This window comes from Camelus bactrianus, chromosome 9 (assembly GCF_048773025.1).
Source record: "Camelus bactrianus isolate YW-2024 breed Bactrian camel chromosome 9, ASM4877302v1, whole genome shotgun sequence".
Taxonomy (NCBI): Eukaryota; Metazoa; Chordata; class Mammalia; order Artiodactyla; family Camelidae; genus Camelus; species Camelus bactrianus.
The window spans coordinates 27,256,695-27,545,052 of NC_133547.1; the positions used below are offsets into that span (position 1 = coordinate 27,256,695).

Consider the following 288,358-nt stretch of genomic DNA (forward strand, 5'->3'; position numbering starts at 1 on the left):
TTAGGTGTAATAATATTCACTAAAGAGTAACATTTTTTAACACTTGTCATTTTTCTTCCTAATAATTAGCTTTTAAAATAAATCATTTTATTTAAAGTAGCCAGAAAAATCCTTTTGCCTTTCTCCCTTCATTGATCAATGATTGTAGAATAACTGTATACTCATATTATCTTTAACATTCCCTGTTACTTCTTTTTTACCAGGAATTTACAGACTTTTCCTGCTAAGACCTCAATTTGTTTTTAAGAAAGGCAGAAAGAAATTACTGGAAAAGACTGGAATAACTTAAATCATCCAAAACTAAGGCATATATAATGAAACAACCTTTAGTACTTACATAGGAAAAGGTTTGTATTTGTTTACAAATGGATTCAGTTATCATTTGGCGCTTTTTTTTTTTTTTGCTGCCTAAATTGTGATCTGCTTTAAAATATGAAGTCTACCACTCTTGAAGAAAACTTTTCACTTCCTACAAAAACCATTTTAAAGGTACTTTAAAAGTAACTCAGTTTTTATGTCTTTTGTTTTCTTTTGTTTGTTTTTTATAGATAACATTAGCATACAAGGATTTGAAGCAATTGAGAATGTCTCTGCCAAGTCGACAAGCTTTTGTTAACCCTCCCCCACCAGAGTATATAAACACGAGGAAGAGTGGGCGATCTACAAATCAGCTGCAGTATCTGCAGAAAGTCCTGCTGAAGGCTTTGTGGAGGCACGGTTTCTCCTGGCCTTTTCAGCAGCCTGTAGATGCCGTCAAACTAAAGTTGCCTGTAAGTGTGTCTTATAATTGTGTTAGTTTAAAAAAAGTAAAACCCTATAAATTTCCTCTGAAAGAGATAGTCTTTAATATTATGAAATATATTTAATTTAATAAATAGCTAATTTATTCAGCACCACTAAAGAATATCCCAATGAGTATTTTTTTCCTAAACAAAAAATCCCTCGTTTTTCTGAGCATTGAAATTGAACGCAAAATCTGGTGTATACATAGTTTGGAATATTACTAAACCTTAAAATGAAGGAAATTCTGATACTGAAAATTCAGAAATGTTGAATTGAAATTCTTATTTTAGCAGTTTGTGATAAATTATAGTCTTAGACTTTCTTGTTTATAGCATATGTCCCTTGACATTTTGATGCAAGGCTGTCATGAGTGTCTTCTTTTTGAAAAAGTCACTCGACACTTCCCAGCGGACTTAAGTGCTTCACACACAGAATTCAACTTTAGGTCTTACCTTAGGAATTTTTACCCATCTGATAAGTAGTTTGTAGTATAACTAGTAAACTTGGAGCTAGGTTTGTACCCTGGATCTGACTCCATAAATTCTAGTTCCTTTTTCTTCATGCCCTTCACTTGTTACTTTCCAGAATGCTTCTACTCTTACATCTGTGTTATTCTTTATTTATTGGCTTTTCTTTCCCCTTCTCTGAAAAAAAAAAACAATACCATGGCAGTCAGCTTTGTCTTTCGTTGCTAAAAGGTTTTGGGTTCTACATTACGGCTTTTTAAAGGTAATCTATTGCTCTTTCTAGTTACAGGTGTATAGCTTCTTAAAATTCTTTGTTTACCAGTTGTTGTAGTGAATTCATTCTCACTACTAACATTTAGAATTTCTTCTTATAGGATTATTATACCATTGTAAAAAACCCAATGGATTTAAATACAATTAAGAAGCGCTTGGAACATAAATATTACATGAAAGCTTCAGAATGTATAGAAGACTTCAATACAATGTTCTCAAATTGTTACCTATACAACAAGGTCTGTGAGCCTTATGCTATACTTACTTGCTAATTCTTTGCTCTTACATATAGAATGTGTATAAGCAAGTGTGCTGATTACAAATTTCAAGTCTTGATTTTGGGTGCATTACAAATTTTAAGGATAATTTTTTTTACTCGATTTCATAATTTTAACATATCAATATTGGTTCATTTTGCTATATTTTTTGCTTTTTTTGCTATATTTTTGTCTGAATAGCTATAATGGCTTATTATGTTTTAAAAAATAAAATACCAATGATAACTGGTTTCTGAGAGTAAAGTGTTATTTCAGAACATTCTTTAGTACACCTCTGCCATTTTAGTTATAAGATGAATGATAAATCTTATTCTACATTAATCTTGGTTAAATTTTTATGGTATCGATCCTTGGCTGTATCTTAAGAGGCCAAATTACATACATCTAAACTTCATACAAGTTAACGTAAAGTTTATCAGACACATTCTGTTACATCCTAGTAGTAATATTCACATTTGTGTTAATGTGGCAGCCTATATAATCATGTATGTGGGCCTTCTGAGTTTAGCCTGCACTTTGTTTTAATCTGTAACACTGGGTTTGGGTATTCAACGTTTCCTCCACACAGGATTCTCTAAGTACTGTTTCCCTAAGTACTGCATCCTTTTCGGGCTGTTCTGTGAGATCTAAAAATTTTTAAACTTAAATCTCATTTATGCAGAATGACTGGTGACACTGAAGTGTAGTAGAAATGTTGTTTTGGTTCATCAGGGCCACCTTATGTATAATAGATTTAAGACCATTAGCCAGTATGAATCTTTTAAGAATCAGAATCAGTGGTATTCTGAAAGTACCATTGGCAAATTCATTTTAATTTAACAATTCCAAAGGGTCCTCTTACATTTAACTTTTTAAAACAAAAGTTCAGTAATTTTCCTGAACTGCGTAACTTAGAAGTGTGTCTCTGCTTTGGGCTTTTGCTTTGTAATTAGTTTTTTTCTCAGCAGTGAAGTAAAGCAAGATAAAGACTTCTAAGCAGATAGTTAAGATTTTAAAACTTAGCTTTGCAGTGTCACTTTATTGCTTAGTTAATTGAAAATTGAATCACATCAAGTGAAATCATAAGCTATTTTGCACAGCCATTAACAAGTGTTGCTTCAACCTACTTATAAGGTAGAAATTCTGATTTCTAGCCTTTTTGTATTAGTGGGATTGGTTGGGTTGTAGCCCTCTAGTGCTCAGAAAGGCATCCTAAGAGCTTTTTAGAAGTTAAAGGGGTAGAATGTTTGAATTTTAAATACGAGTTGCTGCACTGTTTTCTAGGTTTTCTTTAGAAGCAGTAAGTGCTGTTTGGGAAATGCTGCCTAAGGTGCCGTAGCGCGGCCTCCTCCGCAGCGGCCGGGATTGCAGCAACTTGAGAGTGGCCTTGCTGTGTAAACTTACGTTACATTTCATTTTCTAGCCTGGAGATGACATTGTTCTTATGGCACAAACTCTTGAAAAGTTGTTCAGGCAGAAATTATCTCAGATGCCACAAGAAGAGCAAGTTGTGAGTGGTAAGGAAAGAGTGAAGAAAGGTAAGCAAGAAAGGGTTTATACCCCTTTCTTTTTCTTTCCTGTGTATTTGAATGTGTGTGTATATAAATATAATGACTAGAACCAAATAATAAATCCCGCAGAGAGGCAGACACCTGGACGTCCTTCTGCATCCTATTCTATTGGTATAAAATGTCCATTTTAACAGTCTGCTACACCTTGAGCACAAGCATGGCTATCATGCAAGATTAGGGAGGACTGCGTGGATTCTGGGCTTGGAGCCAGGTTTCCTATAGAACAGTGCCATTCACATAGTAGGCACCCAGCAAATCATAGCTGCTGTTACTGGTTTAGGGGATCACGTCTCTGTGCTCTACTAATAAGAGCCAAAATTGCCAGCATTCTCCATACCCAAAGATCCCATAGCTCAGAATGAAACGTTATCGTTGGGTCTGAAGATTCTCTTTTTCTAGCTCTTTCTTAGCTCAGAACTTTAGGGGGAAACATTTTACAGCTAATAATCATAATAATTAAATATGGAGTTACAAAGTTCATCTTAAGTGTTCAGATGGGTTTATCATAGAGGTTAACCAAGATTGTCATAGGTCAAATGTTGGTTTATCTTTGGGTCATTGAAGCTGTAAACCTTGGTTAAGTTCCTTCACCATTCCATGTTAGTTTCCTCATGTGTAATATCAGGAAAAGTTTTGGCTTTTGTGGTTGTTAGTGTTTGTGACACACGTGTTAAGCGGGTGGGATGCAGGAGACCTGTGCCACTTCAAGTGATGACTGAAGTTGTTTTTATTGATAGATGTGATTTTTTTCCTGATCTTTAAGATGGATCATGATTTATAGATTGCTTTAACCAATCCTGTGGGCTGTTCACTGTTTACTAAAGTTTTTACTTTATTCTTATTTTTGGAAAAGATTGATCTGAAGTCTGAAATTACAAGCCTAGGCTTCCACAAGAGTTTTAAAATAAGTCCTTGCAAGTTAGGTAGCACATAAACCAGGATGGTATTTAAACTGTGAGAGCAAGGTGGTGGTTATTGCTGACTTAAAATATTATCTCTAGCAAGGTAGGAATTATTTACCTTTAGAATGCTCTCCTTTAAAAAACAACCACCCACCCTGTCACACGGTCTTGACGGTCACGCTGTGGCCGCCTCTTCAGATGCTCAGGTCAGTGCTGAGAGTGTGTTTCCCTCAGACAAGTTCTTCAGCTTTGTTTTTCTGTCAGTTTCTGTTTGGATGTTTGTCCCCTTTAAGGCACATATTTTGGGGCTACAAAAATGTAACTACCCTAACTCTTCAGTTAACTTTACATTTTAGTTAGAAATACAACTTTTTAAAATAATAAGACTGCATTATAATAAATGCCAGGTGAAATCACATGTTGTGTCCTGTGGCTCAAGACTGAGGAATTGACTTGCGCTGGAAAAGCTGGGCAAGGCTCTGGAGCTGATGGAATCTGAGTCTGGCCTTGATGGACAGGTGGGGCTTGGCTTTGGTGTGAAGGTCCAGGTTTCCAGATAACTTACAGGAGAAGCTTTCTGCTACCCAAGTCATGTCATTTGTACGCACAGTGGGAGGGAAGCTGCCATATGACAGTAGCTAGTCTAGATAATGTAGTTACATGTTGACACTTTATGGCAAAGAAAAGAATTTTAATTAGTACATTAAATTGAATTGGTGTTGATTTATTGATTGAACACTATTTGGGCACCTCTTATGTACCAGAACGCTAGTCTTTATTCTTGAGATATATCAATGAATAAAATGAAAGCTCTTGCCCTCTTGGAATTTACATTCTGGTAGCAAGAGAGAGACAAACATGACCAGTTGAAAGTAGGCCTTGTTGAGAAGTGAAGATTTGACAAAGAACAGCATTCCAGGCGGAGGGGTCAGGCAGGGCGGAGGCCTGTGACGGGGTTCTTTCCGCTCCTGTTGCCTGGGCCATTGCCTTCATGTGTGACCTGGGTCTTGCTTCCCTCCTTGCCTTCTTAAGGACTCTCTTCCTTTGGTTTTGCGTCGTTCATCTTTCCTTCTCCGTCAGGTTAGTCCTCGCACTCTGTAAACATGCTGTGGTGTCTCATCCTTAAAATTCACCTTTTCCCTGTATCTTCAGCCACTGTCCTGTTGTTTCCTTTGCTCCTGCACACTCCTGAGCTCACTTCAGTACACGTTCCAGCCTTGCTGCATCACTGAAGTGCTCCTGGCGGTAGTCTTCATGTTGCTGGGTTTTAGTAGTAGTTTTCTATTCTCATTTCATTTGACATCTCTCAGTATTTGCTTTAGAAGGCTACTTTCTCCTTGATTCTTCGTGCACACTAGTTGTGTGGACTTACTGCCCATTCCACAGTTCTCTTGGCCTTACCATCCTCTTCTAGTCAGTCTCTAAATATTGGAGATTTTTCTGGGCTGGATATTAGATACTCTTTTCCTAAATTCCATCTGTGTGTTATTAATTCCCAAATTTATGTCTCTAATGTAGTCTTCTCTGAGCAACCAGTTCTTACCTTCAAGCCTTCAAACGGGACATCTCCACTTGGATGTCTTATATACATCTCACGCTTAACATGCTCACAGGTAATCACTGATCTTCCCAGATTATTCCTCGTAAAAGAAAACGGCACTGATGCACAGCTGTTGAAGCCAGAACACTGAAGCTTGCACCTGACTTGCTTGCTTTCTCACGCATTGTGTTCATCAGTGAGTCGTCTGGATTCAGCCTCCACGTTGTCCTTGCAGCCAGCCCAGTCTAGGTCGCCACTTTTTAACTCCAGGTGTCTGTGATTATTCTGCTTGGTCTCTTCTCTGCATGATCGCAGAAGTGATCTTTTAAAAATAAACTAGAACATATCATTCACCTGCAAAAAGCCTCTCTGACCTCCCATGGAGTAACGGAGTCTAAATTTCTACCACGGCCCTTTGTGGTCTGATCTCTGCTTAATCCTTCATTCTCATCCTGACGACTTCCTTCTCACTTGAGTAAAGTTTTCCCTGCTAATTGTCTTGGAATACATTTTTAAAAAAATGGGGGAGGAGGTAGTTAGGTTTGTTTGTTTATGTTTAACGGAGGTACTGGGAATTGAACTCGTGACCTCTACCGCTGACCTGCGCCCGCCCCGCTTGGGAATACGTTTTCACTGCTGCCCCGGCCTCTGCCTAAGGACACTTCTTATCTTTATGGTTACATCTTGCTTACTTTGTGCTTCTTCAGAGAGGCTTTCCTTGGCTGTCTTCTTGGCAGCAGGTCTCTGCCGTAATTTAGTCAGCATCCTGTTTATTTCCTTTCTGGCATCTAGCTTCACTTGTAATCACTCTGACTGCTTATTTTTTGTCCCTTACACTAGGCAGTATGCTCCACAAGGGTAGAGACTGTGTCCGTATTGTTCACTCATTTTTGTGCCCAGCCCCTGGGATGGTGGCCTGGCACGCAGTAGGCACACAGCAGATACTTACTGAGGCCTCTGTGTGCCAAGCACTTGCATTAGGCACGAGAGGTACAGAAGAGAACAAAGCCCCCTTCCCCTCACAGAGCTTTTTGTTCTCGTTGGGGAAGGAGGCAAAATTAAGTAGCTGTAGGTACTTCTCATTACACGTATCTGTTTAGCTCCTGAGTTCTAAGAGCAACAGTTGGGTTAGCAAAGGATATGAGGTTATCTGAAACTATTTGATTCCTAAGTTTTAATTAGGGAGTAGTGAGAATTTGGAGATTGAGGAATAACCAGCCCTATCTTACAATACATTCAAATCTATTTGTTTCTTGAGTTTGTTTAGCAAGAATATGGAGAGTCAGGGATATCTGTATGTTGTATGTCAAGTATGACGATGGCATGGAAAAAAACAAGAGAACTAGAGAGTGTGGAACAGAGAGGGTGGTTTTACACAGGGTGGCTTGAGAAGGTGACACTTAAGTAAAGGCCCCTGGAGTCAGCCATGAGCATTTCTCCTTCAAGGCAGAGTAGGTGGTCTGCTCACGCTTACCAGCCTGAGGACAGCAGGCCAGGAGTCTGGAGTACAAAAGTGAGGGGGAAGAGTGGGAGAAAGTGAGGTTGGAAGGAAGTGGAGGTGGGGGGAAAGAGAGGTCATGTGGGTCCTTACAAGCCATTGTGAAGACTTCGGTCTTTATTTGGGAAGAAGATTAGAAGCCTTTGGGCACTGAGTAGACGTATCATGATCTCATTTGAATTTTAAAAGATCGCTTTGATTGCTGTTTTGAGAATAGACTGTAGGATGTAAAAAGCAGAAGGAAGGCCTCTTCGGGTACTGCTGCAGAAATCCAAGGTCGTTACTGCTGGTAACAGTAGTTGGACTCTGATCAGGAGACAGAGAGGAAGAGTTTGCTGAGGGACTGGATACTGGATTTGAGAGAGGCTGGAGTCGAAGATGACTTCAAGAGTTTTGGCTCGAGAAGGTGGAAGAGTGGGCTTATCTTGATGGAAGGGTGGGCTTTTGAAGTAGTCATCCCTCAGAATTCACGAAGGACTGGTTCCAGGACCCCTCCATGGGTACCGAAACCTTCGAATGTCAGTCCTTTATATGAAATGACACAGTACAGTCATCCTCTGTAACCATGAGTTGCACCTGAGGTTGGTTGAATCCACAGATGAGACCTGTGGATACCGTGTGCTAACTGTAATAGATTTCGGGGTGATGTGATCCAGATGTCTCCAGTCCTAGCACGCTCTGGGAACATACAGGGCAAAAGAACATGTGCACATCTTTGTTTGGCAAGATCATATGAAAGACATATTGATAAGAGAATCATGTTCACTTTTGTTGTTCTGTGTCAACCAGTAGTGGACCCTGTGAAACAGTCTTCCTGGGATGTGTTTATGTAGAGCGTTCTGAAGGCCTCATGTAGTACCACATAGCTGTTTCCAGGATGTCCGAAATTTTTGCTAATGTTGACAGCTACCTGAAGCTAAAATCACCAAACTCTGTGGTCTGAGTTTAAGCAAGGCATCTTTTTTGAATAAAATTAATAAGCCTACCTTAATAACAGGTTTTGAAGTCTCCAGTATTATATCTAAATCAGTCTACTGTTGTCAGCAAGTATGTGTGGGAGGGTCTCCAAGGGGAATGGGAGCGTACTGCGTTTCTGCCGTAAAAAGCTGAACTAAATATTAATATAGGATACTAACAGAAAAAGAGTTTTATATTTTACTCAGATACTGACTCTGGTTCATGCTTTACTAGGCACTCAACAGAATGTAGCAGTTTTTGTTAAAGAAAAGCAGTCCCCCAACGCACTGGAAAAAATATTTAAGCAGCAAGTGGTTCCCTCAGTATTTCCTGAGATTCCAGTTTCTCCTTCAAACACGGCACTAGGTGCTCCACTCAATCCTACCTCACAGACAGTGGCCCAGGTGAGTGTACTGCAGCTTTAAAATATTTCAGTGTAAGTTGGTCATGATGTCTGCATCTTTTTTTTAAGTTGATACGGAAATTGGCCTTGCAGCATATAGCAGTCAGTCTTCTGACTGTTGTCTGTGTACATTTTTTTGGTGATGTAACTTTTATTGGCTCACAACTTGGTGGGTTGATAATTTTCTTCTAAATTTGTATACCCTAGCTGATTCCATGTGTTCAGAAACTTTTTTTTTTGATGTAACTGTGTTTGTTTTTCCCCCTCATCTTTCATTGGTCTCGAAGGTTTGCACAAGACAGTTCTTTGGGCTGCGGTAAGAAAATACCTGAACTGTTTATTTCACCTGTAAAAGGAAGATTAACCTTTCCTGATATGTAATACATGAAAGCCTTGGTGCTAGTTATCACTTCCTTTTTTTTTAACTGTTAAAGTTAATGATCACAGTTTGGGAACTGTTGCTCTGAATGTCACCTTAATGATAGTTGTTTGTTGTCAAATCGTCTTGTTTAGGTTACAAAGGGTGTGAAGAGGAAAGCAGATACAACAACTCCTACGACTGCTGTAGTGAAGGCGAGTGGTGACTCTCCCCCAACGCTCGCAGGAAAGAAATCAGGAAAAATGTCACCTGTGAAAGGAAATGTGCTAGAGAGTGTTTTGCCGGATTCTCAGCAACAACACAAAGTTGTAAAGAATGTGAAAGTAACCGAACAATTAAGGCACTGTAATGAGATTCTAAACGAAATGCTTGCCAAGAAGCACGTGTCGTATGCCTGGCCCTTTTACACGCCTGTCGACATCGATGTTCTGGGGCTCCGTGACTACCGTGATGTCGTCAGAAACCCGATGGACCTCGGGACTATTAAGGTAAACGTTGTCTCACTAGGAGGAACATCTTTTCTTGATTAATAATCTTGTCATCGTAAAGAATTTTAAAATTCAGAAAAAGATAAAAGAATTTAAAATAGATTACCTGCAGTAGATCATGGAAACATTTAAAAATGTATCTTTTTACTTTCTTCTATTCAAAGACATTTCATGGTTCTTTACCACAGTGTTTGAGGTATACTATGTAACGTAACTCTCTACCCTGCATTTTCACTTACTGTATTGTGGACATTTTCTTGTTATATATTCAAAAATATTTTAATTTGCATAATTATAACATGAAAAAGATTTCTTGGAAAGGCATTTATGTGGTTTCCAATCCTCTGCATTTTTCGGTCTTCTGCTGGACTGGTAAGTTTTCTTTATTGCCGATTTGGAAGCTTTATATTATTGGAAAATTTTAATTATGTGTATTAAATTTAAGGGAAGCAACTAAAAGAATGGAACTGTGTCATTTACAAAATGGTCCATCATCTCAGCCCTTCCCTGGGATGACTGCTCGGTGTACTTTGCGTTCTTCACTGTTGTCTAGAAGTCTGATTCTTCTTTTAAACACCATTTTGTTTCATTACTGCATCATCAAGTTTATTAACATGTTACTGATTTTTGTGCTCACTCATTTCTTGCTTCCTACTCTTCGCCTCTTGGTTTGTTTTTCATTTTGCTGAAGTGCAAACTTTAGCGGTTCTCCCATGAGTGTTTATAGCTAGTAAACTCTCAATAGTTGAATCTCTGGAAGTGTATTTTGTTTTTATTGTTGAGTGGCTCTTTGACTGTGGAATTCTAGAATGGCAGTTACTTTTCTCAGCTCTAGGATAGCTTTTGGCGTCTGCTGTGGCTGCTAGGAAGCCTGCTGTCAGTCTGCTTGTCGTCTCTTTGTAGTCATCTGTCTTTCCTCTCTCTACTTGTGCATTTAATTTTATTCATCTTGATTAGAAATCAGCGCTTTCGATCTGTTTTAAGTTCTGAAAAAATGTTTAACCATTATCTCTTCAAAATAACGCTTTTTTACTTCCCCCTGTATACTGATTCGCACTGGGAGGTCATGAAAAGTTGCCTGGAATAGGTAACCCTGAGCTGAGTCTTAAAGGACTTAGTAGCTTATGGGACATTTCAGGCAGAGGGAGCAGCTTGGAAGACCTTGGGGTAAGAAGAACGTATCCAGAAGACAACATTTAGGCCAGTGTGGAACACATGGAGGATAGGAAGCAGTGACTAGGGGAAGCTGAGACTGGCAGGAAACTGGGGCTTGAACATGAAAGACTCTCACAGTGGAGGCCGCGAGCTGGCATGTTAAACGTGAGAATTATGTTCTCATGTTTGGGTCTCGTAACGATTTCTCTAGCAGCAGCCTGGAGACTGGGTTAGGAGGCTGTCGTAGGATTCCAAGGGTAAGAAGATAGTGACTGTATTTAATTTAGTCCTCTGCAGTCATTCTCAGTTGCCAGTGATCCAAGTGGTAGCAAATTATTTCTTGTGTTAGTTTTGTATGTCTTTGATTACAGATGAGGCCTGGCCTGTTGTGTTTGTGTTTGCTCGTGGACTGTCCATCGGTACGGCGCACTGGGTTTGCACCAGCCTCGGATTTGCTTGTCTGCTGGTCCTTCCTCTCACAGTGGCTGCCTGACTGGCTGCTCCGCAGCCTCGCTCTGCCAGCCACTTGATAAGCAGCTTCCCAGAAATGCGACCCGTGCTGATGTTTCTCATCTGTTCAGTTTTTAATGTCTTTTCATTTCCAGGATAAATTTAATGTAAACCTTTTGTTTTGATGTTCAAGGTTGATCTAAGGAGGTATTTATTTTTACTGCTTTCCTATAATGAAACGGGTCTATCGAAGGTTACCTGGAAACATTCTGTTTTCCTGCTTTTGTGATTTCGTTTCTGTTCTTTTCTTTACTTGGAATGCCCTCCTTCTTCTTGTCTACTTGTCAGAATTCATTGGATTTTTTCAAAGTCTAAAAATTTAAAACAAATGTAGCAGAATTTATCATTTGTCAATTCTGGATGGTGGGTCTCTGTTTTTGGTATTATCTGTATTCTTCTGTATGTTTGAATTATTTCATAATATAAAAAACACTTAACATACATGCTTAAATAAGTACTGAACTGTATTGTTTATGAATCCTGTAATTTTTCCTTAATTTAGGGGAAAATGGACAACCAAGAATATAAAGATGCATATGAGTTTGCTGCAGATGTTAGATTAATGTTCATGAATTGCTACAAATACAATCCTCCAGATCATGAGGTAGTGACAATGGCTAGAATGCTTCAGGTGAGTTGTTACTCGTGCTCGGGAAGTGAGTTTCCTCTGAACATAGTTTACAAATTTTAGAACTGTAACTCAAGAGATAAAGAATAACGCCCTCCCCCTGCAAGTAGTAAAGCATAATTTATATTCTTAAAATTGTGGGGCTTTTTGTTTTGTGAGGTATAACATCCTTTAGTAGCAAATATTTTAATGAAGCAACCCCATGTATAGAAGATACTGGGGAAATGCTAGTTCAGAGAGGACAGCTCCTGTCAGAGATGGTGGTGGCCGGAGTCGATGTCCCACTGCAGGGAAGGCTCGAGGACTCCTGAGGCTGAGCCTTTGGGAGGTAGTAGAAAGATGCACCGGCCACAGGGCAGGAGATCCTCAAAGGAAGCCCCCAAGCATGTAACCTGAGAGGTCTGTCTGACCTGGAAAAGGGGAGGCGTCTTCTAAGTTGCTGAAGTTGCGCGGCAGGGAAGCAGGAGTCTTATTGTGTTTCTGGTAAATCTTTTTTTCCTCCAGTTTTTCAGAGATGCGATTGACACTGTGTAAGTTCAAAGTATATAACCTTTTGATTTGTTATATGTATACATATATATTGTGAAATGACTGCCACTAGGGAAAATAACATTCTCATCCAAATATGACGCTGAAATGTACCTTTTGTTAAAAATGCACACAACCTTAACAGTCTGATTTTCTACTATAGGATGTTTTCGAAACGCATTTTGCAAAGATCCCCGATGAACCTGTTGAGAGCATGCCTGTGTGTTACGTCAGAACGGACACCACGGAAGCCCTCGGAGAGAGCAGCAGTGAGGCTTCCTCCGGAGACGACTCTTCCGGTGACTCTGAAGATGAACGCGTTCAGCGTCTTGCGAAGCTTCAGGAGCAGGTCGTTGCCTGCCTTGAGATAGGTTTTACGTTCTCCCCGTGGGCTGCTGCTGCCGTTGCAGCATGAAATCCTGTCACAGCTGTTACGTTCACAGCACTTAGCAGCTGTGATTTTATTTACCTACTGCGACATTTTTAATGTTTAATAGTCTTTTCCTTCTCAAAAATCTATACATCTTAAAGTTCTTTTATTCGTAGTCTAACCACAGCGAGGTGATTCTCACTGAAATAATTTATATGGATGCCCTGAGGTATTTTACGGATGAGATCTTTACTTAACATTTGATAACATTAGGTAACATTAACTTATCCTTTCGTGATAAAACGTTAACTTGCGTTGAGCTCCAGCCTGAAAAATCCATGATTTAGGACTTAAGACTACCTGGAAATATTAATGATTCTTGGTCTGTCTTTAGATGAATATTTAAGTTTATGGGTTGAGCCCAGGACCGGCTTTGAAATTTAATATATACCCTTCAAAATAATGAATTTGTGAAATGAAATACCAACCTGAAAGAAATGAATTTCACAAAGAAATCTCCTGACTTTTGAGTGCCTTCATTTTTTCTCTACTGTCTTTAATTGAGAGCATGAATGTTCAAAGAACTTTTCCTCCATCAGCTTAAAGCAGTTCATCAGCAGCTCCAGGTCCTGTCCCGAGTGCCTCTCCGTAAGCTGAAGAGGAAGAATGACAAGCCTAAAAGGGAAAAGAAAAGAGAAAAGATTGATAACAGAGATGAGAATCCAAGGAAAAAGTTGAAGCAAATGAAACTGAAGAAGTCCAAGTGCAAGTAAGTGTCTTTCATGCTGCCTTACTGAAATAACATCAAAATACATTTGATTAAATTTAACCTTTGCTACAGTCAGCCAAAAAAGAGGCGACAACAGGTCTTGGCTATGAAATCTGAAGATGAAGATGCCGCCAAGCCTATGAGCTACGACGAGAAAAGGCAGTTAAGTTTGGATATAAACAGACTCCCTGGAGATAAGCTGGGGCGAGTCGTTCATATAATACAGTCCCGAGAGCCTTCACTGAGAAATTCCAGCCCCGACGAGATAGAGATAGACTTTGAGACGCTGAAAGCGTCGACTCTGAGGGAGCTGGAGAAGTATGTTGCTGCGTGTCTGAGAAAAAGGCCGCTGAAAGCTCACGGTACGGAGCTCTTTGCATTAGTAGAGATCAGTCTGGTATTTGTGTTAGTTTTTGGTTATACTCACTCTTTTTTTCCTCCTAAATCACACAGGTAAGAAAATAATGAAGTCCAAAGAACTTCATTCACAGAAAAAGCAAGAGTTGGAAAAGCGGTTGCTGGATGTCAGTAGTCAGTTAAATTCTGGAAAGCATCAGACAAGACGTAGGTAGCAGCCCTTAGTGCTTCTGTGACTGCTTCGCGGCTGCCATCTTAATGTCTTTTCCCGATTTTGTAGCTGAGGAAACTCAGTCAGCCAGGGCCCTGGGAGGCGGGTCCCGGCTGAGCGACACCAGCAGCAGCGGCAGCGGCAGCGGCAGCTCGTCGGAGTCCGGGAGCAGCGGCGGGGCCTCCGCGTCCGCAGACAGCAGTGAGTCCGAACCAGGTTAGCCGTCCCCCTTAGCGTGCCTCTGTGGGAATGTTGTTTTCTTGCAATATCGAGACGTGCGGTTTGAAGAAACGCTTGTTCCTTACCCAGAACCTGTGGTTTGGATGCCACACGTATTATTTAATTGCGTGTTGATAATCTTACTATTTTCCTGAAGAGATACTGTGTAAAATGAAATTTCATATTATACGTATGTGACTTACAGGCTTGTAATGTTGGAAATAGTTTACTGATGGTGGGAGAGCCTCTCTCTCACTAGCTCTCTCTCTATATATATACAAACACACACACGCATACATACACCAGATCTTACTACCAAAAAAAATACCAAATAGTAAAATGCTGGTCTTCACTTCTTTTTATAAAACAATGAATCATTTGAGGACATCTTTCACTTTGCTCTTTGATACATCCGATCACTCGAACGTTGCAAAGCGTGCTACGTTGTGACAGTATGCTCTGAATTGAATAATCGTTTTGAATTAAGAAACCAGTTATCCCAGAAACAGTGTAAAGCAGATTTTTTCACTTCTGTTTTCTTCACTGTAGAAAATTATCTTCCAGTTAAAGAAACATGTACTTTGAATTCAGATTCTCAGTATTGCTAAAGCACTGTGTTACTTTATATGGCTTATCATCAGTATATCAAGTTTAACTCATTCGTGTTTCCTTTGGGCTCCTTCATTGATGGGTGCGTGGCTGACAAGTGATCGCTGCCCCGGGTACTGACTTGTAGACGCATTCCATCATTGCTCACCAAAGGGCAAAATCAAATATAGGGCACGTCTGGGCCTAAAATTTTGTTGTATTTTAAATGGGACATTTCTTATTTGTCATGAAGCTCAGTTCACTTTAAAACATCCCACACAGAATATTGTCACATCAGGAATTCTCACCGTTTGTTAAGAAGCTCTCTCCTATTTCAGTCTGGAAATAAGGGTCTGCTGCCTTGCAGTGCACTCTTTCATTTTTGGTTCTCCTTAGTTTATGGTGCTGATTGCTGCATTTCGTTTCTGCATTTCTAAAGTATATAGTGGTAAACATTTTTGTTAGAATAAAGAGAATTCTTTCTTTTGCTGGGATTTGTCATACTAGAACATTTTTAAATTAATGTCGGGCTCAGATTATACATTATTTCCTAATAGTTGACTTTTAAGCATAAAAACTGGAAAAATTCTTAAGTTGCATTTAGTATTTTAAATTGTAATTAGCATTTGTAATTTCATTTAATAAAGCATTTGTGGCCTAGTAAGTTAGAGCACTTTGTCTTTTATTTGTAGGATAAAACTCTTGTTGAATTATCTAATTATCTATTCACTGCTGATCAATAAATAACTTCAGTATTAAAGTTAAAGTACTTCAGAGTGCTTCAGTAAAGTACCTTAATTTGAATTTGAATTATCAGTTTCTGGTAGAATCTTTCAGTATGTTGCTTAAAGGAAACAGTGTTTGTCATCATCATTTATTATGTTCTTAAAATAGTATAATATGCATATGTTTTCCTAACTTTCTAGCAGAATAACTCAGCCTCAAAATTCTAGTTTTAAAATGCTGCTGAATTTTTATTTTATGATTAACATTCTGGTTTAATGTCATCTTTTTCAAGTAACAGGGACTATTTTTAAAAACATTAAAATCAAGGTAGCAAATCTTTCTATTTCAGCCTGCATTCTGGACTGGATGTAGGTTGTGACTAAGGTTGGGTTGTCTTCTAACGTGACAGGCTAGTAGTCTAAGTCAGAATTTTATCTTTGAGATTTTCATTGTTTTATGAACCAACTATACACTTCACTGGAAGAACACTGTATATATATGTAATTTGCAAATGCAGTGCTTAACTTAATGGGGAAAGAACAATTATATCTTTGCTTAATAAATTAGTAAAGGAAGCAAGAGGCCTTTTCACGTAAATGCCAACTTCAGCTGTGCCCCCTGCAGTACTGCGGGGCTCCTTCCTTGTTCCTCGTGTACACGCTGAAGCGGTCTTTTTTGCTTTCCTGAGAACAATGAAAACTGTGATGTAAAAAAAGGACCAAAAATTTTGAAATATAATTAATTCAGGCTGTATCAGTAGCAGTCCCTACTGTAAAAACAAGCAGAGCGCCCACCATCCTCAGTTATGCACATGACGTTATCAAGGAGCAGATGATAAATCCCAAATCTAAGTTTCAGGGTGGAGGGAATGGGGCTGTGGAGAAAATATAATTTGTGGAAATTAGGTATATTAGCAAAAACTTTGTTACATAAGTAAACATTAACTGAAAATATAAATAAGATTTTACAACTTTAAAATGCATCATGATTTGTGTAGGGCTGAAACTTACAGTTGGAATATCTTGATTCTCAGAACTCTGATTAAATGAGGCTTTTGATTGTTCAGAAGGGAGATATGAATATAACTTCATTTCCCCAAATTTTAATAAAGGAATCATTTCTGAAAGCTTCTGTGAGAAATTCTTTTCTGATAGAAGGATATTGATATTTAGTAATTTTTTTCTTAATCAATTTTTTAATAGAATTTTTTAAAAACTTGTAATTTTAAAGATATTAAATCAGTTCCAAGAGAGAGTTGGATTTCAAAGCTTTGAAAAATATAAACTAGATATCTGTGGGCTAGAAGCAGTACTTAATTGCAAATTTCAATATGATTTGATTTTACCATTTAAATTATCTTCTTGATTGACATCAGCATATGCAAATTGTGTTGATAAGTCAAGAACAGTGATTAAACATTGATGTAAACATAAAACCTCTCTAAACTTTTTTCATAACCATCAAAATATCACTAAGTGCCAGACCAAAGATGCAAATGAGGCTTGACAATAAAATTAATTCCAGTCGCGTGTATCCTGTGTTAGCTAGGCTGTGCTCGGATGTACGCACAAGCAGCTGAGAGTTTTCTGATGCTCGAGGAGGTGGGCTGTCTTGAGTGATAAAATACGGAGGAATGTTAACAGATCTGACCCTGTGACTAATAATATTACTGAGAAGCAATCAAACGGAGCTGCTCACCAGTAATAGTGCTTTGGATTCTAACCTTGTAGGAAGTGACTTTGGAAACTGTCTAAATGTAGGCTCAGATACTTACTCATGTGGACTAGAATATTTTTCAGAAATGATTGTCATTTCAATTCTTTAAACAGTTACACTCAAAGAAATCAGTGGTTACAGCAGCATATTTTTTACCTGGTTAAGACAGGGAATCTGTCACTTCATACTTTTGACTTTTTGCTTTTAATGGGTTCAGGGTGATGTTTTGAAAATGAAACTTATGAAATTCAAGTAAGAGTTTTTTCTTTTTTTTTTTAACTTTCTTAATTATGGGTAACTTAAAAGAAGGAATAAAATAACAATATCTATTTTTAATACAATGCAGGTCTCCTGTAGAAGGGACAATGATGTGATTTTTTTTTCCCATGCAAGAGAAAAAAGGCAAACAATTCAAGATCAGATTGTATTTTACCTTTTTAGGAGGAGATGGTTTAGTAAATGTAGAAGTATAAAATAACAGTTTGGAGTAATTCTGCCGTTCAAGATAGAAAGTTGAAGAGAAATGATTAGGTAGTCATCATTTAAATGTTTTAAACTTTTATTAGTTTTTCATCAATTAAAGGTTTTTAAAACACCAGAAGGATAAATTCAAGGACCCAGGCTTGATTAAAAATGTGCATATATTGAGGTGCATACTTGACTGTGAGTCTTGGAAATAGAGATAAATTTTGTCCTGTATTTAAATTTTTTCTGTTCAAACTGAGTCTTCCTGAATTAACAGGCTGTCTAGGATGGTTTTTCAACCTTGGCTGTACGTTAGAATCGCCTGTAAAACTTTAAAAATAGTCTCCAAATCTGAACTGAGTGGAGAAGGGGGCCGCTAATGTTCAGTGTGACTGACGTCCCGCTGTGTCTGAGAACTGTTAGTCTAGGTTTTCCCATTTCCACCTTCTGACTCTAGTTAAAATGACTTTGGTAAAAGGAACAGGAAGTTTATAATCAATTTGTTCTTCCATATTAAAATAAGTACCAAATGCTTAAAGGAAAATTACCAAAGCATTCTTCAAAGGGAGCAAAATTGTTTTAGTTCAAAGTGCTTGATTTTTATCAGTAGAACACGACCTAGATTATAAACTTGGGCAAATCACTTAACATCTCTGGACATGCTTTCTTTCCTATCAAATAAGCTAGTGGCTCCCAGTCACTTTTCTGTACCCTATTTTATACAACAGAAGTGTGATTTGGTTTTCTAATTTAAAAATCTTGAGTAACTTTTTTCTGCTAAACATGACATCACATTCTGGTTTGCATTATGGCATTATGTTTTTGTTCAGTTTATCAAGGTTTCACGTGCACACTGGCTTGCCAGCAATGCCTAGTGTCTCTGGAGCATCGGCACCAGTGCTCTGATGCTGGTGGGTGCTAACAGACCTTTCAATGTCTGGCTCCAGGTCTTTCTCTCTTTTGAGTCTATGATTAAATTTTTTGCTTAGTTTGAAATGAAAACGTTCCAATCAGAGTTTTATATTGAGGTTTTTGGGGTGATTTGAAAATAGAACGCATTATATAACATGCTTAATATGCATTTGATTAGTAGTTTATATATATTATCCAGTTGGATCCCCGTAAGGCGGGTGTGCCTGTTACTGTGTTTCCCTGGAGAAATTAGTTGACAATATTTATGTTGTCACTGCAGTGCTCAGTTTTATTAATGTTTGTAAGACCTTCACTAGTTGAAAATGTGCTCTTAAGCTTGATAGTAAACATGTGTATGTTTGCCTTTTAATTCCAAAGGCCAGACACTCCTAACTAAATCAACAGAAATACACAGTTTTACTTTACCGTGTTCCTGGGGAGTCAGCTGTGTAAGAGTAGAATGAGAAGCAAAATGCTGAGTTTCGGGCTGTCATTATTCACCTGTCCACAGTCTGGAAGGCTTTGTGAGGCATACGACATTCGGTGTTTTTTTAATTTTTTAATTAAAATTCTTTGATGTTTTTGCTGGTGTTTTTAGATACTGAGGTGCTAATTTTTATAATAGTTCTGAGCTTTCGTTTTATCTGTCAGAAGACTAAGATAATGCCCTTGAATTTTTCAGAGTACTAATGTGGAATGTCATATTTTTATTACAGTTAAGAGTTTGTATTATAGAATAATACAGTTTAGGTGCATACTTGAATAATTAAGATAGATGTATAGATGTGCATATATTACATGATCATATTAATGAAGTCTTTATTTTTTTGTCCAAAGCTGAAACCATAATTTCTCCCTAAATATGAAAGCTACCTGGATCTGTACTCAATCTTTGCAGTCTGCTTCTTCCCCTTCCCCTCAACCCCCAACCCCCAACACTTAAATAATACTTAGAGGAGTGACATTAAGATGGTTCATGTCGTTTTAAATATTGAATTCTTTAAATTAAAGCACGGCATTGAGTGGCACTTAGCAATTTTAACAATGTCCAGCATCAAACATTTTAGGAGAGGAAAGAGCAGTAACACATCCAGTGGAAACTGATGGCATTTCAGGAGGCAGAAGGTAATTATTAAAATTAGAATGTTTTAAGTTTAAATAAGATTTGGCGTTTGACCAACCTTGGTGCCATGAAGCCAGAAGCAAATAATGCTCAGGTGGCTTATGGAAGCTGGCCCGGAGAGATGGAGCCAGGCATTAACTGCCAGTCTGGTGCTTCACCACACTGACGTAGGCTTGTGACTGGGGAGGATAGCACCAGAGTCACCTGAAGGACCAAGAAAGCGGAGCCTACGAGCGTCATGTCAAGAGAGCTCTGTTTTGTATCTCCTCTGCTGCCAGTGTCAGCCGTGAAGGTATTACTAAAGGTGAAGGAGGTTACCTTTCGTTGCTGTGTAGTTGAGGCTGCCAAATAGCTCGGAAGTAAATAGAGTATTAATTAGAGGGGATCTTAATTATAATGCTTAGCAAGCAGAGCAGACGTCATCATCATAATCAAGTAGCTTCACTTTTAATACAAGACTGACCTCTCGGATAATGACATACCCTTCTCTTATAGTAAGTTCTTAATTATTTTAACTCAGCCTCTTATGGCTACTTGGTGAAAGACGGTGTTAGTGTAATTGGTACTGCTTGTTTAAACCCTTATCTCTGTTGTAACTTTTTCTTTTTAAACTATCACTTATTCATGCTCTTTACTGTGAAGTAACACTTTGTTCTTTTTGCCTAAAAATCCAAATTAAAATTTGTGAGGGGATATTTATTCCATTATGTGGAAAAGAAAATATCCCTCTTAAAAGCAAGTATCGTTTTAGAAATTTTAACTGATTCCAAAAGGGCAAAAACCTGGTAAATATAAGAATTTTTTGATTTAAGAAGTTGATTAAAAACATTTTCTTAAAATCATGACTTTCTTCTCCTTTTTTAACATTTTTTGGGTTTTTTTGTTGTTGTCATTACTTTGTTTCCAATATGAGAAAATGTATAACTTAGAGGATGGTAAGTTTCAAAGTTGGCAAATAGTAAAATATTTATTTATATACATTTGCAGAAATGCTTCATCAATTTACTGGAGCAAAACACAATGATTCTCCTTCTAAAGAGAAAGTAAAGGTAAGTTAATTCCTCCTTTTTACCGTAAAAGTATGTGGGTTATAACTCACTGGTACAGTAGTCGCTTTCCTTGATTTGATTTACATGATAGAGTTGTCACTCATTTCAGTTTCTCAACTAAATGTTCAAAGATTTCTTCCTAGAAGATTGAATAGTGAAACTGTTTGGTTACATTTTTCTGATAAGTTACAACTTTTCTTTTTTGGAGGGGAGATAATTCATTTATTTATTATTATTTTTTTTAACGGAGGCGCTGGGGATTGAACCCAGGACCTTGTGCATACTAAGCATGTGCTCTACCACTGAGCTAAACCCTCCCCACTCAGTAAGATATAACTTTTTAATATTAAGTCAAATAGGTAAGTAGAACAAATTATAGGAGTTTGGCTTGGTCTTGAAAGTCTGCGTTCAGAGGGACAGTCTTGGTGTCCCCGTGTGCGCACGGCAGGGTGTGAACAGTAAGGTGGAAGTTCTCAGTAAAAAGGTGGCGGGGGAGTGGTAGGCGGGGTGTCTGCGGACGCAGCTCGTAGTAATTGCCAGCGTTCATTTCAGCACGTCTGTGTTTGATTAGTAGTTGACATGCTTTGAAAAGGATAAGAGTAGTTTTACCTTTTACTACTAATTCAGGTTGTCATCCTCGTAAAACTTTTAATCCTTTGTACCTGTCCCAAATGCAGAATTACACGTATAGACCTTTTTTTAAGTCACAAACTTATTTAGCATTCAACTCGAGGTTAGGGGGAACACAACATAAATAGCACTGTCTCAAAGGAGCTGTTAGTTGTGAGAAGACAATAATCACACAGTTAGGAGATTGTTTGATTAGTGCAATAGTCATCTATATTCATAATTTAATCAGAAAATGAAGGAGGAATACGTGTGTGTATATATGTATGTGTATATAGACACTGTATGTATATATATATACCTGTGTATGTGTATACGTATACTGTATGTGTGTATATGCGTATATATACACTACACACGCACACGCGTGTGCTCGCACACACACACACACACACACACACACACACACACACACACCTGCTGCCCAAAGAAGGGAATGCTTAAAGTGGGTTTGAAATTACAGGGAAAGGGAAGAGGTGGATAGTATATTGACATACTAATGGGGGACCTACTTTTTTAAACAGAGGTAGTAGCGTGAAGAGAGCCAAGAAAGCACAGGAGGGGTGTGCAGGGAAATAGGGCAGCAGAAGGTCCTTGTAAGGGGTCAGCTGGCTTTGGAGACGTGACGGAGGGCTTTGTACATCTAGGTGAAGTGTTGCTGTTGAAAGCGGTAGGTGGGAGTGAGCGCTCAAAGGCTGCCGAGTAGGAAGAAGATCCAGGTGATCGGTCTTGCCATAGGTATCAGTGGCGTCAGAAAATTCTGTCAGTATGAACAGACTCTGGAATCACTGTCAGTACACAGCACGTAGAATGCTACCTTTGTTGATCGCTTTGTGGCCAGGTTTTTTTTTTTAATGTCACTCACTGAGGAACAGAATGCTCATTTATGATAAAAGAGGAAACATATGCTCATGAATAAATACACATATTTGTGCGCTTCAGAAAATGATATTTTGCTGATTTAAACCTCAGCATTTGACTTTGGCTTTGGGCTTGGCCCTGTATGATGTTTGGGATAAACTCCCAGCAGCCTTAGTTTCATTCAGGCTGGCGTAGGCATTCATACACTTGCCTCATCTACTCACTCTGACCCCTTTATTAGATGGAGAAGAGGATTGTTTTATTTGTCTCTGTACTATCAACAACTCACACCTTAGAAAATAAGGTACCTGGGCTTTGAAATTGTAACTTAGCTTGCCTCTGAATAGTTGTGAGATTTTAAGTAAGTTATCTTTATTATATCTAAGTTCTTTTGTAAACTGTAAATGGGGATAATAATTATACTAAACTCATAAAATTACTGTTAGAATTAAAGAACTGTATAAAGGGCTTAGCCTGGTGCCTTGCACATCGTAAATGTTCACTAAATGTTAGCTGTTACACAGCTTTTACTTAAATAGTTAAGTGAACATTGAATCAGAATTTGTTGGTAATCTATGGGTCAACCATCATGTGATTGTTTTTAAGCCCTCCCTCCCTTTTATATCTGTAATTCGCTAAGGAAAGAGGGGTAAAGGAAGTGTATTAGTCTCTAGATCTGGTACAAAAGCGCAGTCTTTATTGTCAGTAGGTCTCAGGAAAGCATTTGAAAGTAAGCATCACTGGTTAATAACGTGCGTGTAAGTCTGCGTCCTGGTAGCTAGATCGCAGTCTTTGATGAGCTCCCCTCACGAGCTGTGTGAGGGGCCAGCTGTTTCTAACCCTTAGCTTCCTCATTTGTAAGACAGGGATGGTTTCACCTTGTAAGTGTGTGTGACTTGATGTTACGTTCAAAGGCGGTGTTAAATTATGTTCTGTCCTCCTGTGCTGGTTTTCTTAGTTACACTTCTTGTGTGGTTAAATCTCTGTTTACCTTTGTCTTAACAGATACAGTCTTCTGTGCAAGATGCAGCCTCTGGGAAAACTACCCGTGCTCATCAGACCACGTGTTCGGGTGGAGCAGCACCAAATCACCACCAGCCAGTGCTTGATCGTCAAGGATCAGAACATTTACAGGGTGTGGAAAGCACGTCAGCTTTGCAACTTGTGCCTCCTTCAGGTAGGAAATTAACAAGTGAGTGACCGGTTGAACAGCTGATTTCTAAATCTACACATGAAAATGCTAAGATCATCCTAAATGTTATGTATCTGGGATACTGAAAATCATAACTAGCAAATTCCATGTTAGAAATAATCACATGGAATTAGGAAGCATAGTGGAGCATAGGAAGCATAGTGCTTTGCTCCCAAAGGTACGCATTACATTTGAATGAAAGAAAAGTGTGTATACAGTTCACACGCAACTTACTTCCAGATGAATTGGTATGTGGGCCGTGTATATAGAGCTGTCACCACCGTGGCTCATGCTGTCAAGCTCTGACTTGGGAGATGTTGCCCTCGTTGCCATGAAGTCTGTGTAAGTTGGAAAGGTAGACAGGAATAGAGAAAGCACATCGAGAGATTCTACAGGTAGAGAAATGAGGTCATAAACATTAAAAATAGTTTACAGTTAAGGAAACTTGGGCTAGAAATACTTGCCTAGTGGTGGTTCCTGTTACCAAAAACATCTTCCAAAGCTGGAAATCGGTTTGCTGTTAGATTCATGTGACTTTATAAACGCCTTACCTGTTAGTCTTACCAGCAGTGCAGGTACGGCGTTCTCAGCCTGGCCCCCCTGGGCTGCAGGGCACAGGCGGACGCTTCTTTGACAGTGACGAGCCCAGCTCGTGTGCTCAGGCCTAGACCCGAAGCAGGTGTGCGTATTCCACATCCGTGTCTCCCTCCCTCCAGACTGCTCCCGGGTTTCCACTCGGCCTCCAAGGGCAGGGGTTTCTCCACAGCAGAAGAAATCTCTAAGCTGTTTTACTGCAGCACAGACAAGGGGAACAGACACATTTTGATCCTCCTCTGTTGCTGTCAGTAAGCACTCCCTACTGTTCTGCGCTGAGTATTCCATTTCGTGTTTAACTCGAGTTGTAGCTCTTGGCCGTGGAGGAGGGGTGGAGACCAACACCAAAGGCAACACTGGAGGGCACCCCGGAAGAGGCATAGACAGAGATTCAGAGTGTTAAATTTTTATATCCATCCTTTTCTGGAAAAAGATTCTTAAGATACTCGGGAGAAAAACTGAAGATATTGTTCTAGGTCATAAATCACCTTAAATACCAGTGCACTGAGGTCTACATTGAGCTCTTTTATTTTGTACACAACAGGTAGCTTTAAACACGAGCATAACAAAATCAGATTTTATGTTAGGAAGAGATTGCTGCTTACGTTGTAGGGGATGGACTAAGACGCAGATGCTCTGATGTGGTGGGGACCATGCAAGGAGTCGAGTGCTGTAGTCTAGGAAAGAAATTATGGGAACCAAAACCAAGGCAGTAAGTACAGAAAGCATGTGGCTAAATTAGACATTTTTGTGGCAGAATTACCAAGCTTCATTAGAGTAAGTGTCTCCGGAGAATTATCTGATCGTCGGGTTGAAAATAAGAGGCAGTGCTCATTTTGAACGTGTTTGAGATGCTAAAGAAAATCTAACTGGAATTATACAACTAGAAATGGGTTTCTGGAATTAATAGGGTGTAACAAGAACTGTAAGGATTACCAATATGTAGAAGCTACGTGAAGCCATGAGAATGAATGAAAACATCCAGGAAAATGTGCAGAGAGGGAGGAGAAGGGTCAATGACAAAATTCTAGGTAACCAAACTCCCTTAGTAAAAGTAGAAGAAGATAAAATAAGTTAACAGAAGAGGAAATTAAAGCTAAAAGGAAGAGGAAAATGGTATGATAGACGCTCAAGAGGTATGTGTTTAGGAGGAAAGCATCGCCAAGGGTATCACGTCCCACTACGAAGCGTTAAAGAAGGATGAGGAAGGCGGAGAGAAGGTTGAAACTGGCCGTGTGAGACTTTCTGCTTTTGCAGAGTCTTCCTTTATGGCCGTTTTGACTGGGGCAGAAGGCAGATTGTTGTAAACTGACAAGTAATGGAATCTGAACGTAAACCAGTCTTTCACATTTATTGGTGAAGAAGACGGGAAGGTAGCTGTAGCTTTAACATGAAGGTGGGCTTTTTTACTTTTGATTTTTGTAAGACTGGGCGAGGTGGTTTTGTTTTGAGTTTTGAAATTGAGAGATTTGAAAACATTTGAAGATTGATCAGAAAGAACCAGAATAGAGAAAAGTTGCTGTTTTCATTATAGTGGGTTCATAGAAGAATGGCAGGGATAGCTTTGAAGAAGAACAAAGACATTGAAAAGTAGTGGAAAGAATGCAGTCAAGATGGTCTTTTGTTCCTATTTTAAGAAAACATCCTACCCATGAAAATCAGGCTTTAAATGTCTGAGTCTTCGGTGGGGGTCGGTTTATCGTATTCCTTCAGCTTCTGATGCCGAGTGGCTGTTCTGCTGTGCTCAGCAAATTTTTCAGAACCGGAGTGGTTTGCATTTGCCAACTGTAGGTGGCACTGTGCCCAAGGGAAACTGCTAATGTATATAACCTATAAAATGTATATGGAATTTTACCTTTCTGGAGTTTGATCTTGGTGGAAATAAATTTTTGGTTAAACCATTACACAATGAAGGCAGAAATGTTTCTACTGAAGTTTTCTTGTGGTTTGACAAGAGTGTTAGAGTACAAAAATACTTAAGTTGAAGTCTTAAGTGTTGTCAGTTTTCTTCAAAATCTTTGCCATCATCTCCACATGAACTGGAAGATGTCTGGTTTTTTTCCCTTAAAATAAGTTGGAGTTTTTAGTCACAGACGATTACTCAGCTTATCTTTATAGTTTATCCTTTCCCCAGCTCATAAAAGTCTTCCCTCAATTGTATTAAGAATTTTTTTTAAATATGCTATCATGAAAGTGTGACTGAACATGGCAAGTGGAAGGTAAATCAAGGAGTTTTTCCATCTAGTAGGAAAAAACAGCAACTGGTCTGTAAAGTAAAAATAATGTGCCCTAAAAGAGGCAAAAATGAAATTTAAGGAGATGAGGAAGGCAGAATTGCACAGTCTCTTTGGAAGACGTGTATTTGTGTATACAGGCTTGAGAGGCATTTTTGTTAGAGGGAGCAACACATAGGAAGGTATTCAGGTGACCAGTAATTCGCCATGACCAACGCTTTGGTTGGATAAGCAGGAATACAAGGAAATAAATTTGGAAAGGTAGGTGAGGTTCAGACCATAAAGAACTGCAGTACCTGGAGACTCTGAGCTTGGCAGTCACGGCGTAGTCAGTGTGCAGCCGGCGAAAGGGTTCCGACAGAACGCGCGTCAGGGGGGTTAGCCTCCCGGTGCTGTGTCGGGGCAGCTGGAGCAACGGCGCGTAGGCACCAGACAAGGAAGAGGCCGGGTGGGCTGTGGGAGTAGTTGGAAAAAAATTAAGTAATGGAAAGAAGAAAAGGGGAAAGAGAGAGAAAACACAGGGGCGGCGTAACAGCTCTCCCAAGGGTGAGAACACGCTGGGTTTTAATAACAAAGGGGTGGGAGCCTGGGCGGCGCGGGGGACGGCGGCTGGTCACAGATGCAGGCTGGCGGGCCTGGAACCCAGATGAAGAGCAGAGGTCTGCGAAAGTGAGTTCCGTAGTGTGTGGAGGAGCAGAGGGTCATCCATACGAAAATGTTTTTCAGAGAGTTGGACCTTGGCTTTTGTGACACTGTTCTCTTGACTGTCCCATCTCTGAATGCTCCTTACGAGGTTCCTTCTTTACCTGCCTTCCTTTAAATGTTGACAGTACTCTGAGCCACGTGCTCAAGCATCTTAAGCATCTTACCATTTTGCTTTTCTCCAGGCCTTTCTAGCCGTGTTCCAAAGCACGACTTTCTAAGCCAGGACCCCCCCCTCAGCTCTCACAGCAGCAGGCTTGGAGCAGACCTCCCGTTTGCCCCAGTGTGCCACACGTGGGTCATTTTCTACTCACTATGGCATGTAACAGGCTGGAGGCTCCACTTACACATTCTCCCTGGGCGTTCTCCTTGGTGTCTGTGACTTCTAGTCTCATTTTCACAGCTCATGCATCCAGGCCTCAGACACGTTCATACAACTCTACCAAGCATCTTAAACAGCACATGGGCATCTCAGACACAGCATGCCAAAGTGGACTTCCCCCTTTTAATTCCCACATTTAAATCTTTCCTCTTTAATTCTTGATAATGGCACTGTCACCGCTTACCAACTTAGAGTCATCCAACTGAGTCATTTATAATTTACTGCTGTTGACATGTGTGCTCTTCCTGCTCTGACCCTAGGCAGAGAAAGGACGTAGTTCTCTCCTGAGAGCTTTTCTCCCTGTTTTTCCACTCCTGTTTAACTGAGAAGACGTAGGTCCACTGAGCCTGGTAGGGACACGCGAATTTAAACTTTGTTCTTTTATTCAGGCATCCGCTGACAGTGTTTTGTCTCACCCTCCTGTGCTCACTCATCTCCTTTAATGGACCTTCCTTCTTCAGACCTTAAGTTTAAGTAGTGTGATTCAGCCAGATAACCAAAGGAACTGATGGGCGGTAGAGGCTTAGGTGTCAGTTCCCATAATTCTAGGTGACCAGGATTTTATGAGCTTGAGCCAATTAGTTGGGACCTATAGACAAGAGCTGGAGAGAACTGAAACAGAAATGACTCAATTAAATTTCATACCCGAGGATGCTCTTGGTCACAAATGACAGAAAAGTCAGCTCCAAACTGGCTCACACAATGAGGAATTTTGACAGCATGCACACGAGCAGTCCGGGAGCAGGTCCGTCACTCAGGCCTGGCCTGCCCGAGGCGTGAGCTCTGTGTCCGCCCCTGGCGTCACTCGTAACGGGCGAAGTGCTCGTGTGAAGGCTTCCCATCTCTCGGGACTGCGTAGTCTGTCCCCTTCACCTCACGCGACGTTGCGTGTCTGACTCCTCTCCCCTCACAGGGTACTTCAGGTGTCCTGTGTCTGTCCTCTCCGTTCTTTGTCTTGCCTTTGTCCTCACTTCGGCCACCAGGAAGCGCCTGCCCCTGGAAGCCCTGCGTTGGCCCCGGCTCGCCCTCCTCCAAGTGGTGCACTGGTGTGGGGGCAGGGTCGCCGCCACCGGCCCGGCCCGGGGAAGGCCGCGCCTGGGACGGAGGTCCGTGCGCAGGCAGGGCCGCTGCGCCCCGGGCGGGGCTCCGTAGGTTTTGGTGGATGAGCCACAATGTCAGCTGTGCTGTATGCTGACAGAAAAAAACAAAAAAGACGAAGAAGAAGAAAAGGGAAGGAGGTAAGTTTCAAGTGAAAAATGTTTATTTTACAGTGTAACAATTCCCCGAGTAAGAATACTCCAAAGTTAAGAAGCACAAACAATCAGTTATTCGCCGTTTGTGGCCTAGGGGAGAGAAAGGTCCGATTGTGGAGGCTAAGGATGCAGTGTCTTGACTGTACTGTTCTACTGTTGCATGCAGGAGGTTCTGAGCAGCGCCTGGCTGCCCCGCCTGCGCGGCATCAGGCCGGCGGTGACGACACAGTGGCATCAGAATCAGAATGTCACCTTCCTGTGCAGAAGGTAAGAGTCATCTTATTGTTTTCTCATAAATCTTGAAGGGATTTAAAATCGAAGTATGGAAGTAGTACAAGAGGTATTTTAAACCCTAATTTGAATGAATTTTTGGATCTCTAAGACTAATTTTTGCCTATTTGTTAAAAAAAAAAGTTAACCTGTGAGCAACACGTGTCCCCACTTTCTACATTAGTCCCCATACTTGTGTTTAATTGTAAATTCTGTAATGTTTGCCAGTTACCCTGATGTTGTTTTTTATTTTTGTTTTTTGCTTTTTAGTGGAGGTGCTGGGGATTGAACCCAGGACCTCGTGCGTGCTAAGCATGTGCTCCACCGCCAAGCTATACCCTCCCCCCTACCAGCTATCCTGATTTTAAAACATGTTACAAAACTTATCTTTTGGAATTTGTTATGGTAATTTCTTAATGGAGTCTTTCGTGCACTTAATCTTCAGCCATACACTGAGCACTTCAGCAAGTGCTCGAGATGTTTGGGATGCATTAGATACATCAGACACTATTCTAGACATTTGAATCTAGTAATTCTCAGAAACTGTAAGTGAGATATTCACATAGCCCCCTTTTTCCCTCCCTCGCTCTCCCTCCTTTCCTTCCATTCGTTCCTTTCCTTTCTCACTGTAAATACTTCAGAGGACAAATCCTTTTGTGTGGGCGTGCTAGTGGGTCTGACAGTTCACTGCAAGGAGCACAGTGCTTTGGCGCTTATGTTTTCTTGTTCTTAGAATCTCTGACTTTCGTACATAATGCTCTGCTAATAATTATGATCATCAAAGAGTCCTGTGTTTAATTTGGGTGATTTTTATTGATAAGAACCATTTTAAAAGTGCTTTTTCTGATATCCAACATAATTTTATTTTACTGTTTTTTAAACTTAGTGTTACTGTTTTTTTATGGAGGCGGTGGGGATTGAACCCAGGACTTCATGCATGCTAAGCTCGCGCTCTAACCCTGAGCTACGCCCTCCCCGTTATTTTATTGTTTTTTTATTTGGACAACAGAAGTGTCATCCATCTCCTTTAGGATGGAAAGCATAATGCAGCAGTTTCTCAAATTAAATCTTGGTTTACTGTGTACTAAATTCTTTGTTTCTAATTTAACAAGACTGTAATCTAGGCTGACCCATAATCAGGTTTGAAAGCAGCAAGAAGATTCTCAAAGGGGCAAAGCGGTTACAGCACAGATAAGCAGCAGAACATCCAGTAAGTGCCAGGCTGCTGGGGCCTGTGCCGACGGTACACGCGACCACGTCCGCTGTCTGTCTGTCCCTAGTGCCTCACGCGCAGCAGGGACTCAGTGTTGAAGTGACAGCTTCTGCAGGAATGGGGCTGTGTGGCTTGTTCCCTTCGCAACAGACTGTTGCCATTCTTGGTATTGTTTCCCACCCTTGCTTACTCGTTGTCAGCAGGTGACCACTCACCTGAAAGGGAGGCTACAGAATTTGGGCGCTAGGAGAGATTTTTGAGAATTAGTCTTTGTGAATAAACTGTAGCCCAGACAGTTCGAGCACTTGCCCGAAGAAGAGCTGAGATTAAATAAAACATTTCAGCAAACTCCCAGCCTCTTGTCATTTTACTCAGAGCAGCACCTTTGCTGTTCTCTTACTTCTGCCTCAAGAAAAGCTACCCTTCTTGCCAAGACTCCTCTCTCTTATTAATTTTCTTTCATTTGACAGAGACGTTTTGTGGAGCTCTCCAGCCATCTCCGTGGTCTCTATCATTCCTTTTGTCTTATTTTCCCACCACCTGCTTACATTTGAAACCAGACTTCCTCAGTTATAGCACTATTGACGTTTTAGGCTGGGCAGGTTTCCGCTGGGAGTAGGGCTGTGTGTTGTAGGGTGCTTCCCAGGAACCCTAACCTCTGCCCACCGGGTGCTGTACACCCTCCCCACCACTGTGGGACAAGCAGAAGCTTGCTCTGACGTTGCCAGATGTCTTCCCGGGGCAGAGGAGGACCACCCCTAGTTGAGAAGCTATGCCTTAATTTTACCCAGAATATAACTGTTCCCTTGTTCCTGTAATTTGCCCTGTTGGAGGAACCAGTGGTGTCTAAGACTGCTGCCTCCCTCCCTGAGTCCTGGAGGGGGAGGGAGCCAGGGCCTTGCACTGCTTCTCTCTGACGGGACATCCACGGTGGTCAGGTACCAGGTACAGTCTCTCTGCGGAGGACTCAGGTACATACTTCTAGACCTGACTTCCTGTGACTTTTAGTCACTTTTGACTTCTCAGTCCCCTGCAGCTGAGGAATTGCTAAACTCTTTGGGTTTTACTTTCAAGATATTTCCTTTTCTACTTCTGCCCCACAAACCAGGGTTCACTGCCTTCACTCCGAGCTCTCTGTAACATTCACAGCTGGTCGGACTAACTGGAGCCCTCCTTGTTCTGGTCGCTTCTGCCTTTAACAGCCCTGCACTGCTCCTCCCCATGTGCTGCTCTGAGCGTATTACTGGTGTGTACAGACCTGCAGTGGTTCTAACTTGGGCTCCAGAATGAAGGTGAAACACCTTCACATCATGACGCCAGCCAGCTGTTCAGCGTTAACTGTCTGCCTTGTGACTCACTGGAACTGAACTTCTCGCTTCTCCCCAGATACACCTGTACTGTTCAACTGTCATGTTCTTTCTTCAGTGAGGAGTGCTTTCCATCCTCAGCTCTGCCTGCCAGAAGTTTTATTCTTCTCTGTGATACCTGAAAACTGTCCTGAACTCCAAACCCAAACGTGAACTTCCCTGTTTGATGGTCTGCCAGAATTTCATTGCGATTAAACAGAAATTTCAGGGACAGAGAGACCAGGGTTTCATCCTCTCTTCACTTCCTAGTAAATATGCTACCAGATGTTGCCTGCCCTGGTCCACACCTCTGTCCGAAGGCAAGATTCTTTGCTGACTCAGTAAAAAACGAAGTCTGAGCAGCCCATTCCGTGGACAGGAACAAAGACAGGTTTAGTCGGCAACACAGAGGAAGGACTTAATAAGCACAGCTGGGCGGCCAGCGGCGAAGGCCGTCGTGCGGTCGGGGCGAGGAGGGCTGTCTGACTCCTTTTACGACTTCAGGCCGGAAACTAAGAAGGCTTATGGGGGTGTCTTGTCACAAGTTCTCTTTCTGCCTTACTGAGACCACGGACAAATTTCGACCTAATAGTTCACGGAAACAAAAGAAAGGAGCGAGCAAGCGTACTTACTGCGGAGGCGGTGACCGAAACCAGAAAGTTGGACAGGGCGGCGGCGCCGCACGGCCCTCTCCCCACCGGACAAGTAGATGAGCTCTTTTTTTTAACTTAAGGTAGAACTGACACAAGACATTACTAGTTTCAGGAATGCACCTTAAAGATCTGATGTTTGTATATACTGAGAAATTGCCCCCACAGGAAGTCTAGTCTGTCACTCTCCCAACATAGTTCACATTTTTTTTCTTGTGATGAGAACTTTTAAGGTCTACTCTCAGCAAATTTCAAATATATAATAGCCTTATTAACTGTAGTCACCACGCTGCATGTTGCATCCCCAGGACTAATTTTACACTGGAAATTTGTGCCTTTTGACTCTCTTCATTCATTTTGCCCACTTCTCACCCCCTCCTCCGGCAACAACCAGTCTTTTCTGTCTATAAATTTGGGGCTTTTTTGGGGGGCTGTTGTTCCTTGCTTTTTTTTTTTTAAGATTCCACATATAAGTGAGAGCATATGGTATTTGTCTGACTTAATTTCACTTAGCATAATGCCCTCAAAGTCCATCCATGTTGTCGCAAGTGGCAAGATTTCCTTGGTTTTTTATGGCTGAATAATACTCCACGGTGTACGTATGCCACATTTTCTTCTCCCATTCATCCACTGACGGGCCCGTGTGTTCCTTCCAGTCTTGGCTGCTGTGAGTAATGCTGCAGTGACCAGGGGAGTGCAGATCTTTCTTCAGGATTCTGCTTTCATTTCCTGTAGCCGTGTACCCAGACGTGGGACTGCTGGGTCATTTAGCAGTTACACTTTTTGGGTTTTGAGGTGCCTCTATGCTGTCTTCTGCAACAGCCATATCAATTTAAATTCCCACCAACACTTTTCTCCACATGCTCACCAACAGTTATCTTTTGTCTTTTTGATAGTAGCCATGCTGACAGGTGTGAAGGTGGTATCTCATCGGGGCTTTGATTTGTACTTCCCTTCTGATTAATATCCCATTATGATTGGTGATGTTGAGCACCTTTTCATGGATTTATTGGCCATCTGTGTGTTCTCTTTGCAAAAATGTCAGTTTAGATTCTCTGCCCGTGTTTTATTCAGCTTGTTTGTTTTTCTGCTGTTGAGTTGTATGAGTTCTTTATCTTAGATATTAACCTTTTATCAGACACATGATTTGCGTGTATTTTCTGCCATCCAGCAGGTTGCCTTTCCATTTTGTGTTTGTTTCCTTTGGTATGCAGAAGCTTTGTAGTTTGACGTAGTTCCACTTGTTTATTTTTGCTTTTGTTGCCTTTGCTTTTGGTGTCAAATTCAAAAACTCATCACCAGGATGGATGTCAAGGAGCTTAGCATCTATGTTTTCTTCTAGGGGTTATAATTATGATTTCAGGTCTTATATTCAAGCCCTTAATCCATTTTGAGTTGATTTTTGTGTATGGTGTGAAATAGTAGTCTAGTTTCAGTCTTTTGCATGTGGCTGGCCAGTTTTCCCAACACCGCCTATTAGAGACTGTCCTGTCCCCATTTTATATCCTTCACTCCTTTGTTGTGAATGCGTAAGTGCATGCATTTATTTTTGGACTCTCTATTCTGTTTCATTGAGCTGTGTGTTTGTTTTTATGCCAATACCATACGTTTTGATTACTGTAACTTTGTAATACAGCTTGAAGTCAGAAAGCGTGATCTCTTCAGTTTTGTTCGTTCTCAAAATTGCTTTGACTTTTTGGGGGCTTTTGTGGTTTCGTACACACTCTAGGTATTCTATTATTTTCATTGTGGTCAGGAAAGAATCTTGACATGATATCAGTCTTAAAATTACTAAGGCATGTTTGTGGTGTAACATTAACTATCATGGAGAATGTGGCAGGTTAATTGCTTAGAAGGGCCATCTAGACATGTAATATCCAGTGTCCAAAATGATAGCCACTAGCCACATACGGTTATTGCGCCCTTGAAATGTCTAGTGCAACTGAGAAAACTAGGTTTTAAAACTCTGGCATTATCTTACTTTGCCTCTGATTAATCGTTTGTATATTTTTGCTTTATTTTCCCCATAGGATCATAAATATCTTGATAAATATCTTGATTACAGTGATCAGTTAATTTTTATATTTCTTATAGATTGTCATACCCTTAACATATATGTTTTACATTAAGTTGAAATAATTGTCAAGCATGCTATTTTAATTTGATCTTAGATGAATAATTGAATTTAGCTAATCTGTTATGCTATTTCTGACTTTAGAAACCTTTAACATGTTTACTAAACTTAAGTTTAGTAAAATTACCTGAAGCCTTTGGAATCTTTACTTTTGATCCATTACTGTATCAAGAAATATTGCTTTTCTTCCAAAATTTAGTTGTCATCTTTAGACATAAACTGAATCAGATATTTGTTTCAGGATATAAAGATCAAGAATGCAGACTCTTGGAAAAGTTTAGGCAAACCAGTTAAAACATCAGGTGCACTGAAATCATCAGATGAGCTCTTCAACCAGTTCAGAAAAGCAGCGATAGAAAAGGAAGTAAGAGCCCGCACACAGGAACTAATACGGAAACATCTGGAGCAGAATACAAAGGACACTCAGGCACCTCAAGAAAATCAGAGGTCTGTAACTTACCAGGTTAATGGAGGCTCTGGGAGACACAGACATGTATTTAAAATACATTAAATTTCTATTTTGAAGTGACTAATTCAGCATTTAGTAGACCACAGATCAAAGTATAATTGCAGAAAGTAAGTTTTCGTTGATTGTTTTTTGGTAAGTAGTAGTATCTGTTTTGGAGAGGACAGAAATAGTCAAGTGATTGATTAAGCTATTAAAGATTCTAATACTGCTAAGTTATAAAGACATCATAATTTTCCGGGAATGTCTTCATATAGTTTCCATTCTGTGCATAAGAAGATAATGGTAAATCTTGGTCATAGTTTTCCAAAACGTGCTCTTCGTTAACAGAGATTACCTGATGTAAAATGTGACATCAAAAATAAATCTTAAAAATAATGTCATAATATATGAAAAAGGGTATCTAGAACATTGCATTTTATTTGTTCATTTAACAACGTATGTTAGTAATAAAAACTTTCAAGGCGCTTGAAACCTACTTTGAACTTTACTGTTTCTTCAAGTGACCACGGCTGCACTCAAGAACCTTTTCCAGATAAAATGCAAAACAAGTGTCTTGGAGCCGAGCAGAAGGAACATCAGCAGTCGCTGGCGGCGCAGGATAAAGGCCGACTCTGGCTTCTCAGAGACCGGAATTTAGCTCGGGAGAAAGAGCAAGCGCGGAGGAGACGAGAGGCAGTGAGTGGACTGGCTGACAGGGGAGGGCCTGGCGGGGCGGCGTCTTCCCGTGCTCGAAGCTGTCTTCCGGGTGGCTCTGCAGTGCCAGTCACCTCCTTAGTGGAGTGGCCTCTGTAGTGATGGTCAGCTTCTAAAATCAGAGTAACATTAAAATTTCATAGTTGAAAGACACAAGCATACTGTAATAACAGAGCATCAGTCCTGGAGCTGCTAGCCTTTGGGTTCAAATCCTGGTTCTGCCACTTACTAGACTTTTGGACCTGGGCTATTTATATAACCTCCCTGTGCCTCAGTTTCCTTACCTGTAAAGTAGGAATAACAAAGGCGACAGGTGAAATGAATTTACACGTATTCAGCACATATAAAAATGCCTGGCACGTGGGTAAAATCACCTCCTGTTATTACTCCTGAATAATCTGTAAACCTCCTGTATGAATTGAAAAGAGGCCTGTGTTTAGGATTCCTAAATATATGGAAAGTGATGTTTTAAAAAGTAGAATTGATTCATTCCTTTATCCATGGATTGTTTAAAAATGTGTTAGTTAGTTTCCAAATATTTGGAAATGTTTTGGCTTAGTGAAAATAATAGAAAATTAATGATTTCTAATTGGATTCCATTGTGGTCAGAGACCATATAATGTCTTGAATTCTTTTAAACTCACTAACACTTGTTTTGTGTCCCAGATTATGTTCTACCTTGGTAAATAATTCTCTGTGCACTTGAGAAGAATGTGTCTTCTCCTGCTGGTGGGCAGAGTATTAAACAAGCCAAGGTGATTTATAGTGTTTTTTCGAATCTGCTGAGTTCTTGCTGATTCTCTGCCTGCTTGTTCTGTCAGATATTGAGAAGGGCATTGGCATCTACGATTGTATAATTGCAGACTGGTCTTTTTACCCTTGTAATTCTGTCAATCTATTTCATGTATTTTGAAGGTGTTATTAGATGCATAAACATTTAGGCTTAATATGTCCTCTTGATTAATTGACCTCCTTCTCATTACAAAATGACTTTTATTCCTGGTGATACCATTTCCTCTGAAATACAACTGTTTCACCTTTTTATGTCTAGTGTTAGCATGCTGCGAAAGTGTTCCGTTCTTTTAACTTCCCTCTGCTTTATGTTTAATGTGATTTTCTCGCAGGCAACATGTAGTGAAATCTTGCTTTTTTTGAAAAAATCCAGTCTCTGCCTTTTATAGGAATGTTTAACCAGTTATGTTCAATATGGTTCCTGATACGGTTAAGTTTGAGTCCATTGTCTTGCTTTTTTTTGTTTGTGTCATCTGTTCTTTTCTTTTTCTTATTTTTCCTGTGTTCTTTTAGATTAAGCAAGTATTTTTTGTGATTCCATTTTATTTCCTTCATTGGTTTATTACCAGTAACTCTTTGTTTTTACTTTAGTGGTTGTTTTGGGGTTTCTAACATATACTTCAGCTTGTCACAGTCTTCAAGTTATGTTATACCTTTTCACATTTAGCACAATAGCCTTGCAACAGTGTGCTTCCATGTCTCCCCTCCCAGGCTTTAGGCTGTTGTTTAAGCAGTCAGGTTATCTCTAAAAGTTTTAAATGATATGAAAAAAATCTTACGTAGTTAGCGTTTCAGTGTTTTTCATTTGTCTAGATCCAGATTTCGAATGGTGTAATCCTCCTTTCCCCAAGGGAGCTCTTTTTAACATTTCTTGCAGGGTGGGTCAGCTGGTGACGAATTCTTTCAGCTTTTGTGTGTCTGAAAATAGCTTTGTTTGGCCTTTGTTTTCCATTAATATACTTTATTTTTAGAGCGTTTTAGATTCACAGCAAAACTGAACGAAAGTATAAAGAGTTCCCACATGTTCCTCCCTTTTCCCCACAAATGCGCAAGCCCCCCCACCGTCACGTCCCACGTCAGTGCGGTGCGTTTGCTGCAGTCTGTGACCCAGCATTGGTACGTCGCTGGCAGTCTTAGTTCATCAAGCAAAGGCCATAGTTCACATCAGGTTCACGCTTTGTGTTACACTTTTCATCTCTTTTGACAAATGTACAGTGACATACATCAGCCATTATGGTACCATCAGAGTGCCCTCCCTCTCCTGAGAGGCCCCTGTGCTCCTGCTGTTCACCCCTCCCTCCTGAACCCCTGCCAACCACTGATCTTTTTACTATCGCCATAGCTTTGCCATTTTCAGAATGTCATCTGAATTCATACAATATACACAGCTTTTTCACATTGGCTTCTTTCACTTAGCCGTAAGCATTGAAGTTTCCCTGTGTCTTCATAGATTGATAGCTAGTATCTTTTGAGTGCTGAATAACCTTCCATTGTATAAAATGTACCACAGTTTACCCACTGATAGACATCTTGGTTGCTTCAAAGTTACAGCAATTAAAATACAGCTGCTGTGAACATTTGTGTATAGGTTTTTGTGTGAATGTGTTTCATTTGTTTTTTTTTTAATTGAAGTACAGTCAGTTACAATGTGTCAATTTCTGGTGCACAGCACAGTGTCCCAGTCATGCATATATATACACACATTTGTTTTCATTTTCTTTTTCATTAGCGGTTATTATAAGATACTAAATATAGTTCCCTGTGCCATACAGAAGAAATTTGGTTTTTTTTAATCTATTTTTATATATAGTGGTTATCATTTGCAAATCTCAAACTCCCAAATTTATTCCTTCCTACGCCTTTCCCCCTGGTAACCATAAGATTGTTTACTATGTCTGTGAGTCTGTGGTGTGGATGTGTTTTTAACTTGCCTTCATTTTTAAAAATGTTTTTGCTGGATATTGAATTCTAGATTGTTAGTACTTTTTCTTTTAGTGCTTTAAAGATGCCTTCAGTGTCTTCTTGCTTGCTTTGTTTCTAATGAGAAATTTGATATCTTTGTTCCTCTATAAAACATGCCTTTCCTCTGGCCACTTTTAACAGTTTTATTCATCACTGGATTTTCAGTAACTGTTTTTGTCATGTTCCTTGTGCTTTGTTGAGCTTATTGGAGATGTATGTTTGTAGTTTTTATCAAGCTTGGAAAATTTTTGGCCATTATTTCTTCATATTTTTTGTGTTTCCTCTTTTTCTCCTTTTTGTGACTCCAATTCCCTTTATGTTGGGCCACTGGTTGTCCCACCTCAGACACAGTGGTGGTCATCTCCAGAAGTTTGATTCAGGTCTTTTAATGTTTTTTGTATCTCTGTTAAACTTGGAACAAATAGGATGCAGTTATCATAGCTGTTTAATGGGCTTCTCTGCTAATGCTGACATCTGCGTCGCTTCTGGGTTGATTTCGATCGATTGATTAATCTCCTCTACAGATAATGTTTTTCTACTTCTTTACTTACCTGGTAACCAATGATGCCAGATGTTATGAATTTTACCTTGTTTTGGGTGCTGGATATTTTTGTAATCCTGGGAAGTCATGTGAATACATAGGACATAATAGGAACATTAGCTCCAGAAGAAAAAATCCATTGGCTTTGGCTACAGTATTGACTGTGATACAAATAAATTCCCTAGGAAACAATATCCCAGCTTTTTTTCAGCTTCTCATTTATAATATGAAGGCAGAAACAGACCGCAGTCAGCGGCGCTGTGTCACGGGTGGCGTCACTCTAGAGCAGGGTGCGCTTGCAGGGCGCTCTGCAGCGAGAGGAGCGCGCTCGGTGCGGTCAGACACAGCAGTAGCCACGTGTTACTGAGCACGTGAAGCGTGGCTAATGTAAGTAAGGAACCAAAGTTCCTGTATTACTTAATTTTAATTAACTTGAACAGCACATTTTTCATACTGCCTTGTTTGCTTGTGTGTTAGGAGCTCTTTACTGAAACTTGACTAGTGCTCTGCTGGAAGTATGTCTCTGCTCACCCAGGCTCTCTCCTTTGGGTGCTCGCACGGGCCTGACGCCAGGCACCCACAGGTGGTGTCTCCGCCACCCACTTGCCACCTAATAACAGCCTACCAGGTAGCCTGGTATAATTTCTAATATCCCCAGCATTTTTCTGGAACCCACTGAAATGTGACTAAAAATGCCGCCTGTCACAGCTTGACGGGCAACAGCTTGACGCCGGAGCTGCTACTGCCATCCCTGACGACCCAGACTCAGGCTGCTGCTCCCTGCCAGGTCCATCCTGTACACAGAGGCAGTCACTCGATGCGAGGAGAGCGCCCAAGAATTCACCTCATGCCCGTTCCCTCGGCCTAGTTTTTGATCTTAAACTTGAGTGGCTGGAGTGTACACAGGACCACTGAGAAAGGAATATCCAGGTTATGGTGTCAACTGCAGAGAGCCGTAGTTAGTACTTAATAGTGGTATCGAAGGGTAATCGGTAGAGACAGCAGCCAGTTCCATATCAATAATCGTTCCACAAGTATAGATTTAGTCAAGATGGAAGAGAATCTAAAGTAAAGTACTTTTAAATAAAACAAGTTTGTTACCCTTTTTTGGAATTTTGCAGTATGTGTGGATACTTAAAGGAGTATCAGTAATGTATAAAGTAGGACAATGTATCCAGCTCATTGGAAGGTTAAAATAGAACTTTTGAGGAACTGTTCGGGCTGGACATGTGGTATCCTAAGAGCTGGCATTAGGAAAGCAGCCTGGGTTAAGATCTTAAGAATTTATCTTTGTATCTCTAAGGCATATTTGAAGAAATTATCATAATTTAAAAGAGTCACACATAGCTTTAATGTCCTTTTGGTAAGTAAGTCATAATCTTAAACCTCCCACGTAACCAGAGAACACGGTTCCCGTCCAGGAAGTCCACCAGCTGATCACCAGCTGGTGCTCTAACCTCCTCCTCCGGGCTGCTGCTGCTTCCTGATGAAACATTTTTGAAACGTCCCTAGTTTGTGTCATTTCAGACGCAGCAAAGACTGACTTGCTTCACCAGGGCGTGTAGACAAGGCTTCCGAGTAGAGCTAGGGAGCATTTGTTTCTTTGTCTTAATTAGCTTTTCTTATACTTATTTTAAATAGCTTCCTTTTTTTTTTTCAACTTTTTTTTTATTGATTTATAATCATTTTACAATGTTGTGTCAAATTCCAGTGTAGAGCACAATTTTTCAGTTATACATGAACATGTATATATTCATTGTCACATTTTTTTCTCTGTGAGCTACCAAAAGATCTTGTGTATATTTCCCTGTGCTATACAGTATAATCTTGTTTATCTATTCTACACTTTTGAAATCCTAATCTATCCCTTCCCACCCCCCACGCCCTTGGCAACCACAAGTTTATATTCTATGTCTGTGAGTCTGTTTCTGTTTTGTATTTATGCTTTGTTTGTTTGTTTTTTAGATTCAACATATGAGCGATCTCATGTGGTATTTTTCTTTCTCTTTCTGGCTTACTTCACTTAGAATGACATTCTCCAGGAGCATCCATGTTACTGCAAATGGCGTTATGTTGTCGGTTTTTATGGCTGAGTAGTATTCCGTTGTATAAATATACCACTTCTTCTTTATCCAGTCATCTGTTGATGGACATTGAGGCTGTTTCCATGTCTTGGCTATTGTAAATAGTGCTGCTATGAACATTGGGGTGCAGGTGTCTTTTTGAAGTAGGGTTCCTTCTGGCTATATGCCCAGGAGTGGGATTCCTGGGTCATATGTTAAGTCTATTCGTAGTCTTTGGAGGACTCTCCATAGTGTTTTCCACAGTGGCTGCACCAAACTGCATTTCCACCAGCAGTGCAGGAGGGTCCCCTTTTCTCCACAGCCTCTCCAGCATTTGTCATTTGTGGATTTTTGAATGATGGCCATTCTGACTGGTGTGAGGTGATACCTCATTGTAGTTTTGATTTGCATTTCTCTCATAATTAGTGATATTGAGCATTTTTTCATGTGCCTATTGATCATTCGTATGTCTTCCTTGGAGAATTGCTTGTTTAGGTCTTTTGCCCATTTTTGGATTGGGTTGTTTAATTTTTTCTTATTGAGTCATATGAGCTGCTTATATATTCTGGAGATCAACCCTTTGTCGGTTTCATTTGCAAAAATTTTCTCCCATTCCGTAGGTTGTCGTTTTGTTTTACTTATGGTTTCCTTTGCTGTGCAGAAGCTTGTAAGTTTCATTAGGTCCCATTTGTTTATTCTTGCTTTTATTTCTTCTAGGGGAAAATATTTGAGATGTATGTCAGATAATGTTTTGCCTATATTTTCCTCTAGGAGGTTTATTGTATCTTGTCTTATGTTTAAGTCTTTGTTCCATCTTGAGTTGATCTTTGTGTCTGGTGTAAGGGAGTGTTCTAGCTTCATTGTTTTACATGCTGCTGTCCAGTTTTCCCAACACCATTTGCTGAAGAGACTGTCTTTATTCCATTGTATGTTCTTGCCTCCTTTGTCGAAGATGAGTTGACCAAAAGTTTGTGGGTTCATTTCTGGGCTCTCTATTCTGTTCCATTGGTCTCTATGTCTGTTTTTGTACCAATACCATGCTGTCCTGATGACCATAGCTCTGTAGTATTGTCTGAAGTCTGGGAGAGTTATTCCTCCAGCCTCTTTCTTTCTCTTCAGCAATGCTTTGGCAATTCTAGGTCTTTGATGGTTCCATATGAATTTTATTATGATTTGTTCTAGTTCTGTGAAGTATGTCCTGGGTAATTTGATAGGGATTGCATGCATTAAGTCTGTAGATTGCCTTGGGCAGTGTGACCATTTTAACAATATTGATTCTTCCAATGCAGGAGCATGGGATAGCTTTCCATTTTTTAAAGTCTTCTTTAATTTCCTTCATCAATGGTTTATAGTTTTCTGTGTGTAATTCTTTCACCTCCTTGGTTAGATTTATTCCTAGGTATTTTATTACTTTGGGTGCTATTTTAAAGGGGATTGTTTCTTTACTTTCTTTTTCTGTTGATTCATCGTTAGTGTAAAGAAATGCCACTGATTTTTGAACATTAATCTTGTAACCTGCTACCTTGCTGGATTCTTCCATCAGCTCTGGCAGTTTTTGTGTGGACCTTTTAGGGTTTTCTATATATAGTAACATGTCATCGGCATATAGTTTAAATAGCTTCTTAGAGTTTATTAAACAACATTGTGCTGAGTGTTATACATGCAATCTGGCTCATCTTCATAAATATCTGTGTATAAAATAAATATACGTAAAATGCCTGGGTTAGCTAATTTGCCTTAGGTCACAGTCAGTCATTGGCAGAATCAAGGAAAGCCCCAGGCTTCAGCACTACGTGTTACAGCTCTCTCACATAGGTAAGGTTTTAGCCCATTCAGAAAACAGGCTTTTGTGTCTAGCACTGTGTTGGCCAGAGAGAGCCGTGAAACCACGTAATCTCAGTTCATGTTTATATTAACACAGAATTTTCTCTCTTGGAGAGAGAGGTTAAACTTGTTCTTTGTGTTTTTGTTACGTTTTAATTCTTACTTACCACGTGAACAATATTTTAACAAAAATAAGGTAGTATTTGAACAGAAATTTAAAATTGTGTACAAATCCATTGTGTTCAATAAATTGCATTCATTTTGTATGTTCCAAATGTTGCATAATCATTTTTTATATAAATGTAATATAATGAAGTTATAAACCTTTTAAGTAACATTTACATTTTCCCTTCCTTTCTACAGATGGCTGGTACCATTGATATGACTCTTCAAAGCGACATTATGACAATGTTTGAAAACAACTTTGATTAAAACTCAGGTTTTTAATTAACCATCAACTTACAATGAATAACATAAAAGATTAAACTGCATATGGTAAAATGATTGCTTTCAGACACCAAGATACCAGTCTTATACTGTATTTTGACTGCTGTAAGATGATTAAACATTTTCACGTACATTTTTTAATAGCTATATGTTCATTTTTTTAATGACATAGTTTACAGGAATTTTATAGTTTGGGATCCCTAAAAATTGAATAAATTCCCAGAAGTTATTCATTTTACAGTCTACTATGTATATTATAGGCTTTGTCTAAGTAATGAAAATCCAAAAGAGATGGTCCCTTTTTGTTTAAAAAATTAAGAATATATAAGGATATCAAAAATACAGTGCCTGCTGAGTTTGTTTTTTAGAAGGAGTTGTCATTTAATGGAGTTTAAACCTGCTTCTTTTTATGGAGTGAAGATTCCTTTTGTAATGCAAATAATATCTCTGTGCTGTGATTCTGTCCTGGCTTTCTTTCAATGAAACACACCTCTGTGGGGCAGAATGTGGGGCTTACCTGTAGTATGTATGTATGTATGTATGTATGTATTTATTTATTTTTATTATTTTTATTATTTTTATTTTTATTTTTAATTAAAGGATAATTAACCTGCATGCTATGTTAGTTCCAGGTGTACAACATAGTGATTCAATATGTCTATATATTACAAAATGATCACCAGAGTTTTTAACTTTTAAAACAAATATTTGTCTGCCTTCAGAAATATTTAGACCCTCTTAACAACTAATACTTGGTTTCTTTAAGTGTCAGGTTACGTAAGATTCTCTGCGGTTCTGTACTCAAAGTTGATGTCAAAATTAGCTTAAAGAAAATATTACCTATGGTTTGATACATGTTGAATTTGAGGCAAAATAACGAACAGTAAACCTTCATTATGTATGTAAGTTTCTGTAAGAACTTACACATTTCTTACTATGCACATGTGATAGTAGTGGGTGTCTAAATTTTTACTTAGCTATAGTTGTCTTTATTTAAATTTGTAAAATACTTCTGTTTCATCATTCTCAAGTTGCAGGTGTGTTTAAATCATGTGTATTAGCGTCATGTACTTCAAAATTTTGAACTCTTGAAATGTAGCATTCAGGCACTGTTCCAATATCATCTAAAGTAAAACATTCAAAGTGTGTATTACAGAGAGAAAGAAAAAGTTTTCTTGGCTTCATTTATTTTTATAATCAATATTACAATTTTTTGAAATATCTTTAAACTATCAGCCATTTAAAAAACCTAACTAGTGACTAAAATGGTGGTGATACCTTCATGAAACATAGCCAGAATTAAAGTGATAGTCATATCTATACCTGTTAAACTGTATTTTTAACCAGGAAATTCGTATGTATATACTAAACAGTATGCATTGTTATTTTCCTAAAAAGATCATATAAATATGTATGTATATATGTTCTAATCTTAGATACATCAGAAATGCATGGTGGTCACTGCTAGGTGATGGGATTGCAAGGTGTTTTGTTTGTTTTTCTTTAGACTTTTCAGTATTTTCTGTAATGCTTTTAAGATCGGTGGGAAATGTTCTATTTTGAAGAGAATGAAAATAGTAAGAATTTACCTCTGTCAAATACATATTAAATCTTTCAACAGCTGCCTTTAAATAACTAGTAAAACTGCACAATGAATGATATTTGTCTACATCTAAAAAAAAAACATTCAACTTCATTAGCATATCCTTTTACATTCAGTGGTCAACTTGATGTTTTCCTATGAACACCTGGAGCCCTTAATAGAGCGCTGTGTTACAGTTGTCAGTGTTTAACCGATTTATAACTGATCCTTCTTAGATTATGCATTACTTTTTTAGTAAAAACAAATGTTTGGCTTCTCTTAACTTCTTGCATGGAGTTTACTTCCGTTAACAACATTCCCTGTAAAATCAACCTTTTTGCTTGTTTCTACCCCCATCTCTTTGTTCTTGAGTTGTTCTGGACATGTGGTCCCTGGGTCACGTCAGCATCACTTGGAACATGCAGATTCTCAGGCTTCAGACTTACTAAGCAGAGCCTCTGGGTGTGGGGTCCAGCCGTCAGTAGCCAACAAGCCCTCCGGGTGGTTGTAACACACACCGAAGTCTGAGAACCCCTGCTCCAGCTGAACCCGGGCTCTCTTCTACAGGCTCCTATGTTAGTGCCAGTTTTTTCACTAATGTTTTTCTTCCCTTTGAAGTGCTACTTGCAGACCATTCTCTATCCCACCCCCACCCCCTGCTCCCCACTAAGGACCCCAGCTTTACGTTTTTCATGATCATTGGACTGTAAGCCCATAGGCATTTACCATCCCTGGTTCACTCCTCCTTGCTCCCCAGAGATTTTAGTCGCTGTTTCACTGTCACTCCCTCATTGACCTTCTCAGTCCCTTGACCTCTCTGCTAATAATGATCTTAGTATCTGATCAACCTTAGCCACTCCTTTGTCTTTGCCAATAGCTACAGCTCTTCCCTCGTCTCAGTTTCAAGCATCCTCGTCTAACTACTGACTCCTGTCTTTCTCTGGCTTAGTCTGGGTAGGCCCTTGACTCCAGCAATCATCAGACCTCCCTCGGGCCGCCAGTCCCTTCATCCTTTCCAGGGTTCCTCTCCCCTCGCGCCCTCACTTCTCTCTTACCCAGAGTCTGAGGTGCTTTATTGTTTGTACTCACTCCTTTGCGTGCGCTCTTCACTCCATGGCTCCTTTCTTTGCTGTGTTCACTTGGCAAAACTCCAGTCTTCTTTAATCGGACTGCCTGCTCTGCACCCGTGAAACTGTGATTAGAGAAAAACATACACCTCCAGGAAGAATAACAGAGAGACACAAATCACTACCAACCCCACAACCGTTAAAAGGTAGAAGGGAATAATACAAATGACTTCACACTTAAAGCTGAAGAAACGGACGAGTTCCTCATATGCCATAAAACCACCAAAACTCAATGTGAAATAATTCGAATAGCCCCGTACCTTAAAAAGTTTCTAATTCATAATTTAATAGCTTCTGAAAAAAAATCTCCAAGCCCATATGATTTCACTGAAAAGTTATACCAAACATTTAAAGAGGGATTAACACCATTCTAAGACAATCTCTTCCAGAAAAAATATATTCCACAAAATGCCTCTTCCAGAAATTGGTCTATTCTGTAATTTTTGTCAATAGGACAAATTTTCTCAGCAGGAAGACAGAACACTTCCCAACTCACTTTATAAGGCCAATATTACCCTGATAACTGAAATCAAAGACAGTACCAAAAAAAAAAAAAAAACCCCAAAACTGCAGAACATTACCTCTAATGATCTTAGACACAAAAATCTTCAACAAAAATACCAGCAAACCAAACCCACAATGTATGAAAAGAATTATACACTATGACTAAGTGTGATTTATTTGAGGTGTGCAAGGCTGGTTCAGTGTTTGAAAATCAGTATAATCCATCATATAAACATTAAAAAAAAAAAAAAAACATGATCTTATCAATTGACACAAAAAGCATTTGACAAAGTCCAATTCACATTATTAAGAAACTTCAGCATGTTAGAAATACAGGGACATTTCTTCAAATTGATAAGGAACAAAACAATCTACAGCTAATGCTAATGAAAGTTACAATGCTCTCCCCCATCATTTGGGAACAAGGCAAGGATGTCTGCTGTCACCACTCTTATTCAACATAGTACTAGAAATTCTAGCCAATGTAATAAGGCAAAAAAAAAAAAAAAGATACACAAATTGGAAATGAATAAAACTCTGGTTTTGGTGGGGTTTTTAAATTTTATTTCTTTAGCTATAATTTCCCAAAATAGTGTTAAATAACGGAAGAACAGGAGTCCTTCTTATTTCTAATTTTAAAGCAAGTGGCTGCAGGATTTCACCATAGGCTATAGTATTTTGGGTAACTCTAATGTTTAAACACTTTAAAACATGTTTAAACAGTTTCTAAATTAATTTTGCTTTAAGGAATAGCTGCTGAGTTTTTGCACATGATTTTCCACATGGAAAATCCCAAAGAATCTAAAAAAACAACTAATAGTGACCTAATTAAGCAGGGTCACAGGGTACAAAATCAACACACAAAAACCAATCTCTATGCTAATGAGCATATGAAAACTTAAAAGCAAAAACATTTATAATCACTCCAAGGAATATGGAATATTTAGGTATACACTTAACAAAACAGATACAGGTTCTGTATGCTGAAAAGTACAGAATACTTACGGAATAAATTTTTAAAAGGCCTAAATAAATGGAGAGAGATACTGTGTTCATGAATTGGAAGACAACATAGTAATGTCAGTTCTCAAATGCACATCCTATAAAAAACCCAGCAGTTTTTCATAGACATAGACAGGTTTGTTCTAATATGGAATGGGAAAGGCACTAGAATAAACTATTGACAAAAAATAATGTGAGAGGAATTGTTCTGTATGATACTAAGGCTTACTAAAAAGCTATAGTAATCAAGAAAATGTATCAGTGAAGGGGTAGACCCATAGATCAATGGAACAGAACAGAACAGAGAACTCAGATACAAAACCATAAAAATATGCTCAGTTGATTGTGAACAAAGGTGCAATTCAGTGGAGGAAGGAGGGAAGGATAGCCTTTTCAACAAATGGGCTGGAGCAATTGGATATCCGTAGGCAAAAATAGAAATAAAAAAGCTGATCTCAACTGAAATCTCACATTTTAACCAAAAATTAACTCAAAATGCATTGTGGACTTAAATGAAAAATTTATAGCCATAAAACTTTTAGGAAAAAAAACTTTAGGCTCTGAGGTTAGGCAAAGAGATTTTAGACTTGGTACCAAAAACATGATCCATAAATTAGAAATTGATAAATTAGATCTCCTCAAATTAAAACTTTCGCTCTGTGAAAAGATAAGCTACAGATTAGAAAAAAAAATTTTTGCAAACCACATACCTGACAAAGAAATAGCATAAAGAATATAAAAAGAACTTTCAAAATGATCATTAAAAAATTTAGTTAGAAAATAGGCAAAAGACACGAAAAAAATTTCACCAAAAAATACATAATGGCAAATACACATATGAAAGGTTAAAATGAAAAGCACAGTGACAACACAAGATGCCGGCAAGGATGGAGAAAAACTGGATCACTTGTACATTGCAAGTAGGAATGTAAAATGGTACAGCCACTCTAGAAACCAATTTGCAGTTTCTTATAAACAAAACATGCAAAGCCGTATGACCCAGCAATTGCACTCTTGGGCACTTACCCAAGATAAACGATAACTTATGTTCACACAAAAACCTGTACACAAATGTTCATAGCAGCTTTTTTGGTAATAGTTAAAAACTGGAAATAACCCAGACATCATTTAATAGGTGAATGGGTAAACAGTAGTACACACTGTGGAGTACTACTCAGCAGTAAAAAAGAATGAACTCTTGATACATGCAATACCTTGAATTTCTAGGGAATTATGCTGAGTAAAAAGAAATCCCAAAAGATTATATACTGTATGATTTCATTTACCCAACATTTTTGAGATAACAAAATTTTGGAAATGGAGAACAGATGAGCGGTTACCAGAGGTTCTGGACAAGGTGTGGGCATAGTTATTACAAGGCAACAAGAGGGATCCTTGTGGTAATTGAGTTGTTTTGTATTCTTGACTTTGCTGGGGAGGTACACAAAGCTACATACATGGTAAAATTATGAAACATAAAGTATGCTAGATAAAGTGTACATAGCTTCTATTATTTCTCTTATGACTGCATATACATTTATGATTATGGCATTTAAATTTCAATTTACAAAAGGTAATACTCAAAACTAATAAAATACTAAAGTTATTGTGGTAACCATTTTACAATATATACATTTAGCAAATCATTATACTGTATATTTAAAACCATACAATGCTATATGTCAATTATATTTCAATTTTTTAAAATTAAGGAATTCAGGCTTCCACTTGGGATCAGAAAGCTGGAAAAGGCATTTCACCCACCATTACAGCAAATTTAAAAGCCCAGAAAATCTTTAAATTCACAACTTAAATTACTCTGAGGGCTGACACTGCAGGGTAACCAAGTAACCCGAAATCTAAGACAAGACAAGCACATTAAAGGAGAGACATGACATATGCACTGGCTGACCGAAGGCAGACGCCACCAAGTGCGACGTCACCTGGAACAGCAAATCAGCGACAGGCTGGGTGTGGGTGGGTTTGAGAACACACAACCCCTGAAGCACACGAGAAACCTGCAGCTGTCCTTTACAGATCTCATCAGTACTTACAAGAAAGATTTGTGGGGCAGGATGAGGGTTCTGAGAAAGCCATTGTCTTGATGCAGGCCTGGAAGAGCAGAGCAGCAGGTACAGGAAAAGCACAACCCCCTCCCCCATCCTTCTCTCTTTTCCCTAAAAAATACAAGCCTTAAGGTTCTGGAGGAAGAACAGCAAACCCTGTCAACTTTAGGGCATAAATGAAGACCCACTGCAGCTGGAAGATGGAAACAGAAAAAAAAAGCTTCTAATCCTGGGAGGGAGGGAGGAAATACATCGTGGGTCCAGACCATTAGGGTTACCCTCTCCCTGGGGGTGGGGGAGGATCACGGAGAAGATCTCACCCTGATTCCAGGGACCCGGTGCCTGCTGTGAGGCTGCATCAGGTCGACAGAGAATGCTGCTTTCTGCCCTGCGTATCTTACCACGGGGGCAAAATGCACTCAATAACAAGTTAAAAGCAGTCTACTGCTGTCAGAGGTACAAGAGCCTGGAGAGAGACCATCTCCCGTAACACTAAGCAGAAGGAAAGACTTAAAGATGAGTGTATGGCAGCTGTGGAGAAAAATTCACTGGCAAACCAGGATCCACCTTAAGCACATGGGAACACAAGAGAAATCTGAAACCTGTGGTGTGCTGAGGACAACCACGGTAACAGTAACATCCAAATCCAGCTCGGCTTCTGACTTTACGGTAACTCAACCTCCACACTAAAGGTCTGGCAAAAGAAAACGTGTGTCCATTTCCAGGAATAAAAATCCATAATTTCATCTCTATTGTCTTACACAAAACATCTTTCAACAAAAAACTATGAGGCATACAAAAAAGAAAGGAAAAAAAATTTCCGCTGTCTAGAGACAAAACAGTCAACAGAAGCATAGTTGGAACGATCAGAAAATTTCTTTTAATTTTTGTTTTTCTAACTGAAGTATAGTTGATTTCAAATGTTTCCGGGGTACAGCAAAGTGATTTTGTTTTTTATATATGTGCGTGTGTATGTGTGTGTGTGTATATATATATCTCCATTCTTTTTCAGATTCTTTTCCATTATAGGTTATTACAACATACTGAATATAGGTCCTTGTTGTTTTTCTATTTTATATATAGTAGTGTGTATCTGTTAATCCCAAATTCCCCATTTATCCCTCCCTCCCCCAGAGAATTTTAAATTACTATGAATAATATATTAAAAGCTATAGAAGAAAAATGGACAATGTGTGATCAGATGGGTAATTTCAACAGAGAGATGAAAACTCTAAGAAAAAATAAAATTGAAAAGCTAGAAAATGAAAAACATGGTAACAGAAATGACGACTGCTTCTGATGGGCTCATCAGTAGAATCAACAGAGTCAAGGGAAGACTCAGCGAAACTAAGTACACAGCAAGAGAAATCACCCAAAGAGAAACGCAAAGGTCACAAAAATGGGGTGTGGTGGGACCAACAGAGCAAAGCCCAGAAGCTGCAGGGCAACGCTAAAGTCTAACATATGTCTAACTGGAATCTCAGAAGGAGGAGAGAGAATGGGGCTGGAGAAGTATCTGAAGGGACACTAGCTGAGAATTCTCCAACATTAATTTGTACTGGAAAACAAACTCCAGTTTTCCCTTCTTCTGAGTTCTTCCTTCTCAGCTCTCCCTGTGTGTCTCCCCACACAGAACACTTCACTTCTGATAACCAAAGATGTGTGTGTTGCAGTGGGGGGTGGGGGTTCTCCCAACCAAGCGACCCTCGGTGACATCATCTAGGCGTCCTACAATTTAACTCGATCCTGAAGTGTCAGGTCCCATAGGCTGAGGGATCGGTCCCACGAGACTCATCCACATTTCAGATGCCAACTGGCCCCAAGTTACCCGCAACTCTGTCTGCCCTGGACAAGTCAGTTTCCCATGATCTCGCCCTTGGGCTCAGTACTTGCTAGAGCTTCTCACAGAACTCAAGAGAACACTCGTGTTTCTCAGTTTATTAAGGGATATGATAAAGGATCCAGATGAACAGCCTGACAGAGCTACACAGGGCGAGGCCTGGGAGGGTTCTAATCACAGGAGCTTCTGTCCCTGTTGAGTTGGGTTGTGTCACCCTCCAGTATGTGGATTTGTTCACCACCTGGAAGCTGCCCGAACCCCGTACTATTGGGATTTTTTAGAGGCCTCATCACAAAGTCATGATCAATTATGACTCCATTTCCAGCCCCTCTCCCCTCATTCTAAGCTTCTAATCATGTCTTGGTCTTTCTGGGGACCAGGCCCCATGTTTACCTAATTGGCATTAATGCCACACTCTAGCTAACAGCAACAGAATACACTTTTCAAATTTCAAGTTGGAACATTTACCAAATTGACCATATTTAGGGATATAAAGCAAACTTTGACAAATTTATAAGAATAGGTAGTTCACGAGATTCCATACCAGATTTAAACTAGAAATTATTAATAAAAATGTATCTGCAAAATATCTGAAAATTAAGCATTTTAAATAACCCATAGTAAAAGATGAAATCATAAGAAGAATTAGAAAGTATTTTTAATTGTATGAAAATGAAAACACAACACATTAAAATTTGTGGGATGCAGTGAAAGTTGTGTTTAGAGGAAATTTTTAGCACTCAATGTTTATATTTAAACAGAAGAATGATCTCAAATAAGCTTCTACCTTAAGAAAAAACAAAAGCAAATTAAATCTGAATCAAGCAGAAGAAAGGATATAATAAAGAGCAGAAATCATTTAAATTCAAGTGAAATTTAAAACAAAAAAAAAGAAAAAAGAAACAAAACCAAAAGTTGTTTCTTTTTTTTTAAAAAAAGACAATAAGATTGATAAGCTTCTAGACAGACCTACCAAGAAAAAAGAGACACAAATTGCAAATGTCACATGTTAAAGTGAGACTATTACAGACTCACAGACATTCAAGAGACATAAGGGCATATTATGAGGAGTAAAGAATCTATAGCCATGGATTCAACAACTTATATGAAATGGATAAACATTTTTTAGCTTTTTTTCTTTTTGGGGGGGTGGGGGGGTAATTAGGTTTGTTTTGTTTATTATTATTTTTAATAGAGGTACTGGGGATTGAACCCAGGGCCTCATGCATGCTAAGCACACACTGTATCACTGAGCTCTACTCTCCCCACTGATAAAATTCTGTAAAAATACAAACTGCCAAAGAAGAAACAGATCAGCTGAATAGTCCTATAACTACTAAGTAAATTGAGTTGTATTTTAAAACCATTAAAAAAGAATTAAAAAAAAAAAACTCTAGGCCTACATGGCTTTTTTGGAGAATTCTACCAAACATTTAAGGAACAAATAACACCAATTTCATATAAATTCTTCCAGAATATATAAGAACAAATCATATGCAAAATCAAACAAATATTAGCAAATTAATTTCAGCAATATATTAAATAAGTCAGCAATATATCAAAGAATCTACTCTCCTGAGACGGGGTTTATTCTGGGAATGAGTGGCTGGTTCAACATTCAAAAACTTTATATGTAATTCACCATACCAGTAGATTAAAAAGGGAAAATTATGATTATCTCAAGAGAAGCAGAAAGCCCTTTTACAAAATTCAACCTCCATTTTTGAAAAAAAAAAAACCTCTTAGAAACTAGCAATAGAAAGGAACTTCCTCAACGCGATAAATGGCATCTAAACAACACTTCAGCTACATTATGCTTAATAGTCGAAGACTGAACGATTTCCCCCCAAGACTGGGAGCAAGGCAAAGACGTGCACTCTCACTGCTTCTGCTCAGGGTTGTACTGCACTGTGCTGAGCTGTCTCTATTTGCAGCTCACATGCTTATTTACACAGACAACCCCAAAGAATCTTTCAAAAAGCTACTAGAACTAAAAAGTGAGTTTAGCAAGTTCTCAGGATCCAAGACAAAAAACAAGAAGCAATCATGTAAGCATCTGGAATCAGTAAGCGACTGGAAATTTTAAAAAGCAACATTTACTATAATATTTCAAAGAAATACTTAGGTATAAATCTTACAAAATGTGTGCAACATCTGTATGTTTAAAACTATAAAAATTGATAAAACCGATCAAAGAAGATCTAAATAAATGGAGAGACAGATCATGTTCATGGACTGAACAACCCAACATTGTTAAAATACTAGTTCTCTCAAAATTGATTTAATAGATTCAATGTGTTCCAATCAACAATTTTTGCCAAAATTCACAAACTAATACTAAAATTTGTATGGAAAACTAACTAGAATAGCCAAAACAATTTTGATAAAGAAAAACGAAGCTGAAGAATTCATACACCTGAGTTCTCGACTTACTATAACTACTTTCAGTAGTCATGACAAGTGTGTATTAGAGAAAATAGACATACAGATCAATAAAACAGACTAGAGGATCCAGAAATAGTCCCACATGCCAAGTGATTTTCAACAAAGGTGCAAAGGCAGTTCAGCAGAGGATGGATATTCTTTTCAACAAATGGTACCAAAACAATTGGATATCCACATGGGACACATAAATGTCAGCCCTTATGTTGCATCTTATGCAAAAGTTAACTCAAAAGGGATCATAGACCTAAATACAAAATACAAAATGATAAAACTTCTAGAAGAAAACATACGGTGAAAAAACCCTTGTTGACCTTGAATTAGGTAAAGATTTCTTACATGCAAGAACAAAAGTACCACATATAAAAGAAAAAAGTGATAAATTGGATGACATCAAAATTAAGAAATTCTGTTCTTCAGAAGTCCTAAGAAAAATACAGACTGGGAAAATATTTGCAAATCATGGTAAGTGGCAAAGGATTTGTATCCAAAATATATTTGGATCTCAAACTCAATAGCAAGAAAATAAGCAACCCAATTTAAAAAAATCAATATAAGATTTGGACAGACGCTTTGCCAAAGATGACCAGCATTATTAGTCATCAAGGAAATGTGAATTAAAATTTCAGTGAGATACATTACACAACTCTTAGAATGGCTAAAATTTGGATTTTTTAATTTTTTGACAATACTACGTGCTTGCAAGAATACGACCTAACCATAACTCACATTATCACTCACACTTTGGAAACCAGTTGGGCAGTTTCCTGTAAAGTTAAATGAACACTTCCAATCTGACCCAGCAATCCCACTTCTAAGTGTTTACCCAAATGAAATAAAAACTTATATTCACACTAAAAACTTTACACGAGTCGCTTTGTATTCATAACCACCAAAAACTGGAAAAAACTCAAATGTCCCCCAACTGGGGACTGTTCCATAAGCATTGTGGTACGTCCATTCAAATCTCGGCCGCATTACGCTGAGTGAAAGAAGCCGGAAACAAGAGGTTGCACACTGCGTGGTTCTATTTACACAACAGGAAAAACTCAGTCGGACAGAAAAAGCCAGGGGTCTCCAGAGGCTTGACTTCAGAGCCGGAGACACCTGGCTGGGCAGACAACGGCTCTGAACTTGGTTGGAGATTACCAACACCTTCAGGAGACTGTTGGGAATGCGTAAAGAACCAACACGTGTCTGGTAGCATGAAAATCCTTTACGGCTCCCCCTCCACGCGCCCCATAATCCCGTGATCCAGAAAACGGCCTAATCTGGGGGCAATGCGAGCATGTGAACACTGGTCAAATGAGTGGCTTTTCTCTGCACAGCACCCAGGACGGTTTGGGAGGGTCCCCCCTTCAAGCTCCGTGCAGCGCAGCCGTTTACAAGTGGGAGCCCGGTCCGCAGAGGAAGGCGTCCGCGTCCCGGGCGGACCCAGCAGCGCAGCGGGCCTGGGGTGCGACGCCCCCCGGGGGCTGGGCTCACCCGCGCCCCCAGGGAGGGGCTGGGCTCGGCGACCCCGAGCGCTCACCGTGAAGGCGGGAGCCCCGGGCGGTGCCTCCGGACGCGGGTCGGGCGCGGCCGCCCGGGGACCCGCGGGGGGGGGGGGGCGAGCGCGGAGCCGACGAGCCTGAGCGGCGGGCAGGCCCGCCGCGCCGCCGCGCTCGGGAGCCGGGGCGCGCGCCTCGGGAGCAGCGCCGGCCCCGCCGCCGCCGCCGCCGCCGCCGCAGCCGCCCGATGGCGAGGCTGCGGGGTCGCCTGCCCCGCCTGAGAGTCGCGATCCGGGCCCTGCTCTTCTGGTCCCTGGTCTACGGCTACTGCGGGCTGTGCGCCTCCATCCACCTGCTCAGACTTCTGTGGAGCATCGGCAAGGCCCCCACGCGGACCTTCCGGCGGGTGGCCCGGGAGCACCCCCCCGCGTGCCTGAGCGACCCCTCCCTGGGCACCCACTGCTACGTGCGCATCAAGGTGGGGGCGGGGGCGCGGGCTGCTCCTGCGCCGCGCCTGTTCCCGGGGCTCGGGGTGGGGCGGGGGCGCCGTGCGGACGACGGGGTGGGGGCGGGGGGCGGCGTGGGGAGGCGGGGGGGGCGGAGAGGGGTGTAGGGGGGCGGAGAGGGGGTGTAGGGGGCGAAGGGGGGCGGGGCGGGGGCGCCGCGCGGACGCCGGGGTGGGGGCGGCGGGGGGCGGGGCAGGGGCGGCACCGCGCGAGTTACGGTCCGCGTTTGGCGCGTGTGCGCGTGTGTGCGCGGGAGAGAGCTAGGGAGAGAGGGACGGTTACGGGAAGTTTCCCTGACAGTCGGGGTCCTGCTACATGACTGCCCCCTCCTCCTCTACCACAACCACCCAGAATAATTCTGCTCCCCCTCCTACCGTAGGGAAAGCTGTCGCCTGTCACCTTTTTGCCTTCCAGACCTCAGATAAGCTGTAGGGAATTGTTCCTGGTGGCGCCCTACTGTCTCCGGAGGTTGTCTTTGCCCGAATTTTGGAGACTGAAACAGTAAATAGAATAAGACGTTAGAAGTCAGGAGTTTGGTCACATCGGCAGAATGGAGCGTTCACAGATGGCCTTAGCAGCATGAAACAATAAGTAAATGGGGTACGTTTGTGGGGAAGGAAGCAGACGTGATGCCAGAGACCAAAGGAACAGCATAAAAAGTAAACGTCAGCCGTGCGTGCAGACTCTTTAATTCTCCCAAACCGTCTAACAGCTCACGGGTGCACTGCTTCCTGAGGCTCCAGGTGGTGAAGGGAGGTGGCTTTTTGCGATGCACCCTACAGCCTGATCCACAGACCTTTCAAAAATAGCCTCCATGAAGGGATATTTTTGTCACCAGGTCTGGGATTCCTGCTAGGAGCTAGATTGCCCAGCAGCTGGAGTTCAGAAGACCAAGGGGCATGTCTTTCCTACCCTTATTCAGCCTGGAGTTGATATGAGAATTTAGTGAGTTAACATTTGTAAAAACAAATAAAACAAAAATACTTAGAACAATGCCTGGCACATAGTAAGTGAAATAAAGGATTTGTTCACTAAATCCAATCAAGTGCCCATAGCATTTCATCTTCCAAGACTCACCAGCAGTAGAATTACTGAACTTCCAGGTAGGCACTCTGTGGTTGAGGGCAAAGTTAGAGTTGTTATGTTCATCCAACCTGAGGAGGAAGTGCAGTGTCAGAACCGTCTGGAATGCCTTATAGTGCCTTTCTTCTGACTTTAGCAACCTAAAGAGTTTCCCCAGAGACACAGAACTGGAAAAAACATTGTCCTGGGAGGTAGGACAAGATGGAGGCTCTAGTCACAGCCCTGCAGGCAGCCACCTTTATGGCTGTGTTAACATCTTTGGACCTCAGTTTCTAACTCTGCAAAAATGATAGGGTTGAATTAGAGGACCTGAAAGATTTTTTCACATCTGAAAACCCAGTTGCTTGGGTTATCTGGTATAAAACCCAGTCTCTGGGTTTTGGTTCTGGGTTTCTTTCCTCACTTCCTTCTGAGTTTTTGTTTTTCTTTCTTCCTTTTTTTCCTCCACTCTCCCCTCTCCAGTTTGCTTTGTATTTGCTGTATTCCTGTCTCATTCCCATGCTTTTTGTTCTCCTTGGGCAGTCTTGTCTCCCACAAGCAGAGTGAAGCCTTGAGCACTCAGAGCATTTGGCGGTTAGATGCACACTAATGTGACGTGAGCAGCAGGCAGCCAGGGGAACTGTACGTGCAACTCTCAACTTAAAATAATAACGTGGGAAGGAGAGAGCTAAAAATAAGGAAAGTAGGTGTGAATTATATAACTGATGGCACAGCTCTTGACGGGCAAGCTGAGAAAAGTACATGGCTAGGAGGCAAATAATGGCAAGAATATAAATGCAGTTCAGAATTGTTTACATGTCCTGCAGAATTTGAATGAGATGAAAGGTGACACATCAGTAAGAAAATTGTGACATTGTTTCAGAAGCTCATAATATATACATTGACCTTGTGAGTAGGAGAAGGGAAGGTACTACAAAGGAAATGTCGACAAAAGGGAATCTGTCGATTTACCCTGTTACTGATAAATCATGGTTATGTTTTCTTTTTCAAAATTAATTTTTATTTTATTTTTTGAGATTAAAAATAATGCAAATGAGACTTTTTTTTTTAGTGAAATGGTAGTATAATATATATGTACTACTTTGCTGTAAACACAAAATATCATTGAAATTTCATGCCCTCCATTTTCCACTGCAGGATTCGGGGTTAAGATTTCATTATGTTGCTGCTGGAGAAAGAGGCAAACCACTTATGCTGCTGCTTCATGGGTTTCCGGAATTCTGGTAAACGTATCAACTAACGTTCTCTTTTGCATTAAAGACTTGACTTATCATAGTGTCTTTCTCTTGTAGTGACTTTTAAGAGACCCCACTCTATGATCAAGTGATTGCCTAGAATAATTACTCCTAAATGTTCCTCAATCACAGGAATGGTTTTCCTTCCATTTTAAAGAAACATGCGTATTATCACCCTAAGTTTATTTTTTTTGAGAATTAAAAGAAATATCTTTTGCTGTTTCAAATTTCTGAACTAGTCAATTATAAAACAGTTTTTATAGTACCTACTGTGGAAAAAATACAACAGTGGGTGGAAAAAGGAGATTTGAAAAAAAACCCAGTAGCTCATCACTTTTCCAGAGCAAAAAGTCTACAGATGCCTCTTTCATAGATTTTCCTCCCCATGAAGATTCTTCTCTCTTCTGGATTTACCTGCATAAATCAAAACTAGTCATTTTCATGTTAAACTTTTTCTGTTCTTCCGTCTGGAGATAATTAGGTGGGCAACAGCCTGGCGCAATCAAACATGCATATGCGGACTCATTAGGGGAGTGCTTGACATGACTGGCTCCCACATAAAATGTTAGTCTGAAGCTTTAGTCAGACCTGCGGACGGTAAGCGGGGCAGTGAATTCTGGCTCGGCCCCCTGCCGCGGGACCCTGCGCAGCCAGCCATCCGCAGCAATCTTGCAGAGTGGCTGTGAGGGTATGAAGAGTCCAAACAGACGCAGGGCCTTTCCCGTGACCCAGCGAACACTCAGCAAGCGCTCGGGTCCTCCCTTCCTCCCCGTTCACTCAGGCGGGGCTCCGCGCGGCAGCCCTAGCGTCCTCGGGGCGTTTATTAATAAAATCCCTTCCACTCGTAACGTGTTCCTAGCGTGTATTAAGCCAGGACTTAGGATGACACACAGTCTTTAAAACTCCAGAGGAGGTGAGGGACGTGTAAAGGTGGAATTCTAGGTGCCAAGAGCGATACAAGGGAGAAATTTGGGATAGGGTGTTGTCCTTCCCTGTAAAAAGTAATTTCCTGATTCCGGCTGATGACGATGATGATTGTTAATGTTTACTGGCCATTTATTATCATGTGCCTGGCATGCTTCTGAGTGCTTTAAATGTATCGTCTCATTTAAGCCTCATAGCTGCCCTTCTGAAACTGGCAGCACCAGAAAGTACGGAGCACCTCGTTGTTGAACTCTGGAGCTGACCTCTGCTCTAGTAGATCCTGGCTACGTAGGGACGGTAATAATCCAGTAGCATACGTGGATTTTGATCCTTCAAATTTAACACCTTATAGAAAAGTTCAAGAGGGTGTTAAAAGTTAACCAACAATACAAGTATACCTTATTGTAACATTCATTCTAAATAAAGTTCATGATCTGAATTGGGGGGTGATATTTGAATTACTAGAAAGAAAAGATTTAAAGACTAGTCTCACTCTCTGCCTCACACCAACCCCAACGTGTGTCTGTGCGCTTTTTCCTCCTGGAACTTCACTTCTTTACGTGTGGAACAACCTACATGATGATAAAGATAAACCTGCAACCACTTCAACCACCTGGTCACTGTTTTGAGGAGTCCCAGGAAAGAGCAGTGATGCCCATTTAGTGTAGGACAGTAGATGGCTCTCTGCCACATTTTAAGAAATGATGCTTTTGCACATTTTCACAGCATTGTCCCCTTAATTACTCCTCATGGGGGTTCCTTTGCAAAATAGCAACGCCTGGCGACCCTTGTCTGTGTCCTAGAACCCTCAGTGGGCGGGACAGCCTGGGAGTGGCCCAGCACCAGTCGCTGGACATCAGACCCATTTGCTCTGGCAAAGTCATGTCTCGGCTATATCCAGAACGGATCTGGTCGTTGTGAGGAGTGGTTTAGTTTTGAAAAAAACTCCTACTAGAGATATTTTCACTCTCAAGAGCATAAATTAGAAAACATATGCAGATCATTGCAATGAGCCCGTTTCTCTTCAGCAAGTGTGCTGTTTTTCACTCCAGCAGGAGCCTTGCTGTAATGTAAAACAACAATAACAGCAAACCTTGACAGTTCAGCTACTCAAACAGACCGTATTGATTTCACTGAACTTCGCCAGCCATTAGTCTGAGAGCTAACCTGGTTGTTCAGGGAGGGTCCTAGAGCAACTGCACGGAGATTGCTGGTAACCAAATGCCGCACTCTGAGTATGTCGTGCCCTAAACCAAGACCTCTGTGTGGACGCTTACTCTGTCCAAATCACCCCTGTTACCCATTGTACAGTCTAGGCAGGTCCGTTCACGTGCTCCCTGCAGGAAAAGGTCAGCTCAGATCAGGACCTAGGTGACATTGTTTGGATTAAGCCGTTTCACGTCTCTGCCTCGGGCTTTCCCTCTTTTCCCAAAAGCTCCTTGTCCTGTACTTCTCCCTTCTTTAAAAGCCAAGAAAACTTCATGTCTGGCATTTTAAACCAATTTCAATTTATATTATAAACATAAATATTATTCCTCTGTTAATCAAGTTTTGCCTAAATGCATGTGGAATTGTAAGCTTGTTTGTAGGTCGTGTAGGTCAGATTACTTGATGCAGTGAAAACAAAATAAGCATAAATTGGCAATGTGTATGAAAGTGATTTTTAAATAGAAAAGCCACAAATGTGTTGTTTGCATTTAACATCATTGACTAGGGATAGCTGTTGAGAATTGGTGACATTTATTACATACTATTAAGATATGTGCAGAAATCATAAAATTCTGGGTCTTCTTTCTTAAAATCTAAAGGAACGTCGAACAAGATACACATCTAAGAGACTTTAAGCTAAATTAGTCCAAAATAAGGCTGTTTGTCAAAGATGATTTTTCTCCCCCTCTCTCGCCACGTCAACTTGCGTTGCTTTTAAAAATACTTCGAGCTGATGCAGGCAGTTTCTGCGATACACCAGCTGTACGGGACGCAGTCGTCACCGCTCAAGTGCAGAGGCACGTGCGGTCTTCGTACTTACAGCTGAGCACCAAGGCTGGTGACTGGCTTTTTCTCTGTTGTGAAGGGGATGAAAATATTCTACATCTGAAAGAGGCTAGCCTGGCAAACCAGGAGCCCTCCTTGTGTTAAGAGTAACAACTCAGAAAGAGGTTGCTTGCTTTGAAGTGTCCTCTGCTATTACCTAAAGCTACCAGAGGGGGGGAAATAATGTGGACGGAAAGAGCTAGTTTTATTATAATACTTTCAAGATTGACTGACTTTGTAATGTGTTACATTCCCTTTATCAAGAGGCTTGTTTCGGTTTTATTCATGTGAATGACGTGCCCACTAGCCTATCACTGGGGTGGCTTCTTTTTCAGTTTAAAATATAAATCAAATATGCTTTATTTATGAACTCTAGGAAGATTACATTTAAAAAGTATTCTTTTGTAATTTATTAAGATAGCAGTTACAACCCTTAAACATTCTTAGAAATGTTTAGGATAGAGTTTGGCTCCGCTCATTGATAACAGCAATAGTTGGATTTATTCGTCAGGCAATTTAAATTATTCATAAGATAATGAGATATGCAGGTATTGTGTTTGCAGAATCTCTAATCCATTAAATGCAAAATGTTATAGGATTGTACACATTATTTTGAGTCAACTTTCTACCTTGAAATCTCAAATTAATTCCCAAATGAAGACACAGGTACTTAAGATATTAAAACTATGCACATTTTGATAGAAATTGAATATAAATTTCCCAAAAGGAATCTGGGAATTTGTCATTATCTCAAGGTTTGAACTGGGACAGAGATTTATGAACAACTGTCACAATTCAATGCTTTCATTTGTTCATTATTTCACTTAGTCAGCAAATCTTTATTGAGCACCTACCTATGTGGTTTGACATCCTACCAGACATTCAGGGAGCTCATCAGGGTAATGCAGAGCACATGCCCAGTGCCCTGAAGAGCGCACGGACCGGTGGGCGAGTACAGGAAGGGCCCACGCAAGCCACTGTGCCGGAGGGAAGAGGAGCCGCCCAGCGCGAGGAGCTGGGTTGGGGGGGGGAGGATGGTGGGGAGAAGGGCAACGGTGGGCAGGGATGATGTTTCAGACAAAGGAAATCGTATAAACAAAGTCAGAAAAGCAAAAACCAAAACCCGTGTTTACTCACTGCAGGCAGCTTAGTGCCACAGTGGTTCTCAGGCCAGAGAGCCTGGGTTTGAATCCTGGCTCTGCTGTTTGCTAACTTTGTGACCTTCAGCACATCCATGAACCTGTCTGCCGCCTCTGCCTGTTCATTTCAGGGTTTCAATTAATTCTGCAATTTTATTATCAAGCACAGGAGGCACACCTGGCCCAGCAAATGCTTCCAGGACTTGCCTGTAAAGTGGGGATAATAACAACACCTTCTTCATAGGATTGTTTTAAATAAAGATCATCATCACTATATGTGAAGCACTTAGAATTGTGCCTGACGTGTCGTAGGACAGATGCATCACACGACAGCGTAAAGCAGTCAGGCTGGACGACTGGGCAGGTCGGATCCGGAGGTGCTGTCTGCCTGAGTAACGTGCCTGGGCTTCGTTTTGTGAGTACCAGGGAGCCAGGAAAAGATGTCACGCAGGGAAATGACATGAGAGAGTCTGTGTTTTTGCTACATCACTCTGGTTTTATAGAAGACAGAGCCAAGGGGAATGAAATGGACACAATTAGACCAATCGATAGGCATTAATGGAGACCTGAATGAAGGTAATGACATCAGAGATGGACGGGAAAAGTGAGTAAGTAAATATTTAAGAGGTTAAATCTACCGAACTTTATTGATTGGTTATGAGGGGTTATAAAGAGGGAAGAGCTGGGCTTTAGCTACAAAGGCATAAAAAAATCAATTCAAAATTTTAAGTAAGACTATGAGAGAATAATAAAATCATAGATGCTGACAGATGAGTATCCTTAAGGAAACAAACTGCTTTGTTCATTTATTACAACCCAGAGACAGGATTATCAAGATTGTTATGGCCTTGCTAAGAAAGACACTTTTTATTAACATTTTCAAATCCATCTTAATTGGCAATGCTTTTGCAGATTTTTACAGATCATGCATATCCTAGTAAAAGATCAAAGATTCTGCATCCATTCATAATTTCCAGATGCGCGTCTGACACCCGTCCTGATAACCTCTGTTGATGCGAGGCGTTTGGTTTGCTTCGTTGTTCTCACTGCTCTGTGTCACTTCACGTCGCAGCCCCCCTTGCACCACTGGTTTATCATCTCAGGTCACTCTGTTCACTTGCCTGTTGCACTCCAAAAATCTTTTCAAAGGCCTCTCATTTGGCTTGTGTCGGATAATTTTACGCTGGGTTTCCATGAACAGGTGTGTGTGCAAATGCTTTTTTTAATGCATGTTTTGAGTTCCTTAACATAGTGAGTCACTTTGAAAAATCCGTGTCTTTTTTTCCATTTGTTATCCAGAATGATTTTGCTTATTAAAAGCTCATGGATCTCTGTATTTCAATTAATTCTGCAGTTCTTGTTATCAAACACAGGCGCCACACCTGGGCCAGCAGAGGCTTCCAGGGCTTGCCTGTCGCTGTGGCCATTGTGACCGGCCAGCGCCTGTGCTGTTTTGGTCATAAGCGGTTTCACACTTGCTTGTACTCAGGGTTCGGGACCTCCTCCCCCGAGGAACTTTGTTCTGACAAGCAGAGGTTTGTCTTAAGCAGTTGTCTCATCAGATTCTTTCAGTGATAATCTTTTCTTAAATTGTCAGACCTTTTTTAATCCATGAGTAAACTGTTGTTATTACTAACAATTGAGCCCTACCTGCCAGTGGAGTAAGGTGAGCAAAATCTGCCTTTTAGGAAGATATATTTTCATCAGGTTTCTTCAGCGAATCACATAGTACGATGTACAGCAGCATTTATAGGTACCAATTCCTTGAGAGAGGTAAGCATGATTGCGGAAAAACTTAGAAAATTGACTTCTTAGGTACATTTCTTAAACTTTTAGTATTTGATACTTTGTTACACTCCCCCTGGAGCTGATTTAAAAAGTGATATAATTTTAATAAAGAATGTCAGTGCTTCCTTCCCGAACAGTTCTTTTCTCTCCTGCCCCCACACAGTAGTTTCTCAAAAATGAGGACTTTCTTACAGTTTTCCACCTGGAAAATCTGTAGCGTTATTCTTCGTATTAGTTACTGTGGCATTTTTAACGCTCCTTGTTTCCTGCAGGTATTCTTGGCGTCACCAACTAAGAGAATTTAAAAGTGAATATAGAATTGTAGCGCTGGATTTGAGAGGCTATGGAGAAACAGATGCTCCCAGTCATCGAGATAATTATAAATTGGACTGTCTCGTTACAGACATAAAGGATATTTTAGACTCTTTAGGTAGGTTTTAAAAAACAGTATTAATTCTTTTTAGGGGACTAACATTCAATAAACTGTGAATTGATAACCTGAGTTCTTGGAGGGGTGCACTTTCCATCTACCTGAACTGTTACCTGCATCCTGTCGCCTGTATACACATACAGCTCCAAATATTCATAGAGGGAGTTTAAAATAATACACCCAGAATAACTATTCAGTCCACCAGCCAAGAATGACTCTCAAAATTTGTTTTTAAAAATTGGCTTAATGTATACTATTTATTATTTTCAGAACTAATTAGAAATTTGATTCTTGTCCTCAGAAAATTTATTTCTTCAGAACCCACACCTAAATACTCATTTTAAAATGTAAGATGCAGAAATGCTTGCATTATCTTTCCTGTACTGCTCAGCTAGTCCCACAATAATGTTGTGTAACAAACCACACCAAGCTCAGTGGCATCCAGTGTAGGCATTCGTTCTTACGCCCCTGGATCTGCAGCTCAGCTGTAGCGGGACCCCTCTGTGTCTTTGCCTCAGGCTACGGGTCCAGCTGGGACTGGCTTCTCCCTGTGAGTTGGGCTGTAGCCCCGGGAAAGGGGAGCAGCTACCTGGGGGAAGCTCTTCTCCAGGCTGTGGCTGAAGTGGCAAGAGGACGGAGCCCAGCTGCACAAGCATATTTCACATTTCTGGTTGCAGCCCGTTGGTCAAAGCAAGTCTATGGCTGAGCCCCAGGTTGAATCATACACCCATCACGAGACCAAAGCAAATCACACTGCCAAGTCTGCCATGTAAGGGGCAGTGACGGATGCTCCCTTTATGGCGGTGGGGAAAGGGGAGGAGTAAATATTTTTTTTTAGCAATAATCTAATCTACATCTCTTTGACGAAAACCCAGCTGCTACCATCGGAATGTTAATAGACCCAATGTAGTGAGAAACCCATGAAATCAAATTAAAGACTCCTGTCTACAATAATGTAATGGAAGCATGGATCGGGCCAATACTCTTAGAGGAGAAAAACTCAACTTGGTCTGGGAGTGTCAGTGCAGTGCTGTCACTTAGTCTGATTACGGCAAAATAAGCAGAGACAGGTTTCCAACAGCCATATTTCATTCATACTTTGTGGTGATTCAGTCCTACTTGGCCTGATTTTGTCATCGTGCAACCTTCTATCAAATCAATAATGTAATCTTGCTCATGACCTAATTACGTGTAGTTTTTACCATGGTTTTCCACACTCGGGTTTATGTGACCAGAGCTGAGCTGGCTTTTTCAGATTTTTTTTAAAAATATAGACTCCTGGGGGGAGGGTATAGCTCAAGTGGTAGAGCACATGCTTAGCACGCACGGGGTCCTGGGTTCAATCTCCGGCACCACCTCTAAAAATAAATAAATAAATAAACCTAAGTACCTCCCCCTCAACAAAAAGTAAAAAAAATATATGTATATACGTGTGTAGATTCCTGAGAGAAATTCTGAACCTCTAACTCTGTAGAGGAGCCTGGGCACCTAAATTTTGTAAAAGGCGCGCCTAGGTGAACAGACACATTCAGATTTGGAAACACCAAACTCAGAGCTTACACACAGTGCGTAATTAGGGCAGGAGAGCAGAGAGAGCGGTTTCAGAGGCACGCCTGTTTCATGGTTTTTTTCAATGATGCCAGCATGCGTTTCTCGGTTGCAGGGTATAGCAAGTGTGTTCTCGTTGGCCATGACTGGGGCGGCATGATCGCCTGGCTGATTGCCATCTGTTACCCCGAGATGGTGATGAAGCTTGTCGTTATTAACTTCCCTCACCCAAATGTATTTACAGGTGAGTTTAAATTTCCATTAAAACGTCTCTGATGATGTGACAACTCAGTATTGTCACTGACACGTTGGATTAAAAACAGCAAAATTTGATTAACATAATATTTTTAAAATTAAATGACTAAAATATGGTGTTAGTACAGGATAATGTCATATAGCTTGGTTTTAGATATTCCTGAAGAGTCAAAGGAAGTGTAGGTTTACATTTGCTTGCGTAATTTTATTACTTTTTAGAAAACATTTTACCACTAACTTGGGGAGAGTTAAAGAGAAAAATGCAGTGACATTACTTTGACAGTAATGAGTCTTGACAGCCTGGAAATAAATTCTCTTGCCTGACTGCTTTGGCTCTCAGGAATGGCAGCATTCTTTAAAGAACCAGTTGTCAAATTTTTGGTCTCCTTTATCCTCTTAAAAATTATTAAAGACCCCACTGAGCTTTTGTTTATATGAGTTATACCTATAAACATTCACTGTATTGGTAATTAAAAGTGAGAAATTTTCAAATGTTTATGCATTAATTCATTTTTAAAAGAATAAGTCCGATACACGTTAACATAAATAACATTTTATTGAAAACTAACTACATCTTCCAAAACAAAATTTTGGTGAGAAGAGTGTTACAGTTTTGCGTTTTTGCAAACCTCTTTAATTGGTGGCTAATAGAAGACAGCTGTAGTCTCAGCTCCGCTTCTGCATTCAATCTGTTGCAAGTGTTTGAGTTGAAGTATGTGAAGGATCTGGCCTCATGCAGATTTGTAATTGGAAAGGGGAGGAGTGTTTGAATAGCCTTTTCAAATAACTGTGGGTATACGTCTTGAATACTACACCAAACTCAGAAACTGGTGGTTTCTTAAAGGTTAGTAGCAGTGTGGAACCTGATGCCATGTTAATGGACTTTTTGTGCTGTTACATTAAAACCCCTTGGTCTCTCTAGCACTTCGAATGGGTTTTTTACCCATGCATGATCTTGCAGTTGTCACGCATTGGAAGATACTAGTTCAGTGAGTTATGCAGATCTTCCATAAGTTGACACATTTCATTATGGGATATCAAAGAATCACGTTCATTAATATCAACCCACTTTCATCAAAAAAAAAAAAAAAAAAGCCTTTAAGTGTTGCAAAGCTGTCAAGCTCACAGGAGCAGACACAAGTTCCCCAAATTCTAGTTTTCATTTGAAAGCTTGAACTTCTTCTTTGGCAACAAACACTGTTGATTGTTTCCCCTCAAGTGACAGGTTTGCTTTGTTCATTTTCAAGAGACCATCACTAAATACCCACGTCTGACTGGTGATAGTTCGCTAGTCATTCTTTCAAGTAAAGATGGTGTTCCAGAAAAAATGCAGCGAATTCAGCTTATCAAACAATGGCAGAAGGGCTTTTCCTCGAGACAACCATTGTCTCTGGGCGTTCAGCAGCACTGCCTTATGTGCGCTTGCTATTTCATCACGATGTTAAAAGATGTCTACACAGGGGTAGAAATTTAATGAAATTAGTAATTCTGCTGTTTCATCAAAGACATTTGTCAGTGAAACTGGCACTTTATGTGTCTATCTGTTTACAGCGTGTGTGTGGCGGTGAGGATCACTGTGCCTGCTGTATTTAGTGCCACCACCTTGGCTCAGGCTCAGGCAGCAGTGGCTTTATCTCCTACTGCTTTGTGCCATCAGTACAAATGTCAGCAAAATGAGAAAAGCTACTCGTATTGTTTTGAAATAGTTTCACCATCTGGCTACTTTAAAAGTGTCTTAGGGATCCCCAGGGGTCCACATGGACTATGCTTTGAGAACCTCTGCTATAAAGGGGACTAAACAAAAACCTGTAAACAATGGCTAGGCACAGTTATATTGGGTTTTGACAAAAATTAGAATTTTGCTCTCTTTAAGTATCCTTGTCAAATTTTCTACGACCCGCAGCAACCCTCTAGGGAATGAAAAATTCAGAAAAACATATTTCTATTTCTTCCTCAAAATTAAAGTAAGTAAGGGAGAAAGGGAACGTGACTGTGTAAATATTGTACAAGAGCTGAACTTTAGATACATATCCAGTTGTCCTATCTTGGTCGAGATAATAGGATGGATGCTTAGGATTCAGATGTCAAACTGACGGTCATCACAGTTCTCTCAGTTGCATCAGGCAGTGGAAGTTGTGCGTCATGCTTGTCCAGTTGATCAGGAGCCTAGTAAGTGTTACTTTGGTGGCGCTGCTGTTACGGACAAACTGTAATTGGTCATTTCAGTAAGAAGATACTTGGATTCTGAAACTGTCAATAATAGGTTCAACCCTGCTCAGGTCAATACGAGGTATTCAAGTAATATGACTGTACTCTCCTCTTAATTGCACTGATAGCTCTTAAGGAGGGCCAAATAAATCCTACTCAGTGATGACTTTGCAAAAAGTATAGCATAACAGTGCTCCACTTACCTAAGAATTATAATTCTAAAAAGTCCAACCATTACAAAATTCAAAATAAGAAAAAATTTACCTCTAAAGCAAGGAAAATAAAAGCATAGTGCACAATACACAAGTGTGCACATTTAATATGTATGATTCCATTACTCCCTAGTTTAAAATTTCTAGATACATAAATGAATTTATAGGGAATACTTTAGTTTCTGTTAAGGCCAAATGAATAAGATATTCAAATCAGCGTGTAAGGAAAATCTTTTAAACAATGGAAAATTACTTCCCCACATACCCTGAGGAAAAGTGTGACGTCCTGATAATGACCTTGGAGGAAAGGCAGTGCTGTTTGGGTTTCCTGTTCCTTTCTGAATTAACACTTCATAAAGTGGAACTTTCTTTCTATTTGAAGTGTTATAAATATTTAAAATGCAGAAATATCCAAAATAAAATATGAGAACATAGTAATTGCTCTGAAGAGAAAAATACAGAAGCCTTGTTTGTGGATTCTTTTATGGGATTATCTCGAAGGTGAAACTGCCTTAAAAGGAAATAGTTTCAATAACAAGTAATGCATACCCCTTGGACAAGGTCTAATACAGTGTTTTAATTTCAGAATATATCTTACGACACCCTGTCCAGCTGTTCAAATCCAGTTATTATTACTTCTTCCAAATACCATGGTTCCCAGAATTTATGTTCTCCATAAATGATTTCAAGGTAAGTCAAACATGGGGATGCATGTTAACCAGACTTACTGTGATGATCATTTTGAATGTATACAAATACTGAAGCATTATGTTGTATCCTTGTAACTAATACAATGCTATATGTCAAATGTAACAACTGAAAAAGAAAGACTGATGCCCAAGAGGATGGCAAAACTAGGAAGCTAAAAATCACAAAGATAGACTGAAGCACTGAAAACAAACAAACCCCCACAAAGCTAGTCCTGCTCGTGTTGTTCTGATCTGGTTTAAATAAGCATTTACTGTGCATCAGTTACATGCCGTGCGTTAGGCATTTCCTCGTATGCAAAAAAAAGGGGGAAGCAAGTCAAACAATTAATATATTATTTTTTAATGAAAAACATGTAAAATTAAAATCCATCCTTAAGGGAAAAAAAACAGACAGATGCTGAAATTTCATAACTGCTTCTCAGGCTTCCTCTGCAGGCTCCCTTCCTTTTACACTGTTTGTGTGCTTGAGTGCTCAGCTGTTAATTCAATTTTTCCTAAGAGCCTCTGCCCCTGCAGGCATGCTTCTTTCTAGAGAACATCTCAAGGGGAGATAAGAGGACAGGATGCCTGGTAAGAGAGTTTGACAGCAGCGAAAGCGGAGGCCCTTGGGAGTAAACAAAACCCCGCAACGCAGCTCAGCCTGGCGATACTGGGGCGCCACGTGCACCGGCCCCGGGAGTCACGTGTGGTGTCTGTTTCTCCCAAGTTACTCGTGTGCTTCTTGTTTGTCCAACATGGTGTTAGGTATTTAGGGAGATTGAAAAAAGGGATCATATTATTTTACTTGGAAATACTTCTGCATGTACCTTGGACAGATGAGGACTTTAAAAAACAAACATAACTCCAGTGTTATTATCAAACCTAACAGAACAAATAATAACATCTTAGTATCATTTAATGCCCATTCAGATTTCCTTAACTGTCTCACCTGTCTTTGTACACTTCATGTGTTTGAATCAGGAGTCAGACAAGGTCTCCACGTTGTGTTTGGTTGTTATGACTCTTAAAGTCTGTAACAGTCCTTCTTTCTTTTTTTTTTTTTTAACACCTTTTTTTTTAGGAAGAAATTTGGTCATTTGTCCTGAGGAATGGTCTACATTTTGGGTTGACTGACTGCTTCATCGTGATGTTATTCAATTAGTTCTGCTAACCCTCGTCTCTCCTACTAATTCTTAGGTGCTACTGATCTAGCAGCTTAATTAGACTGAGTTTTATTTTGATTTTATTCTAGGTGGCGCTGTGCATTTCTTAATGCATCACGTCAGGGAAGCACAGAATGTCTAGCTGTTCCAGTTTTAGTAACGCTAACATTAACTAGCCAGCTCACAAGTTGTCAGCCTACCGAAATTTCCTAACAACCTTTCACCAAAGAATTTCAGCATACTTTGACCATCACTGCCTAGGTTCATTGTTTCATTAGAAAATATTCATTTTCTAGTCCTCCTATTCTTTCTGCTTTTATTAATTGGAATTCTTCTATAAGGAAGAATTTTCCACATCTACTATTTGGTTATTCTGAAATACAGTTCCCACAAGAATGGCAGGATAAATGCTTCATTTTTATTATATTGTTTTATTACCCTTTATAAACAACTTCCAGAGTAAGGAGTTCAGGCTTTAGAAACCTCCAGTGATGAGCAATGAGGAGGCTCATTCTTTTCATATCGTTACAAGCGCATGAGCTTTAAAGAGGTACTTGGTACGTCTCAACCTATTGCAGTCATTTCTCTCTTTGATGCCCAAGTCGTCCCATATGGGGTGCGTGTGCACTGCTTCAGGTTGGCCCCTGTGTCCTCGTGACACAGCCCTTTAGTCCGTGATGGCTTGCTTCCTTAGTGTCCTAGGTTCATCTTTTATTTCCTGCTCCTGATCTGGAGTCAGGCATTTATGGAAGGAACGCTGCCTCCCGTTGGTAGGAAATGGTGTTTAGCGACCACAGTCTGGGTGTCAGGGTGATCATTCTTACTTAGTTTTCGTTGCTTCTAAGTCTTTCCATTGGACAGAATTTGGACATACATATTTTTTAGACAGAAAAAAGTTATGAGTTCTTATTCACATCTCCAAAACAAATGTAAGGCTATTATAGGGTTTTTACTTAACTTCTATAATTTTATATAAAACATTTATATAGTTCCAAGTCAAAATTCTAAGAGAGGTCTATATTCAGAGAGGTCTCACTTGTGTGTTTCCTGTTTCTCTGTCTCCATCCTATTTCTTCCCTTTCCTCATAGAAGACCATTTTGGTCGGTTTTTGTTTCATCTTTTTATTGTTTCTTCTTAAAAATAAAAGCAAATATGTATACATTTGTCTTCTCCTTCTCACACAAAATGAAACACACTATAAACATGACTTTCCACCTTTTTTTTTCACTTAACAGTATTCCCTGGAGATGACTCCATTCTCGGAACAGATTGTCTCCATCTTTTCTTGGAGTACTAAGAGCACATAATGCACCATCACGTGGCTATACTACAATTTATTCAATCAACCCTCCAATTGTGGACATTTGTTTCCATTCTTTTTCTATTACAAATAATACTGCAGTGAGTCACATCCTGCACATGTCGTTTCACATTTCTGCAAGTGTGTTTTGGGGCTGAGGGATCTAAATTTAAACAAGGCTCCTAATAATTCTGATGCAGGTGGTGTAGGTACGTCCTTTGAGAAATGCTGTCATAAAGCAGTGTTTTTCAAGTCGTAGGTGGGGAACCATTAGTGAGTCATGAAATAAGTTTTGCAATTCAATAAAGAGGCTTGCAGTTTAAATTTTTTAAAATAAAGTAGAACAGAATTGAACTGAAAATATCAGTACATGCTGTAGTAAGTGTCAGGGCTATTTCTTTAACCTTTTGTTTCAGAATTATATTTGTAGAGATATGAACTAGATCATGATGTAAAATGTATTTGTTACTCTAGGCTGTGGTCAAAAGAAGTTCAAATAACTTTGCAGGGGGCCTTGATTGTTATCAGTAAACAGACAAATTGTTGTCAGCTGGAACATTAGGGAAGACCTTAAGGTAGGCGTAGAACTTGAGCTCAGCCTTCTAGAATGTGAATTGACACCAAGAAAACACGGTGGTTTTCATAAAGGTGAAGTGTGCATAGGGGACTAGAAGGAAGGACTGTCCAAAGCCAGGAAAGCAGAAATGTATAAAATGTGCTTGTAAACAGTGAATTCTCCAACCTGGCTAAAGCAGCAATTGGGAGCTGTCACTGCACATTGACCCTCATTCTCTTTCAAAAGCCAAAGATTGAGTTACTGTTAGGTAACTGAAAAGGTTTAATTATTCTCTTCTCACTTATTAGGCTTTGAAACATCTGTTCACTAGTCACAGTACTGGCATTGGAAAAAAAGGATGTCGATTAACAACAGAAGATCTTGAAGCGTATATTTATGTCTTTTCTCAGCCTGGAGCATTAAGCGGTCCAATTAACCATTACCGAAATATCTTCAGGTCGGTATAATTTCTTCTTTTTAGTTAAACAAAATATCCACTCCATACAGAGCCAGTACTTGATTTTTTTTCCTTTTTCAGTTTTATTAGGTGGAATTATTACAGTTCGACTGCACATACACATTATTTTGCATGTAAATACATATATACAATATACTGCACATTATTTGTTTATATATATGTACCGATCATTGTTTCTAAGAACAGATTAGAGCTTTAGCTTTTTTAACTTACATAGTTATCAGAGGAATAAAGCCAACCACAAAGTAAGTATCAACAGAATGCGGTACTCCAATCATAAAAGACAGTCAGATGTGCTCACACGTATTCAAGAAATCAATCATCTTAGTTATAAATAATAAGTAGTTCATTTGTGTCCTTATTATTGCTGTTATTATTTTTTTAGACTCCTCATATAAGTGATGTCATATGGCATTTTTCTTTCTCTTTTCGGCCCACTTCACTTAGAATGATGATCTTCAGATCCATCCATGTTGCTGCAAAGGGCATTATTTTATTATTTTTTATGGCTGAGTAGTATTCCATTGTATATGTACCACATCTTCTTTATCTAGTCATCTGTTGGTGGACATTTGGGTTGTTTCCATGTTTTGGCTGTTGTAAGTAGTGCCGGTATGGACACTGGGATGCATGTCTTTTTGACTTTTATTTTCTCTGGATATATGCCCAGGAGTGGGATTGCTGGATCACATGTTAAGTCTATTTTCATTTTTTCAAGGAGCCTCCGTACTGTCCTCCATAGTGGCTGCAGTAGTCTACACTCCCACCACAGTGTAGGAGGGTTCCCTTTTCTCTATACCTTCTCCAGCATCTGTCATTTGTAGACTTTTCAATGATGGCCATTCTGACTGGTGTGAGGTGATATCTCATTGTAGTTTTGATCTGCATTTCTCTGACAATTAGCAATGCTGAGCATTTTTTCATGTGCCTATTGATCATTCGTATGTCTTCCTTGGAGAATTGCTTGTTTAGGTCTTTTGCCCATTTTTGGATTGGGTTGTTTAATTTTTTCTTATTGAGTCATATGAGCTGCTTATATATTCTGGAGATCAACCCTTTGTCGGTTTCATTTGCAAAAGTTTTCTCCCATTCCGTAGGTTGTCGTTTTGTTTTACTTATGGTTTCCTTTGCTGTGCAGAAGCTTGTAAGTTTCATTAGGTCCCATTTGTTTATTCTTGCTTTTATTTCTTCTAGGGGAAAATATTTGAGAAGTATGTCAGATAATGTTTTGCCTATATTTTCCTCTAGGAGGTTTATTGTATCTTGTCTTATGTTTAAGTCTTTGATCCATCTTGAGTTGATTTTTGTGTATGGTGTAAGGGAGTGTTCTAGCTTCATTGTTTTACATGCTGCTGTCCAGTTTTCCCAACACCATTTGCTGAAGATACTGTCTTTATTCCATTGTATGTTCTTGCCTCCTTTGTCGAAGATGAATTGACCAAAAGTTTGTGGGTTCATTTCTGGGCTCTCTATTCTGTTCCGTTGGTCTCTATGTCTGTTTTTGTACCAATGCCATGCTGTCTTGATGACCGTAGCTCTATAGTATTGTCTGAAGTCTGGGAGAGTTATTCCTCCAGCCTCTTTCTTTCTCTTCAGCAATGCTTTGGCAATTCTAGGTCTTTGATGGTTCCATATGAATTTTATTATGATTTGTTCTAGTTCTGTGAAATATGTCCTGGGTAATTGGATAGGGATTGCATTAAGTCTGTAGATTGCCTTGGGCAGTGTGACCATTTTAACAATATTGATTCTTCCAATGCAGGAGCATGGGATAGCTTTCCATTTTTTAAAGTCTTCTTTAATTTCCTTCATCAATGGTTTATAGTTTTCTGTGTGTAATTCTTTCACCTCCTTGGTTAGATTTATTCCTAGGTATTTTATTACTTTGGGTGCTATTTTAAAGGGGATTGTTTCTTTACTTTCTTTTTCTGTTGATTCATCGTTAGTGTAAAGAAATGCAACTGAATTTTGAACGTTAATCTTGTAACCTGCTACCTTGCTGAATTATTCCATCAGCTCTGGTAGTTTTTGTGTGGACCTTTTAGGGTTTTCTATGTATGGTAACATGTCATCAGCATATAGCGACACTTTTACCTCTTCTTTTCCAATTTGGATCCCTTTTATTTCTCTCTCTTGCCTGATTGCTGTGGCTAGGACTTCCAAGACTATGTTGAATAGAGTGGTGATAGTGGGCAGCCTTGTCTTGTCCCAGATTTTAGTGGGAAGCTTTTGAGTTTTTCACCATTGAGTACAATGCTGGATATAGGTTTGTCATATATAGTTTTTATTATGTTGAGATATGTTCCCTCTATACCCCCTTTGGTGAGAGTTTTTATCATAAATGGGTGTTGAATTTTATCAAATGCTTTTTCTGAATCTACTGAGATGATCATGTGGTTTTTTCCTTTCTCTTGTTGATGTAATGTATTACATTGATTGATTTGTGTATCTTGAACCACCTTTGTGTCCCTGGGATGAACCCCACTTGGTCATGATGTATAATCTTTTTTACGTGTTGTTGGATTCTATTTGCTAACATTTTGGTCAGGATTTTGGCATCTATGTTCATCAGTGATATTGGCCTATAATTCTCTTTTTTTGGTAGTGTCTGCCTTGTTTTGGTATCAGGGTGATGGTGGCTTCATAGAATGAGCTTGGGAATACTCCCTCCTTTTCAGTCTTCTGGAGGAGTTTGAGAAGGTTTGGTATGAGTTCTTCTTTGTATGTTTGGTAGAATTCCCCAGTGAAGCCGTCTGGTCCTGGACTTTTATTTGTAGGGACTTTTTTTTATTGCTATTTCGATTTCACTTCTAGTGATCAGTTTATTCAAGTGGTCAGTTTCTTCTTGATTCAGTCTTGGTGGACTGTATGTTTCCAGAAACTTGTCCATCTCCTCTAGGTTATCCAGTTTGGTTCCATATAGTTTTTCATAATATTCTCGTATGATAATCTGTATCTCTATTTTATTTGTTGTAATTTCTCCATTTTCCTTTCTTATTTTGCTTATTTGTGCTCTTTTTCCTTCTTTGTGAGTGTGGCCAGAGGTTTGTCGATTTTATTTACTTTTTCAAAAAACCAGATTTTGGTTTGATTGATTTTTTTCTATGGTTTTTTAATCTCTATTTTATTTATTTCCTCCCTGATCTTTATAATTTCATTCCTTCTGCTGCCTTTTGGGGGTTTTTTGTTCTTCTTTTCTAGTTCTTTTAGTTGGTGGGTTAAATTGTTTATTTGAGATTGTTCTCTTTTGAGGAAGGCCTGTATCGCTATAAACTTCCCTCTAACCACTGCCTTTGCTGTGTCCCATAAATTTTGTGTAGTTGTGCTTTCATTTTCATTTGTTTCAAAGTATTTTTTAATTTCAGCTTTGATTTCCTTATCTACTCATTGGTTTTTTAATAGCATATTGTTTAATCTACATGCTTTCCTTTTTTTCTCCTTTGTTTCTCCATTGTTGATTTCTAGTTTCATGGCATTGTGGTCAGTAAAGATGCTTGAAATAATTTCTATCTTCTTAAAATCATTGAGGTTTTTTTTGTGCACAAGTACATGATCAATCCTAGAAAATGCTTCATGTGCACTTGAAAAGAATGTATATCCTATTTTTGGGGGGTGTAATGCTCTGAAAATATCCACCAAATCTAATTTTTCTATTGTATTATTTAGTTTCTCTGTTGCCTTACTTATTTTCTGTCTGGAAGATCTGTCTAGTGATGTTAATGTGGTGTTAAAATCTCCAACTATGATTGTATTCCCATCAATATCCCCCTTTATCTCTGTTAGTAATTGTTTTATGTATTTAAGTGCTCCTATACTGGGTGCATATATATTAACGAGTGTAATATCCTCATCTTGTATCACTCCTTTATTTTTTTTTTGTATCACTCTTTTAATCATTATAAAATGTCCTTCTTTATCTTTTTTTATGGCCTTTGTTTTAAAGTCTATTTTGTCTGAAATCAGTACTGCAACACCTGCTTTTTTGGCTTTTCCATTTGCATGGAATATCCTTTTCCATCCTTTCACTCTCAATCTATATGTGTCCTTCTCCCTAAAGTGGGTCTCTTGTATGCAGCATATTGAAGGTTCTTGCTTTATTATCCAGTCTGCCACTCTATGTCTTTTGACTGGAGCATTTAGTCCATTAACATTTACAGTAATTAATGATAGATGTGTGTTTATTGCCATTTTGAACAAATTTTTGCAATTGATTTGGTATTTCCTCTTTGTTCCTTTCTTCTTCCTTTTGTGGTTTGGCTATTTTCCTTTGTATTATCATGGATTTTATTTAATTTTTGTGACTCCCTTGTAAGTTTTTGGCTTGTGGTTACCCTTTTCTGTAAGTCTATTAGCCCATTACTATATCTTGAACCCATCCTACCAAAAACAAAAAATTTAAAAAAGAAAAAAAATTTTTTTTCTTGCTTCCCTCTCCCACTCTTAATGATTTAGATGTCTTCTTTTACAATTTCGTGTTTATTTGTAATTCATGAGTTATCACCTTTCCAGTTATGAGTTTCTCATTTCTGTAGCATCCTGCTGCTGTTCTATTTAGAGAAGACCTGTCAATATTTCTTTTAGCATGGGTTTAGTGTTGCTAAACTCTTTTAGTTTTTGCTTGATAAAGATAAAATTCTTTATCTCTCCTTCTATCCTAAAGGATAGTCTTGCTGGATAAAGTATCCTAGGCTGCATCTTTTTTTCATTCAGGGCTTTGAATATATCTTACCACTCCCTTCTGGCCTGTAGTGTTTGTGTAGAGAAATTAGCTGAGAGCCTTATGGGGGTTCCCTTGTAACTCACTCTTTGCTTTTCTCTTGCTGCCTTTAGGATCATTTCTTTATCCTTGACTCCGGCTATCTTGATTATGATATGTCTTGGTGTGGGTCTGTTTGGGTTCTTCCTGTTTCGGACCCTTTGAACTTCCTATACTTGGATATCTGATACCTTCTTTAAGTTTGGGAAGTTTTCAGTCATAATTTCTTTAAAAACCTTTTCAATCCCCTTTGATCTTTCTTCCCCTTCTGGGACCCCTATTATGCGAAGATTGGCACGCTTTATATTATCCCATAGGGCCCTTATGTTGCTTTCATTTGTTTTTATTTGTTTTTCTTGCAATTGTTCTGATTGGGTGCTTTCTGTTGTCCTGTCTTCTAGGTCACTAATTCGTTCCTCTGCATTATCTAGTCTGCTTTGCACAGCCTTTAGATCCGTTCTCATCTCAGCCAATGAGTTTACCAATTCTACTTGGCTCTTCTGTATAGCTTCGATTTCATTTTTGACATATTTTACATCTCTAAACACTATTTCTTTTAGTTCCTTCAGTACTTTGATCAGTCCTTTTTTGAAATCTTGATCTAGTAGGCCATCAGTGTCTATTTCCTTGATCGTGCTTTCAGGGGATTTGTCTTGATCTTTTAATTGGGAGTGGTTCCTCTGCTTCTTCATATTGCTCATATTTCTCTGGCACTGTGGCTTATGGAGTATCAGTTATCTATTGTGGTCCTTAAAGGAGTTTATTTATTTATCTGTCTAATGCCTGTGTAGGAATAAAACTTAAAAAATAGAAAGAGAGAGAGAGAAAGAGAATTTTAAAAGAAGGGAGAAAAAAAGGTTTGAAAACAGTGTATAATCAATTATAGAAGCGCAGTTTGAATCAGACTATCATTCAAGTTGAGATGTCTTTTTTAAAAAACTCTTAAAAGGAAAAAAAGATCAAAAAATGATATTTGAAACCTAGTTATAATCAATATCAGGAGATCAAACCCAAAAGAAATGAAAATGAAATCAGGTGGATTTTTTAAAAAAATAATAATATAACTACTTTAAAAGAAAAATTTTTAAGGAATTAAAACTAGAAGCATATACAATTGTTTAGAAAGTAGAAATTTAAAAGGTAATAAAAAATAGAACAGATTAAAAAAAGATAGAGAGAGAATTTTGAAAAGGGGGAGAAGAAAAGGTTTGAAAGCAGTGTATAATGAATAATTGAAGAGCAAGTTGAAGCAGAATAGCAATCGGGTTGAGATGTCTCTTAAAAACCTTTTAAAAAGGAGAAAAGAGGAAAAAAATATTTGAAACCTGTGTATAATCAATAACAGGAGATCAAAACCAAGAGAGATAAAAATGACATGACGTGGATTTTTTAAAATAATAATAATATTATTTTAAAAGAAAAATTTTTAAGGGATTAAAACTGGGAGGATATATAATTGTGCTGTCACGTGTTTTAACCATAACTCTATCCACCTCTTTTCTCCCTTTGGATTATTTTGAATAGATGTGTATTTTTAGTTATATTTTTAATGATCATTTTTCAGTTAAGAAATGTTTATCAAGCACCTTCTGTGTTCTGGGCTATGTCAGCACTCAGAATACAGTAATAAGCAAAACTAGGCAAGGTCTCTGATCTCATGAAACTTGTAGTTGAGAAGGGAAAACAGCAATAAGCAGACAACTGCAGGAATGAATACAGGTTATAAACTAACATAAGGACTTGGAGAGGAAGGGGTAAGAATGGAAGAAATGATGTTTGGACATAGAAGTTAAGGATGAGTTTGGTATTGACTAGATAAAGTTGGGGGGAGACTGGCATTCCAGAAAAAGAAAATAGCATCTTCCAAAGCTGTGTGGGAAGATGGAGGGTTGTGGTTTTAATAACACAATGAGGGCCAGTGTGGCAGAGCACAGAAAGTGCAAAGAGAGTGGAATGAGAATGGGTCTGAGAGGGAGGCAGCGGGCTGGTTATGCAGAGCCAGGTAGACCATATTAAAGACTTGAGAGCCACAAATGTGAAGCCAGTGAATGAGAATTTCAAGCAGAAAAGAGAAATGCTTCAGTTTGTATTTGGACGTATTTACTCAATATGGAGACTGTGTTGGAGGGGCGAATGTGGGGAAACGGCAGCAGGCCAGGCTGAAGACGCTGGCAGCCTGAACTAGTGTGAAGGCAGTGGAGGTGGGGAGAGTGGGTGGGCTTAAGAGCTGTCTAACAGGTTGGTTGACAGGGGTTGGTGATGGGCTGGATGGAAGGACAAGAAGAGGGATGTTGAGGATGGCTCCTGAATGCCTCGTGTGAACAGCTGTGTGGGTGGTCATCCCCTCACTGAGGGAGAAGGCACTATAGGAGAACTGGTGCTGAGGGGAAGGCCTTGAATTTTACTGATCTTAGACTAGCTGAGTTTGTGCCTCAGATATCTGAGGTCGTGCCTTAGATATTCAAATAGGCAGTTGGATACGGGAGTCTGGAACTCAGAGGAAAGATTCTGGGATGAAGATATGTCAAATCTTGGAGTCACTGACAGAGACAAATGAGACTTTTGTTTCAGAAGATATTGTCTAGGGAGAAAGTATAGTGTGAAAGATAAGACATGGAGATTTGTGTATTTGGGTTTGGATTCTACCCAGGAGAAAAAGATTTCCCCCGAGAATTAGCAGCCACAGCCTGCCTTAAAAAGATTCAGGGGCTTGAATTTATGCTGCCTGCATAATACTAAAATTCTTGGGGGAAAAATATTTTTTAGCATCATCTTAGGCTGGTAACACTGCCTAGGAAGCTTGGCAGAAGCAAAGACGGAATCTCTCTGGAGGACACATCTCAACTCAGACACACCATTCCCACAGATAAAGCCCCTGAGGATGCTGATCATCTGAACTGCAGAAAATAACCAGCCCACCGTAGTGAGTCACGATACAGTCGCAGCAGAACTCCTGCAAATTTCAAATAATAGAACTAGCAGAGACTACAAAGTAAGTTTAAGTCATTAAATATATTAAAGAGTAAAAGATACGAGAAAAGTGTAAGAAAATATCAAGACAGAATGAAAAGAGCTGGAAAAGAACCAGAAGAACTTCTACTGATGAAAAGCATGTTGCTGAAATCTGAGAGTCCCTGAGTAAGTTAAACAGCAGCTCAGGCAAGCTAAAGAGAATTATGAACTAGATGACAGATCGGGGAAAAGTTACCCAGAATATAGCTTAGAGAGATAAGTAAGTGAAAATACAAAAGACAGGTTATATTTTACATGAACAATAGAATTATAAATCATATAGACAGGTAAATACTAGGTAGGTAGACTGATAGGAGGCAGATAGAGAGAAATCACTCATATATAATATATGCAATAATATTTTTTCTAGTAAAATAAAATAAGAGAAATGGAATGTGTTATTTCCAAACCAGTAGAAGAGACAAGAAAACTCACTTCAAAAGAAGGCAGGAAAGGAGAAAAGGAAGCAAAGCAGGGTGAACAGAAAGCGGGGAGCAGGATGGCAGAAACAGTTCCAGCCTGTCAGGAAGCACAGTAAACGTTGGTTAAAAGCCAAAATACCAGATTGGATTGAGTCATAATTAAAGCATAAGGACACAGAAGGTTGAAAGTAAGAGGATGGAAACAAGTTGTAGTGGGCGTTACTTAAAATAAAACAAAAACCTCTCAGATTCTTTGAATATGGCATCTTTGAGACTAAGAATGAGGGGAGAAGAGGTAAATCCAAATCTTCTTTCTTTGACTAACAACAGAATTTATAAGTGTAAATATATACGTGTCTCTTTGGCAAACTAGACATGTTGATTTAAAAGGTATTTGTAGGTAATTTATCAAGCAAGGCAATGATTAAAAAGGCAGACACATTGCAGAGGCTACAGGTTACACTTTATAGGCTGTGGCAACCTTGTCTGAAGTCCATGTTTTTCGTTTGTTGTTTGTTTTTCACAAATGACATTTGTAAATAGAGTTATTATAAGAGAAAATAGAATACACATTTTCATGCAAGTCTAAATTTTGGACAGGAGACAAGAATGATAGTTTTAAAGCATTCTCAGTTTATTCCTTTATCAGAGCTAGCTTTGTGATACAAAATAGTATGTTTTAAGTAGCTACAAGAAAGATGGAAAATATTCTCACCTTTCTGAGATTCTTTTATTAACAATCGCTCATTAGGAGGACCTGCATTCCCAAGAGTCAGCTGTAGACTCCTGTTAATTAACATGGAGAGAGAGAAGAAAAAAAGGAGGCCTGTGAAGGTCAAAATTCCCAATTTTTTATAAGGGTAAAAGATGGTTTTAAACTAGACTGTTGCAGGTTAAGTCTAGCGCAAACCTTTTGGAAACTCAGCTGACACTCTCTGATTGTTCTTTACGTGGGTAATCAAGGTCAAGTACATCATTAAAAACAAGGTTATAAACTGTATAGGACAAAAAAGACAAGGTTATATAATATATAATGACTACAAATAAAGTACAGTACATTATACTCAGATACAAAATTTACCGACATCTCCCCAGGACTGTATTCTCATCCAAAGACTCTCCAAAATTTGAAGCCAAGAAACCAGAAAGACCAGGAATTGGACTAGCTATAGGAGAAGCCTGCAAAAAGATTTCTGAAGGTCTAGACTTATAACAAGACACCAAATAATAAAGCAAAAACTGACAGGCTTACAAGCAAAGAATGGCATAGCCGTAATTACTGTCAGAGATTTTAATCCACCTCTCTCAGAAGTTGATCAATCAAGCGGAAAAAATTTTAAAAGGATATAGAAGATTTGAACAACCCAATTAACATCTTTGGTCTGATGATCAATTCTAGAATCTTATACTCCCACATTAGAAAATACACAATATTTTTAAGCACATAGATGATTTACAAAGGTTGATTTTACACACTGGACTATAAAGCAGGTCTTAACCAAAGGCTCGATGTCATACAGATTGTGTTCTCTGAACACAGTGCAGTTAGAAATTAACAAGACTTTCAGAAAATTCAATATATTCGGAAAATTTTAAAACTTCTATATTACTCATGGATCAAAAAATCATATTGGAAATGAGTAAAAACTTAGAAAAAAGTTAGTATTAAAACATGTGGGATACAGTTAAAACAATACTTAGGAAGAAATATATTTATAGTTTTTCATGCTCATGTTAGAAAATAAGATTGAAAATTAGTGAGCTAAAACTTCAACACATTATGAGAAAGGGGGCAGGGTGTAGGTCAGTGGTAGAGCTCGTGCCTGACCATCACAGGGTCCTGGGTTCCATCCCCAGTGCCACCATTAAACAAACACATAAATAAACCTGATTACCTCCTCCCTCCCTCCCCCCCAAAAATAAATAAAAATAAATAAAATTTTAAAAATACAAAAATTTTTGAAAGACATTATGAAAAGGACATGTAAACAAAAATAAATTAGAGGGAAAATAATTTAAATTAGATAAAAAGCAGAAAGTGGTACAATGAAAACAAAGGCACAGCAGAGCGTGTCAGCAAAACCGAAGGCAGGCTCCCTGAGGACCGCTGACGCAGATACACTTCAGGCAAGACTGATTTAAAAAGGGCCTGAGGAAACAATATTAAGAAGGAGAGAATAGACTTAAGTGCAAACATAACACATTAAAATACAAATTTTATGTTAATAAATTTGAGAATTTTGACAAAATGGGAACACATTTTGTTGGAACAACTGACTATCCATATGGAATAAAATGAAATTAGATCCCTATCTTTTACCAAACAAAAAATAAACCTTAGTGGAATAAAAAAACCTAAATATGATAAGCAAAACATTCAGATGTCTAAAAGATGATATAAGAGAAAGTTTCCATGACCTCGGGTAGGAGAAAATTCTCAAATAATACACAAACATCTCAGAACATGGAGACTGATAAATACGATTATATTAAAATTAAAAACATTTGTATCTTAAAAGATACCATAAAATGATGAGGCAACCTCAGATGGGGAGAAGTTATTTGCAGTGCACAGCCAATCATGAATTAATCATCAATCAGTAATATCTAGGGTTCATAAAGAATGCCACCAAATAAATAAAGAAAAGATAGTCCAATCAAAAAAAAAATGGGCAAAGGACATGAAAAGGCAGTTTGCAGAAAAGGGGTCTAATGGTCAGTAACATGAGAGACGCTCCACATTAGCAGTCGGACACAGACGTGGGTTTTAGGTCTTGTAGGTGTATTTCTCTCACAAGTAGAAGTCTAGGCTGATGTGGTGGCTGTGCTTTGTGAAATCATCAACGATGTTATGTCACTCTTCAGTCAGAGACCAAGGCCTTTTTTGTCTTGTTATTCTGCCCTCCCTGGGGCATTGCCCTTATCTGTGTGGTCCAAGATGGTTTAACAACACATCTGCATCTCAGTCAGTGGGAAGTGGGAAAGGGAAGGGGAGGGCATGCTGGACACAGCTTAGAAGCTGCTCAGAGTATTTCTCATATCCTCGCCTTGCTGCAAGAACCCTGGGAAATGTAGTCAGGCTCCACTCTGGGTGCCCCTTTGTCCAGCTAAAAATTGGATTTTCTATCATGATGGTGAAAGGGAAGAAGTTCTGGGGAACGATTTCTACCGCATCAGGTAAACAAAGTATTTTCACACTCACTTCATTTAAACTTTTGAGAACAAGTGTTGGCAATGATGTGGAGAAAAGGGAATTCTTATTGCTGCTTGTGGAGCGTATAATCAGTTTGGAAAACAACTTGACAGTATCAAGTAGTATTGAAGATGTGCATATTCTCCGAGGAAGCAATTCCATCGGGGGATATGCTGTAAGAAAACTTCCACATGAGCACGAGTGGACGTCTGCAAGAAGGTGTTCCATATTATTTGAATTATCAAAATAACTGGAAAATTTTAAATGTTCAATAATAAGAGAATGAATCACTTGTGGTATAGTCATATGATGGAATTCTATGCAAGAGTGAAAATAAATGAAGTATGTACTCATCAATAAATAAATCTTAAAAATATAATCTTAGGCACAAGAGCAGGTTATGGAGGGGTATGTGCAATATGATGCTATTAAAGTTTTAAAATTACAAAATACATCTCTGCATATTGTTTACAAAAATATATGCACTGTATTTGGGGAGATCTGACAAATAGCATCTCTTTCTGCCCAATCTCTGAGCCAGTTGAGAAGTCAAACAAAATTTCTCAGCAGATGAAAACCAAAATATCACCTTCATTACTGATAAAGGATAGACTGAAGGCTATGGCTTAACATGAGAACTAAACGGTCTTGCTAACTCCCTGTTGCCGGCCTAGACTCTGGAGCTGATCGCGTGGGGGGAAGTTTGCAGAGCAAACTCAGTCTCCTCTGCCCCTGAGGTCACTGCCTCCGAGGAGTCTGGTAGAGAGGGGGAGAGAAGGAGATTCCGTCTCTCGCCCTCAAGACACACTGTCTGATAAACCCTCCCAGGCCAGGACCCTGGATCAGCAGCCACCACTCAGCGGTCAGGGAGGGAGCGAGGAGCCAGGAGGGTCTGAGGAAAGCCCCTCCTTAAGGAAACTAGAGGAATGGACGAAAGGTATCCAAACACATACAGAAAGTCCTCGAACATTCATGAGGATGGCAGGAACCAAATCCAACCCAGTCGTTACTCCTGAGGCCAAAGTCCTTCACTGTGGCTTGTATCAGAATCACCGAGAGGCTTGTTAAAGCGGACTGGCGGCCCCGCCCCATCATTTCTGAGTCAGTAAGTGTGGGATGCAGCCCAGGACTGGCATTTCTGACAAGGTCACAGGTGAGCACGCTGAGAACCACTGCCTTAGGGTAAGGTGAGGAAAGAAACAGGTCGAGCAGAGGCAACAGGAAGGTGTCCTGACATTTACACTGTTTTATTTCTCGAGCTGAGTGGTGGGTATGTGGGTCTTACTGTTTCCTACGTTATCTTTTTAATCAAAGTCGTTAAATATTTACATAAAGTAATGATGGGTTATGTAACACTCTGGGAACTGCTGCCTTAATACTTACAAATCCGCTGGTAACTCAGCTTGGAGGAGTAACATGTTAAATTCAGACTACTTTGAAGTCGGTGTGTTAAAGCACATTTTGATAAGGTAAGTGATTAGCAATTTAGAACAATAATTGTTACTACTTATTACAGGTTTTTGGGTTTTTCAAATTGTTTCTGTATTTACTAAGATGATTATAAAAATAAGTATATTTTTAGTCAGAAATATTTTATCAAATGTTTTCCATTAAGTTCTTTAGCTTAATATACTAAAACCTACTTTCTTAAAATGTTTAATGTTTTACTTTGTTTTATTCATTAATGTATTTATTTCTTTATGCTGTAATATAATTGACATACAGCATTATATTGGCTTCAGGTGTGTAACGTAATTATTTGATATTTGTATGTATTGCAAAGTAATCACCCCAGTAAGTCTAGTTAACTTCTGTCACCGCACGTGGTTAAACTTGTGATGAGAGCTTTTAAGATACTCTCTTGGCAACTCTCAGACATGCAATGTAGTATTAACTACAGTCACCACGCTGTGTATACTTTATTTTATATGACATATTTCATGGGAAATTTAGCAGTTTGAAACCTCAGGACCAGAGAAAATGCTTTTCTTTTAGTTTTCTGGAAACTCCTCCCTTTAACCCCTAATTTGATCTGGTGAAGAATTTGTATTTCTCTTTGCTTTTTTGATCAAGAGTCTTCGTATTTATTTTTTTGTTGAAGTCTTTTTAAACTCCCCTTACCTTGCTGTTTCAACTATTACATGCTCACATACTGTTAAATATGCAGATAGGCGGTAGAAAATGTTTTGGTTTTGAACATTTTATAAGCTCCAAAACTTAAATGGCTTTCAAGTTTGTATAGCAATCCATGTGTCAGTAATTAAGTATAGATATATTTTCATATCAGTTTGCCCATTCGGAAAGAACTTAATTTTTAGGAGCATGATAACAAAATGATGGCCACTTGTATGGGGTTCAAAAGCTAAGTCCTTGGGTGAATATATGTGACATCCTGCACTTTACGGCAGCACCCTGACCACCCCAGGCAGCCACAAGGTAACGAGGGAAGATGTAAGTCAGGGCTGGAGAGTGCCTAGTTAGATGTTCATTCTCATTCTTAGTCCACATGGTGTAATTAATACCATCCCACCTTTCTGAGAAACACCCTGGCAGAAGGTGTCAGAAGCTTTAAAAATATTTATAGTCTTCAGCAATACCAGTTCCAGGACTCTAGCCTGAAGAAGTTACCTGAAATGCCAACAAAGATTTGGGGACAAAATTCTCATTATAGCATCGCCTTAAACACCCCCTTGTTTTAAGCAGTGCTATAGTCTCAATATTCAGTTATTCAAGGACAGTCAAGTCATTTATGGGTTATTATACCATAAAATAGTATGTTTTATAAATATTTTTGAAAAACTTTTTGAAACAAAAAAGTAGTTATAATTTAATATGAAATTTGCGTGTGTATGTTTTACATAAACTGTGGATATTTATTGCATTGTACTTACAGTTTCAACTAATTCATAGAAAATGACCAAAAGGTTATCTCTTAATGATGGAATTATGCATGACTTTGTTCTTTATATTTTTTTTGTACTTAAGAAAATGCATAATAAGAACTTTGTATTTTAACAAGAAGCTTGTTGCAAAATAAATATAATATCATGTAACATTAAGGCTCATTCCATATATATTTTCTGACTTTTCAGCTGCAGTTTTTACATAAAATGCATTAGGCTATCCAACAAACAATTTAAAATATATTTAAACAGTAACACTGCTTAAAGCTCCCTTCATCACACTATTCAGAAATTCTTTTAAAGCAAATTATTCCTCATAGTGATGAATTTCATATTTAATTTATAGCCTTCATTATAAATTTGTTAGCCTCATCCAATTAAAACTTTCATCGGGCCCTTTCTTAAATAGCCCTTTAAATATTTTATTGTATAGCTTGATTGCCCAATGCAGTTTATGTCAACCATTTTTCATCATCATTTCCCTAAGGAGCCTTTTTAGACATTTTTTTCCTAATTGCCCCCACCTCATGAAATTTTAACATCTGTTTATGTACTATATGTATATTCATAGTTTTTATATAAAAAGAGTAAGTCATTTTTACTCTCCCAAGAACCAATTTTCACCCCTTTGGTGGTGATATTGCCCTCATTAAAAATGTATGGCCTAAAGCAACATTTTGGGGAAAATGTTATTTTAACTTTTACAATGAGTCTCAAGCCCACGTGTTTTGTTTTTATAGCTGCCTGCCTCTCAAACATCACATGGTGACCACTCCGACTCTACTACTGTGGGGAGAGAAAGACGCATTTATGGAGGTTGAGATGGCTGAAGTCACAAAGATTTATGTTAAAAACTATTTCAGGCTAACTATTTTGTCAGAAGCCAGTCATTGGCTCCAGCAAGAACAACCTGACATAGTGAACAAATTGATATGGACATTTCTAAAAGAAGAAACAAGGAAAAAAGATTGACTTTTCTTTATCTTCTTTGAGGGGTCTGTAATGAAATCTCTAAATAATTTTTTTAATTGTTCATCAACGTCTTCAAACTTCACTAATGAAAAAAAACTATTTTAATATGCTTTATCATAAGCAAGTATCCTGGCAAATGGTATTGAAAAAATCAGAGTATGTGTGAACTTGTAATCTAATGTTGATTTTCTTCTGCTGTATTTTGCACAGATAAGCATCTGCCTTAAAATGTATAAACTTGTACAAAAAGGAAATTGGAGAAAGTGGCTTAGTTTTGGTTTCTTGCATTATTTGCCCTGTTAACATATGGTGCCTTTTACAAATGTATATTAAAGATTAGCTGTACCATATTAAAAGGTAAACCTGCAGTGGTAGAAATTTTCGTTTTATTGTTTGAAAGTTCTTTTTACTATTTTTTAACCATTAAAAAATCTATGATCAAATCTCTTGGGTTTATAGTTTCATTATTAGTTTAAAGGCACATATGACAGATGAATGTGCATTCGTAACATGGGTGTAGACACTACTTACACGGGAAGAGTAACAAGATAACATGAGGACTCTTGTACACACACACGTATTTATTAAACAATGTAGGGAATGACAGCCACTAAGTTACTTGCCTTAATTCTCTAGCTAAATTGGTGAGACGTTTAGGAAAAGGATCAAAATATCCTTTTGCCTCCATTAAATTCAAGGAGAATTGAACACTGTACTTCCTACGTGCACTGGAACCTAGGCTCCACAGGGCAGAGATTTTTGTTTTATTAACTGACATGTAGCCAGTATTGACTCCTCATAGGAACTCAGATATTTGCTTAATGAATAAATAACATATGTGACACACCGCTAGGCACTGTGGGGGAAATAGGGGAAAAAGATGACATGCTAATGTGGATCCTTCCCTTAAGAAGCATACACAGAATGCAGTTAAATTAGGCAAGCGTGCAAAAGTTGTAATGAACATTACAAGTAAGAGTGGGAGGAGTTACAGAACAGAGAATGAAACAGCTCAGCGGATTACCATTCATTCTCTTGGGTCGCTCTGCTTTGGCACGGGGCACAACACGGCTCCTGAGGGACTGCAACTGTGTTCCCAAGCAAGACTAAGCTGATGAGAGGAGTGTTTCCCTCACTAAGCATAGTTCTGATAGCGACAGAGGGAAGTGGAATGTCCCTAAGAATTCTCATCATTGTATCCTAGCAACGTGAATTTACTAATAAAAGCCCAGTTTTCTACATAATTTATACTTGTGCCTCATAACAAACATCGCAAGGTAGGGAGCATCACCACTTCAGAGATGTGAGGTTGAGACAGGCCAGTGCCCACAGCATAAAGGCTGGAACCAGGATCTGGCCGGATCCGTCTGGTTGTAAAGCCTGTGAGCTTTCCACTTAGACTGCATGCTGTTTAACAGCCTTTGGTATCCACGTTGCTCTTCCCGTTTTATGGGTAACCTGGTGTGTTCAATGGGTAGAAACATCTCTCAGAAACCTATAATTTGACTTTTAATTCTAGGAAAAGGAATTTAAATTAGCAATTAGTGAACAGGAATATTTGATACAGGGTTGTCCCAGGTGCAAATGCTACAAGGTACAGCAGAGAGCCTGGTTCACATGGACTTTGATCATGCCCCCCTCTTGATCCCTTCCAAAGGGCAGCGATTAAAGAAGGAACGGGACTAACTGGCCTTGTGTGGGATCACAATAAAGTAATCCCGACTTATTTTAATGAAAACCTGATTCTGTGAAAGGTGCCTGTTTGTTGTTACTTACGTCAGTTTGGAAAGCTGACAGGTTCATGTGGACCAATATTAAGAAAAAGAGTCAAATGTCCATGGCTAGTTCTGGCCTATGATCATGATGTTGTCTGATTTCAATGGATGTAAAAGAGTGCTTGTAACAGACGTAAAGACTCAAGGGTGCCATCAGTTAAACTTCTAGGCATAAAGACACAGTACTGTCTGTGCAGAAGTCAATTTGCAGGGAGAGTAACTGAATTTGACTCACCACCTGCCAAGGCATCTCACAGTAAACCTGACAGGTGATGGCATTTAAATTTAAAAGTTGTGATTAATAAATATTCATCTATTTAATATATCCTTAGTAGGTATATAATATACGCTTAACATAAATGTCAGAAATTGTTACGTGAAACAAATTTATTAAGTGTATATGTTGAAAGGAGGCCATTTACAACAAGCAAAAATGACTATACTGTTGATATGACTCTAATTCTTCTGTTACATCATTTACCATTTTTGGTTTTTCTGATTTTAACGGTAATACAGCATCTCCTATTAATCCACAGTTGCCTCTGAGAGATCTAATTACGTGTGAACAGAAAGAGCATTTAAACACTGGGAAGGGGTGCGCTCTGGGGACCGCCTCCGGATCCCGGCTACACGCATCCTGAGGCTACGGGCCGGCCAGCCTCATGGCACAGTCGTCAGCAGACTCTGAGACTGAGGTGCCGAAATCCGCGCTCAGCGGAGAAGCGAGGAAGTCCCTGTACCCGCCGGCGGTGGCCAACCCCTTCAGGCAGCAGACGCACTTCGGCGCGCGGCGCTGGGCCTGCACCGTCCTGCTGGGGGCCGTGCTCGTGCCCGTGCGGGGGGCCTGCATCGCCCTGCTCTTCCTGCTCCTCTGGCCGGTCACTGTGCTTTTCACCATCGGCCGTCCTGCTCACCCAAGCAGGCCCGCCAAGAGTTGGAGAAGAAATCTGGTGCGACCAGCCCTCAAGTTCTTGTTTCAGGAGACAATATTTTTAGCAGGATTCCTGGTTAAAGTGAAAGGGAAAAAGGCAACGCAAGACGAGGCCTGCATCCTCGTCACGGCGCCGCACTCCACTTTCTTTGATGCAATCGCCTGCGTCGTGGCAGGGTTACCCTCGGTGGTCTCTGCGAGTCAAAATGTGCATATCCCCGTGGCTGGGAAGTTCTTACTGTTGACGCAGCCAGTGCTTGTGGCCCGAGATGACCCCAACTCCAGGAGGAACACCCGGGAAGAAATCCTGAAGCGGGTGACATCTGGGGGGAAGTGGCCCCAGATCCTGATCTTCCCGGAAGGGGTGTGCACCAACTGCACCTGCCTGGTCACTTTCAGACTAGGGGCCTTCTCTCCAGGTGTCCCTGTGCAGCCGGTGCTGCTGAGGTACCCAAACGCCCTGGACACAGTGACCTGGACCTGGCAGGGGTTTACAGGATTCCAGGCCTGTGTGTTGACTCTGAGTCAGCTCTTCACCAGGGTAGAAGTTGAGTTTATGCCTGTTTATATCCCAAATGACCAAGAAAAAAAAAACCCATCCTTTTTGCCAATACAGTGAGGATCATCATGGCAAATGCTCTTGGGGTGCCTGTGACAGACCACACTTACGAAGACTGCAAACTCATGATTTCTGCAGGTAACCTTCAACTACCCATGGAAGCCGGTTTGGTGGAATTTACAAAAATTAGCCAGAAATTAAAGTTAGATTGGGATAATATTCATCAGCATTTGGATGAATATGCTGCAATGGCAGCTGCCTCCAAAGGAAGGAAGGTAGGAATCACAGAGTTTGCAAATTATCTAAAGCTTCCAATTTCAGAGCCTTTGAGACAACTTTTTGCGCTCTTTGACAGGAACAATGATGGCAGCATAGACTTCAGAGAGTATGTGATAGGTCTGACTGTCCTGTGCAATCCTGCCAACACTGCAAAGATTCTGCAGACGTCATTTCGACTGTTTGATCTTGACGGTGGCGGTTCCATAGCCCAGCAGGAGTTGGCTGCTGTACTTCGGGCAGCTTTTGGAGCGCCAGACCTTGATGTTGCCCGGCTCTTCTGGGAGACAGCCGGGCAGAACTCAGCGCGCGGCTCCTACAGGGCCTTTAAGAACTTTGCGCTGAAGCACCCGGAATACGCCAAGCTGTTTAGCTCCTATTTAGACCTCCAGGCAGCCTACGTATACTCAACACCACAGCAAGCATAGGCTTGATGGCTGTATTCAGATGCTGAAGTCACCCCTGAAATCGGTGAAAGTATCTTCCAGGTCGAAACTATGGAATAAAAATTATCTGTTGAGGGAAAACACAATAGTTTTTAGCCTAAGTGGTCTGGGCACTTAATTATGATATTTAAAATGTGCTTAAGGACTATATATTCCAATTAGATTTTATAGTACCTAATTTTTTCTGAAGATAGTATGTTTGTTTCAATGTGACCTAAAGTAGAAGAGATCTACTCATAAACCTTGTTTAGCTATCATGATTCTGGTTAGTGCCTTTATTCTGCTTAAAGTAAGTAAAATAAGTAAATAAGTAAAATAAAGTGTCTTATTTTGTTAAAGTAAGGCCAGAGGAACATTATAGCCTCATTTTTTGCAGGGAAAATATCTCATTAAGACCTCCACTGGCAATAATAAATACTTATAAATCATTTTTATTCTCTCCAAAAAGGATCTGCTGCATAAATATTTCTTTGCTCTTTCTCAAAGTAGCCCAAATGTTCTTATTTTACAAGACAAAATAAAAATAAACATCAAGAAGATATACTATTGTGAATACCATTGAAATAGTTGTATGTGGCAAGGCTGCTCTTATTTATTTATTCAATCATTTATTTACTTATTTCACATGAAAGTGATTATTTAGAATGAGAAATCACAACAAGCTGCAATTTCTGGAAAACTGACTAGTATAATAAACAAAGGTTATAAATACAGGAATTCTGATAAATTCTCTTATGTATGATTCTCACCAGAAGGGGCAAATTTGTATTTATAAATGTATGCTCTTCTTTACTGAGAATATTCCTTTCACTCTGACTTGGCATCCGTGAGAACTGCAGCATCTGTTTTCTGTTGTATGTGCGTCCTTCACTATCCAGGTACTTTCAGGGGTCTCCACGTAGTGGTGGGAACTTGACCCCCACCCCTTCATGTCACCTTGTAGGAAGAATCAGTGAAGTATTCCCAGAAGCCATTCCTACACCAGGACAGGGAGCAGAAACTTATCTAGATGCCGAAGTGACTTTGAGCCAATAAATATGCCTTGCTAACCCAAACTACTGTATCCCGAACTCAGCTTCACTGTGGCTAAATCCCCAAATTGCCTAGAGCCATTCAATGCCACGAGATATGAGGGGACGTGTGACTAAGGAGAAAGAGAGACTTGGTCACCTGTGGTCAAAATTTCTCACTTCTTCAAACTTTACAAAAACAAACCCAAGTAGACACATTCCTAGGGACCCTACAAGAGCTTTGCAGGGAGCTTGTGCAAGTGGGGCCCCTAAAGCTTAAATGCCACTAGTTCGCTTCCTAGTATTTTGAAAAAGTAGGAAGGAAGAAATGTTGAGTGGGAGAAAGGTGAGCAGGAAAGGGGAAAGGAAAAAAAAGTCAAATTTTATTTTGAAATAATTTCCATGCAGTTCTGACCTGAGAAAAGGAGACGGATAAGTGATATTTCACAATCCCCACTTTTAGCCTGTTCGGGCTGCTATAATAAAGATGCCATAGACTGGGTGGCTTAGATCCTCAAAGTACGGGGTTTGGAGAGCTTCTGCGCTGATGAACACACGGAGGTGCTGGGAGAGGGGCGCAGCCAGAGAGGGCATGGAAGCGCCTTCTCTCCCTCGACCGGATGTTTACTTATATCTTTTATTACGTCCTTTTATAATAAACAGGTAAAGAGTAGGTGACCTGCTCCCCCGAGTTCTGTGAGCTGTTCTAGCAAATTAATTGTGTGACTGTGGGAACCTTCTATTTACAGCTGATTACTCAGAACCACAGGAATAACCTGGACTTGCCACTGGCACCTGAAAGGGGGGATGGTCTCGTGGGACTGAGCTTTTAGCCTGCTGGGTCTGATGCTCTCTCCGCATAGGCAGTGTCAGAATTGAGTTAAGTTGTCTGACGTCCAGCTGGTATCACAGAACTGCTTGGTGTGGGTAAAACCCCCACACATCTGGTGTCAGAAGGGCTGCGAGTGAGGTACTGGTGTGACAGTAAAGAGAGACACACCAGAGGAGGAGCATTTCCTAAACTAATATCAACTTGGCTACGCCACGGTACCCAGATATTTGATCAATCATTATTCCATGTGTGAAGGTATTTTTTTAGATGAGATTAGCATTCAATTGAGCAGGCTTTGAGTAGAGAGATTACCTTCCATAACATGGGTGCGCCTTTGAAAAAGGATAATTTAAATAAGAGATTTAAGCGTTTATCCTACCTTAGCAGTATGAAGCGTGTATCTGGACATCCAATATTTCTAACTAATGAGGGAAAATTTCAGCAAGTGGGATAACCAAACATTATGTGCCTTCTGTTATGATTCTAAATGAATTACCGCTTGTGGAAGGCAGAATAACGCCTGCTCCCCTGCCCTCAAAGAGGTCCGTGTCCTAATTCCAGAATCTGGGAATATGTCAGGTTACACGGCAAAGGGGAATTAAGGCTGCAGATGATCTTAAGGTTGTTAATTTGCTGACCTTAAAACGAGGAGCTTATTCTGCATTATCCACCTGAACCCCAGTAATCACAACAGTCCTTAAAAGCGGGAAGAAGGAGGGAGAAGCGTTCAGAATGATGCCACGTGAGAAGGACACACCTGCCAGCTTTGAAAATGGAGAAGCAGAGCCCAGAGCTGAGGAGCGTGGGCAGCCTCGAGAAGCTGGAAAAGGCAGGGAAACTCTCCCCTAGAGCCTTCAGAAGGCGGTGCAGCCTGGCCCACACCTTGACTTTAGCCTAGTGAGGCCCAGGTGGGACTGCTAACCTATAGAATTGAAAGTAAAAAATGTGCATTGTTTTTAAGCCACTGAGTTTGTGGTAATTTACTACGGCAGCAATAGAAAACTAATACACCACCTACAAAAAAGTTTTTTTCTAAAAAAACTGAACCTGAATCTAATGGAGCGTCTAAAAACAACTTCCATTTACAGGAAATACATGAGGTAGATGATCACAGTCAGTGCTGCGACAAGGAGGCAGTCAAATTTAAATATGGGCTACTCTACAGCTTAAATTGGCCAGGCTTCCCCCACAATGCCAGTGTCATGAGGGAAAGCACAGGAGAGGGAACTGCTCCAGGTTAGAAGAGACTCAGGAGACAGAAGAACCAAATGTAACCTCGTATTTTGTTCAGAAACTGATTCAAAACTGATTCAAACAAACCAACTGTGAAGTATACATTTTAGGACAGTTGGGAAAATTTTACAATGGCCTACATAATAAATGAATTATTAGCAATTTATAAGGAATAATATTAGTGGCTCTGTAATGTTGTTAAGTAAGAAAATGTACAGTTTTTTTAGAGATGCAAACTGAAGTACATAAGAGTAAAATGAAATGATGAAATAGTGTCTAGGGCTTTACTTTTAAAAATTTTAGAAGGAAGGGAAGAAAGTAAGAGGAAAAGATGAGGAAGGAAGGAAAGGAAAGAACTGATATGGCACATATGCCCAAATCTTGATCATTGCTGAATTTTGATAATGGATATATTGGGGTTCATTGTAACTTTCTATTTCTTTGTATGTTTGAAATGTTTCACACAAAAACATTTTTCAAGAAAGAAAAAAATACATCAAACACAATCACCTTTTCATAAAATTGTAGTCCTTGAAAGAGTTTTTTGCCTTCCAAGGCAATTTTACCTATTTTTCACATATAAGGATCGCAGTTAAGGCCAACCCAAAACAAAATTACGGGTTTAGCAGTGTTTACCTTCAGAGCTCTTGCAACTAGTTTCTCGGGACTTTCTAGTTTTCCTGGTCATAAAGTCTTTGAGGAATAGAAATTTGATACTTTCATTCATATTAAGATGTAAACCACTACTGAGATAAATTAATTAAAATAGAAATAATGCTTTAAGTAAGAAGTCTCTGATGGTGGACCGTGAAGCATCATTAACACTATTTTTGGTTTTGTTTTTTAAGAGGGTACTTTTCCTTCAATTACTTCACTAGCTGCCTTAGCTGCCTAAGCTGCCTAAGGTAGTTTAGGAGAATTAAACTTACATGAGCCGGAGACCAGCTACCATCCGTTCCCAACAGAGAGTAGCCTAACTGTTCCTTCACCAGCGGATACAAGGGCCTGGTACAAATCTGGCAGGACTTTGAACGGAAAGCAGCTGGTGCTGAACTGCCAGCGTTTTCAGACCTCGACCACCACTTCTGGGCTGTGCGGCCCTGACCACGTAACCTACCCTCTCATGCCTCAACTTCCTCATCTACAGTTGGGCTCATTACAGAACCTACATAAATGGTGGTTGTGAGGATTAACTGAGTTACTACATAGAAAGCAGACAGAGCAGTTTTCTCATTTAAAAGTCACTCAATAGGCCACTCTCCCTTCTCAGCAGGATGGCCCATACTCAGTCTACAGTGTGTAACTTTTACTTTGAACTGAGCACCCAAGCCCCACTCCTTGTGGCCTTTCTCTTACCTTCTGAAACAGCCTGCATTCTGTCTATGGATAGAGTATCTCTCTGAATAAATCTACCTTTACTCAAAAAAAAAAAAAAATTAAAAATTAAAAGCCCTCAATAAATGTTAACTATTATATTATCTTTGACATTTCTCTTTTCTATAGGAATAATTAAGAATAGATTACCCATTATATTTTTCAGAATTAAAGTGTCTGAATAATTAACGTCATTATTTAAAGAAATGGCTTCTTCTCGGCCAATCTTATGATACAAGACCCATATATTTTCCAAGCAACTAGTACATATTTGTTACTTTGTGCAGAGCTTCTGAATGAAGCAGACCAACTTAGCCTTCTTCCTTTGTAAGTAATCAAATAAAAAACACCAAGACTTTTTAAATGATTTCGCTCCAGCTCTTTTCTTCATGCCAAAATATTCAAAATTCTATAGTTCATCAATCCACCCACTTCCTTGCTCAGTTAAAGGTTCTTCCCCTACAGCCTTACTTCCTTTCCACCTTCTCATAAATTTTATAGTGTTATATGCAAAGAGCTGGGATGTAACTGACATTTCTCAGCTGAAGTCCAAGAGCAGTTACACGAGCCACTCCTGGATTACAAGCGGAAGGAATCTTCCAGACGCTGCATATACCCTTTGCAGGGGAGTCAGGAGAGTTGTGACTCCTGATTTTACTAAGTCCTTCCCCGACCTCTGACACCCCGAATTCTGCTTGCCCAAAGCAAATAAGGGAGGAAGTGTGACTGGCTGCAGAAAGGTCTAGTGAACTTGTCTTTCCTGGGAAAAAAACCCGCTGACATCCCAGGAAGACAAGATGTTGAAGGGCTATATTGGTTGATTTGGACTTGGCTCTCAAAACATCTGTTAAAGTGAACAGTTAGCACAACCGGAAAGCCCAGAAGACGGTACTCGGTTACTCGGAGGGCCCGCTCGCTCCCGGGCCCTGGCGGCGGAGGGAAGCCGAGCTGCCGCGCCTGCGCACGCGCTCCCGGTCACGTGATTGCTCCCTCCCCCTCCCCCCGCGGCCGGGCGGCGCCAGGGAGCGTCCGCAGGCAGGCGGAGGCGGAGGCCTTCTCCTCAGGGGGCGGATTCGGGCCGGAGCGCCGCTTTCTGGTCGGAAACGCCCCGTCCTTCCCGCGGCGCGCGGCCGAGCCGCGGCGCTGGCCCCGGAGGCCCATGGCCGGCCGTGGGCAGCGCGGCGCCGCCCCCGCGGCACGCCCGGGGTCGCCCGCAGGCCGCGGGAGGGGGGTGCAGAGGAGGGGCCCGTGCGAGCGGCGCCGGCTGAAGGCGACGGCGTCGGAGCAGCTGAGCCGGGACCTGCTCAGGTAGGAGGCGGCGGGAACGCGGCGCTGCGGCCCTGGGGCGCCCCTCCGCGCCGGCAGCTGCGACTCCTTCTGTCTCCGCCCCTCCGCCGCCTCGGGCTGCTCGGACTGACGGACGGACGGACGGTCGCCGGCGCCTGGCGGCTCGGCGGAGGCGGGCAGGAAGCCAGAACTGCCATCGCGTCCCGCGCGCACCAGCCTCCGCCCCGGTGCCCTCGCACGGGCGGGCCGGGTCTCGACCCTGGTCGAGAAACGCACACGACTTTTTTTTTTTTTTTTTTTTTTTTTTTTTTAAGAAACTTAAGACAATTCTAAGAAAAAAGATCAAGTTAGGTAGAAAAGTGAACATCTACATAGAATGAGTGAAAAATGGGACAAATTCCTGGAGAGTTGGAGGTCTCTTTCTTCTGAGCTCTCCTTAAACAATGTAGCAGAAATGCTTACATAGAAACATTTACTGATTGCAGCCTGGCTTCCTCGCTCCTAGAACATTCTATAGCCCCCAGCAACGCCTAGCTCCCTGCGACTCAAACAAGTGGAGGGTTGTTGTGAAGGTTAACTCAGGCTATGGTGAATCCAGGAGTGTCGTCTCACTTTATAAAGCAAATGAAGCTTAGAAATACTCCCTAGCTAGTTTCCCTTTCCGCCAAGACATTGATTCTTGAACTTTAGTGTTCATCAGAATCACCTGGAGGGCTTCCATTTCCTGGGGCCCAGACCATAGTTCTGGTGGCTGGTCTGGGAGGGGCCTGAGATTTTTGCATTTCTTGCAAGGTCCCAGGTGATGGTGATGCTGCAAGTCTCTGTCATACTTTGAGAACCACTGAACATAATTTCTACTCATAACGAACATTTGTGCAGCATTCTGCATTTAAAAAGTGCTTGCTGTCGCCCACATTTAAGGCTCCAGCAGCTATAAACTGAACTTCATAAAGTTAAAAAAAAAAATTCTCTTAAGTTAGGTCCATCTACCAGAGATGCTTTGTCTCCACCACTGGGGGAATTCATGGAAAAGATGGAAAAGATAACAGTGAAGTTGTTCTGTTGCTAGGGTGAATCTCTAAGGAGAAGGTGCTCCTCTTCAGTGGCTCTATTCTTCTAACTGTATTGTGAACATTGAAAGTGTCATGAATTTAAGGAAGATAATACATCTAATTTATATAAATAAAATGAGGTTAAAATTACAGCAGGTGAACAGTTTATCCTCATCCTAGCAGCAATTAAAGATAGGATCCTGAACTCCCAAGTTCTTGTTACAAGCAAAGTTTTTGTTTTGTTTTTTTAACAAGGCAACTTCATATGCTCACCCAGCCACCGTAAAAGCTATGCTAAGTTAATCTTCAAGGACAGCAATATCATTTATTGATTTATTCTACAAATATTAATGAAGAAGCTAGCTCCCACCATGTACTTAGCACTGTACTAGGTTCTGAAGAATCAAGGATTAATAAGATATGACATTGGTGTTTGTACTAACACTCTAGTGACAGAGATAATAGCCCAACAAAAGTTATGCAGACCAGGGTGATTTGGGGAAGGCTTTATAGGGTGATGCTCGAGTGATCTCCTGGGTACCGGTTAAAATTTTTAGGTAGAGATTAAGAAGGGAAAAGTCAGAGGGTGTCTAAACAAGGGGAATGGCTTTTACAAGGGCATAGAGATTTGGAAGGGCTTGATTTGTTTTGAGAAAGCAAGATGTTTTGGATTGTTCAAACAGCAGAAGAGACACCTCTAGGTTACCTGAGGCATTAGGGTATGTGGAGAAATGAGGACAAATAGGAAGCAGGTTCAGCAGTCAGAAAGCCAGATCTGATGTGCAGTTGGAAAGCTGGGGTACACAGCGATTGTGTGGTAAGACCTCATTGAGCAATGGACCACTATTCAAGACAGTTGTGATAAAAACACCTAATACTTATTGCCATCCTACTCTCAGCTAGACGCTGGGCTGACGTGTTTTATTTACTCCCCTGGGAGGTAAAACTTGTCGTTATTCCCACTGAACATATGAGGAAACTGAACATAAAGAAGAGGTGGTAGAGGCAGAATAAGGACCTTGTCATCTGGCTCCAGGGACATGAAAATGACTTGTCCAAGGTCACACGCCCAGACTATGAACCCAGTCAGTCTGCCTTCTCTAAAGTATAGTAGTGATGCAAACTCGTCTTCCAATAACTTTGTTCCTTTATTTCTGCTTCTCCTTACCTGTTCCTTTTTCTTACTCTACCTTGGATTTTCTTTGGAATTATGTTAAGAGTGCGATCAGTTGGCCCTGTGTTTATTATAGAACATTTCTGCTAGAGTTCACTTGTTTAACTACCACAGTGGCTAATGGCTAACATTGGCTGAGTCCATTGTCCATTCAGATGTGGCTAAGAGCATCAGGGTCATGTGGTGCAGTTTGGTAGCTTTATTTGGGGAAGATTGTGGGTATGGCAGGCAAAATGACAGCAGATGAGGGTGAATGGATGAGACCTGACCATAGCGGCCTCTTTCTTCAGTGGTGAGTTTGGAATGTATTCTGGAGGCATTGGAAAATCGTTGGTATTTTTTTAAATAGAGGATTGACATAATTAGATCTTCAATTGAGGAAAGAAATTGGAAAAAAGGAAACCAGCTAGGAGATTTTGTAATAGTCAAGGGATACATAACAGCAGTGAAAATGGAAAAGGTGAAAGGGATTCACAAGTGCAAATGATAGGCTTGGTGATCGATTACATGTGGAAACACAGGGAAACAGAAGCATAGAAGATGGTACTAAATCTTAGGACATCCGAAAGGGAGGAGTATGGTGAATGTTCAGGAAGCCATTTCCAGGAGACAGCTGAAAATATGTCTGGAGTTTAGGAGGGACGCTGGCACAGCAGACATAGATCAAAAGCTGGTGGCATCACCAGCACGCAGTTGTCGAAGCCAAATAGGAGAGAGATCCTAGGTTATTCCCTTCCCTTCACTGTCTACATCCGGTCACCAACTCCTGCCAATTTATTACCTAAATACATTTTAAGTGATTCCCTTGTTCTCTATCACCGCTGATCTCCCCTGGCTCAGGCTGCTACATCATTTGTTCTCTGTCACCATCCATCTCCCCTGGCTCAAGCCTGCTACATCATCCGTTTGTGTTGTGCAGTCATTTTCTCCCTTTCAATCTCATTCCCCCAATTCCTCTTCTATACAGCTAACAGGTGATGTTTTGAAAAATAAAATTGCTCACATATTGAACTATTTAGTCATTGCCCTTCAACCACAAGATAGAGTTAAGCTCTTTGCCTCTTTTTCATCTTTATCCCTGCAGCTTCGCCTGCCACTTCTCAATAGTCCGTTGACCAGTTTGCAGCTCCACCCTCAACCTGTACCTTAGTAAGGAGCATGGAGGCAGGAACTCTCTGCTACCTTGCCTTGCTTTCCTGACCAACTCTTACTCAATGTTTAAAATTCCATTTGGTTTTCATGTCCTCTGTAAGATCTTCTCTTACGTCTGCCTCTGAGAAAAATTTACTTATTTGTCCTATTGAATATATCACACGCTTTAATTTTCAGGCCTGGCCTCCATGCTCTTCTATAAACTCCTTGAGGGCAGATACTATGTTTTAATCACCTTCATGTTCCCAGTGCTTAGTAATAGTATACGCTCAATAAATTTTTAGTGAGAACTGGGTTTAGTCTGCCATCTAAAATTCTTTAGACAGTTGAATACAGTAGTTGGCAAAGAAATAAGATGGAAAGAAGCTGGTCCTTGACATCATGAAGCCTTTGCTCCAACCTGTCCTTCCTCTAGAGTATATTATTAGATGAGCCAATAACCTCCCTTTAGTGGTCTGAGTCAGATATTGTTACTTGTAGCAGGTGCAAGATACACTGATACAAGTGGTTTTATAAAATAAAAAGCACTATATTTTCATACTGACAATTTTTAAAACACATTAACTTTTTTTGTTGTTTAACAAATACTCATGAGTATCTATTACGCACAAGGTCGATTCCCTAGTAACAGCAGTGTGGCTACCAGCTGCAATGATGCTTTATTCACTTGGGGGAGGAGTAGGGGATGGGAGGTGGTGGGCACGAGGGAGGAACAAACTGAGTACCTGTACATTTTGAGTTTTTATTAGCGTTTGAGAGACCAGTACATTTTTGCATGACTTTAACAATCACTTATGAAAGTAATTTATTGATGAAAATATTGACTAAAATGCATCTGTTTGCTCATTGTTTCTGATGATCTGAAAGCTTTGTGCTCTGAAGCATCTGTTTTGTTTAGGGTAAAACACAACAAACTCCACAAAGTAGATACTGAGCTCTTGCTATGTGCTGAAGATAACAAGTTTTGCCTTTGGGGTGTTCTTGTCTGGTAGGGAGAAAGATACATAAAAATAATAATGATGCAATGGCAGAAATGCAGTAATGGAAGTATGTACCGAGGGATCAGAGGAAGGAGCCATTAACTTGGTCTTGGGGGACAGAGTGTAGTGGCAACATTCTGAGCTTTCGCTGTAATGGATATCTTTATCCATGCTCAGAACTCCTACAGAGTACTAGTGTGATTACCAGTTGTACCCTGCGATACAGAAGTCCTCTGAGAATACATACCTTGCTGATGATAATGTTTTACTGCTATGAAGTACTGTTTAGTATTTACAGAGTATAGATACATAGTTACCACACAGAAAAAAGGATTACGACAGTTTCTATTAGGATGCTGATTTCTGTTCTTCCATCACTTCACGTGTGGGCTTTACTGTACTATGTCTGCACATTAGTAAAGGGGTCTGCATGGGCTCCCCACATGAGCCATCACTTTAATAATAGAATAGAGCATGGTAAGCTCTGTTTGGGGGAGGGGGATGGAAAAGGGCTTAAATGTCACATTCTTGACAGCCAGGCTTGCATTTCAGACTTGGTATTTAACAGTAGTCGAAACAAAATGTACCAGTTTCTAGACTGGATTGTCTATTGTCATATCTGGTTTGCCGATGTTGACTATTTACTTTTCTTTCTTCAATTTTAGTAAGATTTTAAAAAATTGATTCAGTAGTCAGTGATCATAATACTTTGTGTTCTCTTTCCAAATAAATCTAAAGTACGTACATTTTAAAGGAAGGTCAACATAAGTAGCAGAAGATAAACTTTATTATTAGAAAGAGTTAAAATGAAAAGATATTTTTTGAAAAAGTAGTCTCTTAGTGTAATTACCTTTGTTTTCATTATAAATTTTAGAATATTGCATTCTAAGCCAATATTAAACAGTTGCTTTGGAATGAACTGAGAACAAACTCATTTTCATATTAATTTATTTTTATTTTATTACCTCTGTATTTATTAGTTCATGTTACTTTTAAAACTTATTTTATAAAAATGAGTGTATTATGTATTTCTAAGAATCACTAATTAAACTACGGTTCCTTTTTATTCCTTATAGGCTTCTAAGAGAAGAAGTCCATACAGATGTTACTTTCTCTGTAGGTTGTGCTTTGTTCAAAGCACACAAAGCAATCCTTTTAGCAAGGGTTCCCAATTTCTACTTTCATACAATTGGACGGATGAATAACATAACAAATCATGAACCTGTTGCTGTGGAGAACTTTGAAGCTTCAGAATTTAGAACATTTTTACAGTAAGTGATTTCTTTATTGTTTTTCTCTTATATTTAAATCTAGTATGTAATTGTTTATTTTTTAAACTTATATGTGTGTGTGTTTATTTCATGTATTTTCATGTCTCTTTTGTAACCTCAGAAACCCAATCTTTTAAATTCCATATTATCTTAGTAATTAGTGATAGTGGAGGCTGAGTGTTGGTATTAGGGTATCAGAGGCTCAGTATTACGAGAGGCTGATTTCTGACTTCAGCTGATCCTGAGAGAGGAAATGGTGTGCCCTCCAGTGATCTGAATGAACTGCTCTCTCCTGTGGTTTCTCCGCACTGGCACCACTGCCATGTTGAGTTGGGCAGTTTTCTGTTGGGGTGAGGGGCTGTGCTGTGCATTTCAGGAGGTTTGGCGGCAGCATCCCTGGCCTCCAGCCCCGAGGTGTCAGTGACACTTCTCCCTGGCCTTCCCGAGGGCCCCACCTCCGAGCTGTAACAACCACAGTGTCTCCAGACGTTGCCAAACGTCCTCTGGAGGGTAAAATAGCCCCCTGTTGAAAACCATTGCTATATATTATTATTCTGTATTATTGGTATGCAAAGCTTTAAATAAATTATGTATGTTTATAAAAATATGAGATTGTAACTTTTTATTCTTATGGCTTGTATGTGGTCCAAATTTTTGACTAGGACATCCACTGAACTTGTTAGTAATTTGAGGGACTCATGTTTGGTGACTTAGAGAATTGTCATTGGCTAAATAATGGGAGAGACTAGTTTAGATTGATCCCTATTCTAATTGAACAGAATTCCATTTAAATGCTTTATTGTTATCTGCACAAATGCATAATTATTTGACACTCATTTTTTGCTAAATGTATCCAGGAGGGAAGTACTTTCTAATGTAGTTCCTTAAAATTATATTTCTTTTTTAAAAAACCGATTTAAATGGCGTTAGAGAGGTCTTTACCACTTTAGAATTTAGGAACATGGACCCTAGGGCTAGAACACGTGGATTCAAGTTCCCTGCCCTTCCCTTGGGTAGCTGTGTGCCTCAGACTTCGTCCCTCTGTGTCTGGAGTTTCCTCATATGTAAAACGCCTGGCACAGAAAAAAACACCATGAAAATTGTTAGCTGAGATTTTTTTGTTTGTAAATCTTGAAGTGCTTATTTATTTGTATTTCATTTCTGTAATTTAAATCCTGCGCTCGCGTAGTTTCTTACCTTTCTCCAGTATTGTTCTAAAGACATTTTAGTGATCTTCTGTCACACCACTCATCACACACACTTATTCAGCAGGTCTTTATTCTGTCCTGCTATGGGCAGAGCCCCGTGTGAAGGGCTGGGTATGTGCTGGCCAGTGATCCTGATTTCAGTGTTTCATGATGCTAAGTAAATGTAGAACTAAGTTTTGAAGCCAGTACTGGCAGTGATCTCATTGTATAGTACTACAAATTTGCCAATTACCAGTTTTTAAAAAATCTTTATTAAGATATAATTCACATATCCCAGATACAATTTACCCACTTAAAGGATTCAATCCAGTGGTTTTAGTGTTTACACAGGGTTATACAACCACAATTTAATTTTAGAGCATTTACAACACCCCCAAAAGAAATCCCATACCCATTAGTTGTTGCTCTGCGTTCCCTCACCACCCCCCGCCCTAGGCAACATTAATCTACTCTCCGTGTCTGTTCTGGACCTCTCACATAAATGGAATCATGCAGTTTGCGGTCTTCTGTGACTGGCTTATTTCACTAAACGTAATGTTTTCAAGGCTCATCCATGTTGCCGCACGTTTCAGTACTTCATTTCTTCTTGTTGCCGAATCATATTCCATTGTATGGCAGTGTCACATTTTGTTTATCTGTTCATCAGCTGATGGATAATTACGTTGATTCCACTGTGGGGTATAACGACTAATGCTGCTGTGAACATTCCTATACACATTTTTATGTGAGTCTGTTTTCAGTTCTCTGGGATATACACCTAGGAGTGGAATTGCTGGATCATATATGGTGATTCTGTGTTTAACTTTTTGAGGAACTGCCAGACTCTCTCCAAAGATGCTGTACCATTTTACATTCCTACCAGCAATATAGGAGGGTTTCAGTTTCTCCTCATCTCATAACAATTGCTATTATCCTGTCTTTTATTAGAGCCATCCTAGTGAGAGCAAAGTGGTATCTCGTGCTTCATTGTGCTTCATTGTGCTTCGCTGATGGCTAATGGTTTAGGCATATTTTCATGTGCTGCTTTGTTATTTATGTATCTGCTTTGGAGAACTGCCTATTCATGTTCTTTGTCCATTTTTCCATTGGATTATTTATCTTATGCCATTGAGTTATAAAAGATCTTTATGTATTCTGGATTATTAGGCTCTTATCAGACAGATGGTTTGCAAATATTTCCTTCCATTCAGTAGGTTGTCTTCACTTTCTTGATGGTATCATTTATAATACAAAAGTTTCAGATTTTGATGTAGCCTAGTTAATCTAACTTTCTCTTGTCACTTGTGGTTTTGTATTATAGATAAGAAACCATTGCCTAATCTAGGGTCATGAAGATTTATTCTTATACTTTCTTCTATGGATTTTTTGGGTTTATGCTTATTTAGGTCTGTGATCCATTTTGAGTTAATTTTTTATGGAAATATAGTCAGTTTACAATGTATTAATTTCTGGTGTACAGCATGTTTTAGTCATACATGTACATACATGTTCTTTTCATATTCTTTTTCATTATAGGTTACTACAAGATATTGAATACAGTTCCCCATGCTGTACAGTAGAAACTTGTTGTTTAATCTATTTTATATATGGTAGTTAGTATCTGCAGATTTCAAACTCCCAATTTATCTTTGCCCACCCCCTTTCCCCACTGGTAACCATAAGTTTATTTTCCGTTTGTGAGTCTGTTTCTGTTTTGTAAATAAGTTCATTTGTCTTTTTTTTTTTTTTTAAGATTCCACATATAAGTGATATCATACGGTATTTTTCTTTCTCTTTCTGGCTTAACTTCACTTAGAATGATAATCTCCAGGTCCATCCATGTTGCTGCAGATGGCATTATTTTATTATTTTTTATGGCTGAGTAGTATTCCGTTGTGTAAATGTACCACAGCTTCTTCATCCAGTCATCTGTTGATGGACATTTAGGTTGTTTCCATGTCTTGGTTATTGTAAATTGTGCTGCTATGAACATTGGGGTGCATGTATCATTTTGAATTAGAGTTCCCTCCAGATATATGCCCAGGAGTGGGATTGCTGGATCATATGGTAAGTTTATTTTTAGTCTTTTCAGGAATCTTCATACTGTTTTCCGTAACGGCTGCACCAAACTGCATTCCCACCAACAGTGTAAGAGGGTTGCCTTTTCTCCACACCCTCTCTAGCATTTATTGCTTGTGGACTTTTAAATGATGGCCATTCTGACAGGTGTGAGGTGATACCTCATTGTAGTTTTGATTTGCATTTCTCTGATAATTAGTGATACTGAGCATTTTTTCATGTGCCTGTTGACCGTTAGTATATCTTCACTGGAGAATTGCTTGTTTAGGTCTTCTGCCCATTTTTGGATTGGGGTGTTTATTTTTTGTTATTAAATTGTATGAGCTGTTTGTGTATTCTTTAGATTAAGCCCTTGTCAGTTGCATCATTTGCAAATATTTTCCATTTTGAGTTAATTTTTGTGTATAGTAAGGAGTGGGACCAACTTTAGTCTTTTGTGTATGAATATCTAGTTGTCCCAGCACTGTTTTTGAAGAGACTATTCTTTCCCCGTTGGATTGTCTGTATATCCTTGTTGAAAGTCAGTTGCCTACTGCTATGGACTGAATTGTTTCCCCTCAAGATTAGTATGTTGAAGCTCTGCCCGCTAATGTGATGGAATTTGGAGATTGTGCCTTTGGGAGGTAAATTAGGTTTGGACGGGATCTCATGGTGCAAATAATGCCCTTATAAGAAGAGACACCAGTGGGGAGGGGATGTAGCTCGGTGGTAGAGTGCATGCTTAGCATACGTGAGGTCCCAGGTTCGGTCCCCAGTATCTGCATTAAAAAAAAGAAAAGGAAACAGTTCAACTAGAAGAGATACCGGAGAGCTTGTTCTCTCTCTCTCTGCCATGTGAGAATACAGTGAGAAGGTGAGGACTGCAGGCCATGAGGAGACTTCTTGCCAGACCCCGCCACGGTGGCAGCCTGGTTTTAGACCCTGGCTTCTCTGGCCTTGAGGACGGCAGGAAATGAACTTGTGCTGCTTCAGCGACCAGCCTGTGGCTTTTGTTACGGCAGCCCGAGCTGCCTAATACACACGTGAACACTAAGGTTTATTTCCGGTCTCTCAGTTCGATTCCATATCTGTATGTCTGTCCTTAATGCCAGTGCCGATGGCCTATTTGACTTTGATGAGAAATCACAGTTGGATTTTTGTGTTTCTGTGCCCTGAATTGTCGGTGTTTTTTAGGTGCCAGTCTTTAGTTATTTGCTGACTTACTTTTTGCCCATATTCAAAACCATGTTGACTTTGGTGCAGGAAATTCTTTTGGGGTAATTAAATTATTTGGCATATTTTTCTTCATTTTATGCTCTGACAGTTGCTTGATCGCTTTGTTTTTATTATTTCAGAGTTTCTTTTATGAAGCTCCAATAAGTATAAATAGAAATTTGACTAACCTTGGCTTCCTCTGTGTATAAGAACAGTATGACATACTGTGATTTAAATAGATACTGTGAGTGCAGTTTAGAAAATCGTTATCATTTCCCAGTATAGATCATAGGTTCGTCATTGAGTTCCAACAGTCAATTTTGAAACGCATACTTTTGTGTTTTGTGTAGGTGGTGTTGTGGCCTTGTCGTAAGAGTAGGCTCTGTAGTCAAGCCAGGCCTGCCACTTCTACCCGTGCGAACTCGGACTAATCCCTTACCATTCGTCTTCTTACCTGAAAAATGGACATAATAGCAACATCTACCTCATAGGACTGTTGCGAGGGTTAATGAAATGCTTTTAAAGCACTCAGCACAGTGACCTGGCATATGTAAGCACTGAGTACATTTTAATAAGTATTATTCGTAGTAGCAGCCCAGTGAAGTCATGCATTTCTTCAGCTATTGAATACATGTTCAGAAGAAGATGCTTTGGATAGGTCAAATTTTTATATATTAGAGAAAGGGAAAAATTATATTAATGCCATCACTAAAAGTGTTAGGAAAAACGATTGACTAGGAGACAGTGTCGGGAAGCGGAGGGAGCGCTGGACTTGGCGACAGCAAGGCAGAGAGAGGTCTGCCTGCTGGCTGAGCACTGTCTTGTCTTATGGTTTCTTGGAGCCTCAGCTGTCTCAGAGTGAGAACAAAGCAGTTGGAGTAGATGGCTTTGTGCTTCCGGGCACTTCTCAGTGCTGTTTTAAGCCCTCAGTCGCGCTCTGCTTTGTGTTAGGTTAGTTAGTACGTCTGTGGTTATGCAAGCTCCTTGTGATTAGATCATCTCACTGATGTGAGCGTTCCCAGTGGTGTGTCGTCTCATGTCCTGTGTATGGAAAGTGCTTGTGACATACCCCTCCCCTTTTTAGAGCAGATTGTATTGAAATTCGTCTATGTTAATATAAAGTATAAAAGGATTATAACATAAGATATTGGGATTAGTAAAAATTCTGATGGAGTTTTGATTTTACTGTATAAAATTCAGTCATTGTAAGTGTCTTCAACACACATCCTTTTTAAGTAACCAATAAAGATTTTGAAATATTCTGTTAGATTGCTACTTACTGTAGGGTGTTTTGCTATGTACTTGAGTTAGAGTAGGAAATACAGTCTTTGAAAAAATTTTTATATACAGGGACTTTAGATACGGCTCAGGAAGTGATGCGTAGGGCAAGGTTTGTGGGAAAGGGTGTGAAGCTTCCATCCATTCTCTGGGTTCACTACTGCTCCAGTACCTCCACATGTTCACCAACCTAGAGGCTTATTAAACCCTATCTTTTAGGGTTTTCATGGAGGCTTCATTACGTAGTTGTGAGTTATTAAATCATTATTTGTTGATGATTAATTCAACCTCTCCCCTCTGCAGAGGTGGGGGAGAGCTGAAAGTTCCAACCTTCTAACCACTTGGTTGATTCCCCTAGTAACCAGCCCCCATCCTTAGGTGCTTTCTAAAAGTCACCGACCTCACTAATGTAAACTGTGGTCTGGTTGAAAGGGGCTTGTTACAAACAGCAAAAGACACCCATTTCACCTTATCCTTCTGGAGCTATTTGAGGGCCTGGGAGCAAAACTAAGTACTGTATGAAAAGATGTCCTATAGCTTTTACATGGGAAATTATAAGGGTTTTAGGAGCTATGTGCTGAGAACAGTGGGCAAAGACCCAATATACAGTTCACTTTATGAATAACAATATCACAACACCCTTGTCAAAAATCAGTTGCCCTTACGCGTATATTCTAGACACTCAGTTCTCTTCCGCTGATCTGTATGTCTGTCCTTATGCCAGTACCACACAGTGTTGATGACTTCAGCTTCATAGGAGGCTTAGAATTTGGGAAGTGTGAATCCTCCAACTCTGTTTTTTCTAAAGATTGTTTTGGCTATTCCGGGTTCCTTGCGTTTCGATTTGAATTTGAGATTGGCTTACCAGTTTCTATGGAAAAGGAGCCAAGTTTTGGTAGGTGCTGCACTGAGTCTGTAGATTAATTCAGAGTATTGCTGTTTTAACAACAGTAAGTCATCTGTAATGTGTTTCCAGTTATTTAATTGCTTTTGTTTTGTAGCTTTCAGCATGCAGTCTTGTACTTTTTGTGAATACATTCCTAAGTATTTTATTTTCTTGACGCTGTTGTAAATTGAGTTATTTTCTAATTTCGTTTTGGATTGTTCCTTGCTAGTGTGTAGAAACAGAATTGAGTTTTGCACACTGATTTTGTATTTTGCAACCTTGCAGAACTTGTTTAGCAAATTGTTTTAGGGTGCATTTCCAGGGATTTTCTGTATACAAGTTTGTCATTTGTAAATGAAGATAGCTTAACTTATTCCTTTCCAATCTAGCTTATTTCTTTTTCTTGCTTAATTGCCCTGCCTAGAACCTCCAGTTAAATGTTGACTAGAAGTGGTAAGAGCAGACAGACGTCCTTGGTGATCTTAGGAGGAAAGCTTCCAGTCTTTCACTGTGAAGTGTAATGTTAGCTGTGGGTTTTTCACAGAGATCCTTTGTCAGACTGAGGATGCTTCCCTCTCTTCCTACTTGGTTGAGCGCTTTATTATGACAGGGTGCTGGATTTTGTCAGATGCTTTTTCTGCATTGATTAAGATGATCATGTGGGTTTTCTCTTATTGACATTGGTGTCTTAGTCCATTCGGGCTGCTATGACAAAACACTGCAGACTGAGTGGCTTATAAACCACAGAAATCTATTTCTCATGGGTCTGGAGCTGGAAGTCAAAGGTCAGAGTGCCAGCATGGCAGGGTTCTGGTGAAGGCCCTGTTCTAGGTCGCAGACTGCTGACCTCTCACTGTTCCCGCACACGGTGGGAGGAGGAGAGGGATCTCTTTGGAGCTTCTTTTCGTAAGGGCACTAATCCAACTCATGAGGGCTTCACCCGAGCACCTCTCAAAGGTCTCCACCTGCTAATACCATCACATTGGGCATTAGATTTCAACATATGAATTTTGAGGGGATACAAACATTCAGACTATAGCATATGGTACATCATAACATTGATTTTCATTTGTTTAAATACCCTTGAATTCATGAAATAAAGCCCAGTTGGTCATGGTGTATAATTTTTATATGTTACTGGATTCCTTTGCTATTATTTTGTTGAGGATTTTTCCTCTATATTAATAAGGAATATTGGTCTGTGTTTTCTTTTCTTGTGATGTCTTTGCTTTTGTATCAGGATAATACTCATCTCAGAGAATGAGCTGAAAAGCATCCATCTTCTATTATTTGGAAAAGTTTGTGAAGGGTTTGCATTAATTCTTTAAACATTTAGTAGAGTTCACCAATGAAACCACGTGGTCCTGAGTTTTTCTTTGTGGGAAGTTTTTGATTACTAATTCAATCTCTTCTCTTGAATTTATCTATTTAGATACTCTGTTTCTTCTGAGATCAAGTTTGGTAGTGTGTATCCTTCCTAAGAATTGTCCATTTCATTTAGGTTATCTAATTTGTTGCCATTATATATTCATTTTTCACATTAAAATTATTTATAGACTGCTTTTCAAACTTTCTGCCATTTTAGATTGCCCTTTCTCCAGTTAGTCCAGATTAAAAAGGGTTTAAAACTATATAGCTATTACATATGAAAGCAGCATGTTGGGAAAGTAGCTTTTAAGAATCACCTATGTTATTTTTATTAATATTTTACATTTTGACTTTTAGGATTGTGTACTCATCAAGCAGAAACATAAAAAACTATGAAGAGGAAATTCTTAGGGAAAAGATACTGGAGAGTGGAGTACCACAAAAGAAATGTGACTTCAGTATTGGAAAGTGTACTGACAATGATGGAAGGTCATCTGTAGAGTTCTTAGGTAAAAGATCATCGGATTGTACTCTGCTGAAGCATGAAATTCCAGAAGATATCAGCGACAAAGAAGACAATTTAACTTCCACTGGTGAGGTATTTTTTTGTGGATTTTTATGAAATTTTATAGCCCTGATACAATTAGAGAAAAACATACTTCAAAATTCAACTCTAATGATCATTTTTTATAAGTAAATGAAATAAAAGTAAGTGAAAGTTAAGTGTAAAAAAATAAATGAAAGTAAATAATTTATGGGTAAATGGAGATAATGACATGGTGAACTCCCAGCTCTCCTGAGCAAGCAGAGATGGGGTTGTTATTAATAAACACACTCATAATCCACAGTTCTCCTTTGAGCCTCCATGTGTTGTCATCCTTACTGTAATCTACACCAGTGAAAGCTTCGGCAGACTATAGAATCAATTCTGTTATAACACCGTTTGTGCATTCCTTAAGAAACACCATGCAACACAAAAATCACCATTACATTTTGTCATGATACAAATTACTGAAACTTTTGTCATGACACATTTTAAAATGACAGGAACCTAATAAAAATGTTAGGTAGCATAGTTTTACCCATGTTAAATGGTTCAGAAACGACTTAAATACTACAATAAATATGACCTCTAGCTTGTCTGTAGAAGTGGATGTCAGAGGGTTGCGGCCTGTGAGTTGCTGTGAACTGGGGGAAGAAGGATGTTGGGGATATAGATATAGTCGTTGTTCTAACAGGAGACTCCAGGCCCTGGGATCAGAGAATGGGCTGTTCATTACTCACAGAGCATCTCAGCACCGGTTCCCAACCCCCAGGCCCCACAAGGCTGTGTGGAGAGGGCCTGATGTTCACCGCTCTGCAGGTTGCACCATAGGAGAGGGACAGCAACCTTGTGGGACTTTGATAGGCCCAGATCTGCCCATTCTCCTCTGCAGAGAGAGAGAGAAACCTTTACTTAGGAAGGTAAATAAGTCTTCTCGGTAGCTTCACTGCCTGGAAGGTAAGGAAATGGTTTTAAGGGGAGGATAGTCTCTGAATCTTTCTGGAGCATCACATTATCTCTAACTTCCAAGGCATGTTTGTTGTTTAATTATCCTTTATTCAAATTTGCCAGTGTTCTGCTCAGAAAGGCCAGACTATACGGAAACACAAAAATATTCACAGAAAATGGTCTCCCAGCAGTTGCTGTGTGAAACCGGATGAAATTTGTAGCACCAGAAATGTGGAGGAGGGGTGACCTGAGGTGTCTGGTAGATGTTTTAGGTGTCTGTGTATGTTTTGTGTATTCGCACATGGCTCAGTTCAGCTGGGTGCAGGGTTTTGCACTGACCTAGAATTTTTCGTGGATTAAATTGCACCTGAGCAAAAAAAAAAAAAAAAAAAAACACCTACTATGCTCAGATTATTCCCTAATAGATCAGTTGTGTTGGTTCAAACTCATGTGTTCAAAACAGTTGTTGTAGTAGAGTGGAATGTATGTGAAGGTATCTGTTAACTGAAGAATTTTATTACTGATGGTTAGTTTAACAACAGTAAAAACAAATGCACTGATTTAAGCTCAGTTAGTTTCTTTTATGCATGTTCACCATATTGTGTTGTGGCAAGTGTGGGAATAAATAAATGCATGCCTGTTCTAGGCGTGAGGTAGATCTCTTTGTATTTTTATCTCATTAGTTTCAACCCTCAGAAGTGAGTGGTTACAGACTGACTTTCCAGATGAGGACTCTGAGACTCAGGGAGGCCACATGGAGAGAGCAGTGGGCACAGCTGGTGTTTGGTCCCCGTCTTCCCACCTCCGGGCGCCGCCACGGTCCACGGCAGCCCGCTAAGTGGTGCAGCGAGCGTGAGTGTGAGTGGAAAGAGCCCGTTTGCCCCTCAGCACCTCACTGTCACCCACCTCCCCGTTACTGCCTGGAGGCCCCCCTTGCTGACCAGTTTAACAGCACTTGTTTGTCCACATCTTATTCCTCCTTCGCAGTCTCGCACGTTGTCAGCGCCGCCCTCCTTCAAACTTCGTGTCTCTGACACTGTGCTCTCTGGATTTCCCCTCTTGGCCATCCTCAGTCTTCTTCACTGGCACATCGTCTTTCTGCCCCTGAAGTGATTGTTATTCTCCAGTTTTTTTGAGTTTCATATCCAAACACTGACACGTCTGTCTAAATATACCTTAAGTATCTCGATATTTAACCTGTCCCCTGGTGACTTAATCACCTCCCAACCTGCCCTTTTCTTGAATTCTCTATCAGTGTGAATTCATATTACCGTCTTTCTACTCACTTACTTTTTCACCCTTCATCTGATTCGCGATTGTGTCTGTTGACTTACCTCCTACATGTTCTGAAATACGTCTCTCTTTGTCCTCCTGCTGTTTTTTTATTTCAGGACTTTTCTGTTTTCCTTGAGAACTTGCACCCCAGCTGGTCACCAGGCCTGCTGTTGTGCCGCCGTCCATTGATGTCGCACAGGACAATGTTTGTTAAGTGCAAGTCTGATCACAGCACTTCCCTTATTAAAATTCCTCACTAGTCTCACACAGCCTTAACGTAAACCTCGAATTCTCCCTCACGGTGTCGGGATTTTGTGAGCTGGCTCCTGCCCAGAACTCTGCTGCCTCTTGTCTTCACAACCACTATACCCACCCTGAGCTCTACTCTTACTGAATTACTTGGCATTTTCCCCCAAAAGAACTGTATTTTGTCACCTCTGTGCTTTTGCATTTGCTGTTTGCTCCCGAAATGCCATTCTAATCATTCATCACATTACTTAAGTAACAACTTTGTGCCAGTTTTGAAGACTTGATGCTGAACAGCGCAGACAGTGCTCCTGTCCTGCAGGTAGTAGGAGGTATAGTCAGCTAGACTGGGTTATGTACCAGTGTGGGGAGGACACAGCAGGCACATGGAACCTAGACGTTGGCCTCCAGCGAATGCTACAGGGAGGGAGTGACGGAGGAAGTGATGTCTGAATTGAATCCGAAGAAAAAGCATGAACTAACCAGACATAAAGAATTTAGGGGAGAGGTGTTCCAGGCAAAAGAAACAACGTGCCCAGAGGCAAGGAGAACTAAGCACAGAGCAAATTTGGAAAACCAGAAATGGTTTGTTGTAGGGTGGAGATGGGGGCAGGGACGGTCACTGTAAGAGATGAGCCTGGAGATAGAAGCATAAGGCAGATCGTCAAGAGCCTTATATAAAGGATGGCCTTATATTTTGCTGTCCAAAGTGGGATTCCTTTGAGAGGGTGAAAGGTGGAAGATGATTATTGCTGCTAATAATTGTTCTGGGGCCGCAGGCAGTAATCGCACCGTCTGTCCCAGGCAGACCAGAAGTGGTCGCCTTACTCATCAGCTATTGTAAGGAGTTGAAGTGACACTGCTTTGCAGGCTTAAGGAGTATGAACAGAGCACATTTAAGGTAGAGTGAAAAGATGACTTCAGGTTGGGGAACATTAACTTCTGGGTTTCTGTGATTGTGTTTTTTTTCCTGGTACCACTTCTGTTACCAAATGTGTGTGACTTTTTCCATATATCAGCCAATTCTCCCAACACCAACTAGGCATCCAGCAATTCAGTTCTGACACTGACTGTCCAGAGTTAGCTCAGACCCCCGCAGGTTAAGGGCTTAGTCCCACCGGACTGGCCCCACTTCAGATGCGAACCACAGATGGGGTGCCTCGGCCACTGCAGGGGAGGAGAGGGTTCCTCCCACCCTCCTCGGTTCTGTAACTGGCTGAGGAATTAAACTGGAATAAGATAGATTAACAGGAGTTGGGGGGATGGCAGTGGGAGGGGGCAAGTTTTCAGTACTTACTTTTGTACTAGGAGTTTCACAAAGAAATGAGATCAAGAAGAGACCAGATGCTTGAGGCTTTCATGTCATCTTAGGCTAAATGAAAGAAAGGGCTTTGGGGCTGCCAGGTGGTGGAGGCAAGCTGTGGGAAGGCGAGGGGGAAGATGTGTGGTGAATGCGGGTTGTCTTGTTATGCGGAGTCAAGTGATGAGAGTAGGTTCCTCCTGGTAGGGAGAAGTCTTTACGAATGGAAATTTCCTTTACAAAAAGGAAAATTTGTACTTTTATTTTTAGGCAGTTGAGGGGATGTAAATAGCTTTTCCTGCATCTGCTTGTTCTCAGTTACCTTTAACTCAAAATAGTCCTTATGCCAAAGTGGCATGTTTTGGGGTGACATATTCTGGTCTCCTTTACTACCCACACTTGTGTCCAGTGACTACAAATTCAGGTGTCTCCATGACCCCTCCTCCAAGGTTCAGTTATTTGCTATAATGACTCACAGAACTCAGGAAAACATTTCACTTGCGTTTACCTATGTATTATACAAGATATAACTCAGAAACAGCCAAATGGAAAAGACGCGTAGGGTGAGGTGGGGGGAGGGGTGGTGTACAGAACATGACCTCTCAGGGTGCACCATCTTCCCAGCGTGTCAGTGTGTTCACCAACCCGGTAGCTCCCTGAATCTTACTGTTCAAGTGTTTTTATAACTCAATGTGTAGCCCCCTTTCCCACCCTAGAGGTGGGGCGTGGGTAGGGCTGGAAGTTCCCGCAGTCTAATCACATGTTTGTCCTTTCTGGTGACCAGCCTCCATCATGAAGCTGTTTAGGAACCCTGCTAAGTCACCTCATTAGCATCAAGTCAGGTATGGTGGGAAAAGACTTGTTATGAATACTGAAAGAATCCAACTGCATAATTCAGGAAATTTCAAGAGTTTGAGGAGCTCTGCGCCAGGAACAGGGAAGAAGGACCACACTGTGATGTATTCAGGTTCAGGAAGCCACGTGAGTGCGTAAATGGGAGCTGGCATAGGTGACTGTCTCTCAGATTAAGCTGGTTTCATTTTGAAAAGTTTCTCGATTTTCCCTTTGTGTCAAAGATTATACTCTTGATATTTGAATCACCAAAATGAAGACTGTTTCTCCTGAATATTTCCCATCAGTTTATGAGCTTTAAGGCTCCTATAGGACTATCTAGAAGTTGTAGGATCTCTCTCCTTCCCCTGCTTTATTCCGGTTGAAGTTTTATGTTTTTCTTTCAAAAATCTTTATTATGTGGTATTTGATACATTAATTTAATCAACGCATATTTACTGAGGACCTATGTGTCAGGACTATTCTAGGTCTAAGGGATACTTCAGTGACTAAAATGGACTTCCAGCCCTTTTGGAGCTTAGATTCTAGTTAGAGAAGATAAGGTGGGGGTGGAGGTAGACAATAAACACAGTAAAGAAGGTAGAAGGTGACATACTATGGAAAAAACAGGACAGAGAAGGGGGATTGGGAGCCTAGTGGTGGGAGCTGCAGTGTTAGATGAGAGATGGGGTCAGCCTCATTGAAAAGGTGATGTTTAAAGAAAGATTTGAATACAGAGGGCTGTTAGCCAAGTGGCTATCTGGGGGATGAGTGTTCAAGGCAGAAGAAAGCACAGCGCGTTCCTCACGTGGGGACTTAACTTGCCATCTGGAGGAGTGGGAGAGAGCTCAGCGTGGAAGGACGCAGTGAGGTTGGAGGGGTGGCGAGGAGCCAGACGTGGGCTTGGTAAGCCTTCGCAGGACTTCAGCTTTCGCTCTCAGAGACCCATATTGTTCTGAACGGGGATGGCCCGTGATCTGAATTACATTTGAAAACCTCTGAACGCCTTGTTTAAAACAGACTGGGGGCGGGGCAGAGTGGAGAGTGGGACACTTGCTAGGGAGCTGCTGCAGAGATCCTGGTGAGGGATGCTGGTGGCCTGGACTAGGGTGGCGGCGGCGGACTCGTTGGGGACTGGTTGGCTTCTGGATCTCTTGATTGTGGAGCCGATGTTGGCGTTCTCGTTTATAGGTACGTAAATTTGTACGTTGGTCGGTGAGAATCTAAAAGTGTCTGGACTGACAGAGCTATAATATACAGTGTAGTGTTCTTCTTTATATATATGTATATACACACATACACACATACATGTTTTATATTTCTCTTCCCACTGCCTAAATCATGACTCTTTTGAAGTAGAGGCAGGTCTTAAAGTATTTATTTTCTATTCCTCTCCATACCGTGTACAGTGCTAAACTCATAGTAAGTGCTCTATAAATCCCATTGACTTCAGTTGAATTTTTATTGGTTCACAGATCATGCTAGCCATCAATCCATGAACAGGAACAGGAAGAAATGAAATAGTGAAAAAGAATATCAAAATTGGAAAATTTTCTAACTTTCTAAGTCAGATGTTCATTAGTTGGCTTCAATTCTGGTGTATAATTTTGTGATAACACTACCTCTGTGTAAATGTGTATCTGTATTTACAGGTGTATCTATATTTAAATATAAGTAGAAATATATATTTAAGAACAGAAAATATAGATGATTTTAAAGTTTTATTTTATTTTGAATTTACCACTCAAGTATTCTAGTCACTTTTGTTCTCTTTCAGTAGCTAATCAAGATAACTATGTGGAAAAATGTTTTGCTAATATAATATTCAAGATTTTGGAATATTCATAATATTAAAGAAACAATTTTTTTAGTCTTGTTTTTCTCTTTTAAAGATATGTATGACTTGGAACCTGCATCTGAATTAGGAGAAGATTTATTGAAACTTTACGTGAAACATTGTTGCCCAGATACTGATGTTCATGTTGATGGAAAAAATTTTAAAGCCCACAGGTAAAGAGGCATGTGATTGATTTGGTGTTTTGATGGTGGCAGTAGAGTGTAAAAGGGTAACTTCGTTTTCTAGCACAGTGGTTTCCAAGCTCTGATTCACACAGGCCACAGGAGCTCCACGGTGACGCCTCAGGCGGGCTCTGACGGGGAAGGAGGCTGGGCAGCAGGCAGGTTCACACGTGTGCAGGTGACCCTGCCCAGGCACGTGCCCGTGCTTTAGCTAGAGCAGATCTGTGCTGCGCATTGGGCATGAATCTGAGATTTCAGCAGAAGAAAATACACTGTTGCCTAAAATAGGCTTGAAAGCCACTGTCACAGAAAATGTAGTTCAGTGCAGTTTTTAATTTCACAGGCATTATCGTATTGAAACTGATTATTTCTACATGAATGACATGCATTTTCTCTGAATGCATTTTGGCTCAGAGTCTTTGATTCAAAATAGATGATTCTCATGAATAGCACTGATTAGGAGGTTTAATATTTCAGTGTACTTTTTAAAAACCATTGTTCTGCTGTAGAATTGGGTTGCTTAGACATTCCAGGCTTTCAGAGTTCAAATTGAAGCCTGCTGCCTGTTTTGGTCAGGCTCTTTTTTGCAAGTAACTAAAATCTGCTTAAAATAAGGAAGTTTTAATAAGAAATACAGATTTTCCATTGTAACTCAGGGGAAGAGGTACAGCTGGGCCTCACAATAGACTAGAAATGAACTAGACTAGAAAACGGAGAAATCCAGAGAGTTCTCCTCCCTGACTCTCTCTGTGTTTCAAACAGAGTGTTGATAATTTACTCCAGTGCTGCTGAAGAGGAGGAACCAGACTGTCTGCAGTGACAGCAGACAGTCTTGGGGGTTCAAGGGTGTGCAGCCCCTAATGAAATCAGCAGTGGGTTCAGATTTCAGAAATCACACTGGTTTTGCCAGTTACCTGACTGTCTGACCTTGCCGAACTCTGGGATTGCCAGTTTCCATTGACTGCCATTCAGAATTTAAACTTTCTTCTCTGGGAACATATGTTTTGTAAATATATATACACATTTTCCTATTTTTTACGAACTCTGCATTATGTATAGTAAAATACAAAGTGTGATAGAGATTCATTAACACATCTTTCATATCATGGATATATATTTCCCGTATTTGGGAACATACGTATTCGCAAATGGTGTGTGTGTGTGTGTGTGTGTGTGTATGTATGTATGCATGCATGCCGTTCTTTCTTTTTGGGGAAGGTATGGGCTAACACAATTTTATTTTTAAAATGACCTTACTTTGATTTTATTTTATGCCAGATTTTTCTTGAAACCATATGGTCATCCTACCAAAGTCCTGCTCATAGAGCCCTAGGGCTGTTGTTGTCACACAGGGAAAGCAGGACTCTGTGACCGTTTGCAATATGTCCTCAAACAGTGTCTGTTTTTGTCTTCTCCCTGTGTGCTGCCCGCCAGTGGGCTGACTTACTAGGATCTAGAAATATTAGGTTTATATTTTAGGACCACTTTTGCTCACATTTCTGGCTTATTTTTTTTTATCTGGCAATAAAAAATAAATTTATATTAACTTGAAAGGCAATTTCCTGAGGATATGTTTCAAGAAGATCTGGCTTAAATTTTCTTACTTTGGTTAGTGCCCTTATGTGAGTTAAAATGGCAACTTGTAAATCCCAGCGTTACCTTCTTGTTTCAAACTTAAACATCTCTCTGTACGTATTAATTTTAGTATTCAGTTGAAAGAATATTATGTCAGTAGTTCAGAAAACACAGCCATACCTCATTTTATTGTGCTTTCCTTCTTTTTTGCACTTTGCAGATACTACTTTTTTTTTTTTTTTTAACAAATTGAAGGTTTGTGGCAGCCTTGCATTGACCGAGTCTATCAGCATTGTCATTCCAACATACTGGCTCACTTTGTGTCTCTGTGTTATGCTTTAGTAATTCTTACAAAATTTCAGACTTTTCCATTATTATTGTATTTGTTATGGTGATCTGTGATCAGTGATCTTTGATGTCACTACTGTAGCTTGCTGAAGGCTCATATGATGGTTAGCATTTTTTTAGCAATAAAGTATTTCTTAATTAAGGCATGTACATAATGCTGTTGCACACTTAATAGGCTACAGTCCCACATGGCTTTTATATGCACTGGGAAACCAGGAGGTTCGTGTGACTTGGTTTTTTGTGGTGGTCTGGAACTGAACCCACAGCATCTCTGAAGTATGCCTGCATCCCTGTAATGTCGTCTAAAGCCCACTTTCTGAACTGCTTCCTGTGCTGGATGGTCAGTGTCAGCATGTATTCTGTTCAGTTATTTATTCTAAAAATTCATTTGTAAAATGGCTACTTTAATTTTTTAACTATATGTCCTCATGTATTTAACAATTAATGCAAGTACTCACAAAGACCAGCATTTATGGTCAGAATTACATTCAGTTTAGGTCTCAAATTTTAGTACAGTTCAGTTTGCTAGTTTAATATGTCCAAACTGTTATCGTAGTGAGGTAGTTTCTCTTTTTATTGAGTCTCTCTCTGTCTTTCCCTCATGCTCAGGCTCCTTCCTCAGGAACATTCCTGATATACTAGCTCTGAAAGATTACATCTCCAGTCGCTAGTCTCTGTCCAGCCTTTACCTGGATCCCCAGCCCAATACCAGGGGCCGTTTATATGCTGTGAGATGGTCTGATGCCAGTCACTTGCTTGTGATGCACAATTAAGCCAAAGAAGTTATTTTTAGCTGAGTGGTTAAGCGTGTGTGGACTGTTTTGTGGAGCCTGTCTGCCTGGGTTTGAATTCCAGCTCCGCCATGGTTAGCCGTGTAAATCTGAGCAAGCTGCCCAACCATTCTGCGCTTCAGCGTCCTCATCAAAGGTGGAGACTATGCTGGTGCCCATCTTCTAGGGTTATTATGAGGGTTAAATTACTTACTGCATGTGAAGTGCTTGGAACAATGCCTGGCACATAGGACCACATGAACATTTGCTATCATGATCCAGGTGATGGGCCCTTGATATGAGTTTTTGTGTAGATGGTAGCAACAGCCTGTATGCCCTTTACTTACATGGGACAAACAGAGAACTGTGATTTGAATCACTTGCTTTTCCCCTCAATCTGAAGAAGGAAGTGGCCTCCAGGAAAAGTCATGTTTACTACACAGTTCTCCTCCACACAGGCCTTTCCATCTCCAAAGCATAATTTCTCCACCCTTTCCACATCTTTGTTCTTGCTTAACCTCCAATACTTCTGCTCAAAGGAGAAACAAAAAGAGCTCTTTTTATTTGGAGGGAGAGAGGTTATAATAAAAGCACCCACTAGAGCTCATGGAGCCCACTTCAGTTACATTTCTGCTTTTCTAAGCATTGCTTCCTGAGATGTTGCCTCTCGTGACTCCTGCTGTGCACCTGTCACATTAGTCTCCTGCCACTATCTGTATACTGGACATTTCTCTCCACTTGTGTTTCTTCCTGTCATCTTCAGCTGGCCTGTGAGAACTACCTGAAGGCTCCATTGCTGTTCTCCCATTTTATAGTGTTAACTGTTATTCTAACATTTTTTGAGAGGAATGGAATCTGTTATATTTTTATACTAATTCATTTGTGGCACTTCAGTGTTCCATAATTAAGATTCTCTTGTGCTACTTTACTGAAACAACAGGCAGTGCTTTTCCTAATTTTAGCTTTGTAACACTCAAGGTCCCATATCCTTTCCAAAATATCTCTTTTTTCAGTACTTGATATTATATCATTAGACATTTATTCATTGGGTTAAAATGCTGTCAAATCTCCCTTTAAAATGTAGGTTTATCTGAATATTTAGTAAATCAGCACTGAGTCAGGAAATCAATGTTCTAACATGTGTCATATAAATCATTCGCTGTATGTTCTTGGGTACATCAGCTGAAAGCTTTTTCAGAAATGTGTAGTTTATTTATTTAAATTTTTAAATTGAAGTATAGTCAGTTTACAATGTGTTGATTTCTCATATACAGCGTAATAGTTCAGTCATACATATGCATATGTATATTCCTTTTCATATTCTTTTTCATTATAGGTTACTATAAGATACTGAATATAGTTCCCTGTGCTACACAGTACAAACTTGTTGTTTATCTATTTTATATATTGTAGTCAGTATCTGCAAATCTCAAACCTCCCAACTTATCCCTTCCCACCCCCTTCCCCTCTGGTAACCATAAGTTTGTTTTCTATGTCTGTGAGTCTGTTTCTGTTTTGTAAATAAGTTCATATGTCTTTTTTTTAGATTTCACATATAAGTGATCTCATGTGGTATTTTTCTTTCTCCTTCTGGCTCATTTCACTTGAATGACTATCTCCAGGTCTATCCATCCATTGCTACAAATGGAATTATTCTATTATTTTTTATCGCTGAGTAGTATTCCATTGTATAAATATAGCACAACTTCTTTATCCAGTCATCTGTCAAGGGACATTTAGGTTGCTTCCATGTCTTGGCTGTTGTAAACAGTGCTGCTATGAACGTTGAGGTGCATGTATCTTTTTAAATTAAAGTTCTGGATATAGGCCGAGGAGTGGGATTGCTGGATCATATGGTAAGTCTATTTTTAGTCTTTTGAGGAATCTCCATACTGTCTTCCATAACGACTGCACCAAGCTCCATTCCCATCAGCAGTGTAGGAGGGTCCCTTTTTGTGTACAGCTTAGTAATTCAGAAGTTAGTCTCAGTTTAGATTCTGATTCCACCATTTATTAATTGTTAAGAAGTTACTTAATCTCTCCAAGTCTCAAATTCTTTATCTGTAAAAGAAATAACGATAGTAATTATGGCGTAGGATGGCTGTGAGGATTGAATCAGATAATGCACGTAACGCACTCAGCACAGTACCTGGCACACTGTGAGCACTCAGTAAATGCCGGTTGCTCTAAGTATGTATTGGGTACCTGGAAGGGAGGCACGTTGTTGCCTGTTCTCCTTATCTTACAGAGGACTTTGGCAAACTATGGCCCAAAGCTGGTCAGTGGCTTTTTCTTTTTTTTTTTTTTTTGGATGAAACAACAAAAACAAAGAAGAATATGCAAGAGCTTGAACAGCCTAATATATTTATACTGATGTTTACTAGCTGGCCCTTTGCAGAAAAAGTCTGCCGTTCCCTGTCTTACTAGGATTGCCAGGAAGCTTAATGAATTAATTATAATGAAATTCTAAATTACCATGCAATAAAGTGAGTTACTATCATCTTATACTAATTACTCTATAGTGATAAATGGTCAACCCCGTCAACTTGAGAGGTTTAAAGTAATAAATTAGATGTGGGAACAATAGAGGGAAAAGAGGTGGGGTTCTTTGGTACCATGGGCCTTTGAGGGAGGTGGCACTGGGGGCCTGAAAGGAAATAAATGACCTCGAGTGGAAGCTCCTAGACTGCACCTGACCAAACGCACCTCTCAGATGTTCCCTACAGAACATGCTGACACGTTAGGCAGAGCTCTCAAGGCCAGGATGCCATTCTCTAGTGTACCTGTAACGTTTTCATTCCTATCATTGACTCCGTGTTTCCCAGGAGTCACTGGGGTTTATTTCCAAACCTGTTTGATGCCATTTGGCTTTATTATTTTGATGGCATGACTTAATGAAGTATCCTATAGACCAATGATACATAGAGCATGAAAAGAATGACTGTTCCAGTGAAAACTAAAGTGAATGCTTTGGAAAGATAATAAGGGAGAGGCACTTTAAAAACTGCTATTGAATTCAGTATAGATGAGACAAAAAGCTTGGCCTTATGCACATGTAAATTGGTGAAGTTAGAGCACTCCCTCACACTATAAACAAAAATAAACTCAAAATGGCTTAAAGACTGAAACATAAGACAAGGCACTATAAACATCCTAGAAGAAAACATAGGCAAAACATTCTCTGACATAAATCTTAGCAGTGTTCTCCTAGGTCAGTCTCCCAAGGCAATAGAAATAAAAGCAAAACTAACAAATGGGACCTAATTAAACATACAAGCTTTTGCACAGCAAAGGAAACTATAAGGATAACAAAAAGACAACCTATAGAATGGGAAAAATATTTGCAAACGATGCAACTGACAAGGGCTTATTTTCTGCAACGTGCAAACAGCTCATACAACTCAATAACAAAAAAACAAACGACCTAAGGCAAAAATGGGCAGAAGACTTAAACAGACATTTCTCCAGTGAAGACATACAGATGACCCATAGGCACATGAGAAGATGCTCAATATCGCTAATTATCAGAGAAATACAAATCAAAACTACAATGAGTTACCACCTCACACCAGTCAGAATGCCCATCATTCAAAAGCCCACAAACAATAAATGCTGGAGAGGGTGTGGAGAAAAGGGAACCCTCCTACACTGTTGTGGAGAATGCAGTTTGGTGCAGCCACTGTGGAAAACAGTATGGAGATTCCTTAAAAAACTGAAAATAGACTTACCCTATGATCCAGCAAGCCCACTCCTGGGCATGCATCCAGAAGAAACTCTAGCTCTAAAAGATATATGCGCCCCAGTGTTCATAGCAGCACTATTTACAGCAGCCAAGACACGGAAGCAACTTAAATGTCCATCAACAGACGACTGGAGAAAGAAGTTGTGGTATATATATATATACACAATGGAATACTACTTAAGAAAAATAAAGAATAAAGTAATGTCATTTGCAGCAACATGGGTGGACCTAGAGATTGTCATACTAAGTGAAATAAGCCAGAAAGAGAAAGAAAAATACCACATGATATCACTTGTATGTGGAATCTAAAAAGAACTTATTTACAGAACAGAGACAGACTCACAGACATGGAAAACAAACTTGTGGTTACCAGTAAGCGGGGGAAGGAGGTGGGGAGGGGTAGATTGGGGGTTTGGGATTTGCAGATACAAACTACTATGTACATAATAGATAAACAACAAGATCCCACTATATAGTACAGAGAACTATGTTCAGTAGCTTCAGATCCCTTAAGAAAAAGAATATATGTATGCATAACTGAATCACTATGCTGTACACCAGAAGCTAACACAACATTGGGAATCAACTACAATTAAAAAAAAAAAGATTGCCCTTACAATCACAGATTTGTGAATGAGGGCATATTTATTTTTTAAGTTAGAATAAAATGATTAATATGTATAAATTATTTTTAAAATTCTCTCCTAATTTTTTGCTTAACCAAACAACTGTCAGTCCTCATTGTACTGGATAACAGAGCACCTACTTCAATGCACAAATCATTTTTTAACTTAGGAAAAGCTAATCCTATGAAAGCTCCAGTCAAAGTATGTCAAAATGGATGTCTCAAGAGAAGGCTGTCTTACCTTTTTTAAAGTTTATGTTTTTTAAAACATTTGCAAAGAAGTGGAATGGGTAATAGTGACAGCTCCTTTAAAAAGTTTGGATTCACTGCTCTGGGTTTAACCCTTATTCAGTGATGTGGAACTAAAAAGGAAAAAGAAAATTCTTGGAACAACAGTCCTTGAAAAACAAAAGTCCTAGTGAAAAATTCTTTATTTAGAGTTTCTCTGAGTAATCCAGGCCATTACTCTGCCTGGAGTAGTGAATCTAGCTCAGCTAACATCACAAAGTATTGAATAGCGATGTACTATATATAAAGCCAGAGCACGGGGGAAATTAGGGCATCACTGCAGGGCCGGAAGCAGCCTTGTCAGCCGAGATTAAATTTAGTCAAAAGGAGAAAGTAGTTTTTGGTATGTTGGAGAATGAAAAATCTGGCAAAGATTTTTAATACACCATGGCACCTGCAGCATAATTTTTTAAACTGAGGCTTATATCCAAATTAAATAGGAATGTTTTCTAAGTTTCTGTCTTCAGGTTAGGGTAGTTGTTTAAACCTCAGATGCTTTTAATCTTACTGAGATGGAAATGGCTATCATGCTGCATTAGTTCAAGTCTTTCATATTCTTAACTGATTTTTTTGTCTTCTTCTTCTGTTAATTACTGAGAAGAATGTTAATGTCTCCAAGTGTAATTGTGAGTTTGTCTGTTTCTCCCTTCAGTTCTATCAGATTTTGCTTCATGTATTTTGAAGGTTTGTTATTTGATACACACACATTTAGGACTGTTATTTCCTCTTCATGAATTGACCCTGTTTTCATTATGAAATATTAGTCTTTACCCCAAGTAGTATTCCTTGTTGTGAAACCTTTTGTCTGACATTAATAGAGCCACTCTAGCTTTCCTTTTTTAAAAAATTGAGGTGTAATTGTCATATAGCATCATAGTATTTTCAGGTGTCTAACATAACAAACTCATCATCACAATAAGGCGTCCCACTCCACCTTTCTTATGGTTAGCGTTTATATGGGGTATCTTCTCCCATCTTTTAACTTTAGCCTTTCTGTGTCTTTATATTTAAAGTGGGCTTAAAATTAATTTCTTGTAGACAGTATGTAGTTATGTCTTGCTCTTTGATTATCTGGTTTCATAATCCCTCCTTTTAGAGAATTTAGAGAATTTATGGTAATGTTATTAATGTGTTGGGATTGAAGTCTGTCACTTACTATTTGTTTTCATTTTTAACCTGTTTTCTTTTTCCTCTTTCCCTCTATTCTTTGTATTAATTGAGTTAAAATTTTTTAATTCCAGTTTATTTCCACTTTTGGTGAATTAGCTGTATATATTGTGTGTGTGTGTTGTTGTTGGTTTTTGGTGGTTGCTCTAGGATTTACAGTGCACTGTTGACGTGTCATCATTCACCTTCAATGAATATCATACACCTTTGTGTGTAATGTTAGGATCTTTTCCTTCTTCTGTCCTTTGTACTATCACTGACATACATTTCACTTCTATGTATATTCAAAATCCCATAATAAATTGTAATTATTTTTTAAACAATTATCTTTTAAGTAATTTTATTTTTGTTTGTTTTTAAGTAATTTTGAAAATGAGGGGGAAGTGTTGCATATTTACTCACTATCACCATCCTGGCAGTTGTGTAGGTCCAGGTTTCTATCTGCTATAATTTTCCTTCAGCTTGAATAACTTTCTGTTAATTTCTTGTAATACAGTTCAGCTGGCCATGGCCTTTCTCAGCTTTTGTCTTTAAAAGTCTTCATCTTGCCTTCATTTTTGAGAGAGATTTTTTCCAGATACAAAATTATACGTTGGAAATTTTTTATTTCTTTCAGTGCTTTAATGATGTAACTTCATTGTTTTTCTGGCTTGCGTTGTTTCTGACAGGAAGCCTGTGATCGTGTCTAGCTTTGCTTGTCAGTGTTCGGTGTGCCTTTTTTCTTTGGCTGCTTTTTCACCTTTTTCTCTATGGTTAGTTTTCAGCGCTTTGATGATGTTATTACACCTTGGTTTATCCTTCTTATGATTTTTTAAGTTTCCTGAATCTGTGAGTTTTTGATTTTTATGAAATTCAGAAAACTTAGAACCATTATTTTTTTCAAATTTTCTTAGCATCCTCTTCTTTTTCTCCTTTCCATGTGGGACTCCAGTTATGTTATATTAGTCCCATAGCTCACTTTAACTCCATGTTTTCAGGTTTATTTTTTATCCCCTTGTCTTATTTGGATAATTTATATTGCTATGTGCACAGGTACACTGATCTTTTATTCTTTAGTATCTAATCTTTTAAGTCCATGCATGAATTTTTTTTTCATTTCAGATATTATATATTTCATCTCTGGAAATTTTGTCTTGTTTTAAAATCTTCTTTCTTCATTATGTTGCTTATTAAAAAATCCTTGGGTATATCTATACCGCTTTTTAAAATGCTTTGCTAACTCCATCATTTCTTTCATTTTGGGGTCTGTTTCTATTGACTGATTTTCTCCTGGTTATAATTCATATTTTGCTACTTTTTCACACACCTGGTAATTTTTTATTAGATGCTGGACGTTATGAATATTGTGTTGTTGAGTGTTTGAATTTTGTTGTCTGCCTTTAAGAAGTGTTGAAGTCTGTTTTAGCTGTTAAGCTACTGTGACTCGTCTTCATCTTTCTGGTGTTTGTTTTTAAACTCCGGGTGACTCTGGAGCAGCCTTTGCTCTGAAGGATGGACAGCTCTTCTACTGAGGTGGGACTCTTCTGTGGGATCTGGGATCAGTACTTAGCCCTGGCTGGAAAGAACCTGAATGTGTGCGTGCCCTGTGTGAGCAGGCTCACAGCGCCCCGCACCTTAGTCTTTGCCCAGCGCCGTGGGGCTCCGCCCTGTGTGTGCCCAGGTGACATTCTGACAGAGGCCCGGCGGGACTCCTCTGACGCTCAGGCTCTCCCTTCGTAGCCACCTCTTCTGCAGTGCTGCGCCCCCGCCCTCTGTAGTGCTGCGGCCCCCCCTCTTCTGCAGCACTGTGGCCCCTCTCTTCTGCAGCGCCATGCCCCCCTCTTCTGCAGCACCGTGCCCCCCCTTCTGCAGCGCCGTGCCCCCTCTTCTGCAGCGCTGTGCCCCCCCCTTCTGCAGCACCGTGCCCCCCTTCTGCAGCACTGCAGTCCCCCTCTTCTGCAGCACCGTGCCCCTCTTCTGCAGCGCCGTGCCCCCCTCTTCTGCAGCGCCGTGCCCCCTCTTCTGCAGCACTGCAGCCCCCCTTCTGCAGCACTGCAGTCCCCCTCTTCTGCAGCACCGTGCCCCCCTCTTCTGCAGCGCCGTGCCCCCCTCTTCTGCAGCGCCGTGCCCCCTCTTCTGCAGCACTGCAGCCCCCCTTCTGCAGCACTGCAGTCCCCCTCTTCTGCAGCGCCATGCCCCCCTCTTCTGCAGCGCCGTGCCCCCTCTTCTGCAGCACTGCAGCCCCCCTCTTCTGCAGCACCGTGCCCCCCTCTTCTGCAGCGCCGTGCCCCCCTCTTCTGCAGCGCTGTGCCCCCCCTTCTGCAGCACCGTGCCCCCCTTCTGCAGCACTGCAGTCCCCCTCTTCTGCAGCGCCGTGCCCCCCTCTTCTGCAGCGCCGTGCCCCCTCTTCTGCAGCACTGCAGCCCCCCTTCTGCAGCACTGCAGTCCCCCTCTTCTGCAGCACCGTGCCCCCCTCTTCTGCAGCGCCGTGCCCCCCTCTTCTGCAGCGCCGTGCCCCCTCTTCTGCAGCACTGCAGCCCCCCTTCTGCAGCACTGCAGTCCCCCTCTTCTGCAACGCCGTGCCCCCCTCTTCTGCAGCGCCGTGCCCCCTCTTCTGCAGCACTGCAGCCCCCCTCTTCTGCAGCACCGTGCCCCCCTCTTCTGCAGCGCCGTGCCCCCCTCTTCTGCAGCGCTGTGCCCCCCCTTCTGCAGCACTGCAGTCCCCCTCTTCTGCAGCGCCGTGCCCCCCTCTTCTGCAGCGCCGTGCCCCCTCTTCTGCAGCACTGCAGCCCCCCTTCTGCAGCACTGCAGCCCCCCTTCTGCAGCACTGCAGTCCCCCTCTTCTGCAGCGCCGCGCCCCCGCCTTCTGCAGTGCTGCGCCCCACAAACTTCCAGCTGGCTTAGCCTCTTAAGCACCCATACTTGTCTTCTCAGCTGAGAAAGACAGCCAGGCTGTCCTCTCTCCTCTCGGCGCTGGAGTCTGATTACTCCTGGGAGGAGAAGTGTCATGACCGTAGGTCTCTTCTCTGAAGGGCTGGAGTCCTGTCCCGCCTTTTCTCGGTGTCGCACTTCATTCACTTCTTCGCTTATCAGTGGAGGTCAGGCAAGTCCCTATGTGCTATCTTATGTGAGTGGAAGCAAAATCCCTTCTTTTTTCTTAATATACCTGATTTTTCAGAACAGTTTTAAATTTACAGGCAAATTTAGAGAGTACAGAGAATTACCATATGCCCGCACACCTGGTTCCCCTATTGTCAACATTTCATACGTACACCTTAGTATTCGTACATTTGCTACAATTAAAGAACCAATATTGAGGCCTTTTTATTAACAAAAATCCATAGTTTATTCTCAATTCCTTGGTTTTGCCTAATCCCCTTTTTCTATTCGAGGATCCCGTCCCAGACCCCACGTGACACTTGCTCATGTCTCCCTGGGCTTCTCTTGGCCGTGATAGTTTCTCAGACTTTCCTGGTTTCTGATGACCTTGACAGTTTGAGGAGTGCTGGGCAAGTGTTTTGAAGAGTGTTCCTCAGTTGTAGTTCATTTGATGTTTTTCTCATGATTAAGTGGGTTATGGGTTTGGGGGAGGATGTTCACAAAGATAAACTGCCATTGTCATCACCTCATTTAAAGGGCACGTGTAGTCAGCATGACTTACCGTCCTTTCTGCTGACCTTGACTGCTCGGCTGTGGTAGTTCCTGTCTGGTTCCCGCTCCTCCTGCCCCCCCCCCCCACTGCCCATTTCTGCACTGTGCTCTCTGGAAGGGGGTCACCATGTAGAGCCCACATGTAAAGGATGGGGAGCTATGGCCCACCCTCCTGCAGGGACAGTATCTACCTAAGTTACTTGGAATTCTTCTGTGTAAGAAATTTGTCTTTTCTGCCCCTTTATTTATATGGTCAGTCATTTCTGTATGTCAGTATGGACTCATGGATGTGTATTTTGTACTTTGGCTTATTTTGCACTTTGGTTTGTAATTTGGTTTATTTTGTATTTTGGCCTATTTATTTTTTGCTGAAAATTTTCCAGCTTTAGCTATGGAGCTCATTCAGTTGATTCTTGATATAGTACCTCCCCCTCCCCATCACTGTGTGTGTGTGTGTGCGCACGCGCGCGCGCGTGTGTGTGTGTGTGCAGCATTTCTTTACTTTCTGACACCAAAAGATGCCTTTGGCTCATCTGTCCTAGAATCAAGCGTTTCTCTAGTGAACCCTAGTTCCTTTTATTCTAATGATATTAGAAACTACTATTTGGGCACTGGGTGTGCGTGTTGCTGTTTCTTTTAGGGCATCTCCGCGGACAAAGCAAGGAAAGATATGTGCATATACTAACCTAAATATATATACATCTGGACAGTTGTTTCCAGATGAGTCCATCTTTATCTGCATGAAGCTAAACATGAATTCTTACTGAGGTCTCCCACACTGATCACACGAATACATTGATCGTCCCAGTCTTCTTACCCCCTTGCCTGTCTGTAATCTTCCGCTGTAGCAGTGGGAAGCCTGGCTTTCCTCATCCAACGTCTAGTACTGATCGTTGAGTTCCTGTGTTCAGGTACAGTGGTTTTAGAGCTGTTACCCTGACCGCCGTGGAAGCAGCTGGGCCAGCTAGAGTGCAGGGCTTGTGCGGTGCAAGCCTTCGCCTTTGTTCTTCAGTCTGCACTCATCCCCAGTCGCTTAGGCCCGCACCTTTCTCTCCCACGCCCTTCAGTGAGGTGGTTTCACGCGCTTGCAATACAGTTAGGTGCTTTTGTCACAGTCTGCATTTTTTCCTGGGATTCCCCTGACCTCCTCCTAAGTGTTTTTTTTTAAAATTAGTATACATTAAGATTCACTTATGCTATAAAGTTCTGTGGGTTTTTATAAATGCGTATGGTCCTACATCTACCATTATAGTATCATACAGAGTAGTTTCAACTAAAAATCCGTTTTGATCAATCTATTCAACTTTTCCCTTTCCCCCAAACCTGGTTTTTTTTTCCCACTGTTTCCATAGTTTTCATAGTTTCATTATTTCCGTAGCCTTTTCCAAAATGTCATATAAATGGAGCCATACAGTATATAGCCCTTTCAGACTAATTTCTTTTACTTAACAATATGCATTATAAGATTCATTCATGTTTTTATGTAGCTTAATAGCTAATTCCTTTTTCATCACTGAGTAGTATTCCACTATAATGAATGTACCACTGTTTATTTGTTCACCTACTGAAGGGCATTATGATTGCTTTAGTTTTGGTGATCATGAATAAAACTACTATAAACATTTGTAAACGAGTTTTTGTGTGGACATAAGTTTTCAGATCAGTTGGGTAAATACCTAGGAGTGTGATTGCCAGATCACATGGTTTAATTTTGTAAGAAACTGCCAAACAGTATTTCAGAGTGGCTCTATCACGTACATTTCTACTGACAGTGAATGAGAATTCCTTCTGATCCTCATCCTCTTTGGCATTTGATACTGTTAGGTTTTGGATTTTAGTCATTCTGATCGGTGTGTACAGCGTCTCATTGTTGTTTCACTTTTTATTTCCTTCATGACAAATAATGTTGAGGATCTTGTGCTTATTTGCCATCTGTGTATCATTGGAAGTCTTTTGTGCAAATCTTTTGCTCATTTTCAAATTCGGTTGTTTGTTGTCTTATTGTTGAGTTGTAGGAATTCTTTGTATATTTCGGGTAGAAGTCCTTTATCTGACGTGTGATTTGCAGATACTTTCTCCCAATCTGTGCCTTGTCTTTTCATTCTTTCAACAGTGTCTTTCATAGAGCAAAAAATTTTTAGTTTTAATAGAGGCCAACTTACCAATTTTTTTCTTTTTTGGATCATACATTAGATGTTCTATCTAAACTCATCACCAAACCCAAGATTCTATGTTTTCTTCTAGAAGTTTATTGTTTTGTATTTTATATTTAGAACTATGATTCGTTTTGAGTTAATTCGTTAACTTTTGTGCGGGGTGTGAGGTCTGTATCTAGGCTTGTTTGTTTGCTTTTGCCTATGAATATCCAGTTGTTCCAGGACCGCTATTGAAAAGATCGCCATATTCCCTAGAATAGTCCCTGGCACAGAGTAGGAGTCATAGATGTTTGTTGAAGTAAAGAATGGATGAATTAAAATTTTATCTGAGAAGATAGAATAGACGTTCAAAAGAAAATACCTTCCCTGTTATTTCCTCAAACTTAAGATTTAGCTGTTCTTGAGCATAATTAGGGTGAGTTCTGAACTGGAACTCGGGACCCTTAGAGTTCTAGTCTCTTCTTGCTATTTCCTCAAGACGTTAAGTGACATCTTTTGGTTTTTACTTCTGTATTTGTACATGATTTATTACTCTCCTACTCATGGAAGTAATTTCAATTATTATTAAAATTTAAGAGCTTTCAAGAGAAAAAACTAAAAAGATGAAGAGGACATTGGAATTAATGTTTTAATCAAGCAATCAAAATACTTAGGTATAAATATAGGCTTATAATTTGTCTTATTGTAATCTACCAGTGAATACAAACAAGAGAAACAGACGGTTATGTTTTAAGAGGTGAAGATGAAGAGTTTCATGAAAAATTACATTTTGCATAAATGTTTGCCTGTGTTTTCCCCTCCTCCCTTTAGAGCCATTTTAAGTGCCAGATCTAGTTACTTTGCTGCGATGCTGAGTGGCTGTTGGGCTGAAAGCTCCCAGGAGCACATTACTCTTCAAGGGTAAGTATAATTTTTACAAGGCAGCTTGACTGCAAATGATTGCAAATAATGCTTCATACAAAGTATTTTTCATGAGTCTGATTTCCTTGTATGTTCAATGAAATGTTTCTCACGTGGAGGACTTCAACAAAGTACATTTCCTGAGAATGAGATGTAGTTGGGAACAGATGATCCCTGTGAGAGTCCACAGGTTGCAGTGTTGGGGGAAATTGCGTGGGAGCCTCTCAGCCCTGCACCATTCTTACTGGGGCTGCTTCCTTGACTGGATGCCCTTGGCTGGAGGCTTGGGATATGGGATGTGATAGAGGTGGTTCCATAACAGTGGGTGTATGGCAAGTATTGATAAATTCAGACTATTTTTCATGCTGGCCTGTAACCTTGAGCCTTCTCGGTTACAATTGTCTGGTTCCCTTACTAACTAAAACAGATCCCCAAATGCCTCTCATTTTGTAATTTCTTACTCTATAAAAATGGAAAATTGAAACATTATTTGTAAGAATCTGTAATGTGTTTTTATTTTATTTTTTCATATTTCATTTATTTAGTAGAAATGAAGCACACATGCAAAAGAACCTAAACCCCCTTTCTTTCATACCAGGGCTTGTAGAGAGCTACGTTTGAATTGTACCACCTGCCGCAGTTTCAGTGCCCACATCATGGTGTATTTTGTTTTCTATTTTTTGGATGCAGTTTTAGCAACTGTAATTTCAGTTACACATTAGTGATGTCAATTACATATCCGTGGGATCACATGGATGCCTTTATTATAGTGTACTTTTTAAAGGGAAAAAAAGACTAATGAAATAGTAATAAGGAGAAAATAATGGAGGATGTATAATTGAGTGTAGTCACCAAGGTTTTACTTAATGTTGCTACAAAAATAAAATTCCCCTCCAGTTTGTCCCCCACATGAAAGATTTGTTTTTCTTCTGTTTTTGCAGTCTCCCACTAAAACAGCATTGAAGCATAATATGAACTGCTTCGGTGTTAAAAAAAAAAAAAAAAGTAACATTTGCATCTAAATAACCCTGTTGTCTTTCATGTGAGGTCTTCTTTTATTTATTAAAATTTTTTAAATTGAGACATAATTGACATACAGCATTCTATTGGTTTTAGATGTACAAAATGATGATTTGATACAAATATATAGTGAATTGATATCCACAATAAGTGAGTTCACATTCATCACCACAGTTACAATTTGTTTTTCTTATGATGACAACTTTAAAGATCTACTCTCTTAGCAACTTTCAGATATAAAATACAGTATTGTTAGCTATAGTCATCATGTTGTACGTTACACCCGTAGGACTTACTTATCTTACACCTGCAAGTTTGTTCCTTTTGACTACCTTCACCCTTTTTGCCCACTGTCTTCCCCCTGCCTCTGGCAACTACCAGATAGTTTCTGATTATGGACGATTTTATACACCAAGCAAAGAGTTTATTAATCTGTGGGTAAAAGGAATGTGTGGATGAATCAATTACTGAAATTTTATCATCACTCTGAAAGATTATGTAGCCTACGAATAAGATCTCTTCTTTTATGGTGAATTTTAAAATGTTTGCTGAAAATGGAAGAGGGCTAGTGCTTACCATGGCCAGAATTTCTCAATCCTAGGGATAATCACACTAGTATAATTTTGGAGATGTGTCCAGGGGACTGTATTTCAGATGTTTTTGACATCATTTTTTAAACTGTCAATTTGCTCTCATTAGAATTGGACTCAATAAAAATTTAAATGAAGAGACAGCTCAGAATGCAACTTCTTGGCATTTATTAAAAATCATGTGATTCTGTGTAATGAGAAACGTCGTAAGAAGTGTATGATTATAGGATCTTGTTCTACAGCAGGGGAAAGTAATTTACAGAGAACACATGTCTAATTTGCTAGAAGAAATCTAAATTCCTTATACGTTTAGTGATACTTTTTACTGTCTGATACCTGTTACATATACCTTCGTTCCTCTCTCCAAATAGATTCTGTCCTCAGCAGTTATGATATGTTACAATAACATGCTTTCTAGATTTCTCCCACATTTACTATGTCCTTTAATTTTTAGAATCAGTCTTTGAGAGAGCAGGTGTATTCACATATTACAAATGAGTAAAAACAGGATCAGATAAATTAAATGTCTTCCCAGGGTTACCTGGTAAATAAGTGCTTATGCTGAATATAAATTACATGTTTGTTGATTCTTAATTCAAAGTCCATTCCACCATGGCTGCTGAAGAAATTGAAAGTTTCCCGCTGGCATATGTTCTTGAGCTAGCTCAGACTGCTCCTCTCCACTGTTTAAATCTGTGATTATCAAACTTTATCCCGTAAGACCCTGAAGTTCCTGGTAGGGTATGCTAGGGAGTACGTGGCATAGAATTGAAATGTGAGGGGAAGGCCATTTGGGAATGGCAGGTCCTCAAGCAGAGTTGCTCTACTTTTATCTGTTCTATCTTGTTCAAAATGACCTCTGAATTTAGCTATGGGAATAAAGGCAGTCTTTAATCAGTCCTCATGAGTGATCAGATTAAACATTTAAAACTCACAGGCTTTTAAAGGTGAAGCCTACTTACTGAGGTTGGTGGGTAAGAGAGCAGAGAGGCACCACTCCTGGTCTCTGCTCCCCACCTGTGGTTGTGCGTCGTCCCCTCTGATGGAGGTAATGGATAAACATCTCCTCCTATAAAAGGGGTTGATGGCCACTGGCCAACTTTAGTGGCTTGTTCAAGAGAAAGCTACATAGAAGTAGCCAACTTTGTTTCAAACTGTCATTCCAAGTAAGTAGACTGTACATTGTAGCAGCACCAGCAGCGACCCTTGTACAGTATTTTCCCGTTACTTTTGGTGTAAGCAAGGCTCTGCTCCTTGCTGGATCGCCGCGCCGCAGTGGAGACTCACTCCTCACCGGCGGACTCGCTTCTAGTGCTAGCACTTTGGAAATGAGGGTGCATTTCTTTTTGGTTCGACTCTTTTATCTTCCTTGATAAAATAAGATTTTCTCACACTAAAATGAAGGAAGAAAGTATTTCCTGAGCGATTTCGGGTTTTATCTGCATCCTTTCTTATTATTATCACACAGTATGTTTTGCTTTTCCCTCTTGCATCACATATCAATTTGACTGTCTCAAATTGTCACCTGAAATGTTATTGGTATCATCATATACAGAGCTGTAGGAAGGCTAATGGGGATTTTGGAATTTCACTTTTTTAAAAAAAAGTCACGTATTTTAGGAATTTTTATATAGTAACAAAGAAATCCACAGAACAACTTCTAATTTCACCGTAGCCGACATGTAACCTGGCGGGTGTTCCCTGGGAAGTGCGGTGCGGTAGAAAGGTCGTGGGCTTGGGTATTCTTACAGGAGGTCCTACGTCCAGTCCTAGATTGTTACGTGCCTTTAGGGACCTGGCTTACCTCCCCTAAACTTTCTGAGGTTGTTGAAAGGATTAAATGAGATGCAGTAAGGAGAAACCTGGCCTAGTACTTGGTACGTAGTATTAGTGCTCATTAATATTTATTTTTCTTCTCTCCCTGAATTAAATTGTTCTCATTTTCTAGAGAGAACGAGTTCAGGGGAGGGCCAGCCCCAGTACCAGGACAGCAGTGCTTGCTTTGCTTGATCAGCAGCCTCTTTTGGAACTCTGCCGCTGCTGCATACCTGCAGGATATTTTCTGCAGGAGTTTAGAACTGAAATCCTGACTGTGCTTACAGAAGAGAACCAATCATTTCTAACGATATGGTAGTGCAGAGACATAATGCACGTGATATTTTCGAGAGGGACAGCCTCAGCAAGCTGAGGCAGGAATAGCAGAGCCCTGTAATCCTAGCTCTCCCCAGGTCCCAGAGTCAGGGGGTGGAAAGGTACAGTGAGGGAGGTCATCCTGGTGGAGGAGAGGGGGGATTGTCCACACCCTCTTCTGGACATTGAACCCCAGCCAGTATTTCTGTAAGAAATCTCACATGTGTCCATTTTGTATAAACAAGTCTTTTAGTGGTGGCTTGGGGCTTTGGAGCATAAATTTAGGAGATTCGTAGGATTGATGTGAAACTTCAGGATGATCTTTTGAAATAGAAATCAGATCGTATTTCTCTCCTGACTAAAATCCTTCAATACTTTCTCATCACAATTAGAATTAAACCCAAATCTTTACCATAATCTATTAGAACCTGTGTGATCTGGCCCATAGGCTTTTCCCAGACGACTCCACCTAAAGCAGCCACAGCCCAACTCTCCAGCTACTTTCTTCTACGTTTTCCCTTTGTATGGTCTTCACAGCACTTTTCACCACTAAAATTACCTTCTTTGTATCTTTGTTTACGTATTTATTGTCCATGTCCTCTCTCTAGAATATAAGCTTCTTGTATCCTCAAGGTGTAGAATAGAGCCTTTCATTCAATAAATAGTGACAGTAAATGAACAAATGAAGGAGTGAATGAGTGAATGAGTACCTGCGTTACCACAGCCCACACGCATAGGAACCTGGAACTCCTGGAAGCACACATAAAGCGCAGGGATTTTATTTATTTTTGTTTAATTTTATTTTTTATTGAAGTGTAGTTGATTTACAATGTTAGTTTCAGGTGTACAGCACAGCAATTCAATTATACACATTCATATATATATATAGATTTTTTTCAGATTCTTTTCCATTGTATGTTATTACAAGAAAGTGAATATAGTCCCCTGTGCTGTACAATAGGTCCTTGTTGTTTATCTGTTTTATATATAGTAATGTATATCTGTTAATCCCAAACTCCCAATGTATCCTTCCCCTGCCCTTTTCCATTGGTAACCATAGTTTGTTTTCTATGTCCATGAGTCTATTTTTGGTTTGTAAATAAAATTTGTATCACTTCTAAGATCCCACGCATAAGTGATATCATACGATATCAAGCACAGAGACCCGGTGCATGTCATCTCTGAACTCCGAGCTCTGTCCTCTCATACCCTTTTCTTTCTTCTAACTCTGAATATATTTAATGTTTTCATCTCCTACAAGTTTTTATTCTGATTTAAAAGGGAATAATGCTTTAAATCTTTCCATTTAAACTGTGGGCTATTGCAGTAATTTGTTTGGCTTTTTTTTCTCCATGTCAGTGGATCATGTCTTTATAAACATTTTTAGTAAAAATAAAAATGACTTAATAATGAGAACTTAGTTTAGTAAAACATCTGTCAAGACAGCAGGAAAACGGTTTCTTGCTGTTTTTATAGCTACCATATGTATTGATGTATAAGCGCAGATGTCTAGATTTTGCTATTTATTTTAATAAAGCTGCTTTTGTTTTTACTTAGTCATTATCTTTTGTTTAAATATGTCAAGTCTTAGAAGAAACTGTTCTCTCAATATAAACGGCCAGTCCTCATTAACACTGATGAGAATGGCTGTTGGAGTTTTGAGGAAGAGTGTAGGGAATAGCAAATGTTCTAATAATTATGCTGGTGTTTCAGAGGAACACACTACTCATAATCATTATGAGATCAGACCTTGTCATATTCATGTATGTAAATGAGAATATTTATAGAGATTTGACTTTTCTAAGTATTAAAGAGCTGGAGTTTTGAATCAGCAGAAATCAATACTTAGCCATAGTAGGGGCCAGTAAATATTTATTAAATCAATTGAAAAACATTTATATGTTTTCAACTCAGTATTCCTTCTGAAGGCTTGGGAGACGCCTATAAGTACCCTAATAAGCCACTCATTAAATATTCAGTAAACATTTACTGAGCATATATTATTTAAGGCCATAGAATCAAAGCAAATATCATTCTGAGTCCTGTCCTGCGTGAGTCCATTTCTCTTCTTGCCTCCCTCCTTTTGTTCCTTTAGCAGACATTAGACATTATGCTTAGCAAACTGTGAGGGTCTCATCAGCACCGTCCCCACCCTGCTGGTACTGCAGAGCTCCAGTATTATGCAGAGAAAGGAAACTTCTCGTCCTGGAGGTACTGAATCATTGCTGACATTCTGCTGCTGCTGGGGATGCAGGGAGAATAAGACACAAGTCCTGCCCTCACAGAGCTCAGTTTAGGAGGAGAGGTACACAAATATGGTAACAAAGATACTACAGTTGAGTTTGATAAACGTGATGATGGAAGAGCGTGTGTGTGTGTGTAAATTCCAGTGCATCATGAGCCATTAGATCTTGGGCAAGTTACTTTTTTTCCCCAGCATCCACTCCCATGGGCAGGTTACTTAATTTCAGTTTTTTCATCTATAAAATGAGACTAGTAATAATATATACTATTGAGTTGTCATGATGATTAAATGAGCTAAATGGCATTCAGAATACTTACTAGCTCAGTGACTGGTTCATAATAAATGCTCAATAAATGTTAGTTATTACTTATGTTTAACATTCAGTGATTTCTCTTTTTTTCCCCTTGGGAGCGTTAAGGAAACAATCAGAGATAAAGAGCCACATGTCTCATGTCTGAAATATGAAGTGAGTAGAGAGGGAGAGAATTGCAAGCAGAGTGAACACTGTGTGCTAAGGCGTGGATGCATGAGGAGTTTTCAGCAGTTCACGTGCTGGAAGTGGTAGCTGACTTATCTTGAAACAGCTGTCAGAGAGGGAGAAGCGAAGATCAGATGAGAAAGAACATAGTACACCAAGCTAAGGATTTGGGGCTTTTTTTCGTATGTGTTATGGAAAGTTAATTAAAGGGTTTTCAAAGTCAGGGACTAGGTCAGATTTACATTTGAGCAAAGTTGCTCTAATAGCAGTGTGGGAAATAGGATGCCAGGTGGTTATTTCAGGCAAGAAGCCACGTGAGAGGATACTTGCCATAGTACAGATGAGAGAAACTGAGAGGCTGAACCAGGGCAGCGAGAGGGGGAAGCAGACTGTGGAAGCTGAATTCAAGGACATTTTGAAAGTATAAATGACAGGACATAATGAGGAGGAGAGTTAAGATGAACCTCCAGCCCTGACTTAGGCATTTAGATGGTTGTCGGTCTCCTTTCTGCTGTTCCTGTTTCGTTCATAGCACTGTTACAGGACTTTCTGTAGCTTGTCCCCTCTCCGTTCCTCTGTACCAAGGGAAGTGAATTATCCAGCAACCACTGGTCCTGGAGCAGGAGGAACTCGAGTTGAGGGGTAACTCAATTCCTTTTCTCCTTTCTTCTCTGCTGAACCCATGGTAGGAGGTGATGGGGAGGAGGCCTATCTGCTGTCCATCTCTGCTGTCTGTCCAAATCTTGAGGTGGGGAAGGGGCTAATAAACAGTGTACTTTCTTTCTGTTCAGAATAAGAATCAGCAGAAGGTAGAAGCTTTTTGACAAAAGCTGTTCAAGCAGTAAAGTGCGCTTTAACGCAGGAGCCGGCGTCGACTTGGTTGCTGTGTCTTCTCTGAGACGGCGCCCCTGAGAGAAGGTCGGAATCTGGACACAGACGCGCTGCTTCCCCAGCACCTCCCACCATGGGTCAGCAGAGAAGAAGGGAGAAAAGGAATCAAATTAGCTCTCACCTCCTCCCGGACCGATGGTTGCTGGATAATCCAGTCTCTTGGTACAGAGGAGTAGAGGCTGGGACAGGAGGCAGGAAGTTCTGTAGCAGCGCTACGAACAAAATAATGACAGAAAGAAGACTGGATTTGGGGTGTGGGAGAGGCAGGAAGGAGGACGTCGTGAATTGAGTCTGAGATCTAGTCTTCGGGGGGACATAGAGATGATCACTTCAGACTGCTTCTTAGATCATATCTGTACTTTTAAATCGGAATGACAAGGGTGTTGGCAGAGCTCAAGCCACCGGATAGGCATTACAATTAAGAAATCTGTAAGGCACAACCAGAATCCTTCTAGTGAACAGAGTTGTCCATCTAGGCCTTAAGCAAGACCAGAGGCCGTTTGTCAAAGATGCTGAGAGGGTTTCTTAATGAGCCAAAGGTTGGACTATGACCTGTAAGGTCCTTTCTAACTTTGTCTATTACTGAAGATGCTAAACAAATAATCAATGAAATTATAATATCCTGATAATATTTTATAGCATAAAAATCCATAGCTGCAGTTATACTTCATTTTAAATTAATGGCATACCTGCATGGACGTCATTTGAAGAATATATTCTTCAGATAAAAATGAGATTTGAACTTTATCTGAGCTAAAAGTTTATGGGAAAATAGAATATATCACTGATAGCAATTAAACCTTAATTATTTCTGGATTTGAATTTACTTTTCTTTTGTTTTTCAGTATAAGCCATGTAGAAATGAATGTTATGATGCATTTTATGTATGGAGGAACTTTGGACTTTCCAGACAAAGCTAATGTTGGGTATGTATCATTTTTTAATGATTTTAAATATAAAAGTATTAATATTTTGTGGCTTCTGCTTTGCTGAGCTATGTCTCAAAGTGTCAATGAAGTAGAAGCTTCACTTTTATTGTCTATTTTGCCGTATCTTGTGTACATTTTGGGAATATCTAAAAACAGTAAGTCACCTTTTAAGGACTAAGTTTCCTTTAGAGGAAAGAATGATCTAGATACTCACAGTGAAAAGATTAAGGAAAGTCTTTATTATACTCCAATTATGTTAGAAAAACCTCATACTTGTTTTGGGAAATAAATAACAGGTTTTTATAAGATAAAATTAATTGAACTTTAATGAACTTTTGAACAATTTTTTTACTACTGTATTTTTAAATTTTAGGGTGTCAAAAGAGAAAGACAAAAACGTAAACTTAACTTGAGAATGCAGACACAGTAAAAACTAAGAGTGAAGCGATTCCGGGGCGCCCTGCTGTGAACGCCGCCCCGGCCGCGCGGCCCTGCGGACAGCGAGCACGCCCCTCGCTCGTCTGGTTTTCTGGACGTTCTCCTCTTTTATTGCTGCTCTAACATCAGACAAATGAAGGCTCCTCTTTTAATTTGAAATATTCATTAGTTCCTTTAGTTACAGAGTGAATAAATAAGATTTTGGGGAGAAAGTCTTATGAGTCACAGGAAGTAACTACTGAATTTTTGCCCCTGGAAAGCTCTATGAATTTTATCATGGTATTAAGGCTTGTAGGGCCCTGAGTACCTAAAGTACGTGTGGGTGCTCAGGAATACTTGCCAGTTGGAAGAAGCGACGGAAACCCTCTGAGTTATTGGATGTCATCTCCGGTCTTACGGACATTTGTAGGCATTTTCAATATGATAAACTTCAATTAATTCCCCTCCCCCCAAATTTTTATTATTCATATTTGTTGTGAAGAGTAATAACTTTTATAGCCTAGAAGCCATTTCCTGGGCTTTGCTGTGTACGTCACTGAGACCGTGAGGGGAATAGATTGAAGCATCTCCGGATACACTTCTTGTCATTCTCCACTCATCAAATCAAGTGGCAGTGCTTTCAATTCTTGATCTGTGTCCTTTTAATAATCTGTAAAGAGTATCTGTTATGTAGGGTAGGAAGTTAGAATTCAAATAATTAAGATTATTCTTTTTTCTAAACAAACTATATGTTATCAAGAAATTGCTGTGTATTATGCTGTGGTTTTTACATTGAAGAATTAACAGTGCATCTATTTTTATTTTAGTCAGATACTCAGTATGGCTGATATGTATGGACTAGAAGGATTAAAAGAAGTAGCAATCTATATTTTAAGAAGAGATTACTGTAATTTCTTTCAGAAGGTAATTATTGAGTCTCAGAAATCTTTTACCCAGTGCTTAAAGTCATCCATTATTACCTACTATATTTTTATCTCTGTTAGTATTGTCATTTTAACTAATGGGAACTCTAGTTGAGAAATAACTCTTAGGATATGCTTGCAGAAAACAGAAATTAATTCAGATCATTTTAAGTAAAATAAAGTTGAGGGTGGGGTTTGTTGAAAGGATATGGAAATACCCTGTATAATTCAAAGGTGGTGTCTACAGCTGGGAGTCAGGGTTTGGGACTAAGAGGAAGGAAGATGGGAACCGGGGTGACCTGCTGCGTTTACCAGAGGGCTGTGCGGCAGCACGCCAGCTCTTCCCCCTAAAGGATACCCCGCTTCCTGCCGCTCTCCTTACAGCGTGCACTTGGGGTGGCGCACAGCTTTCTTCTCCTCCTCTCCCCAGGTGCTATGTGAATACTGACTTTTTAATTTTAGTTTATGCAAATGGAAATTTATTGTCTAAAGAAAGGTACTATACTATGCATTTCAAAGCCGTTTTGTACATTACTCTTAAATTCTCCATTGCTTTAATTTACTCTGTGACTATAGGTTATTTTTAATTTTATTATTTATGTTTTTCTACATTTTCTAAATTTTCTACAATGATCATGTATTACTTTTGTGATCAACAAAAAACAAATCTAAAAAGAATTGTCTATATCAGTATTCCCCTCTTATCGGCTACTTGACGCAACAGTATGCATGTGTAACTTGTAACTAGGTAAGGTTAATAATTTTAATAACATTAAATGTAGATGTTTGTGTTGGACAGGACTTTTCCTACCTCTCTGTAAGCTGTAGCTGAGGAATCACCCTGTGTGCTAAAACAGTCGTGAACTGGCTCTACCACCTCTTCAAGAGTTATTGAGAAATAGTTGAACTTCCCAGCTACCTTTAATCAATCATTCATTCCAGCCTCTATAAGAAAGGGAACCAGAAGAAGGAGCCCAGTCTGTGGTGTCCTCAGCTGTGTGGAAAATGAAAGATTCTGGTGAAAGACTTTTCCTTCTCTTTCGTCATCTTCCCAGCTAAGTCAAAGTGAGGAGGGAGATCCAAGCCTGTCCCAAATAAAGGTTAAAGATAGGGCTGTCTGCAGTGAAGAGAGAATGTCTTCTCTTCCCCCAGATGGACATCTGTCACAGCTCTACGACCAGCCCACTCCGGAACTTCTATCAGAGAAGGGAAGGTACTAAGACATTGCTTGGAAGAGCCCGGAATGCGTCTCAGGAACCAGTGAGAATACACTCGAATGTGGAGATTTTAAAGGGAGGCGGAGGCTTGCGGGAGAAGCCAGGACCAGCCTGCTGACTCGGGACAGTAGTTACTGTCACATGTAGAAAAAATAACAGAGTCTATCCATCTCAGTTACACACAGCACCCAGGGAAGGGAATGGACCTCACGATTCCCTGAAGATTAGAAGAAACTGATGCGGGGTCAGATGACACTGTGTCCCACACAGGAATGCACTGAGCATCATGGACCCTAGAAGGCTCTTTATCCACTGAGAGGCCAGGGTGAAGCTCAGTCTGTCCCTTAATAAGCCGTCACAGTAGCAAAGGCCACCAACATCTGATTTAGAGCAGTCAGAGACAGCTTCCCACTACATGCTGGTCACTGGTTAGTTGCATAAGGTGACCAGAGCCATCCACAGCCCTTTCCCCTGGGTGATACCCACAGAAGAGGAGCAGAGGCTGTGCTCCACTCTCCACTCCAGATCTCCCCAGCTCTAGGAGTGGTCAGCAATGGTGAGGAAAAGATTTACATCAGGTATGAGATAGGTGTCTAGTTAGTACTACACTGAATTTCCATACCAGAAGCAACCTGAAGGTACTGGAGTTTGCCCATAATCATTAAACGATTGGGGAAAGGGGGGAATTTGACACAGCATAGTTGACAGCACTAATTGAGGAAAAAAGCTTTATGTTAATATCGCCTTTAAACTGAGACTCCTCGGTAAATCAGTCACAGCAGACATTTAAAAATAATCTCTTTTGTGAGAAGGGGCCAAGATGGCGGAGTAGAAGGACGCTCGTAGCTCACTCTCTCCCACAAATACACCAAAACTCACATCCACGGACCCACCCAGGCATCCAGAGCACCTGCTGAACTCCAACAGAACATCACCATTTTCAAAAGACAAAGACGCCATGAATCTGGTTTTACAGGGGCACCATGACCATGACAGTAGCAAAGGCCACCAACACGTGGACAGCTGCAAGAACAAAGAATTCTTACACCAAGAAGTTTGCAACAACCAACCACACCCCCTCCCCCTTTTTAATATAAAAGGAGCCTGAATTCTGACTTGAGTAGGATGGTTCTCTAAGACATTAGTCTGCTATCTTCTCAGTCTGCCATCTTCTCAGTTTGCCAGCTTTCTGAATAAAGTTGTTATTCCTTGCCCCAACAACAACAACAACAAAAAATAATCTCTTTTGTGGATTGTCTCTGAAACATTGCTGCTGCTTTTAGTGTGTTCATGAGTATACATCGGTTATGGACAGCTTCTTATTCTTTACTTTCAATAACCAACAGGCACATGAAACAAAGCTCAATATCATCATTAGAGAAATGCAAATCAAAACTACAATGAGGTATCACCTCACACCGGTCAGAATGGCCATCATTCAAAAATCCACAAATGACAAATGCTGGAGAGGCTGTGGAGAAAGGGGAACCCTCCTACACTGCTGGTGGGAATGCAGTTTGGTGCAGCCACTATGGAAAACAATATGGAGATTCCTCAAAAGACTAGGAATAAACTTACTATATGACCCAGGAATCCCACTCCTGGGCTTGTATCCAGAAGGAACCCTACTTGAGGATGACACCTGCACCCCAATGTTCATAGCAGCACTATTTACAATAGCCAAAACTTGGAAACAGCCTAAATGTCCATCAACAGGTGACTGGATAAAGAAGAAGTGGTATATTTATACAATGGAATACTACTCAACCATAAAAACTGACAACATAATGCCATATGCAGCAACATGGATGCTCCTGGAGGATGTCATTCTAAGTGAAGTAAGCCAGAAAAAGAAAGACAGATACCATATGAGATTGCTCATATGTGGAATCTAAAAAACAAAAACAAAAACAAACAAACAAACAAAAACAAAGCATAAATACAGGACAGAAATAGACTCATAGACAGAGAATACAGACTTGTGGTTGCCGGGGGGTGGAGAGTGGGAAGGGATAGACTGGGATTTCAAAATTGTAGAATAGATAAACAAGATTATACTGTATAGCACAGGGAAATATACACAAAATGTTAATGATAACTCACAGAGAAAAAAATGTGACAATGAGTGTGTATATGTCCATGAATGACTGAAAAATTGTGCTGAACACTGGAATTTGACACAACATTGTAAAATGATTATAAATCAATAAAATGTTAAAAAAATACAAAAGGCATATTTGTTGCCATTAAAACAACAGAAGATGAAATTTCTTTTTAATTATCAATACTGCATTTTGTTGAAAACTTTTCTCACTATATTTTAACATAGTCTCTATTACTGTGGTGGCAGATATTTGAGAGCAGTTTTGGTTTTTATTGCCCTGATTTTAAGTTTTTTGCTTTACATAATTTAACAATGTATATTTTTATAAATATATTTTTAAACGTGTAATTTTTAACTTGTGGATCTCAGTTACGCAGTTTCTCGGCAGTGACCTGAGGACAGTAAGTCTGTAACAGCGCGCTCTGCAGTAACGTACCTTTGGGTTAATGTGATGGTAGCTGGCCCGGAACTCCTGGCAAGCTAGCTTCAGTCATTTCATTAACTTCACAATCTTGCCTTTTACACAGTTAAAATATTACAGCTTCATCTAGGATTATAGTGGGCTTTACATTGTGCTTTTTGCCACTGATTTAATAATATATTTTAGGTAATGATTTACATAAATGTCTTCCCAAATTTTACAAGCAGGTTTTGAAAATGATTAAAGGTCAGTCATCCTATTACATAAACATTTAGGAAGTCTGCATTTCCTTATAAACACACTTCTCGGAAAGCTAGGAATCCCTTTAAGCCCCGGGTCAGTAAACTTCCTCTGTAAAGGCTCGGCAGCTAACGTTAGACTCTGCGGGCGTGCGGCCTGTTGACGCCCGCGCGGCGTCGCCGCTGCAAAGCGGCCGCGGCTGTGCACGGGGTGCGCACGGTGTCCGGTAAAGCTTTGCTCGCACAGACGGTGAGCTGGCCTTGGTCCGCAAGCTGGTTTGCCCGCCTTTGCTTTACGCAGCAGATTATTTTGCATTTTAATATTTTTTGTGGGAGTTATTCTTACGATACACATCAAGTAGGGGCTTTGTGTGCTGTCGGCTGGACATGCCTCCGTAGAACGAGACTGCTGTGCTGCCTCACTTCTGTGCTCACGGTTACGATTTTTCATGCTTCTCGGTGCTCTTAGGTTGTCAACACCAGTTGTCTCTTCCCTCACACTAGTCTGATCTTGCCTGAAGTGCGTTAGAAAACCAACTTACTTACCCTAGTAGAATTGTCACTGCATAATTGATACAATGATAGCCACTTCTGATTTGGGGACAGCTTAGCATACCTCCGGTTACCTCAGAGGGAGTAACTAAGTTGTTGATATGCAAAACAGGATATTTATGTTCAGTTTCCTAAATACTGTGTAACACCTTTAGGAGAAGGGTATTAGAAAGTCAAATTAATAGCAATTCAGAATTTAAAAATTTAGGAACTGAGAATACATGGCACAAGCAGTATGTAGCACATATGGAGGCTTAACACCAAGAGCAGGGAGCTGTTTTTCACTACTTGTATCTACACTTTATTTATTTATTGTTTTAGTTCAGTACTTCCGTATATGTGCTTTTAAAAAAATATTTTTACATAATGATGATCTAATTAAATGCTGTGGTTTTTATCTGAGGATAAAAAAAAAAATAGGGCCTCCCATTGCATGTGCTCTTAGAGTTACACTCATTCTTTAGGAAGCAGATTAGGCCATATGGTTGTATTGCAATGTGCCATGCTAGGAATCACTATACCACTTTTACTCTAGACCATATTTAAGCTAAAAGAAATTAGAATAAAAATTGTTTGCGTTTTGGCAGCTAAAAGAGCTCAAATGCTATTCTGTGAAACTAAAGGTTATCAGAGATACTTGATTTTAAAAGAATAACAGACTTTTGAATTACATTGTGTATTCTGCAGTTTAGATATATAAATCAGATCATTTTTATGAACCAAATACTTTTAACCTCTGTAAGCCAAAAAAGAATAAATGTAGTGTTTTCTATCAATTTTAGCCTGTTCCCAGAAGGTTGGCATCTGTACTAGAATGCCTGATTATTGCTCATTCAGTTGGAGTGGAAAGTCTTTTTGCTGACTGCATGAAGTAAGTGCTCTGAAGTAGTGCTCATACCATTAATTTAGTGATTTTGTTCTTCCATTCTCCTATTTTCTGGGAAATTTTAGACTTGGCCTATTTTCTTGGGCACAGTGTAAGAAGCTTAATGCTTAACTAGTTGCAGCAACTGAGGAGAAGTATTGATTTAGATATTGCTCTAGATGCTTGGGTCAATTTTATTTTAGCTGAACCTTGGTTACTTACGTTCAAATCTATGTACATAATCCAAAGTGGATTTAAAATATGTGTTTACAGAAGAGAGATAGTTAAGTCCGTTATAGCACTCACAAAATTAACTGTTAGGGTTAGTCAAAACATATATATGTAAAACTTACATCATTGAAAACCAAAGTGTTACTGAATATTTTAACGAAAAATACTTTTATTTCTCTAACTTGGGGTAATTTGATTTTTAACAGGTGGATTGTAAAGCATTTTGCAAGATTTTGGTCTGAGAGAAGCTTTGCAAGTGTACCTCCTGAGATTCAGAAAAGTTGTCTTAATATGTTGATTCAGTCCTTAGTAAGTATAATCTGAATATCCTTGTTTGTGTTTGTCATCAAAAAGTTTATTAAATTTATATAGATACTTTCAGTGTTTTAAATACAAATGTAGAATTATATTATGGAAGCAAGATGAGGGAACCAATTCCAGATAACCCAGAACCAATTTGGAGAACCTGTTTTTAAGACTCTGTTCCTCTGTACCAAATACATTGTCAGAATTCAGAGAAGCAGAACCACTGTATATATTGGTTCATGAACAAAAGGGGTATGGTACCAGGGATGGAGGTTATGCATTGGCTCAGTAACGTGGACCTCCACTCACTAAGGTGGATTTGAGCACAACACAGACTATGGCACCATTCCCTGAGAGGACCAGCCATCTACCTGGTTGCAGGTTCATTACGTTGGACCACTTCATCATGGAAAAGGCAATGCTTTGTTCTCAGTGGAATAGACAGTTGCTCTGGATATGGATTTGCCTTCCTTACTCCCAGTGTTTCTGGTAAAACTGCTATCCATGGACTTACTGCCTTTTCCACCATCCTAGTATTCCACACAGCATCACTTCCGACTAAAGAACTCACTTCACAGCAACTGCAGTATGTCAGTGGGCCCATGCTAATGGCTGTCGCCTGTCTTACCCCGTTCCCTGTCATCCGGAAGCAGCTGCCTTGACAGAATGAAGGATTGATCTTGTGAAGACTCAGTTACAGTGCCACTAGGTCTAGTGCCTCAAGGGCACATTACAACACCGTAATAGCAAAAACTGGAAACAATGTGAACATTTACAGGTAGAGGACTGTTTGTATGGGGAGGAAGAGAGCAGGGAGGAGGAGTGAGCAGAAGAGAGAAAGGTGTGAGGAAAGTTAGGATTTGTAATTACTTGAACTATTTCAGAACATGATTAAATACTCTGTTTCAAAAACAAGCGCTTTGTTTAAGCCCTTTTTAAAAAGCAGATTTTGAAGAGTTTGTAAAGGTAGGAAAAGTAAAACAAAAACAGGAGCAGGGATAGTCCAGGGAGAACCTGAGGTCACACGCATTGTGCTGTCAGTCCTGAGGCCTAAAGGCAACTGGGGGCCTTTTTGATTTGCACAATGTCCTAAGTACTAAATAGTGTGAGTCAGAGTGTTTATTCAATACATGCTGTTAGGACAACAACCAGGAAGCTGCTGGAAAAAAGTTAAGTTGGATCTATACATCACATCCTGGCACGCCAGTATATATTCCAAACGGATCAAAGATTTGTAAGTAAGGAAAATGAAACCATTAAAATACTACAATATGACTATAAGTCAGTAAAAAATACACTAAACCCTGGGAGAATTATTTTGTAACCTGATCAGGGGAGTGGGGATACAAAATTCAGAAGCCATAAAAGAATTTGGTTACATAAAAAATGCAATATTTCTATATAGTAGAAACTACCGTAAGCAAAGTCAAAAGACAAGTGACACTTCATACCATACTCTTGTTCTAAATTTTGTAGTATCAAGAGTTCCTACAAGTTGATTTTTAAAAAACAGCTAAACATAGGATACGATTAGATAGTTCACAGAGAAAAATACAGATGCCTCTTAATTTGATGTACAAATCCTCAACTTCATTTATTTAAGAGAAATGGATATTGAAATTAATGTCAAACCATTTTCTACATTTTACTATTTAAAAGAAGGGGAATTTGTACTATGTTAACAAGGATGTAGAGAGTAAATACTCCTGTTCATTCCTGGGAAGAGTATAAATTAGCACAACTTTTGCTGTGGCTCTCAGTTTTCAAACGTTTTTTGACTGTGACCCAGAGCACGTTCTTTACATTATAACTCAGGACACTCACATGTAGAACGGAAAGAAGCTTCAAAAAGAATACTTCCCATTATTACACATGGTATTCTGGTATTTTCTATTTTTCTCTTTTATATCTTTTGGTGGTGGTTGTTTTCTAGGGCTGATTATAAGCCACTAAATATATTTCTGTAGGTTGCTAGGGGAGAAAACTAGCAGTTTGGACAACAGTGCTCCGTTGAGTACACACTGGCAATGTTTTGGATTCTCCTGGTGCCTCACCTCATACCCTCTTGGTCCACGTGTGTCCTCCAGCCATTGCTGCAGCACCCGGCTGCACACGAGTGTAACCTGAGAGCGTTCTCCCTCGGCCACATCACACGTTATTCTCACTTTCTGTCCCGAGGCCTCACTGTTACTCCACACAGGGTACCTACAGCTGCGCAAACCTGAAAGTAGAAGGGAATTAACATCTCAGAGGACATACCTTGACTAATGAAGAGATGGGAACCCATAGTTAAACGTTTCTCTGATCTGTCCCTTGGGTGAATAATTCAAAGTGTGTTCTCTGTGGCTCTTCAGAGGGTCCCCAGCAAGACGGATCCCTGGTTGCCTACAATAGGAAATGCCGTACTCAAACTTTAATGTATATCCAGAACACTTCGAGATCGTGGTTAAATGTCAGTTCTCATTCAGTAAAGTCGGGGGCGGAGCCTGAGATTCTACCTTTCTAACAAGCTCTAGGTGATGATGCTGCAGATCACGTTTTGAGGAACAAGGAGCTAGAAAACATACCTTTCCCTCTGCCCTGTCTCGCTCTCCCAGTGCCTCAGATGCTCTTGGGATCACTAGCATACAAACCTATTTCTCAGGCTCGGTTACATGCAGAACCCAGGATAAGACAAGCAGCATTGACCCAGCAATTCTATTTCTAGGGATTTATCCTGTAGATACGTTCACATATGTGTGAAATGATGTTATCCACAAGGTCGTTCACTGCAGCACTGTAACAGCAGAAACTGGAAACAGTGTAAACGCGTACAAGTAGGACTTACGATATGTCCATATTATGAACTGGTACATAGCTATTAAAACAGTAACAGGCTCTTTATATTCTGGTGAGAAAAATACTCAAAATGTATGCTAAGTATAAAGGGCAGCGTACAGAGCGCTGTGCGTATTAGTGCCTCCATCTCAGTAAGATTAGGGGAAAGTTACATTTTTTGTTTGTGTATGCATAAAGTAACTAGAAAAATACAGAAAATAAATAATATTGATTGGAAAAAGGGAAACTAAGTGGCTTGGGACAAGAAGGAGCAGGAGACTTCGTAGTAATGCCTTTTATATAGTTTTGAAGTTTGAATTCTGTGCTATGTTAACTATTGAATTTAAAACTTTGTGGGTTTGGTCTAGAAGTGTATTACATTTTCTTTCTTCTTTGAACCTCAGGCTACTCTAACATTTAATGTTATCACATATTCAGATCAGTATGGAATCAGATCCCATACTATCTGTTATCATTTATGTCCGTATTTTAGTTTTCTAATACATTTCAAGCTAAATGATGACAATTATACTCTACATTTGTATTTTTTAAAAAATGCTACTGTCAGAGCACGTAACATTCTGTGTATAGGAGGCACTTTGTAGGTACCTGCCACGTTTATTTGGATACCCTGTACTTGTCTCTAATACCAGAACAATCCCTATAGTAGAGCAAATTGGGCTTATTGCCTAAAACTCACAGTAATTGCACAGTTACTCAGGAAGTCACCAGGGGAGGGAAGGATGATAGTACTAAAAAAAAAAAAGACTTGAATTATAGCAAAGTTTGATTTTTTTTTTTTGTACTCAAATAAATAAAGCAGGGGAAGTATGTAATACATTTTGGAAGAATTCTTGGTAAATGGGTGAACTTTTTAAAGTTTTGAAATTCCAGGATTAAACTTAATTTAGCTTAGGAATTCACTTATAGACTCAGTCTCTGATGATACTCAGAGATCAACAAATGCTGAGTGTTTCCTTTGGTCCAGTTCTATACCGGCCCATGGATACAAGGGTGAGCCCAAACAGACGTGGTTTCACATTCAGTAAACATACAGCCTAGTGAGAGAGATGGGTATTAATCAGATAGTTATTTCATGATTAAGTACAAATGAATTCAGTGCTCTAAAGAGAAGGGCCAGGTTCTCTGATGGCATGTATACAAGGAATCTGATGTAGGTGTATAAATCAGGGAGGACACAGCGCTTGAGTTGAAAGCTGAAGGGTACAGCTGGTGTGCAAAGTTTACATCATGCATCCTGCGTTAAGGATTTCAGTCTGTCATTTCTAGGTTTACCAGTTACTTATTGCTGTGAACAAACCACCCCAAAACTAAGTGACTTTAAACCATACTTTATTCTCTGTGGGTTCACTGCATGGTTCTTCTGCTTACCTTGCCTGAGCTCAGTCCTGCAGCTGCTTTCAGCTGGTGGCTAAGTGGGAGCCTGGGCCTCCCGCTCCATGTGGTCTTTTTTACCAGGCTTCTTTATGGCTCCATGGTGCCCCAGAACCAAGAGCGTAAAGAGTGTGCAAGGCTGCTTGAGGCACAGGCTCTGAAACGTGCACACCACTGTCTGTGCAAGCAAGTGGAAAGGCCAGTCTCGATTCAAGGGAAGAGGAAACAGATTCCACCTCTTCATGGATGCATTTACAAAGAATTTGTGCCATGTTTTTCAATCTACTATAATCAGTCAGGGAACTATTTATTCAAGTTATTTCCTAAGCATTGTTTTAAGAACTAGAATCAAACATGAATAAGATACAGCAATTTACAAGTTGCCATTTTTTTTCTCTTCCTTGGAGCATATGGTATTTGTGAATTATTCCATTTTTCATGGAGATCAGTATTTGTGAACATTTTTCCTATGGCATAAAAATGAGTCATTATTAAATAAATAAAATATAAAAAGAAGAGTCTTACCTAATTAGAGAAGAAGAAAGTCACTGGGGATTATAAGTAATTTTTAGCCTTTCTAAATTTGTAATAAAGATCATGTATTTTATAGTCAGAAAAGAATTAAAGCTATGTCAGTGTAGCCATGCAGTTATGAATAGCATCTGTAAGCACAAACAGTAATTCAGTAGTGAAGATCTCAGGGAGGTCACGTTTTCCCTTGCAGTTGTAACTTAGCTCTCAGGTTTGTTTTAGCTCTTTTTAAAGGTGATTTGTTCCCAGCTCACAGTTTGCACTCTGGGGTAATTCTGAACGAATGAATAAATATGTGAAGCGAATGACAAAGATACTAGCTACCTGGAATCTTGCTTTTTGCAGGAAACATCACAAGAAAACAAAAGTATTTTATTTGCTTGGAAAGTTATTTTTATGAACAGTAATCTAACTTTTCCCCCTAATATTTTTAAAATTATAAGAATGATAAGAATGCTGCTTTTCTTCTGATGGAAAGCGACAGGCTGATCATCAGTTTACCCAGAGTGAAGTGGACAGAAGCAGCACTGGCTATGGCATCCCAGCTCCAGGAAGAATGTATTGCGTTTATTACAGGAAACTTCCCCAAGATCATTCAGAGTGAAAATTTTGCTGTTCTCTTACAGGTACTGCGTCTAAAATTAGAGCCCACATTTAGTCCCATCTTTGTGTTCTGATTATAATTATGTAAGAGTTTTCCAATGCAGGTTGCCTTTGATTAAATTAGTATGACTTAAATAAATTCCACAGCAGATGGCATGTTTGCATAGGATTTAGAGCAGTGATGGACAGGATTTTTGGCTCGTAAGATAAAGAAGGGAGGAGGGGACAGGTCTGAGTGCCCTGGCAAGGCACAGCGTAACTCTCGCCAACCCCAGCCCTCAATCAGCATAAGCCATATTTTAGAAATGGAAGTCATAAAGATATTGTTTTGGTCAGTAATACGGTTATGGTCCATGCCAAATTCTCGTCTTACTGATGACCCATTTTCTCTAAATTTAGTTATTGAATAAAGAACTTCTATTACTTATTTCTAGGCTCTGTTTTAGGACTATTTTGGCTCTTAAGAACAGTCTGTGTGTGTGTGTGTGTGTGCACGCACAGATATTTTTAACAGAGGAAAAGGATCAGTATAATATTTATTACTATAATTGTGTAATTGTAACAATTATTGTATTATTAACAGAGAAAAAGGAATAGTATAATATTTATTACTATAATTGTGTAATTGTAACAATTACTGTATTATTATTAACAGAGGAAATAAGGTTTCTGGTTGACTTCATACCGCCAGTTATGATGGACTGTCTGCTGTTGCGCCAGACTTCCACATTTCTTACACATTTGCATGTATTCCTATTAAACGTCAATTTCTGTGTTTTGTAGTCACAAGCAATGAGTAGCACAGCTGATCTGTTGGAAAAAATTTTAAAAGCAATTGAAGGAAACATCACCACCGAGAATAGCTGCTCTCTTCTTATGGCTCTGGACACGTTACTGAGCTCTGACAGTACAAAGGAAATGGTACTGAATGTCATAAAACTCATTAAAATGATATATTTGAACTATGTCAAGATTTTTAAATATATACACATTTTAAATGTCGCATAACTGATTTAAACTAAGTGTTTGATACCTGGGGTTGGTGATAGTATTTTGTGTATATTTAGAATTTTTCATAATATAAATTTTTTTAATTTCATTTACCTCTAAGTGGACTTACAAAAGTTTAGAATCTGGAAGTTTGGCTGGCTAATTCTAAACATAGTTTGGTACTTATCAGTATTAATTGGTACAGCATAACTTTAGTATTTCTCCCCAGTCACTATATTAAATTTCCTGAATATTAGACTTAAGGAATTTTAAATATTTTTTTAGAGTTTTAATCATCAGTGTCTTTTAGTTTTATAATATACTCTTAATTCCTTTTTGTCTTCAGAAAAATCATTTAAAATTGGATTAACTGGGGAAAAGCAAAATTAAAATATTTATTTTTAAATGCAGTTAATCAATGGTAATTAATAAACTAATTGCATATTATTGACATCTTGTATTTGTTCAACAAGAATGATAAAAAATTGTTCATCATATTTATTATGACTGCATAGAGTATTTGACCTTGTAATGTCACAGTTGATTTGAAAAGGCTATGGAAGGTATTCACATAAAGGCCACTGGTGGTTTAAATCAATGTTTGGTTAAAAGGATAAGGTCGAAAGGATAAGGTTCCTGTTCATTATAAAATTTGTTGTTGAAGGGTAAGCCTTCATAAATAACTTGTATCTGACGATCTTAAAAATCTAAGTGGTGACATCATTGATCTAGCTTAGGAGTAAGGAGCTTCGGAAAGGAATAATGACTGGTTGCTATGACAATGTGGCTCTCACCAGCTGCTGATTTGTTGCTTGAACACAGGGTTTTACGTGCAAGATCCAGGCTCTGCGTGATAAGCTGTGGATCTTCCTGGTTCAGTCTTTCTACGCTGTTCGTCACACAGAAAGCTGGAAGCTGATGAGCACAGATGATCAACAGAAAATCCAAGCAGGTATGTTAGCCTTGAGATTTTTTATTCTTATAATTGTGACAAGAGATATTTTGAGGGAATTCTAATAAGTGATAGGATTAACGTTTGTTTGCTTCTGTTCAGTAATAGCTTGCTAATTGAAAGTAGTGATTTTTTCAGGCAGTTTTAATAAATCATGCTTTTATTCTGTTCTTAGGAAATAAAACTCATTTACTTTAATATATATATATGCAATTCTACTTTATATTAGCAACAATGTTCTAGCCAAATCTGCTTAAAAGCATTCTTGTAGAGAGATTAGAAGTGTAGGAAAATGTAACCCATATAAAACAGATTACCAAGCATACTTTCTCTCCCTTTTTAAGTATATTTTTTCATAAAGCTTTTCCACCTTTTGCATAAGATACCCTTCCTTGTGGTTTTGCCTAGATTAGATGCTTTATTTCACAATTGATTGGTTCAGTGATATGCTGTGTGCTACTGCGGAGTGTCCCTCAGGAGCTGCACAGTGGTCTCTGACATTTAATAGGTACCATTTTAAATAATAGTATTAAACAAAAGATGTATATTGCTCAGTGCTCAGACTGTGTATTTGTTTCTAAAATATTAAGATAAAAAATTGAGGGTGTGGAAATGAAAATGGCTTCATGACTGTTTTGGACCTTAGGAAAAATATTGACAGATTCAGCAAGTATACTTTTAAAAACATTTTAAGAGACTATATGAAGCAAGCATTATGAAGCAAGCACTTTTGTACTATAAAAATGGAAGCCATATGTGATATAATATATTCTTGATAGTATATAGATATGTTAAATTCATTAATGGTTTAGTCAGAATATGATTTGCTCTGTCTTGCATTAGGAGCATAACACGATACTGTAGCTAGATGTGATCTCAAGAACACTTTTCAAAAAAGTACCAACAAAATAATAAAACAACAAAATCCATGAAACAAGAAGAATCATGAGATGGTTTTTAGAAATTGGAATTTTTTTCCTTGTGGCTATTTCTGTACTGATTTGTAGATGACAGTTCATCTATACTATAAAATCTATACAGGGTGAAGAAACTAGATTAGCATTCCATGAGTAGGTTTTATTCAGCTCTCTTCTGATTGGGATTAAACTTTATTTTTTCTCCATTTTTAAGAGGATTTCATAGTTAGATTGGGCAGCAAACAATATTCACCATCTTTAATTCTTCAAAGTGCTAATTTAATGTACATATGAATACATATATACACATACATATCCAAAACAAAATGTGACTAGTAATCCAATTAATTGTCAAAAATAATTTTTAATGGATTATATCAGTGTAAAAATAATTTTTTAATCTTAAATATGTTGAATTATAATGAGTCCTGACTTATGCATAATTACTGCTTTGGGAAAACCCCGATAAAGGAGTGTAGGTTGTCTTTGTTATAACATTTCTTATGTTCTAGTTTGAGTAACTGACCTGTGGGAGAATTTCCTCCTGTGTATTTTTGTGCAAAGTCATTTGCTAAGTACAAACCAGTCCTTGTAATGCTATTTCTAGGATTCTGCTTTGTCTTATAGCAGTTTCTATAGAATAGAGATAGTGGAAGATGCATCATAGAGTTACAGAAAATTTAATGTATTTTTTCATCAGCTGTTTTAATAAAAATAAAATAAATTTTGGAAGTTATATATATATATCTGTTTCTTCAAAATACATTTTAAAGCCACATAACCTTCAAAAGGAAGAAATATATTATCTAAACTATATTTATAGCTCTCATACTGTTATTCCTATATATTTTCCTGACGTCATTTAAATTTATATTTGAACATAAATATGAGTTCCCCAATAATTCTCATGTAAACTTAATCTATAAAGTGAATTTTTTATGTAAGTCTAAGAAGAATGATAGAGGTTTAAGGACTATCTCTTATTTTCAACAAAACCTTATTTTTTTCTCTTTACTCCTTCCTCATAACATACCTGCAGAAACAGAAATTTTTTACCTGAGTATTTTTACATTTTTAGGATAAATATTTTCTCATATTTAGTAGTTTATAAAATATTACATTTGCCACAATCTGTAATATTTTTGAAATCTGGAAAACTAGCTAAAAGAAACCAGTTATCTCTAAAATTTCACAGCTTGAGAAAATTCTGGGTTTTTGTAAATGTATAAATCTTCTCTGTGAGACTAGAGGTTTCTCATTTATTAATTTTAATAACATACAATCCATAGGGACAAGAAGGTAAGATTCAAAATGAGGTTCTTTGAGAACAATTATATAATATAACAGGGAATTACTTATGTGTACTAGATTGGTTTCAGCATTTAAAAAATTACTTCCATCAAGATACAACCTTTTTCTGCTAATTACTATTTTCCCTCATGTCTGTGGTGATAACAATGCTTCCTATAAAAATAAACTGCTCTTTTTTTTTTCTACAGCTGCATTTGACAAAGGTGATGATCGAAGACTTGGCAAAAAGCCTGTATTCAGCAGCTCTCAGGTAAACTTTTATACTTTTATAGGTCCAGATGAAAAAAGAGAACAAATAATTTAAATTTTATAATTTTATATTTCAGAATAATTTTTAAACTTTTCTTTCATTAATTAAAGCTGTTTCTTGATGGAAATAATTTTGAGCCTTTTTTAATCAAGTGAACATTTCATAAGGTTTAAAATGATATGCATTTTTTGATATGCATTTTGATATGCATTTTTGATATGCATTTTTATATGCATTTTTGATACCCAGCTGGCATGGGAAGTGAAGTATCATCTATCTTTTTTATTTCCTTGAAAACCTTTTTGGCAACTAGCATATTGGAACTATTCCAGTTCAGAAAGTGTCTAGAATTCTAGGTGTAATTCCATGTCCATTTTTCTAATTAACCTACTTCTTACAAAAGATTTCAGTTGTCCCAGTTTTCTCTATACTAAGATTTTAATTCACATAATATATTCTTGGCGTGAAAAAGACAATTAATACCAAGAGTACAGTTGTGTTCACTTTACAGGTTACTTGGTGCATTTATATGAGATATCTAAAATGGTTGAACTCTAAAAAACAAAGTAGAATGGTGGCTGCCAGGGGCTGGGACAAGAAAGAGGGGAATAGTTGTTTAAAGGGTATATACAGTTTCAGTTTTGAAAGATGAAAAAGTTCCAGAGATGTGTTGCACAACAAGGCACATACAGTTAACATGACCATACTGCCCATTTAAAAATAGTTAAGATGGTAAATTTTATGTTATTTGTTTTTTATTATACACATGCACACACACACACATAAGTTACTTGGTATATTCATAACAACATGAAACACATTTTTATTCCCTCAAAATGTTACTAATGATGGTTAGAGTTCCAACCTAGCTAACTTACAGATGGTCACTTAATCAAATATATTTGAAGTAAGAAGTTATACTAACCTAGACATGCATTACAATGATATGGAGACATACACTGAGAGTTCATTTGGAATGCAAAGAATATATTGCCCTTGCAAGAGTGGAATAGGGAACCTTTCTTCCTTATCAGCCAGTAGGTCAGAACTCACACAACTCCAAGCCGCAACCAGGAGATCTTACAGCTTGAGGCAGAGGTCAAGCTCCAAATGTCTTTGGTGAGAAGCTGTAGGATGCTGGAGGTTTTTGCTAGTAGACTTCCTAGGATTACTGCCCTAAGTGTGTGGCACAGTATTTTCCAGCTCCATCATAGCTGGACCACATGTTCCATCATACGTTCCATCTATGAACACCTAGTGTCAACTGAGTTTGAGAACTGCCACACACCACAGCTCCTCTCAGAGAGCAACGACACACATCAGCACCTGGAGCTCGGCAGAACACGACAGGAAAGGACTTTTGAATTTCATTTGCCCCAGAATTTCCTCAAAATTTTATAACCATGGAACACCACTGGACTTGCTCTCGATCCCGTTTAAGCATATTACACAGTTCTACACAACATCCTCTAGGAAATGGCATCTTAGGACATTTTTTCCTACGTCCTCTGTTCCCTCTTATCCTGTGTGTGTGTTTTAAGGCCCCTAGGAATTAGCCCACCTGCCTGCCTTTCCCCGGTTCTGCTGACTGACTGCTATCAACCAGGATTCTCCTCCTTCCTTGCCTTACAGTGAAAGAGAACAAAATCTCATCTCCCGTCCTTAGTTCCTGACTTTCAGGTGTTCTGAGGGTTTACACTGTTAACCACACCGGGAAGAAAAGAGGCTAATGTGTTCCCCTCCGAAAGGCAGTGGTGTCCTGAAATGGATGGTGGACATAAAATCAGAAGAGTTCAGGTCTTGACTTCACATTTATTATGTGTCATCTGTGAGTCTTAGTTTGCTTATCTGTAAAACAGTAATAAAACCTAGACAGGTCAGGTGGGGAGGGTGTAGCTCAGTGGTAGAGCACATGCTTAGCGTGCATAAGGTCCTGTGTTCAATGCCCAGCGCCTCCATAATAAATACATAAACTAAATAAATAAGAAACCTAATTACCACCCCCATAAAAATCAATTAAGAAGCAGAAAATAAAAAGAAAGTTTTAAAAAACCTCACCATATTATTGTGAAAATTGAGTGAAATAATTTATGTGCAATTATCTGGTATATAGTAAGTGCCTCAATAAGAATGGGATGAATAAATGTGTTTTCCAAAAAGAGATGAGAAAGTTAATGAGATAAGATAGAGAAAAACGGTTAAGAAGAGTGCTGGTACCAAAATTAGAATAAAATTACATGATGTCTGGGATTTGCTTCAAAATAAGATGGCGGCACTTACATATGCAACAGAAGAGCCGAGAGCTGGTGGTGGTTCAAGCTGGGGACTCATTATACTGTTCTGTCTTTTTCTGATCATGTTTAAATTTTTCTATAGTAAAAAATTAAAACAACAACAACAAAAAGGAATAATACTAGACCTGAAATGGAGTCTAAGAGGAAGGATTTAAAGGTTATTCTTTTTTCTTCATTTTTTGTCAGTAGCATGTGGTGACCATTCCCCTGGCCATTTGCATATGAGAAACATGTGTAAACTTTGTAGATGTAAGTCACAGGTTGCCTGAAAAGGCATACACACTGAATGCTCACCGTCTTATACTATGTTGATGTGAACTTTCTAAAGGAGTACAGTTAACCACGTGACACAGATCTCACCCTCATCGTGATTTTTTAAAACAGATAGATTCATTAACACAACACTGTAAACCGACCACACTTTAATTTTGAAAAGTAGATTCAAGGATAGAGCAAATTAAGTAGGATTAGCTTTAAGGGCGAGAAGAGGTCTGACATCAGGAGTCTTCCTGGTTGTAGGTATTAAAAATAGAGAAATGTTATTTTTTGAGCTAAGATTTGATCAAGAAAACAAAAAATGGGGACCAATCCTGTTTGAACTTTTTAAGTATTACCCAGAATCCCAGAGCACTGCACTGAGCAGGACCAGTCTCCGCCATCCAGACACGCATAATCTGAGGCCCAGGGGTGTTAACGATGACTTCTTAGACGGCCCAAGAGGCGGAGCCATGACAAGCGTCTAATGATTCCTTTGTTGCTCTGCCTTGCTCTTCCCCAAACTTAACCAGGTTGTTTACTATTCATGTATATGTGTATGTGTGTGAATACACACTCGCACATACTTACATATATGTGTTACTTTTACCTTAGACAAATTTTCATAATTAGAAGCTTTCTACATTTAGAGGTATCAGCTTATTCTCCGGTTTAACAACCATCACATTTTGTGAGCGCCCAGTGTGTGACGGGCGCAGTGCTAAGGGATACAGGATGAGACAGCACATGCTCTGCCTCAGACCTCAGCAATCCCAGACAGGCTTCCAGTGGGAGGGGGGAGTGTTTACATAAAGGATGGCAATATCATCTTAAAATTTTATTCTGTAATTCCTACCAGTTTTTAAAATTTTGTTATTCCTTTCCACACAAGTTTCGTTCTAACCAAAAAAATAAAGTAGGTGCATTGTCTTCAGTGCTCTTCTCTTTCCCCTTTTTACCTATTTCACCTATTTTTAAGACCCCTTTTTCTTCCTCCAGACAGGCAATATGGTATTACTGTCTTTTTTTTTTTTCCTTTCAAAAACCGAACTTTTCAGATGTAATGTGTTGTTTCCTAGGGGCTTCCCCCACCCCATATCTACACAGAGGATTAAATCTTTAGTGATAAAACTTTTGGCTTTTGGGGTAGTATTGAAGAGAGAATTTTTGGTGAAAATCTAATGTCCCTCAGAGTACACCATATAGATGACCACCTGCTTAAAGAAGTGTATTTTGAACTCAAGTCCTTGTTCCATCCCTTATCAGCATGTGACTTTGGGTACTTTACATACTTGCTGTAATCCCCAGTTTCTTGTTTGTGAAATGGAGATAGCTAAGGAGCTATCTCATAGAACTGTTGTGAGGATTAAGTAAGATGACCTATGAAAAGGGTTTTAGCACAGAATCTGGGAGTGGGCCCTCAAAAACTGTTGGATATTGTTATCATTCGCCCGAGGCATCCTGACAACATTAAGTATCATCTCTGCCGTAACTTCATAAAGTGAAAGAGTGTGTCTTTTAAAGTAGAATTTCCTGTTAACTTTTTATGCTGTATTTCAGATTTGATTACGGTAATGTGATCAAAGACACATTCAAATGCTCAAAGACAGTTAAGGTTTACGTGGCCCTAAATCATAGTGTGAACTTTGCTGCTCTTTCCTCTTTGACAAACGGGCTATTGAAACATAGAGCATTACATGTCAAAGACTTCAGTCACGTCACAAAGTATTTTTTCTTTGTAGCAAAGGAGACAAGTTTCTGACTCTGGCGTTGTAAAGAACAAACCTAACGAGAAAGGGTATCTCAGTTATCCCTCTACTAATCAGAAGATGAAATCTGACGGATTAGGAGCATCTGGACATTCATCAAGTACTAACAGAAATTCTATAAGCAAAACTTCAAAACATGATAATTTAAAGGAAAAAGATGGTACAAAAATAGCACCTAAGAGCACAAAAGAATTAAAAACTGTGGGGAAAAGTGCTGCTGGAAAGCCCAAAGCTACAATAAAGCCCCAAACAGAAAATGGTGATAATGCAAAGTCAGCCAACATGTCACCCAGACAAGCTGTAGAAAGACTCGCAACAGCAGCAGCAAACGGACAGAAGAAACCAGTCAATGGAACAGGAGTGAGAAATCAGGAAGGGCCGATCACAGGTGCCAGACCCAAGGCAGCTGCCGGAAACACCAGCGTGCCAGCCAAAGCAAAGCCTCTGAAGAAAGCGACAGGCAAAGGTGCTCCGAGCCTCGGGCCTGCGGGACCCTCTGGCAGATCTGCAAATTCAAGTATGGAATTACCAACTTCCATGGACTGTCTGGATGAACCAAAAGCAAACGGATCAATAGAAGAGAAGCCTTCTGGCCACAGACTTCCCTTCTGCGAAGCTCCAGCACAGACAGCACAAAGCAGTGGAGAAAGTAGCAGAACCTCCGCTGCAGGTGGGTTTTACCATGCTAATTTTTAATAGCTTTTGAGGAGCTTTTTAAGAACAGTTTAAGTTCCTAGAAAAAAAACCCTGTGTTTGGACTTTGACTTAGTTTCAAATGCCAAAAAGTATTTATTTACGTACATTCATGCAAACTGAGAAAAAAGTTTGTCCCACATTAACATTTAATATTGTATAGTCTCTGACCAGTGGATTTATACATAATTGTTACATATTTAGTGTTCTATCTCATGACTCACTTTTCTTAATTTACAGCAGTAAAATCTCAACCTGTTTCAAAAGTTACCAATGGAACTTCCAATAGAAAGAGCGTTCATGAACAAGAAACCAATATAAGTAACAGGTAAATCTTCATTCATTGCTTTACCTGGACAGTAGCTTTCTCTGGAGGTTAACTGTATACTAACTTCTAGCTACATATTTAAAAAATATCTTTCCTTTGTTAGAAAATTTCACTTTATCGTATTTAAAATTTGTTATTTGTTGTGCACAATGATTGATGCAAAATGACAGAATTTATACTCGTGGCACTTGATTATGCATTGCTTATCTTAGTTGATCTACAGTTTTATAAACTTAAACACTTATGAACATATGGTTTTTCTATTTTCAGAAAAGATTTTTTTTTTTTACTTCTTTGAGAAAAAATGTATTTCGTGTATGGGTCTTTTAAAAATTCATGGTTTGAAATCTCAATGTAATACTAAATGCAAATAATTTTTCTTAGTGTGTTAAAGAAGGTCACCAGCAAAGGATGCAGTGACCCAGTGCCACAGGCACTTCTAAAGAAGAGAGGAAATGGCAGTGGGTGTGCTGCTGCTCAGCCAAGGACAAAGAACGCCCCGCCCAATCTTGCCAAAACTCAAGGTAAAGCTGAAACAGTCCTAGGAGTTGCTTCCTTGTTTAAACTGAATAAGGAGAACTCTGATTGGGAATTTTAGCAGAAAATAAGCAAAATACAATATGGTTTCACACATTTTACATTCATTTCATACTATAGAGATGAGATTTTATTCTTTCACTTTTCAGACAAGCATTTTGGTATTTCGGGGTGTGAGTTTAGTTTTTATTATCTTCTGTGAAAAAATAATTAAGGGAGCCACTAGGTTATCTGTGTTTCTGGCCTTTTTAGATATTATGCCTGTGTTTCTTCCAAGTTTCACTGATAACTAAGAATTCCATCTGCAAACCAGCACAGAAGAGCTCTTTAACAAGTAGTGGTATAGTCTTGAGAGCTGTGAAGTGCAGGGAGGAAGAGTTCTCTCGGGACTCCACGCAGTGCCTCTTGTGTTTCCAGGCTCTGAGAAAGAAGAGCGTGCTGATCAGACTGCACAATTTGCTAACATAATAACTGACTTCAAAAAGCAATGTGTTTTATATATTAAGCGTTCACATAGGTAAGAGAAGCTTGTAAAATCCTAAAAACAATTTTGAGTTAGATAATGAATTAATACTGAAAGTAAATTTTAAAATAAGCCAGAGAAAAATTATTCATGTTTTAGTAACAGCTAAAAAGTTAAACATTTAAAAAGACTTGGTAATTGACAGATTTAAACGCTCAAAATATCATCTCTAGCAATTTAACCATTATAAACAAATGGATTCTCAAAATTAATCCTCTTTCTTTCCAGTTAGTTTTGACTGCATATCTAAGTGGTTAACCCTAATGAGCTACAATAATAATGATCTGGTTATGAGAAATAGTTTTGTTACTGTTTGAGGAAAAAAATTATAATAATTTCAACATTTTTAAGTTTCTCTTTAATCTCCTTTTCAGCTGTGTGGCACACAGACTATTCCACCCCCCACACCCCCCAAACTTCAAAGGGAAGGACCCTTACTTCTTCTCTGGTATAAGAAAATCAGATTTTTCCACCCCCATGTATTTATGCAAATCCAGTTCTGGCATAAGGTCAAAGCTCTTTGCTTGAGGAAGACACATCGTATTTTAATACTATTACTAAGACTTTGGAATAGTTCCTCTATGTTTGTAATAAAAATGTATTTTTTTTATTTTATCATGTCACTGACTCCTGATTTGTAATTGTCCATTTGATCATAGATATGTTACCATTTCATTGTTTTATCTATTTTATTTCTTCTAAAGGAATTTAAAAACAAATACTCAACTTTACTCACAAACTAGAAGGTATATTGTATCTTTGAATTTTCTTTTCTTAGGATCCCAAGGAGGATCACCACATTCAGTAAAATCTTCAGTCTCTTCAAGGCAATCTGATGAAAATGTGACAAAATTGGACCACAGTACAACTACAGATAAACAAACACCTAAGAGAAAAATTGTCAAGCAAGGACAAACAGCTGTGCCTAAAATGAATGCAAAAATAGTAGCAATGCCTAAAAACCTAAATCAATCTAAGAAAGGTGAAACTTCGAATAATAAAGATTCAAAACAGAAAACACTCCCTGGACAGGTTATATTGAAGACTCAGCCTTCTTCTCAAAAACCTTTAAAAAGTGAACCATCTGTTGTCCACAGAAGTGTGCCTCGTGATGTGTGTGGTGACAACAGCACAGGCACTGTTCCAGAACAGGAGCCTCACGAACCTGCAATGAATCCCGCAGCCGACATCAGTGGCACGGAAGCGTTTCCGTCATGCAGACCTGACCCACAAAAGCCGCTAAATAAGCAAGAAAAAGAGAAGTTGGTGTTAGAACGCCAAAATATTTCAAATCAGGATAAATCAATGAAACATGAACTGGAATCAAAACAGAATCCTTCAGATAAATGTGAAACAAATTTTTCTGGTCACAAAGAAACAGATCATTGCAACACAGCTAAAATGCACTGTCATTCTGATGAGAGTGATACTGTAGATCCAAAATTACATAGCACCACTGCCCTAAAATCCATGATTTCAAAACCAGATGAAAACTCTTTGAACTCTAATCCAGTTTATGACTTAGACTCAACAAATGTAGAGCAAATTCATTCAGTATCAGATAGGGAGAAACAAGTAGGGAGAAAAGATACAGACAAAAAACTGAACATTAAATGTGGGGAAAGTATTTTACCTTGTGTTCCCGAAAAGACAAATGGTACCTTAAATTCTGATCAAGATGACAGAAAATCTGAAATTCATGCAGAAGAACAGACAACTCCTAGTCAGCTGTCTGATGACTCTGACATGACTGAAGGCAAACATGCTACTGTGGACTCAAGTACTTCCTCCAGGTGTTTTTTGGGACAAACACCAGGGAAAAATTCTCCGAAAGATATGGAAACACTGGGAACTCCAGAGAACCATGGAACTCCAGAAGCTCCATTCATGAGTCACTGGAATTTGAGTGCCAGTGTTCTGCATCAGAGGGAGAGTCCTGAATCTGACACTGGCAGTGCTACAACATCCTCTGATGACATAAAGCCCAGATCTGAAGACTATGATGCAGGAGGGTCTCAGGATGATGACGGGTCAAATGACAGAGGTATTTCTAAATGTGGCACGGTGCTGTGCCACGACTTCCTGGGAAGAAGTAGCAGTGACACCAGTACTCCTGAAGAATTAAAAATATATGATAGTAACTTAAGAATTGAAGTGAAAATGAAAAAGCAAAGTAGTAATGATCTTTTCCAAGTTAATTCGACAAGCGAGGATGAGATTCCTAGGAAAAAGCCGGAAATTTGGTCTCGATCTACAGTAGTTCATCCTAGGGTCAAAGAAACCATTCCACGAGGCAGCGTCCAGTTTGTTCAGGAGGCAGATCAGGTTTCTTCCTCAGCAGATGAAACAGAAGACGAAAGGTCTGAAGCTGAAAATGTTGCAGAAACTTTGTCTACATCTAACCCAGTGCCTCAGCAGTTTCAGGGAATAATTAATTTAGCTTTTGAAGACGCAACTGAAAATGACAGTCACGAGTTTCGTGCAACTAAAACCTTTAAAAGGTCGGTTTTACTTTCCGTGGACGAATGTGAAGAACTGGGATCTGACGAAGGGGAGGCCCCTGCTCCCCGCCGGCCTTCTGCGGAGTGCATGTCACCTTCCGATGTTTTTGAGAGCGATTCTCATGAACATCACGGAAGGACCTGCTATTCCAGGCTCTCACAAGCAAGTGAAGGTAGTATCTTAGAATGTTCACAAGATACAAGCAATAGTGTATATAAAAGCAAAAGCTCTCCCGTGGGTCTTAGTAGCACTGACTCTTCAAGAAAAGATATGCAGAGTGCTTCAGCCACAGAGAAAAAGAGCACAACAAATGTCCTGTCCAAAGGAGGCAGACGGCTTCCTCCAAAATATAAAAAAGTAAACAGTGGTAGCCATGTGGATAATGACTTTCAGCCATGCAGCAGACTTTCAGAGAGTGACGTAAAATCTCAAGAAAGACCACGTCATCTGGAACTTCATCAAAGAGAACCCAATTCTGACATACCAAAGAACAACTCTACAAAACATTTAGACTCCTGTCGGAGTCAAGTTCTGCCTCAGGAAGGTCAAGTGAAAGAGAGCCATTCTGCAGCTACCGAAAAAGCTAATGTCGCTTTATCTGCAGGTAATGTACAGAAATAGAAATGCGAAATCCGTAAGAAAATGAATTTATAGAATTTTACAGTGGTATGTGGCCCTGAATGGTGTATTTTAGTTAGATAGAATAATTACTTAAGCAACGGATTCAAATTTTAAATGAAAACTGAAATTTCTTAACAAAATGAAAATTAGATAGCTACTCTTTATTGCTCACTTAGTGGAAACTTAATATATAGTAAAAATTTTGGTTGTCTGTTAGAGCTAGCCTACTAAGATATTTTAACATGAAAGAATAAAGAGAAAAACTTAGATTGCTATTATTTAGTTATTTATGTCTGATTTAACATAAGAATTCTTGGCTATTAGAAATTTTATTATACACTGCACATGACTGATGGACTATGCCAATATATATCTAAGAGGGCTGTGCAATAGGTAACTAAAAGCACTGAACTATTTTAGCTAGATCAATTATTACGATTTATATACACTGTACAGAGATTAAGACTTTCAGGATCACTATAATTCTATTCTAAAATTTTCAAGTAAAAAGATAAATTTCCTAAAAGAGATTATATTTAGAAGCAATGATAATATATGAAAAAAGCCCAGGCTTATTTCATATGTACAGATGGGTTCCTGTCTAATTGTTTTGTTTGTTTGTCTTTATGATAGTAATTTGAATTAATGACCCACATTTAAAATATGCAATAGTGGCTGACTGAGTAGCTATTGTATATTAGAACTAAGAAGAATACTGATCAGTAAGTCCCTTTTCAGCAAAATCACAAGAGTAGGGAGCTCTTTAAAGCTGTACTTGTTTGTTTGTCCTTGTTTGCATCCTCCTTTGCATGTGCAATGTACACGTAAGCCTTTAGAGAAAAGGTATTTATTCCCCTTTTGAAGCCAACTTACCTTAAAAGTCACCATTGAATAACCATGTCTTTTTTCTCTTTAAGTTTCTGTGGTAGTTTATTAGATATATGTGTGCATTCTGTTTATGTTTAAATAATTTGTTTTCTGTATCACAAATTTTCAAAGAAAATTATGGAGAATTACTGTTAGTTGCCTATGTTGACTTTGCTGCTAAACATTACCTTTGAGTTTTTTTAAATATAAAAAAAGAAATGCCTCAAAAATCTTATCAATTTTGTATAAATGTTATTTTCCCCATTCTGTGTTTTTTTGGACTATATCTGTTATATTGTGTTCTACAAAACTCTGAGGGGTACCAACATGTGCAATTTTTACATTGTGTAGTATTATGAATTATTTCAGGAGACGTAGATGATTGTGACACACTGGCACAAATCTACATGTATGACCATCGGCCTTCAAAAACCCTGTCTCCAATATATGAGATGGATGTAACAGAAGCATTTGAGCAGAAAATGGAATCAGAAACACACATTACAGACGTGGATTTTGAAGATGAGCAACACTTTGCAAAGCAAGATTGGACACTATTAAAGCAACTGCTCTCTGAACAAGATTCAAACTTAAATATTATAAATTCTGTTCCTGAAGACTTAAATTTAGCACAGTATCTAATCAGTCAGACACTACTTTTATCACGAGACAGCTCAAAACCTCAGGGTAAAGCGTATGTTGACACTTTGAACAGATGGAGCGAATTAACGTCTCCATTTGATGAGTCCTCAGCAAGCGCCACCATGGCTAGTTTTTCCTCTGAAGAGTGCTCCCCCCGAGGGGAATGGACAATTCTGGAACTGGAAACTCAGCATTAAGCATATTAACACTTTGGAAAATGTTAAACTCTACCACGCCTTTATTTTTTGATGCTTATATTCAAATGATAATTACATTAGCCAGAGATAGACTATCCTTAATATTGAGGGAGTCTTTCCAATTTATTGAAGTAAACATAGTTTATTAATATGATATTAAATGTAGAAAAAAAGTGTTTTTCTAAAAATTTTGAGCATGTTTTCTATAATCATTAGAGAAATTAGAAGACTTGTAAGGAAACTTTTGCTTCAGTTTTTCCTTCCTAACTGATCATCTGTTTAACTTGTTTACCAGTCAAAAATTTAAAATGTGAATGCACAAGTAAAACAGTCTCTTTACTTTTTGCTCTGCATATGGTAACAGTAATTTAACAATAAAACTTCCTGTGCTTGTGTCAATTTATTTACGTAGAGTTAATCTGGGAGTAACATTCAAACTCAGGTTTGTATGGTTGAGGCTGATAGCTTAATATTAGAAAAAAATCTTAATGTCCAGGAAAGTGTCACGTAAATGCATCTCAGATTGCACTGACAGCTTTACTGAAGCAGGAGAAATGGAGTCTCCAGTAACCTTTGGGGATGTACCTGGAGAGAGGCATCTGCTCTTGTTCAAAAGAAGTGGGAAAACGCTCATTTGAGTTACATAAACTCCTCTGTAGTTAGCTAATCACTCAGTCACTTTCCATCTCATGCTAGAGATATTTTGGAACTGCACCTGCAATAAGCATGCACTAAATATTAACTTGAAAATGGGTACACGGGCCAGTTCAGTTATTGAGTTAAATTATGTGCGTGCGTGTGCACACACACAGGTTTGCTTTTTCCATTTGTCTATATGCTCTAGTTCCTTATTTCCCTGGTAGATTATCTTTCAGTCTGTAATCCTGGTAGAAAGGCAAAGATAAACGTTTTTTACAGACTGCTACTGGGAAGTGAACACTTGGATGCCTACTAAAGGTGGACGCTGCCTTAGGTGGGATTTAGTAGAACTGGTGTCTCTCAAAGCTTTGTAAGTAATTCATAATTTCTCTAAAATACATCAGAAGTAAGGAAACCTTTTGGTTTAGAATTCCTTTTCTAAATTAATAAAGTTTTCAACAAATGATCAACAACAGAATCTAACTATACTATCAACGATTATATTAGTGGACAATTGTTTGCTATTCTTACATAGTAATGTAACTATGTTAACATTAGCTTCTAACCTGTTATACCATAAATTTGCTATGCCTTTTTTTGTTTGTATGTTTTTTATTGAAGTATAGTCAGTTTACAATGTTGTGTCTGTTTCTGGTGTACAGCACAGTGATTCAGTCGTATAGGAACATACATATATTCGTTTTCATATTCTTTTTCACTGTAAGTTAAGATATTGAATATAGTTCCCTGTGCTGTACAGTATGAACTTGTTTAGCTATTTTATATATAGTAGTATCTGCAAATCTCACTATGTCTTTTTAACTAGACACTCTGCAGGGGCCACTCGTTCATTCAGTCAAGAAACATTCATTCTAGGCACTGAGGTGTGAAAATAAAAAAGGTCTGATTCCTGCCCCCGCCCAAAAAGAGTTCAGTTTTCTAGTGAGGGAGGAAACCAAATAAGAAAAAGGTTAAAAACCAGTATTCTAAGAATCTGTATCTTAAAGCTGGATGGGAATTTAGAGGTTAGTCTAATTCCTTCAGATCCCCAGGGAGGATCCGAAGCCCTGAGGAATTTAAAACCTGCCCCAAATCCCACAGTAATCAGTGTTCCTTAATTTCAGTGTGATGCCATTCCTACCACGTTACACACTTCATTTGATTTTTATCATAAAAACTGAGAACAGATTCATTCATAGTTTGTAGTATAAAGAAGTAACGTCAGACAGTCATGAATAGCAGATTCCCAAGACATTGTTTTCTTTTTCTCTAAATATGCAATTATTTCAAGTGTTATTACTATATATAAACTAGATAAACAAAGAGGACCTACTGTGTAGCACAGGGAACTATACTCAATCTCCTATAATAGCATGCAGTAGAAAAAAACTGAGAAGAAAAAAATATATATATGTATATATATAACTGAATCACTTTGCTGTACACTGGAAACTAACATTGTAAATCAACTACACTCCAATAAAAAGTTTTAAAAAAACAAAAGTTAAAATAAAAATATGCAAAAGTAAAAAAAAAAAGGTATTCAACTTCATGTCACATCTGCAAATAGATAATAGGGAAGGCATTGTGCGTAAGTATGATCTCTTAGGTAATTTCAGGACCTGTGTTTTCTTATCACGGCTTTTTGTGAACAGTACATCTACCAGTCTGTTTGCTGTGGACTCTTGGCTAGTTCTTTATCATTCAATAAACATGTATTGAAAAGTAATTGCTAACATTTATTTAGCACTTATTAAATGTTAGACACTGTGCTAAGTGCTTTAAATATGCATTAACAAATTGAATTCTCACAACAGTTCTATGAACTATGTCTTACCTTTATTTTACACCAGAGGAGATTGATGTAGCATCCTTACTCTGCATTAGCCACCCTGGTGGAAGAAACTTAAAGAGAAATAACACACTATACTATTATTTGGTACGTTAATAACTGTATATGGTCAAAGTTGTAAGAGCTCAGAGGGAAAAGCTATGAAAAGCTCATCCAGGATAGACAACTAGAGACAGCTTCTTAGAGCAAGTTACATTCAGTGCCTGCTTCAGAACTTCTATAAAGAAGGGGCTTAGTGGCTGCGTCTAGTTTGGAAGTGAAGGCCAGGGGACTCAACTTGAAGATATACTTGTATAGAAAGTACTTTACTTTTCCTTAGATTGTATGTTATAGGTCAATAAAATTAGAAATGTTCTTAAAAGATGCTTTTATACATAGTTTAACCGAAGACTCAAAAACTCCATCCATTCTAAAAAAAGCCTTAATTTTATTTTGACTTGAGTTTGTGGAGTACTGATGAAGATGATGGGGACAGTCTAAAGCCCTTTTATACCATCTGTTGGAGTAACCAGATAACATCTGATGCTCACTTTCAAGGATGAGTATGGTGCCTGGGTGGTTGCTGATGTCATTAACCAAAAACTGAAGCAAGCTCAGAAGTGAGGATGAGTTTAATTTAGGACATACTGAGTTTGAGATGCCTGTGGGACATTCAAGAGGTTGGGGACAAAATACCGTGAAATAGTCAGAAGAAGAAAATCCTGGGAAAGAAGACTGAAAAAGAATAGTCAGAAGTAAGAGAACCAGGAGACCAAAGATAAGAGGAGAGAGTGGTGGAACGTATAATCACCACTAATCAGAGAAGGACAACATCAAGGCTGAGATTCTACTTTAACCTATCAAATTGGCAAGGATTTTAAAAGGTTTGTAAAAAATTCAATGTTAGCAAGAGAATGATAAGTTTGGGATCCTCATATGTTGCTGCAGGAGTGTAAGTTACCTTTCCAGGAAGCAATGAGGCAGTCTACAACAAGAATGTTTATGATTTCATATCCTTAACCTAGTCCTTTCCCCTCTTGGGATCTACCATTAAGAAATAAGAAGAGACCTAATGATACTTACAAGCTTCTGCACAGCAAAGGAAACCATAAGTAAAACAAAAAGACAACCAACGGAATGGGAGAAAATTTTTGTAAATGAAACTGACAAAGGCTTGATCTCCAGAACATACAAGCAGCTCATACGACTTAATAAGAAAAAAACAAACAACCCAATCCAAAAATGGGCAAAAGACCTAAACAAGCAATTCTCCAAGGAAGACATACAAATGATCAATAGACACATGATAAAATGCTCTATATCACTAATTACCAGAGAAATGCAAATCAAAACTACAATGAAGTATCACCTCACACCAGTCAGAATGGCCATCATTCAAAAATCCACAAATGACAAATGCTGGAGAGGCTGTGGAGAAAAGGGAACCCTCCTACACTGCTGGTAGGAATGCAGTTTGGTGCAGCCACTGTGGAAAACAGTATGGAGAGTCCTCCAAAGACTAGGAATAGACTTAACATATGACCCAGGAATCCCGCTCCTGGGCATATATCAAGAAGGGACCCTACTTCAAAAAGACACCTGCACCGCAATGTTCATAGCAGCACTATTTACAACAGCCAAGACATGGAAACAGCCTAAATGTCCATCAATGGATGATTGGATAAAGAAGATGTGGTATATTTATACAATGGAATACTATTCAGCCATAAAAACCAACAACATAATGCCATTTGCAGCCACATGGATGCTCCTGGAGAACGTCATTCTAAGTGACGTAAGCCAGAAAGTGAAAGAAAAATACTGTATGAGATCGCTCATATGTGGAATCTAAACAAAAACACAAACAAACAAGCAAAACAAACAAAACATAAATACAAAACAAACAGACTCATAGACATAGAATACAAACTTGTGGTTGCCAAGGGGGCAGGGGGTGGGAAGGGATAGACTGGGATTTCAAAATGTAGAACAGATAAACAAGATTATACTGTACAGCACAGGAAAATATATACAAGATCTTATGATAGCTCACAGAGGAGAAAATGTGACAATGAATATATATATATATATATATATGTTCATGTATAATTGAAAAATTGAGCTCTACACTGGAATTTGACACAACATTGTAAAATTATTATAAATCAATAAAAAATGTTAAAAGAAGAATCTAAGACAAAGATTTGTCCACAAAAATGTTTATCAGAGAGCTAGATATATAACTGAAAACTAGCTAAATGTCAACAGTAGGAGAAAGGCTAAATAAATTGTGGTAAATCTATATAATACATCACACAATGATTAAAATTGTTTTCAAAAAACCTGTTTAATGTCAAGAGAAGGTAGTTATAAGAAAAATATTTATAAATAAAACATTCTATACTTATATAAGTACATGAAAAAAGAGACTTGAGGGGAATAAGTGTTAATGGTGGTTATGGTAAGTGGTGATTATTATTTTTATCTTTTACTCACATATTTTCCATGTTTTCTACAAGGCACAGAAAAATAAATACATTTGTTTGTTTTTAGGTAAGTAGTAGCAGTTAACAGTCCCAAATGCTGTTTGAAATGTCAATTAAGGTGCACACCGAGACTAGTCCATTGGATTTTACTGGATAAAGCTGGACAAGTACAGGCAAGCCAAAACATGAACTCTGTAAGCCATGCCAAGGACTGTGGGAAAGCCATTCAGGCAAACATACTGAATACTTTAAATATATTAAATCAAAGGCAAACACATTATAGGGCCATTTTATTAAGATTACTATAGCCATATAGTATGGAAAAATAGAAAGAGAAGAGACTGGAGGAAGGAGGACCTGTAAGGGGGTCATTGGATTATTTAAGGGGAAAAGAAAGAGGCCCAAACTAAGGAGATAACCGTGAAGATAAATATAAGAGGATGGATCTGAGAGATGATTAGGAGGCAGAACGAACAAGATGTGGTTACCAACTGAGTGTGAAGACTTGAAATAAGGGATAAAGGCGATCCCTTCTCCATACCCCAGAATTCTAACAGGTAAGAACTGGAAGCCTGATGGTCTGTGGTTGGAAAAAGGATACTTTTCAATCTGGACATGTCACATTTGAGATGCAGGTGAGAACACCAAGGTATAAATGTCTTTCAGAATTCAGAAACACAACAGACTACTATCTTTCCACTCCACTCCAACTCCTGCTAGTTTTCTGGGGGGAAGGTGGGAACTTAATTTATCTTAGTTTCATTATTTATTGCAGGAGCTATTTTGGGGTTGGAATTATCTACATACCTTTTCCCAGTGACATCTGTATTAGTTATACTATAAATTCTCATATCAAGACTACTTTGAGTCCAGCTTAGTTAGATGTGAGACGTGTCCATTTCTATCATGTTAATACTACACCAGTTACTTTGAGTGTTCATGATTCATCTTCCATACAGTGGTTTTTTTAATTACTTCCAAATATAGCCAATATTAGCACAAGAACTGTAATTCTAATCTGAGAAGTTCAGTTCTATTCTGATTCTGTATTTTATAATAACATTATACTAATGAATTAAATAATGAATTTCCAAATCAGGAAGATGTTAGGAAAAGTACCTTCACAGCAAAAAATACAGTATTTTCCCCTAAAAGGGTTTTCATATAAAATGTTCTGAAATTTACCTCTTTTAATTCAATTTGTGCTCAATTTTAGTCTGACAGGAGAGCTAGATAAAAAATTAAAATAGAAATATACCTGCATTTAAACAATTACATACTTAGGGAAGAGGATGTCTAATACTCTTACAAAACCGTCCTTTTACTTCGATCCATACAACTCTCAAAACATGCATAATTTATAATAAAGTAAGTAGAATACTTAACCACAGTTTTCTGATTGGGAGGAATTACAGAGAACACAAACTCAAGAAGCTATAAAAATAACATTAAATTCAATTAAAAGTAGAAGAAAGGAATGAATACAGGCAATAATGGAACTTAATTAGAAATTATAAAAAGAGTGTAATTGATAAATCTAAGGGCTTATTCTTAAAAACAAAAGAACTTATACACTAGCTTAATGGAGAGAAAAGCATAAACACACAATATTACACAGGAAAAAGCAACAGAAATTATAGTATATTGCACAACTACATACAAATACAGTAGAAAATCTGGATGAAATTAGTGACTTCTAGTGAAACATAAATTACCAAAATAGGCTCAAAAAGAGACAGAAAATCTGCAGATTATTAACCTTTGAAGAAACTGAGAAAGCATTCAATATCTTATCATTTTGGAGTATTAGAGAAAAGAAAAGCTTCTCGATGCAATTTAAGAAGCCATCACAATATGATCACCAAAATCTAAGTAAAGACAGCATAGAAGAGAAAATTGTGGAAAAAAAATCACTTATAATAATCAATGCAAAATTCCTTAAAGATCCAGAAATATATTAAAACAACATGTGGCAATTTATTTGAGGAATACAAGGCAATTTAAGGTTGGGAAACCTATTCATATAGTAAATTCATATTAATAGGTCAAATATAGGAAAATAGTATCTCCATAGATACCAAAAATTAACTCTAAGCAACAAAGCCAAAGAGTACTGTACGAAAATGCGTGTGATGATTTACAATTGCCAAAATACAGAAGCAACCTAAGTGTCCATCAACAAATGAATGGATAAAGATGTGGTATATAAACTCAAAATGGATTAAAGACCTACATATAGGACTGGATACTATGAAACTCCTAGAGGAAAACATAGGCAGAGCATTCTGACATAAATCCCAGCAATATTTTTTTGGGCCTGTCTCCTAGAGTAATGGAAATAAAAACAAAAATAAACAAATGGGACCTAATTCAACTTAAAAGCTTGTCTACAGCAAAGGGAGCCATAAACAAAGTGAAAAGACAATGAATGGAATGGGAGAAAATATTTGCAAATGATGCGACCACCAAGGGATTAATTTCCAAAACATACAAGCAGCTCACACAGCTCAATATCAAAAAAAAAAAAAAACCCAAAAACAAAATGACCCAATCAAAAAATGGGCAGAAGATCTAAAAGACATTTCTCCAAAGAAGACCTACAGAGGGACAACAGGCACATGAAAAGATGCTCAACATCTCTAATTATCTCACACTGGTCAGAATGGCCAACATCAAAAAGTCTACAAATAATAAATGCTAGAGAAGGTGTGGAGAAAAAGAAACCCTTCTACACTGTTGGTGGGAATGTGAATAATTTGGGGTAGCCACTATTAAGAATAATATGGAGGGTCCTTAAAAAACTAAAAATAGAGTTACCATATGATCCATTAATCCAACTCCTGGGCATATATATCTGTAGAAAACTCTAATTCAAAAAGACACATGTACCCCAATGTTCATAGCACTTTTTACAACAAACAAGACATGGAAGCAACCTAAATGTTCATCAACCAATGGATAGAGAAAAAACGGTTTTTGTGTGTGTGTGTGTGTGTGTGTGTGTATACAATATTATATATACACACACACACAGACACAATGGAACACTACTCAGCCACAAAAAGGAATGAAATAATGCCATTTACAGCAACATGAATGGACCCAGAGATTATCATACTAAGTGAAGTCAGTCAGAGTATTACATGATATCACTTATATGTGGAATCTAAAAAAATGACACAAACGAACTTCTTTATAAAACAGAAAGAGACTCAAAGACATAGAAAACAAACAGGTGGGAGGGGGGAGGGAGGGATAAATTGGGAGTTTGGGATTGTCTGACACAAACTAGGTACAGAATAGATAAACAACAAAGGCCTACAGTAGAGCACAGGGAACTATATTCAATGGCTTGTAGTAACCTGTAATGAAAAAGAATATGTATATGTATACATGTGTGTGTGTGTATATATATAAAAAACTGTATGCTGTACACCAGAAACTAATACATTGTAAATCAACTATACTTCAATTAAAAAAAATTTTTAAAGAAGATGTGGTATAATATATACATTGTAATAGTACTCAGCCATAAAAAAGAATGAAATTTTGTCATTTGCAACAACATGGATGGACTTGGAGAGTATTATGCTAAGTGAAATAAGTCAGACAGAGAAAGACAAATACTGTACGATATCACTTATATGTGGAATCTAAAAAATACAACAAAGTAGTAAACATAACAAAAAAGAAGCAGACCCACAAATATAGAGAACAAACTAGTGGTTACCAGTGGGGAGAGGGAAGGGAGAGGGGCAATATGGGGTAGGGGATTAAAAGACACAAAATATTAGGTATAAAATAAGCTACAAGGCTATATTGCACAACACAGGGAATATGGCCATTATTTTATAATATAAATGGTATACAATCTTTAAAAACTGTGAATCACTATATTGTATGCCTGTAACACATAATACTGTACATCAACTATACTTCAATAAAAAGAAAAAAGATAACATTGTGATTCTTTAATATATTCCCGCAGTAAGAAAGCACATGAAACCCAGAAAAAACACATGGAACTCCAAAACATAAAACATAAAATATAAGATTGGTAATTTGGTTATTTAAAATTTAGAACTAATATATGCCCCAAACATAAACAGAATGAAGAGGCAAAAGATGAACTGGGGGAAATTTTGTTTTCTTTTAACAAAAGTTAAAATGCAAATGGCTGGTAAACAATGAAAAGATGTTTAATCAGACTCAAAGAAGCATCAGAAAAAGAACTATAAAAGAAAGTTTTTGAAAATATGAATAGATTTAATAAGCAATAATAAATTTGGTAAGTGAAACTATCCTAAGTAAATAAGTAAATATCCACTAAACATTTGAATTACTTAGGAATTATGAATGAAAACTAATTAGACATTTTGCCAACATAAAAAATTATTGGAGGTAATTAGACTCAACTAACCAACTGAAATACATTAAACTGGAAGAACTATTCCAAGTATTATCATACTATACAAGTGTAAATTATTGGTCAAATCACATACCTTGCTTAGAATTCAATTTCACTTTTAATTTTGAAAATCAAGCTAAAATTCTGGGCAGATGACATTAAAATCAATCCAAGAACAGTGTGTGGGGTAATTGTACTTTCATACTCAACGAGGTAAGAAAGTCTAAAAACTACTGAGGAAATGAAAACATCCGGGGCTGTCATGCACAGCACAAATGCCTGCGCCAGTTTGTGTTACCACAGATTTACTGACAGCATGTCTGGGTCAAGCAGCTATTTGCTGCCATCACAGATTTAACACCCCTACTCGCTGCTTTTTAATTTTCAAATTTCTTTAGAAGCAGGAAATAAACCATAAGATCATTGTTTAATTCATTCTCCCGTAAATTTTTTCTAAAAATTACAGATCATCTTTAAAATTTACTTGAACATAATTTGACATCTTAGAAACAACAGTTCAGTCAGTAGATTCTAAAGTTAGTAATACTAGTGCCAAATGAAGAAAAATATTACATATGTAGGAATTCTTAGGGGAAAATAAATTGAGTTTTCCCAAGCACTGTTTTTGGAAAGATGTGACTGGTTACCTGACTCATCCGTGGGCATTATGCTTCATCTGTGTATGAAAATAATCTCACTTTCATGTTTCAGTTCCCTTTATTTTAGTCACCAATAACATATCTTTATTAATTTTGATTGAACGTTTACCCTAAGTGAAAAGCTGAAGTACATATAGTTTCTTTAAGTAAGTTATATCCTAAAAACTTTACAATAAGAAAAAAGTAGGAGAGCAAATTAGGGATCATTTACAAGAGATATGACAAAGATTTATATTCTTAATATATAACTCATGTACTCATCAGAAGAATACTAGCAGCCCAATAGAAAATTAGGCAAAAAGTAAAAAACAAAATTAACAAAAGAAGAATTAGAAATGATCAATAAAAATACAGTGAATGACATAATGTTTTATATGCTAGTTAATAAAGAGGAGCAAAGCAAAATATGTTCATCTACTTAACTGTAAAGATAAAATTATGAAACCTAATGTCTAGAGTGCAGTGAGATTGGTGCTTCATTCATGTACGTTGTGTAAGTGTAAACTGGTGCAAACATTCCAGAAAGCACGTTGGAACAGGAACAAGGGCCTTAAAAATCTTCACAACTGTTGAATCAGTAATCTTACCTTCAGAAATTTAACGAATAATCAGAAATAGTTAAAATATATACACATACATACATATGCATAGTATTTTAATATCATGAAACATAAGAATAGATAAATAAGTTACCTTGGTATGTTAGCACAGTAAGCCACTCATACTCAGTATCAGGTTTGGTAAGACTATTTGATGACTTGGGGAATGCTCACAATGAAATGAAGGCGTTAGATATTAATGTATACACATACATAGTATAATCTATTTATGATAAAGACTGCTGTGACAGTCTTGTGTGTCAATCTGGGTAGGCTATGGTACCCAGGTATTTAATCAAGCACTAATCTAAGTGTGCTGTGAAGGTATTTTGTAGGTGTACGTAACAGTCATTAAATAGACATTATCCTTGATAATGTGGGCCTCATTCAATTAGTTTAAGGCCTTAAGAACACAAACAGGTTTCCTGAAAAAGAAATTCTGCCTGAATTTCCAGCCTGCCCTACAAATTTCAGACTTGTCAGCCCCCATAATCCTGTAGGCCAATTCCTTAAAATGAAATCATATATGTATCACATTGGTTCTGCTTCTCTGGACAATCCTGACGGGTGCTACTGCTTTATCCTCCCCCAAACTCTATTCTCCTTTCCCCTTCCCCACAGAACCCTGAACTGCACAGCTGGGCAGAAGTGAAACCTACACTTCCCTGCCCTTCTTGTCGCCAGCTGTAACCATGTGACTAGGTTCTGACCAATGAGATGTAAGTAAAACTGCTGAGCAGTACTTCTTGAAAATTTCTCTGAAGAGGGTGGGCCTTCCTCCTCTCCTCTCCTCTGTCAAGCTGTCTGGAGCCCAGATGTGCTCTGTCAGCCCCTTTTTTTGTACCTGAAGATGAGGGCCATCCTCCAGCGACGGCAGTGGAAACCCAGGTCCCTGAATTCCTCATGAATTCATGTACACCAACCCTGGACTCCCTACTCAGGGCTGCTGTTACCTGAGGGAAGAGAACTCTGTATGTTAAACTCAGTATTTTAAACTGCTGTTGATTTAGATGTTCTCCTATGTGCAGTCAAACATACACCTAACTGATGTACTACATATGAATATGTAACTAAAAATAAATGCCTAACGTATTGGTAGTGGTCAGCTCTGGATTTTGGGATTGGTTGTTGATGTTAAACTATTCTTCATGCTTTTTACATTAAACACATATTAATTATTCATATAATAAAAATGTTTAATTAAAATACTGAAAGCAATGAGAATTATTTTTCTTAATTTTTATAGTGATATTGTAAGTGAAACATAAAGAATGGTCTCATTGTGTCTTTAAAAGAAATGATAATCTTTACTATTTTCATCAAAATTTTTGCACGCCAAACAAATCAATTGAGTTTAAAAGCACAGAACTAATTAAGAAAAAGACTCATTCCTTTCAGTTTTTATTTTCATCAAATATGGTTTAAAGAGCGAAATAGTTCTGCAAGTCTTAGTGAAAAACAAACATCAGCCCCCTGCCTGGCTCAATCCCACTTCCTCCAGCAACCACTTTCAAGTCTCTTCCTAGCTATTTCTTATTTGCTGCTGTTTCTCTAAATAACATGAATTCTCTGTGACAGAATCTGTCACAAACTAACTTTTCAGTTTCAGACATCATCTATTGTCATCTCACTTTGGAAAATGAGAATTTGGTTCTCATTTACCCACATCCATTCCCCAACATATCTGTACCATAATTTTAGTTTTATCAAAATTTAGAGTTTACATTATTATAACCATGAAAAAAATTATGTACTGCTAAGTAAGTAACATGATTACTTTTTCTTCCATTCAGTATTTCTTCCACCTGGAGTAACTGTACTTTAAAAAAATTGAAGTACAGTTGATTTACAATATTATATTAATTTCAGATGTACAACACAGTGACCCAATGTTTTTATAGATTATACTCCATGTAAAGTTATTATAAAATATTGGCTATACTCCCTGTGCTGTACAGTATATCCTTGCAGCTTAATTTTAAACATAGTAATTTATACCTCTTAATCCCCTCCCCTGATATTGCCCCTCCCCCTTCCCTCTCCCCACTGGTAACCACTATATTTGTAGGTCTGCTTCTATTTTGGTATATTCACTTGTTTGTTTCATTTTTAAAATTCCACATACAAGTGATAATATACAGTATTATTCATCTTTCTCTGACTTATTTCACTAAGAATAATACGTTCCAGGTCCATCCATGTTGTTGCAAATAACAAAATTTCATTCTATTTTTATGGCTGAGTAATATTCCATTGTATATATATGCCACATCTTCTTTATCCATTCATCTGTTGATGGACACTTAGGTTGCATAACATGTCTATTGTAAATAATGCTGCTATAAACATAGGGGTTATATATCTTTTCTAACTAGTGTTTTCATCTCCTTCAGATAAATACTCAGGAGTAGAATTGTTCTATCATATGGTAGTTCCACTTTTAATTTTTTGAGGAATCTCCATACTGTTTTCCATAGTGACCGTGCCAATTTACATTCCCACCAACAGGGCCCGAGGGTTCCCTTTTCTCTACATCCTTGCCAACACTTGTTATTTGTTGTCCCTTTCATAACAGCCATTCTGACAAGTGTGAGATGATACCACTGCAGTTTGGATTTGCATTTCTCTGATGAATAGTGATGCTGAGCATCTTTTCATGTGCCTGTTGGCCATCTGTATATCTTCTTTGGGAAAATGTCTATTCAAATCCTCTGCCCACAATTTTACATCCAAATTTTGAATATGTTGTTTCCAGTGTTGTTGTTGAGAAGTCTGATGCTATTCTTGACTCTCTGTAAGTAGTCTAAGAATTTTAAGATTTTCTCTTTTTCCTCAATGTTGTAAAACAGTATGATTCTGTGCTTGATATGGGTGTATTTTCATCTGTTGTCCCAGTCATTTGGCGTCCCCTTTCAGTTTGGAAACGCATGTCCTTCAGTTCTAGAAAATTTTCTTTAATTTGACAGTTTCTCCTTCCTCTGTTTCCTCTGTTCTGTATTTTTGGTCTCCTACTGTTCAGTCACAAGACCTATGATATCTTTTCCTTCGTGCTAATCTGTTTGTCTTTGTGCTTTACTTCTTGGTGCATTTCCTCAACTTTATCTCCCAATCCTTCCAATTCAGCTTTTCATTTCTCACTAATGCTATTATATATTTTTATTTTATTCTTTGAAATTTTCCTTCTTTTTTTCCTTTTTCAGCTTTATTAGGTAGAATTACTACAGTTCAACTGCACATACACATGATACTGCATGTAAATACATATATACACTATAGTGCACTTTTTTTAGTTCACATGTATGTACTGATTATTGTTTCTAAGAACAGACTAGAGCTTAGATTTTTAAACTTACATAGTTATCAAAGGAATAAAGCCAACCACAAAATAGGAATCAACAGAATGTGGTAATCCAATCATAAAGGACAGTCAAATGTGCTCACACATATTCATGAAATCAATCATCTAAGTTATAAATAATATGTAGTTCGTCTGTGTCCTTATTATTATCATTATTTTTAGATTCCTCATATAAAAATGCCACATGAAATTTCCCTTCTTTATAGTACGTTGTTCTTGTTCCTTGGATGCAATGTTTTCCCTATTTGAGGATAGATTTTTTTTAAGTTTTACTCTCTGCACAGCAAGTTTTCCCCAATTTGCTTTTTTCTGTATGTTTGTTTCTGTCTCTATGTTTTATGTTGGAGGAATTCCTAGGCTGTCTGCCCATACCTTAGGGACTCAGAAGCTTTTCTGAAAACTGTGGGTGGGTGAGTGGGCGGATCTTGCTGCTGACAGTGGGGTTCTCTGCATTGCTGGTTTAGGCTTTAGCTTTCTCAGATTTATTTATTTTTTTTATCATTTTTTATTGAGTTATAAACATTTTACAATGTTGCATCAAATTCCAGTGTAGAGCACAATTTTTCATTTATACATGAACATGCATATATTCATTGTCACCTTTTTTTTTTTGCTGTGAGCTAGCTTTCTCAGATTTATTAAGATAGTTATCACTCTGTTTGCTTCCAGATTCCAAAATGTGGTTATCATCTCCTCTACCACCCTCTTTTATCCTTGCTAGTGTATAGTTTTATTTTTATTTAAACATCTTCAACATCATTCATAAGATTTAAATTTATTAATTTTGTCATTTCATTTAACATTTTTATGGCTTATGCTTCCTTCCTGTTTTTTGTTTTTTTCTCTATAAATCAGATTTTATTTGCTTTTCTCTAGTGTTTTGAAAAGTCAATACTCTATTTTTAATTCTCCAATTAATCCTATTTTCCCTAAAATATTCTTTAACTTATATTTCTCCAATCCTTAAATTTAGGAATTTTTATCTTCTCAGACTTACTGTTTGCTGGTGTGTTCAGTTTTTGCCTTAGAATTTTTACATTATGACGGAGGACTGAAGGCTAAAAATAAGAATATGTCAAAATGTCTAAACTTTGAGGAAGTTGCCACTGAATTACAGCTGTGCTCAATAATCACATTAAACCAAAAGTAGCTAAAGCACAAGGGATTACCATGAGAGACAGCTGAGAACCAGGAGAGCTTTAAATCAAAGAGGATGAAATAGGACCGGTGAGGTGGGAGAGTGCAACATTTTGTTCTTAGTGCCTGAGTAGAGAACTGAATGTTTTGCTTTGATTACCTAAGTCATATACATTCATACTTAAACCTATCTGGAAACAGAAAAGCTTTTGAAGCCAAACAATCAGCTATTTTTAAAACATCCTATGGTTTAATTATGTTTCCAAAACAATAAATTGTTTAAATCCAATCATTTAAAAATAAGAATTTATATTTGGTCAGGGTCTGAGAATAAAATATTGTGTCAGTTTTCGTATCAGAGAAGACTGGTAAAGGGTCATCTGACAACAGCCACTTTTCCCTCATCCAGCTTCCTCTGCAGTCCCCTTTGTGTGCACGTGTGTGTGTGTGTTTCCTTTTGACCGGCTACAACATCAAGGTCAGAACATCAGAAATGAAACAGATAACATAAAGGACATGCAGTGGAGCCTCAAAAGAAAATGATTGTTCAATATTTGCAATTGACTAAAAGGAAAAAAATACTGAAGAACATTCATTACCATAGATCTATCAAAGCATTCAAGTCACTAAGTAGATTTGAGGGTTTGCTGTCACTTCTGAAACAGGCATCTTGCAAAAAACATTAAGCTATTTTTGTAGTCTCATAACAGGTTGTCATTCTGCAAATAATGTGGAAATATGGCATTGCAAGGTTTATGAAATATATATTTCTTATTGATCCTATGCTTTCAAGTTGAAGCTTACATTTTCAATCCAGGAATTAATAATTTATTGAATTAATTTTTCATTATAACTTTCTCATAGCTGCTGAATTAAGAATGTTCTGACACTAAGCAGAAATGTAAGTTGAACATATCTCTGTGTAGGCATCCTAGGGAGCAGTGAATCAGGGACCTAGGATGTTACAGAGCTGTCAAGTATATTTGTGTATTCAGTTTCAATACATTTGGGCCTGAGTCGTGTAGACATCTTTAAAAGCACAACTTAAACAGCTTTATTTGTTCTAGTAATGAATGAATCATGGTAATACATAAGCCTCCTAAATAAAATCTCGTTAGCAGGGTTAACTGTCAAACATTTATTTCTATCACTTAGGGCCTCACAGGTCACCATAAGGACTTTAGCTTTAATTCTGAGAGAGTTGAGGGTCATTAGAGGGTTTTAGAAAAAAACATCCACTTTCTGCTTTAACAGGATTACCTTGGTTGCTATGTTGAAAAATGACTTTAGGGAGCAAGGCATACATAAACAGCGAGAGCTGTTAGGAGGCTACTGCATAATCCAGGTGAGAAGTGACGGTGGTTCAGACAAGGGAATGGTAAGGCTCTGGACATATTTTGAAGGCACAGACAACAAGATTTCCTGATGGATGAGATAGGGCATATAAGGGAAAAGCAAGGTAGTTAAATTTAACAACAGGAAAAATGTGAGTTAATGGGGTTCAGGATCGCAGGGGGAAATTAGAAGTTCAGTCTTGGACATATGAAATTTGAGGGGTCTGTTAGTGGAAATATTAAATAGGCAGTGGCTTATACCAACCTGGAGCTCAGGAGAAAAACTAAGGCTGGAGATAGAAATTTGGGATTTGTCAGCACATGGCTTATATCCAGAGTTGACGAGATCACCAAGAAAGTGAATAGAGTTGACCCTTGAACAAGAAGGGATTAGGGGCACTGGACCCCATGCAGTCAAAAATCTGTGTATAACTTTTGACACCCCCAAAACTTAACTAATAGCCTCCTGTGGACTAGAAGTTTTACCAGTAAGATGAATAGTCAATTAACATATATTTTACATGCTATATGTATAATATACTGTATTCTTACAATAAGGTAAACTAGAGAAAAGAAAATGTTATTAAGAAAATCATAAGGAAGAGAAAATACATTGACTGTATGGTACTGTACTTATTGATATGGTAAGTTCACGTCATCTGTTTACAAGATGAATCATGTCAGTCACCTGCATCAGTATTGTCTTGTATGATATAAAACACTGTAATGTTACATGTATTATTGACACTAGATATCAAAACGAAAAGATAATGTGGAAGAGAAATTCATTTTTATTTACAGGTATAACCATGCATTGATAACGAAGCAGCAATATGATTGCTTTATGGTAGCCTAATGTTTTCAATATATTTGCTTCTTGGTAGCCTAGCCTATACACTAATGAATGAATCATTAAAAAAAACTTTATGGCATACAGTATTAGTTATATAATATTGGAAACATTGTTACTTTTAAAAAACACTTATCTGTGATAATAGGCTGATATGCAGTTTCTATAATTATGAGAGGCATACGGTATGGTAATGTAACTCTTTGAAAGCAAAATTATAAAACAGTATGAAAACTAACATACTGTTAACTTTATATTAAAGCACTCACCTTATGTTTATGTAAAGGTAGACTATTATCTACATGTTTTATGCATTCACAACATGCCTAATTTTTTCTTAATTTTTTTCAGTATTTCTAGGCTAACAGTTTGTAAATTTTTTCATATTGTCACAAACCTCAAAAAGTTTTTCCAATATATTTTAAAAAAAAAATTCATGTATAAGCGGGCCCATGCAGTTCAAGGGTCAACAGTATAGCCAGAGAAGAGGCCCAAGGATTGCACTTGGGGGTGCTTGCAAGAGGTTTGGTATTGAGGTAAAAATAATAAAGGATTTGGAGAGTGGCCAGTGAGGTTAGAGGAAAACCATGAGAGCATGTTGTGGGAAAGCTAAGGGAAGAACGTATTTCCAAGAGGAGGAAGTGATCAACGGCAACAAATGATGCTGACTGGCCAAGCAAAATTAATACTGAAAACTGCTGAATTTAGCAAGGACTTTGACAAGAGCAATTTCTGTGGCATGGTGGAAATAAAAAAGCCTAACTGGAGTAAGTTTAAGAAAGAACAGAAGAGGGATTAAAAATAGAATTTACATTAAACCCTTTTGTGTTTTACTGTAAAGGAGAGCAGAGGAATGGGAAGGAGAGCCCCTTGGCAACACCAAACCCTTCTGCCCACACGGCTGCTGACTCAGTTCCTTGGGTCCTCAGACCCAGGAAGTGTGACTCGAGCCAGGTCTTAAGTCTTCTGATCTGCCTCGTCATGTCTTGACAGACTGCCCAACAGAGGCAGCAAGAGTGCGCCTAATTTTAGCATCAGTTACAGGAAACGCTAGATTTACAAAACGGCTACCTTAAGGAATAATTAATACATGCCCCACGTGTACGCCAAAGGATTTACCTGGAGCACGTCCCCACCCCAGGAATACATGTTTTCTAAAGAAAGACACACAAATAGCTTCCTGTTCTAGCCACTGGGCTCTAGGCGAGCGGTGGCTTTTCTTTTTCATTTTTGAATTTTACAAACTGTGAGCACCACTGCCAGCAATTTGCGGAGCTCAGGCAGGGGTCCCCAGGGGAAACACAGACCTCTGTATGCTGTATTTATAGTCACTACTGAAAACGTATTTTTCCACAATCTGGATAAACCAGAGCGTAAATTGTGAGATATCAATTCCAGGCAACTACATCTAACACCAAAACAAAACAAAAACCAAACCAAACAACACCCCCCCCCCCTTCCGCCTTTCCTTGACCACTCACGGTTTGGAGCAAACTCGGCCTGTGGGGCACCGGCGCGCGGGCCGTAGGCTCTGCGCCTGCGCGGGAGGCGGGCGCGCGAAGACGCCGGGCCGCTCCCCCCGGAAGCGCTTCCGGCTGCTCACGGAAGGTTCTGGAAGTTCGGGAGAGGCGGCGCGGCGCCGACGACCTGTCGGTCAGGTATGTTTGTAGTCTTGCGGCTGAGGCCGTGAGGACCCGGTTCTTCCCGTGTGTCTTTTCCGTCGTTTCTCTGCCCGTGTGTTTCCTCCTCAGGCCGGCCGAGCTCAGCTCTTCCCTCAGGGCGGTGGCGGGAGGGCGTGGACGCCCCTCACCCTGGTCTCCCCGTGGGGGTCGTGGGGAGAAGGGCTTCGTTTCGGAAGCTCGGCCCTCCGCCTGCGCTCCTGGCGCCTCTCGCCCCGCAGCTCCCCGGAGCGGAGGCGCCCCCGGGGCCGCGGACGTGCCCGGGACCCCGGGGACCATAGCGGGGAGGGCGGCGTCCGGGAGGCCGCTGAGCAGCGTGGAAGTTACTTAAATTTGAAGACCGGGTAAAGACAACGCCATGAAAGCGGAGGCCCTCGGGCCTCGGAGTGGATGAAGGCGCGGGAGGCCGCCGGCCGGCTTTTCATTTTCGGATGAGGAGGCGAGCCGGGAGGACGAGGTGTGGTCGGCGGCCCGCAGTCAGCGGCGCGGGGCTGGGCCGCCGGCCTGGGGGCTGCCCAGGGCCCTGCTCTGTTTCGTCCTCGTTTGCGAGTAGTACCTCCTGCGGGTCTCCGACCCCTCCTCCCTTCTCACTCAGTAGTGTACAGAATCGCTTAACCTCTCTCAGCTTTGCGTGAATTGGTTGAGACTGTTTATTAAACCTACACAGAGAGGAGGGAAGATTTCAGCGACGGTGCGGGCATCCCTCGGAGACACTGGGGTGGGCTCCAGACCGCCTCAGTGCCGCCGGGAAGCCAGTCACGTGAATTTTTTGGTGTCCTGGTGCATGTAAAAGTTATTTCAGACTACAGCGTAGTCTACTGCGTGTGCAGTAGCATTGTACCTTTCAAAAATGTGCATACTTTAATTTTAAAATGCTTTTTAAAAAGCTACTTATCATCTGACAAGGCAGAGTTGCCACAAACCTTCAGTTTATACAAAAACCCCACAGTATCTGAATTGCCACAAAGCGAAGCAGAGAGAAAACGAAGTGTGCGGTGTATTCTGTGGGTGTGCCATCAGGTGGATTGTCATTAGCTGAACAGTCAATTAAATTGTATGGGAGGAGATAAAAATTGCAGTGCCTCCCCCAGCCATTTACTCGTTCAAAAACAGTTTTTGAGTGTCTGCTTTTTGCCAGGTGTTGGCGACAGTATTGGATAAAACAGGTGTCCCTCCTCTCATAGAGCTAGTCAACTTGTCATTCATTCATTCATGCAATAAATGAGGAAATTACAGAGCAGCTGGTTTCAACCCAGCAGGAAGAACTTTCTAATTATTAGAATTGTTCAAAGAATAAAACTGCCTTAGGAGATGTTAATTCATCATCACTAAAAGTGACTTTCATTTAGATTAGTTGGTTTCTAAATTTTGCTTTAAACTAATTTTGTATTAAGTAGCATGGAGTTTATAAATTTGGTTGACATTAAGAAGGTTGTGATTTAGTGAAAATGAAATATATTTGTAAGTAATTTTGGACACAATGTGGTAAGTGCTCAAAAGAGGTGTTGTAAAATGCATTCTGAGGAAAGAGAGGTTGCTTTCAGTTTAGGGGACCAGGGATAGTTTCTTACAGGAGATAGGATTTCTAATGGGTCTTGAAGGAGAGACAGGATTTTTAAAAAATAAACTTTATTTTTAAGAACAGTTTTAGATTTACAGAAAAGCTGAGACAATAATACAGTTTATCCCAACATACTCTATATCTAAATTTTCCCCTATTAACATCTTACATTATTATGGTATATTTATTACAATTAATTAATTAATACTAGTACATTATTATTAACTAAAGTCCATAGTTTCCTCACTTTTTAACTTAATTTTTTTGTTGTTCTGGGATTCCAACCAGTATACTATATTACATTTAGTTGTAATATTCCCTTAGATTCCTCTTGGCTGTGACAATTTCTTAGACCTTTGTTTTTGATGACCTTGGCAATTTTGAGGAGTGCTGGTCATATATTTTATAGGATGTCCTACTGTTGGAATTTGTTTGGTGTTTTTCTCATGATAGGACTGGGGTTATGGGTTATTGAGAGGAAGACTACATGGTATCAAGGTATGTACTATCAACATGATTTATGACTGTTGCTGTAGACTTTGACCACCTGGCTGAGGTAGCATTTGTCAGGTTCCTCTAATTTCTCTTGGAGACAATATCAAGAGATTTGTCTCTAATCCCTCATTTATTAATTTGTTCAATCATTTATATCCATGGGCTCAAAGATTTATTTTACGCTTTGAATTATGAAAGTGTTTTATGTCTTTTGCTGGTCAGATTTTCCAGTGTTGACCATTGTGATCTCTTTCAGTTGGTTCTACTACTCTTTTGATGTACCCCTCTCAATGTGGGTTTTTTCCTTTGTTTTTAATCAGATTGAGGGAACTAAGAAGGGAGAAGGGTAGACTTTGGGGAGAGGAAAGAAGAAACAAATGAACACACATGCAGGCTTTTCCATACCACCTTCAGTGCTAACCTGCTTCAAGGAAAGAGTAAAAGTAGGCAAGAATGAGCAGCCACAGATTGTGGAACAGTTATCAGCACCATGCTTTTCAGCAACATTTCAGCGGAGTTTGAAACACTTCCACAGCAAAACCATTATAACAAACTTTCCAAACAACTGTTAACCAACAGAGTTTTTAAAGCAGCTGACATTGTTACTGAAATTAGGTTGGGCTGCTTGCTGCTCAAAAGCCAATAATTCAGAGACAAGTCAATAGATAGGAAAGGTGCTTTAATCAGAAAAGCCGGCAATCTGGGGAAAAGGTGGACTTGTGTCCAGAGACCAACTCGAAGATTCTGCTCAGCCATGGTAGTTTTCAAAGGGAAAAATGAGGGGAAGAATCACAGTGAATTATTGTGGCAGGAGGTTGGGTTCTGCATCATTCTCCATTGCTTGCAGACCGGCTGACTCTTCATATCTTACCCAGCGATCTGCCTGCAGGATTGCTAAGGGGGCTTTTGTAGGTAGAAAGCTAATCATTCTTTAACTGCTTGGTTCTCCCTTCTTTCTTCCTTTTGTCTAGGAAAAGAATAAAACAGGTTAGACAAGGGCTGGTGTGCATTCTGGAGAGCATAAGCCAGGAGTTAGTTTCAGTTGCTTAGTGATCTCATTCCTGTAGTTAGATTCTTTTAAGGTGAGAGTGGAACATAAATGGGCAAATAGGAAACGGGCAAAAAGTTGCTTTCAGTGTGGTGACTCTAAAATTTATAGGGAAGGAAAAAGACCAAAGAATTGCTACAGCACAACTGAAAAAGAGTAAGTTGGAGGGATTCTCATACAGATATCAAGACTTTTAAAAAAAAAAACCTATGATAATTAAAAACAGTGTGACATTGATTAGGAATAATCAAACTGAGCAACTGAATAGAATAGAGAACCCAGAAACAGGCCTGTACATATAAGGAAACAACGTATGAAGAAGGTGGTATTGTAGACGACCAGGGGGAGGAAGGATGACTGAATAGACAGCGTTAGGACAACTGGATAGCCATACGTAAAAAAATTACATCAGAGCCCTGCTGCAGACTCTATACAAAAATCCAGATGAATTCAAGACTTAAATTTGAAAGGCCCAACTAAAAATTTGGAGGACAGTGAAAGAGAATATCTATGACTTGAGAATAGGGAAGGATAAGAAACAAAAAGCACTAACCATAAATGAAAAGATTGATAAATTTGAAAATATTGAAAATTTTAATTTGTATGTATCAAATATTACTATAAAGAAGGGGAAAAGACAAGTACAAACTGAGAGATAACACCCATAGCTGATAAAGATTGATATTCAGAATAGAAAAATGCTACCAATGAGTGAAAAAAAGAAATCTAATAGAAAAATGGGCAAAAGACACACGCTTTTCATACAAGTGGAAATATGGCTTACGGGTGTTAGTCTTAGTAATCAGAAAAGTGCCAAATTTATGCCATATTGAAATTTAATTTGATGCTACTAGATTTGCATTAGTTTTTACCTTTCTTCTCACCTACCTGCCTCAGACATAAATGCCTTTAACTTTAACTCACTGAATGTCTTGAAATTCTGTTACCATATCATTTTCTTTTCTTTCTGATTGCCAGTGTATGGTGCTTTGTTGGTGGTGGTTTGCTATCTAGAACACTCTTTCTTCCCTTAGTGCAGTGGTTCTTAAAGTGTGGTCCTCAGACCAGCATCAATAAGTATCACCAATACACTTGTTAGAAAAGCCCCACCCTGAACTGTCTTTTCAAGGGTGTTTGTGTAGTCAATAACTTTGTAAGTTAGAGATAGTATTTCCCTCTAGGAACAGAGGGCAGGTTTGTTTTCAAGGTAAGCTCAGGGTTCCTTTCCTATAGCACAACCTATTGTATGTGCTGCTGTTACCTGGCCTTGTCTTGTCACCCTGTGGGAACTGCAGTTGGGGAACTGCTGTAAGGAAATGATGATGCTCCTATTGTTGTGAGTAAAAATCTGTCCTTGCTAATCCAAGTCTCATGTTTTTTGCTGTACCTATGAAACTTGCAAGTAGGATGAAACTCCAGACCTTTTACAGTCCTTGACACAAGTCTGTCTTCTTTAAGTTAGTGCCCTGGAAAGGGAACAGTGGCTTTTAGTAATTGTTATTAGGAAGCGTAATATCCAACGAGCTTAATGTATAACAAGACAGATCATTTTTCAGCGTCAAATTTGGACTTTCAAATACTCTTCAGAATATCTCCATTACCCTAATTTTATTTCTATCTTTAATTTACAGATTCATCAAACATTTCTATGTGTTCTTTTTGCTCTTATTTTTCTCAGATTGTTGGCACCATTAGATGCTAGGTTGATCCAGAGAGATGGCTGAAAGTGATGGAAAAGAAAAAGTAAAGTGGACAACCACCATTATTATTAGCTCATCTCTTAAGGTAAAAGAGGCATTTGGGCCATTGATCTTTAATTAAAAATTAAATATTTTAAAAGATCTTTAGCTTGATTATCCAAAGTTGTGTGAATCAGCAAGTACATAATCTGAAGTATGTTTTAAAGATAAATTATAAACTTCACTGCATCCATTTTCCTACCTCTCTAAATATTTAAAGGTTGAAATTTTTCTAAAGTTCTTTTTTTCCTAAGCCTGTTCTAATGGAGATGTTAAAGGATTCTGGAAACAATAATACATATGCACGTATATATTACTTAAGATTTTTTGAGAGGTAAACAACAGAAATCAGTCTGTCTAGCCGTAATGGCATTGGGAAGAGACTGTCTCCCTACAGTTCAGCGGGGAAGGGAATGGGAAGTTGAATGCCTGAGGGTAGGTGGTCTGTCCACGTTTTTGGCTTATCAGCCGATAGGATTTCTCCACTGCCCTGATACTTACTTTATGGACGCCAGCTGATGCCTAGGGTGAAAAGGCAAGAAATGGTTGTTCCCCAGTAAAGAGGAGAGAGGCTAGAATAAGAGTTCAAATATTTTTTATCCACCCTGTCCTTTCACTGCCACCTTAAGCTGCATTTTGCTCTATTGGCTTTAGCCATCTAGCACCGTACCACATACCAGTTTAAGACAGCCTTAAGCCTCACTGGAATTTTTCATGCTTCTTTCTGTTAGGTTTCTCGAACCCATACTTCTCAAGATCTTGTTTCTGTAGCTTTTCCAGACTTATTCTGAGAGAGAGAGCGTCAGCAACCTATGCTGATTTGCCAAAAAGAAATACTTTTAGTTCACTTATTTATTATGTTTACCCGTCTTGCTTTGTGCCTTCTATTTGTCCCACCTTTTCTGTTTCCTTTTTCTCCTCTTTCTTAACTCTTTTTGAATTGATTGGTTATTTTTTCTCATTTTTCTTCTTAACTAGTTTTGGAAGCTGTATGTTTTTCTATTTTTTAGTAGTTACTCTAGAAATTTTAACATGTATACTTAGCTCCACAAAATCCAAAGTAAATAATTATCTTTATTCTTCTCTTAAATGACAAATGAATCTTAGAACACTGTATGATATTCTGTTGTTATCATATATAGTCTAGTTGTATCTATTTTTTGACTCCACAAATTATTATTATTTTCTGAAGTTAGCATTTATTTATATTTACTCATGTCTTTGTTATTTCTTTGCTCTTCTATCCTTCTTTTGGCTCAGACCTTCCATTTTGGATCATTTTCTTTTTTATCTAAAGAATACAATTTAGACATCTCAATGAGGATCTTTTAGAGGCAAAAACCTCTCTGTTTTTGTTAGTATTGAAATACAGTTGACTTTTGAACAATGTAGGGGTTATGGGCACTGACTCTGCACAGTTGAAAATTCATGTTTAACTTTACATTTGGCTCACTGTATCAGCAGTTCTGCATCCAAGAATTCAACCAAGCTCAGATCGTGTAGTACGTGTATTTATTAAAATTAAAAAATCCACATATAAATGGACCCATGTAGTTCAAACTCTAATTGTTCAAAGATCAGCTGTATTTTTGTTTTCTCCTTGATCTTGAAAGATATTTTTAAAAATCAGTTTATCTGAGGTATTACTTACATGCAGTAAAATACGCAGCTTTTAAATATATAGTTTAATGAATTTTGACCAATGTGTATACCTCTGTAACTACCACACCAATCAAAATACATAGGACATTTTCATTTCTCTAGAAAGTTCCTTAATGCCCTTATGCTGTTAGTCATTTTCCAGTCTGTCACCTCAAGGAACCATTGAACTGATTTTTCACAATAATTGTTTTTGCCTGTTCTAGAACATCATATAAAGTGAATGATACAGTTTGTACTCTTTTGTGTATTACTACTTTAATTAAGCATAATACCTTTGAGAGTCATCCATGTTGTTACATATAACAATAATTCATTATCCCTCTTTGCTGAGTAGTAAGTAGTTTGTTGTGTGAGTATATCCCAGTTTATTTTGTCTATTCACTGGATATTTGAGTTGTTTCCAGTTTCTGGCTATTATGAGTTAAGCTGCTCTAAACATTCGTGTATAAGTCTCTGTGTAGACATATGTTTACATTTCTCTTACAAATACCTAGTAATGTAATTGCTGGGTCTTATGATGACCGTACGTTTATCTTTTTTTTAAATATATATTTTTATTGAAGTATATGTATATTTATAAGAGATTACAGAATTGTTTTTCAAAGCTCACTACAAATGAACATTGAATCCATTTAACTAAAATAAAACTAAGTGCAGGGATTATGGTTTTATACTCCCATCAACAATGTATGAGTTCCATTTGCTCCAAATTGAATATATATTTTTCACTAGATTTACAGTTATTTTTCTCTCAGTGTACTGAAGATTTCTTTACTAGATTCTGGCTTCTATTGTTGCTGTTGATAAGACAACAGTTTAGTTGGCACTTTCCTGAAGATTACCTTCTATAGATTACATTCTGTAATTTTAAGGTGTGGATTTCTTTTTATCTTTTGAGACCTCATGAATCTGTGAATTGGCATCATTTACAAAGTTCTTATCCATTATCTCCTTCAGTATTACCTCTGGTCTATTCCCTTTCTCCTTCCCCTGAACCCCTATTAAATATGTGTTCGATCTTCTCATAATATTCTCCATGCATTTTGACCTCTCTTTCACCTTCTCTGTGTCTTTGGGCTACAATCTAGGTAATTTCATCAGTTCTATCTTGCATGTCAGCATTTCCCTCTGCTCTTGTTAAACTCATCCATTGAGGTTTTTGTGAGGTTGGGGGGGGTTATAACTTTTTTCAAGCTATAAAATATACATGGGGGTTCATTTTAAAAATGTGAACCATTTAATAGTTGTATTTTATTATAAAGAGACTACTATGTACCCAATCAGGTCAACAAATAGAATATTACTAATTCCCCTTTCCCCTCAGGACTTTTATTAATTGTATCTATGACCTAATACTAATTATGTTAGATGTTTATAACTTTGTTAATTGTATCAAATGTGTATAACACTTAATAATTTTCTATAACCATAATGCCCACATTTAATATTAGTTATGCAGTTAAATGGATTCAGTGTGCACTTCTAGTGAAAAAGATAGGTCTTCCCAACACCTGACTTTATTAAGATCTATCAGACAAGCATTAAGCATAGATGAAATATTCTTTCCCTGAAGGAGCAAGAATTGTCAGACGTGGCTTTCAAAAATGTCCTCCAAGGGGCTTCAAGATGGTAGAATAGAAGGACATGGAGCGCATCCTCTCCCACAAATATGTAGAAAATACATCTACATATGGAACAATTCTCACAGAATGCCTACTGAACTATGGCAGAAGTTCTCATACATTCAGAGCTACAAGAAGGATCTCCACATAACTGGGTAGGACACAAAACAGAATCAGGATGGGACCTGTGTCTTGGGAGGGAACAGTGAAAGAGGAGAAGTACTCTCGCCTTGGAAAGCACTTTCAACAATGGGAAGAGTAACTGGAACAGAAGGAGAGCTTTAAACACTTGGAGGACAGTATAGCAGCCTCTCTGAGGTAGACAGAACAGAGAGAAATCGGCATGGAGGGTCCATGCACTCTCCAGCCCAATATGCAAGCCTGCTGGTGCACACCAGGACTGGGTGCTGAAGCTTGGGCTTCAGAGGACAGACCTGGGGAAAGGACCAGGGTTGGCTGCACGGAGACAGCCTGAAAAGGCTAGAGTGAGGTACTAGCAGGACAGAGCATGAGTCCACCTTAGAAGCCCCATTGTTAATGTGCTCTCACAAAGGGAGAGGCAGGGCACCACCACAGCAGCCTCCTTCTCCGGAGCTCACAGGGTGTGACTCTGCCATAAAAGACCCAGTGTAGACAGTTCTCAAGAAGGGAGGGATGCAACCCAGCCATGGCAGTCTCCTTGGCTTCCTCTGGAGGGTCACAATCACTGGCAGGTGGCCCCAAGCAGAGGTGGGGCTGAAATCTGATCCCATTCCCAGGGACTGAGTGACTTAGGAAGTAGGACTGAAATTTGAGTCCTGTCCCAAGCAGCACTGGCAGATTTACATCACCAGTGCTTTTTGTCAGCTCAGCACATGTGGGATATGCAAGCAGAATACGGGTGTATGGCTGGGGGCAGGTCCAAAGCTAGTAGCAGGTGTGTACACGCAGAGGTGGGGCTGGGGTCTGGACTGACTGTATCCCATGGCAGTCCAGGTGAGACTACACACGAAAATGGCGTCCTGGTGTCCAGCTTCAGTGGATCTGCCCTGGTGGCTTTGTGAGCACAGCGCCTGAAGGACACCAGGGCAGGCTGCCTGCATTCCCACAGCTGAGGCAGGGCTGAGGGCAGTGCCAACAACAGTGGACTTTGTGAGCCTGCACAGCGGGTGACAGGTGACACCACTGAGGGCGCTTCCTGGTAGACATCTCCTGCAAAGGAGTACTCAGCAGCTACTCTCCCAGTGGAAGTGCTTAAGTACCACCTATTTCACACTGCAGCTCAGAAGTGAACCTGGGGGCATCTACTCCAAAAACTGCTGAGCAGACTCAGCTCCTGACAGGGCCATGACAACTGTAGAGCAAAGAGGAGGCCCCACTCAACATCCAGTGCAGACTTTGGTCACCACAGCATCAGTCACACTCCCATCAAGGAGATAATAACACCAATCCCACACAGGAGAAACGTGGAAGCCATCACAACAAAAATTTTAGACACAGGCAGGCTACACAAGGATGCTCCCACATAAAAATAGCCTTTCAAGACCACAGTAGATACCTGTTACTCCTAAACACAGAGTCAGAGAAATATGAGTACAAGGAAGAAGCAGAGGAACCACTCCCAATTAAAAGAGCAAGAGAACCCCCCTGAAAGAACAAACGACAAAATAGACCTCTCCAGTCTACCAGAATTTGAGTTCAAAAAGGAGATGATAAAAATACTGAAGGTATTAAGAGAGGCTGCTGATAGAAACTCTTAAAGAGGAGCCAGTTAAAATCAGAAAAAACAGTGCTGAGATGAAAGCCGAGCTAAAGGCAGTAAATAGCAGACTGAACAATGAGGAAGAACGAATAAGGGACCTGAAAGATGGAATAATAGAAATCACCCAGTCAGAACAGCAGGTAGAAAAACAAATTTAGAAAATGAAAACAATGTAAGATGAGATAATATAAAATGTGCCAATCTATATATGATAGGACTCTCAGAAGGATGAGAGGGAAAAAGGCATCAAAAAAATATTTGAAGAACTTATGGCTGAAAAGTTCCCAAAACTGAAGAAGGAAACAGATATCCAGGTACAGGAAGCATGAAAGGTCCCAAACATAATGAACTCAAACAGACCTACAGCGAGACATATTATAATTAAAATGGCCAAAGTCAAAGAGAAGAATCTAAAGACAGCAAGAGAAGAACAGCTAATTTCTCTACAGAAATGTTGCTGGCAAGATATATTCTAAGTCCTGAAAGAGAAAAACCTGCAAGCTAGGATACTCTACCCAGCAAGATTATCACTTAGAAAGGAAGGAGAGAGAAAGAATTTCTCAAACAAAAACTCAAAAAATAAAGCAATACTAAGCTTATTCTAAAAGAAACACTGAAAGATCTTATACTTAATGCTAAGAAATTATGTTGTTTATCTGAAATTCAAATTTAACTGGATATTCTGTATTTTTATTTGCTAGTCTGGCCACCCAAGCCCTATGGCATCTATTGTATATAATGAAGGAACTTCGCTCTTGTGCATTTAGATGACACTAGTTATGGGAGAATTGAGAAAATAGTCACTCACGTAATTTTCTTTGTTCCGTTTTCAAATGAGGAGACCTAATCGAGAAAGGCTGCCGTAGGGTGTGCTTCTGCAAGGTGCTTGGGAGCACTAATAATACAGTATCACCTCAATACAAGTTTAAAGATTGAAATCGTTTGAAGCTACAGCCCCTGTGACAGCTTTTCCACTTTTGTCAAAAGCTCTGTTCAGCCTCTCATCTGTTTCTTCCTGAATTGACAGATGCTCTCAGGGGAAAAAAAAAATGGCCTAAATGCTGATCTCTTATCTTCGAATTTCTGTATAGATCTTGGCCTTGTAATCTTTCACTATCCTGCTAGCTCTCTGGTGCATTCAAGCAGAGTTTTTAATTGCCTAGCTTTTCTAGTTGCCTTGAGCAGGAGGGTTGGCCTAAATTACTTAGCCTGCTATCGCTGGAAGCAATGTGTAATTTTAAAGCAGGAGAAGAAAACTCACGGGAAGAGTCATAGTTGAGCTCTAAATCAGGATGTTAGAGTAGCGTAAAATACTGTTTAGGGAAGAAAGTATGTATTCTATTCCTAATTCGAACCTGTGTACTTAAAATATACAAGTTCTGAGGCAAAATATGAAATAAAGTTAATACATCTATTGGATTTTTACCTACTTGGAGACTAACAAGCTTGAGTTTTAACCAATCAGGAAATACTATTTACCACTTAATATTTGTCTCTTGGGTAGTATCTAGTTATTTGGGTAGAATAAGAAATGAGTTTTGAAATGGTTAGTATTTAAACCAGCAGTGCTGTTGCTGTCTTCATGCATGTTTTCTAAGTTACCTAAAGCTGAAAACATTGTTAAAGCACACTAAAAGTAACTGTAATGTAAACATGCATCAGAGAATTGGTTGTCTTCTTGTCGTGTCCTGTGTGGCACTTCATGGTTCTGTGAACTGTCTAAGAAAACACACCACCCTCCACCTCCCATTTACACCTTAGTACTTGTCAGAATCCCTGTCCACTTTGTTCTTTAAAAAGTTTGCGTTTGCTTTAATAGTTTAGTTAAAACTGTCCTTAATTTCTTCCCTACATAACTATAGTACACAGTTCACTTCCAAACCCAGTGTGTTTCAGCAGAACTAAATATTTTTACTTTTTTTTTTTAATGTTTTTTTTCTGTGTAGAGAGAGCACATGTAGTGTCTGTTGATGATCAAATCTTTAAGTGGTATAGCTATAAAAGAAGCTATTAAACTTATTTAATTTTTTCATTAGCTTTAATTAAAAATTATTTTAAGCATATCTTAAGTTTGTATTTCTGACAATTTTTTTAAAGAATTGTGAAGTTGCGACTGCCCTAGAAAATCGAAGCCACAAGGTTCGGTACTCAAATTCAGTGAAAAATGGATCAATTATATTTTCTCTTTCTGGTACAGTATACTTGTTAACTTCCTTTATTTAAATTTCTTATAAAATACATGAGGATAAATTCTAATAATATGGTAGTTCAGTAAACAAGTAATAAGCTTAAGGTGTTACCTTTTGGGAGAGGTAAATATATAACACTGTCACTGCTGCAAAAGCAGTACATATGGCCAATTACAAAATATATTCCTTTTTAGATTACAGTTGTTGAGCTAAAGCTGAACTAGTGGATCCCAGTAGAGGATGGTAAAAATACTTTGGAACTAAGATGAACATGGAACAAACCCACGGTCCCCAACAATTAATATTTAAAGTATTATGCTTGTTAACAAAGAGGCCAACATCACATTGGTCAAAATCCATATACAAACACAATACAGGAGAATGTTTTTTCATGAGTTTGCTGAACAATATAAACAAATGCTAAGAGAACCAAATGGGGGAAGAAAAAAAGAAAAGTGGGGGCCAGTGTTCCTGAAATCATAAAACTGTACAATTGTGAGTCATGGGCAAAGTACAGGAAGAAATTAGATTAGGGTATGAGGAAGCTAGGAGCATGGGAAAGGGGCAACTCCACTTGTCCTTGGGAAGTGATAAGAGAGGTAGAGGTGAGGATTTTATTAGGATGGTTACAATCGATCTGTACTCCAGTAGAGATTTTGGAAGACAGAAACTTTAAAAAGCTTCTAGAAATAGACCTCTAGACTGAAAATGCTCCAACCTCAAGCTTGTCCTTCCTGGTTGAATAGGGAGCCATCTAGGGAGAAGTAAAATATTTTTGGTGACTCCTGCTGTGTGCATTGGCCACTTCATATGCATTCTCTTACTTAATTCTTTTAACAAACCTATCAAAGAACTATTATTTCAAACTTACAGATGAGGAAATTTAGGTTCAGAGAGGTTATTTTAAGTATTTAGCCCAAATTCACTCAATTAGCATAATCAGTCACTTCCCTCAGATTATGCCTTCCTCTTAGCTTTTAAAGAGCTAATTAGATTAAATTTCCCTTATGGATCATTCTTATAGGCCTGATAACTGTTTCAGAGATCCTTGATACCTGCTTACTGAATGTATTAATTTATATAATACTTTATATTCTGCTACAAAATTTCTCCAAGAAAATATTGAAGGCTTGCTTAAAATTACTTTTCTTTAGTTGATGTCCAGCTTTTAAAAATCATTATAACATGGAAAATTAACCTGTAAATAAAATTAGTCATTACCTTCATTGTGGATAGTGCCTTAGTCTGAAACATAGAAGTTACTGACCAAAAAAGTTTTTTTACCTTAAATATTCAAATTAAGTCATCCTTTTTCACACAGCACTTCAAAAAACTACCTAATTATTTTGTTGTGTAAGACTTTTGTTATAGTAATTTCCATCTGTTATGGGTTGAGGGCCTGGACACTTATAGCTATGTTTCACTTATACCTACTTTTGTTGATTTTACTGAGTTAACAAAAAAATTTGATCAGTATGATGAACTGACATTTTCTATTCCACTCACCTTTCCTAGGAGTTGCATTTTTATTGATGGATGCTAAAGAATGCTTTATGTCTACTGAAGAGGTATTTCTAGCCGAAATTGAGAAGTTTATTAACCTTCACCAGAATAGTTTTCTGGTTCTGTCTGCTGCCCTCCACGGGCCCCAGGAATGGAAGCTAATGTTCAGGATTCAGCAGAGGTATGGAAGACTATCACTACGGACCTATTTTCCTTATTTTATTTATTTCAATTCTGAATTCTTTCAGGCAAGTGAATTATGTTTTGCCAAAAGATAAACGCTATAATGTTAACCTATCATATTTAATAAAACACAAGCCAAATGGCTATTCTGCAAATCACAGTGACAAGTTTCAGACTTGATGTTGATTTATGGGATTCTCCTGCAAGACTAAATCAGAAGTGAACATTTTTTAGTCAGTTGAGTTCTGGCTATAAAGCCATACCAAATCCTCTGTGGAATAAGGCAGACATGAATGAAACAAATGACAAAGAATAAGAGGGTTTGTCTCTTCTTTCCAGTTACTTAAAAAACAGATGTCAGTAAGCTATATGATCTATTTAACTTATGAATTATTTTTCAGATTCCTGGGTAGTAACTTACGGATACTTCCAGTACACAACACAATAAATGCTATTAATCTTATGTGCACTATAGCTAAGGTAAGTCATCTGAGCAAAATTACACAGATTCCACACTCATACACTTTATATAGTTCTTGACTTCAGAATGCACACCCTCTTCAGTAGAACTGACAAAATACTCAACTTTTGTTCCCCTCAGAGAAGTTGTCATTTGCACATGCAGCTCGTTCCCAAGCCCGAACCCAGCCTCTCGGGTCTTCTCAGTTTACTTCCAGTGGCAGCTACCAGAATGGCTCATTTGGGGCTGAAAGAGCGTTTGGCCACATACGCGTTGTGTTGACCCTATTGGTTACTTAAAGCTTTCTTCAAGTTCTCAAGTATAAATATTAGGAGACATGAACTGTCAGAGTACATACTATTTTACAGAATGCTTTTCTCCAGTTACCCACTTTCTTTTCATGCTTGTCCTTCTCTGTGAAGTGTGCTCCCAGCTTCCCTAGGCAGAGTTAGGCGTTACACTTGGAAGAGATCTCCACGGAAGCAATTCTTACAGTATTCTACTTGTTGGTTTGCCACACCTTGTTTGAAACACCTTAAAGATAGAGATCAGATATTTTTCTATTACTCTAATAACTCATACACAGTACTGACTGATACTTGTTGAATAAATAAAGTTAGGGATTTTATGATGTGACCTTGTAAAAATACCTTACTTCTCTAAATAATGTTGCTTGTTTATATCTTCTTCCAGGTCACCTCCAAAGCATACATAGACAGCATCTGCTACAGAATGATAACAACCAAAGCTCACATCATTGAGAAGAGTCCTGTTTGGAAAACACTTCAGAAGATAAAGCTAGGTAGTGATTCATTTAATCCAAATTAGATTATATATGTGTTCTTCTGGAAGAATATTAAAATAATTAGACTGGCTAAATTATAATGTTCAAATGTATATTTAAAGATTTTAATATTTTTAAAATAAAATGGCATGCAATTAAAACTGATTTTATTTTCAGTTTTGTTAATTCATTTAGTAATGTTTAGAAAAAATTGGTACATACATATAAAATTCAGATGCAGTTTCTTAATGATACAAATTCAGTAGGGTAAACAATTATTTACTTGGAAATAAATATACAGCATTTTCTAGTTAGCCCCTTAGATTAAAGGAAAAGTCACAGGTACTTTTTAGCTTTTCCAAGAGCTAGCCAGTATTTCTAAAATTAATCTCTGCAGATGCTTTCACTTTGTAACTGCTGCTGGAGAACTGCTGGTAGAACTCTCCTCCTCTAGAGACAGAGAAAGCAAGGGAAGTTAAGTAGTTAACTGGTCTGAACTCAAAACTGCTCTCTAAGCGCTTATAGTGGTGTGATAGCCAGTTCCATACTAGGAGTTCTGAAATGTAACATACAACATCTAACTGGAACATAAAATTTATCAGTATTTTTATCAACTCACTACAACTATCTGAATGAATAAAAGCAATTCAAGTACATTTTATGAAGTCATATAATGTAAAATTATTAATTTGTATTGGATTTTTAACAGTTGTACTTAGAATACACATATGGGCATTATTTACCATGTAGATATCTTTTTAAAACCAAACAATGCCACTGATCTATAATGTATCATTACAGAAACAGATAAATAAGAAAAGCTACATTTATTTTCTATTGGTAAGTGTTTTACAGAAGAACTTTCATAAAGGTATTCAATAAATCTTAATGAAAAATATATTTTACTAATTTTTATTTAGGAGATGGAACTTTGACTTTATCTCTTATTTTCTTCAGAGGGTAGATTTTGTTTTCATTTCAATGAGTTCTTCTACTCGAGCCAGAACACTTTCAATCAAATCAAATGTGAAAAGAGCTGAATGTAGGACCTGCAATGCCAAGAAAAATTACTGTTATTAAGGCTGCCTTTAAAACCAAACAAAGCAAAAAAGAAAAGACTTCAGCTGGATATAGCGTTGAAAAATTCCAGATCTACCTTAAGCTGCATTTCAGGAGGCATATTAGGGATCTCTTCTCCACCCACAGTTACAGAACAAAGATCTTTAGACTTCTGGACTTCTGTAAGAGAAAAAAAAACGTGTCGCAACTCAACCACAACTCTCAGATTTCAGTAATAAATTTATAAGCTACTTTTATCACTTACTAACTTTAAAAGATGTCAGTTATTGGTGTCAATTAAGTCTTACTGTTTAATAGCTCAGGGTATGCTTAGATCAAGCTATAAATGAATAAAAATATCAAAATTCTGCAACATGTGAACTAATGTTTCTTTAGGTGAATGGCATTATTTAGGCATGTACAGGATGAATGAAATTTATAAACTTTTTTCTTTAATACATATACAGAATTATACCTGTCACACTGAAAAAGACAAAATTTCTAGTAAGGCCTGTACAAATACCACCATAGTGATCTGGAAAAGAGCACAAGATTATTATAATAGAATTGCTGACTTTAAAAACTAAGTCTAAGTCTAAGATTCTTTTTAATCATTTGTACAGATTTAGTTAAGGGTGAAGTGGGGGATGGACCCAGCACTACCAAAGGAAGTACAATGATGTCCAAACACTTTCAATACAATTAGATTCTTAATCAGAACTTGAGGTCTTAAATCAGAGTATGTTTCAGTTTGGTTTAAATCTCAGTTAACCCAATTTCAGTGTTAACTGGTGTATAGATTTGCTAAGAATCATTTTAATTGTAAATAAAATGACTTAGCTGTCGTGTTTCCCTGTTTGCTATAAATTAGACAAGTACATGATAAAGTTCTTTATTTCAAATATAAGTGACAGTTCAAAAATCTGACTAACTTTTAGACCTAACTGAAAATGAGATTGTACATTACCAACCTTGGCTGTTTTTAATTTCTGCTTCATAATGTGCTTTTGACATATTAAGTCCTATATGGAGTGGCTTTAAGAAATTCTTTTCAATCTTTTCGAGTTCTGTCCATAGTCCAGTCTGTTCAGAAGAATTAATGAAAGAATTATTTGGTTCAGCATTTACTGATTGCCTACTAGGATTAAACATGTGCTTTGAGTTGGAAAAACAAAAATGAGTAAGACATGACTCTTGCCTTTCAAAGTAGAGTTTCCTGTTTAACAATAGGAGTACATTCATTACTACATCTAGTTATTTTATATAAATACTAATCAAAGCAAAAAATAACAATCAAAATAAAAATGTACTTCAGTCAGTACATTCATTACTGTGCCATGTGGACCGATCCTGGTTTTGAGATCTGTAACATAGAAGTTTTATTCATGAGAAAATTATTTGAGGATAATCCACGCTTATAACACCCCCCCTGCCAATGACTCTACCCTATAAATCCCTTCAGCTCTTGATCTTTCAGTTGATTTCCTTGTCACAAATCTAGTTCCAGAGGGGTCTTTTTCTTCCCTATGAATGGAAATTTTTCTAACACAAAGCTGATACGGACTTTCTTGGTGATCAGTGTAGATGGAGATTTTACCTGCCCAGGACAGCTTAGGGTTATTTTGTCATCCGTACTGGAGGTTTTTATTCCAAGAGCATTTCCTCCTATAGTACTAGAGGAAGGGAATCACAAAGTCCTGATTTTTTTTTTTTTAAATCTGATTTTTTTTTTTTAAATAAAGAATGAAAGTAAGACAGGCAAAGAAAGAAAATTCATTGGTATTAGTATGTTTCCAGGTACTTTTTACAAAGGAAACTATCTTGGGCAAAGAAGAGAAACTCAGGAATCCAGTTATCCTTAACTAGAAGTGGACCACTTGGAAACCTATTTTGTAATGAATTTATTTTGATCCAAGTGGTATATGACATCTTACATATACTGTACTCCAAAATAAAGTCTACGTATCTCCGTGTTGAATAATTTATAACTCATTGACTGTCACACATACCAATTTAAATCTCTCCTTTCTCATTATTCCTATATTGCTAGGAAAAGTAGAGGAATTATCAAGAATCCAAAACCTCAAAAATATGTGTACTTTTTCACTCAGCATCTATGAACTTATTTTGGTGAAGAATTAAAGATGTACGCTGTAATGACTCCACTGCAAAGATGTTTATAAAAATAATGTTTAAATAGTGAAAAATTGGAAGTAATGAAAGTATTTCACAACAGGAGATTGGTAAATTGTAGTATATCCACATAATGGAACATTACACAGTCATTAAAATAGTGTTCTTCAGTACATACTCATTTAAAAAATAAAACTGATTAAGTTGGATTTCATCAAAATTTAAAATTTCTGCTCTTTGAAAAATTCTATTATAATGAAAACATAAGCCACCAACTAGAAGAAAATATTTACAAAAAACATAGGTAATAAAGGACTTACATCCAAAATACAGGGAAGAGTTTCCTTTTAAAAAAGTTGGTTTAAGTTGAAAAGATTTCCTTTCACCCTTAACTTTACTTAGTAATAGAAATTCTTTGAAATCTTATTCCCAAAATAATGATAAATTTAATGTCTTATATTCCTTCTTTGGTGTAAATGAAGAACTAAGTTCACTAATTAATTCTCTTCAGCCAACAGGTTTAAAACCTAATTACTGATTCAGGATTTAAAAAATTAAATGTACTTTTTATCAAACATATTTTTTGAATGTCTTAAATTTCTCCTTTAGAAAGTAATGATTAAAAGTTTACAACAGAGAAGTGAGGTAAGTTTAACATATATAATCATGTTTTCCTTGTGGTTTCAAATTTTATTTCAGAGACACGCCAGAAAATCAGATATATATGTTAATTCTGTCACTCAGATACTATCTTTGAAAATATCTGCCAAATGAGGTTGCTTTTCAAGTAGAAAAACATACTATTCCTGAGTTCACATGCCCTATTTAAGAACTTTCCATAGGAACAATAAATGAACTTTGATACGATACAGTGACTAGTCATGCTTAGCTCTGTACTCTGAAAAACAAGTTTCAAGAGTTTGGCTACTCAGCAAACTTTTAAAATTGACAATTTTCACCATCTTTATAATATATTTATAATATCTAGAGGGATTTCCTTGGATACCAAAACTTTCCAAAATAAAATACACTGACTTCAAACAACTTTGGTAGTGCTTCTGACAATTTAAAAAGATAACTGCCCACACCTCGGCTGTCACTTGTCATTCCTATAAAACATTTTCTACTTTAAGTTTTAATGACCTACAGTGTTTGCAATTCAGTAAATACAGCTAACCTTTAGATGTGTGTAAGTTTAAGTTAAACAATACAATGTCATATTGTTTTGCAAATACCAGATACCAACTTAAAAGTGTTGCACAATTTATAATAGGCCTCATCAAGAAGCATCATAGCCTTTGCACCCACATTGTACAAAATAGATCTGATAAAACATTGTTACCATTAGAACGTACTTTTAAATAAACTGATAGCATTATATCCATATATGCTGGAAAAATAATTCTTCCAGACCCGTGAGCCATTTTCTCATTTGCCAAATAATATGCAGTTATATATGCTGATATGTTTCTTTTTAACTTCTACAAAGACCAACAGAATGTTGGTAACTTCCATCTTTCAGAACATCAGGGGGCCTCATTCAGCATATTGTTTTTAGGTGTCTTTAATTATTTAAAGGTTTTAAGGTTTCATTAAAACTTGCCAAACTCTCATTTTCATTGGGAATTTACTTTTCATAAAACTATTATTTTAAATAATCTTAGCTTTAAAATCTTAACTTTATTTTCTTTTTTTTAAGAATGTGGCTCAAATTAAGTCAAGAGTTTACTAATTACAGAGTCAATATTTTTCTGAACACTGTCACTATTTAGTTTCAGATCAGTAGTTCAATGTGAACATGTTTCTGTATTTTACTTATTTTTCTCTTAAAAAAAAAGAATCTGAGTTCAGTGTATACATGCTAGTTTTACAGTTGTGATGAATTTGGAAAAAAATGTATGCTCCCTGATGAAGTTCATTTTGAAAATAGATTAAAATAATTTGACTGTAAAACTTGACAATTTTACTGACAGTAGGTACAATTCATTTCCCAACTAACCACATACTACGTTACTATAAAAGTAAACTGTACAGTGTTACAGCCCTTCTGCTCTGGTTATGGTCAGACTGACCATTAAATACATCGAGATGTTGGTAAACAATATACCATACATCTTATTCCTAGCCAATTTGTCATATCCCCTCCACTTTCAAACACTGTTCTTGGCAGTTGACTGCAAAATTTGCTGCAATATCCATAACTCTTAATCTGTGCAAGCAACCTGATATTTTCAATTACATTCCATTTCATTAAACTGATTTAATGTCTCACCAATATCCTTGGTCATGACCAGCGATTTGAAGAACACTGCTCTAAATTATATACCTGAGGAGAGAAGTGCTGAGTTGAAGTATTCTTCAGCTTCCCTGGATAATGCCAGACTGCTCTCCAAAAGAGATACCCAATCTGTCTGATCACTGTTCTGTATTCTCACCTGTGCTACCACCTGTTTAAACCTTTGCTGTAGTGATAGGTGTGAGACGGTACCTCACTGCAGTTACAAGTTAACACTTCCATAAACACTACTGATACTGGGAATCTTGTCTTGGGGTTACTGGCCATTTGGGTTTCATCTTCTGTGACCTGCCTGGACAGTATCTGTCCTTTACCTATTTTTTCTGATTTGTGGCCTTTTTCTTCTTGCTTTTGTAGTTGTTTTTTATACTAACTATTGGATGGAGGAAGGAAGATTTTTTTTCTCCCTTTGTGGCTTTTTCAGTTTGTACACATTTTCTTTTCCTTGAATAGGTTTTTGTTTTCATGTTACTAGGTTTATCAATCTGTTCGTTGGTGGTTAGTGTTTTTTTACTTACAAAACCTTTTTCCACCCTTAGGTCACAGGGGTATTCTCATATAATGTGTTCTAAAAATTTCCTAGTTCCCTTTCAACTTTAAGTCTTTAATCTGTTTGGAATTTTGTTTTGTGTATTATGTGAGCTAGGCATCAAATTCCACCCACACACACAAACCATTCCCACACACATACTGCTACATGTTTTCCTAAGTATCTCATATTTTAGTTGCAATTATAATAAAAATATTTTCTGGTTGACTAAGAGTCTTGATCATAATTATACACTTAATGTATCAAATGCTTTTTTTCCGTAATTATTGAGATGAACAAATATTTCCTCTACTTTAATCTATGAATTCATTATCTTGCATTAACGGAATAAACTCAACTTAGTCCTATGACTTAAAATTTTTTTGCTAGATCTGGCTTGGTATTATTAGTACCTATATTCATAAATGAGATTAGCCTTAACTTTACTTCAGGATACTATTCTAGTCTGTTTTGGTATTAAGGTGATATCTCACTGAATAGTTATAGCATTGGCTACAAATATTCTTTATCCAGTCTTTGGAACACTTTATATAAGACTTGAATATATGTGTCTTAAAAGTATGGTAAAATTATCCGTCCTTGTGATTTCTCTTAGAAGACTGTAGCAGTTGTGTTAGGTTATCTTTTAACAAATTCCATTTCATTGAAGTTTCCAAATTACTGTTAACGTTTTCATATAATTTTCTTCTTGTTTTTCAATCTGTGCTGTATTTATACTTATACTTCCTTTTTAATTAATAACATATTGTATCTTCATGCATTTTTCAAGTCGATCTTGCCAGAAATTCATTAATAATTTTATATTCTTCTCTGATGAAAGCATTTAAATTTGGAAAGTTTTCTCTAGGCGTCACTTTAGCTACATCTCACCAGTCTTACTATATAGCATTTCATTATCCTTCTGTTCTAAATAGTTGATATGATCTTTTATTATAAACAAACATCACATAAAATAGATTTTATTTATAATTCATAATATTTTAATAAAGGTTCTCAAACTTCACTATGCTACTTAAAAACATAGATTTCTGTACTTTACTCAGAGGCTTTGAGTAGATTTGGGGCTGAACCCAGAAATTTGCATTTACATATATATAAATATACATAAATAAATATATTTTAAATATATAAAATACCTAGTGATTTTGAGTAGGATCATATGTTAAGAAACAGTGATCTAGAATGCCAAGGAAGAACTGAATTTTTAATTAAAAACTTTAAAAATTAATTTAAAATTTAAGTAGTTATGTGTTGCTACTGTCTACTGTGTTGGACAATGCAAATCTAGGAGATCTTTATTAAGAACGTAGTTCTTAATGCCAATAATTTAATACACAGCCCATAATCTAAAACTTACAAGGTAATAAAAATGTGCCAAAATTAGGCTAAAGAAAACTTGTTGCACATTCTGTTCAGCATAATTCCATAAATTTTTCATATGGTGAAAACAGTAACATTATTAGAAGCATGTAAGAGTGAAGAAGCTGTGGAAACAAGAATATTTTCTGTCTTACATTAAGGTTACTCGATCTTTAAAAAAAACCCTACAAAGAAAGTCATCTTACCATTTATCTTCAGTATCTAAAAAAAGTAACAAGATTTTTTAAAATAGTTAAAAGGATAAAAATTTGAAATGTTCACAAATGCTTACTTTTAATTTTATACCCGAGTAACTCACTGCTGGAGTAGTTCTGAAGTCTTTTCAGTTCTAGAGCCTAACTGTGCATTTCAACACTTGCAGCCTACCTCACAGAAGGATTAGGCAGTCTTACACCACAGTGACACTGACTGCCAGAATAGACAGGAGCCTTGCAAAGGATACAGTCAACCATGATAATGAGGAAATAAAAAGGAAATGAGTAAGACCCAGTTTTCCCCTTTCTCCTAATTTGTAAATGAGTTATTTACGAAGTCATATTGTAGAACTTCTGCCGTTTGTAATATTAAGGAGCATGCATAGCCTGACGTCATCTGGCTCTGCAGATAACACACAAGGGATATATTTTAATCTTGGAGAAAGAAACAATTTAAATAGAACCAGAAAGGTGGATTATATAGAACTATATGTATATGTATATATGCCAGATATTTATTGGTTTTTCCTAAACAAAAAAACACAAGGATACATTACATAATTCAGTTTTTTAAAATTCCTGGTACGAACTCATGGCCTTTACAATCTCACATTGTTTCCCTTGTCCCTGTTTCATTTTACATATTAAAATCACAAACTATTTTGGAAAAAGAACATGTAAGCAGGTGGACATGAAAGGACATGAGTAGACTGGACAGAGGATGAGGGATAAAATTATGGGCTGTGTATTAGAATAAGTGAATGTAATTCAATAATTAATACTCATTTAGATACCTGCCAAATGATACAGAATACTAGGTCTAAAAACTAAGTTGGCTTTACCAGGACAGATGGAGGGTCAAGAAGTTACATAAAACTGAAGTGTGGGAGAAGGAGCCTGTAACTTATGCAGATAAAGAGGCATGAGATGGTCAGGTAAGAAGGGAAATGATTTGTGAAAAGAGTAAGTCAGTTGACAGTAACCAAAAATAGCAGGAAAAGAAATAGATGATCATTCAATTATGAATCACTTTGTTTTGTATTTTAATAATTCTGTTCTTATTTAATTTTTCTATACACCTTTATGATTACTTTTCAAAAGTTTTTTATCTGACTAGTTACCATCTCAGCACACTTAACTGGTCAAAACTAGGTACTGGTAGGAGTCCTGAATAAAACTACCTACAGTTCACCACTAGAGTATCATTTTGTTTCCCCTTAAAGTTTCTTAAAATTCAGAAGCTGTCATTTTTTGATTAACCACAGCAGACAGATCGGCCTTTCATTTATATATGTGACCTATTGTGATTGCACTTGGGAGAAATGCTTCCATGATGAGCAAGCTTCCTCAAAAGTGTCAAGGTGCCATCTTGTACTGATTTTTTGCTCATTTCCTTGGTATGATAATTCTTACAGTAACTTGCATAGCAATACTCTGGAATATTTGATCTCTAAGAAAAATTTTTAAAAAACCATTAAATAAGAAAGCAATCTTACAAAGCTGGTTATATCCTTTTCTTCACCATATAATGTTCAAGTCAAATAAATGCGAGGCATTGTGGATATCACAGTGGACATGGCATAATGCTAATCTGCTCCGTCCTTCCTCTGTAGGCAGAGGCCCATCAAATAAATCTATCACTCTTAATCAAGAAGATTCTTTTTCTTTCTGTCAAGCAAGTCAGATCATCTTTAGATATGGTCTCTTCCTGATGTAAGTAAACACTCATACCATACACCCTAAGGACACCTTCCTGAAGCCTCAGGGCTTCCACTGCTGCTGAATTTAGAAACTCCGCTGGAAAGGAGTCAAGATTTAGTTTGTGATTCAAAGGTTCTGGTCACAGCCTGGGGTCATAGCTACCTCTACCACTTAAGTAGGTATATGTATTTGTGCAAGTCAAAGATCCTTCCTGGGCCTACATTATCTATGAAAAATAAAAACTAAAGAGTACTTATAGCATTGTGAAGAATAAATAAATGATAGCATCTGGCAAGAACAGAGATTGCCACTGGCAGGGGAAGTGATGGGTGTGGAGTGATGAGGTCAGAGTTAATGGAAGGAAAACAGGGGACTTCTTGTGATGATAGTAATATTCTATATTTGATAAGGATTTGGATAACAGATCTATGCATTTGTTAAAACTCACTGAATGTACAGTTAAAAATTGTGCATTTCATTTTATGTAAACTTTAACTGAAAGAAAAACTACAGATACACAGCTCTTCTTTATTCGTGGGAAAGGATGCTTATATCTGCAGTTTAGCTTGAAATGCATTAAGAAATAAGAGACTGATAGATAGAGTAGAGAGATAGATACATGATAAAGGTGGAGTAAAATGTTAATGGTAGAATGGTGGTGATGGGTAAATCAGTAATCACTGTAAAATTCTTTCAACTTGGCTGTATGTTTGAAAAATTTTATAAAATGTTAGGGGAAAACACCACCCTAGTACAGAGTTTGCACTAGTCAATGATAGGAAATAACTATTTGGGGCTCAAGAAGGATGAACAGGAGGTCAAGTCACCAAATCTAACAGATCAGTCAAGAAGGAAGGAAGCTGCTACTTTTCTTAAACTTTTCATCCCAAATCATGACTTACTTATTTTTAAAAAAAAAAAACTCTTTGGCATTCTTAAATAAAAATCAGTTACTTTCATTTTTTTTATTACTTTCTAAAAAAGAAATTAACAACACTTGTGATTCAGGTAGCCAGCGTTAATAGAGGTGACACACATACAGAAAGCAAGTATGAGAATGGAGTAGGCAGGAAGAAGATGAAAAGCAAATGATTTTACTGTATGACAGACCTCCCTCAAACAGTTTTCTGTGTATTGAATACTTACAGTGATGCACTGTTGTGTTTTTTTTTTAAACTCAACTTCCTATGCATTATTCAAAAGGTGCTATTACCAGGGTCAGGTTTAGTACTGAATATGCTTGAATTTGTCATGTCTGATGAGGGGATATCAAATTATCAGATGATTTTATTTTATATAGCTCAGATTTAAATCACGAGCTATAGGTAGAGGTAAGTGAACAGGGTGCCCAAATACATGTTGAGTTCCAAAAGGTTATCTCAGGACCTGCGACTGACCTACTGCAGTGCAGCAAGGTTGAACAATGCTTACGGCAAGAGAGCAGAGGTACAACAGGGAAAAGAAAGGGAAGTGGATGTGGGGTGGGAAGGGCTCCTGGGAATTAACTGCAGGTTTAAGAATAATCATTGGCACTTCTCACAACTTTGTAGCTGGGTAAAATATTAACTACTGGCTTAAGTAAGTATTGATAAGAAAATATAAAACATACCTTATGCATTCTAGACAATAGTTTGTTTTTCAAAATTTTCACTTACTTGATTGTCATTTTCATTATCTTTGATAACCAAATACCTCAATAAATTTAATGAGGCCATTATCCTGTTAATTAAAAATATATAATTTGTTACTTACAGTATAATTTTATATAATCAACAATTTCAGTACATAAAAGGTAAGTTAAAACCTTAGGTATATTTTTACAATTATGTTTACCATTAGAAACTTTTCCCTTTAACATTTCACCACACTTCTTATCCATTTAACGTTAACTTATCACTCTTCTCAAGTTCATCAAATACAACTGTGAAAATTACTATTCTTTTTTCTCCAAGGGCAACCTGTTATCTTTAATATCTCTTGCTTCCTGAATTTTAAGATTCCTTTTATAAATGCTCACAACTGTTTCTCAACATCCATTATAGTATACCGTAAGTAAAATTACATGTTCTATATGGAAGAAAAAATGATGTATGTCCTGGAGAACAAAACAATAAAACCCAAATACATAAGCCTTTTATAAGTTATATACATGAAATTCTTAGTTTTCAGTCACCAGTGCTATTGTTCCAAATCCCCATGGGCTAGACTGGAATGCTGGGTACCTTCAAAGTACAAAACCATACTGTTAGTCAGACTTCTGGAAAGAAGACTTTTTTTGTTTTTACTTAATACCTAATTACTTAAATATGAAAATCCTTATGTAATTTTATGAGTTAACCATAGATTATAAAATCACAGGAAAATACATTTTATTTTGATAAGGGATTTCACATTTTATTCTGAATTTACTGTGTGAACCTTAGCAACAGTCACCTCACCTATCTGAGTTTTGCAGTAGATCTGTTTCAGCACCCTCTGGGAGAAGGAGCACCAGATCTAGAAGGGAAATCAGCTGTGGTCCTGTGAACCATTTGTTGTCATGTGTTCTCTGAAAAGCAAAATGAAAATTGGGAAACATTTTAAATAATAGGCTGATAAATTCCTGTTTTTCTAATACCCTGTAACTATTAAAATAAACCATTACACATTTAAAATACACATCTTAAAACTTTAATTTCCATTTCTTCATTCACTATTTCCAGACACCTAGAACAAACTCTGCCAGTCTGAGCGCATCGGTGCACTTTTTCTCTCTGTATGTGGAGTCACTGAGTATTCCCAACAGACTTCAGTTTCCATTCATATTTCAGAAGTGTGCAGCAAAACAAAAAGGAATCATTATCAGCTCAAAGAATTAATACAATTTAAATCTCCAGTTAACAAATTTCAAAATCAGGTATTAAAGAGTAAAAATGGGGGATAAATATACAGGCATATCTCAGTTCACTGCACTTCACTTTATTGCATTTTACAGATACACAGATACTGCATTTTTTACATATTGTGGGTTCATGGCAACCCTGTGTTTAGCAAGTCTGTCAGCACCACTTTTCTAGCAGCATTTGCTCACTTTGTGTCTCTGTATCACATTTTGGTAAATCTCAAAAAACTTTCAAACTTCCATTATTATATATTTGTTATTGTGATCTGTGATCTTTGATGTTACTACTGCAACTGTTTTGGGGTGCCACGAACCATGCCCATATAAGACTACAAACTTAATTGAAGTTGTGTGTGTTCTGGCTGCTCCAGTGACAGGCCATTCCCTGGTCTCTCTGCCTCTCCTCAGGCCTCCCTATCCCTTGCGACACAATACTGAAATTAGGCAATTAATAACCCTACAGTGACCTCTAAGTGTTCAAGTGAAAGGAAGAGTTGCACGTCTCTCGCTTTAAATCAAAAGCTAGAAAAGATTAAGCTTAGAGAGGAAGGCATGTCAAAGGCTGAGCCAAGGCCTTTGGCAAAGGCCTCTTGTGCCAAACAGCTAAGCCAAGTTGCGAACACAAAGGAAAACTCCTGAAGAAAAGCGAAAGTGCTACCCCAGTGAACACACAAAGGGTAAGACAGTGAAACAGCCTTACTGCTGGGGTGGAAAAAGCTTGTCTGGATGGATCAAACCAGCCACAACATTCTCTTAAGCCCAAACGTAATTAATCCAGAGCGAGGTCCTAACTCTCTTCAGTTCTATGAAGGCTAAGAGAGGAAGCTGCAGAAGAAAAGTCTGAAGCCAGCAGAGGTTGGTTCATGAGGTTTAAGGAAAGAAGTCTCCCCAGAACATAAATGTCCAAGATAAAGCAGCAGGTGCTAATGCTGACGCTGCGGCGAGTTACCCAGAAGACCTAGCTAAGACAGGTAAGGAGGGTGGCTACACTAAAGAGAGCTTTTCAGTGCAGATGGAAACAGGCTCATGTTGAAAGGAGATACCACCTAGGACTTTCATAGCTGGAGAGAAGTCACTGCCTTCAACGTTTCAAAGGACAGGACAGGCTGGCTCTCAAGAGCAGTAACACAGCTTGACGATGAAGCCAGTGCTCACTTAGTGTTCTGAACATCCTGGGGCTCTTCAGAATTACGCTAGATCTACTCTGCCTGTGCTACAAATGTAACAACAAAGCCCTGAGGACAGCACATCTCCTCATGACGTGGTATTTTAACCCCACTGTTGAGATCCACTGCTCCGAAAAAAGACTCCTTTCAAAACACTAACTGCTCACTGGCAACGCACCTCATCCCCCAAGAGCACTAATGGAGCTGGATGATGAGATTAACGTTGTTTTCGCGCCTGTTCACACAGCATCCGTTCCGCAGCCCGCGGGGCAAGGAGTAATTCTGACTTTAAAGTCTTATTCTTTAAGAAATACATTTTACAAGGCTATAGTTGCCGTAGACAGTGATTCTTCTAGTGGATCTGGGCAGAATAAACTGAAAACATTCCAGAAAGGATTCACCATTCTAGATGCCATCAAAGAACATTCATGATTCAGAGGAAAAGGTCAGAATATCAACATTCACGGGTCTTTGGAAGAAGTTGATTCCAACCCTCATGGATGACTTAGAGAGGGTCAAGACTTCAGTGGAGAAAGTAACTGTAAATGTGGTGGAAAGTGCAAGAGAACTAGAATTATAAGTGGAGCCTGAAGATGTGACTGAACTGCTGCCACCTCATGGTCAAACCTGAATGGATGAGGAACTGGTTCTTACGGATGAGCAAAGAGAGTGGGATTCCTGAGATGGAACCTACTCCTGGTGAAGATGCTGAAATGACAACAAAAGCCTTAGAATGTTATATAAACTTAGTTGATAAAGCAGTGGCAGGGTTTGAGAGGACTGACTCCAATTATGAAAGAAGTTCTGCTGTGGGTAAAATACTGTCATACAGCATTGCGTGCTGCAGAGATTGTTCACTACAGGAAGAGGCGACTGATGTAGCCAACTTCACTGCTGTCTGACTCTAGGAAACAGCCCGTCACCCAGACCTTTAGTCACCACCCTCATCAGTAAGCAGCCACTGACATCGAGTCAAGACTCTGCGCCAGAAAAAAGATGGCAACTTGCTGAGGCTCTAATGATACTAAGCATTTTTTAGAAATAAGTATTTTAAGATTAAGGTATGTACATTGTTTTTTTAGACATAATGCTGTTGTGCATGTAATAAACTACAGTACAGTGTAATTAATTTTGATATGCACTGGGAAATCAAAAAATTTATGACTTGCTTTATTGCAGTTTTTGCTTTATTGTGGTGGTCTGGAACCAAACCTGCAATATCTCCGAGGTGTGCCCGTACACAAATATTAGAGATAGAAAAAGACCACGGGGCAAAAATCTACATAAGAATAAATGTATCCTACAAAGTAAAATAAACTGATAATTGACACCTTGGTTATGCTCTTACCTTTAATGACACATCAATTTGATTTTTGATATTTTGAATAATAAAGGCCTCCACACCTGAGTGATTACTTGTATTCAGTAAGCACCTTAAAAGCAAAAGTACATTTGAAATTATCCTGGACTGCACTGTAATTAAAATGATGAAAGTTTTACAAATTCAGATGGGCCATGTGTTATTTCTAGGAACACAAAAACCAGAGAGGACAATTAGCAAGGTGATCAACTAACTGCAAAGATCACCTATTATGGTTATTGCCCTCACTAGCTGCAAATTCTATTGTTCTTTTAACTGAAATATAGTCAGTTATAATATGTCAATTTCTGGGGTGGAGGGTGGGAAGGGATAGACTGGGATTTCAAAATTGTAGAATAGACTACACTGTATAGCACAGGGAAATATACACAAAATGTTATGATAACTCACAGAGAAAAAAATGTGACAATGAGTGTGTATATGTCCATGAATAACTGAAAAATTGTGCTGAACACTGGAATTTGAAACAACATTGTAAAATGATTATAAATCAATAAAAAATGTTAAAAAAAATAATATGTCAATTTCTGGTGTACAGCATAATGTTTCAGTCATACATATACATACATCGTTTTCATACTCTTTTTCACTATAAGTGACTACAAGATATTGAATATAGTTCCCTGTGCTATACAGAAGAAATTTGTTTTTTATCTATTTTATATATATAGCAGTTAACATTAGCACTTCTCAAACTCCCAATATATCCCTCCCCAAGACTTTCCCACCAGTAACCATATCATAGGTTTGTTTACTATGCCTGTGAGTCTGTTTCTGTTTTGTAGATAAGGTCATTAGTGTCTTCTTTTTTCTTTCCTTTTTTTTTTTAAGATTCCACATATGAGTGATATCATGTGGTATTTTTCTTTCTCTGACTTACTTCACTTAGAATGACTATCTCCAGATCCATCCACATTGCTGCAGATGGCATTATTTTATTCTTTTTTATGGCTGAGTGGTATTCCATTATATAAATATACCACAGCTTCTTTATCCAGTCACCTGTTAGACTGCTTCCATGTCTTGGCTATTGTAAATAGTGCTATGAACATTGGGGTGCATGTATCTGTTCAAATTAGAGTTCCCTCTGGATATATCCCCAGGAGTGGGACTGCTGGATCGTATGGTAAGTCTATTTTTATTTTTTTGTTTTCCATAATGGCTACATTATGGCTATTTTATTTTCCATAATGGCTACATTCCCAGCAACAATGTAGGAGGGTTCCCTTTTCTCCACTCCCTCTTTAGCGGCAAATTCTATTTTAATTGAATCTTTCCAATAAGAAATTTCTATAAAGCCAAATTTGAATCTTTTTATGCACGTAGTTGCAATGCTTTCACATGGGAAGAATGGGCACTAGTATAGTATCCTAAAAACTAAAAGTACTCCCAGTGAAAGTAGACTAGTCTGGTTAGACTAACTTAATTACAACGAAAGTAAACAATCGATTAGCTTAAGAAAAAGGCAGAGTTTTTTCGTAGGGAAACAAAATAGGTAGATGAGAATAGGAAGCTGGTAGGAGACCTAAGCATCAAACTGCGATTTCATAAACCTGCCCTGACTCTGGCAGTAGAAAAGAAGACAGGAGCAGGAGTTAGTACTGGCCAGTCCCAAAACAGACTTCTCAGCACGTAAACACTGCCCCAGTTTGGTTTTAACTGAGATTTATATATAGCTGACAGCACAATAAGGTCCACAGGCCAAATCCCGCTGCTGCCTGCTGTTTTACTGGAACACACGCACCCCTCCACCAAGACAAAGCTGAGCGGCCGCGGCAGACGCCACATGGCCTGCACGCCCATGCCTGCTTACAGCCCTCTGCAGAGAGTGTGCCAACCCTGAACTCGGAGAGCGGCTGGAATCTACCCCCTCAAACAGCACTATGAAGGAGCTCCCCTGTTAAGTTCAAGTGGACACTCTGCCCAGAGTTGTAATTCCAGCGCCATTAATTTCAACTGTGAATAACAGAGGTTACTGACGTATCTAAAGTTCTAGCAGGAGCCCCAGCAGTCTCAGCTCAATCTCTTAAGTCTGTTTTAATTTTGGAGAACTTCAGTTAATCAAATTGAAATACGTATTATTATTTATGTAATATATATTGATACATGTATCCATAATTTTTGATTAGCTTTTCCCTACCCACCACAGATAAGAGAATTTATTATAATATGGCTTCCAGCCAGAGTGGAATTACATGTAAAATACACCAAAATACAATAACCTAGAATAATTAATGGCATTAATTTGGTTTTTAACCAACTTTGCAATTAACCATTCTCAATACATACCTAAATAATGTATATTTGCCTTGTGATTCCAACTTGTTAATATACAACTGAAGCACAGCTAAACCCTTTTTTCTCTAAAATGGAACAAATAATATTGTTACATAAACTAAAGATTAAATTGTTTATTAAAACTTATTATCATTCAGTCCCAAACATGTACATACCAGTGTCTCAGTGGGGCAGAGTGTCATTATTTTGACTAAGCCCTGGAAATTTAAAAAAAATTAATTCAAATGTTAATAGATTATATTTACTACAAGGACTATATTATTGGTGGATACTCTAAAAATGCAGAGAAGTGCGGGTAGGAGATTTTAAAATGAAGGAAGCTTTTCCCTGAGCCTTCCATTCCACTTCTAGGTCTACAGGAAGCTAAATACAACCCATTTTGTAAGTGACCCTGAGCTGGGTGGTATGAAGTGTAAATCTACAAGTGAAGGGTAATTTTCAGTTACGTCTACAGAGTGGCAAAAAAATGAAATCGAACATGCTGAAATGTAACCCCATTGATCTAAAATAATCAGGCTTAATATACTAACAAAAACCATATTTTTTCATTTAAAAAGTGGAAAAACAAGTTTCTACACAGACATCTGAGGACCTACTTGGCTATGACAGCTAACAGTATAAAAATAAACAGGCAGAAGAAATCACAGGAGGGAAAAACAAAATGTCCTTCTAGTAATGAGTTAATGCATGCCTTGACGGAGTCCTGAGGACTTGAGTTATGCTCAAAATAAAAGGGCTTCATTTTCTAAGGTTCCTACAGAAGCAAAGTGTTAAGGAATACAGTTACATTTTCTACTAGATGCTGTGCTGTCGACTGTGGCAACCACTAGCCACGTACAGCTACGTACGTTTAAATTAACTTACATTAAATAAAATTAAGAGTTCAGTTCCTGAGTCACACCAGCCGTATTTCACGTGCTCAGTGTGGCTAGTGGTTCTCAAACTGCATGGCACAGATAACAGAATGCTTTACTATCACAGAGTTCTGCTGGACAGCACGGCCCTAGTTTCAGAGGACATGGAGAAGAAAGTGGGAGAGGAGCCTGAAAAGACCTGAAGTTCAGACAAGCAAAGGGACTTCTTCAAGATTAGAATGCATACTTCACTCACCTGAGGCACAGTAAGGAAACTCTTGATTTCTAAGTACTGGTGAAGCAGACTGTTGTCCTCTAATCTCAACAAACCGTTCTCCAACAGATCCTACAGGTTAAGGTACATGCAGAGACACATAAATGGTAAAGTCAGTAGCTGTATTTGTCAACATGATTATGCATTTAAATTACAATGGGTGCAAACAAATCTTACCAATCCTTTGGAGAAAACAGACTCCTCTGTTCTGAAAGAGAATATTAAAATTTATCAACATGGTTTTCTAAACTGTTTTAAAATTAATTTTCGTTTTAGGAAAAATAAAGCAAAAATTGAAATTTAAATACTTTAAAAATATGTATCATTAAGGAGAAATTCTGTTGAAGAACTTAGTCAGAATTCTGAATCCATTTTTGATCTGTCTTTTGATTTCTACTGACATCCATATCTAACCAAAATCAGCCCACTCAGCGCTTACTCCTGGTATCAGATCAATAGATCTCCAACCGCAAGTGCTAAGAAATCAACTGTACCTTATACAGTGCTAAGCATTTTAGTTGATTAATCAGTAAAACTTTTTCAATTCTTTATACATATAAAAAATTAATGCGTCCCCTTGCGATCATGTATTTTTTAAAGGTTTGCGATCATTGTTAACTAGGTAAAATCTGTGGCAAAAAATATTTATCTCAGGCTCCAGGTTCTTATTCTAACCAAATAAGGAATTAAAGTGTTACAGTTTTTGGCTCAATGACTAAACAGTTTGGAAATCTTAAGACTACAGAGCTTAAGATTCAAATCAACAAGTATTCTCTTTTCATAAATAAAAAAGAAACTAAGTAAAAAATGTAAAATCATTAAGACATACATAAGACAGTAAATTTACAGAGTTAGTAACTGCTTGTGCCAGGAGACCCTTGGAAATTCCTGCCTTGTAGGCCGAGGCTTTGGACATCTGCCATGTTACAAATCTTCCTTCACCTCGGAAGAGATGGGATTAATACACTATCACTAGTGTTCCTAGAGGAAGTACTGAAAGGCCCTGGCTGATCTCAAGAGATAATTAAAAGGTTACAGGAAAAGAAAACAAAGCATACAGAGCTTTGTAAAATTCTTAAGTATCTGTCTGGGAAACTATGCAAACATATTACTTTGTAATGTTTTTTAAAAGAGCGTCTTTCTTCTTATTGGTGCCTCAAATGAGAAAAGATATTGAATGGGACCACTGTTAGTAATCTAAGTTATAAAACGTGGAGTCAAGACACCTCCTTCCTTTTGATGTAGTTCACAGAATTTGTCCATGAAGCAAAGCCACGGATGAATGTCTTTTTTATTGGCCACCCCTTCTTAGATGGAAGAGGCTGCAGTGGGACAGAGGTTTTCTCAAACAACAACTTCTGAAATAAGCAAAGAAACCTCAGAAGCAGATGACTGGAAATCTCCTTAAAAGACAATTTTTTTAAGTTATTTTTATTTGGGGGGTAATAACTAGGTTAACTTATTTGTTTTTAGAGGTACTGGGGATTGAACCCAAAACCCTGTGTATGCTAAGCATGTACTCTACCACTTGAGCTATGCCCCCCCAGACAATATTTTAATATTATATTTGGTTTAAAATAAAAGATTCTGTTGTAAAACCTCTTTGGTTCCTTTTTTGTCTCTATTGTGAATATGTGCTTCACTATTTTATAAAATAACCAATTAATTAACTAGGGCGTGGCAAAGAGAAGGCAGTCTCCTCTGTTCTTGACAAAGACGATCTTAATGCTACTGTTTAATTCTGAGATGCCATCTAAATGATCTTACCTTTGTAAAAGGACTTGAATATGGCCCATGTTAAATTGCAAAAGGTATGATGGGCTGAAATAGAAAATATGTATATATAAACACACACATGCATTTTTAGAAGTTTTACATACATAAAAGCTACGCTGGAGTCCTAACCACCATACGACCTTATTTGGATAAAAAGTCTGTCTTTAAAAAAAACAATTAAGGTAGTGATAAGCTGGGGCAGAGCAGGAAGCCCCGCACCTGGGGACAGGGTCTTTACAGGAGTAATCAAGAGAAAGTGACAGTAATTCGTGAGTCCTAATACCGTACGACTGATACCCTGAGTAAAAAAGGGGCCGTGGACAACACGCACAGCGGGAGAAGGCTGCATGAGCGCGGAGGCCGAGGCCGGAGCGACGCCGACGCGGCGACGAGCCAGGGGCGCCAAGGACCGCCCGCAAAGCAGCAGGAGCCGGGAGCGCGGCGCGGCCAGACGCTCCTTCCCGCCCGCACCGGGACCTCAGACTCGCAGCCTCCAGAACCGCAAGGTAGGAAGTGTCTGTTATTTTAAGCTGTGCGGTTTGTGGTACTTTGTCACGGCAGCCCGAGCAAACTAAGCCCCCGTGGGCGCGGGGGCGGTTCCGGACACAGGCTGCGGGGTCGCCGCCGGAACTGCCGCGACTCCACCTCGCCCGCCGCCTGCTGCATGGGCCTGGGTGGTGTCTTAGCTTGTCTGAGCTAGTTACTGTCCTCCGTGAAGAGAGGGGGCGCTCCACTTGGAAGGGTTATTACAAAGATTAGAGAACACGTACAAAGCTGTTAGCATAGTGCTTACTGCGTGATGAAGTGCAAGTGGTAGCTATGGTAACAGTATTCACAAACACATCTTCAAGTATGTTTGTACATAAATATACACAAAGAAATACACCCAAGGCCTGCAAGACACACAGTCCTTATCATGGAACTTAAAGTCCAAAAGGTGTTACATTACAAAAGTATGTATTTATTTTTTAAAGTTTTGATTAAAATTCAGTTTAAAAACTTTATGGGAAAAGAAGGACAAGGTCAAGGTCATTATAACACGAAGATTCAACCTAAATTGGGTGATGAGAGAAGGCTTTCCTCAGAAAGCAACATTTAAGGACAAAGAAGGTTCTAAGCATGTACAGGGCCCCTGCAGCAGGAAGGTTTGTGACACATCTGAACCAGAAACCCAGAGGTCTGTGCTACTGGAGCAAAGGAAGCAGGAGGAAAGGTGGCAGGAGGTAAACCCGGACAATAAAGCAGGGACCAGATCATGCAAGAGCTCGCCTCACCGGAAGTCATTTAGACTTTGTTCTTAGAGCCACTTAGGAAGCCATTGAAGGGTTTTCATTAAGGGGCTGACTGTCCTTAAAGCTTTTCTTTCTCGTGTGTTGAGAATAAACTGGATTAAAAGAGACTGAGGGTGGACATATAAATATCCACTCAGAATCACATTCACAATCCAGTGAAAAGATGATAGTAATTTAGGCGCCCCACTGGTAACTGGCCAGTTCCCCTGCAGTCCAGGGTGTCCCAGCAGCTTTAAAACCAAGCTCAGTTTAACACTTTCTGGCTCTTGCCCACATCATTCCCTACGTCTGTTTCAGCAACCCCCCTCCACCCTTTTCACTACTTGAGTACTACTTGAGTACTTTTCACTACTTGAGTACTACTGGCTTTAACAGACTATGGGCAGTATTAATTTAGAATAAAAATAAATTTTGTTTATACTTCATTTAAAAGGTATTAGTACATTAATAAACATATACTAGACATTAGATAAATAAGTGTGATGCTGTTCCTTTCAGAATACACGAGTAAACACTAAGTCCTACCTTAAGACCATGGGAAGCTGATCAATGCTGATGCCCTGCACGAACACGAGGTACGCCAGAGAAGCCAGGGAGTCTGATAACTGCTTGTGCTCTTCTTCCTCAAATTCAAGATAATCCCAAGTCTTCTTTTTCCTTCCATGATTAAAAATCATTTTGGGGAAAGGGTATCCAATTGCTGATAAAAAACCCTGTGAAATGGATAAAAAAGCTGTAGCAGACACTGTAATGTGCCCTCTCTCGCACCACGCTCACACCCTGTATAACCCCTTCCCCGAGAGTGCGTGAGGCCGGGGAGACTTGCTTCCAACTAACAGAACATGGCAAGATGCACCCCCCTCCACGATTATATTATGTTACATGGCAAAAGTAAAGGGATTTTTGCAGATGTAATTAAAGTCCCAAGTCAGCTGACTTGACTTGAGAAGGGAGATGATCCTGGGTGGGCCTGACTTAACAGGAAGAGGGTTTTAAAGAGGGTCCAGGCCCTCCTTGAGAGCCAGAAGCTCACCCCTGCTGGTGACAAAGAACTAAACTGCCAGGCTATGAGGTGGCCTGTGAAGAAGGCTGTGTGGCAGGGAACTACAGGCAGCTTCAAGGAGCTCAAAGTGGCCCCTGGCCAGCACAAAAATGAGGACCTCAGTCCTATTGCTTTAAGAAGATAAATTTTTCCAACAACCTAAAGGAACTGAGTGGGAAGATGGAACAGTTTTGGAGATGGATGGTGGTGATGGTTGCACAACAATGTGAATGTACTTAATGCCACTGAACAACACAGTTAAAAATGGTTAAAATGGTAAATTTCATATTTTACCACAATTAAAAAAAAAAGTGCCTCAGAGAGATTTGAGGACAATCTACAAATAGTAGACATACAACTATCATGAAATGACAGTAAACTAACCACTCAGATGCAGAACAGGAACAAAACTGCACTGGCCACTGTTGGCCGAGACACTGAGTGGGCAGGACGACGCTGGCCTGCGGCAGGAGAGGCTGGGGACCCGGCGCTGGTATCTCAGGTCATGTGGGCTCTTACGCTGTGAGAGGGGGAGGGGCATGCCTGCAGGAGGGCGTGAACTACAGGCTCATGCTTGTTTTCTAAGGACGGAAGGAGAGAGAGACCTGAGGAATACAAGCTCCCGCTGATGCCTCCTACTTCTAACTCCAGGGTCCCGGAATGCATCTGACCTTCAGAATCCAATGGAACTGCTGTGAGCCCCTGGGTGAGCTACCTAGCCTCTCTGAAGTCTCAGTTTCCTTATCTAGAAAATGACAACACACATCTATGTCAAGTATTTACTGAAAAGCTCCACAAAGTACAAGAAAGTTAAGGCCACAGCAAACTACTACACAGCAATCAAAAGGGGACGACAAAAACAGCTAAATCAGAATGAATACTGACCTTCCACACATTCACTCATTTATTCAAGAAATACTTGAGGACCAGGCTCTGGGCCTGACACTGGGGAATCAGAAAGCCAAATAAGACTTTCCCAGCCTTCAGGGAGTTACAATCCACCTATCCCAGATGACTCCATTAGTCACTTCAGAACACAAAAAGGAACCACGGAGAACCCTCTCCGTCACAGGAGGCTGCCGCTCAGCCACCCGAGGCCGGACAGACGCTGCTGCGCTGATCTGCAGAGCCACGCACTCTCGCTACAGCTAGCAGACAAGTTCGCTGCATTCAGACACCAGACGTCCTCCTCATCACACAGCCCCATTTCTGCATTCGGCCAAAGCTGTATGTGCTTTCCCCCTGCCCCCCAGAGTAAGATTAGCTTTCCAAAAATCACCATGTGTAACCAGAGTCTACAGTGCTGTTCTGGATATCTGGGGTTCACCTGGGCCCAAATCAGGGCCTTCACTATCTCCCCACATACCATCCAGCAGTCTCGCTCAGACCCAACATACCTGCCACTCTGCAGTTTCTCATGGCAGTCTTCACCCTGTCACGAACGTTCTATGCTGCAGCCCTTGGGACATTCAAGCAGCTCTGCACCAAAACACCTTGTGCCACAGGGACGGCTGAGGTCACCAACCCCAGGCCTGCCGCACTGACCTGCACCTCTCCCAGCACAGAGCAGACAGCACCTCCTCACTTCATTTCCCGCCCTGATTGCAGCCTGATTTCTTGACTGCTTTGTGTTTCCGCACTGCTGGAAGGAGTGTAGTTTACTTGTAATGTCCCTTCCACTGAGATCTGAGAACCCTACACCCTCAACCCCTGCACAGGGTGCATGCTCCATGTCACTAAAGAAACCGGGCTGATCTCTGGTGGGAGCTGCTCTTACACCGCACAGCTGGGAAGGCAGCAGCGGGGCAGGCGGGATGGGTGGAGGCTCACTGTTACCCTGCTTCCTCCTGCACTCGCCAGCACAAGCACATTCTCCTCTGAAGCAGATGCCAGGCTGCCCTTTATCTGTCCTTATCTCTGACACATGCTGACTCCCTGGTCACTTCCCCGTGTTCACTGAAGACACTGGTACCTGCTCACCATCTTTTCCCCCGTCCTACTCCTGCTATGATCCTAGGAAAACAATGTTCACGTCGATAACTCCTGCAACAGGCCAGCCTTGTGATCCCTGTGACCGCTAAATTCTAGTGACCTTAATTTTCTGATCAATTTTGGTGCTTAATTCCATCCTGGACCTCTATCAACATTGGGAACTATCCCATTTTAGACACGTAAGCTCATCTCATTTTCTGACCACAACCTCTTATTCTGTCTCTTCTACCAACCTCCTTTTCTACCTCTGACTTCTCCAGCCCTGTTATTTCTTCATTTTAACCTATCCATCTGTCCCCTCCTAATTCCCTCTCTTTCCCAAACCGCCCAATGCACTATACATCATTTGAAGTATCTGCACCCTTATTTCCTATAGCTACATCTAACCAATAAAATGCCAGCCTCGGAAAAGCAGCTGCCATGCAGCTTCTCTATTCCTACGCCCAGGCGGTGAGTGCTGCTGGAGCACTGTCACCAGTCTGCAGGCACAGGCCCCGAGTGCCCAGGCACCGAGTGCTACTGACAAACGCTCTCTCGGCCGTCCACCGCTCTTTCCTCTCCCCTCAGGATCTCAAACCTTTACCAGTTCCCTGAAGCCCCTTATCCAATCCTCATTTCTACCACCGCATTCCCATCTAGGAATCTGAGGTCGGAGGGTCTGATTCCCATTACAATACTCCATCACGGCTACGAATTCTCCCACACGCACACCCACCATCACCCCTTCCCCTCCAGGCGCCCTCGGTCCTGCGCGCAGCAGCCTGCTCTCCTCCGGCCACATTATTTGCTGTCCCACGACACTTCTCTTTCCCCTCTGACGGTCCCTACCCCTCAGCCTACAGATGTGCTCAAGCCTCCAACTCCCCTATTACCTCCTCCCTAAGCCCAGGTCTTCTGGCTGCTGCCTCTCTTCTTCCTCACGTATCCAAACTCTTTTAAAGAATAGCTTATACTCGTCATCTCCTTTTTCTCATTTTTCATGCACTCCTTTATCTACTCCACTGGTTTTTGTCTCCCAATCCAGTCAAATCGTTCTTGCTGAGACCAGTGCCATCTTACTTTGTAAATCCAGTGAGTGCTTTTCAGCTCCTACTTGACAAGCTCTCTCTACTGCGTGTAACAGCAGCAATCTCGTCTTCTTCCTCAAACTCCACTACTTCAGTCTCTGTGATATTCCTACCACCTCTTCTTTCTTGGTCCCCTTGGTGGGCTCACCTTAAGTGCTGGTCCTCTGCAGGGCTCAGTCCCGAACCCTTTTCTCTTCTTATGCTGATCTTCTGTGAGCTGTTCTAGCAAATAATCGAATCTAACGGGGAGGAGGTCATGGACCCTCCAACGTGTAGCCAGGCTGGACAGAAGTTGTGGGTAACCTGGGGACTAAGCACCAGTGATTGGCATCTGAGCCCTTAACCTGTAGAATGATACAATCTCCAGGTGGGCAGTGTTAGAACTGAGCTAAATTGTAGGACACCCAGCTGTTGCTGCAGAAGTGTTTAGTGTGGGGAAAAAATGCATCCACTTGGTGACCAGAAATGTCAGAAGTGGAAGTGTTCTGAGGGAAGATAAAGGAAAGGGACACAGAAGGAGAACTGTAGATTTTTCCAGAACAGGTGTTAATATTATTTATATTTGGGTAGTAGAATTATTTTCATTTGTCATCTTTTTGTTATCCATGTTCTACAAAAAATGCATATTGCTTTATTAATAAATAGATCAATTTACATGCCCATGTGCAGTACGTTGAGAATATAGCAGGTGACATTTTAGATTACAGCAGATTTCACAGCATATTAGACTAGCTGTACTTACTATTATTTCAGACGCAAAACACCTTAAAGGATCGTTTCCAGCTTCTTCAGACGGCTCAGGGAACTGTGCTGTCAGCAAAGGGCATTTCAAGCTTTTGAAACAACTAAAATTGAAGAAATGGGTAACTATGAATACAGCACTTCCTAAGTGTAAAATAACTAGTTTTCACATGAAAAATTACATAAGCAGCAATAACTCAATGGCCTATAAAACTGGTGATAAAAGACCCTTCTTACTGGGAATGAGGAAAGCATAAGAACACATTGCTAGACTCAAGCAGAGAGCCACTCCTGTGTCCGACTACACCGATGGATGCCGAATACCTGTCTTAGCATCAGTGCTCATGCATGGACAGTTTTCATTACTTCAAGGGAAAACTGGCTCAATGTACTAATTTTATCATAAGGCTATATTTATTTTATTTAAAAAACCATACTTTATTCTGCGATTAAGGCTTACCTATTTTTAGTTAAAATATCTTCTCTTTCATGAAATAATGGGTTTTATAAATGGTAAAAAATGTTTTATTGTCCTAACCTGACAAAAGAGAAAGCTAACAGTAGTTTTAGTCCCCAACATTTTAAAAATAAAATTATCAGTCCATGTAATTCAATATAACCCAGTCCAGCACTGTCCAACAGAAATATACTATAAGTCCCATACATAATTTAAAAGTAGTAGGGAACAGGAAAAATTAATTGTAATAATTTATTTTATTAACCCATATATCTGAAACATTATTTCAATGTTTTCAGTATCAAAATTATTGAGGTATTTTAGTGTATTTTTAGCAACAAGTCTTGAAAATCCAGGGAGAATTCTCCACTTAGGACACGGACTAGCCGAGCACCGAGTGCGTGAAGCCAGGCGGAGCAGCGCGCACACGGCGCCCAGGGCCCTCCCCGCCGCCGGCTCCGCGGCCGCGCGCGAAGGGAGAGCGGGACCCAGCGCGGCAGAGCAGCGGCCCCCGGCGCCCCGCTTCGCCGCCGCTACTCGCTTACGGCCGTGAGTAAGGCGGCCCGCAGAAGGCTGTGAGTGAGTGAAGCCAATGCACTTGGGTTTTAAGTTTTTACAGTATCAATTCCTCATTAAATGCCCATGTTGTAACAACTGAACTCCATATCCTTCCAAAATTCAAAATCTGAAACTAGGTTTATATTTCCATTGCAAACAAATAAAACAAAGAAACATAAAATAACTAAACTACCAATTACTTAAGTCCTTATGAATTGTTCTTCAAAGTGCACTTACAATTTCAGTAATTCATCCTTTAATTTTTCATTTTCCATTGAGTTTTCCTTGTCAGCAGTGACTTCCTCCACAAAAGGCTGAGCAAACTCTGTCAGGGCCTTGCAGCACCGACAGAGGCCGTGGTCGTCCGCTCGCGCTTGTTCTTCCGAGCACGGAACAGGAAGCAGCGAGAGCTGACTCCACAGAGTGGACAGCGCTAGCCCGACTGAATACGCCTTGTTCTTACGAAGTTTCTGAATCACTAAAACGGAGACCAAGTTGCCACTTTAGGGGCCTCATCAAACACGCCACATATGGAACGAGAAGTCCAGCAAAGACGTAATGTCAGGACTACAAAGATGTAATCTCATACCTTACCTGGCAGTGTTTTTTCCTTCTGAGTGGCACATAAAATAATTGAGCATCTTATAATTGTGGCACTTTACAACAACAGATGTCCTGAAAGTTTCGTTTAGGTCTATTTATACCAGGTTATATACTTGAAACAGAAGCACTTCTTTCCCTATTCTTTGGTTGTTACAAGTATAAAATAAGAACAAGTGTCTTGTAAACTACAAAGCACTGTAAAACTGAAAGGTGGTAGTGCTTTTCTTTCTAGAAGACTTTGAATGTTTCAAGTGGTACAAAGCCGCTGGGCACTCACATTTAAACAAATTTACTCTAGCTTCTGATTCTGGGTCCCTCTGTCAGACTCTGAGTTTTATGCAGGTCATAAAATGAAAAAGTAGTCTCTTCCCATGAATAGAGACTGTCTGCCTTGGCTGCCAAAGCCCGTTTCTTACCAATGCTGTTCCCACACCCAGCCGTGGCGCCTGCTCTTCCCACACTGTCTCCTTCTTCAGCAGTGCCTCTGCTGCTCCCAGTCCCAACTCCCAACGCACAGGTGAGCAGTACCCTGCCCGATACTGTTTTTAATCAAGATACAGGACTACCACGATGCTATCAGACTGAGTGCTGCAGACAACACAGGGGCGATCCTTTAAATATGTTCACGGGGAAAAGTCTAGATGTAAGTTGCTGATTGGAAGGTTACACAAAAAGCTATAGGTTACAACACACTACGTGAAAACAGCATGGCCTTCAACAAACTACTTACTGGGTACCCACCCTGTGCCAGGTACTGCCACCTTTCTAGGAGGTGTTACTGGTTTAAGCAGAGGACTCAATATTCAGACATAAACTTTGCTCTGGTATAGTGTTGACATTCTGGAGTAACCGCAAGGCACTTACACAGATAAAACAAGAAACACTTAGGTATCAATACACTCATTACCTGTTTGTAATGGCTGAAGTAAAAGAAGAATAATTTGGGATATCTGTTTTCCAGACGGCTCTTCAATCAGTTCAAGCAAACCCAACAATAATTCCTTTGGATTACATAACTACAAAAATATTCACAATTGAACCTGTTTAATACAAGTTGTATTTAAAGCCACATGATTACTATTTTTAAAAGGCATATACTGAGAGATATAATTATTTTTCCTTAACACCAAAACACCTCATCAGATTGTTCAAAAAAATACACTAGCAAAACACAGAATCTGTGATTCTGTGAAAGCGAGAAGTCAGACAACTACATTTTAGAGACTTAACTCCTGGAAAAGTCAGAGAGATAGGGAAGGGAGAGCGTAATTAGCAGAGCGCAGGCTTCCCGGGAGTGCGGCCGGTCTGCTCCGAGGGCCTCCTCGGGCTCCCGGGCCGGCCGCCTCTCACTGCCAGGGCCCTGAGACGGGTGCAGCGGCCCCCCTGCCCTTTCTCAGCAGACAGAACTTCCACTGCCCTCTGACTGGTCCTAGCCTATCACCTCATTTGCCTTGGTTTTTTTAAGCTCTCATAGTTTATAACTAATATCTAGGGAGTCTCCCTCTTTCCAAGTATACATTTGTGTTCATTTAGAGTAATCTCTAAGTGGCTTCTTATAACAGCCTTTTTCTCAGAATCTCTCTCTCTCAACCATCACTTTTGGCCTCTGACTCTAATTAAGCTTTTACTAACAGCCTCTTCCTAAGGCTGTCATTCACAGCTCATCTACTTCCTACTCCTGTTCCCGCTGTGACCAGCGGCATTCTGAGGTTTTCATGCTCTTTTAGGGAACACACTACAAGGGAAAGAGCACTGAGATCGGACTTCAGTTCCAACCTTCCCAAAAGGTCTCTGTGGCCTAGAGCTACTTCTCTAAATCTTTGAATTCCACATCTATTCAATAAGCTACTTAAAAAAAAAAAATAGAGATTCTTACATCTCTCTGCGAAGACTCTGAACCAGTGGGTCTAAGATGAGGTTAGATAATTCTTACATCCAGGAAATCTGGGGAAGATGAAGAGGACTTGTCCATCTAATCAATAAGGTGGGGCCTTTTCTCCAAACAGTTTCCACCAATATTCTCATGAATTAAAAGCTTTCCCATCAGAAGCACTAAAGGGGATTATAAAATACTGCTGTGTATTGTGACAAGAAGAATCAAGTCTTATTAACGTACCTTTACCAGTACATCAAGCATCAGAAAATAATACTTTCTTTTATCATCTTCCTTATCATTCCATAAAAGGCATCGAACAACAGGACCAACTAGATTCCAGCCCATGTTCTTGACGATGACCTGTGAAACATTTTCAGAGTAAAGCAAACACTGCCGTCTATGGGGCTCTTACCAGGAGCTTTCTTGACATGGAGGAGCTTGCGATTTCCTCTAACATAGGAAAGATGAAGCAAGCGAGCCCATCAACATCTCACCACGGACTTGCGGGGGCAGCTGCCAACAGGTCACATTCAAAAAAGGGTTCTAATTCTTTCACTGAGGAAAGGTGAATGGGCCTTTGCTTTTAATCAGGTAATCTGGCCTTTCCCAGGATTTAAACAGATCCTGTGTTTCCAACAAGAGAGTTAACTTGCTTAATAGGAGCGAGTACTTAATTTTCATGGAGAATTTTGCTCCCCCTGATTCATAGAGAAATCCAGCCAATGCTCACAAACTTTTTAAAGTTCCTTGGAGAATTTCTAAATACATTATAATCATGTAACTTGTAAGAGAAATAGGGAAGACTTGTTAGAGAAACAGAAGTTTAATGGGCACAGACAGGTGGCAAAGACATTCAAGGCTCTAAAACAGCAATGTGCAAAGGTGTAAGACTTAACATGTCCTAGAGAACTGATAACAGAGGATATCAGGGAATGTGAACACATCGTTCACAAAAGAGTAAAAGAGGAAATGCTATCTGTTCACATCTTCATTTATCAACTGGACATTTTAGTGTTGTCTTGTCAATCGCATGAGCTCCTTATATGTTAATATTCACCTGGTTGTATTAACGACAAATTATTATTTGGTTTTTCAGTTATTCTAGTTTTTTATATAGCAAAATATAGTGATTATTTCTTTGGTCCCTTTTCTACTGTTTTCAGGTCTAAAATGGGTTTCCCCCATGAGATTTATAAACATTCATTTAAATTAAAAGTACACATATGTTTTACCTTTCTTTTTATTCAATAAGATTTATATTGGAAACATGGCATAAAATGAAGCCTTAAATTGATATTTTTTCAGCAAATAGCAAAACAATCATGCTTTTTACCTAATGGGATATACAGTTCAGTTGATCTCTCTGAACATTCTTCTCATTCTAGTTATTTCTTCCGCCTGGCACACTCCTATCCCAGACAGCCCCATCGTTTACATCTCTGGGTCCTTCAAATTTCTATGCGATTTAACCCAACGCAATCTGTACCCCGACCATGCTGCCTTACTCTCTAGGGTATCTGTCACTTTCTAACATACCATATAATTTATTTATTATGTGTGTATCTGTCTTTGTTAGAATGTAACATCCACGTGGGCAGTGATTTCTGTTCACTGCTGTATCTACTCCCAGTGCCTGGAGTAGGGCCTGTTACAAAACACATCTTCCACCAGTACAGGCTAATGGTGTCCGTTACTTCTCAGCATAACAAATCTTCCTCCCTCCAAAGATTCCATACTCTGCTCTGCTTTCTTCTATTTTTTGTGTAACTTGACTTTTAATATTTAGGTCTTTACTAATTAGGAATTTATGTTATGTGGTTATTAGTTTTTTATCCAAATTACTAATTATTTATTCCATCACTGCTTATGAAATAAGCCTACACTCGCTTTTAAAAACTTAACTAGTTCCTGTGAGACTCTGCTTTTTCAACTAAGTGCTTCTTTCCCTTTTCATAGGTCTACTTCTACGCTATAAGTGATTCTCTAAGAATAATTAACTAGAAGAGAAAATTCCAGATTTGAATAAGATTTCACATATCTTGGCTGAAAAAAGAATTTTTTAAAAAAATTTTAGTAGTCAGTTTACAACTTCTGGTGTACAGCATGATGTTTTGGTCATATATTTATATACATATATTCCTTTTCATATTCTTTGGAAAAAGAATTTTGGTAAACTATCTCACAATTATAATTTCGGCTGCAAGGTATCCAGTCATTATGCAGACAGTGAATAGTTATAAGGGGAATAAAAGTAACAATCCATAAGCGACACCTTGTTTAGTTGAATACTAACAACGCTACTAGATAAAATCATTATCCCCAATGGGCAGATGAGAATGCCAAAGCGCAGAGATTACTGCAATGCCTACATCTAACAGCTAAAATGCCTAAATCTAACAGCCAGGATTTGCATGTCAGTCTGTCCAGCTCCAAAGACCATGCTTTCCCCAGTATATTAGTGGTTTTCAGTGAGGGCAACTTGTTCCCTATCTACCAGGGGACATTTGGCAAATCCTGGAGACATTTTTCATTTTCACTACTGGGAGGACAACTGATACAAAATCAACAGTGCCAATGTTGAAAGCCCATACACTATAGTGTCAGGATAAACTGCTATTCCTGTGGCTTAAAAAAATTTTTTTCTTTCACACAAAGCAGATTAATAATAAATTTGATCAATCTTGATTGTGTCACCTGGGTCACTTTACTCTGATCAGTATCTGGATCTTTTAAATGAGCAAACGACACATTACAATGGTGATTCTCAAGCTATGAAGGCTAAGCCTCACTATGCTTAAATCTGTCACAATCACCTAATCTCTAACAGTCACACACAAATCTACATCTTAATCCATTTCTCTGCTAAGCTCTAAACATTACTTTTCAATTGCCTGCTGCATCTTAAACTTAACATTGCCAAAGAAAATTTTTCTGTCCTTCCTCAGGGAATTTTCTCCTCTTCTTAAGCTGCCTTTTTCTGTTCAGGATATAATATACTATCCTCTCAGAGGCTGAAACCCCATCTTCTTGGTCATTTCACTCTCCCTCACCCCCACAATCAGCAACTCTCTATTCGACTCTAAAACTTCCATGCTACACAGTGCTAACTGAAGGCAGAGCAGAGTGGTTAAGAGCTCTAAAACCAGGCTGCACAGATCTAATTTAATTTGGGCAAGTCACTTATCTTTCAGTGACTCTTTCTTTGTCTAAGAAATGAATTTAACAGTGGTACCTATATTATGGGATTCTGGAAAGACTGAATTAGTTAAAAGATGTAAAACAGGTAAGACAACATCTGACTGATAGTAAACACTCAATAAACCTTAGCTTTCATTTATTTTATCATTATTAACTAAAAGTGAGGCACTCTCAAAGATTATCCTCTGAGAATACAATTGGGAAAAATCAAGGAGTTAAAGAAAGCATTACATTTATTTTATTTCAGGCTACAAAAATATTATAAACATATAACAAAAACAAATGTACTAAACAAAATGTCCTCATTTTTATTAAAAATTTTATAAATAAAAAAGGGAGAAGCCCTCTGAACTAGTAAGAGATTCTATAACAATGTATGGCTAAAAAGTTTCAGTAATTTCCCAAATACAACCAAGGTACCCTAGGAGTATTCCTAGGCCAGCATGACTAGACTGTGAAAGAAAACTTCTATATAAAAAAATAGCATTATAAATGAAGAAAGAGTATGCTCCTGGAAAGAAGATGGTCCTCCCTTGTATAACGGGGTGGGGGTGGGCGTCTAAAGACACAAAATTAGGCAGTATTGTCAACACTGTGTCCCAGCTGTTCCTGATCCCCAAAAGATCCTTTCCCATTGTGCAGAATGATTTCTCAGATGATTGCAGCTGGGTGACATTGACCAGTAAGGTCATCTAGCTCTCCCTGTGTTCTAACTCTATGCACCCAAAATACCATCTTACCTACTATCTGGTTTTTCATATACACCTGGCTAGAAAAAAAGAATGTGCTGATCGCTAAAAATGGGTATCTGAGACTTACATTTCTCAATGTAAATTGATGATTCAAATGCCACTTTGATCCCTAAACCAGAAGTAGGCCCCACTCCGCTCAAGCATTTTACTTGTGTTTCACCTACAGCACTTACTCTGGAGGCTAAATGAGTTAGCAGATGTACAGCATCGGTTTATTCTGCCTCCTATTGCTGATTGTTTACATGTTTATCTCTCCTACCAGACTGTAAGCACTTTAAAGTATATAATTAGTCCTAACATTCTTTTTATTTTCCACAGTTTTCTACTGTGCATGTTTAAATTGATTCTTAAATGTTTACTGAAAAAAATGAATCGATGAATAATCGTATCATGTGGCTACTCTCTTCCTACAGACACTGAAAAGTACATACAAAGATTCTTACCTTATTCTTTTCATTTTGAATAATTTCTACTAGTTGATCTATGTGCCCTTCATCTAAGCATCTTTGGCCTGCTAACTGAAACAGGCCAAAGTCTTCTTCTTTAAAGTCTTGCTCTTTTAGGATTTGCTGGCAAAAACAAAAGAAAAAGAAAAATATGTTTAGGCAAATGAAAATTCAGTAACTCCTTAATTATTTTCTCTCTCTGAAAACAGTGAAATCTGTTTAAATTCTACATAAGTTGCACTTAAACAAATGTATGAAAACTAGGATTAGCCTAATAAATACTTCAACAAATGATCCTGAAATCCACTGTGCCAAAGAAACCTATGGTAAGAATCAGTATTTAAAATTATAAAAAAATCTACGCTAAGAATCAGTATTTAAAATTATAAAGTATGTCACACAGTATGACATACTTGGAGAAATAATCCAATCTGTCTTCCTGCCTTCATGTTATTTATTCCTCGGTAAAAAAAAGCAAGGATTAAAGAAGCTTAACAATTTGAGTAATCTCAAATGGGATTAAAAATAATCTGTACCTTTCCCATATTTTGAAAGATATTTAACTTCACAAAAAAAAAGACAAAGAAAAAATTACTTACACATCTCTTTATAATGGATTGAAGTTCCTCCACAGCCATTCTTTATTTTTTTCTAGTCTTGATGCTGAAATGTACTAACATAGAACACACTGTTAACTATCAGTGATACTATATTGAAGAATTACTAATTCTGATGAATTACTAATAAATACAATAAAGAAAATGGAAAGTTTTCACGCTGAAATGTTTTTACTGAAATTACGTTAGTCTGAGAAAATGAAAATCTATCGCAAAAACAAACTCCTGTTTCTTCTTTTAGGTTTCCCAGGAGCATAGTTTTGAAAGATAACCTTAAGGAGAAAAGTCGTCGAGAGCACTACCAAGAGGCAACGCAAATATAAAATGTAAGAGCTTTTAAAAGGCAGTCTTTTTTCCAAAAGGTGGGCCTGAAATCAGTTCTGATCATCAGGGAGCTTGTTCAAAAATTTTAACCTCCCACTTGACAAAAACTGGAGTGCAACACAGCTCATCCAGCGGGGTGAGGGCTGAGACACCCTCCGCCCCGAGGGTGGCCGGCGCGTTTGTCCGTCGGAGGTGCAGTCCCCCCGGTACAGCCATCGAAATAGCCAAGTCACCACACCGCACGGACACAAGGCGACCGGCGCCGTCAGGACGACACCGGTCCGTTCCCGCAGCCCCTCGTTTGTCCAGCGGGGAGACTCGTCCCCAGCCCCGCAGGAGGGGCGCGGCAGGCCGGGTCCTCGGGGCAGCGCGCGTGCAGGCGGCGTCCCAGAGCAGCCATTTCTCGCGATTCCTGCCTGTGTCGGCCTTCGGGCCCTTTTCCTCCAGGGCGCTGGTTTGTCTGCGGCGCCAGCGTCTCAGCGGCTCACCGCTCACCGCGAGCCCCGCCGCCCGGGACATACCCACGCTCCCACTTACCCGCCAGGCCTGTAGCCCTCTCACCGCCCTCCTCCTCCTTGGGCCGCGTAGGCCGCGCTCCCGGCCCCGCCCCGCGCCCCCGGCCCCGCCCCCGCGCGCCCGGCTCCGCCCTCCAGGCCCCGCCCCGCGCTACGCGGCGGGAGGCGGAGCCTTGGGGCTGAGGTGCCGGGTCGGCTCCGACTCTCGGCCGACGCTTCCCATGGCTGACGGGTCTGGGGCGTGCTCCGCCGGGCGCAAGGCCCGAGGTCCCCGCGGCCCGCGAAACGTCGCAGGTAGGGAGAACGGCCTGCTCCCACGTTTGAGCCCAGAGAAGTGAACCCCGGCAGAGTTCCAGACCGAGGCGCGCGGGGCGCTCCCGAAAGGTTGCCTCAGGGGAGGAGGTCTTCGGGGCAGAGAAGGCCGAGCGCTCCCGCCGCCGACCTTGCGGCTTCTGGGAAGAAGCTTCGGCCCGACCCCACCTGTTTACGCTGATGTTCCGAGATTTCCCCCCGAACGGGCTCTGAGGGAAAGGGCTGCTGGGGTCGCCAGAGTGGACGGGTGACCAGGGCGGCATCCGCAGGCCCTGTGCAGCTGGCCTGGAGCCTCGCACTGGTCTTCCTTCCAGATGTGCTGCTGCTTTGGTGCCCCGCTTCTGTGGGGTGTCGGACGCCCCCCTTTACCCGGGAAGGAACATTTGGGGGATGGAGGGAGGTTGCCCCTAGAAATACCCAGATCTCAGTCTTTCAGGGTTGCTTAACTAAAGAAAGAGAAATAACTATAGAAAAAAATAATTAATTAGTTTGTAAAACCAAATTGGATTCCCTTCCCATTTCATTTGATTTACACACAGAATTGGAAGTGAAATGGAAAAGAAGAAAAGAGGGCCTACATTTTATTTGGACAGGAATCTGCCCTGTACCCTGGTGTGTTTGTGTAGACTTGACCTACTGATTTTTGTTTCTTTTAATTGTAGGCACTAAACAGACAAATGCCTTGAAACAAGAAGCAGCTTCTAAAAGGTATGAGAACTACTCAGACAGCTGCTTTCACTTACCTGCTTATCTCTTACTAATTGAATCATTTTAAAAAATAATAGGTGCTACCTTAGAGGAGATTATTTTGAGAGAAGAGAAAGATCTGGGAAATACTATAAATTCTAACATAGAGTTTACTTCTGCTACTCTGCACTTTAAGAAAACCAAATGAGACACTTCTAGACTGCTGGTACGAGTAGCTGCAGAAAGGTGTCAGTGCCTGAATCAACCAGGTCTATTTTCTCCACCTCTTCAGATACTCTCTCCTTTTTTTGCTTTAGATGCCAGAGACTCCAAGAAACCTTGTTGTTGTTCTTTGTTTACATCATGTCCGCATTTGCAGCAAAAAGTTGTCCTGTACTGTCTATAGGCTTCTCCTAAAAAGGCAAGATTTATCTCCTGTCACAAAAGGTTTTTAGAATAGGAGTAGTCTCTCAGAATGATTAAAAATAAATGTATGTCTGTACCTTATCATTTTATGAAGTGTCGGCTTTGGCCTTGATTTACTCATTCTTTCAAAAATCATTTGCTGAATGTAAGATATGCCAGACCTGTGTTAAGCCCTGAGGATATGATATTTTGTTGTTCTTGTTGAATCAAATTTATTGTTTTTAGACAGTTTTAGAAGTTACTTTCCATTTACAATTATTAAAAATATTGGCTACGTGTATATATATACATGTTGTACAATATATCCTTGAGCCTGTCTTGCACCCAGTAGTTTGTGCCTCCTACTTCTCTACCCCTACATTGTCCCCCTCCCCCACTGATAATCACTGTTCTGCATATCTGTGAGCCGGCTTTTATTTTGTTGTATTCACCAGTTTTTTTGTATTTTTTAGAGCCCACATATAAATGATATCATATGATATTTTTCTCTCTAACTTATTTCACTTAGCATAATGCCTTCCAACTCCATCCATGTTGCTGCAAATGGCAAACTTTGATTCTTTTTCATGACTGAGTAGTATTCTATTGTGGGTGTATCTGTATGTATATATACAACATCTTCTTTATCCAGTCATCTGTTGATGGACACTTAGGTTGATTCCATATCTTGGCAATTGTAAATAATGCTTCTATGACATTGGGATTTTTGAATTAGTGTGTTTGGTTTTTTGGGATTTTTTTTTTTTTTTTTTTTTTGGATATATACCCAGGAGTGGAATTGCTGAGTCATATGGTAGTTCTATTTTTAGTTTTTTGAGAAACCTGCTTACTGTTTTCCACAGTGGCTGCACCAATTTACATTCCTACCAGCAGTGCACAAAGGTTCCCTTTTCTCCACAGCCTCACCAACATTTGTTACTTGTGTTCTTTTTGATGATAGCCATTTTGACAGGTGTAAGGTGATATCTCATTGTGGTTTTGATTAGAATTTCCCTGACGACTAGTGATGTTGATCATCTTTTCATGTGCCTGTCGGTCATCTGCATCTCTTTGGAAAATGTCTATCAGGTCTTCTGCCCTTTTTAAAATTCAGTTGTTTGTTTGATATTGAGATGTATGAGCTGTTTATATATTTTGGATACTAACTCCTTTTTGGTCATATCATTTGCAAATATTTTCTCCCATTTAGTAGGTTGTCTTTTCATTTTGTTAATGGTTTCTTTTTGCTTTTCTCTTGCTGCTTTTAATAGTCTCTCTTTATCTCATTTTGATTGCAGCGTGTCTTGGTGTGCTCCTTTTTGAGTTCATCCTGTATGGAACTTCCTCTGCACTTCCTGGGCTTGGGTGACTGTTTCCTTTACCAGGTTAGGGAAGTTTTCAGCTATTATGTCTTAAATGTGTTCTCAGACTCTTTCTTCTCCTTCAGGTACCCGTATAATGCAAATATTAGTGTGTTTGATGTTGTCTGAGAGGTCTCTTAAACTGTCCATTTCTTTTCATTCTTTTTTTTTTTCCCTTTTCAGTGGCAGTGATTTCCACTACTCTTTCTTCCAGCTCACTGATCTGTTTCTCTGTATCATTTAGTCTACTATTGATTCCTTCTAGTGTGTTTTTCATTTTAGTTATTGTATTCTTCACCTCTGTTTGGTTGTTCTTTATATTTTCTAACTCTTTGTTAAAAACTTCTAACTTCTCTCTCTATGCATCCATTATTATCCAAAGTTCTTTGATCATCTTTACAGTTACTGCTCTCAACCCTTTCTCAGGTAGATTGCCTAGCCCACTTAGTTCTTCTTCTGGGCTTTTACCTTGTTCCTTCATCTGGACCGTGCTCCTCTGCCGCCTCATTTTGTCTCAGTTGCTATTTGTATTTTGTGTACGTGGTAGGTTAGTTATGTCTTTCAAGTGTGGAGAAGTGGCCTTCTGTAGGAGACGTTTTATGCATCCAGCAGTGCATTCCCGTCTTCTCAACCAAGCTGTGTGCTCTAGCTGTTCCCCATAAGAGGGCTGCATGGGCCCTCCTGCTACGGCAGGGGGACTGTGTGTGTGGTCTGGTGCACGTGACCGGCGCCTCACCCACCAGGTGACCAGGCTCTGCCTCAGGCAGGTGCTGCTGTCGAGCAGGGCCTGCTCACAGGATGGCCGGCTGCTGAGCCCTAGGCCCAGGGTTAGTGTTGGCTCACTTGTAGTCGGAGTCAGGGCCCCAAAGATTTCAGGGCTGTTGCCCACCCACTGATAGGTGAAGCCAAGTGTTAGTGCTAGACTGTTGGCAGGCAGGGCCAGTTCCTGTGGTTGGGCTGCGTGGCCCAGGGGTCCCAGGGCTCATTTAAGGTTGTTGTGGGCTTGGGGGTGGTTCCTGTCTGGGCATGGGATCCTGTTGGATAGGGAGCACCGGGTGTCCCGAAGCTAGCATTTGCCTGCTGGTGGGTACATCTGGGGCACAGCTGGTCCTGGGGTAAGGTCTGGCACGCTTTTGGCATCCTAGGTCTGCAGGATGCAGGATCCGAGTTTTGAGTCTGGTGTCCGCCCCCTGGTGGGTGCGGCAGGCTTTCTGGAGGGAAGGGCTGGTGCCTGCCCACGGGTAGGTGGAGCCGGGTCCTGACCCTCCAGTGGGTTGGGCTGTGTCTAGGCTTGTGTCAGGAGGTGGTTGTGGGCTTGGGAGGCCATTAGGAGTGTGTTTGCTGGTGGATGGGTCAGTTATGTGGCCCGAGGAGTCCTGGCCCCGGCACCTGTAGGTCATTGAGTGGGGCCAGGTCCTGGTGCTAATGAGCCAAGTGTCAGCCACCAGCAGCAGAACGTTCCCAAATATGCTTTCACCAGTGTCTGTGTCCCCAGGGTGAGCTACAGCAGCCCCCCACCTTTCCAGGAGACTCCCTAAGACCCGCAGGTAGGTTAGACCCAGGCTCCTATTGAATTGTTGCTTTTGCTCTGGGTCCCAGTTGCTCATGAGATTTTTGTGTGAGCTCTGGTAAGAGTGAAGTCTCTATTTCCCCCAGCCCTGTGGGGCTTCGAAATTAAGCCCCACTGGTCTTCAACGCCAAATGCTCTGGGGTGGGGGTCATCTTCCTAGTGCAGGATTCTGGCGCTGGGGAGCCCGACACGACGCTCAGAACTCTCGCTCCTGTGGGAGAACCTCTGCGGCGTGATTGTCCTCCAGTTTGTGGGGCTCCCACCCGGGGTGGGGGTTGGGATTTGATTATCTCACAAGTCTGCCCCTCCTCCCCATCTCATTGTGGCTTCTTTATGTCTTAGTTGTAGAAGATCTTTTCTGCTAGACTTCAGTCTTTTTCATCGATGGTGGTTCTGCAGACAGCTGTGATTTTGGTGTGCTGGTAAGAAGAGGGGAGCGCAGGGTCTTTATACTCTGCTGTCTTGGCCACTCCATATTTTTTTTTAACTTGAAGTATAGTTGATTTACAATATTATTATTAGTCCCAGGTGTGTAACATAGAGATTCAATGTTTTTATATTCCATTTAAAGTTATTACAAAATAATGGCCAGATTTCCCTGTGCTATACAAGATACATTGCTTACTTATTTTATACATAAAATACATAGTTTGTATCTCTTTATCCCATATCCCACTCTTGCCACTCTCTCCTGCCGTCCCCCCACTGGTAACCACTAGTTTGTTCTCCATATCTGTGAGTCTGTTTTAGCTTTGTTATATATATTTGTTTGTTGTATTTTTTAGATTCCCCATAGAAGTGATATACAGTATTTGTCTCTGTCTGATTTATTTCACTAAACATAATACCCTGTACTTTCTTCCACATTGCTGTGAATTGCAAAATGATGGCTGAGTAATATTCCATTGCATATACACACCACATCTTCTTTGTCCAGTCATCTGCTGATAGGCACTTAGGTTGTTTGTGTATCTTGGCTATTGTAAATAATGCTGCTTTGAACATTGGGGTGCCTTATTTTTCCAAATTAGTGTTGTTATTTTCTTCAGATATATATGCCCAGAAGTGGAATTGCTAGATCATATGGTAGTTCTATTTTTAGTGTTTGAAGGAAACTCCATGTTGCACTAGTTCACATTACTACCAACAGTGTATCCAGGTTCCCTTTTCTCCACATCCTTGCCAACGTTTGTTTTAGTGGTCTTTTTGATGATATCCACTCTGACAGGTGTGAGGTGGTATCTCATTATGGTTTTGATTTGCATTTCTCTGATGATTAGCAATGTTGAGCATTTTTTCATGTGCCTGTTGACTGTCTGTATATCTTTGGGGAAATGTCTATTTAAGTCTTCTCTCCTTTTCTTAATTAAGTTTGTTTGATATTGATTTGTATGAGCTGTTTATATATTTGGGGTATCAATCTCTTTTTGGTCATATCATTTTCAAATATTTTCTCCCATTCAGTAGGTTTTCTTTTCATTTTGTTGATAGTTTCCTTTTCTGTACCAGAGCTTTTAAATTTAATTAGGTCCCATTTGTTTATTTTTGCTTTTTCCTTTGCCTTAGGAGTCAAATACAAAAAAAAAAAATTGCTGTGATTTATATTAAAGAGTGTTCTGCCTGTGTTTTTTTTCTAGGAGTTTTATGGTTTCAGAGGCCCTGAGGATATGATTTTGAACACAATAGACACAATTCCTGTCTAGTAGAACAAAGAAATACCAATTACATTATCAAAAGTAAATACATAATTACAAGTTATGATAAGTGCTATAAAGGAGAAGACTATGATGGAGGAACTAATAATAGGGGTCCAGTTTAGCTGGAGGCAAGAAGGGTGGTAGGTTTTCAGGGAAAGGCTTCTCTGAGAAAGTGGTGATTAAGCGAAGACTTGAGGGCCAAGTAGGCATTGCCCAGACAAGGAGTAGTGGGATCTCCAGCTGGAAGTGGCAGTGTGTGTGGCAGGGAAAACCTCAGTCACTTAAAGAAAGGAGACGTGCCCAGGGTGGTGTGCAGCATTCTGAGCTAAGGAAGAAAGGAGCGTAGGAAAAGGTTAGAGGCAGGATTCTTTTCAGACAGTACCTGGTAGGACATAGTGAGAAATTCAGATTTTCTAAGTGCAAATTGGAAAACTTTTAAGTAATAAAGTGGTGGAATTTAAAGTGAATTTAGAATAAGAAAATAAAATGATGAATCTGTCTTGAAGAATATTTCCCTGTAGGGCAGCATGATTATACTGACTTGGGTTTAGGAAGTATTCCAAGAGTAAAATTTAGCTAATAACGATAATGCTGGCAATTTGCAGTTCTCTTCAACATGGATCTGACCAGAAGCCTGGGGAGATTGTATTTTATTCTATACTTATATTTAAAAAATACAGGTAAGCTGAAATGTATTTTAAGCGGATCACCCAGGATGCTGAAACAATTAAAAATCCTTGGGGGCAACCAGATAGTTGTGGAAGGGAGTGCTCCTTCATACATTCATTCCAGCTGAAAAATACTAATACATGCAATCCAGGTGAGTAGTGTTAAGCCCGCTGTTAAGGAACTTTGCAAAAGTAGAAATCAGTTTTGCTCTTCACACTAAAATTTTCATTTAAAAATATGTTAATGTGTAATAGGTATCGTGTTATTAAATGAATTAATAAATGCTTTAAATTTTTCTTAGTTTTATTAGCAATGTGGTAAGTATCAGCAGATATAATCTACATAAGCAAAAGCTCCAATTTTAAGAGTGTGAAGGAGCACTGAGACCAAAAAGTTTGAGAACCACTTCCGTACACACACTGCCTGTCATCATTTGGGAGGGAAGGCAGCAGTGAGACAGGGCTGTCCATGGGAAACAGCTGTGGGGGTTCCTCAGTTAGGAGGAGTGAGGCTGTTCCCACAAGTTGACGTAATTAACCACTTAAGTCGGCAATTCCTAATGCAGATTCTATACTGATCTTAGTAAGTGACATCGCTTTTATTGGTAGGCAGTAAAATGAGAAAATAAAACAATGTTTTCATAAAGCTAACAATGCAAAGAACTGTCTTTTAACCTGTGTTCATGTCTGTTATACATCTTTGATAAAAGAATGGTCTTTATAAAATGGTAGGAAAACATGTCAATTGCAAGTTTCTTCTTGTTTTAATGTCCCTTTTTGTCCCTAGTTGGTAATCCTTTGTCATTCCTCCAAATTGTTTTTGTAAAACATATTACTCTGGGCAAGGAATTAGAGTCTAAAGTCTTGAGAGTCAGTGAAGGTAGGGAGAAAAGGTAAGTACATTGTAGGTCTTGATATGAGAGCTCTGTCAAGGTCCAGGGGACCAGCACAGGTTGTCTGGTAGACAAGGAGAAACCAGTGCAGGAAAGGAGCAAGTAAGTCTCCAAGATGGTTGGTATCTTTGGTCCCATGGCAGTGGTTCTCAGCCCTGTTACACACTCAGATTGTCTGGAACACTTTTAAGAAAACACCAGTAACCAGGCCACATCCTCAAAGACTCTGATTTAATTAGCCTACAGTGGGACCTGCGCATGGCATCTTTTTTAAAACATCTCGTCAGATGACCCTAAAGTGCAGCTGGGGCTGAGAACCGCTGTCCTGGGGCCATTGTTTAATCGGGTTGCCTCTGCTTCTGTATTCATGATGCATGGGGTCGGCAGGGGCTGGCAGAGGCCCACTGGTGCCAGGATGAGGGCCAGCCTCCTGGGAAGATTGTTTTCCTCAACTGCATAGTCATATCAGTATAGTTACTTAACAAGACTTTGTATCAAAAGTAAGTAAATACTTCTTTGTAAATATAACTCTGTCCTGTCAAACTGAGCCAATAGTTAACTTTTGAGACTTGACACAAAGAAATTTTACTTGTAAGAACAGCTGAAATCATCTTTTTCCTCTCTAATCTCTTCTGATTTCTAATAATTTCAGAGGAAAAACCTCCGTTTTTAAGTACACAGAGGAGTGATAGAGTATAAACTCTTAACTGGCAAAAAGATTTTACCTCATCTTCTCTGTAGGAGTTTCTGAGTTCTTCCTTGGGCCCTGAGCCCTGGAAGTCAGCTGGTCCTGTTGTGGCCATCAGTGTTGTACAGTGTAATGAGTAGCTTGTTTCCTTTTTGAAAAGTGTTGGATCAAAAAAATATATACATATAACTTAAATAGCAAAATGATGTTGTTAGTGTTGTATTTTAAAACAGAAAAATGCCTATGCTAAACCTTATAAGTAGAATAACTTATTTATTTTTTTAAGCTTTTTTCTATTGAGTTATAGTCATTTTACAATGTTGTGTCAAATTCCAGTGTAGAGCACAATTTTTCAGTTATACATGAACATACATACATTCATTGTCACATTCTCTTTCGTTGTGAGCCACCATAAGATCCTGTACATATTTCTGTGCTACACAGTACAATCTTGTTTATCTATTCTACATTTTGAAATCCCAGTCCCTTCCCATCCCCCATCCCCCTAGAATAACTTTTTAAATTAAAAAAATTTTTTTTTAATTTCAGGAAAGCAGAACTAGAAGCAGCTGTCAGAAAGAAGATTGAGTTTGAGAGAAAAGCTCTGCACATCGTTGAACAGCTGTTAGAGGAGAATATTACAGAAGAATTCCTAAGGGAGTGTGTATGTGATGATATATTACTGCTTTTGTAGTGTAAGATCTTTAACCTGTGTAGCATGAAACTTCCTTGCACTGCTGAAAGTCTTTGAGTCTGTGTTAGTCACTAGATGCAGGTAACATGCTGTATAATTCGTGCATTTAAACATGATTAACTACTGTGCAGTCATTGTTTCATAATGCCCTCACGGCACACTGATGAAAGACAACATACGTGTTGTACCCCTTAGCATCCAGTCGTCCTTTTAACCTGTCTGCTAAGCTCACTTGAGTGTCATCGCTTAGCCCTGCTGATCCCCACGTCACTTTTCATATTCTGTATGTTCTATTTTAGGAATAGAAGATCGTTAGTTTTGTTAATGTAATTTCATTAATTATGATATTTTAAAAACCTGAAATATAGACCATTTATGGTTTAACACGTAAGAAGAGAAGTATTAAATTTTTTGTTTTCTTTAGTGGCTTTATTGCATTAAAAATTAGAATGGAAATTTCTATTATACATTTCCTTAAGAGGAAAAAAACCCAGAAATTTAAAACTCGGTTTTTTTGCAGAAGTAATTCTTACTGTGCCTCAGAGATTTTCCTAAACAAGAGGAAAAGTATGACAACATTTAAGCTGATGCAGGTAACATCCAATCTAAAGATAAACCAAGAAAGTTTCATTTGGAGCAAATACCTTATGTCACACTCAATAAAAAGTATTTCAGTCCCTGCGAAAACAGAAAAACTTCTTTTAAAAAATCTCAAGAACTGAGAATATTTGAACATAAAAATATCAAAGAAAAAGATTTGGTGTTAGTATAGCTATCACCTTACTGTTCTGTGCAGTGTTTTCAGAAGATGGAAGATTTTGCACAAAAATTTGTGTCAGGAGTCGTAATGACACCTGATGTACTTTGTTTTTAAGATCGTACTTTAAAAAATAGGTAAAATTATATATTATTTTATTTGGTTTATTTTGTGAGTAAGACCTTTTAAAAACTAAAATATGCTATAAATATTTTGCTTTGGTGTAGCAATCACCATAGCATCACTTCCTCTTGCTTCAGAGTTATTTTATGAATTGTATAATCTACAAAGACGCGTAGTCTTCTGTGGCAGACATTCTCAACATTTTTTTTTAATAGCTAACATTTTTGGAGTACCTACTATGTGTTCACGAGCACTTTTCGAAATGCTTTTTCTTTATTCTCTCCTCTGCTTCCAGCATCACACCTATGAGATAGGCACTGTTACGACCCCTGTGTTTTTAGATGAGATCATTGAGGCTTAGAGAGCTGATAAATAAACTTTCCCAATAAACTGGAGAGAAAGTGTCCATCTCACTTCGTTGCAGGGGAAGCACATCACGCCTGCTCACTACAGCGATGTCGTGGCCGAGCGTTCTATCATCAAACTCTGCGGCTACCCCTTGTGTCGGAAGAAGCTAGAAAATGTAAGTAACTATTTTTAAATGTAGCCTTTTAATTTTTATATTTAGCAAAATACTGTGTAGAGGGAACAATAAGTGAAACTGAGGTCACGAACTAATGACATTGGCTAGCCAAAGATATGATACGTAGATGACTTAATCTTGTTGACTATAAAGTTCATGCTTATTACATTACTTGGATTCTTTTGTAAGCTGTCCTTTCTTTTCTTTAGGTACCAAAACAGAAATATAAAATTTCTACCAAAACCAATAAAGTCTATGATATTACTGAAAGAAAGGTGAGTTTAAAGGCTATTTTCAATGTGGCAATTAATTTTTAATACCATACTGAATGGAATTCTAAAAATATCTGTTTAAAAATCTTGCCTTTTAGAAAATAGATGTGTTAGAAGTTTTTCATCTATAAATATTTTACTCAAATTGTTAAAAAAAAAAAAAAACTCTGCTTACACTTTAGTGACTACATGAACATATAAAAATTAAAAGTGCATGTTGGCACAATTTCAGGCCAGTGAGTCAGAAAACAATAGAGAGGCAGAAACACTCACCACTTATGTGGATACTGGATATATGACAACAGAAGTATTTTAGATCTGTGGAGAAGGGATCGATTTTTTAATAAATCATACTGGCACAATTACTTATCCATATGGAAAAAACGAAGATTGACGCCTATCTCAGTGTACATACAAAGATCAATTTTACATAAATTAGGGACCTAAATGTAAAAGGCAAACTTTTCCAAAGACAGTATGGGAAAGTATCTTTATAAATTTGGACTAGAGAGAATTTCTTAAATGAGATAGAGTTACAGATCATAGATGAAAAATTGAAAAACTTTTCTACATTAAAATTGAAAACGTTGCTCATTAGAAGTTTCCAAAAAGAGTAAAAAGATAAGCTACAAATCAGAAGGAAGTACATTTCTCACATAAAACTGACCACAGATTCATAACCAGAATACACCATCTATAAGAAAAAGACAAAAAACTTAATTAAAAATTGTGCGGAAGAACTTAAATGGCTAAATGAATATATGAAGAGATGCTCAGCCTTACCAGTCATCAGGAAAACAGCAAATAAAAGCACACTGAGTTACATTTTTATGGCCCCAAATTAGCAGAATTATAAAAATTTGACACTATTAGTAAGTCTTTATGCTGCTGGTCAAATAAAAATTGGTAAAACCTTTTTGAGAAACTGGTGAAGTCAAATTTGCATATTCTTTGTGACCATTCTTTCTGTTCTTTGGTATATATGGTGTGTATTTCCCCACGTGCACACATTTATATGCATATGAATGCTCCTAGTAAGATAAAATATGGTACATACATAGAATGGAATACTATTTAGCCTTAAAAAGGAAGGGAATTCTGACACATGCTACAACTGGATGAACTTTGAAGACTTTATGCTAAGTGAGATAAGCCAGCACAAAAGGAAAGATGTTATATGATTTACTTACATGTGGTAACTGGAGTAGTCAAACTTACAGACAGAAAGTAGAGTAGTGCTTGTCAGAGTAGGTGGAAAAGGAGGGTTATTGTTTAATGGGTGCAGGGTTTCAGTTTTGCAAGATGGATAAAGTTCTGGAGATGGATGGTGGCGATGGTTGCACAAATGTAAGAAAGTATTTCATGCCACTAAACTGTACACTTAAAATGCTAAAGATGGTAAATTTTGTGTATTATACCACATTTTTTAATTTAAAAAATTGTAATAAAAACAGGTTCACAGTCACATTGTATTGATAACAAAAAATTAGAAACAACTAAGTTGTCCCTAAACAGTAACTGAAGGGTAGTGTACTTGGGGAATGGATATAGTGCACAGTGCAAGTCAATAAACTACAGCTCCACAAATTAATCTCAAACACATAATGTAAAACGGAAGAATACAAGGATGCATAACAATATGATTCCACTTAGAGTTTAAAAGTAGGCAGAACTGATTTATGTATTTCATAGGATATGGATGTAGGTAGCAAAACTAAAAGAAAGCAAGAGAATAAGTAACACAGGATGTGTGATAGTGGTTACCACTAGAAAGTGTGGGGTGTGGTGCCGTCGGGGAGGGCACGTAGACACCTGCAGAGGTTCTGTATACCTTCTTACCTTGGGTGGTAGGGTCATGGGTTGCCGTTTTTTTTGTTTGAACTGCATATTTAGGTTTTATATTCTTTCTGTACGTAAGTTGTATTTCACAAGAAGAAAAAAATAATTTGCTACTTTTAAAATGTTCTTTTCAGTGTTTCTGCAGCAATTTTTGTTACAGAGCTTCTAAGTTTTTTGAAGCACAAATTCCTAAAACTCCAGTATGGGTTCGAGAAGAAGAAAGGTAATTTAAATCATTATGTATATATTTGTTCATATAGTCTAATAATTTCTACTTTTTGAGATATGCAAACAGTAAGTCTAGTTTTCTTTGGAATGCACTTATTGTATACATTTTAATTGTGGGGAAATGGTGGTATTTCAAGCATAGCTATTAAGGACTTTATACTTAAAATCAGAAAATTAATACATGCAAGTGTTATTTGTTTACTGTTTTAGCTTTAAACACAAAATCTGAACTTTGCTTCCTGCTATAGAAGTTATTTATATTAATCCTATTAATAAAATAATCCTGGGGTAAGAATGTTAAATATTTTCAGAAGATACTGCATCTTGGGATCCAACTGAACTGACTTTGTTGTTAGGAAATGATACACCTACGTCAGAAAGTTCAGGTTACTAATTCATTTAACCTTTATTAAAAATCAGTGCAATATTTTATGAATTTAAAGAAAACCAGTTTAAAGAGTCCTATTTAGCAAAAAAGTTTATGGACATTTCTGGGATTTTGCCTCTTGAGAAATGCTCAAACACTTGTAACATTTTAGTAGTTGCTGAGTTTGAAAGTGAATTCATTACTGAGGGGAAGGTGGCATAAGGATATTTAAAAGGTAACAAAAATTACTGTTATGTAATTAAACTTTATCGTCTAGAAGTTCCAAATATCACTGAGAAAATGTCTCAAGTAATTCATTTGATAGAGAACATTACAACAGAAGACAGTGTTGTTTGTGTTAAAATCGTTAGGATCTGTGCTAAGTAAGCGAAGTCTCACCTGATGCGCAGGGTCGCGGGGCGCTCCTGGGTGTTCAGCCGGCTCAGCTGTGCCTGCTGATCCCGGCCCGTGTGGTTTAGAATGTGTAGAACATGCCGCAGTGTGGCCTTTGTTAATTGAATTAAACATAATGAAGACTAAATGATTCATCATTTCTCCTCCGGTCTCGCAATCTTTCTTGTTTGGACAATAAAAGGTTGTAACATTGTCCAAAGTGATTGGGAAGCTAAGAGCACCTTTTTCATAATCCCTTTTTCTCCTCAGTATTTCTTTCCCCAGAGCTGCCCATTGCCTTCTCCATCCTGCAGCAACATATTCCATTTCTCAGTGTTAGGACCACTGTTCCCTTGCGTTGTTCTTAATGTTGCTTCCAGAGATCTCTTCTCTTCTTCTTGAACTTAGCTTTCTCATTTAGCCCATCCTCATCTGCTTCAGCTGCTTCAGAACCATTTACCAAACCAACTTTCCTGCTACCTCTGTTTTCTTCCAATATAGTTATTGGTACGTTCTGCAGCTAATTTAAAAAGTTTCTTCCCTCCAGCCTTTTCCCAAAGCCTTACCATCCTATGTCCAGAATGCCCACTTTTCCCCAAAATATGAATCTCTGTCACTTTATATGTGTTGGTTCTTGAAATTCTGCCTTGTCTATATGGCCTTCCCTACCTCACTAAAAAGGAAAGGTGAAAATGGCTTTGGTTTCCCTAAACTAATCAATTTAATTTCCATTTGAAGTGCGTAGTGTGCTCTTACTACCCGGCAGACTGTACATATGTTTGTGTGTGCACACACATGTATAAAACCCAGCCTGTGAGTTTAAATTTAAATCTCTTTGGAATGGCAAAACAAATACAAGTGGAACAAATTTGTACTTGTTGTAATGGGGCCTGCAATGTAAGTTAGTAAGGGCAAAACATTGCATAGTGAAAAACTAAGTAGAGGTGAGACACTAAACTCATAGGAGTAAGCTGGCTGTTGGAAGTGGCTAGAACATTATTAGCTCACTTGAAATAAGGGATATGTTTTGGGAAAAAATAAAAAATAATGGTAGGTACCAAGGGGCCAGGCTGAGTTTGGTGGATCCTCAAGCACTGGGGAGCCGTCAAGTGTTTTTGAACAGAATTTAGTCAGGCTCTGAGGTACGGGATGAATTAAAGAAAGGATCCTAATACAAGAGCTAAAAGGGTCCTTAAAGATAATTTAATCCAACCTCGTTCTCAGACAAGGTCAGAAAGATGAAGTGTATGTCTTAAGCTAGTGATGGATTCTAAACAAGGCTGGGAGTCTTTGATCGCACTCCTCTTGATTGGAAGTAACCAGTCAGTAATCTATAAATACACAGTTATCACGTTGTACATAACATAACCATAGCCCTTATTTGTGTGTAATGCTTGTCCACGTGTAACCATGTAGGTACCTTTCATCTGTGGATGCGTCAGTGTTACCTTAATTTCTGAAATCTTATGTCTGTTTATTTAATGAATCCACTAGAGGTCACTGTTTTTTCACAGAGAATGGTATTTTTATGTGTGCTAATAATTACAATTCTAGAATTTAGTGTTCTTTCAAAAAGCTTGTCTATCTGTTTTACATATAAGCTTTACAGAAATGTGGTATTTTAAAGAAAATCTGTTCACGGATAGTGTGCTGTGTAACATTCAGATCCTATCTTCTTTTAAAGAGGAAAGTGGCTTCTTTTAAATGTCAGCATTTACTGTTTAATGCAGATTTTTTTATTAGCTTAGAATGAGTTGTACTAATAAATAATAAGCTACATCATCATCATAATTTTTAATCAATTATTAATATTTATTATTATTATTTTAAAATAACTTTTAAAATCCACTCAAAAAATTAGATATTTTATTGCAGTGACTTTCAAAAAATTTTTATTGAAATGTTGATGTGTAATATGCTAGTTTCAGGTGACTACGTTTGCATTTGCATACATTATGGAATGATTATCGTGCTAGGTCTAGTAACCATCTGTTCCCATGCAGTTATTACATTACTGACCATCTTCCTTATGCTGTATATTACATCTCTGTGGCTTATTTATTTTACATCTGGAGGTTTGTACCTCTTAATCCCCTTCACCTTTCTCACCCCCACACGCACCCCTCCCCTCTGGCAACCACTTGTTTGTTCTCTGTATGTGTGAATGCTTTCTAAAATGTTTAAACACTATAATAAATGTGTTTTACATTATCCAACACACACAAAGAACTGAAGCGAAAATCTTGAAACAAGTTTTATCCTCACTACATGTAAAGCCTCTGATATTTTCTACTATGTTGTGTTTTAAAATGCTGGCAGTAACGCTCCTAATTGGTTGCTCCTGATCTGCAGTTTTCAGAGCACTGTTCTGTTGGCTCTAGCTCAGGGCTTTAGCTGTTTTGCTACAGGGAAGTCCACAGAGTTAGCAGTGCCGGCTCTCATTTTCCTCGTTTGTGAAGCAGAGAGCTGCATTTAACCTCTTGGTTCCCTTTAGTTCTGTCTTAACAGTTCTAAGCGGTGAGTCACTGCTGCTATAGTGAAAGTTTTCTAAATAAGGAAATGTCTTATTTATAAACATGGTGAAAATTAAACTTACCAGCATAACCTAGGGAGATTTACACTGCCTTCTAAGGAAGTCTGTCTTGTTTAAGAATTTAGAATTCAAGTTACTGACAAATAATTTGAGCTCTTCAGTCTGTGAAAGATAAAAGATTGAATCAAAGTTTTAAAATTATATAGGAAAACCATGGCTGTTTGTATTTTATGTTACACCTAGAACAACTTGAAGTTTACACCTTCAGGGACAGACACCATGATCTTAGATACCATTTGGAAGTAGAACATTAAATTTGACTCAGTTTGGCCTTTCTTACATTATTGTGAAAGCTAATATAAATTTATACACCAGATTATAAAATACTAAAACCTATAGTGTCCCTTAAAATTTTTGAAATATTATTTTATACCATAATAAGCTTCTACCTCATTGGTGAAAATGTATAAATCAATGTAAGAAAGATTTAGACAAATTCATGAATTTTATTCCTTCTGTTGAGGCTTTGGAGTCAGAAAGGCTCTTAGAGGTTTAAAATTATCTGGAGTGTATCTTTAACATCATGTACAGCCAAAGTGCTGCTCACACAGTGTCTCCTGATGCCCTGTGAGAGTCAGAACATCGACCTGGATGGCCTGGGGCGTGACGCACTATGATGCTTCTGATACTGTTAGTTAGAGACTTTTCACCCACTTGGTGGCCAGAAACAGGCCACACGCTGCTGTGTTCCTCTGTGACAGCGTGCTCACTTAGGCAGTCGTATAGTTAGACTTATAAATCCTGTGTGGTTGACTGTAGGCTCTGACAAGTCTTTGAAAGAGGGAAGTTTGAACTGTAACCTAAAAAAATCAGGAGTTAAAACAAAGAAGGAAGGACAAATGTTGAGAATCAAATTATGATTTAGAAATGAAATTGGGGGTGAATGGTTAATGCTGACGAGGCTGAAAGCGCCATCATGTGGCCCAGGGTAGGGGATTTTCACACATGCTTCTTGGCAATAAACACAGTGTAATCTCAGAGGTGCGGAAGCCAAAAACCTCTGCAGAACAACTTCTATAACCTCTTCCTGAACAGTCACCTCTGTTGCTTGGTAGACAGAATAAAAACTTTCTGAAACAGGTTTTAACATGTCTCAAATTATATTTTAAAAATTCCCACCACAGTGGAGATCGTATCTTGCTACTTCTGTTGGTTTATATATAATAAACATATTCTAAATGATACACAACACACACGTACACATACACACACACAAGGTCTTTTGGCATGTTATTTCTAATTTTAGATGTACTTTGCTAAAGTTGCAGTTAATCATCTAGTTTATGCTTTAGTGAGAGTAATGTGGAAATGTTTATGAAGAACTGCTCTGAGATACTTAACATGGTTACTTTTTATTTTTTGAATTGAGCTTGTATCAGTGAGGTTGAGAATTACCTCCAGGACAACATAAACTTTGAGGGGAATGGAAAAAACTGAAAGCAAAGAGAAATGGTACCTTTGACAAGGAAAAAGCTTTTGAGTATCATCTAAAAAAGGATAGAGAAGGAAGAATGATATAACTTAGTGCCTTGTTTCTAAAACAGCTCCTAGCAAAAGCAAACTGAAGTTTTATATTGAACCTTTCGTTTAATACCTCGTTAAATCCAAATTTAGTTTATTTTAGTGTCGGGTGTCAGTCTCCCTTGGGAATCAGAAAGCATTAAGGGCACTCATAAAGCATCCAGAAACAGTGTTCAGCGTAGTTCTCTTAATGTGAAATCAGAAAAGGGAAAGGAGAGGAAAGCAGTAAGACATAGTGAGTTCCTGTGGGAGGGGTGAGTAAAGACGGTGTCCTCACCACTTTGGAGGTCTTTTTTCTGACTTTAATTAGAGGCAGCATGTTAGAAAGAGGTAACTTAGACTTTCAAGCCCTAAATTCAAATCCTAGATTTACTGCTTGATGCCTGTGGTGGTCTTAGGAAGTCAGTTAACTCACAGCTTCAGTTTCCTCATCTGTAAAAATAAGGTTGTAAGTTAGGTGAGGATTAAATGAAATAATGTACAAAATCGCCTAGAAGGAGGTGTGGGAAGTGAAGCCATTCTGCGGCTGGATGGTGATAGTTGCACAACAGCGTGAATGTACTGATACCACTGAGCTGCAGCTAAAAATGGTTTAAATGGTAAATTTTATGTTCTGCATACTTGACCATAATTTTTAAGAATTCACCTGCTGTGTAGTAAGCACTTGGTACCTGCTGGTCTGCCCCTTCGTTAGAGACTGGCTTTTCTTCTAATTCTCAGTGCTGCTCTCCAAAAGCATCAAGTGGTGCGGCTGGAGACTTCTCACAGAACTGCTTAAGTTGTATTCATAGTTGAGAATAATGTTCATGTTTTGACCAGCCCTTGATTCAACCGTATTTGGACCTCATTCTTACTTGGAACCATTCAGCCTCCAGGATCTTGAAATAAGAGCTTCCTGTCTCTGACCACAACCTCTATCTCATCTGCGTGTGCTCTGTGACCTCATTTTGACCTCCTGTCTCTACCGTAGGTCTCTTCTAGGTTGGCAGCCCCTCATTAAATTTGCTTTCTTGAGCTCCACAGTCAGCAGTTACAGTATCGTCCTCGAACAATCACAGATTTTTCCTCCCTTAGCCTTCTACCATGTCCACCTTCCCAGGCATCAGTCGTCTTTTTCTTCCTGTGCTTAGGTTGCTGAAGATTACTGGGTAAAAGTTCTTAGAAAAGACCATTTCACTTCAGATAAACTGTCTCATTTAATTCAGTCCTCACAACATCCCTGATGAAATATTGTTACCCATTTTATGAATGGTGGAACTGAGGCTCAGAGTGGTTTAGTGACTCACTCAGGAGCACGTGGCCCATTTGTATGGATTCGGGATTTAAGCCCAGTTTTACCTGGCACCGCGGCCTGCACGCTGCATCCTCTGGCCCTGCGCCACGTCATTCTGTAGAGTCTCAGCGGTGCACTCACAGGTTTTTTCTTTGTTTCTTTCTTTGAACCCAACCCCCAACTCCTAGCAGATAAAATCTGCTGCTTAGCTGGAATTATTGAGCGTGCCCACCAGAACCCCCTTCAACATTGTTTTCCTCATCTGCTTTCATTCCTCTGCCTCCTCCTTGCTAACACAGTGCCCCTGTGGTACTGACTCTGTTCTCCGCTCACCAGGGCCTTGCTTTATGGCTTATTCCTGTTTTCTTTCTCTTTTAAGCTCTCCTTTCTTAAAAAAAGAAAAGAAAAATCTTGAAGAATATCATTTAGATTTAGCAGTCCTATGGTAGTGATTGGTGGTCTTAGCAAGAGCCTTTCCATTAGAGTAATGCACACAGACTGCAGGAGGCCGAGGGCTGATGACTGAACAGGAGACGGGGAGTGGGAAGCGGGGAGGACGGACTTCTTTGACGACGTCTGACAGTGAGGGGGGGGTTGTATGCGTCGAGGACAGGGGTTTGGGTTGGTTCTTGTTTTGTTTTGTTTTGTTTTGTTTGTTTTTTAGAGATAGGCTAGATTTAAGCTTGGTAACTTAATCGGAGAAAAAAAGGAGAGTTTCGTGGAGTAAAACCTAAGAGTAAAATCCATAGGATCAGCCTCAAATGCCTTTATACCCAAACTATATTGATCTTTGTAGGCCCAGTTGAATCTGAAGCTTTTCTTCTTTGGCTCAGCAGGAAGTTTTTCTTTCTCTATTTCCTGTAGCAGCGCATCTCTCTCGTACTTATCACGTATTCTCTTGAATCGTATGATGCAACGATGTAGTTCTTATGAACCGCGCTGACGGGTTCAGTTCCTGGCTTTCCCACTCACTAGCTGTGTGACTCTCAGCACATTACCTGCTCTTCCAGTGCTCAGTCTTTTCATCTGCACCGTGAGGATGATGGTAGTACTGTGTCATTCTCAAAAGGATTAATACTTACAAATCTCTTACAGCATACTTTCCTCCTACCAAATTGTAAGGTCCTTCAGAATAGGAACCTGTCTTTGTATTACTCAGCATACCCTGCAGAGTCCACACATGGAATAGTTCAAAATTTTATTTAGGGAGGAGTGTATTGAATGATGGGATATACTCTGCAGGCTAACCGTTCAGTGTAAGAATCCAGTTGAGAATCAGTGTCTACACATATTTTCTTCCCTACAGTGATACTCAGACCCTGGTGTAGGACCAAATGACAGACAGCTGCCTGGTACTGAGCTTTGGTAATTTTAGCCAGGAAGACTCGGGCCAGGCCGTGGGAGAGGAAGGGTGAGAGAACTACAGATGGAAGTGGGAGGAAGTCGTCTACAGGCAATAAAACACTCTGCTGTGAACGTTAGCGTATTATTTAGCATGCTAAAAAAGCTCCTAATGGGAGTTATAAATATCCCTTGGGGCAGTCCAGGCTAGTCACCATCCAAGCAGTGTCATTTGTTTTCTCTGAGCAGCACAAAACCAAGGTAGCTTCTGTGACAAGCGTTTTCGTGAGTGGGAAGCAGTAGGGTAAACAGGATAATTTGGATGATGGGGAAGGGACACGCCTCGATTGGCTGAGGGACTAGGGAAGAAGAAAAAATAGGTTAAATTTTTACTCTCAGGCAACTCACTGCCCATTGCCTTATTTTGCCTTTTCCTTTTACATTCATTACTGGTCTTGGGGAAATTCCTGAACTGCAGGGGACCGTCTAGAGCAGGGATGGAGGCTGTCCTCAGCACGTGGGGTATGGTCCTGAGGAGTTTAACGGGGAGGGATGCCTTGATCGGTTGCGGTGCCTCCCACAACCGAGGAGAGGTTTGGCGGGCAAGCCTGTCCCCGCGGTGCCTGGTACACTTTTGACGAAACAGAAGATAAAGGGATTATCTAGAAAATAGTTATATGATTGATACTGTGATGTTTAATTGTATAGAAAAATACTTAATACTGATATTTTTGATTAGCAGACTTAAAATGTCTTACCTCAAATAACTTCTGGTTCAGTCTATCCATTCAGCCTGACTTTTTTTAATCGAAAGTCTTTTGCAGTATGACCTTCATTGCAGTCCTATTTTGCCTTTTAAATGGGATTTATGTTCAGTGCCTTAGCTTCTCTTTAGTGCACACCTTGTTCCTTATATTTACTTTTTTTTCCCTATTAATTGACTTTAATTTTTAGAGCAATTTTAGATTCACAACAAAAAGGAGAGAAATGTACAGAGATTTCCCATATACCCCTGCCGGCACGCGTGTGTATCTCCCGCATTGTCAGTATCCCCCAGCAAAGCGGTGCGTCTGTGACACTGATGAGCCGCCATTGACGCACTGTTACCACCCGAAGTCCACAGTTTACATTTGGGTTCTCTTGGTGTTGCAGATTTTTGGGTTTGGACAAATGTGTGATGACTTGAATCTCCTGTTACAGTATCACACCAAGTAGTTTTTATAACCCTAAAAATTCTCTGTGTCCCCCCTGTTCATCTCCTGCCCCTCAGGCCACCACAGCCCCTTACCCTTTCATCGTCTCCATGGTTTACCTTTTCCAGAATGTCATACAGTTCACACAGTCTGTAGCCTTTTCAGACCGGCTCCTTTCAGTTAGTAAAATGCATTTAAATTTCCTCCTGTTTTTTTCATGGCTTGATGGCTCATTTCTTTTTAGCACTGAATAACATTTCATTGTCTGAATGTACCACAATATTTATTTACCTGCTGAAGGACATCTTGGTTGCTTCCAAGTTTTGGCGAATGTGAATAGTGCTGCTATAAGCATAGCATACAGGTTTTTGTGTAGACATAAGTTTTCAGCTCCTTTGAATAAATACCAAGGTATATGATTTCTGAGTTGCATGGTAAGAATATGTTTAGTTTTGTTAAAAAAAAAATCTCTAAGATATCTTCCAAAGTGGTTGTACCATTTTTCATTGTCACCAACAATGAACGAGTTTCTATTGCTTCACATCCTCACCAACATTTGATGGTGTCAGTGCTCTGGATTTTGACTATTCTAATAGGTGTGCAGTGACTTCTCATTATTTTAATTTGCATTTCTCTGGTAGCATATAAGGTGGAGCATCATTTCGTATTCTTATTTGCTATCTGTATACTTTCTTGGTGAGGTCTTTGACGAACGTCTTAGTCTGTTCAGGTCTCTGTAACTGAACAGCACAGCTGGCTAGCTCATAAACAAAAGGAATTTTCTCTCACAACTATGGAGGCTGGATGTCTGAGATGAGGGTGCCTTTTCTGGGTTGGGATCTCTGGTGCCTCTCTTTCTCTCTTTTTTTTTTTTTTTTTGGTGGGTAAAGGTCGATTTATTCAGAGATATACATACTCCATACATAGAGTGCAGGCAATCTCAGAAGGCCTGCCACGAAGAGGCCACGAAGCATGGGATGGGTGTTTAAAAGCAGATGCACACCACATAGACAGAGTGCAGGCCATCTCAGAAGGCAAAAGAAAAGCCACACTTTTTTTTTGTAATGAAGTATAGTTGATTTGCAGTATTAGTTTCAGTTGTACAGCCTGTGATTTGGCCATATATATATATATAAAACATATATTCTTTTTTTTTATTATAGGTTATTAATAGGATATTGAGTATAGTCCCCTGTGCTGCTATTCAGTAAATTCTCATCATTTATCTATTTTATATATGGTAGTTTATATCTGTTTATCCCATACTCCTAATTTATCCCTATCTGGCCCCCTTCCCCTCTGGTAACCATAAATTTGCTTTCTATGTCTGTGAGTCTGTTTCTGTTTTGCAAATAAGTTCATTTGTATCTGGCATCTCTTATAAAATAAGACACTAATCTCATTCAAGAAAGATTTGCCCTCATGACCTAATCACCCCACAAAGGCCCTACTTCCAAATCCCATCACATTGGGTTAGGATCTGACTTATAAACTTGGGGGTGGGACACAAACATTCAGACCCTTTGGTCCTGCCAGGGCTCTGGGTCTGGGCTGTTCTAATAGGTGTGTGGTAGTGTCTCACTGTTGTAACTTGCATGTCCCTGATGACACGCGATGTAGATCTTCTCCTCTACTTATTTTCCATCTGTTTATCTTCTTTGATGAGGCATCTGTTAAGGTCTTGGGCCCATTTTTAAATTGAGTTGTTTGTTTTCTTACTGTTCAGTTTTAAGATTTCTTTGATATTTTCGATAACAGTCCTTAATCAGATATGTATTTTACAAGTGTTTTCTCCTACTCTGTGGCTTGTCTTTTTATTCTCTTGACAGTATCATTCACAGAACAGAAACTTTTAATGAATTCCAACTTAACCATTTCTTTCTTCATGGATCGTGCCTTTGGTGTTGTATCTAAAAAAGTCAGCTAGGTTTTCCCCTGTTTTATCTTCTAGGAGTTTTACGGTTTTGCATTTTACATTCAGGTCTGTGACCCACTTTGAGTTAATTTTTGTGAAGGGTATAAGGTCTGTGTCTAGATTCATTTGTTTGAATGGGAAACATCATTTATTGGAAAGACTTACCTTTTTTCCATTGTGTTGTCTTTGCTCCTCTGTCAAAGATCAGTTGACTGTGTTCATGTGGGTCTATTTCTGGGCTCTCTGTTTTGTTCCAGTGATCTTTCTGTCTCTTCTTTCACTGGTGCCACAGTGACTTAGTCACTATAGCTTTACAGTAAGTCTTGAAGTCAGGCAGTGTCTGTTCTCTGACTTTATTCTTCTCCTTCAATATTGTGTTAGCTATCCTGGGGCTTTGCCTCTCCATAAAAACTTCAGGATCATTTTGTCAATGTCCACAAAATAACTTGCTAGGATTTTGATTGGGATGGCATTGAATCTATAGATCAAGTTGAGGAGAATGACATCTTGACAATATTGAGTCTTTGTGTCAGTGAACATGAACTGTTGATCCATTTATTTAGTTCTTCTTTGAATATTTACTTTCATTTTATGTGTTTTGTAGTCTTTAGAAGACACTTTTTCTGAGTACTTCAGAAGTATCTTACAGTTTTCCTGTCTTCTTGGATTCATTTGCTGTTATATTTGTTCCTCTTTGTAAAGCTTTTTTGGGGGAGAGGGGAGTAATTAGTTTTACTTATTTATTTATTTTTAGAAGAGGTACTGGAAATTGAACCCAGAACCTTGTGCATGCTAAGCATGTGCTCTACCACTTAAGCTATACCCTCTCCCTGTTCCTGTTTGTATTTGGTTTTCTGGGAGCTTTTCCTCCCCCTTTTTAGTATCTGTGATATGCAGACAAATGTGATTTCTGGTATTGCATAGCACAATTGTACCTAGAGTTATATTAAATCACCTGAAGCACATGAAAAGCAAGACATTTAGATAAAATTTCTAGTATTAGATCATAGAGGAGTACATGATTAATATATATTAACTGTGCAGACAATGATGACTCTGGACTTTGGAGAAGGGAGAGATTTACTTTAGCAAGTTAGTCAAGGAAAACTTTATTGGGCTTGTGGAATTTGAACTTAGTCCTGAAATATGAGTGGATGTTGGACAAGAAAGATTAATCTAGATTTCTTGTGGATGAGTTTTACAGTACTTTCTCCTTTAATTTTTTTCCTTAAAAAAAACTTTATATGAACTTTTAATTATGTTTTCTATCCAAAGTAGTTGTAATAAACACTTGGAAGTATTTGATCCATCAGTTGCTTTCAGTTTTGTCTTTCTGTGTTTTTGTCGCAGAGATCCTGATTTTCAGCTGCTACAGGAAGGACAAAGGTATGGTTGAATCAGTATTGCTTACCTTCTGTACATTCATGTTAATAGAAACAGTAAGAGGAAAGCAGGTGATAGGACTCTGGGACTTCCTGTCCCGATGCCTTGTGTGAGTGCCCATTCTAGCCCACACAAAGAGATGTTTGCCTTGTACAGCTTTTTTTCTTTTGTGATGGTAAGATGATGTGTTTGATCTATATGATTTATTGTACAGCTGTTCCTACCAAGGAAGTCTAATTGAACCTGTTGAAATATGACACAAACACAGCTTCCATCTGAGATACTGCGCTTCTTTGTCAACTAGATTGAGCTAATAACATTTGTTGAAAGGTTTTTATAGTCCTATTTTATAGAATTTCAAAACATTAATATATCAGTTATTTAATTATTTGGAAGAGTGTCTAAAGTATTAATAGAAATTCCAAGTTGTGATTTTTTTCCCATAAACTTTCCTCATGGACTTGCTTGCCCAACCATGAGCATCTCTTAAAATATATCCTTTTATCTCCCAGAATAAATTTTCCTGGTTATTTAGTCACTACCTTAGTTAGACGGAATTGAGCACAAGTTAGAGATATTGATGTAAATCTTCAATTTATAGCTTCAAAATAGTACAGAAAATATAATTACAATTCTAGAGAAAGTATGAAAATTGAATTGTTGTGAGTTTTTTAAATTATACTTCCTTCCGGTACAAGAGATAGCGTGTGGGCTATACAGGCCAGATTCTGACTGAAAAATGGTATCTAATACAGAATAAGCTTACCGTCTTTTTTCTCCATTTCCATCTACAACCTTGCTTTCAGCTCTTTTTCTTCTTCTTTCACACTTCCCCCAATCATGCTTTTTTGTTTATTGCTAAATTATTTGATTTCATTTTTTAAAATCACTTTAAAAATTATAATAGTCTTTTTTGGAGAGCTATCTTCGGTTTACAGAAAAATTGCTTTAAAAGTAGAGTTCCCATATATGCCTTCACCACTCTCCACATGCTTCTTGACCCAGAATCGTTCCCATCCTGGTCTTCTAAAATTCTGGTATGTGTATTTGCTGAAGGGTAACTGCTCTTCTGTCCTTATTTATCTCAAGTTTGTATAGATAAAGCTACTCTTTGCCTCTACTCTTTCATAATTTTTAATCTTTTATAAACCTAATCTGAAATAAAGGAACATAGCCAAAGGGAAAACTGTTACCTTTTATTATTGGCATTGTGTCTTAACTCTTGATTTTCAAATACAGATATCTTTTATTGATAAATGTTGATTTTTCAGTTTTATTTTCTGCTGTGACTTTCCTGTATTTTTCATTCTATGGAATTTCCTGTATAACAATCATCCAGAATTGGAAAATGTTTAAACATCTCTTTTTATTTTTATCTTTCAAAAGCTAAACAGAGTTTCTGTAAATTTTTTTTTGAGAAACCAGTAATGAAGTTTTCAAAATAAGGCATTTTTTTAAAAAAGGATGTATAAAACAATTACAGAAATGGAGCAGGCAAAAATCAAAATAATTCAGTGGGATGGAATTATCAAGTGTTGGTGTGTGGGTTTTTATTTATTTTAGTGTGTGTGTGATTTTGTTTTGTTTTGTTTTTTATTGTTGCTTTACCCTTTTAACACTTTAAAAATAATTGGGGAGAAAATATAAGTAAAGAAGGTGGAAAGAGAACTATATCAAATAAAATGCAGAGAAATTATAGCCTTGTGAAGTGTGTGCATGTGTTGTGTGTGTGTGTGTGTGTGTGTGTGTGTGTGTGTGTGTGTGTATACAGGCGTAGGTAAATATAAGCCTGTAAATAAGACTTTGCCTAGGGAATAAAAATTTCTACCTTGAAAGTTACAAAGTATAAATACTGTAGGACATTTTGCTTTTCTGCTATAATTGTTTCCGTTCTTTCCTTCAACAGTGGCCGTTCTGGAGAAGAAATACAGTTACGCAGTACGGCCATTAAGACATCAGATATTGACAATCCTGGCCATTTTGAGAAGCATTGTGAATCTAGTTCTTCTGGCACTCACAGTGATAGTGGCAGTGATAACGAGCAAGACTTTGTTTCCTCCATTCTACCAGGAAACAGACCAAGTGCAAAGGGTATAAGGCCACAGCTGCACAAAAAGAGCATAATGAAAAAGAAAGCTGGTCAAAAAACTAGCTCCAAACATGAAAGCAAAGAACAGACAGTGATAAATGTCACTAAGCAATTAGACAATTGCAGATTAGATAGTCAGGAGAGAGCTGCTGCTTGTGAACTTCCTTTGCAGAAAGTAAATACTCAGATTTCTTCAAATAGCCCTTCACAAGAAAAATCAGAAGCTTCAGAAATTTCTGAAAATAAATACAGTAGTTCAAAAATAACCCTTGTAGGCATAAGTAAGAAAAGTGCTGAGCATTTTAAGAGGAAATTTGCCAAATCGAACCAAGTTTCTAGGTCGGCTTCTAGTTCAGTGCAGGTGTGCCCTGAAGTTGCAAAGGCAAACTTACTTGAAGTCCTGAAGGAGACTTTGAATGAGTGGAAGACAGAAGAAACCTTGAGGTTTTTGTATGGCCAGAATTATGCTTCTGTATGTCTGAAACCCTCTTCAGCCCCTCTGGTTGAAGAAGAAGAACTTGATGAAGATGACGTAAACTCTGACCCAGAAAGGCATTCCCCTGCCTTGCAGGAATCTCAGAACAGCTTGGATGAGTCTTTACCATTCAGAGCCTCAGATTCAGCCATTAAACCACTGCCAAGTTACGAAAACTTGAAAAAAGAAACTGAAACATTGAATCTAAGAATCAGGGAGTTTTATAGAGGACAGTACGTTTTGAATGAAGAAACCACCAAATCACAAGACTCGGAAGAGGTATGTCTTAATGGCAATTACTTTTCCATGCTACTAACGTATGGAACACTCACCACAGCAAATCTTGGAGCAGGAAGAAAAGTACTGAAGAAATAATTTTTTAAATTTTCAGAAGGCTTCTTTAGTCTTTCAGTCTTTTGGTTTAAAATGCCATCTCCAGTGTTGACATTATTATTTTCCAAATAAGTTAAAGTTTTCTCCAGAAAGTTTTCATAAATATTTAACATTTTGCTCTAATGTAGAAATAGCCTAGAATTGTGGGACAAAGTTTTAGTTAAAACCAAGTTCTTCATATAATGTGTAGACTCTCTGAAAAGGCATGTTTTTTCCTTTGTTAATAGTATGTATGCTTTCAGGTTTCTACAGAGAGTATGTATCTTTGTGAAATATTTAGGTAATATTTGGCAAGTATGTGCATTTAAAATACTGTGAATGAAAATAATTTAGTACAGGAGACTTACTGGGAAATAGTGGACATAGAAAATGGAGAAAGCACATTGAAGCAAACCTATGCTTGAATATCTGCTCTGTCATTTACTGGCTGTATGAATATTTAATCTCCTGAGCCTGCTTATCTGAAAATGGGATTAGAACGGTTCCCCTTGCTCAGCTGTCATGAGTTATAAAGGTAACGCGTGTAAAGTGTTTATCACAGTGACTGACATATGGTTGGTACTCAGTTGTATGTTAACAGTTATATGTAGAAACTGATGTGTGCCTCTGAGATTTAGGGAGGTTCTTTCAGTATTTCTAGTACCCATTTCTGGTTGACATGTAGTTTGGGAAATGAAGTCATTTGGCATGAAGAGGAATAGGTGATAATCTCACTTTTACCACATGAGTTTGTTGCTAAAGACTTCTGAGAAAATATGACTCTAAAGTTAAGAATATACTTGGAGATTTAAATAGAGGTGAAAGTGAAAATACAGAAAAAATTTAGAATTTCTTATATTTCTACAGAATGTTGCCTAGCCCATCACTGTACTTGAAATAACTTCCAATTGTATTAGAAGACAGCATTCGTAACTTTTATATGAAGCCTGGGGAAATCTTGGTCCCTGTCTCTCAGCTGTATAAACCTTAGTACATCACTTGTTTTATCATTTTTGTGCTTCCAAGCCTTAAGGAAAAATTAATACCTGAAATTTGACTGCTCCTCCGTTTTTAAAATGTTTTCATTGAAGTATAACACAGATAATAAGTGTACAGTTCAGTGCATTGTCACAAATGAACATAGCAATGTAATCACTACCCAGGTCAAGAAATTTGAGTGAACGAGGAGCGCCCTATGTCTCCGCCTAATCATTGCTTCTTTCCAAAATTAATGGCTGTTACTATAGCTTAGAGTAATTTTGAGTTTTATGTAAATAGAATCACACAGTATGTATTTTTTCATGTCCAGTTTATTTCATAAAACATTATGTTTGTGAGTTATTTGTGTTGCATGTACACACACGTACACACACACAAACACACACACACACTAGATAATGCCAAACAGTTTTCCAGAATGGTTCTGCCGTTTTATATTATACGGACACTTTCTGAGCGGTTTCATGACTCCACATTCTCACCAGTACTTGATATTGTTACTTTTCGCCATTCTGATGGTACTGCTTTTAGGTTATAATATACTTCTCTGATGATTAATGAGGTGAGCACTGTTTCATCTGCTTCTGGACCATTTGGATAGTCTCTTTCGTGAAGTGCCTGTTCAAGTCTTTTTTTCCATTTATCTATTGGAATATGGAGGGGGGTGCTTGTTGATTTGTAGGAATTCTTTATGTATTCAGGATTCAAGCCTGTTTTTATTTGTGTATATTACAAATAATCATCTTCCACTCTGAGACTTGCATTTTCACTCTCACTAATGGTGTCTTGAGTCCAGTTTATTAATTGTTCTCTTTAGTGACTTCTTTACGAAAGCTTTGCTTAGCCCAGGTTATTTCATCTTCTAGAACCTTTGTTGTTTTTCCTTTCACATTTAGATCTATAATTCATCTAGGATTGATTTTTGTTGGGTCAGGTTTCATTGTTTCCCTCTGGGGTAATGTGCACTCATTAGAGTTTGAGAAGCACTATTGATTGTTCTTTGTTTGTTTGTTTGTTTGTTTGTTTGTCTGCTCATTCCATAAGTTAATGAGAAAGATGGGAAAAGTGGGTCAAAATCTCTCACAATAATTATAAATTTATTATTTCTCCTTTTAGTTTTGTGAGTTTTATTTTTAATATTTTGAGACCATGTTATTGAGTGCAAATGTAGGATTGTTATATCTTCCTGGTAAATCAAACCTGTTAGCATTATGGAGTAACCTTTTTTTCCATTGATTTTATTTACTTATTTTTGGCATTATAAGATCTAATTTGCTGACACTACCATTTTTTTTATTAGTATTTTCAAGGACTATCTTTGTAAATCTAGGCTGCTGATCTTTGTCCTTTATGTGGAGAATTTAGTCCATTTACATTTAATGTCATAATTGATAGATTTGGGTTTAAATCTGCCATCTCACTTGTTACTTTCTGCATTTCCCACCTGTTCTGTGTTCTTTCTCTCTTTTCTTGCTTTCTTTGGATCAAATACCATTATTCCATTTTTTGCTTGCTTTTGGCTTATTTTCATACATTCTTTTAGTCGTTACTAATTGTTACCTTAAAGATTAATACTTAAATATTTGTCTTATTAAGTCTAACATAAGTTAATTCTTTTGTTGCTTCCTTGGCAGTTAGTGCCTTGGAAACTTTAACTCCATTTACCTCCTCTTGATTTATGTGTTCTTCTTGTTGTATACTTTTATCCTCTGTATTTTGAAATCCTACAAGGTTGTTTATAGTCAATATTTAGTTGGATTTATCCAATTAATTACTCTTTCACCGGTTTTCATGCCTTCTTGTATTTCCATTCTTTCATCTAGGATCATTTGCCTCGGGCCTGAAGAATGTCCTTTATTTCCATTAGTGCCAATTTGCTAGTGATGAATTTTCTCAGTTTTGTTTATCAGAAAACTTTTTATTTTACTTTCACTTTTGAAAGATATTTTCCTGGGTTTTGTAGTCTTTTTTTTTTTTTTTTTTTTTTTTTTTTTGGAGCCTGTTGAAAATACATATTCACTGTCTCTTGGCTTCCATTTATTTCTCTTATCTGGGAATACTGTTTTCTTCCTTTAGCTACATTTAAGTTTGGGTTTTGTTTTTTGGGATTTTTTGTTTGTTTGTTTTGGGGGGTTTTGATCACCATTAATTTTAGAATGCTTTGCATAGGTGTGATTACAGTTATATTTGTTCTTTGGTTGTTGTAATACTTAAATCTGTGATTTGATTTCTTCCCTCAGTTTTGGAACATTCTCTGTTATCATCTCTTTAGGTATTGCTTCTGTCCCATTCTCCCTTTGCTCTCTGTGTGGTGCTCCAGTTGCAGATATGTTAGTCTTTTTCACTGTATTTTCCATGTCTCTTGTGTTTTCTTGTGCTTTGCATCACCTGGGCCAGCCTGGTGGGGGCGGGTTGCATGTGACTGTGCTTCATCCTGGATAGTTTCCAAATTCAGTATTCTCTCTTCAGTCCTTTCTACCATGTTATTGAATCTATCCATTGAGTTCTTTTAAATACTATATATTTCAGTTACTAGGATTTTCATTTTATTCTTTTATATAGTTTCCAGTTCACTGCTAAATTTATCCATTTTGTCATTTTCCTCTGAATATATTCAACCTAAGTATTCTGAATAAAGCTGATAACTCCATTATATGGATTTCCTGGGGGTTGATTTCTATGGGCTAATGTTTCGGATTTTGATCATATTGTCTTGTTTTCTTGTTGTTTTATTATGTGACAAACACCGTGTAATATAAACTACAGAGACAGCTTGAGACCCAGGCTGCTGTTACCTTCCTCTGGAGCCAGTGTGTCTTTGCTTCTGGCATATGATTTGTAGCAGTCCCAACTCGTTCCAGTCCAGTCAGTAATTACGGTGATTTGAAGCTGAACTTCAGTCTCTGTGAGAGCCAGTCTGTTTCCTATTCATTCTTACTCTCAGAGTGTCGTCCTTCTAAGTCCCGGTCTCACACTAGGGGAGGGTTACCAGTACCCCTTCCTTCTTGGCATGCCCCAAACTCTAATGCTCAAGCTCTCAGTTTCTAAATTGTCTCTTCTGGAATTAGTAGTGCCCTGTCTGGAATTACCTTCTCCAGAATCTCAGGCCATAATTCTTTACTGCCTTGTTAGCTCTCTGATGCTTTCAAACGTGGGTTTTTTCCCAGCTTTTTCAGTTCTCAGCAGGAGTAGTGGTTTGAATTACCTTGTCTGCCATTTCTAGAAGTGGAATTTCCCATAATGTATTTATAGTATTTGCTAATTTTAGTCCTTTAATCTCCTACATTTATGTGGCAGTTAGTGTTGTACGAAGTCCTTTTATATACGTCTTCTCATTTAATAAAGAAGGTGTTAGTATCCCTACTGTACGGATACGAAAGTGCTCTCCAAAGAGGGCTGGTGACTCGAGCGAGTTCACACCAGCCTGATGACTGAGCCGATACTCAAATTTAAATCTTCTAATTCTGAAGTCTCATTTTTATTCTACCACACCACAGGTATAAACTTTTGTGTTTTAATGTTTGTTGCTTTTATCAAAGAAAGAATAAATGTAAATTTATGATTTTATTTTGTTTTGTTTAAAAATGTGATTCAGCATGAGCCTACCTTTCCACTGATAGATTCAAGTTCTCAGAACCAGATTAGAAAACGCATCGTACTTGAAAAATTGAGTAAAGTGTAAGTATGTAATTATCATTCCACTTTTATAATATTTAAAACTTAATTTGGTATCTGTGGGTTCATGACTTATAGCTGTAACCCTTAAATGTTGAACAGTTTGGAAAGTAATGTGTAAAGTTTACATGGATTTCTCCACCTGAGAAGTTCAGATTTTTAAGATGTCCCACCCAAGAACATGGGAATTGTTTTGTGTCGAAGACATAGAGACACATAACAAAGAGGAAGGCTGAGATCATGGGCGCAGAAAACCCAGAGTGCCTCACTCCTACTTAATAATCCAGTGAAGTCAGGAAGAATTATCAGAGCTCGGCCTATTTAAATACTGATTTGTGGTGAGCCTGTCACATCAGTTTCACATGTAAATGAGATTTTATCAAGGTTTAACGGTTTATTAACTCACCCTGTATACATATTCATAGAACCATTTCACACTCAGCAACTTGAGTTTTACACTTTAGTTTTAAGCTTCCCGTAGTGGAAATTATTGTTCTTGTAATTAGCCCAGTCATAAATGACATTTAAAAATTGCAGTCTTGGTTTCTCTTTCAAAGGAGCTTGAAAATCTTTTTTTTCCAGAGGTGTGACAGCTATCTTGAACTTTTCAACCTGCTTTTTTTTTCTTCAGCAGAAAAGGTGGAGAGGTGTTTTCAGTTATTATTTAAGGCGTTTTGCCCATGGAGGAGTCTTCGTTTTGTAGTAGTTCAAAAATAAAAGCGTATTTTCTGGAAGCCTTAGAGTTTTGAGCATGTTACTCCTCCGAGTTTTACACTTTAAATAAGTGTCTAAATTAAGATTTATTGAATGCCTGTGTTAGGCTCTTATATAATAAATCCTTCAGTTTTACCTTTTCTCTGCTCTTAATACTTGTCCATTTGTTTCTGTTAAATATTAGTTTAGAAAATAGTGTAAGTAACCATCTGTCTGGTTCATAGGGCAAGAGGGTACCAATCCTTGATTTCAGTTGTACATAGGTTAGTTTTGAAAGTTGGGATGGATTATCTACACTAGTATGCAATCAGTAGAGATTCACATGAAACTAGTTTTCTAGGCTTTTTAGCTAATGAAAGTACCCAGTTTAAAATTTAAGACCACATAGGCATGTCATTGAATGAATTTTTGTTTCTTCTGGGTTTTGACTACAGCAGAAGATACCAGAAGGAACCCTGCTAGAAGATCAGATGATCAATATTAGCGCAAGGACTAAATTTGAGAAGGAGTGGAATAACTTAAAGACAAAGAAGCACAAAGAACACTGAAAACAAAATAATTATAGTGATAGGGGCTTTTTTGGTTGGTTGTTCATGAAAGCAATTGAGTTTTTTTCTCGTTATAAAAGAAACACCTAATTATACAAGTAAGACCTCTTCTGGTTTCTGATTGGAACAAACCAGTTGTCAAAACAAAACAAAACAAAAAAGCACTTTTTTTAGAGAATCAAAGAAAATGAAGTATGTACTGGGTAGCAGAGGCTATTTAGGAATTGCTGTTAATTTGGTTAGTTGTGATCATTGTGATTATATACAAAAATGCACTTGCATTTAGAGATACATAAGGAATAATTTAATGGTCGAATGATACGATGTCAGGGATTTACTTTAAAATGTTACTGCAAAACAAAAGAAGGAAAAATGAAGCACACGTAACAAAATATTGGAAGGTTGAATCTGGGAGTAGAAATGGGGGGGTTATTAATGCTACCCTATTTTGGATCATATTTAAAACTTTATGTTCTTTAAATAAAAATACATGCTTATGGCCAAAGATTTAGGCTGTATAAAATGGTATAAATGAGGAAGTGAAAATCATCTGTAATCCCACCACTCAACAGTAACTATAAATATTTTGATGTTTATACCTGACATATATATGATATATGTGGTATATGTGTATTCATTCCTTTTGGTTCCACTGTAGTATAAACCTAAAAAAAGAAATATATTTGCTATGTACTATGTATCATACTAGAATTGCATTATAATATATATGTTTTTATAAAAATGGAATAATACTAGTACACATTTTTCACTTAACATTTATCATAAATATCTTTCCACATTATAAAACATATTTACATGATTATTGTAAAGGTTTTATTATTATGTGGTTATATCATAACTTAATCACCTGTTGATGGACATTTGTTACCAGTTTTTCACTACTGAAAATATTTCTGCAATAACCATCTTGTGTATGTTTATCTGATAATTTCTTTAGGGTAAATTTTTTCATAGTGAAACTATTGGGCCAACGAGTATCTACACCTAGCATGGCAGTGTATGTTGTCAAATTGCTTTCTAGAAATGTACCACATTTTACTCTTACTGTAAGGATTTAATAAGAAAGATACCACACTTCCACATTGGGCCATTTTGGGGGCAGTTCCTCTGGCTTTGTGTTCTTTCCGTTTGTTAATATTTGAAAGTAAAAAGGTAAGAAGTAACTAGACACAAGAATTTAGATAGCAGCCAGAATGATACTGTTGCATTTCAGGGCCTGACCCTGAAGCATAGACTACAAGAGAGAGTGCGGGTTATTTTGGAACATTCCTTCATGGCTTCTCACCAGTCATTGTCTGCCTTACCTGCCTGCAGCTTTGTGCCTTTGTTGTCTATGGCAAATAGAGACCTAGGCAAGACCCAAAAAGTGTATCTATATGATTAAGTTATATTTGTAAAGGGATATAATTTTTTATTTTCAGATTGCCTGGACTTTTGGGGCCTCTTCAGATTACATTTGGAGATGTTTACACACAACTTAAAAATCTTGTCCGAACTTTCAGGTTAGTGTTAATATTACAGTTCTCCTTCTCAGTTATTCTGACATTATGTGATTGCCTTGCAGAATCCACAGGTACTGTAAGGCATGAAGAAACTAAGTGACTTACCTTCATTGTCTGAGATCTAAATGCTGTGTTTTATGTTCTCTTCCACTAAACAACATCACTTCTTTCTTTTGTTAAATGCAACCCTTTATGTGCTCAAAGCCTGGTGTGTTTAGCTTTGGATAGTTTATTTATGAAATAACCTAAAATTGAAAATTAAATTTAAATAAAATGAAATGAAATAAATTAAAATTAAATAACCTAAAATTAAAAGGGAAAATGATATGTGAGACACAAAGGTAGTTAGCCAGCAACATCTTGGGTGTTAGTGATTAGTAAATATGTAGACCAGATGACCAGCACTGTGCACAGTACAGAACAAGCATAATGCCCTGCCTTGAGGGAGACCCCTGTGAAGCAGACAGGGCAAGCTCGGGGAGCAGTGCAGGGCCGTGGGTAGTTCAGTACTGAACTGTGTGGGACAGACTCGAAATGATAAGAAGCACAGTGAATAGAAGAAGTATCGGTTATGAGGTGAAGCAGTTGGGATTTATCTGAAACTATCAAGATAAAAATGCTCAACCAGGCTGACTAGGTTCTCTACCAAGGGAAGCAGAGAGAGAGGCTTCTAGACACGTTCTTAGCAGAGGTGTACCAAGTACACACTCCGGCCAGATGCCAGTGACCGGCCATTGAGTTAACATTTGTCTGTGGCTAAAGCCATATAGCACCAACATAGAACGAACTTCTAGGGTAGAGGGATAATTTCATCCAAAAAATTATTATTATAATTTATTGTCAACAACAGTAGTAAGATTTTTAAAGTTTAAACTTGTAATACAGGAACAATTTGTTGGCACCGTCGGCAGTTAGATTTCTCTGGCAGTCGCTGTATTGTACATCAGTAATACCAATAGACGTTCACTTTCAACCAGCACGTTTTGAAACATCACTGATCTTCTTGTGCGCCACAAAGTAATTCAGGAAAATGTTTAGAAAAATTTTTAAGCCACTTTAACATTTTTTATTTTCTAAAGAGTGAAGTACGTCATTAACATAGACATTTCTGGTTTAAGTACTCAGAGCGTACCATGTCACTGAGGTGCCCACCAGGAGTCAGACTACGTACCTGTGCGGGTGTGTAGTGGACAGAAACGGTAGCAGAGGCAACATTGTTTTTTAATTCATCGTCACAAGATTTGAAGAATTCCCCAATAGGACTTCTTAAAAGAGTTATGGTTTAAATGGAAGTAACTAAATTAAATACAGCTCTTAGAAGTTATTGTCTTCAATGTAATGATTGCTAGTACATGATACAGTTTGCAAAGACAGAATTATGATAAAATCTAATCTGTTATTCTGTCTTACATTTGAATTTTTATAAACATTTTTTCCAAGGTATAATATTCTTGAGAATGTTATCTACTTAATGTATTAAATATTGTATTAACTCTCTATTTTGCTGAATGATTGAAAATTTTTACTAATTGTTTTATACATAAAGTTATTTTCATAAGCAACATTAATTACTACAGCCTTTTACTTTTCTGTACTGATAAAACAAGCGCATAAAGGCATTCTCACTCCGTTTCATCTAGAATGTTTATATTTGAAACTGATTGTTCAGGTAATAATAAATCTGAATGACATGATTGTTCTAATTACTGAGATTGTTACAGGCGTTAGATTTTTGTGGAAACTAGGCAATCACAAGATCACTGATCACGCACAAGTTTAGAGATGCCAGAAATGGTGCTCGGAGTGGCATAGGCCTTTGGAAGACTACTGAAATGCTTTGCTAATGGGAGGGTTTGATGGCCAAATACCAAGACCAGAGCCAAACTTCTCTGCGTCCTTATCTAGCAATGAAGAGAGAGACACTTGTTTTTTAGGTCTCTGTTATATACCTGTCACAAAAACATGCATCCAAAAAAAAAAAAAAGTTTTTCCACTGTCGATACTGATGATAAAGTTTGAATGGATATACACAACGTGGAGGCACTGAAGTTTAGAATTTGTTCAGGGTTTATTAGGAAGCAAATATATTAAAAAAGGCTAGCTGAGGGAAGATGAAGACCGGGCGCTGCTGTTTCAGTGATTTTTAGAGGACTTGGCATTCAGTTTTTTGCAGACAGCATTTATTTAATCATCATTCTGAGCAAATTGGTAAAGTTACCAAAGACGTAACAAAAGAGATTAGAATAGAGTCTTTGATCTTGAGCTACAAATACGAATTTTGTACCTCGCTTTTCACCTTGCTCATTTAGAATAGATTAACAGGTGATTCAGTTTACTTTAACTATTTTCTAGAGCTATTTTTCTATCTAATTGGATGTTTGTTTGTTTTAACTATTCTGAGGGTCTCAGAACTTACTAGAAGTTCGCTGGAAAGCAGTGTTTGGCTGCCACTGCAGGGCCGCCACATGGCTACATTCACACCCCGGGACTTAGGGCTTTCAGGTTAGTGGGGACCGCTGTCCAGGCCGTTTGTTATTTTGGGCTTTTGAAGCAACCCTAATAATGCTGTTTGGTCCACGTCAGTGCATGTGTTCAGTGTGGTACCCCGTGTGCCCGGCTGTGCTTGGCACTTCACACGTGTTATCTCATTTAATTTCCAAAAATTAGTGGCATTTTCCTCATTTCACAGATGTGAGTCAAGAGATTAAGCAGTCTCAAATCACACACTAGTAGTTGGGTTTAGGCCCCAAATCTCAGTCAAGAGGATAGTTCTTAAGTGGTCTCACCACAAAGAAAAGAAAAAAGAAAGAAAGAAAATAGTAGCTGTACGTGAGGTGATGTATATGTTAATCAGCTTGACCGTGGGGATCACTTCACAGTGTGTATGTGTGTCCAACAGCAAGTTGTGCACCTTGAGTACACACAATTACTGTGTGTCGATTATACCTCAGTAAAGCCAGAAAAAAAAATGTTTAAGAGATCTACTGTTGGTTGTCTACTGTTGGTTAATGTTAAAGAAGTTTTTTTAAAAAGTAATTTCATTTATCACCTCTCTAGACCTCAAGTAAGAACTGTACTTAAGAACTAAGCCGTTGGTGACACCTAAGGCAGCCACGGCAGGCGGCTCCGTGTTCTGTAGCCCAGTAAGAGGCAGCCCGCAGACTGCAGAAGTGAGGAGGCTTCCCAGTGTCGTTTCCTTTTGTGTTTGTGAATTACTGTTTTATCACCTGTCCTGTCACTCTTACTGTGTAAGTGTAAGTCTTTTCAGGGTACTTTCTGCATTATTTACATTAAATTAAAATAAAGCCTAGATGAAGCAGTTTGATGTATGAAATTTGCTTCACAGTTGTCCAAATTAGAGTGATGTCAAATGTGAGGTTGTATAGATGAAGCATGATTGGCCAGGGGGTAGCAGTTGTCAAAGTTGTAATGACTATATGGGAATTGATTTCATGTTCTTTCTATTTTTGTATATGTTTGAAATTTATTTAAAAGTTTTGGGGAAATAAGCCAAAAAATATGCTTTGTTTTGGTGTCCAGGATGTTATAAAAAAAAAACCTTGGTATTAAGTTAATTTTGAAAATCTTTACTCTTTAGTACCTGCAAGTCAGAGTCTGTAACTTTAATAAAAATTGCTTAAATTGGCTTTGCTGCCTTTTAGAAAAATGTCACTTACTTGCAGTGCAGAAACAACTGGTCAGATAACACATTTGGGGTCTTCAGATTTTGGCAGGACAATTTTCACAGGTTCGTGACTGCAGGCTAGGGCTTCTAGGTGAAGTCTCTGAGAAATGCCATATTGATGACAGCGACTAGTGTGCAGAGGTATTTCCAGCCAATACTGGCAGTGGGAAAGAGCTGACATAAATAACCGTATCTTTCTCTGTGAAATGATAATCAATAACAAGAGCTTGTAGAACAGTGATTCTCAAGCCAGTTGTGCCTTGGAATCACCTGGGGACCTTTTAACAACCACGAATGCCTGGCTCCACCCCTGGAGATGGAGTTTCATTTGGTTAGGGTTGGGCCCAGACATTAGTATTTTTCAAAAGCCCCCCAGGTGATTCAAACGTGCAGCCAGAGCCGAGAGCCTGTTAGAACTAAACATAAAGCAGCTTTCTGAGCTCTTTGAAGAACCTCTCCCTGGTGAATAGAGCTGTCCTTTCTGCTGAATTGCATCACAGTCGTTTATCTGGAATGTTACATTGATTTATTGTCACAGTGGCTCCATCAGCAGTTTCTTGGTGCACTGTCATCAGTGTTGAAGCAAGATATTATTCTAAATCTGATTTGAATTAAAGTTTTATTTTGACACAAAAGCCCTTTTTAAATTTCATCAGTGATGAATCATGGTATTTTTTCCAAATTGATACTGAATTTCAAATTATATTTTGAAACTGTTCTTTTTAAATGTTTTCTATGGAATATTACTGTTTTCATTTTTGAATAATCACTGAGACAGTGGTAAGCATGTTCATTTAGCATCTGTGCTTGAAATTATTTTGGCTCAGCGAAAGGGAAGATGTGACGGCAGGTAATAATCTGCTGCTCTGCCCCTTTGAAATGAAAGCAAAGACCGTGTCCTCCCCAGTGCCTGGGACAGTGGTGCAGAGCAGGCGCTCAGTGGGCTTTTTCTAAATAAGTGAACAAGTTCATGAAATCTTAAATTTGTCGTAGCTTTGGGAGATTTGAGTACAGTAGAAAAGGAAGTTCTGTGTAACTGTTTTTGCCCTTTTTTTCCTTACATGCTTATCCTTCTTTGACCTATTCTGGTTATGTGCTAGATCCTGTTTTAGTTGCTACAGATGAAGTAGTGAACGAAGTGATAAAAGTTCCTTGTCTCCTAGAACTGTTCTAACAGAGAGGATGTGTAAAATGTTAAAGGCAGTATGTGTGTTATTACTGTTACATGGTGACATGCCCTTTTCCCTTTCCCAGTTCATTCCTCTCCTTTACCCGCCAGAAGCAGGGAGGAGGGGATGGTCCTGAGGAGGGAGGAGGAAGTGGTGATTTTAAATAGGCTGGTCAGGGAAGTCCTCATTGAGAAGATGCCATTTGTCTAAACATCTAAAAGTTGGTACGGGAGCAAGCCACGTTGCTATCAGTGAAAATGTATCAGCCGGGGAGTCGCAGGTACCAGTGCCCTGAAGCAGAAGCAGGCCTGAGGTATTCACAGAGCATGAAGGATGCAGATGAGGCTGGAGAAGTGAGCAGAGGCAGAGGTGCAGAGACGCGGCCAGAGAAGGAAAGGGCCGGGCGTGGGTGTGGTGCGGTCCCACGGGCCGTGGCGCCATGGTCGTTCTGTCGCTTGTACTCTGAGTGGGACAGCAGTTTGTGGATTCTGAATAGAGGAATGTGATCTGACGTATATTTTTAACGGCATCACTATGGCTGCTGATTGGAGAATTACAAAAGATGCTCAGAGGCAGGAAGACCATTTAGGATGCTGTTTCGTTAATCTAGGCAAGAAGTGACGTGGACCGAGGTGAAGGCGGAGATAGTAAGATTTAATTTTGAAGATAGAACCATCAGAATTTGGTGACTGTGATATGAAAAGAGTTAAGGTTACATTTAATCCTCACAAGAACTCTGTGAGGTAAGGTGGTACTATTGTCCTGTTTTACTAAATTAAAAAAAAAGAATTTTACAGCCATTGAATGTGTCCACGGTAAAACACTGCTAAGTGGCAGATCTGAATATTGACCCCACATCTGGCAGCATCTTTAACCACTATCCTATACTCCTTCTTACATCATCTAGACTTTTAATAATTCTGTAGAAAATTTTAACTATGGAAAAAATTCAAAGTAATATAACAAACAGACACACATTCTCCACTCAGAATTAATGGATTTTAATATTTTAAAAGATTTGATTTGAACATTTTTAAATAAAAGAAATAAAATGTTTTAGGTTATTTCATTCATTAAGAAAAATTAATTGAATCTCCTTTGACTGTCAGGCACTTGTTCTGGGCACTTGGAATGAGTATGTAAAGAACACGAAGACTCCTGCCCTCAGCCAAGGCAAAACAGATAGTAAACGGTCAGTGCACAGGGAGTGCATGTTAGAAGGTGATGAGTGGTACAGGGATAGAGGGGGATACGCAGAGGGTCAGGGACTCAGGAGTGTGCGGCTGGGAGGTGGAGAGAGCTGCACTTCTCAACAGTGTGGTTCCCTGTGGACCCTGCTGCAAAGGAGACAGAAGGGAACTTCTCTGGGGAAGATAGTTTCAGGCAGATGGAATCACCAGCACAAAAGACCACAGACTTAAAGTCCTCCTTGTCCCCTTTCCCAGTCCGTTCTCCTTTCATCCCCAGAAGCAACCAGCACTGTGAAATTCATGTGCATCTTTCTAGTCTTTGTTTTGTACTTTTAGTACTTACATTTGTGTCCATAAATATGTATATAAAAAATGTCATATTACACTTGCTGATTTTCATTCAAGTTATAATGAGCAAAATATGTAAGTTTAGTTCATTCATCCTAACAGCTAATTAGTATTCTATAAAAATGCCACAATTTATTATGTTATTCTATTACAAGCAGTGTCATGTCAAATATCTTCATATAATTCACTTGTGCATAAGTGAAAGAATTTAAGGTCTATATTTTGAAGTTATTCTTACTCATTTTCAGCTTTATTACACATTGCTGAGTTGTCTGACTGCTCCCATCAACAATGTGCTAAAAGTAGTATTTCTTCATGCTCTCGTCAGCCCTGGTATTGTCAGTCTTTTATTTTGCCAGTGTAATGGAGTAGATTATTATTTTTTATATTAATTTCCCAGCCTATGAGTGAGATTGAGCTTCTCTTCAAATGTTTGCTGGCCATTCAGCTTTTCTTTTCTGTATATTACCTGCTCATATCCTTCGCTAATTTATGTATCGGCCATTTTTATTTTTAAGACTTTATTTTTTTAAGAGCAGTTTTAGGTTCATAGCAAAATTGAGAGAAAGGTACATAGACTTCCTGTGTGCGCTCTGCCTCCACACGTGTGTGGCCTCCCCTGTTGAAACCACCCCCACCACATACGTTTGCTACGATTGATGCACCTGTATTAACAGCACCATCGTCACCCAGAGGCCGTAGTTTACCTTAGAGTCCACTCTCAGTGTCGTGCATTCTGTGGGTTTAGACAAATATATAATGATACCTATCCATCATCACAGGATCATAGAGTGTTTTCATTGCCCTAAAAATCCCTGCATTCCACCTGTTCTTCTCTCCTCGCCTGCCCCCCAGCTCCTGGCAGCCACTGGGGGTCTGTTTACTGCCTCCATGGCTTCACCTTTTCTGGAATGTCATATACTTGGAGTCGTACAGTCTGTAGCCTTTTTAGACTGTCTTCTTTCACTTAAATAATTTGCATCTAAAATACTCCATGTCTTTTTATGGCTTGATAGCTCATCTCTTTTTAGGACTGAGTACTATTCCATTGTCTGGCTGCACCACAGTTTATTTAACCATTTACCTACCGAAGGCCGTCTTGGTTGCTTCCCAGTCTGGACAGTTATATAAATAGAGCTGCTTATATAAACACCATGTGCAGAGTTTTGTGTGGACATAAGTTTTCGACTCCTTTGGGTAAATATCAAGGAGTGTGATTGCTAGATCATCTGGTAGAAGTATGTTTAGTTTTGTAACTGTTTTCCAAAGTTGCTGCACCATTTTTTTCCTCCACCAGCAATGAATGAAAGTTCCTCTTCAAGCCCTTGCTAACATTTGGTTTTGTTGATATTCAAGATCTTGGCCATTCTAATACTGTGATGTATCTCGTTGTTGTTTTAATTTACATTTCTCTGACGACATGTGATGTTGGGGATCTTTTCATATGCTTGTTTGCCATCTGTGAATCTTCCTTAGGGAAGTGTCTGTTAAGGTCTTGAGCAATTTTTAATTGGGCAGTTTGTTTTCCTGTTGTTAAGTTTCAAAATGTCTTTGGTATTTTGGATAACAGTCCTTTATCAGATGTTGTTGGCTGGGTTTTTTCAATTGATTATATTATTTTTTATTTAGAGTAATCTTTCTAAGTGCTTTCTGGGAAATAAAATGACTGCAGTGTGTTTTGTTGTCATCAACTGCTAAGTGATAGAATTTACTTCTGATTTTTTAAAACTAGTTTTCTTGAATAAAGACCTAGTCTTACAGTTTATTAGGTCAACTCTCATTTCTGTAAGTTACGGATTGAGACAGCCCTTAATTGCCTGTGCCCAGCCTGACACAAGGCAGAAAGGCGCAAAAGGTGAACTGAAGGTAGAATCAGAAATTGCGTACCTTGCTACCCTTAGTGAACGTTTGATCAGGGGAAACGTAGAGGAGGTGGCTACAGGGGGTGCGTGTGTCTGTGTATCTTAATAAGCCATGGGACTTAGTTTCCCATGTGTTCCTGTGTCCCCACCTTGTCTGAAGTAGTCCTGTTACAAATGCGTCACAGTGAGGCTGGAGCACTTCCTTTGAGATGGTCATTATTAGATACTGAATATCAAGCCACATTATTGTACTGTTGACTCTCGTCTATCAAATATAGCAAGAATAAAAAACAGTGCTCTTTGACACATATTATAAATCTGATTTTATCTAAGCATAGAAGGTTTGTGTATTTAAGTGTGACAATCTTTTGGTAAATTTTATCCTCCTGTCTTTCAGATTAACAAATAGAAATATTATACACAAACCTGCAGAGTGGACCTTAATTGCTTTGGTGTTGCTGTCATTGTAAGTACTCTTTCAGACTTTTAACTCTGAATACTGAAGATGAAGAATTTTGATTAGGAAAAAAGAGTGATTCATTAATTTTCTAAATTTCCTTGGAAAATGTTGTGCCTCTGTCTTGTGCCTATTTTCCTTTCCTGTGCGACAAGATAGCTTCTGTGTAAAGCGATGCGCCAGATCTTGAAAAGCTATAATCATTCTCTTCATATTTTTTGCTATCTTGTCTTCTGAGGGCCTTTTTCTCCTCAAATATTATTTGTAATCTCTTGACGGAGAAGAACGTCCCCATATGGGAGACATACAGGCCAGTCCCCTAATTTCATTTCTAACAATGCATTTTATTAACATCAAAAGGCCTCATTATTTTACATCTGTATTTTTTACCAATATATCTAATGCTATTTCATTTTTCATCACCATTTTTTATCATTACTAGTACCAGAAAAGTTTTGTTTTCCAAATTAATGTACATTTTTAAAACCAAACAGATTTAAAGGAACTAAAGTAGATTCTATACAAGCATGTATAAAACATTTAATACTCATTCACCTTTTAAGAAATCACTAGTGGCTTCTAAGGCTGTCTTTCAGTAGGGTTAAAACCATCTGTAAGTGTAGTGTTTTTCAGCTTGAATTGCAAAAGTCTCCTTTTGAAGACCATTCATTACTGCATTACTGTTGCCGCTTGGTGCTTGTTAGGTCATTCAAGCCCACAGGACATCGAGTACTTACTGGACACTCACAGGTCAAGAATGTTGCGAGCCAGCCTCATAGCATCTCCAGCCCTGCTTTTCTCTCTTTGATACTACTTCAGTCTGACATGTTATTCTGGCTTCACTGTCCCAGGGACGGCTGTGCTGGGAGCCATTAGCGCAGGCTTCAGTGAGCCAGCGTCCGTGTCACCCAGCTAGACACAGCTCACATGATTCATTAAATCAGAACATAGAAAATAACTTTACTTGAATGCCCTGATATAAATTTTTTATCAACCATAAGAACAAATCTTTTGTCATTTCTACTATTCAGTGTTCCAGTTGAATTGGTAATTTGTGAAACAGATCTTATTAATTTTTTAGAAAGTTCTTTCCATTTTATGAAATTTGTAAACATTTTGGTCACTGGCAAAAAAAATCATTATCTCTGCTCACCCACCATATACTATGCCTGCTAATAAACCCTCACAGATAACTGTTGAGCTATACTTCTGCAATTTATTATACTAAAGGGGAAGTAACTTCTCTGGTTGACAAGTCGGAGGCGCAGGCCTGCAGTGATCTCAGAGTCTTGCTTTCTAAACCGGTAGCTGGAAGTATTATCTCACTGAGCATCTGCTGCTGTAGACATGTGAAGTCCAACTTCTTTTTGTATCATCTTCTCCAAAATGTGTAGCCAGGGACAGAAAAAAGTATGGAAAGTGAAATAAAAAATGCTACCATTAAAATTTCATGTGATTATTCTATACAAAAGTAAACCTCTCATTCTTGATTTTACTAGAGGCATTCATGCGGCCCAAAATGCTGGAAGCTTTGCTGCTCCTTTATGCAGTATTTGACTTCCCTAATTTCGGATGTAGTGTAAACATTTCAAGGGTCAGTGACCCATAAAAATATAACTTAATTGAATTCAAGAAGCAAACCGCACACATCTTGGGTGTATTGCATGTTTCGCATTGTGCAGTCAGTCTTAAGATTGTAGCAGTAAACGCTGTATCCTTCTGTCATTCACCTTAAACCTTCTCTTCCATTGTTCTCCAACCCCTACATTTGGACCTGCCCATCTTTCTCCTAGTCTTTGGTCCTTTTGATCCCTTGACAACTAACAGCCTTTCCAGTTAGGGCCCTTTTGGCTTCTTTTAAAGTCCTTGGTCACTGTAGGCACCAAGCCAGCTGGTACTTCTTAGTTTTCGCCTTTCAAGTCTTGTTTTCTCTAAATTCTCTCTTTCACCGTAGACCCTCCTTGCACACTCTTTATATTCCATGGCTGAATCTCCTGATTCTTTGGTCATCAGTTTCTAAGGTTTCTGTCTCCTGTCACCATATTATTTTATTTGTTATTTTCTCATTTGTCAGAAAATCCCCTTTAACTTTTCATATTTCCGCCCTCCCGGGAATCTGCAGCTTGGCTGATGACCCCTTTCCTTCTCAGCCTGTCCTCTTATCATCCTTTTAGAATATTACCACATGAGGTGGGGATAAAATTAAAATACATACCCGTCATGTTAAAGCTAATCCATTACACTGACTTCTGTGAAGTATAATTGTGCTTTAATTTATATTTGCATCCCTCCTTCCTCCCACTTACAGTTCATAGTTACTTTTTGAGAACACATTTTATCACTGGGGAAAGAAAAATCAGACATGAGGACTAGCATTGGATAAAGAGCCTTTGCAGTGAAAGATGTGGAGACTTCAGACACTTACAGAGAGACATGGACATATAAAGGTAGCACACACACACATTTGTGGAGCAGTAACCCCACCATTCAGCCTTTTAATTTATTGTTACTAAGACTGAACATAGGCATACGTGGGATTGCCTTTAAAAAGAAATTATCCTATGATTCGGAAAACCTTTGCATCTGCTCTCAAATTTCTAGTGGAATTTTTTTAGTCATTGCTTGCAGACATTTCTGCAATTCATGTTAAAAAATGAACTTCTTATAAGTCTTTATAGCTAGGAAAAAAATTCTGAATGGCACTTGTAGTAACTGCACATGAGTATAGTAAGATAATACGTTCAGTGTTATTGTAACAATGGTGCTATTCTTTGTATATGAATGTTGTAAAGCTTTGTTATTATTAGCATTTAATGCATGAACAGTTTTCAAAATTCTTCAGGAGAACTACTTAGAAAAGGTTATATATACACATATGTAATTTTATTAGTAAAATAAATGGCTCAAGTCTAACTCTTGTTGGGGGGAAAACCAATATTTTGAACAAAACATGATAGTCCAGAGGAAAGAAAGCTGGGTCTGTATTCCTAAAAGTAAATAAAATATCTCTGTGGCAAATCTTTTCTTGGTAACTTCCCTTGTACTTTCACAGATATATTAACATTTAAAAAACTTGAACCACAGTGTGTAATTTATCAGTGTGTACTGATGGGAATTTTATACCCATGTAATCTCAGAAGGAAATCGATCAAACCAAGTTAGCACACTTCATCTTGCACACTCAGTGCATCCATATATAAAAATACAATATGGCCCATTCACACTTCACTCACAGTTCCACAGGACCTGGGCGGCCAGTGTGACCGCAGCAGCTGTGGTGTTTGTACCGTGTGCTGAGACGCTAACAGTTACCAGGAGCACACCGAGAGGCCTTCAAAGCAGAGCTTAAGCAGTATATGTTGATTTAGCAGTGAAGGAATTAATGTCCCTTTACGCCTCTCACCTTTACTTAGTAACAGTATCATTAACAAAGGTAAGTTCTCCGGAACTCCTTGCACGTGGGAAACATCTGTTGCAGTGGTAATCACCCCGGTGTCATTGTCCTTAAATGACCGACTGGAAACGCAGTGAAGTAGGTTGGTGGCTGGTTGTTGCTTAAACTCTTGGCTGTAGTAGTTCTGTCTTTGTTGGGCTTTATTACACTTTATAATTACATGCTGAATGTTGAAATAATACAAAATTGAATCTGATTTTCTCACATAAATAATGCTCTCATATGATATTAGGCTCTTTCCACAGTCTTGATGCATGGCTTTTCATAAAAATGTGTATAAATATATACAGTCTGCTGTAAATGTTTTAGCACCTGTATGCCCTGTTGTGTGAGGTTTGTTAATGTGTTTTTACATTCTGATGTGTTTATACACTGCGTCAGAAAGCACAGTAAATTATGTGACAGTGTGCTTTACGATGGCTCCTCGTAGTCTGTCACGTGTTCGTTTCTACATTCCTCGTAATTCTCATCTGCCCTTCGTATAGGAAAACAGAAACTGAAGACTCGCTTTGCATCATGGTCATGATTTTCAGAGTAGGTTCCTTGAGAAGATTTTGACTGGTATTTTGAGAAGATTTCTAGCCATGGGGCACCACCCCCCATGCCCAGCTCGGTCCTCTTCCTCCTGTCCCACCTCCCTTTGCTCACAGCCTTCCCAGTCTCCTTTGACCTCTGTTACTGTACTTGAGCCTGTGACACGGAGGGGACTGTGCGGATGTTGACCTAAAGCTGAGAAATGTGAGGAGTGATCCAGACCAGGGCTGGCAGCCAAAGAGAAGCCGTATAGAAGGCTATGGAGAAGCAGAATGACTGGCCTGAGTTCCTTCCTGTGTAGCTGGCATGAATGCTGGCTCCAGGCCAGGCGGGGATCAGTTTCCTCAGTGACTTCTTGTATTTAGAGTCTAACGTTTTCACGCAAATTTAATGGGGAATTTTTGTAAATAGGCCACTAGTTATGTATTATGGTGATCTGTGGTTAATTATAGCATGGGAGTCACAGGTCCCTTAGTGGAGAGCCAGAGAGAGAGGTGCGTGCTGTGTTCCGTGGGACTGATTTGGTTGTCTAACAAAGAGGTACACAAGTGAGCACTCACTCTGTGCTCCTTAGACAGCCTGGAGGGTAGAGAGTGCCTTGTGCTGGTCTGGCGTGGACGCCTGCTACTCCTAGTTCTGTGCCTCTGGTGTTCTCTAATGGAAAGCTTTCAAGATCGTCTCCAAAAATGTCTGCTCTCATTTTATTTATCTGAACTGTCTGTTTCCAGTGAACTGTGGCCCACTTCCTAGACAAAGACCATGCAATAGTTTATTCCCCCTAAAAGCTTTGAGTATTCCCGTCGTTCTGGGAGTAGCATGTAAGTCCTAGGAAATGGTATTTAAATAAGCTCAACTTGACCATGCTCACTAAACAAAAGCCTTCCCTGGACGTGGGCAGCCACTTTAGGTAACCATCATACAGAGACCCTCGAGAGAGTCGCTTCCCTAGGGTACTAGGCATGGAT

The 288,358-nt window shown here is 38.8% G+C and overlaps 7 protein-coding genes and 2 long non-coding RNA genes across 22 annotated transcripts in view; 6 read left to right on the forward strand and 3 right to left on the reverse strand.

Moving 5' to 3' along the window:
- The first annotated feature begins 210 nt into the window (after window positions 1–210).
- On the forward strand, window positions 211–45,746 carry BRDT (bromodomain testis associated). The gene is made up of 18 exons (XM_074369942.1): window positions 211–347; window positions 549–770; window positions 1,625–1,762; window positions 3,204–3,318; window positions 8,483–8,652; window positions 9,165–9,518; window positions 11,686–11,814; window positions 12,503–12,688; window positions 13,309–13,478; window positions 13,551–13,840; window positions 13,932–14,042; window positions 14,116–14,262; window positions 20,783–20,844; window positions 23,338–23,509; window positions 28,856–28,956; window positions 34,544–34,749; window positions 35,272–35,446; window positions 43,010–45,746. Exons 2-18 carry the CDS (start codon window positions 585–587, stop codon window positions 43,076–43,078), a joined length of 2,781 nt encoding a protein of 926 aa, XP_074226043.1. The 5' UTR covers window positions 211–347; window positions 549–584; the 3' UTR covers window positions 43,079–45,746.
- LOC141578607 (uncharacterized) lies at window positions 23,459–32,283 on the reverse strand. The gene is made up of 3 exons (XR_012509086.1): window positions 32,151–32,283; window positions 28,082–28,627; window positions 23,459–26,805 (listed from the first exon to the last, which is right to left on the reverse strand). It is a non-coding gene; the product is annotated as an uncharacterized LOC141578607 (long non-coding RNA).
- Window positions 35,437–56,247, reverse strand: LOC141578606 (uncharacterized). Its single transcript, XR_012509085.1, has 3 exons — window positions 56,027–56,247; window positions 45,765–45,891; window positions 35,437–35,576 (listed from the first exon to the last, which is right to left on the reverse strand). It is a non-coding gene; the product is annotated as an uncharacterized LOC141578606 (long non-coding RNA).
- EPHX4 (epoxide hydrolase 4) lies at window positions 55,289–88,396 on the forward strand. 2 transcript variants are annotated; one of them, XR_012509084.1, is made up of 8 exons: window positions 55,289–55,624; window positions 57,873–57,958; window positions 64,128–64,285; window positions 65,949–66,077; window positions 69,095–69,198; window positions 72,526–72,674; window positions 80,218–80,443; window positions 87,722–87,857. XR_012509084.1 is itself a non-coding variant. In XM_074369941.1 (7 exons), the coding sequence occupies exons 1-7, from the start codon at window positions 55,394–55,396 to the stop codon at window positions 87,951–87,953; spliced, it is 1,089 nt and encodes a 362-aa protein (XP_074226042.1). In that variant the 5' UTR covers window positions 55,304–55,393; the 3' UTR covers window positions 87,954–88,396. The 2 variants fall into 2 exon arrangements, 1 of the variants encoding a protein (XP_074226042.1); XM_074369941.1 differs by lacking the exon at window positions 80,218–80,443 and having other exon boundaries at window positions 55,304–55,624; window positions 87,722–88,396.
- Window positions 88,397–90,390: 1,994 nt separating this feature from the next.
- On the forward strand, window positions 90,391–91,962 carry LOC105065378 (lysophosphatidylcholine acyltransferase 2B-like). Its single transcript, XM_010950473.2, is given in 2 exon segments — window positions 90,391–91,246; window positions 91,249–91,962. Coding segments are annotated over 2 exon segments (1,530 nt in total). The 3' UTR covers window positions 91,923–91,962.
- Window positions 91,963–97,398: 5,436 nt separating this feature from the next.
- BTBD8 (BTB domain containing 8) lies at window positions 97,399–170,616 on the forward strand. 6 transcript variants are annotated; one of them, XM_074369943.1, is made up of 18 exons: window positions 97,399–97,697; window positions 103,111–103,305; window positions 111,655–111,890; window positions 118,334–118,451; window positions 133,572–133,661; window positions 141,861–141,941; window positions 143,189–143,285; window positions 148,600–148,688; window positions 149,120–149,222; window positions 154,406–154,588; window positions 155,349–155,486; window positions 156,378–156,507; window positions 158,924–158,985; window positions 163,277–163,973; window positions 164,237–164,324; window positions 164,709–164,848; window positions 166,163–168,490; window positions 169,744–170,616. In XM_074369943.1, the coding sequence occupies exons 1-18, from the start codon at window positions 97,549–97,551 to the stop codon at window positions 170,211–170,213; spliced, it is 5,394 nt and encodes a 1,797-aa protein (XP_074226044.1). In that variant the 5' UTR covers window positions 97,399–97,548; the 3' UTR covers window positions 170,214–170,616. The 6 variants fall into 6 exon arrangements, with proteins under 6 accessions (XP_074226044.1, XP_074226045.1, XP_045369132.2 ...); XM_074369944.1 differs by lacking the exon at window positions 154,406–154,588; XM_045513176.2 differs by lacking the exons at window positions 97,399–97,697; window positions 103,111–103,305 and adding an exon at window positions 113,473–113,647 and having other exon boundaries at window positions 111,751–111,890.
- Window positions 170,617–189,029: 18,413 nt separating this feature from the next.
- On the forward strand, window positions 189,030–204,345 carry C9H1orf146 (chromosome 9 C1orf146 homolog). The gene is made up of 6 exons (XM_010950394.3): window positions 189,030–189,172; window positions 193,976–194,082; window positions 201,159–201,252; window positions 202,766–202,934; window positions 203,338–203,416; window positions 204,090–204,345. Exons 2-6 carry the CDS (start codon window positions 194,014–194,016, stop codon window positions 204,222–204,224), a joined length of 546 nt encoding a protein of 181 aa, XP_010948696.1. The 5' UTR covers window positions 189,030–189,172; window positions 193,976–194,013; the 3' UTR covers window positions 204,225–204,345.
- GLMN (glomulin, FKBP associated protein) lies at window positions 190,888–239,708 on the reverse strand. 5 transcript variants are annotated; one of them, XR_012509088.1, is made up of 22 exons: window positions 239,626–239,708; window positions 238,747–238,820; window positions 238,145–238,270; window positions 233,992–234,111; window positions 232,783–232,891; window positions 231,510–231,750; window positions 230,259–230,361; window positions 225,941–226,128; window positions 224,115–224,168; window positions 222,525–222,555; window positions 222,330–222,419; window positions 221,375–221,416; window positions 221,211–221,284; window positions 218,889–218,973; window positions 215,932–216,041; window positions 215,149–215,212; window positions 206,211–206,322; window positions 205,337–205,419; window positions 205,087–205,229; window positions 204,052–204,121; window positions 203,788–203,930; window positions 190,888–192,216 (listed from the first exon to the last, which is right to left on the reverse strand). XR_012509088.1 is itself a non-coding variant. In XM_074369945.1 (19 exons), exons 2-19 carry the CDS (start codon window positions 238,783–238,785, stop codon window positions 205,134–205,136), a joined length of 1,767 nt encoding a protein of 588 aa, XP_074226046.1. In that variant the 5' UTR covers window positions 238,786–238,820; window positions 239,626–239,708; the 3' UTR covers window positions 204,331–205,133. The 5 variants fall into 5 exon arrangements, 1 of the variants encoding a protein (XP_074226046.1); XR_012509090.1 differs by lacking the exon at window positions 190,888–192,216 and adding an exon at window positions 195,532–203,642; XR_012509087.1 differs by lacking the exon at window positions 190,888–192,216 and having other exon boundaries at window positions 195,532–203,930.
- Window positions 239,709–239,758: 50 nt separating this feature from the next.
- The window catches only part of RPAP2 (RNA polymerase II associated protein 2), a 74,220-nt gene continuing 25,620 nt past the window's right edge, over window positions 239,759–288,358 (forward strand). Inside the window, exons 1-12 of one of the 4 annotated variants that reach the window (XR_006723078.2) lie at window positions 239,759–239,897; window positions 240,578–240,623; window positions 248,434–248,548; window positions 249,883–249,981; window positions 250,191–250,256; window positions 252,227–252,315; window positions 264,267–264,302; window positions 266,206–267,142; window positions 271,830–271,912; window positions 274,614–274,694; window positions 277,752–277,942; window positions 283,346–283,414. Coding sequence is in view for 3 of the 4 variants with exons in the window: in XM_010950397.3 (XP_010948699.2) it covers window positions 239,825–239,897; window positions 240,578–240,623; window positions 248,434–248,548; window positions 249,883–249,981; window positions 250,191–250,256; window positions 252,227–252,315; window positions 264,267–264,302; window positions 266,206–267,142; window positions 271,830–271,912; window positions 274,614–274,694; window positions 283,346–283,414 (1,694 nt within the window). In the remaining variant the exon portion in view is untranslated. Of the gene's footprint in view, window positions 239,898–240,577; window positions 240,624–244,280; window positions 244,361–248,433; window positions 248,549–249,882; window positions 249,982–250,190; window positions 250,257–252,226; window positions 252,316–264,266; window positions 264,303–266,205; window positions 267,143–271,829; window positions 271,913–274,613; window positions 274,695–277,751; window positions 277,943–283,345; window positions 283,415–288,358 lie in introns of all 4 variants that reach the window. The other 3 variants (XM_045513184.2, XM_010950397.3, XM_045513183.2) reach the window with 3 other exon arrangements.

Bases quoted from the DNA above. Each gene is read 5' to 3' on its own strand.
- BRDT (XM_074369942.1), top strand. From the start codon at position 585: ATGTCTCTGCCAAGTCGACAAGCTTTTGTTAACCCTCCCCCACCAGAG. The intron at 14,263-20,782 runs GTTAGCCGTCCC...ATACATTTGCAG, and splicing joins CAGCAGTGAGTCCGAACCAG to AAATGCTTCATCAATTTACT. The intron at 34,750-35,271 runs GTCTGTAACTTA...TGTTTCTTCAAG, and splicing joins GCACCTCAAGAAAATCAGAG to TGACCACGGCTGCACTCAAG.
- EPHX4 (XM_074369941.1), top strand. From the start codon at position 55,394: ATGGCGAGGCTGCGGGGTCGCCTGCCCCGCCTGAGAGTCGCGATCCGG. The intron at 55,625-57,872 runs GTGGGGGCGGGG...TTTCCACTGCAG, and splicing joins ACTGCTACGTGCGCATCAAG to GATTCGGGGTTAAGATTTCA. The intron at 66,078-69,094 runs GTGAGTTTAAAT...TTTTAATTTCAG, and splicing joins TCACCCAAATGTATTTACAG to AATATATCTTACGACACCCT.
- BTBD8 (XM_074369943.1), top strand. From the start codon at position 97,549: ATGGCCGGCCGTGGGCAGCGCGGCGCCGCCCCCGCGGCACGCCCGGGG. The intron at 158,986-163,276 runs GTAAACTTTTAT...TTTTCTTTGTAG, and splicing joins CTGTATTCAGCAGCTCTCAG to CAAAGGAGACAAGTTTCTGA. The intron at 163,974-164,236 runs GTGGGTTTTACC...CTTAATTTACAG, and splicing joins TAGCAGAACCTCCGCTGCAG to CAGTAAAATCTCAACCTGTT.
- C9H1orf146 (XM_010950394.3), top strand. From the start codon at position 194,014: ATGGCTGAAAGTGATGGAAAAGAAAAAGTAAAGTGGACAACCACCATT. The intron at 202,935-203,337 runs GTATGGAAGACT...ATTATTTTTCAG, and splicing joins ATGTTCAGGATTCAGCAGAG to ATTCCTGGGTAGTAACTTAC. The intron at 203,417-204,089 runs GTAAGTCATCTG...ATCTTCTTCCAG, and splicing joins TTATGTGCACTATAGCTAAG to GTCACCTCCAAAGCATACAT.
- GLMN (XM_074369945.1), bottom strand. From the start codon at position 238,785: ATGGCTGTGGAGGAACTTCAATCCATTATAAAGAGATGT. The intron at 222,556-224,114 runs GTAAGATCATTT...ATTCTCTTTCAG, and splicing joins ATTCAAGTCCTTTTACAAAG to AACAGAGGAGTCTGTTTTCT. The intron at 205,420-206,210 runs GTTGGTAATGTA...TTTCTCTTACAG, and splicing joins AGAAATTAAAAACAGCCAAG to AAGTCCAGAAGTCTAAAGAT.